At 41.2% G+C, this 288,358-nt stretch overlaps 1 protein-coding gene across 2 annotated transcripts; it reads right to left on the bottom strand.

Annotated features, from left to right (window-relative positions):
* Positions 1-85,622: 85,622 nt before the first annotated feature.
* On the bottom strand, positions 85,623-269,374 carry LOC126183216 (toll-like receptor 7). 2 transcript variants are annotated; one of them, XM_049924998.1, is made up of 13 exons: positions 269,302-269,374; positions 151,743-152,001; positions 144,267-144,436; positions 137,392-137,747; positions 133,151-133,397; positions 132,691-132,945; positions 131,831-132,445; positions 125,880-126,063; positions 112,070-112,170; positions 111,380-111,575; positions 111,032-111,295; positions 96,169-96,400; positions 85,623-89,257 (listed from the first exon to the last, which is right to left on the bottom strand). In XM_049924998.1, the coding sequence occupies exons 2-13, from the start codon at positions 151,990-151,992 to the stop codon at positions 88,876-88,878; spliced, it is 3,252 nt and encodes a 1,083-aa protein (XP_049780955.1). In that variant the 5' UTR covers positions 151,993-152,001; positions 269,302-269,374; the 3' UTR covers positions 85,623-88,875. The 2 variants fall into 2 exon arrangements, with proteins under 2 accessions (XP_049780955.1, XP_049780954.1); XM_049924997.1 differs by lacking the exon at positions 269,302-269,374 and adding an exon at positions 182,959-182,983.
* Positions 269,375-288,358: the final 18,984 nt, after the last annotated feature.

Genomic DNA, 288,358 nt, shown 5'->3' with positions numbered 1-288,358 from the left:
ATCACAGCACAAAAAATTTCGAATATGTTCCTATTTATTTAAAAGACTCTGACTGAAAAGTGAGGTACCTGCTCCCTCGTTCTACCTTCCTCAGCCCCTTTAATTTTCCAAAACTTTTGGCATGCGAATATATTCATGCTTTTTTATGCTGAAAGAGACGGAGTAGTAACTAATACTGGCAGGTTGTAGACAGTGGTTGTGTTATAGAAAGACCGAAGGAGACAGTGGCAGTGTGAAAGAAAGGGAGGGTCATAGTGGAAGTGGAACAATGTTGACAGTGACAAAACAGTGCCAGGAAAAGAGTGAAGAACAGAGTACCGGGTGGCGGGGAAGGGGGGGGGCAGAATAAAGAGAAAGGAAGTGGAAGGGGTGAGATATAGTCATAATGAGACACAGAGTATATGACAATGACAACGAGGAAGAGAGAGAGGGTGACAAAGAGAGGGCAAGAGGGGGGGCAGTGACAGTGAGATTATACTGTAGTAATAGGACAGAACGAAGGGGATAGCGGTTGTGACACAGGAGTTGGTGACAGAGTGACACAGAGAAATAATGACAATGAAATGGGTTGAATTAGTGAATGAGAAAGGCAACTGGAAGTGGACGGGTATGAGCGACTTACAGCGACGGACGAGTGAGTGTGAGTGAATTACAGTCATGGGAGCTAGTGGGAGTTTGAGATGAGTTGCATGATTAAAAAAGCGTGAATATGTTCGCATGCCAAATTTTTGGAAAAATTACTGAGTGGGCTGAGGAGGGTAGAATGAGACAGCTAGTACCACTTTTTCATCAGTCTTTTACATAAACAGGAACATATTCGCATATTTTGTGCTTCGATAGGAGCAGTTTTCTTCTGGTTAAAAATATACGAAAGACGTCATCATTCTTGTAGGTTACATTCATGTTATCTGTAATTACATGGCTGATGTACCACTGTTATGTTAGAGATTTCTGATGATCAGTTTAAATGGTTTACCTGGGATCACTCTGTCTGCGCCGTTACAAACTACACAGTTCGGCAACAAGTGTGCAACGTGTTCCTCCCTCTCTCTCCACAGAAATTGGCGGCCAGAACCACTTGCCACCGTGAAGACGGGTTCGTCGAAGAACATCACTCTGAACCACTGTTTCTGACCCCAACCAACATGCTCCCTCTACTTACGAACTCTTTCTCTTGAAGTAGGATGCACTTACCAGGCTTCCGAAAATACACACCAACCTAATTTAATTGCCGCGAAATAGTTCTGGCTAAAACACGTATACCGATAGCGATTGAAAGTTCAGCAGCGATCTCTCTAGGAGTGAGATGTCTGTTACCTTTCATCACTAGGGCTACGTATGGATCCTCTTGCTGTGTCGTGGTCCATCTACGACCACCAGCATTCTTTCACATTCAGACCTTTTTTAATCACGAGATAAAACTTTTGGACACATCCGTTACTGTGGCCACAGGAGTGACACCTTGACCGGCTTCGAACCGTCCAACTGCTCGTTCACGATCGTAAGCATTCAAATGATGTCTAGCAGACATGTTGCCGTACCACACGGAATGTTGCACTAATCGGTTCACCCGCGTCCGGCCATCCTGATTTAGTTTTTCGGTGATTTCCGTAATCGCTGCACGCAGATGCCGGGATGGTTCCTTTGAAACGGGCACGGACGACTTCGTTCCATAATCCGATGAGACCGATGACCTCGTTGTTTGGTCCTCTCCCACCAACCAACCAACTGATCGTTTCCACAACAACTTTCCTCAAACACCATACTGCATGAACTGTCAAAGGCATACAGAACATTTCTGCACAGGCTTCGCTGCTGCTACCGCGTCCAGCCCTCTACATTGCCTTTTGCTATCATTGGCCGGGCGTTCCGGAGCAACTGTCAGTTGTTCCGTAGGAATTGTCAGTTGTTCCTTAGAATTTTCAGTTGTTCCCTAGCAGCTGTCAAGCAGTGCATGTAACAGCCTTATCAAGTAACCTATGTCATAGGTCTTACATAAATTATAACATATTTCATTAATCACATTTTTGCCGGCTGGAGTGGCCGAGCGGTTCTAGGCGCTACAGTCTAGAACCGCGCGACCGCTACCGTCGTAGGTTCGAATCTTGCCTCGGGCATGGATGTGTGTGATGTCCTTAGGTTAGTTAGGTTTAAGTAGTTCTAAGTTCTAGGGGACTGATGACCTCAGATGTTAAGTCCCATAGTGCTCAGAGCCATTTAATCACATTTTATTAATATTCCTTCCTTATACGTACTTCAATAAAACTCTTGACGTGCTTCTCACATATCGTTCCAAAGATCAGAAACTATCTAATATAAAGTAGTTATTGAAATGCGGTATAATCACCAACTTAACTTATCCGGTTGCTGATAACCAGAGCGTAAATGTTCAAGTTATGTTGGTCCTCGGTAATTAAAGTTCCGATTTTAAATTTCCTCCTCATTTGAAATGAGAAGAAAGCGAAAAGGTTCAACTAACATATGTGCAAAATTTTGGACTAATTCTAAGAAAATCTGCAGCTGAAATTCATTGTTAAGGCATTACCTCCACGCATTTCACGTTAACGTACAAAGTGAGACATCTATATTCTTGCTTTACCAAGCTAAGTTATCGTTTCTATGCTCCATAGCGACTATAATGAGTTGTACGAAGGATAAGTTAATCAACTTTACCGTGTCGACATTAGCGCCAGAAAACAATACACAGCCTATGCTTTGATGTTCGTTCCCTCGCGTTCTCTTTTTGTTTACTCTAGTGCAAATGCTTATCCGCAAGTGTAAGTCATTAATGAGACGCACTAGCGAATCCCCTGCGTATTGTTAGCGAATGAGCATTCTCTTGTTTTCGCTTTGGTGTGAAGGGGGCTTTATGCACACGTCTGCGGTCCAGAGATGGACCAATAGTCGCAGAGGGCACTGAACTCGGCAGAGGACGTTGACGCAGATGTAACCTAAGCGCATGCGCCTCCGTGCCATTTTTGGTATAAGCTTAGCGACATGCACCAGAAATCTCCATTGTAAAAACTGTCCTGATGATGGATAAATAGTTGTCAGCAAAAATACCGTGGAAAAATATCAGCGGCATCCGCCTGAGGTCCCTAAATATCATGGACTGTCTTTTACACTTATTTCGGAAATTATTAAAGCTTTCTTTACATGAAGGGAAACTGACTTTATTCACTTAACTAAATAAATTACTTTGTTTCTATTAGGTCTACAACTTTGTTTCAGCCGTTTTGAGATAACGGCAAGTGATGGTGCAGGTGGTAGGTCATAAGTGTCTTACAATAAGTTAAGGCGTTTATAAATTAGGCATTTGTAAACACAACGCCATCAAATTATTAGTCGTTTTGTGACTGCATCATTAATTTATTCTCCATTGAATATGTCAACTTACGAGCTCAATTTTCGTTATTTGAGGGAAGTTCTAATATTCTGCTTTGACATGAAGAAATCTGCGGCTGAGGCTCATAAAATGTTGGATAAGACTTACGGTGTAGCACCTATTAGTGAAAGAACATGCAGATGATGCTTTTAACTCTTCAAGAACGGTGATTTTTTACGTCAACGAGCTGCATGGCTGTGGAAGACAGAAGGTCACCGAAGATAATGAAACTGAAGGAAACAAGCACAGGAGATCGTTTATCGAACTCAATCGATACGGTTGAGACGGGCACTGAAAGACAAGTGACCAGAAGACAGCGATAGAGATAAAAGGGTGATTTTGCAGCATGACAGTGCTCGACCCCATGTCACAAAGCTCGTAAAGCATACTTGGAAACGTTGAAATCAGAAGTGCTACACCACCCGACGTATACTCCAGACATTGCTCCAGCTGACTGCCACCTTTTTCGATAAATGGCACACAACCCAGCTGACCAGCACATCCGGTCATATGAACAAGTGCAAAATTGGATCGATTGATGAGTCTCCACAAGAGACGCAGAGTTCTTCCGCCGCGGGATTAGTATTCTGCTCGAAAGATGGGAGAAAGTAGTGGCCAGCCATGGTCAGTAATTTGAATAGTAAATTTTTTGCAAATTTTTCACAATAATCACTCGAACTTCGAGAAAAAAAGGCGGAATCAATGTTGTAGACCTAATAGCAGCAGTAATTTTACTGAAGAGAAAATAATAATTTATTTGGTTAGGGGAATATCGAAAATGTACATGTGGCATAACGTTGAGTTCAGCTTTGACCTATCTTATCAATTCTTGCTTTTTTGTACCCTTACATATCACTTCTCATGGTTTAACGTCTGAGTAACACAGACGTGAAAGATAAATGCCACCTAACAGATGTTCATATGGTTAAGGTACAGAATCGTGGTACTCCGTCATCAACCGTCCCAGAACTCGATTGTAGTGACCTAAATTTATCTGGGAAACCAAAGTTACAGATTACTGGAACAAGATTTGAACAATGTTTCTTCAGGAAACTATTGTAGCTTAGTATGGCTGCGCTTTACTCCTTATTAACGTTAAATGTTGTCACTCATCTGGCTACTGGCACTTACGTATTTTTCAAGTGATGAGTGAAAATTGAGACAACACACATTAAAAACTGTTGACTATGTAGTACAAGGATGACTCTCCTATGCTGTATCTCATCTGAACAGATCTAGGATTTTTACGCCACACTAGCTAGGAAAATTTAGGTTTTTATCTCCAGAACAGGACACTGAAAACATTTTGCAAGTCAAGTTATTGATTTTAAAAAAGAAGAAAGGAAACTGTGAGACTCGCTTACTTTTCTTGGCTTACTAAAATGGAGAAGAGACACCTTAAAGCAGCACTGTGGTGTTAAGAATCCACATATGTAAAGAGTACTGGGGCTGTAGACCCTGTGTAAATAGCACCTGTATCGAAATAATAGCGCTGAGCAGACTCCAGCATATTCATCACGTAATATTCTCTATTTGATGACCGGTGAACTACAAACTTAACTGGTTGCTGTTGTTGTTGTTGTTGTTGTTGTTGTCAGTCCGAAGACTACGTGGAAGTACACTCCACGCTTATGCAAGTCTTTTCATACGCTTCCTAGTCTGGCGCTCAGTCCGGAACCGCGCGACTGCTACGGTCGCAGGTTCGAATCCTGCCTCGGGCATGGATGTGTGTGACGTCCTTAGGTTAAATTAGTTCTAAGTTCTAGGGGACTGATGACCTTAGAAGTTAAGTCACATAGTGCTCAGAGCCAGAGCTTCCTAATCACATTAACATGAACAACTGTAGAAAGCCTGGGTTTAAATACGTGGAGTTTGGTGGCCAGGGGAGTACGGTAAACTCATCCAGGTGCTCTTCGAACTACGCACGTAGACTACGAGCTGCGTGACACGTTGCACTGTGGTGCTATTAGATGTCATCGTGCCGAGGAAAAACAAACGGCATGTTTGCGTGGAGATAATCCCCATGGATAGATGCATACTTGTGTTGATCCATTGCGCCGACCAGAATGTCGAGATCATCCGGGGAACGTTATGAAAACATTCCCCAGACCATAAGGCGCCCTCCTCCGGCCTGGACCCTTCCGACGATTGTTACAAGGTGTTTGCTTTCAGACGTTTACGCCGAACACGAAGCCAGCCAGCCGTCCGACGGAGCACAAAACGTGATTCACCTGAAAAGGCCACCTGTCGCCACTCAGTGGACGTCCAGTTACGGTGCTGGCGCGCAAATTTCAGCCCTCATCGCCGATTAACTGCAGCCAGCATGGGTGCATGAAACGGCTGCCTGCTGCAGATGGCCATACGAAGTAACGTCCGCTGAACGGTCGTTGAGTAGATGCTGTTGGTAGCCACTTGGTTCATCTGGGAGGTCGGCTGTTCAACAGTTACACATCTATCCGTCCGAACACATCTACGCATCCTTCATTCACCCCCGTCATTTACGGCCCACGGTGCATCACAGTTGCCTAGGTGCAGGTTTTGGATAGCGCCATTTTGCCATGCACGTTATACTTTAACCAAAGCCGTACGACTAAGTTTACAAACTTAGCCATTTCGGAAATGCTTCCACCTTTGGCCCGAAAGCCAATGATCATGTCCCTTTTGACGTCAGATAAATTGCACCGTTTCCACATACGATAAAGACTGCACTGTTGTCCGCATCGCCACGACACGCTTTATATACCATCCACTGTTAGTGCTGCCACCTGCGTCTGCGAGTAGTTATTCGACGTTGACGTGGAACGTAGGCGGTGGTCACACCAATGTGACTGGACTGTGTATGTGCATAACTACAGCAAACTACATCCATTCGTGTCTGCTTACTCAATTCAAGCCTTGGTATGTAAACTTTGGAAACTGTTCGCGTGCCGCCATGGTTTACCTCCTACACTTCCCGCCATAACCAAATCGAATATTTCTTGATGCCTCTGGATTAGACCTATCATCCTATTTTTTCTTGCAATAAATCTGTGCCATAAATCTTTTTTTTTCGACAAATCGATTCAGTACGCCTTCGTTAATTACTCGATCTAACGATTTAACCTACTGTGCTCTCTTTTGCAAAACATTTTAAAGGCTTCTGTTCTCTCCTCGTCTGTGCTGTTTATCACCAAATTTTCGTCTTCGTATAGGCTATATTTCAAGTGAATACCTCCACAAAATACAGGGAGATCAAAAAGTCAGTATAAATTTGAAAACTGAATAAATCACGGAATAATATAGATAGAGAGGTACAAATTGACACACATGCTTGGAATGACATGGGGTTTTATTAGAACCAAAAAAATACAGAAGTTCAAAAAAGTCCGACAGATGGCGCTTCATCTGATCAGAATAGCAATAATTAGCAAAACAAAGTAAGACAAAGCAAAGATGATGTTCTTTACAGGAAATGCTCAATATGTCCACAATCATTCCTCAACAATAGCTTTAGTGGAGGAATAATGTTGTGAATAGCACTGTAAAGCATGTCCGGAGTTATGGTGAGGCATTGGCGTCGGATGATGTCTTTCAGCATCCCTAGAGATGTCGGCCGATCACGATACACTTGCGACTTCAGGTAACCCCAAAACCAATAATCGCACGAACTGAGGTCTGGGGACCTGGGAGGCCAAGCATAACGAAAGTGGCGGCTGAGCACACGATCGTCACCAAACGACGCGCGCAAGAGATCTTTCACGAGTCTAGCAATATGGGGTGGAGCGCCATCCTGCATAAACATCATACGTTCCAACAGGTGTTTATCAGCCAGGCTGGGGTGATGCGATTCTGTGGATGGTTTTTAAGGCGGTTTTGCATCTATCACGGCGAATGCGGGCTAGTTCCCCATATTCCGCCTCAGTTACACCGTGTCGGTGATTGCTGCGCAACCACCGTTTCCACATAAGCGTACACCATAATTATTCCATCACGCAAACATTTGGGGTTATACTTGTCTGATATGAGACGTTTCCGAAGAGGTCGATTGGGGACCGAACGGCACAGTAACCCTGGGTTCGGTATGGGGCGGCGGTGGGGTGGGTGGACTGCTGTGGCCTGTTGTGGGGTTGTGAACTACTGAGGGCTACGGCGGGACGAAGCCTCTCCGTCGTTTCTAGGTCCCCGGTTTAATACATACATGTATTGAATGAATATATGTACCCCAGTCACTCTTTCGTCAAAGCTTTTCTTGCTGTTGTCACACTGTATTTTCTACCTTCTTTACTTTTACCGTCCTTAATGAAATTGCTGCACAAATAACAAAATTGTCTACTTCTTTCATTGTCTCATTTACTAATCTTATTCCATCAGCGTCACCTGGTCCTGGTTTTGCTTTTATTTTCGTTCCTCTGTTATTAAATTGATCTTTCAAGTCGTTTGCCGTCTCTGGTGGAGTTACGCGGACGTCCTGAAAAGTAACGCCTCCGAATTTTTTATATGAAAACTCTTAAATCTTTTTAAATAAAATAAACTTTATTAACATTCTCCATCTCTATTCTTCATGTCTACTTATTTATTCCTCAACACAGTAACCCTGGCGACGAACTCGTTTCTCCAAACGAGCGACCAGTTTGTTGAAACCATCACAGTAGAACGTTTGACCTCGTTGACGGAGTCACAACTTCACCTCTGCTTGTACCACTTCATCACTATCAAAGTCAAGTCCTCGGAGGTGTTACTTAAGTTTTGGAAACAGATAAAAATCAGACGAGGACAAGTCGGGACTTTATGGAGGATGATTGACGACAATGAACCCAAGGCGTCGGATTATTGCAGTTATCGTAGCGCTTGTGTATGGTCTGGCATTGTCACGCTGATGGAAGGGGTGCTCCGTGTGCGGACGGGCTCTTCAAACCCGAAACTCGATAACAGCATACTTTTTCTCACGTACCTACATAGTTACGTTACGCACCGTCATCTTACATGCTACAATTCGGAGCCCTATAGCGGCAGAGCGCTGCAGATATGTAGACATGAAGGATACAGATGTACAATGTTAATAACATTAGTTTTATTTAAAAATCTTGAAGAGTTTTGATATTAAGAATTCGTAGGCATAACTTTTCAGCATGCCCTCGTACAATGTCATCGGAAAATCTCAAACTTTTTATTTTTTTCTCTCTGAACTTAAACTACATTTGCAATTTCTCCTTAGTTTCCTTTAAAGTTTCTTATCTTTGTCCAGAATTGTCATCGACTGTCATTCGTTCGAGAATTTATGAAACAGCTGTTTTAGAATGTCATAAGGCTCCCAGCCTTGACTGTGTGTGTTTGCAGAATCTGACTCTTTTCACAGGCTTCAGTGTGCGTCTCTGTTGAAAAATACAGGGTGTCTTTCTGACGATGACACAAATTTTCTGAGACAATGGAGAAGCCAAATGTGTTAATTTGAGGTAAGGAATCCTTCTCCCATACAACTGAGTCTAGAAATGTGATGATAATTCTACTGATAGAATACGAGTACCTACGAATTGGCTTTTGTTTGACGCAATAAACTGACTTATAATGTAAGTGGTTCCTAATATTGTAAGATTGATCATCTTGACCAACATCTAATCGTATATCATGCGTGCGGTTCGGTGGGGGAGGGGGGGGGGGGAGGAGGAGGAGGAGGACGATAGTAAACTCCATTATTGTGCTGCTGAAGATGAGATGTTTACAATGAAAAATCAGGCCTCCTGATGTAAATATCTGTGAGACAGCACTCGGTTACTTGTTCGTGAAGTGAGTGTTACGTCCAGTCCCGTATGGGAAGTAATACGGGAACACCAGCCACACCCCTACAATTCACAGAAAGTACAAACTTTAACTCCTGCTGACTCCAGCTGTCGTGTAGTGTGAGCCAGCGCGGTATAATCGATCCTAGCTTTCTTGCATACGTACTTTAAATAAGTCTTACCCAAGCCGAGATGTTCAGTAGTCAGAACAGTCAACAGAACAGTCGTTGAAAATCCCATGTTGCTATTGTGAAGATCCATTACCATATACACAATGTTCAAAATAATTATTCCATATTTTAGGAGATGGTGGTATGGATAACAAGAATAAAAAAATGTCTGGTAAACATGGGCACTAAAATGATTACCTTAAGAACTATTAACACTTGTTCACCTTTTACTGCTGTGAAACACATGTCTTATACTGCAAGCTGTTTGCTATTACGAACGATCTACAGAATGCAGCAAGCAAATAAGTAAAGAAACAAGAACACATCATTCTGCTCCTGTGAAACAGCAGAGCTTCTAGCGTAACTGCTTGCTGTTACTTACGATCTGCATTTGTGAGCCATCGCCAAAGGAGGTACTGCTACGGTGTCCATTCATAGTGAGTCATCCTCCATTATGCTCGTAAGTGCAAAAACAAAACTACGATATAAAGGCACCTCACAAACATATCAAAACAAACTGGTTCCATTTGAACTAATGTATGCGTTGCACTTAACCAGAGCTGTGATTGCGGTTTAAGTACCTACACTAAGAGATGTTTACTGCATGCTGCATCCATGGGCAATAACAGAGGAATATGCTTACTTTTCATACAGCAGTCTGTAGGTCCTTCGTAACAGCACGGCCCTTGAAGAAAAAGATATGAGCCGCACACTAGCGAGGACGAACAAGTGCTCATATTTCTTAAGGGATGCATTTTATCCTTACAGCATTGGTTTACACTACACGATAACTAAAGTCAGCATGAGTTAAGGCTTGTACTTTCTGTGAATCGTAGAGGTGCGGCTGCTATTCCCGTATTACTTCCCATACGGGACTGCACGTGACACTTATTTCACGTACAAGTAACCGAGTGCTGTATCACAGATATTTACGTTTACTGGACATTTGTGGCCGGCCACTGTGGCCGAGCGGTACGCCGGCACGGTGGCTCAGCGTATTCGGTCAGAGAGTTAGCAGCCCTCTGTAATAAAAAAAAACTGAGTTAACCGATCAACAACGAACTTAAACGGATGTCTTACGACGTCCGCCCTGAGCAGATGAAACGAATGAAAGCGAACAAAATGACATCAAAAAAGAAAAAAAGCGGTTCTAGGCGCTTCAGTCCGGAACCGCGCTGCTGCTACGGTCGCAGGTTCAAATCCTGCCTCGGGCATGGATGTGTGTGATGTCCTTAGGTCAGTCAGGTTTACGTAGTTCTAAGTCTAGGGGACTGATGACCTCAGATGTTAAGCCCCTTAGTGCTCAGAGCCATTTGAACCATTTGGACATTTTTGTCTTGTTTTTGTCCGTATACCACCTCTCAAAATAGGACTATTTTTCTTAAAACCTTGCGTATTTTCTCCTCGCTTAACTGCACCAGAGTACACTATGTTTCTGAGGTATAAGAGGAGGTCAAATGAAAACAAGACAGATGAAAATAAGTAAGTAATTTCATTATTTCAAAAGTAATCGCCATAACTGTTAACACATTTATGACACTTTGAGACAACACGGTCAATGCCTTTGTGGAAAAATGTGTGCGGTTGCTTACGGAAGCATAATTGCACCCAGGCGTACACTTCTTCGTCCGAAGCAAATCGACGGTTATGAATGTCTTTCTTCAGGACTCCAAAAATATTGAAACTGCATGGGGAGAGATTGGGACTGTATGGAGGATGTATAAGGGTTTCCCAACGACATTTATGCATCGTAGTCCAAACACCCAAGAATGCTGACGGACGGCATCGTTTTGTCACAGGACAATACCCACCCACATATAGTCATTTTCACCTGTCCCCTGCCCGCATCTCGTGGTCGTGCGGTAGCGTTCTCGCTTCCCACGTCCGGGTTCCCGGGTTCGATTCCCGGCGGGGTCAGGGATTTTCTCTGCCTCGTGATGGCTGGGTGTTGTGTGCTGTCCTTAGGTTAGTTAGGTTTAAGTAGTTCTAAGTTCTAGGGGACTGATGACCATAGCTGTTAAGTCCCATAGTGCTCAGAGCCATTTGAACCATCACCTGTCCCCGTTGATATATATATCAACGCCCGTTAGCAGCTGAAGATATATTATAATTCTAATTTAGTTCTAGACGGCTGCAGGTTATCAATGGTGTCTGTTCTTTCGTACATGTCCGAAAGAACAGGCACCATATCCATATAAGTATATAGTTCTGGCAACACCGGCCACCACCTTCTTCTTCTGTGCGGATGCACACATATTCCCCGAACTCTTACGGGACTTGGTAAGAATGTCTTCCACGAGTAATGAGAGTGTTGGTGTGGGACACTACGAATGTAGTGTGTGGACATACAAGGTGAGAATGTGGGTCTCGCGGGAGGCGTGCGCGAGATAGTCCCTGCAGTCGCGCTATCCTCTGTGCCCTCGGTGGCTCAGATGGATAGAGCGTCTGCCATGTAAGCAGGAGACCCCGGGTTCGAGTCCTGGTCGGGCCACACATTCTCAACTGTCCCTGTTGATATATATCAACGCCCATTAACAGCTAAAGGTATTAATATAATTTTAATTTCGTGATAGAATTCAGTCGTTCACGTTGTGAGTTCAGACAAATGTTCAGTGCTTCTATCATATGGTTTCTTGGTTTTGTGGTAAATGATGACGATCACTATTTGTCATTTTTCCGTCCTCCTTCCACTAAATTCCACTGAAAAAAAAACAAGAACACAAAACATCAATAAGCACTCATATCACTGCAAGTGATCTAGAATAATGTATTTTGGAGTACCAAACTAAAATGTAACAATACTTTCGCGAGGGGGAAACGGCTATGTACTGTTGTACAAGCCGTGACTGCTCTTGCCTTCAAGGTGCTTACACGTGATGAAAGTTCGAAAGTTCGTAGCAATAAATCGTTCTGCAATCGGTCACAGATGTAGATTCTCCAGACTTTCTCAACAACGTTTCACGAAAAGAGTGTCTGCGCACCTCTGAATTGCTTCGATGTCTTTAACTGAGCGAAGGAGGTTTTACGACTTACTGGGCTGAGGTACTGTTTACCGCTGCTGCACTTACGACCTTAGTCGGCAGAGTGCGTGCCAGCATTACACAGTACCTCGTTTTCTGAGATGATGCTTCAGCCGTTAGCTGACTCGTGGCGCAGCTGGTTACAGCGTTCAGCTACTCATCCAACAAGAGGCGCGTGGGGTCCTGCACCTAGCTCCGTGGAAATTTTTCATGTTGAAATAATGCACACAAGAAGGCTGCCAATCACTACTCCCGTAACACGTCGTTCTTTTCGTCGCCTGTCCGCCCCCGGTAGCTGTGTGGTCAGCGTGACAGACTGTCAGTCCTAAGGGCCCGGGTTCGATTCCCGGCTGGGTCGGAGATTTTCCTCCGCTCAGGGAGTGGGTGTTGTGTTGTCCTAATCATCATGATTTCATCCCCATCGACGCGCAGGTCGCCGAAGTGGCGTCAAATCGAAAGACCTGCACCAGGCGAACGGTCTACCCGACGGGAGGCCCTAGCCACACGACATTTTCATCACCTGTGTTAGCATTGCTTTTGTCCGCAGCTCGTGGTCATGCGGTAGCGTTCTCGCTTCCGACGCCCGGGTTCCCGGGTTCGATTCCCGGCGGGCTCAGGGATGTTCTCTGCCTCGTGATGACTGGGTGTTGTGTGATGTCCTTAGGTTAGTTAGGTTTAAGTAGTTCTAAGTTCCAGGGGACTGATGACCATAGATGTTAAGTCACATAGTGCTCAGAGCCATTTGAACCATTTTTTTGCATTGCTTTTGGTTGTCAAAAGTCGTCTGGGTACTTCCTATAAACGTCTTTCACTCTCATATGTATAGGGTACATGCCTGATGCAGTTAGGTTTGGTGTGTGGTTAGTGTTCCCCCTCCCTCTCCCGTGCTCCCCTTCAGTGTCCCTGCACTCCCTCCTGCCTTGTCTTCCCTCTTCAACTCCCGCGCCACCTGTCTCCTGTCTCTTGGTGCACCCCCTAAACCCCCTATTCCTTTCATCCCGCCCCCTCCCCCACTGCACCTTGCTCTCCCCTCTTTTTCCATCCTCCCAGGCCTCACCCTCGGCATGTCCCTCCTGGCAGTTTGTATTCTTTGTCATATGTGCTTCATCTCTTACAGTGGTTTTAAGGTGTCTTTGTTCTGGAGTGTTTCAACACTGTAGCCAACGTTTAACCTGTGCATGTGACTTCCGTGACTTTTTTGTGCTGTACGAATCTCCAACTGCGTTTTTTAACTTTATGTAGACTTTTTTAATTGTACCCCCATGAACGTCTGAGAGTCAGTGTATATTTTCCCTCCATCGCCTCCCCTTACTCTGTTATTATGTCCCCCTTTTTATCGCCTGTATATGTATAATTTTCTTCTTTTATTAGCTGTCATGTCACTCGGCTGAAGAGCGGCGGATTGTGCCGCTACCAGCCCTCCCCTGCCCATATGGGGCAAGGGAATGAAATCACAATAAAGGGAAAAAAATTGTTAGTGTTTCTGGGATCGCTGTTCTCCAAAAACGTTATCAAAAATTTTGAACTGAAATAACGTTATGCTGCAGAGTGTATAAGTGGGCCATCGTACAACTGACGTCATTTTAAACTTTAGACAATGGAACTTGGGGAAGTCTGCTTGGGTTTTTGAATTTCCCGCTATTTCAAACAGTACAAGTGGGCTCTTGGGTTCTAAACTTGGGGCTTGGCACCTGTAGTCCGCAGGAGTGTTGCAGGCAGTGTAGGGCACCCCCACAATTTTTAACTTACAACATGTGGGCTCCTCTAGATTTTAAACTTGGGACTCAATGTCTATGGCTACACAGGAGTGCCTAGGGCATCTATGATGGTACATGGGCGGCAGAGGTGGCGCGATGTCTCCCCTCCTCCCCCCTCTCGAAGTATGTTCCATATTTGTTTAATTAAAGGTACAATTCTTCCTACTCTACTACACACACCGCAAATGTTTAACAGGACACCATTTTAAACTTAGGGCAACTGGCCTCTTGTCATTAATATATGAGTTGGGTGGCTGGGGAGGGGGGAGGGAAGAGGGATTGTTTACATGTGGAAGCTGTGCCAGTGAACTGTTCCATCAGGGGCCGGGGAAAATTGTTTAGATGTCATTTTAATCTTAGGACATTTTTTCCATTTTACAGTTAGGGTAACTGGGATTTTTTTTAAATTTTCTACCATTTTACACTTAGCACAATTTGGCTTGGGGCATTTCCCATCAGTTTTTTAATTTCGCATCATTTTATAAGTGGGACAATTCACCAATGTCCACTATGCGACAGATTTGCAGAGGTGGGGAGAGGCTGAAATATAGAAACAGTGCATTGTGATGTCATTGATAATATCATCAGAAAGTTGGCAACAGTGTAATAACGGAGAGTGGATCCGAACTGGTACAGTCCCCCCCTCCCCCCCCCCTACTACTTATACTTGCTATTGGGGAAGGTGAAATGGAGATCAGTAACATGCAAAGCTCTGAGTTCTCGCGAACATTTCGATTATCCAAGAGTAGGAACTATTAAAAGAAGTGATGGGAGTGATTGTAGAGTGAGTGTCGAAGTTTACACTTCTAATCCACGAAATAAAAAGTAAGTATCACCCTAAGGCAAGATTAGAGCACTATTTGAAAGTGGAACGAACTTCAAGTAGTTCGATAAACATAGTAAAATGACACCGGTGTCTGCCTTGTTAAAACTTTATGAAGAAATCTATGTTTATCAAACCATCGAGAAATCTTGCTCCGCAAGTTTTTTCAGTGGTGTGTGAAACATAGACTTCTTCACAAAGTTTTGACAAGGCAGACACTGGTGTGCTTTCAGCCTCAGAGGCAGGGCGAATTTTACGTCTTCTCTTACCAACCCAGGACCAAGAAAAGTGCCAGATCCTAGATCGTGGCACATAATCATGAAGAGCTAGGAAAACTGACTGGGTCAAACTCACCATCTTCCGTTGGATTTCGTGCACAACCTACCATGAGTGGAGTAACCTAATAACTACAGATGTCATCCATTTCCTCTTTGCTTGCACCTGTTAACCAATCAGTAAGAAGAGTTAATTACGTAAGTAATAATGGAAATTTTTTGTGTCCAGAAGCACTCTGTTAGGGATTAGGAGCAGTTGCCATTTATAAAATAATGCGGGGGGTCTTTCATGTTGTCGCTGGTAAAACGGGTCTCAAAGTCTCATATGCAAAGATTGAATATATGGATTACAGACACCTAGTCTGGAGATAAAATATTGAAGATTAAAACGATAGATAAATACAAATACTTACGAGAGAGGATACAATTCAGTGGACTGGATAAATTGGTCGTCAAAGGAACAGCTAGAATGGACGAAAATTGACAGAGCAAACAGAACTTCAGTTACATCATATCACTAAAGCCCACCTCTAAAAGAGCAAAAGAGATCAACAGAGATGCACTAGAAACTACTATTACGTTAGAGATGATCCAAAACAGAGAAAAATTCAGAAACGAAGTCAACAGCATGAGATCATTCGAAAAGAAACCACTGAAAAGGAGATCTGTACAATGAAGAGGTTCTGAGAAAAAACGAAAGGAAAGGCGGAGAAGCGTTAAGTTCTATGTGGTCCATAGTTAGACAAATACAGAAGGTAAAAGAACGGTTATTTATACATACAGTACATGTTCGTAAGTGCATTAAAATACATAACAAACAATATAAAAACAATACATCAGATTTTAAAATACTAGTTGACTATAATTAAACCGGCAGTGTTCCAAGTGCTGCAGTGCGGGCTGTACATATCGCGGGACGTTGAAACGTCGTAGGTACGGTCATTGATCGGTGCGCTCGCGGAGTGTGCTGAAAAAAATAATAGTTCCACTTTATGCCACAAGGTGAAAATATGGCGCTGTAAGCAGCCAGAATGTGGTGTGCATGCAGGAAAAGGAGGGGGGGGGGGAAGGGGAACGATCAGATACGTGATAACGGTGTTTCTAACAGGTTTATTAGGATATGGTCACAAGTTACATGTGTTCAGTATTGTCTCCCGATTCAGCAATATGCTGCATCCGTATCACGGCGTGGTCGACAGGTGCTCGCAACCTACCCAGTGTAATCAGAGCGATGTATCGTCTAATGCTATCCTTCAGATCAGGGAGAGTCCTGGTACATCCCTGATAGACACGGTCTTGCAGATATCCCTACAACCAGAAGTCACATGGGTCTCGGTCGGAAGATCTAGGAGGCCACAAATCTTCAAATTGCCTAGAGATGATGTGGTTATTACCTAAGGTTTCTGGAAGCAAATCTTTCAACTGGCAAGCGACATGTGGTGTCGCCCCATCTTGAGTAAAAATAGTGGTGTGGAAGCAGTTGCGTTCTTGCAAAGCTGAAATCACGTGTTGCACAAGGAGATTCTTATAACGTGCGAAGAAAAACGAACCGAGAATGAAGGAGCTTGTGAAACCACACCCCACAGTCACATAAGCTGATTGTAATGGATGTTCCTGCATCACTCGTCTTGGATTAGGACCACATATGCGACAGTTATGTTTATTCACGGCATAGTGCAGAGTGAAATGTGCCTCGTCCATCCAAAGAATACTGCCCCGCCACACGTCATCCGTTTCCATGCGTGCCAAAAACGAAGAGCAAAGTCACTGCGTTGTAGCACATCTTGGGGCTTCATTTGGTGCACATTCTAAATCTTGTAAGGATACCAGTCTAAAATGCGCCACAAAATCTTTTGAAATGTTGAGCGGGGGGGAGACAATTCCCGTGACACAGCTCGAGCACTGTCTGTAGACATCGAGGCATGGGCTGCACGGTCGGCTATTGCTGCCCTCTCCCTGCTGCACCACCTAATTCACCTGTTTCTTCTACTTCCTTGGTCATATTCTTCAGCCCATTTGTTGACATAGGGCCTCTTCGCAGGTATTTCTGTCGGCGATATTCCCACAATGCAGGGCTGCTATTGGTGCCGTTCTAATAAAACAAGCTTTACCAGCACTGCGCGGTCCTCTTTACTAACAGCCATTACGTTTCGTATGGAAAACAACCTTCTTAACTGTTTATCCCAAAAGTCGCTTCACAGAAGAAATCAACACCTGTCGCCCAGCGACAAACAGCATACTGACGTCAAAACAGGAAACAATTCACATCCCGACTACTTACAGTGCCACATTTTCAGATGGTGGCAGGGAGTGGAAATATTATTTTTTTCAGCATACTCCGCGAACGCACCGATCAATGAATATACCTACGATGTTTCAGCGTACGGCGATGTAAACCTATACAGCCCACACTGCAGCACTCGGAACACCGTCAGTTTAATTATAGACACTCTGTATGATATGTAATCTATAATGATTCCCTCATTACCGTAAATTTGAATTTAAATGCTCATAATAATTACATGACCCAATAAATACGATAATTAATTTTGTTCCTACACTCTAAGAGATATTTAAGGGCTACTAGAGATTCAGTGTCAGGTGACACTTGTATTTTAGGCAAAAGTAAACCAATAATACAATTGCAATAACTTAAAATATTACCCAAGAAATTTCTATAACTAAGTAAATATATGTTGACTGTGAGTTTCTATAGTTTATTTTAAAATTTGATCGAGTAATTACTGATTTGTGTAGTGCAATGACTTCAGGTATTGATTTAATGCGCACAATGAAAATGGTCGTAATGTCAGTGGACTGAATATCAATAAAGAAGAGAATAAATAAAAAAAAATCGACACCTTTCAGAGAAGAGTGACCCAATGCATGAGCAAACATATACAAAAGAGAGGATAACTGTGAAGTATAATGCATAAATACCAGTTCAGAAATACTTTGAGATGAAAATGGACCCAGTGGGCTGTTTACCTGAGACAGAAGTTAAAACAAAAACTATGTGCAGAACTATGATTCTATGAAGGCCAAACATGGAAAACACGTCCACGGGGCATCAAAGATTCTGCTGTAGAATGCCCTGGAAAAACATTTGAACTAACTGAAGGCTTACACGGACTGGATGAGAGAACTTAGTAATCGTCAAAATGACTAACTGAACTAAATACTGAGGGTGTCCTGAAATCTTGTTCCTATGAAACATGCGGAAGCGTAGACATGGAACGCATTTGCTTTGTTCACTCTGATGCCGATGCATTTTTATTATCTACAAAGCGCTTTCAACGTCTTTCGAGGTATCGTATTATTAACATAACTTTGGTGTCTATATTTAGTACTTAATGAAGAGCATCAGTTAAGTGAAATGTATGTTGAGACTTGTCCGAATTCCCTGTTTCTGCTGACTTCGAATTACGATGAGCGAGTCGGAGGAGAAAGAAGGGAACGTCTCCAACGATGTCGCGAAGGCAGGTCCCCGTTTTTCCGAGACGGAATTACCCCTAAATGCGCTGTGGGAGAGGAGCTAACGGGTTTATCAAGTTTCATCAAGCAGGGAACGGGTAATTTGAGGCAAGCTGACTCCCACCAAGTTCTGAAACACAGAGTGTCTCATTTCGCACATTCTGCGATGCCACTGAGCTTGCTACCGCTGTCAACGGACGTGAATAACTACTCATAGTCCACTGCGCCTATCACAGTTCTGGAATGTCATACCTTCTGCTCATTAATCACTGTCATAAAAAATTTATTACTCTATTTTAACAACCGTCCTGCGGACTGACGACCAGACTAACTGCAACCTACAAACGAATATACTGGCTGTCAAACATGTATCCAGTGTTTTGAGAGGTATTAGTAGTCACCAAGACAAAAAAAATCAAGTAATCATGGGTCTGGATGCATACTTTCTGAGAAGTAAACACTTGTTCATAGGATTCCTTCAAAGACTTTTGGTTACGGGTATGAGCACAGTCGTTGCATTGGCGCTCACCGAACGGGGTGGCGCAGTGGTTAGACACTGGACTCGCATTCGGGAGGACGACGGTTCAATCCCGCGTCCAGCCATCCTGATTTAGGTTTTCCGTGATTTCCCTAAATCACTCCAGGAAAATGCCGGGATGGTTCCTCTGAAAGGGCACGGCCGACTTCCTTCCCAATCCTTCCCTAATCTGATGAGACCGATGACCACGCTGTCTGGTCTCGTTCCCCAAACCAACCAACCAACCATTGGCGCTCGGTGAACAGTGTCTGCAGAGTGTTTTGATGTTTTTCTGTATAGCAGCACTCTACATCCACATTAGTCTGGGCGTTAGTAGTCTGCAGTCAGTTGTGTAGTTCACGTTTATTCCTCTGTAGTTTCTCGACAACTAAATGTAGCATACCCTCTTCCATCTACGACGTACAGACAAATCAGTTATTAATCGAAAAAAATTGAGCGGAAATTATAGAAACCCACAATCTTCACATTCTTCATACATTTAAATAGTTTACTTATTAGGGTTCAAAAGAACCTGGATCCACAAGACAACGGGAAAATCGACCGAACAGCCATGAGCCCGCGACTATGTTCGAAACAGACAAGTTCTGTGCACTGCAGTACGTCTGGTAAACGAGATTCGCGCTGCAAATGGCATCGTAAATTGTGTTGTCAGTTCAGAGAAAGTAACTGGAATCTCGAAACGAGACCAGCTCTCTACAATAGAAAATTAAATGCAACAGTGGTCGAAACGTCAGTACGATACCATGGGAAGAAGTGTGTTGCAGCGTTTGGACTAGAAAATGAAAAGAACAGTGCGTCATAGTCCCCTATTATCATGCATTCATTGACTCAGCCTTCGTATTTTCAAACCGTATTTCTAATTTTGTCATATTATCAAGATACTGACTATTTTGTGGTCACGAAGTATTTTACGAAACAGTGTCTTACATGAGTACCACTCATTGCACCCTTTATTATTGTAGAACAGTTATGGAGAATGCATTCGTACACGGTCGTTTTGTCTTACGAAACTACACAAAATAAAACAAGATTTTATTATTATATCTAAAACTCTAGTACCTTCGTCTATAGCCCGATGAAAAAATTTTCATTTGTTAAACTATATATAAAAGTGCGTTCCAACCACCAACAAGAACGGCACACATTATTATAAACACATTGTTACATTATTAAGTTCCAGACTTTTTGCGCAATACAGGACCCCAAATGTCCGTCATTGAGACGCAGTTACATTCACTGACAACAACAATTCTTGTCGGGTTTTAGACCGATTTCTATTGACAAGGCGTGACACTCTTCTCCGGCGCTAGTCGGCTAAAAGTTTTCTTACGACCGACCCTTTATATACCATTTTGTGCCAAGTCACATGCTTGCGAGTGGTACACCGTTAATTGTAGATACATTGGACAGTCCATTTTGATGCACCAACAAATTGACCAATTTCATTCACCGCGTGGTCTTGGGAACCTTTCCGCCATGCTGTAACCTCCGCATGTCGACAGGTCATCCTGCGCTGTTGCCAAACAATTGACTGCTGCGCACACTCCACTTCAGTGGCGTGACTAAAATCAGCTAGAGGGTCAGACGATAGTCTGGTAAACTATGTACAGTGCACGAAAGAGCCCCGTTTGCTCTTTTAGCAGGGTGAATAATATTTTATCCAGTGAGCTCGGCTGCTATGGTGTGGTGGGCAAAGTAAGTGATATAACAAAATCATTTATGGAAAACCAAGAGCGTTCACAGGGTAGTACTAATATAACTACATGCACTTATCTTAGGTGATAGATGGAAGAAAGCAAACCAAGCTTTATTATATTTGTGGTGTTCAGAAAGCTTCTGACAATGTTGATTGGAATACGGCAACAGAAATTCTGTAGGTAGTAGGGATAAAATACGGAGGAGAAAAGGTTGTCTACAACTTGTAAAGAAATCGGATGTAATTATGAGTCGAACAACATGTAAAGGAAGCACTATTTGACAATGGGATGAAACAAGGATGTAGCCTATTCCCAATGTTATTCAGTCTGTACACTGAGCAAGCAGTAAAGGAGACCACGGAGAAATTTGCAAAAGGAAGTAAAGTCCAGGGAGAAGGTATAACTTAAAGGTCTGCCGATGACACTGTAATTTTGTCAGAGACAGCAAAGGACTTGGAGCATTAGTTAAATTAAATGGATAATGTCTTGAAAAGAGATTGTAAGATGAATAGCAACAAAAGCATAAAACAAAGATAATGGAATGGAATTGAATTACTCGAGCGAGGGAAATAGATTAGTAAATGAGACACTAAAAGTAGATGAGTTTTGCTATTTGGGCAACAAAATAAGTGAGAATAGCTGAAGTACAGAGGACATAAAAAACAGACTGGAAATAGCAATAAAAGCGTGTCAGAAAAGTTAAATTTGTTGAGATCGAATATAAATTTAAGGGTTACGAAGTGTCTTCTGTAGGTATTTGTCTGGACTTTGGCTTTGTATGGAAGAGAAACTTGGACGATAAACAGTCCTTACAAGAAGAGAATTGAAGCTTTTGGAGTGTGGCGTTACAAAAGAATGTTGACGATTAGATGGGTAGGAAAAATGTGTGTGAAATCTTATGGGATTTAACTGCTAAGGTCATCAGTCCCTAATCTTACACACTACTTAACCTAAATTATCCTAGGGACAAGCACACACCCATTCCACTCGAACCTCCGCCGGGACCAGCTGCACAGTCCATGACTGCAGCGCCCAAGACCGCTCGGCTACTCCCGCGCGGCGGATGGGTATATCTAATAATCAATGAAGAGGTACTAAATCTAATTTTAAGATGAAAAGAAATTTGTGACGTATCTTGACTAAAAGAAGAGAATATCTGGTGGAAGACATCCTGAGGCATCAAGGAATTGTAAATTTGGTACTGCAGGAATGTATGGGCGGTGAAAATTGTACAGGGAGACCAAGGCTTGACTATGCTGAGCGTATTCAAACAGATTTAGGTTGCAGTAGGTACGCAGAGATGAAGAATTTTGCACAGAATGGACTAGTGTGGAGAGGTGCATCAAACCAGTCTTTGGCCTGTGATCACAACAACAGCAACAACAACAAGGTTGGTCTCTTTCACGTATCTGTGTTAGGTCTAGTTTTGTTCCATTCCATATGTGCAACACGTACCTTCAGAATTAGGTGACAACACCATTGTGTTTTCAGAAGTCACTTGACTCAAAGCAAGTACAAACTCGACAGAAGATCTGAAAACCAGAATATTCCTAAATTTGAAAAGGCTAATTGATATATCAGTAAAACTAATTTATTTGTAAATGAAAACAAGAATACAGTCATGCTGATACATGAAGACAGAATAGTACATCCAAGCGATAACTGTCTTAAAGCTGGAGACCCAGTTGTAAAAAACTGAGATCATTATATTCCTGAATGTTCCAGTAATAGGTCTACAACATGGAAGAATGAGATCAACAAACTTTGATAAAAATAACAACCTGTATATTACTAACGATGAAAATGTTTGGGTTAGTAAATGGGCCCTCGAGGTATACCGCTAACACTGCAAATGACGTGATCTCGCACACATATCATTCAGAATTATAATATGAAGAAATTGGGAAATTAGGTTCGTGAGTGCACGTATAGCTTAGTACAGCTACTGAAGCAGGCTATTATCACCAACACACCTTAAGACATACAAATGTAGAGAATTTGACATACTGAATGATCATTAACTACATACAGTGGGATTTAGAAAATTAAGTTACACATTATTATGAAAGGCCAAGTAAATATTATTGAATGCTGTACCACACAGCAGGGTGACGCAGCTACATCATACAAATTATCTGCATATTCACCAACTTTCTGTAAACGTCAGTGAGAAAGCTCTACCAATCGTTAAATGCCTCGACGATACAAATCTGCTCCTTGGTCATGCAGCCGTTCGAGAACTGATGTGTGAACTTCCTCACAGTCGAAAATTTTGCAATAGCAGCGGATTAGTTCATCGATTGTCTGGACATAATTATCTGTGGTCGATGTTGATCGTCTTCCTTCCCAGTAAGCTTCACCCGCATCTGTGCAGCCTTGGTAAAACTGTTGGCACCGCTTCATTATGGCTGGAGGCAAAATTGCAGTTCGTTGATGCAGCGCCAGAATTTCATGGTGGATTAGTGTGCAGTTGAGACGTTTTGCCCATAATAATAATAGCTGTGCAGGAAGAGAACGACATGAACTTGACCTTGACCTTGAGAGATAAAATGAGGGAAGTAAGAGAGTCTCTACACATCGCTAAATGTAAAAACAATAATAGCCGCCGCCCTACACGGAACCGTACACGCGTGACCTGCTTTCGGAGATGGCTGGAGAGATAATGCCACACTGAAGCTGTCCGTGGGCTACCACCCGACTGCGAGACTCTTCGGTCGCTGGCAGCGTCCAGAACACAGAGCGTCCTCTGCGCGATCATTGAAACAGTACAATAATAGGGGAATATCATCAACTCACCCGCACCGCCGACCTCCGGGATCGCTGGAAGTAGAGGATTGATAAGGTGGGCAGTACGCCGCCAGTCAGAGCGCTGTAGCAGATTATAATACAAGCTGTATTAAATGCCCTCTGATACTCTTTATAACATATCTCTCTAATTCTCGGAGAGCCGTGCAAATGCTATTGTTCAGGAGGCTGGAAAGGCTTATTTCATCAGTGATTATTTCGTTAACACTCGTTCATAACAATAACGTCTCTGATTTTACGTTACTTTGCGGTTTCTAAGGTTGTTCGCTTCCGTCTGTAACCTGCACTTTGGAATCTACCTGGTACCTGTAAATCTTTTGATGCTTGTGGAAATGTGAAAAAGCTGCAACACACTCATTTGACATTGATGACAAATTATGTAGAATGCTTTCTCGAAATCATTCAGGTGATGCTAAGAAGGGAATGGTCCAATCTAACACGTCGAAACCTAACCTGAAATTTTTCACTATGGAAGAATACACCGAAGGAAAGGCACTGCCAAATTTTTACCTACTGAGGGCCATTGCAAGTATTTTTTAAGAAAATGAAACATCAACGAAACATCTCCTTGTTTATTCTCTGCATTCATTCCAGAAATGCGAAGTGTCTGTTGAATGACGAAAACAAAGATTTTCCTTACTCCGGGCACTCCTGGTAAAAAAAAAATAATGTATTCGAGCACTTCACAGTAATTACTAGTTTTATTGAGACAGAAGAAATGGTCGTAGCCGTCGCTCAGCATGTTGTGCTGCGTGCCAGGCGTGATCAAATTCGTAAAGCGTGGCGATGAAAGCTGACGATGCACACATGTCTGAAGCTTAACAGTACTGTCCTGCTGATAAACAAAGAGCTATCGGAAATTACGTCGCCTGACAATTTTCTTAAAATTGCTTTACACTGTCGAAAAATTTCTTTATTAGGAGGCACAATCACACTGTTAATTCCGGGTGGAATCCGAATTATGTTAACAGTCAGTTCGTCGTCCTTCTAAAGACAAAGGTGTTGTTATGCCCAGGCCAAGAGTCAAACAAAACCAATGACTTATTTTGTGCGATTAGTAAGAAGACGTTTCAGATGTAATATTAAAACTTATTCTCTTGCATTTTTCCAGAGTTTGCTACGTCGATTATAAGATTTTTGCAACTTAGCAGTCGTTTTAAAATTTTTTTTGCCCTAATTTGCTTTGAGATTCCTGAAGAAGGATATAAAGCTACGGAAACAGTAATCTACTGATACTTATCACTGGCTTTGTTGTACACGAATGTGTCATAGCATTCACTGACGGCACAAGCGACTTTGTCTGTTTTCTTTCAAAATGATGAAGTTCAGTTTGTACGCCGTTACTTCACGAAACCTGCCTGAGTTTTGTTCTGGGCTTTAATAAGCATAACGATCATCTTTCGAACCACAATTCGCGGAATCGTCAGAGTTATTTCCTGTATCTTCTAATATTTCCTCAATTTCTAACGAAATGTCAATGTCATTTGAATCAATGACCAAGAAATAAACTACGAAATAACACATACGTAGGTGTTTGAGAGAAGTAGGTGATTTCGATTTACACCACTTTCTTCATACACTCCTGGAAATTGAAATAAGAACACCGTGAATTCATTGTCCCAGGAAGGGGAAACTTTATTGACACATTCCTGGGGTCAGATACATCACATGATCACACTGACAGAACCACAGGCACATAGACGCAGGGAACAGAGCATGCACAATGTCGGCACTAGTACAGTGTATATCCACCTTTCGCAGCAATGCAGGCTGCTATTCTCCCATGGAGACGATCGTAGAGATGCTGGATGTAGTCCTGTGGAACGGCTTGCCATGCCATTTCCACCTGGCGCCTCAGTTGGACCAACGTTCGTGCTGGACGTGCAGACCGCGTGAGACGACGCTTCATCCAGTCCCAAACATGCTCAATGGGGGACAGATCCAGAGATCTTGCTGGCCAGGGTAGTTGACTTACACCTTCTAGAGCACGTTGGGTGGCACGGGATACATGCGGACGTGCATTGTCCTGTTGGAACAGCAAGTTCCCTTGCTGGTCTAGGAATGGTAGAACGATGGGTTCGATGACGGTTTGGATGTACCGTGCACTATTCAGTGTCCCCTCGACGATCACCAGTGGTGTACGGCCAGTGTAGGAGATCGCTCCCCACACCATGATGCCGGGTGTTGACCCTGTGTGCCTCGGTCGTATGCAGTCCTGATTGTGGCGCTCACCTGCACGGCGCCAAACACGCATACGACCATCATTGGCACCAAGGCAGAAGCGACTCTCATCGCTGAAGACGACACGTCTCCATTCGTCCCTCCATTCACGCCTGTCGCGACACCACTGGAGGCGGGCTGCACGCTGTTGGGGCGTGAGCGGAAGACGGCCTAACGGTGTGCGGGACCGTAGCCCAGCTTCATGGAGACGATTGCGAATGGTCCTCGCCGATACCCCGGGAGCAACAGTGTCCCTAATTTGCTGGGAAGTGGCGGTGCGGTCCCCTACGGCACTGCGTAGGATCCTACGGTCTTGGCGTGCATCCGTGCGTCGCTGCGGTCCGGTCCCAGGTCGACGGGCACGTGCACCTTCCGCCGACCACTGGCGACAACATCGATGTACTGTGGAGACCTCACGCCCCACGTGTTGAGCAATTCGGCGGTACGTCCACCCGGCCTCCCGCATGCCCACTATACGCCCTCGCTCAAAGTCCGTCAACTGCACATACGGTTCACGTCCACGCTGTCGCGGCATGCTACCAGTGTTAAAGACTGCGATGGAGCTCCGTATGCCACGGCAAACTGGCTGACACTGACGGCGGCGGTACACAAATGCTGCGCAGCTAGCGCCATTCGACGGCCAACACCGCGGTTCCTGGTGTGTCCGCTGTGCCGTGCGTGTGATCATTGCTTGTACAGCCCTCTCGCAGTGTCCGGAGCAAGTATGGTGGGTCTGACACACCGGGGTCAATGTGTTCTTTTTTCCATTTCCAGGAGTGTATTTCTTCTTTACAAGGTTGAAACATTAACTGGATTTCCACATCAATGTGAACCTCTTGAACCTGGATAAAGACAGGTGCTATTAGCAGTTGCCTTCGCAGTATCGCAAACAGAGATAAAACTGAATTAATTCCGTTTGCGATACTGCGAAGGCAATTGCTAATTGTTATAGATATTAAATGAGTTGCAGATTCGACCGAATAGTACCCATGAACAATAGTGTGAGACAAATGTCAACGGAAATTGAAATACCCTTTGCAAGTTACGATCGCGTTTTGCCGTGCTATCCGTTTACTGATGAGCTCAACCAAAGCTATGCACCTGTCGGGTTGCGCGTGCGCTGTCTACTACGGTTACGGTAGGGACGTACTCGTACACTTCTCCACCCGCCTGGTGATCTACAAATTTGGAATTTTTCACCATTTTTGTAAAATACTTGCAGTGTTTCATAAGAAATAAAGTTTGGCATAGTGTTTCTTAAATTGCATTCTTCTTGTATAAAAAAATTCAGTGGGGGTTTCGACATTTCGAATTGTACTACTCTCTTATAGTCAGATAGATTTGTTACCAGTAGGTTAGAGCTACACGAGAGTATTATAGAGACACTTCTGGGATTCGAATGGGAATCCATATAGAGGAGAAGACATTTTTTGTGCGAAAACACTGTCGAAAAAATTTAGAGAGCTGACTACAGGGGCTGTATTACAAACTTACATTTCGCATAAGGACCACGAAGATGAGTGAAATTAGGGTTCATGCTAAGAGACACTAGTTTTTTCGCCCTCACTCTGTTTGTGTGTGGCACAACGTACCATCTACTATGCACCAAACAATGTCTTGCAAAGTATGTACACTCTGGGACCGAAGGTATCCGGACACCCCAAAAAACATACGTTTTTCATATTAGTTGCATCGTGCTGCCACCTACTGCTAGGTACTCCATACCAGCGACCTCAGTTGTCATTAGACATCGTGAGACAGCAGAATGGGGCGCTCCACGGAACTCACGGACTTCGAACGTGGTCAGGTGATTGGGTGTCACTCGTGTCATACGTCTGTACGCGAGATTTCCACACTCCTAAACATCCCTAGGTCCACTGTTTCCGATGTTATAGTGAAGTGGAAATGTGAGGACACGTTCAGCACAAAAGCGTACAGGCCGACCTCGTTTGTTGACTGACAGAGACCGCCGACAACTGAAGAGGGTTGTAATGTATAATAGGCAGACAACTATCCAGACCATCACACGGGAATTACAAATTGCATCAGGATCCACTGCAAGTGCTATGACAGTTAGGCGAGAGGTGGGGAAACTAGGATTTTATGGCCGGCCGGGGTAGCCGAGCGGTTCTAGGCGCTACAGTCTGGAACCGCGCGAGCGCTGCGGTCGCAGGTTCGAATCCTGCCTCGGGCGTGGATGTTTGTGATGTCCTTAGGGTAGTTAGGTTTAAGTATTTCTAAGTTCTAGGGGATTGATGACCTTAGAAGTTAAGTCCCATAGTGCTCAGAGCCATTTGAACCATTTTTTTTTTTTTTAGGATTTTATGGTCGAGCGGCTGCTGGTGAGCCACACATCACGACGGTAAATGCCAAACGACGCCTCGCTTGATGTAAGGAGCGTAAACATTGGACAATTGAACAGTGGGAAAACATTGTGTGGACTGACGAATGGCCGGCCGTAGTGGCCGAGCGGTTAAAGGCGCTACAGTCTGGAACTGCACGACCGCTACGGTCACAGGATCGAATCCTGCCTCGGGCATGGATGTGTGTGATGTCCTTAGGTTAGTTAGGTTTAGGTAGTTCTAAGTTCTAGGGGACTTATGACCACAGCAGTTGAGTCCCATATTGCTCAGAGCCATCTGAACCATCATCTGACTGACGAATGACGGTACACAATGTGGCTATCTGATGGCAGGGTGTGGGTATGCCGAATGCCCGGTGAACCTCATCTGCCAGCGTGTGTAGTGCCAACAGTAAAACTCGAAGGCGGTGGTGTTATAGTGTGGTCGTGTTTCTCATGGAAGGGGGCTTGCACCCCTTGTTGTTTTGCGTGGCACTGTCACAGCACAGGCCTACATTGATGTTTCAAGCGCCTTCGTGCTTCCCACTGTGGAAGATCAATTCGGGGATGACGACTGCATCTTTCAACACGATCGAACACTTGTTCATAATGCACGGCCTGTGGCAGAGTGGTTACATGACAGTACCATCTCTGTAATGGACTGGCCTGCACAGACCCCTGACCTGAATCCTTTAGAACACCTTTGGGATGTTTTGGAACGCCGACTTCGAGCCAGGCCTCACCGACCGACGTCGATACTTCTCCTCAGTGCAGCACTCCGTGAAGAATGGGCTGCCATTCCCCAAGAAAGCTCCCAGCACGTGATTGAACGTATGCCTGCGAGAGTGGAAGCTGTCATCAAGGCTAAGGATAAACAAACACCATATTGAGTTCAAGCATTACCGATGGAGGGCGCCACGAACTTGTAAGTCATTTTCAGCCAGGTGTCCAGATACTTTTGATCACATAGTGTATGTAGAAGTAGGTACGTTTTAAACGATTTGGGAATCATAACCAGAAGAGGCAATATGATCATGTGACCAATGCATTAACATAAATGATCTAGAGTTCAGACCAGCATTACATATATTAACAGAGGCCTTTAAAAAACTCGAAGAATCTGTGACAAGTGTGCAGGACTAGCGAGCACCTGTCTCTTCCATGACCCAGTCCGATAGCTGTTCGGACATTTACATACGCAAAACTTAGCCGGTGTTTCTCATTCCACAGTAAACTAGGCTTATATGGAAGAGCAACAACACAGTTCTTGTGAAAGTCATGCGGTAACTTTCCAGGGAACATCCGTGCGAGGTAGGTTGCGTGATAATTATGCCCCACATCTATTAGTTCAACCTGGTAGGGGTCTCACACTGTACTTTTTTATATAACACACCATAAAAACGCTAGTGGAAATATGAGTCATTTCCCGAACATGTTCCGCAAGTGATAAATAAATGTATATTAGTTCGAATATGATGGGTATTCGGGGCGTATCACGACTGCATATTGACACTAGCGTAGTGTGTTATAACTATAACACATTTCCACATACAACATCATCTGTTGTAGAATCTGCACAGTAGGCTAGCAGCACCTAACACAAACTAAAAACATCATGAACCAACCAGTCATATTACGTGATTTCTATTGTAGTGATATTATGTATTCTAATTTTAGAACTTATAACTGAAAGTGACGTCATGATCAAGTGACCAACTTATAAACTAATATTACTTTCCAGTAGACAAATTGCAGAACTACCTATCTATGATTTAATAGGTAAATGGCTTAAGTCTTCTCAACAGACTAGTTCCAAAAGGTATCAGGCAGGCGAAACTTGTTCTATATTTTTGTCAGCAACTCTCCATTGTTAGTAGAGATGTAATGCTGTTTTTTGTCTTCTCAGATTTACTGCAATGAGATAATGACTCTCACTGTATTTTTCCATATTCAGAACACTAGTCAAAACATTAGGGAAGGTGGAGAGTGCACAACTGTAAATAATAAACATGTTTCCCAGTGTCATCATCTTATTCAACCTTGGTTCAATAGCAACACTTGGCCGACGAATCAATTTGTACGTAGACGAATAGCCAGTAATCCACACCCATTAACAAATGTACAGTTGATACTACATTCGTGTAATGTATTTTTACCGATACTGATTTTTAAATGCAGTTTGCTTAAGACGAATAGACATTCATCCAGATGAGCAACGTAGAATTCTACCAAGACATAACCTACAATACAACTGTCAGTACCGCTGTTGGTAGTTTGCATAATCGATTTTCCTTGTTAACTAATTAAAATTATAGATATACAGAGCAGAGATTTATGACCCAATATACGTCTTGACTGCCTCGAATGCGTGTACTTCTACACAAGTCAACCTTCAACCTCAATATATTTGCTTTAGTCCTCCAGATGGTGCTGGATTAGATCCCTCATCACTCTGTCTTAGTTTCTGTTACGAGGTTAATCCCAAAAGTAAGGTCTCCCACTTTTTTGTAAGTACATAGACCTGTTTATTCCTACAATGGCTTGCATCACTTTACAGCTTGAACGTTTAGCTGTTTTTCGACGTAATCACAATTTCTGTCGATGCGTTTGTGTAGAAGCTGTGACAGTTTTTGTATGCCCATGTCATACGAGCTCGCCGCCATGCTGTTCAGAAAGTTATGAACCTCTTCTTTCACCTCGTCGTCGGAGCTGAATCGCTAGCCAGCCAAATGTTTTTTTAACATAGGGAACAGATGATAGTCACTGGGCGCCAAGTCAGGACTATAGGGTGGGTGGGTGATTATGTTCCACTGAAACTGTTGCAGGAGAGCAACGGTACGCCGAGCAATGTGTGGGCGAACGTTGTCGTGGAGAATGTGTACGCCCTTGCTCAACATTCCTCTTCTCCGGTTCTGAATTGCCCGTTTGAGTTTTTTCAGAGTCTCACAGTACCTGTCAGCGTTAATTGTGGTCCCAGTGGGCATAAAGTCGACCAAAAATACCCCTTTCCGATCCCAAAAAAACGGTTGTCATGACTTTACCGCAGACTCTGTTTGTTTGAATTTCCGCGGCTTTAGCGAAGAAGGATGCCGCCACTTGCGTGATTGTTGCTTGGTCTCAGGTGTAAAGTGGTATGTCCAGGTTTCGTCACCCGTGACAATTGAGTCCAGAAAGTTGTCCTGTTCCGCTGCAAGGCGGTGAAGAAATGCGCGGGAAGCATGAACTCATTGCCGCGTGTGGTCCTCAGTCAGCATGCGTGGCACCCATCTTGCACACACTTTGCGGTAGTTCAATGTTTCCGTTAAAATTCTGTGAGCGGTGCTTCGGGAAACCTCAGGAACCTACGTGCAGAGATCATCCAGGGTGATCTGCCGATCTTCACGAAATATAATATGTGTAGGCCAAACACTGGAACGCATTTTAACATAGCAATATGATCAAAATGTCAACTATCAGGAAATGCTTTTTGTTGACGACGATTATTCAAACAAGTAGCAAAAACATTTTGGTAAAGGCCAAGATGGCTATGCTTCCAGTCAGGCGATCTTCTGTTCATACCTTCTAAATTTGGTTGTACTTGCAGTCCTCGCTAATCCTGCAGACATGTCACAGATTCTTGATGTTTTTTAATGTCTCTGTTCATATGTATGAACTCTGAATCATTTTATGCTCATAAGTTGGTTATATGATGATGATGTCTCCTCTGGTTATGACTACTAGATTTTTAGAACACATCTACGTCTATATCCATACTCCGCAAGTCATTGTATGGTGCATAGTGAATGGTACCTTGTGCCACTCACAGAGCAAGGAGAAAAAATCTAGACCAACAGTCTATATGCCACCTGTACGAGCCCAAATATCACTTATCTTTGTAGTACTGACGCGAAATGTATGTTAGTAGTAGAGTCGTTTCATAGTCAGCTAAAAATGTCGGTCTAAATTTTCTCGATAGTATTTTCGTGTAAGGAACGTCTTCTTCTCTACAGGAATTCCCATTTGAATTCACGAAGCAACTCCGTATACTCGTGTGTTGATCGCATCGCAACTACAGGTAACAAATCTATCTGTTATAGCATTATATGAATTATTTAGCGAAAGTCTTTTACAAAGTTAGTCATCTGTGCCTCAGGATTGTCTTACAACAGCTCCACATTTCCACAAGCAACAAAAGAGTCAGAGCTACCAAATAGTTTCCAAAGTGCAGATTACAGACAGACGCATGCAGTCTTACAAAACGAAAAGTAACAAAAAGTTTAAATCATTGATGTTATTATTACCAGCGAATGCAGACAAAATAGACATTGAGGAAATAAGCGTTTCCAGCCTCCTAGTTCATAAGAATAGCATGGTTCTCCGAGAATTAGACAGTTATGTCATAAAGATTATTAAAGTGGGGGGGAGGGGGGGAGCCCTAATGTGGAGTGCGATAGGTGGGGAATTGTAGTTGGTAGGACGGATAAATTTCGGGGTGAATTTCATTGTCTGGGAGAGGAAGTCCATTGAAGTTGCATTGGGGTAGGATATGGAGTGTGGGTTGATGTAGGGACGTTGAAATGTATCAGCAAAGGCGCAGCAGCATATAAGGATTTGTGATAAGAGAGGAACAATGCGGTTATTGGAATTTAGTTTGTGGACAGTGCAAGATATACAGAGGAGTTTGATGTGGGTAAGGAGGGGTGGGAATTTGATGAGATGTTAATGGACCCATGTGGGAGAATACAAACAGATGAGAGAACCAAGGCAGAATGGGTGACATTCAAGGATTTAGATAGGATGATATAACTTAGGAGAAGCAGCTATCTATGCAACGTTTCCATAGGAGAGGATGGTTCAGATAAAGGATTCATAGGTGTGGAGGACAGTGAAGGGGTTCAAACCGTAAATTCAGCCACTTAGTATTTTTAGCAGTGAGCTTTCTGTTGAATGGAAATTTGCTTGGGTGTCTATGTTAGTTGGAGATCAAGTGTTAGTCTCAGATATTTTAGTGTGTTAGTTAATTGTATAGGACGGTTGAAAATGGTGATGTAGAAGTCATGGAGGTGGAAGCAGTGTGTGTTTTGTCCCATAATTATTGCTTAGGTTTTGGAAGGGTTGATCTTGAGGAGCTGTTTGTTGCACAAGAAAGTAAACTGAATGGGGTGGATTTTGACGGACCGCTGGGATTTAAGGAGTGTAGTGTAGAGCGTGAGAAAAGTGGTGTCATCAGCATAATCAACGAGAGGACTGGCGGTGGTGGTTTGGGTAGATCAGCAGGGTAGAGGAGACAAGGAAGAGGAGATAGGTTAGAGCTTTAGGGCAAATAGGTAGTGGAATGAAGGGTATGGGAGTTGGTATTGTTAATAGTGACCAAGGACAGGCAATTAGACAGTAAGGACGCAGTAAGGCAGATATAGTTAATTGGAAGTGTGTCAGTGTGGAGTTCGAAAATGGGACCAGAATGCCATACACAGTCGTATGCTTTATCGATGTCGAGAGAGACAAAAAAATAGTGGCTTAACAGTCGGTGATCTGGTGGGCACAGGAGTTGGTCATAAGAGGAGAATTTGGGATGGAAGCTACAATGGTTCATGGGAAGGAGGTTGTGTTGGTTCAGTTGTTGATGGGTGTGTCAGGAGTGAATGGATTTCAAGATTTTGCTGAACACTGAGGTGACGCTGTTTGGGGGTAAGAGGAAGTATCAAGTACCATACACCACTGACGCCAAATACAATTCATACTCGCGCGCCTCACCCAGCAAAACACGCTACGAAACAAATGAACACCACACAGCCACAACAACACGTAATGGCAGCGAAAACTCCGTCCATGTTTTGAGTAATCGAAAAAAGTGAAGTGCCAAGCGACCATAGGTTAAGAAGTAAGCCTATTTACTTCGCCAACAACACAGGATAACGCACCACAACTTCAAAACTGTAAGTTACACACAAAAAATACGTGATGCAGACTCTTATCTGTTCGAAAATGCATAACAAACAGTAAATAAATTACGTTTTGCTGTTTGCAGATGACAAGTTGTATATTGTGTAGCAGAATAGCTACCAAAATAAATGGACACTAACATCATGTAAGATATGTTAACTAATGCTTACATCCACTTTTCGCCAATTAAGTGGAACTTTTACATAATGTTGTAAACAACACAAATGTTAATATGTAACAACGATTTTACAGTTAAAAATAAAAATTGAACCCACTGACGATAGCACAAAAGTGCTGAAACATGTTTTGGTGAAACAAAACAAAAACAGGTGTCTTGCAAAAGGCAGAACTTCTCACCCCAATTTTCACACTGTTTTTCCCTGCAGCAGTAATATTGATAATGTGTCTGAATAATGACTCACATTACCGTCTAGTAAGTTTCCCTAGCGCCATATGGGGAGCCTGCCTAAGTTTCTGTCGCCGTTTTCAATAAATAAAATGGAAGGCCCTTCGTTGGTAGTTGCATATAAGTTAGCTGTGTAACCTACGTGTTGGTGGGTGATGGTTCCTTCTTGGGTGGCGTCGAGAGGTGACACACTCTCATTTTGTCTCTCTTTGCGATCCCATTGACGTTTCTGCGAGGGCTCCAGGTCTCTAATTGTAGGTACATCGACAGGTGGGACATGTTGATGCGTGTCTGCATTGTGGGACACGATTACTGCATCGCTAATCACTTCACTGATGGGTGTATGAAATACATCAGTCTCCATTGTGGCACTGTGTGGCTGGTTTTGCGAACTTTGTGCAGCAGGATGGGCTGTAATTGCCACCGTCCATGGTGGTGATCACAGCGTGGCAAAAGTTTAACGATCTGGCAGAGCCTGTGGAGGCACAGGGTGATTATAATTGAAGTTAAACTTTCAAAACGCTGTAGAAATAACATCACTGGTCAGAATGACGTCAAAATATATGTGAATTCCTAAGGAACCAAACTGCTGAGGTCATCGGTCTCTAGACTTACACACTAATTAAGCTAACTCAAACTAATTTACGCTAAGAACAACACACACACCAATGCCCGAGGGAGGACTCGAACCTCCGGCGGGAGGGGCCCAGAATGACGTCAAATTTCAACGGAATATTATCGGAGAAGGGGGAAAACGTATGGCAGAAGAAAAAATAGTGTGAAAATTGATCAATAGATGGCCCTGTGTGTGTCAGAAAACGTAAATGAAAACACCTCTCTTGCGCACGACCCCCTGAAGTTGGTATAAACACGCCGGGTACACGGATTTTCCTCCTTTCGCGTCTGCGACGTTCGCCATGACTCAATGCAGGATCGCGCTCTGCTTGTAAAGCTACATTACAAGAATGATGACTGTGCACACATCGCTCTGCAGAAGTTCCGGACACTGAAGAGTTTGAAAAAAGGAGTTGGACCGACGACTGCCGTGTGTCTGGTGAAAATGATTCGGAAATTCGAAAAGACAGGTTCTTTAGGTGTGCAACCTGGTAGAGGGAGGAAACGAATTGATTCGACGTCAGTGGAGGCAGTGGCCACAGCAGTGCTGGAGGGGACGAGTGGTGGTGAACAAACGTGTAGTGCACGGAGAATATCCCGACATTGGACATACCCGTGAGCACGATGCTTAAAATCCTATGAAACATCCCACTTCGCTATCCATTCAAAATTACCCATGTGCGCGAATTGCTTCCTATTGACCTGCCAGCAAGAGATATTTTTGCTATAGAATTTCTTGCTCACATGTAAGTGGACAACGATTGGCCGTGGAAGATTTGTGGACAGACGAAGCCCACTTCCATCTGACAGGGCCGCGCAGTTAGATGCGGCATGTCACGGACTGCGCGGCCCCTGCGGCCGGAGGTTCGAGTCCTCCCTCGGACGCGGGTGTGAGTGTTGTTCTTAGCATAAATTAGTTTAAGTTACTTTAAGTGGTGTGTAAGTCTAGGGACCGATGACCTCAGCATTTTGGTCCCTTAGGAATTCGCACACATTTGAGTATTTGAACATCTTATTGGATACGTCAATACACGGAATTGTCGAATATGGGCAACGGAAAATCCACACGCAAATCAGCCAGTACCACTTCGTCCTGAAAAGGTCACTGTGTGGTGTGGGTTTACGGCATCATTTATCATAGGGCAATATTTTACCGAAGAGACAGGTGCTTCCGGTCCTGCTACCTGTACCCTCACTGGTAAGCGCTAAGCGTGTCTTTTGCGCAACCACTTCATTCCAGCTCTCCAACAGCGTGAATGTGTGGATGGAATCATTTTTATGCAAAATGGCGCACCTCGCATATTGTAAATCCAGTTAAGCAGCTGCTGAAGCGCCATTTCGGAAATGCTGAAATTATCAGTCGCCATTTTCCTACAGCCTGGCCATCCCGATCATCTGATCTTAATCCGTGTGGCTTCTGGCTGTGGAGCTATCTGAAAGGTATTGTGTTTAGTGTTCCAATTGCAAACTTAGATGCACTTAAGGCACGCATTGCGCAATACATTCTGAACCTGACCCCGGAAACACATCGACCAGTTGTGGAACATGCTGTTTTTCGGTTTCAACTTGTTGCAGAAAACTGTGGACAGCATATTAAACATGTTTTGCGCCAGTCACACGGTAATTAATAATGCAGTTTGATTTTGATTGATACTTTTTATGCGGTTTTTGGCCTCAGGACAATTAAAAACCGATTTTGCTCATCCGATGTGATATAGCCTTGCCGTGGTGGTGGGCTTACGTAACTAACAGTATCACACTGAGTAGTATAGTTTGCTTAACGTCAGACTTACACCTTAAGCATTGTTGTATGATTCATTTGTCATTTGTAGTCGACCACTATTAAATGATGATGCTTACAGCACCATACCTTGCTACATTTTGTAACTATTTATTTTTCTTCTGTCATACGTTTTCCCCCTTCTTCGATAATATGCCCTTGCAATTTGACGTCATTCTGACAAGTGGTGTTATTTCTACAGCAGTTTGAAAGTTTAACTTTAATTATAATCACCCTGTACATCAGATACCGATACGAACTATTACTGTTTACACTGTGTGAACACTAGCCGACTAGGAAGTGCTTACATCGTCGTAGTGAGATCTCTCTTCCACGTGTAGGAGAGATCTGGGGATTAACGTGGTACTGTTCTACGCTGCTAAATGTTGATTCTACCAGCCCACTCGCTTGTGTTTTTGGGCGGTTACTCACATTCGTCTAATCATATATTATTCCTGGTCTATACAGTACCTAACCAAGACAAAAAATGTAGCTTTCAAAACACATTTTGTTAAAGTTTGGTTATCCCAGTCAACACTAAAAAAATATAAGTCATAAGAATATAACGCAATAAATCCATTAACATGAAAAAATAAGAAACGTTAAAAGCAAGCCAAGTATTATAGATAGCATCAAAGTTGAATAGGCTTTTTTCAAAGTTTATTCCTTGTTTCTACACTTCGAAAGGCATTAACATGGCAGTTTTGTTGGTATCCAGCAGGACTTTCTAGTCATTTTGATATTTTTCCTATTTCAGATTTTTAAAGTTCAGTTTCAACGTAAAGATTATGAATAAATTATTTTTACAAATATTTACTAGCTTTATTTCATAACTCATTTGAGACCCTGGATTTAATCGTAGGAGTATGTAACTTCAGATCGTTGAATAAAAAAGGTGGCATCCATATTCATACTACCGAACTTAAAAAGATATACTTTGGATTACAGCTGAAATATACTTACCATATTGTACCAATGTAATTTACTTTTAAAATACCAAGTAGATAATTCTCAGTATTTTGAGATACAGATATTTTGTGTACTTACTGTCAAATTTAGCTCTTGAAACACGACACATTTTCAGACTCATAAAATCAATTATTAAAGGGACTGGCAAGTTTTGAATCTTGGTCCCTCTTGGAAAAATTTCTGCGGGCACCTATGTACACTTGACAGCAAAAAAAGTGGGTCACTGCCGAATGCAACCAACATAACGTAGCTGTGTTGCAGGTCCTCTAAACACAAAAACCCCGTGGGGTACAGCTGTTTGACTACACACAATGGGTACCGCAAGAAACTACTAAGAGACCAAAGGTCTTTATGGCAGTCAGTCTAAGCGTCAACTAATATCGTCACACAAAATATATTAGAAAACACATTCTTAGCGATGAGACACCCCATAACACTCATAAACTAACCTTAATTTCAACAAGTGACATTCCTAAACCCGGCTTCCCGGGTTCGATTCCCGGTGGGGTCAGGGATTTTCTCTGCCTCATGATGACTGGGTGTTGTGTGCTGTCCTTAGGTTAGTTAGGTTTAAGTAGTTCTAAGTTATAGGGGACTGATGACCATAGATGTTAAGTCCTATAGTGCTCAGAGCCATTTGAACCATTTCACATTCCTAAAGTTCTGAGAAAACGGATTATTTTACATATATCATACAGTAATCCTTAGTCAAAATTAAATACTTGAGACAATATATGGAGTTACAAAGCTGTACGGCAATTGGAAAAAAGTTTTTCGCTCTCTAAAAGGTTTTGCATCCACGTGCTGAAGGTCACTCAACGGCGAGTGGCTCTGGAAATTGGATATTGGACGAACCAGTAGAAAAACGCGACTAACGGCAACAAGCACTCTAAGGAAATCTCAACATTAACAGCGAATCACCAGTAATATCATTGTTCTCGTAACACATCAACAGCTACATGTACACAAATTTGAACTTTAAATGACATGACCAACGTCGTCGTTCTGGACCTGGATTCAAACCCAGCACTTAGCCATTGCTAACTAAGCTAAGCTTTGTTTGTGCCTTATTGAGACCGGATCACTAGGCATAAAGAGACGTGAAGTATAGACGTTTGCACCAGTATCAGTTATCAATTCAGATCCTGAGAATAAATGACGAAAATGTTTGTACTGAACTGGGAATCCTGTCAAAACAGTTACCGTCCTGGGAACTACCCCCAACGACGTTTAATATGGCGTCATTCACAAGGAACAAGGTATGCTCATGTTTAAAATTGAAATACCATCATATAAAGCTTGTGACAGGGATGCGAACCCAGCACCTAATCAGATTGTTAACGAAGTACAGTCATGCTCAAAAGGCATAAAGAGAGTGATATACCTCGATTTTATACAGTATCAGTTAACAAATATCAACTTTAAATTACATAACGTAAGCATTTTTATCGGTCGCGAATTTCTACCCAGCATCTATTGTCCCTGTTAACGAACTACGAGAGTTGTTAAATACTGCTCCTTCACAAGTAACTTACTTGAAATGCAGTGAGGTAAAGCTTTGCGTTGGACAGGGATCCGAACCCAGAACCCAATCGGATTGTTATCGAAGCACAATCAACTTTGACATATCGGATTTTCTCGGCAGTAGCTAGATGTATTAAATGAAATGAGAGAGGCGAAACAAAAAGTTTTTCCTTCCCAGCACTCCAACCCAGCACGTATCGCTGTTATATTCTAGAGAAAAGGAACGTTAAGTAGGGGTTTGTTTCACCAGCAGCGACATGTGAGCATGTTTGAACGAGAAATAATATGGCGAAGTGTTCATATTGAACCCCAAACATATCGTTGTTGACTACACACAAAGAGACGACACTTACCGAATTTTTCTCCACCAGCAGCTCGGAATAACATCCTTGAACTTACAGTGATCTCGCAAATAGTTCTGTGTCTCACTGGGAGTCAAAAACGTCAGATATCGTTAGTGTTGACAACGAATGAAAATGCATTAAAAATAAAAATTATTATCCACCAGCAGATAGGTGTTCTCATGCTAGAGCTTGATAATACATAGTGAAAAGTTTAGTGCTGGGCCAGGATTCCAACCCATTCATGCACAACATGTGGAGATGTTGAGGAATCTGCAGTTTTGAACAAACAACAAGTTGTAGTCGTGCTGTATTGTCACGAAGGGATCAAATTCCGCGTTAAGGGCGGTCTAAGCTGCATTCCCAGTTCAGAACCAATTTCATCGACATACAGAAGCTCAAATAAAAGATGGAATAAGTGTCCTGTGACCATACACAGGGTTTGTTTCGTCACTAGAAATAAATAACTAGTATAAGAAAGGTTACTAGTGATAGAGTTTCAACATGTCGCCACTCCTTACTTTATTGTGGTTCCACCTAACGTCTACTTGGTAGAGAAGGAATATCATGTTTAATGTGATTTTCAGACCACAATGCCATTATACGTTCTTCACTTGGCGTAGCCAGAAGAAAATAGAATCTGCCTCTCCCTATCAAGAAATATCGGCAGAAGTTGGAATCGAAACGAGACCAACATCATATGAAACTATCATCAGTCCAACAGACCACCAAACCCTCTTCTCTACGACTCATTTCTCTATCATAAAACCGTTGCGGCACACAAGATGAGAATTCTGACACACAGGCTCCCGGTAGTGGTTTGCAGGATGTTCAGTACATTCATTTACTTTGTTGACCGAATCGCCACGAACTAGCTGCCTTGGCTACCCAGTGCATACATTCGACTCTATTTTGTAATCACCGAAATAAAATAACGTAACTGCCACCTACACAGAACTGCCAACAGTGTAGGATGCAGAAATTTAAATAGGAAGTGTTCCTTTCCATTTTAGCTACTCTATTGCGCCATCTGTTTGTTGAAATCATCGTGCAGTGCAAAATAAATGCTGTAACTGTCTGTCTCTCAGAGGTCTATATCCGGCCATATGCATTATCTCACAGCACTGTGGAATGCCGAAGTTCTGGAGGCACTGTTGTTCACTTCCAGAGGTGCTGTAGCTACGTCACAGCTAGTAGCGTAACGGTAAGCGTCGCGCACTGTTGATAACACGTCTCGTGTTCTATTACATTCGCTATTACATTTTTTTTAAAACGCAATTCTGCTGTCTGCTGAAGTTAACAATTTAATGGAACTTTGAACATAATTCTCTTCACTTCTCAACCCAAAATAGTCGCATGTGGAAAAAAGGCTAACTTCTGCGTCATTTTGTTCTTTTCAGGTTTAATAGACGGCCAGGCAGCAGATGCGCTCGAAGCTTTCGTATTATGTATGGGGAGAGCACATCGTGCCAAAATAATCAGAAAAGTATTTTCTACATTAGCTGTCGTCTGGTAGTGGCATTTTATTCTTTTTCAAACCTTGTTTGACAGCTTTAACTCAGAACAAGTTTTCTACATGCATGTAATCAATAAACTGCATGTTCATTGTCAGACTGTTATAGATAACATTAGAGAATTCGCATATATCGTTGATGATTAATTTCTCTCTCATGTTTAGTATTGTTTTAACAACACTAAAAGAAACCTTAGGAAAACTGTGCACTGTATTCTAAGAAATGAAATAAAACTACCCACGATAACCTTACAACGAAAGTAAGTCTGTTTCAACAAAACTGAGTATCTGTACACAAGCGTGCCTCTATCTGCACGAATTAGTAAAACACTGTTCACTTAGATTTCGATTGGGTCTGTGTTTGAATGGTATGCTGTGTGATACTCAACAGGTATGCAAACGTAGCATTTCATAAATAAAGTTACGTATTCCTAGAAACCCAAAATTTGCTTGTCAGCAGCGGAAAGAGGCGTTACCTGTTGTGCAGCATTGTAAGTTTTTCACCATTGCACTATGAGCTGAAAGTATTTTCTTACGATTTGCTTATTGATGTTTGATCTGACTGCTTGCAGCTCTTACACAGAAGGGATTAAAACGTTACATTCAATGAGGCTGGAACCGCTAACATAAAAGTCGCATTTCTACAGGTCAGCACGTCGACACAGAGCTAGCGGATAGATATGGTTCGCGCCTTCCTCTTACGAGGCCAAATGTGGCTAGATCTCGTAAACCGCTATTTACAGGACGAGATTAGTTACGATTGCCACGTTCAATGACTTTGCTGGGCTGAAAACCGTAAATTTACAATCTTCTGTTACAACTCAAGCGATAACAAATCAGGTTATTCAATGGAAATGACACGAAAAAATCAAGTGAACTTTGAGGCATAATTCCGCGCACATCAGGAAGTAACTCGTCGATCACAGAGTTGCCAAATATACCTTGCGTTGCTGCCAAATTTCAGTTACATTACCAGCAGGAAGAAGAGGAACCGATGTTATCCTACAGCGGGCTGGGAAGTGATCTTAGCTGGCGCCTCAAAGACGCGGCTGATATAGCCTGGAATACGTAATGCGTCTGATTCGCATTTCGGTAACTAGGTTTAGGGACTGGAGCTTAGTTGCTAACAATACTCTAACTGACTGCTACTAAGCATCATACAAGATGCATTCAAGTTATAAGGTCTCCGATTTTATTTCTCCGGACTATAAAGAGATAGAAACATGCACATTGTTTTAAAATGAGGCCGTGTTCATTGTCAATATGTCCCAGAAATGGCAGCACCGTACGGCAGATGGATTTTTACCGCCAGCGGCGAGAATGAGAACTGTTTTAAATACTTAAAATGGCGACGTTTTCCTTACTTGAACAGCGTGCAATCATCCATTTTCTGAATTTGCGTGGTGTGAAACCAATTGAAATTCATCGATAGTTGAAGAAGACATGTGGTGATGGAGTTATGGATGTGTCGAAAGTGCATTCGTGTGTGTGACAGTTAAATGAAGGCAGAACATCGTGTGACAACAATCCGAAACAACCTCGGGCTCGCACAAGCCGGTCTGACGACATGATCGAGAAAGTGGAGAGAATTGTTTTGGGGGATTGCCGAATGACTGTTGAACAGATCGCCTCCAGAGTTGGCATTTCTGTGGGTTCTGTACACACAATCCTGCATGACGACCTGAAAATGCAAAAAGTGTCGTCCAGGTGGGTGCCACGAATGCTGACGGACGACCACATGGCTGCCTGTGTGGCATGTTGCCAAGCAATGTTGATGCGCAACGACAGCATGAATGGGACTTTCTTTTCGTCGGTTGTGACAATGGATGAGACGGATGACGGATGAGAAATTTTTCAATCCAGAAACAAAGCGCCAGTCAGCTCAATGGAAGCACACAGATTCACCGCCACCAAAAAAATTTTGGGTAACCGCCAGTGTTGAAAAAATGATGGTGTCCATGTTCTGGGACAGCGAGAGCGTAATCCTTACCCATTGCGTTCCAAATGGCACTACGGTAACGGGTGCATCCTACTAAAATGTTTTGAAGAACAAATTCCTTCCTGCACTGCAACAAAAACGTCCGTGAAGGGCTGCGCATGTGCTGTTTCACCAAGACAAAGCACCCGCACATCGAGCTAACGTTACGCAACAGTTTCTTGGTGATAACAACTTTGAAGTGATTCCTCATGCTCCCTACTCACCTGACCTGACTCTTAGTGACTTTTGGCTTTTTCCAACAATGAAAGACACTCTCCGTGGCCGCACATTCACCAGCCGTGCTGCTATTGCCTCAGCGATTTTCCAGTGGTCAAAACAGACTCCTAAAGAAGCCTTCGCCGCTGCCATGGAATGATGGCGTCAGCGTTGTGAAAAATGTGTACGTCTGCAGGGCGATTACGTCGAGAAGTAAAGCCAGTTTCAGCGATTTCGGGTGAGTAGTTAATTAGAAAAAAAATCGGAGGCCTTAGAACTTGAATGCCCCTCGTAAATCAGTAATTCTCATAGTTGTTTTTACATTTCTTTTGTAGCTGTACTCAAAACTAAGAAACTCATTCACGGACGTTTTCGTGCCTCGCCGATAGTCGAGCACAACAAACAAATAAAAATAAAAAGAGAATGTGTGTGTGTGTGTGTGTGTGTGTGTGTGAGAGAGAGAGAGAGAGAGAGAGAGAGAGAGAGAGAGAGAGAGAGGGGGGGGGGGGGGGTAAAAATTGTTGTAAAGAAATTGAATACTGGTATGTAAAGAAATTTTTCATTAAAATTACTCGTTCCACATCATTACGAAATGTAGTATTCATGATCTATGGAACATTAATCTAATCTAATCTAATCATATCACATTGCTGACTATCCATGAAGAGTTATGAAGTACCAAAATTTTCGCCTATATCAGTAACCAAATCTAAACTTGAAAATAAAAGACGACAGTATTTGTAATAAACCGGGACCCCTATCAAGACCCTTTCATCCCTGTTAACTAACCATGAAAGATGTCTGATATACCTCAATTCAGAAGTAACGAAGTGTGTATGAATTTAAAGATGAAGCGCATGATGTGAAGTTCTGCGACGGAGATACGAACCCAAGACGTAATCGGATTGTTAACTAAGTAAAAGCAAATGTTACGTATCGGTTTTTCTTGCCAGCTGCTAGGTGTTTAATCTAAAATAAGGACACAAATTTTTGTGCCTGAGCGACAATCGAACCGCACTCCTATCGTTCTTCTTTATTGTCCACGAATATTGCTTAAGTATCAGTTGCTTACTCACCAACAGTAAGATGTGTGCGTGTTTGTCCAGAAATTGTTGACAACATGAACAGACATTAAAAATGCACGTTAATTTTCACTAGCAGGCCGATGTGCACGTGATAGGGCTTGAAATGAAATTATGAATATTTTTGTACTGGATCAGGATTCGGACCCACATATTTACCTTTGGAGGAGACCTAGATAAGACTGCAGTCTTGGGAAAAGGAATGAAATGATTGAACTATACTGTTCCGAGAGATTCAGATCCTCGAAACAGGAGATACGAATTCGAATCACAGTCCAGCACCAAATTTTTCAACGTCTCTAATACAATCAAGTACAAGTAAAATAAGAGCCCTGTTCCTTTAGACGGCTAGCAGTTCATCAAATAAAATAAAATTTTCTAATGTAAGTAAGTTTACTGGTGACAGTATTTCTGTCTACCTTGACCTCCACCTATGTCATTTTCCAACGTAAACCGGCTCTGCCCAGTTTGGAATGAAGGAAAGTGATGTTTAATGCGGATTCTGGATTATGACAGCTTTCTCTTGAGGTTACCACAGGTAAAGTAAATCTGTTTGTGCCTCTTAAAAGTAAATGCCTGAACCCACGCATTGCACTTGTGATAGTTCGTTCCACCAGACCATTGTGGCTACATTTCCCAGCCCCAGGAGTGTGCTGTAATGGATGAAGTGCTTAGCTTACTAAACTAGTCACGGTGGAAAAAAACGCGAGTCTATTAAATGGTTAAGTAGAAGCAAGCTTCTGACGTGGAGATTATGTTATTCTCATGTCAGCAGGATGTAAAGTCTCTTCTAGGCGTCATAGCCTCGATTTGAAGCCATTTTGAAATTTTCACTAATTCAGGAAATTTCTTAGTTCGAGAAAATCCACTGTGAAGTGTGAAGTTACCGGATAATTCGATTATCACCGTCATTATTACTATCATTTAATTCATACCGCTGCTGGAACACATGTGCTTGAAGATGATTTAAGTCATTATAGAAGAAGTTGCCCAAGAACAAGTTCTTTCCCTGTCTACGGAATCCTTTTCATGTTAATACCAAACATCAGCAATTATTCGTAGATCACATTAAAACTAAAGTAATTGATGAAGACGTTACTTGATAACGAAAACGCGCTGCCTTTCTTCATTTAATTGCGCCTAGAAATGGCTGTCGAATACTGCCAAACCAAAAGTCAAGGAATCTTACTGCGTTCCAATATACGTCGCTGTCGGTTCTTCCATATGATTTGGTCGACGTGACCTGTTTCAAGTTGTGTATGACACAGAATGTTTTAGAAAATCAATTGTTTTCCTTTGCAAAAAACAGAAAGATTTTCGTTCTAAGCTATCCAAGTCCAAAATTTTCGCAATATTAGTTCAAATTTAATATTCGCTTCCATAATGTAAGGAAAGTATTTCACAGTTGCAAAACCCGCATCCGACTCACTGTCCTTACATTTAGTCGCTGGCCATAAATTCTAGCTCAAAGTGAGCCAGTTTAAGTAACCTAATGTAGCGAAGACTGTTTGCCAGTGCTCTTTCTCACCGGAAAATATGCAATTCACTCATTGGGCTCCATAAGTACACTGTAACAGTAATTTCTGTTTGTATGGAATGCATACGGATTGTAGAATTTAGTGGTGCTCTCTCTTCCACTTCTGTGTACAATATGCCTGACCTAAACGGACCCTTTATCATTACAGGCCCTGGGCGGTGCAACATCATATTGACAACAGTAATGTGCTTATACTGACAACTTCATTGTTCGTTTTACCCGATTTTGTAATCATTTAAGTAAAACAACATGACCTTCGAGTGGGAGACATTTCGTCCCCCTTTTTCTTCTGTGGAATTTGTCAGTAAGCTTTTTGCCTTCGAACCAGCGAAATGCGGCAGAGTACGGCTGGTAAACGATTTACAAACCACGATTTAGTACCGTTAACACGATTTCTTTAAACATTGGCGTAGCTGAAGGAATTTAGTTTCTTCTTAAATCGACTTATGCAGCAACGTTCACAGATATCTCAAATAGGAAAAGCTCTTTATCCAGGTACGAAGGTTGTAAAACAAACTTCCCACAGTTTGTGTCAGGTTGATCTTTTCGTCTGATAGCACTGCGTAAGTATTTTGTGTAAGAGGTATTAAAGTAGTGTTCCTGTAGCTGTGGGAATCATTGGTAGAAAACGAGTTTCACACCAATGGGTACAGTACTGATAAATATTCAAAATGATTATCAACTTAAGTCTGCGTTCATCCACAAACAGAGGCGTATTTGTAATATTGAAGCTAGACTAGGTATCCTTGTCTTCCTTGAGTGGGCATTGGAAGTCGTTTACACACACGTATACGAGGGTAATCCCAAAGGTAAGGTCTCCGAAGGGACACGCAAGTGCCAACGCAGGCATAAACGAGAGATCCTTAATTTTAATGGCAAGCAGAAACCACAGTGTTGGCTGCATGGTGGCAAGGTGATAAAGAGCAAGACTATGGATACGAAGGTCTCAGGTTCGATCCCTCACCAGTCCCACGATTTTTATCCGCCGTTTTACACATATTTCCCCTGGGGCAGTGTTTGTTGATGTGAAAAATGCCGAGTTGCGCTGTGGTCCGAAAGCCACGTAAAACTGTAGGTTCCCCTATTAACTGGCTAGTGTTTGTTGATGTGAAAAATGCCGAGTTGCGCTGTGGTCCGAAAGCCACGTAAAACTGTAGGTTCCCCTATTAACTGGCTAGGTAAGTCAACTCAAAGGTCGGATGAAAGCAACAGCATACCACCTCCAACAAGTCCGTACCTTTTAAAGCACTGTGGTGTTCAAACAACTCTTGCGACTGATAACTGCTTTACTTTCTATGGGTTCCAAAACTAATGATCTTCGGGTTATTAACATTTTTGTGTTTTCATGCTGTAGCTTTGATACCAGTAAACGTAAGTAACCAGCCGAGCACTGTCACCATTCGAGTTGTCAAGGTGGTAGACGACGCTGCTGTCGACCCCAGTTACAATTTTGGTCATGGCTATGTTTCAGTCGAATACCTCTATGGGCCTTTCTGCGTATTTCAAGATATACTTTTATACACTTGGTACGCTTCCAAATTGATATCTGATAGAGCTGTATTTAGAAACATAAATCAGGTAAGTTTTCCGTGCAATATACCGGACAACACGTCAATGCAGCGAGATTTCGTTTATGTGCTGCGCATGGTGCAAGAAATATTTGTGTTTTGCTTGCTTCTGTGATAGGTTTCAACCCACTGAATGCGAGCAAGCTCACGAATACACCGTCAATAATTGGAATTACGCAATAACACACTTAAAAGTTGTATTTTTGCATTATGTATCCCGATGAAAATAACTAAACAGGTTATATGCCTACTTGCTTATTATCGCGCTTCTCGATGATTTCCTCAAAAAATTAAAATAAAAATAAAATAGAGAGAGAGAGACAGAGAGAGAAAACAGAAATGTATTTGAAATACCAGCTCAGTGACGCCATGTTCGTCTCGTGATGTAAAGCAAGGATAGTTGATAGGTAATATCTCGTTGTACTAGCGATGTGTATGGCTACAGGGTTCTTTGTTTTCTCTCTGCAAACAACTAGAACAGAATTCAGTAACAAAGTGGTAAGAACACCTACTCAGTGCGCCAATTAAACACTCAGCCATTCTTGGTTATTTTGTTAATCGTCTGTAATGCAGTAAACATCCTTGATTATTGATTTGTAATTACTACCATTGTTATTGTTGTTCGTCACCCCACAACAGCTTTCCTATCACTCATTGCCGCCGATGCACGTAACGAATGGATCAGGATGAATGGAATGTGGGATGTTTCGTCTCGGAGAATATACACATTTATCTCGGCGTCTTGTGTCAGGGTAATATGAAAGTCTCAATAAGAAAAGACGACAATAACACCCAACTATTTCTGTCCACTTAACACCATGACGACAGACAAATTGGCGTCTCACTGTATTTTGATCATAATTCGTTAGCCTTTTTGCGACCTCATTTTAATACCTCGTGGGAGCAGGCATAATACACTCCTGGAAATGGAAAAAAGAACATATTGACACCGGTGTGTCAGACCCACCATACTTGCTCCGGACACTGCGAGAGGGCTGTACAAGCAATGATCACACGCACGGCACAGCGGACACACCAGGAACCGCGGTGTTGGCCGTCGAATGGCGCTAGCTGCGCAACATTTGTGCACCGCCGCCGTCAGTGTCAGCCAGTTTGCCGTGGCATACGGAGCTCCATCGCAGTCTTTAACACTGGTAGCATGCCGCGACAGCGTGGACGTGAACCGTATGTGCAGTTGACGGACTTTGAGCGAGGGTGTATAGTGGGCATGCGGGAGGCCGGGTGGACGTACCGCCGAATTGCTCAACACGTGGGGCGTGAGGTCTCCACAGTACATCGATGTTGTCGCCAGTGGTCGGCGGAAGGTGCACGTGCCCGTCGACCTGGGACCGGACCGCAGCGACGCACGGATGCACGCCAAGACCGTAGGATCCTACGCAGTGCCGTAGGGGACCGCACCGCCACTTCCCAGCAAATTAGGGACACTGTTGCTCCTGGGGTATCGGCGAGGACCATTCGCAACCGTCTCCATGAAGCTGGGCTACGGTCCCGCACACCGTTAGGCCGTCTTCCGCTCACGCCCCAACATCGTGCAGCCCGCCTCCAGTGGTGTCGCGACAGGCGTGAATGGAGGGACGAATGGAGACGTGTCGTCTTCAGCGATGAGAGTCGCTTCTGCCTTGGTGCTAATGATGGTCGTATGCGTGTTTGGCGCCGTGCAGGTGAGCGCCACAATCAGGACTGCATACGACCGAGGCACACAGGGCCAACACCCGGCATCATGGTGTGGGGAGCGATCTCCTACACTGGCCGTACACCACTGGTGATCGTCGAGGGGACACTGAATAGTGCACGGTACATCCAAACCGTCATCGAACCCATCGTTCTACCATTCCTAGACCGGCAAGGGAACTTGCTGTTCCAACAGGACAATGCACGTCCGCATGTATCCCGTGCCACCCAACGTGCTCTAGAAGGTGTAAGACAACTACCCTGGCCAGCAAGATCTCCGGATCTGTCCCCCATTGAGCATGTTTGGGACTGGATGAAGCGTCGTCTCACGCGGTCTGCACGTCCAGCACGAACGCTGGTCCAACTGAGGCGCCAGGTGGAAATGGCATGGCAAGCCGTTCCACAGGACTACATCCAGCATCTCTACGATCGTCTCCATGGGAGAATAGCAGCCTGCATTGCTGCGAAAGGTGGATATACACTGTACTAGTGCCGACATTGTGCATGCTCTGTTGCCTGTGTCTATGTGCCTGTGGTTCTGTCAGTGTGATCATGTGATGTATCTGACCCCAGGAATGTGTCAATAATGTTTCCCCTTCCTGGGACAATGAATTCACGGTGTTCTTATTTCAATTTCCAGGAGTGTATTTTGCTTTTTGAACACCGAACAATAACACACGAAGATAGTAGATGGAAGGATAGAAAGAAAAGATCAGACTCGTGGGTGTGATCCAGTTCATCATAAGAAGACTAAACAAGAGGGAAACATTACGAAAGTAATGAATACGCTGGTTAGTATACATTATTTGTATAGATATGAAGATGAAAAGGCGCAGATCTGCACAGTGCCCGCATCTGCACTTTAGTTTCTGTCTTAATGGGTATAATTTTTAGTTTCTTCTCTTCTGAATTATCAAATGAATTGATTATTACATGGTAAACAATAATTAGGTAACTGTGTTTCTTACAGCTTCCATTCGCACCAACATTTTTCTTCATTCTCGTGCAATTCATGAAATTCTACTTGTATGATCACAAGACTGCACATAGATGCAATTGATTTCGAGGTGCAAGGTGTTTGTTATCTTACTTTTCGTGACAGGTTGGCAAAGTTGATTTCCAAAGACTTTTTATTGTACTGAAATAATCTTTTGTAACAAAGTAACAAGGTAAGTGTTTTATTCGTATATACTTTGTGGGAAACTGTAATCGTGATGGAAGATTACACACCTGAATATTTGGCACAGCGGGCAGGAGAAAACGCTGCATATTAACCAAACCCCGCGCCTCCTCACCGAATCCTCCTATGACACGAGCACGGGATTCTCCTCCTATAACGCTACAGAGCTGTTCCTAGCACAGATGAGAATTGGCAACATCGTCACAAACATTTGGCAACACTGTGACAGTGCAATCACTTCGGCGTATGCTACTGAACTGACTCGCGAAACTCACTTGATATTGCCTTTCCATTTGAATGACCCGAGGTATATAATCCTTACGTAAACTAAGACACTGAGACAGAAATTTAAATTTCTTGGCTAAAGAAATGCTATTCTTCACATAAGTGACAACTTTTAATATATTTCACGATACTTTATGAGGCTGAGCGACCAATACCATGACGAGAGTGGCGTACAGGCAGCAGTGTGTCCGTAGCCCGTGGTACCGCCCGAGTCTCGTGTTCCAACGGTTAAGAAAATCGTCAGTTCTAACTGTGGTAGGGGCAGTGCATGCAAGCTTTTTTTTGTGTATTATTTCATGGAGCTGCGAATTCCCAGAAAAAATTCTGTAACAAAATCAGAAGAAAACCTTTACACATCAAATCCTCTTGGCACCTCGACTCAGTGAGTTGTGTTAATGGTCGTAGATCTCGGCTTTCTGACTGCCAAGCTGCTATACAATACAAGCGTCTCTGAAGAAATTCGAATCGACCGTCAACGATACGAAATTCAATAACGTTTTTCACTTAAGACTCCCATGCCAGCGTGATAAGTATGAAGGAAATAAATTGATTAGCAAATCGCAAGAAAATACTATCAGCTCGTAGTGCAATGGTGAAAAACTTACAATGCTGCACAACACGTAACGCCTCTTTCCGCTGCTGACAAGCAAATTTTGGGTTTCTAGGAATACGTAACTTTATTTATGAAATGTCACATTTGCATACCTGTTGAGTATGACACAGCATACCATTTAAACACAGACCCAATCGAAATCTAAGTGAGTAGTATTTTACTAATTCGTGCAGATAGAGGCACGCTTGTGTACAGATACTCAGTTTTGTTAAAACAGACTTACTTTCGTTGTAAGGTTATCGTGGGTAGTTTTATTTCATTTCTTAGAATACAGTGCACAGTTTTCGTAAGGTTTCTTTTAGTGTTGTTAAAACAATACTAAACATGAGAGAGAAATTAATCATCAACGATATATGCGAATTCTCTAATGTTATCTATAACAGTCTGACAATAAACATGCAGTTTATTGATTACATACGCCACAGTTGCAAAATACTAACACGAATTCTTTACAGACGAATGGAAAAACTAGTAGAAGTCGACCTCGGGGAAGATCAGTTTGGATTCCGTAGAAATACTGGAACACGTGAGGCAATACTGACCTTACGACTTATCTTAGAAGAAAGATTAAGGAAAGACAAACCTACATTTCTAGCATTCGTAGACTTAGAGAAAGCTTTTGACAATGTTGACTGGAATACTCTCTTTCAAATTCTAAAGGTGGCAGGGGTAAAATACAGGGAGCGAAAGGTTATTTACAATTTGTACAGAAACCAGATGGCAGTTATAAGAGTCGAGGGACATGAAAGGGAAGCAGTGGTTGGGAAGGGAGTAAGACAGGGTTGTAGCCTCTCGCAGATGTTATTCAATCTGTATATTGAGCAAGCAGTAAAGGAAACAAAAGAAAAATTCGGAGTAGGTATTAAAATCCATAGAGAAGAAATAAAAACTTTGAGGTTCGCCGATGACATTGTAATTCTGTCAGAGACAGCAAAGGACTTGGAAGAGCAGTTGAACGGAATGGATGGTGTCTTGAAGGGAGGATATAAGATGAACATCAACAAAAGCAAAACAAGGATAATGGAATGTAGTCGAATTAAGTCGGGTGATGCTGAGGGAATTAGATTAGGAAATGAGACACTTAAAGTAGTAAAGGAGTTTTGCTATTTGGGGAGCAAAATAACTGATGATGGTCGAAGTAGAGAGGATATAAAATGTAGACTGGCAATGGCAAGGAAAGCGTTTCTGAAGAAGAGAAATTTGTTAACATCGAGTATAGATTTAAGTGTCAGGAAGTCATTTCTGAAAGTATTTGTATGGAGTGTAGCCATGTATGGAAGTGAAACATGGACGGTAAATAGTTTGGACAAGAAGAGAATAGAAGCTTTCGAAATGTGGTGCTACAGAAGAATGCTGAAGATTAGATGGGTAGATCACATAACTAATGAGGAAGTATTGAATAGGATTGGGGAGAAGAGAAGTTTGTGGCACAACTTGACCAGAAGAAGGGATCGGTTGGTAGGACATGTTCTGAGGCATCAAGGGATCACCAATTTAGTATTGGAGGGCAGCGTGGAGGGTAAAAATCGTAGGGGGAGACCAAGAGATGAATACACTAAGCAGATTCGGAAGGATGTAGGTTGCAGTAGGTACTGGGAGATGAAGAAGCTTGCACAGGATAGAGTAGCATGGAGAGCTGCATCAAACCAGTCTCAGGACTGAAGACCACAACAACAACAATGCATGTAGAAAACTTGTTCTAAGTTAAAGCTGTCAAACAAGGTTTGAAGAAGAATAAAATGCCACTACCAGACGACAGCTAATGTAGAAAATACTTTTCTGACTATTTTGGCACGATGCGCTCTCCCCATATATAATACAAAAGCCTCGAGACACATCTGTTGCCTGGCGGTCTATTAAACCTGAAAAGAACAAAATAACGCAGAAGTTAGCCTTTTTTCAACATGCGACTATTTTGGGTTGGGAAGTGAAGAGAATTATGTTCGAAGTTCCATTAAATTGTTAACTTCAGCAGACAGCAAAATTGCGTTTTAAAAAAATGTAGTAGCGAATGTAATAGAACACGCGACGTCTTATCAACAGTGCGCGACGCTTACCGTTACGCTACTAGCTGTGACGTAGCTACAGCACCTCTGGAAGTGAACAACAGTGCCTCCAGAACTTCGGCATTCCACAGTGCTGTGAGATAATGCATATGGCCGGATATAGACCTCTAAGAGACAGACAGTTACAGCATTTCTTTTGCACCTCACGATGGTTTCAACAAACAGATAGCGCAATAGAGTAGCTAAAATGGAAAGGAACACTTCCTATTTAAATTTCTGCATCCTACACTGTTGGCAGTTCTGTGTAGGTGGCAGTTACGTTATTTTATTTCGGTGATTACAAAATAGAGTCGAATATATGCACTGGGTAGCAAAGGCAGCTAGTTCATGGCGATTCAGTCAACAAAGTAAATGAATGTACTGAACATCCTGCAAACCACTACAGGGAGCCTGTGTGTCAGAATTCTCATCTTGTGTGCCGCAACGGTTTTATGATAGAGAAATGAGTCGTAGAGAAGAGGGTTTGGTGGTCTGTTGGACTGATGATAGTTTCATATGATGATGGTCTCGTTTCGATTCCAACTTCTGCCGATGTTTCTTTATAGGGAGAGGCAGATTCTATTCTCTTCTGGCTACGCCAAGTGAAGAACGTATAATGGCATTGTGGTCTGAAAATCACATTAAACAGGATATTCCTTCTCTACCAAGTAGACGTTTGGTGGAACCACAATAAAATAAGGAGTGGCGACATGTTGAAACTCTGTCAATAGTAACCTTTCTTATACTAGTTATTTATTTCTAGTGACGAAACAAACCCTGTGTGTGGTCACAGGACACTTATTCCATCTTTTATTTGAGCTTCTGTACGTCCATAAAATTGGTTCTGAACTGGGAATGCAACTCAGACCGCCCTTAACGCGGAATTTGATCCCTTCGTGACAATACAGCTCGACTACAACTTGTTGTTTGTTCAAAACTGCAGATTCCTCAACATCTCCACATGTTGTGCATGAATGGGTTGGAATCCTGGCCCAGCACTAAACTTTTCACTATGTATTATCAAGCTCTAGCATGAGAACACCTATCTGCTGGTGGATAATAATTTTTATTTTTAATGCATTTTCATTCGTTGTCAACATTAACAATATCTGACGTTTTTGACTCCCAGTGAGACACAGAACTATTCGCGAGATCACTGTAAGTTCAAGGATGTTATTCCGAGCTGCTGGTGGAGAAAAATTCGGTAAGTGTCGTCTCTTTGTGTGTAGTCAACAACGATATGTTTGGGGTTCAATTCTCAGTCAGCACTGAACACTTCATCATATTATTTCTCGTTCAAACATGCTCACATGGCGCTGCTGGTGTAACAAACCCATACTTAACGTTCCTTTTCTCTAGAATATAACAGCGATACGTGCTGGGTTGGAGTCTTGGGTAGGAAAAAATTAATGTTTCATCCCGTCATTTCATTTAATACATCTGGCTACTGCCGAGAAAATCCGATATGTCAAAGCTGATTATGCTTCGATAACAATCCGATTTGGTTCTGTGTTCGAATCCCTGTCCAACACAAAGCTTTACTTCACTGCATTTCAAGTAAGTTACTTGTGAAGTAGCAATATTTAATATCTCTCGTAGCTCTTTAACAGGAACAATAGATGCTGGGTAGGAATTCGCGTCCGTTAAAAATGTTACGTGATGTAATTTAAAGTTGATGTTTGCTAACTGATACTGTCCAAAAATGAGGTGTATCACTTTCTTTATGCCTAGTCAGGGATGACTGTTAATTTCCGTCAGCCACGAAATCTTAGCCTGCACGGTTGGTTCAAATGGCTCTGAGCACTATGGGACTCAACGTCTGAGGTCATCAGTCCCCTAGAGCCTAGAACTACTAGCACCGCACGGCCACCACGGCCTAGCCTGCGTGACCTGAATCCATATGCAGAACGAGGCAATTCGTCCTGTCATTTGAAGTTCATACATATTCTCAACTAGCTGCTCGTGAGTAACGTAATTTTTTAATGACATTTTGTGTTAAATAACAAGTATGGTATGTTACTTTGAAGAGGAAATCATGAATACGACGAACTTACTACGTGCATTACCTATCTGACGTAATAATGAGAGTGCTAACATTTCAGGTATGTCATTTATTGCAATAAATGTGAGCTTACAAGCCTTAAGGACAGTATTATCTGTGATGAGGTGTTCCCTGATATTTCTAGTATCGTGGTATTACTTTACATCTTGAGTTATTGCGATACACAGCAGTGTTTTCTAGAGGTGATTTGTTGGAACCATTTTCAGTAGTCAAACTACTGTACCAAGGAGCGATTAGTGGACCTGCTAGACAGCTGCGTTATGTAGGTCGCATGGGAATCAGGTGAAATTCAATGCAGATCGTTCGGATACTTTTGAGCACGACTGTACATAAAATCAGAAGTTAAATATCAAATGTTTTCACCAATAGCGAAATGCTGGAACCTTAATTGACGATAGAATTGTTTTTGCCTGACTGGGATTGGAACCCAGCATCTACCACCGTCGTTTTCTAGTCAGGAACAGACGAGAAATAGCTATTGTTGCTTCACCAGTAGCGAGATGGGCGCATGTTTAGCTAGACATCAGGCGACGAAAAGTTCTGTGGTGAATGGAATTCAAACCCCGCACACGTGGTCATGAAGAAACTTTAACTATCAAATTCTTTTCCAATAATAGCTAGGAGTGGCATGTTTGTACTTTCAATGATGTGATGGAAAATACTCTGCTGGCTAGAAGTTGAATCCACAACATGTCGTCGTTGGTGATCACAACGTACACAACGTCAAACCCAAATCCGTTTTCACCAGTAGGATGGAGAGGAATGTTTGAACTTGAAAAGATGTAAGGAAACGTTTGATCTTGTAATGTTGTGATAAAAAGCTCATCATGTGGCTGTGAGTTGAAACGAACACGTTACAGCTGACAACGCACGAAGAGACGTTGAAAATGCAACTATTTTTCACCAGTAGTTCGCAGTGCACATGCTAGGGCTTGAAATAAAATAATGAATATTTTGTGCTGATCAGGATTTGAAACCAGATAGGTGCCTTTCGAGGACGCCTAGAAGAGTTTGCAGTCTTCGGGAACACCGTGAAATCGGATTCTAATCCTAGTCCAGCACCACAGTTTTCAACGTCTCAGTTTCAAATAAAGTAAGAGCCTTGTGAACTTACATGACCATTGGTTCATTAAATGAAATACGTTTTCTAGTTTACGACGGCTTGCTGGTGACAGAGTCCGTGCCTTACGGGGTTTCTCCATCTGTCACAGCTCAAACGAAAGCCCAGTCGGCAGCGAAGGGATGTTATCTTTACTGCGGATATTGAATTACGGACCTTACTGGCGTTCTGCACTTGGCGTTACTAGGGGTGAAGGAGAGCTACTTGTGTGTGTTAAAAATCTACGCCTGACGTGAGATGTGAACCTACACGTTTTACACATCAATACAAGATTAATCCACCAGACCACAGAATCCCCTGCCAAGCACATAATTATGAATTGCAGAGTATTCGTTTAGATGTAGATGCAGATGTCAAGGGACGCGTAACAGGAAGGAGGGCGGGATCTGGGAATGGTTAGAAGTGCGTAAGTGCAAAATATAAGCGTGAAATGCTTGCAAAGTATTGCTTACTTAGATGTGTGCGACAGTTCGTTTTATCTTAGGACCGAGAGATAAGGAAGGACTGTTCTCAGAACGAAGAATGGGTTATAGGGAAGGGGAGATCAAAGAATACGGTTTCATACGTGGTGAGAGGAATGATAGAGAGGAAAGACAGCAGCAATTAAAAGAGAAAATGTAGCGTCATTGGAAACCGCTAGATTTGTTTACAAAGTTTTGGGGGAGTGTAATAGAAGGGCACTTGCGGCGATAGTGTCAGAGAGAGAGCGAGTGTGAGAGAGAGAATAGAAGAGATATTAACAACGAGTAAACATAAATGTTCAAATGTGTGTGACATCTTATGGGACTTAACTGCTAAGATCATCAGTCCCTAATCTTACACACTACTTAACCTAAATTATCCTAAGGACAAACATACACACCCATGCCCGAGGAAGGTCTCGAACCTGCGCCGGGACCAGCCTCACAGTCCATGACTGCAGCGCCTCAGACCGCTCGGCTAATCCCGTGCGTCGAGTAAACACAATATGAAATCGTTGGCGTATTGTGTGGAGGACGGGGGATGTATTCGTGGATGGAGGGGAAGAGAGAGACGTATTTGAAATAACAAAAACTGCTGTGACAGAGTCCATCTACGCTGATTAGTTTGTAAGTATGTAGACAGGGTATAAATGAAATTCTAAATAGAATACTTAACAAACTGTACATTCAAAAGAAACCCACTTGAATTAAAAGGGCAAGTCCAAGGAAAGCTAACCCATATTGTATCTTTTCTGTTGCCACGCGATCTTCCACTAGCTCCCAATGAGGAAAAATGACGAAAAAGAAGACATAACAAAACACTTTAAGAACTCTAATATTTTATCCAGAATCCTTCATTATTTTGTACTTCTATCACGCGTCTTGGCGTAGAATGTATAAGCCGTCGGACGTAACAGTCTGAAGAAGCAACTTCCTCCCAGGCTTCCAGGACGCAGTCCCAAAGAGCGTCTGCAGTAGTTGGTTGGTTTCGTGGCCAGTTCTCTGTTAATGTTTTGGCGACCTCAGCCCACATGTTTTCCATGGAGTTCATATCAGCCGCCCGTGGCGGCCAGTCCATGACGTTGACGCCAATCGTGGAGAGCCACTGCTGAACAAATGCAGACTTGTGAATGGGAGAATGGTCCTCTTGCAATGTGACGTCCCCTTCTGCGCACGACATTCGCACTGACGGAAGCATCACATTTTTCAATATGTGGGCATACTGCGCGCTGTCCAGAGTTCCTTCTATCCTGTGAAGAATTCCCGCCCCTCTCGCAGAATTCCAACCCCAGCAGGTAACATATAGCCGGCCACTTCTTCTCGTCGTGGTTACGTATTCGCGTCGATGGCGAGTCCCTTGAGGCCTGTAAACGATTCGTGGACCGTCGTTATTGGCGGAAAACACCTTCTCATCAGTGAAAATGACGTTGTCCCACGACGCCCTCAGATGGAGCTCCGCAAATGCTAGCCGGTATAAAACGTTGTCTTCGCTGAGCTCTTGTTTCACGGCTGATCGTCGTGCACGCAGTCCAGCGTCCCTCAGCCTTCGGCGAATCGTGTCACTGGAGCCGGGGAAGTTGGTCTCCCGCCGCAACTGCTTCGCGTTCAGAAAGGGATTTTCTCTGCTCCTAGACACTAGGCCCCTGTCTTCCTGCTGTGAGATCACTCTCTTCCTGCCTGAGCCAGGAGCCCGGTTGGTGGTGCCTCTTTCAAGGCAGATCCTCCACCATCTCGTTGCAGTGGTATGTGGTACGCCATACGGTCTGCCAGCTTCTCTGGTGGAATATCCTCCTTCCTCAATGAGAGCGACGACTCTACCTCGGCCGGCCGAAGTGGACGAGCGATTCTAGGCGCTTCAGTCTGGAACCGCGCGACCGCTACGGTCGCAGGTTCGAATCCTGCCTCGGGCATGGATGTGTGTGATGTCCTTAGGTTAGTTAGGTTTAAGTAGTTCTAAGTTCAAGGGGACTGATGACCTCAGATGTTAAGTCCCATAGTGCTCAGAGCCATTTGAACCATTTTTTGACTCTACCTCGAATAGACCTCTCCCAGTGAGCCATTACGGCAGACAGCCTGACGTGTATTTCTGCTTGCCGCTCTTATACTGATTCCAGAATATTTACGTCAAACGGAGCGAGAGAGGCAGAAGTATGCGGCGCAGCCGTGCTGGCTCGTCCCGGGCTGTTGGCCCACCAACGCCACCGCCAGCTCGCTCACTTGCGTCTCGCCTCGGCCAGCCTGGCTGGCCCCTAGCTCGCGAGCCGCGCCTAGTACAGACCCGGGCCGCATGGCCACGATCACACCTTGAAGGATCAAAAGTTACATCTAACCTAACCAAGTCTGTAGTACAAACTAACGCAGCTACAGCTATTATCCTATAACATGTGCAGGCACACCTACAGTTGACGATTAGTTCAAATATTTGACGAACATACTTTAAAAAATACATTCATTTTAAACATAGCTACCACAAGATATTTCACCTAGCTAGCAATAGCATGACGTAGGAAACTATACTTTCTTGTAAGCGCTGTGCATTAGATGTAGCCTTAAGTAAACCTGTATTCAACCACGACAACTAAGCGGAATGTAAAAGTAAACAGGATTGGCGGCAGCTTCTCCAAATAATAAAAATGGTTCAAATGGCTCTGAGCACTATGGGACTCAACTTCTGAGGTCATTAGTCCCCTAGAACTTAGAACTAGTTAAACCTAACTAACCTAAGGACATCACACACATCCATGCCCGAGGCAGGATTCGAACCTGCGACCGTAGCGGTCTCGCGGTTCCAGACTGCAGCGCCTAGAACCGCACGACCACTTCGGCCGGCTCCAAATAATAGTATATACATAGTATATAATACACGTTTTGTGCAGTTACAACATGTACTCAGTGTCTCTGAAACAATACGTGCTGCACGACGGAAATTACTTTCTGCTGAGGCACTTCATTTACACCTCAATGATACACGACTACTAGAGAACATTGCTCTTTACGGCAGTCAATCCACTTGTAAATTAACATCATGATATCGCAGATATTAGGCAACACGTGACTAGGGATGAGTAAGGCCTTAAGGTTTGCCACTAAACGTGCTACTCCTAGCTACTACTGAATATGAAGTTGATTACTAACGTGTCTTCATAACCATGTGTGCGGCGTTCGACTCTCAGTCAGCATAGACGTTTTCGTCACCTTATTTCTAGTTAAACGTGTGCACATCTCATTGATGGTGGACCAACATTGGACATTTCTCGTCTGTTCCTGGTTAGACAACGATGGCAGTAGGCGCCGGGTTCGAATCCCAGTCAGGCAATACAACTTCAGTCGTCATTTAAGGTTCCAGCCCCACTACTGGTGACAAACTGTGATATCTACATTCTGATTTTACGTACTTATTCAACAATTCTATTAGTTGCTGGGTTCGCATCCTTGTCCCCAGCATTACATGATGGCATTTCAATTTTAAACATGTGCATCCTTTATTCCTTGACAATGCAACACTATACAACGTCTTTCGAGGTTAATTACCAAGAAGGTAATTGTCTTGTTAGGGTTCCTGCTTTCGTACAAACATTATCGTCATTTACGTTCAAGTTGAGAATTGATAACTGATACTGGTGCAAACGTCAATATTTGACGTCTCTTTCTGCCTAGTGATCGAGTCTCGGTAAGGAACAAAGCTTTGCTTGGTTAACAATGGCTTTACGTTCTGGGTTTGCATCCGGATCCAGAACGAAGACGTTGGTCATGTCATTTAAAGTTCAAATTTGTGTGCACGTAGCTGTTGATGTGTTACGAGAACAATGATATTACTGGTGATTCGCTGTTAATGTTGAGATTCCCGTAGAGTGGTTGCCGCCGTTAATCACGTTTTCTTTTAACTGCTTAGTATTACATAAATTCGATGCGAAACCACTCCACGTTGAACGTTGAACGACGTTCAGCATGTGTTGGGTAAACCTTTTAGACAGCAAAGAACTTGTTTCCAATTGCCAAACTTTATAAATCCATATACTGTCTCAAATATTTAATTCTGCCTAAGGATTACTGAACGATTTATGTAACAAAACTAGTTGTCACATAACATTTGAAATGTCACTTATTGTAATTAAGTTTGGTTTACAAACGTTAAGGACTGTCTGATCTCTTCTGTACTATCGTGGTGTTACTTTGCATCTGGGCAGACTGTCATAAAGACCGGTGTTCTCTAGTAGTCTCTAGCGGTACCCATTGTGTATCTTACAACGACTATACTGTGGAGGGTTGCGACTATGTGCAATACAGATATGTTATGTTGGTTGCATACATTCAGGTGCAGCGTACACGTTTTGCTGTCGAGTGTACAATAGCATAACGAAGTAGCGGCAAGAGCTCAACTTTTGAGCACAGGCGAGCTCTGTAGGCGTCAGCTGTGTGAGCCAAGTGCACTGCTAACACATAACCGTTCAGCGAGAGACGGCTATTGAGCAGTAGTCGTTTCTTTAAGATGCTATTAGGACGAAAAGACACTGACAACAGCGTGCGTTTGCAGTCGTGCAGCGAGGAAAAAGGCTTCTTCTCGTAGACAGAAGACAGGAAACTGATGGGTAGGAGAACTCACGTACCTCTCTGTTTCATTCATACACCGTTTCATACATTCTTGTTTTTTTTCCTGTCAGTTTTAACGTCTTCACTGTATCTGTGTCCTTGGCGGGAGTCTATCTCACCATGTGCTCGGTATGACACCTATTAACTCTTCATACACTGCCAGAAGAAAAATCACAACACCAAGAAGGAATTATTCCACCTAGACGAAAATTGCATGGCGTGTTTCTTCACCTGAAAGATGTCTATTCAAATTTCGCAACTGTCCCATACGAGTGGCATCACTATGAGTGTGCAAATCGGGTTTGCTTTAAATTTACGATGCAACAGTCGTGACCATTTGTTACCTTTGAGAGTGGACGTGGTCAGCTGATGTCAGTCAAGAATGACTTTAAGGTGACTAAGACACCATTACCAACACCTCACTGAGTTTGAAAGAGGTCGTGTAATAGGGCTACGAGAAGCTGGATGTTCCTTCTCCGATACTACAGAAAGGCTTGACAGGAATGTAACGACTATAAATAATTGCTGGCAACGGTAGTCAAGAGAATGTACGGTCGCAATATGACTGGGCTGCGGAGGCCACGGGGCATTTCCAAGTGGGAAGACCATCGTGTTCGGCGCAAGATGAGCATCATACTGCATCTGCAACAGCAATTTCAGCAGCGGATAGCACCACAATGTCGCAACGAACTGTTACAAATCGGTTACTAGAAGGACAGCTACGAGCCAGACGCCCTGTAGTGTGCATTCCACTGACTCCAAACCACCGCCATTTGCGACTTCAGTGGTGTCAAGCGAGAGCTCTGCCTCGGTGCCAGTGATGGCCGTTTGTTGGTCAGGAGGAGACCAGTTGAGGGCCTGCAACCATCCTGTCTTTGTGATAGACACACTGGACCTACACCTGGAGTTATCGTCTGGGGTGCGATTTCGTATGACAGCAGGAGCACTCTCGTGGTTATCCTACACACCCTGACTGCAAAACTGTACGTCTGTGTGGTGACTCGATGTGTTGTGCTGCCATTCATGAACAACATTCCAGAGGGATGTGTTCCAACAGGATAGCGCTTGCCCACATACCGCTGTTGTAACCCAACATGCTCTACAGTGTGTCGACATGTTGCCTTGGCCTGCTCGATCACCATATCTGCCTCTAATCGAGCACATATGGGACGTCTTCGGACAACTCCAGCGTCATCCGCAAAAAGCATTAATCGTCCCTGTATTGAACCACCAAGTGCAACAGGCATGGAACTCCATCCCACAAACCGACATCCGGCACCTGTACAGTACAATGCATGCACGTTAGCATGTTTACACTCAACATTCGGGCGGTTACACCGGTTATTAATGAACCAGAATTTCACATTTGCAATTACTTATCTTGCGCTTACATTAACCGGTGATCTCGCAACGTTTATCACTTAAATATGTTACCTAGACAAATGTATTCCCCATCGCACATTACTCTGCATCAATTAGTTTTTGGTGTTGCAATTTATTCCCTTTAATTTAATTAAAAATTCACTCGCTGATCCGTGTGGTTTTCTAATGCGTTCCTCATTAGTGACTCCGACACATGGAGAGCAGTTGGCCTTAATCTCATACTTCTGACTGATTTCCATCCAGTCTTCAGTTGTCGGCTCTCTCATGAAGTCTTTTCTGAGCGTCTCCCATATAGTCACATTGGTATCACAAAAAATGTTCAAATGTGTGTGAAATCTTATGGGACTTAACTGCTAAGGTCATCAGTCCCTAAGCGTACACACTACTTAACCTAAATTATCCTAAGGACAAACACACACACCCATGCCCGAGGGAGGACTCGAACCTCCGCCGGCACCAGCCGCACAGTCCATGACTGCAGCGCCCAAGACCGCTCGGCTAATCCCGCGCGGCTTGGTATCACAAATACAATGATTTTAATGGGAGAACCACCAAGTAGAAACTCGAAATGAAACGAAAGGAATGAGTTTCCTAACCCTAGATACCTGAAAAATACGGTATTTCAACCTTATAATTACTGTATTATAATTTATATAGATTTTCTTATAGGTAAGAACATTCATAAAACTTGGGAGAGTATAAAAGAAAGCTATCTGTAAAACGTAAAATTACAGGAAGGCAGAAGTGGAGTTGCTGCAGAAATTAAAAAGCCGTATGTATATCACAAGTAAGTGTTCTTTGTCCTGGCATGTTTTCAATTAAGAAAGTAAGTAACTCAGACTCATTAAAAATTTATATTGAATGTTACATTAATTTTAATCATTGAAACATAGAAAAAAAATTGTTTGCAGGACATCAGGAAGCAGTGGGGAGCCAGTTCAAATGTGGACGAAAATGCGCCGCCGCCAAATGCTACAACTGAACCTGTGGCTGCGCCTGTTTAAGGGACTCCGAGGCAGAAAAGAAAGATAAATTTACTCCAGACCTGTAACATTTATGCCAATTAGTGCCAGATTTACTTTATGTAACTGTGTATCTGTAATTATTGAGTGTGTGTTCTTTATTGATTAAGGTGATTGTTTTGTGACAGGAAATTAGAGTTTTGTAATATATATATATGGACAAAGAAAAACAGTTTGTTAAATTAATGCCGGCCGGAGTGGCCGAGCGGTTCTGGGCGCTACAGTCTGGAACCGCGCAACCACTACGATCGCAAGTTCGAATCCTGCCTCGGGCATGGATGTGTGTGATGTCCTTAGGTTAGTTAGGTTTAAGTAGTTCTAAGTTCTAGGGGACTGATGACCTCAGAAGTTAAGTCCCATAGTGCTCAGGGCCATTTGAATCATTTTTTTTGTTAAAATAATGACATTTTGTAATACATATATGTTTATAAAGAAAAACATTGTATATTGGGAACTGGTTCATGCTTAGCGCACTTGTATTGTAAAATGTAAAAGATGTAGGGAAGTCCCTCCGCAACGGAAGTGGCTTGGCGCGATGCAAAAGGTGGTTTTGGCGGTCGAACTGGGCGGCTCCTTGGTGTGAACGGTACGCAGTCAGTGGCTAGCTGTTGCACGGTACACATCGACGGTGCCAAGGGAGGCAATTGGAAGCCGCTTTGCAAGGAATTTTGCCTCGGATGTCGATTCGGCTGTTGCATGGTACTCTCGGCAATAAGGAATGGCTCTAACATATTAAAAATCCGTCGGCAAGAAGAAATTGTATAGAGCATTCAAACATCCAGAGACGTGAGTACAGTTAGCAGCCCCGTCGCTTGCCCCCACTACTTGCCCCCACTACTTCGCCCCACCAACTTCATGCATACAGATACGTATCAGAGCATGGACCTGTTAATTTGTGTGAGTGATTTAATAATTATCCAAGTGCTATAAACCTGTGTTTAAAACCATATCTTTTATCCTAATCATGAACCTATGCAGGATCCCCTCCTAAGTGTTCAGAAAACAGAGTATCCTTTTTCAAATGAACTAGTGATTTATTTATGTTTGTCAAATGTGCAAGGGTTAGCAAGAGTTGAAGTTAGTTAGAATGTTGCTAAAGTGATCGCAGTTTATTGCAAAGTATCGTTTTGCAAAAATTCAGTGCAAGACTGTGTAAATGTTACTGTCTAAAATACCTGCTTCACAGGTGATGAAAAAGGCACATAAGTTAAACTTATTTGAAACATAATTTAGCCTTGATTACTATCATTAACGATTTTTTGAAGTTAATTAAGCTTAGTGTTGAATAATTTGCCTTGAAAAGTAAAAACATAAATTATTCCAAGTGGAGCTAAGGATTAAATTTAGTTGAATTGAGTTTAGCTACTGAAATAATCATAGTGTGTGACTAGTGATACAATATCAGTTTATGGGTCCTCACCATATTCTTCTCATATTAGAAAGGTAATTGGAATATTATTGCTCCTAAGGAAATCTGATACATTTCTATAAATGGTAGCATAAACAGTGTAATTGTGGTATTATTTAATTTTATTTGTGGTTGTTACATGTCAGTTAAGTTAGAAGCCCCTCCTGGTTCCTGTACTAGACTACCAGTTATTAGTATGGCGCTTTGGTCAGTATAGTGTGGGTCTTAAGACATTTTCACCATCATATGAAACAAATTATGCATTAAAAATGTAAATGCCTTATTGTATTGTTAGCTGAGACATCCTACGGGGCGAGTTCAGCCATTTATCGGAAAGGTTATTCTCCCCCCCGCGCCATAGCGCACATTGATCCCTGTCCGTGCAGATATATGAGAAGTGTGTCTCACGTCTATTTGCAGTGTGTTGATGCCCCATTTACGCCTGGTATGTTCTTTTACAGGCAGTTAAATGTACGAACAAACGTGCAAAAATAGCCTACATGGATCACAGAAAGATAACGTGTTCACCTTATTACGCAGGATAAGCCGCCCGGAGTGGCTGTGCGGTTCTAGGCGCTACTGACTGGAACCGAGCGACCGCTACGGTCGCAGGTTCGAATCCTGCCTCGGGCATGGATGTGTGTGATGTCCTTAGGTTAGTTAGGTTTAATTAGTTCTAAGTTCTAGGCGACTGATGACCTCACAAGTTAAGTCGCGTAGTGCTCAGAGCCATTTGAACCATTTTTGAACGCAGGATAAGCTATATGGAACAGAACATTCAATTTGTGCCAATGTGACTAGCTACCCTGTAATCTATGGTACATCATTTACATTACATTCAACATCCTTCACAACAAGATTACTTGTTAGCAGATAGTCTCACCAAGCAAAGACATTAAGGTGTTGCTGTGGAAATTTGTGTTAGTAAACGTATAGCACTTGACCAGAATACTACAGAAGAACATGTTCAAATGACAGGTGTTGAGCTCCACAGTAATGATCTTCAGTTATCTAAGCATGAAGTGGTTGGGATATATCATCTATAAAATGCGAATGTAATGTTTGGTGCACTTAACATAGACGCAAATTCAAACAGTACAGCAAATTTGAAGCTCTCTGATCTACTAAGCTCACATAATCTTGTAAATATAGTAAATACAGACACTTAGAGCCGGCCGCGGTGGCCGAGCTGTTCTAGGCGCTTCAGTCCGGAAACGCGCGACTGCTACGGTCGCAGGTTCGAATCCTGCCTCGGGCCTGGATGTGTCTCATGTCCTTAGGTTAGTTAGCTTTAAGTAGTTCTAAGTTCTAGGGGACTGATGACCTCAGATGTTAAGTCCGATAGTGCTCAGAGCAATTTGAACCAAACTCAGACACTAGAGTAATGCACACGTGCTCCATTAGAATTGATTATGCTACAGTCAGCAGAAATATCACAGATAAGGAAAATTACAGTATCCTAGATTTTCGTTGTTCTGGTCACTTTTGTCGGGTGACTGAGTACATAAATTCAGCTGTCCCAAAAATAGCAAAGGTTATTTTGCAGAAACGAACTCTGAATAGATCAAATATAAATGCAAAGGAGAAATGGGATTTTATGTACCTGGTGAGAGGATCTGATGACAAATGGCATGTGTCCTATTCAATGTTTAGCCATTATGGATATTGCCGCCCTGTCATAGCAAACCAGAAGGTAGTTAAACACTGGCAAAATTGAAGTAATGCTAGACTGAAACTCGCACCTAGTCTGATTGTGCTCTGGCAGAGTACACATGATCTAAACGTGTTTTATAAGGCTACTACTCTACAGAAATCGAAGGATATACAATGAGGCAAAGGTAATTTGTAAAACAGAAGTTTCTAACCTTAGGAAGTGAATTAACAGCAAAGCAACAGAGCTCTCTGTCAATATAAGTCTTGGGCAAATACTATAAAGGTCCCGTGATGAACATGGAACTATTCAGCATAAGGCATTATGGTAACATTGTAAAAACCAAAGTACTGTATGTAATATATTTAATGACTGTTTCACTACTCTCACCGACCAACCAACCCATGTTGTAGATGAACAGGTAGAGTCCACACACAACCTCACTCAGTGCACTGAGTTTGAGTGTATGGAGGTGAATGAACAGGTTGTATGTAAGGTATCAGCCGTGCTAAAGGAAAAAAAATCATCTGTGTTACTGTCCAATGCAATTACTAAGATCCATTTACCTACATGTTTAATTGGAGTATTAAAGAAAACATGTATCCAGCGGCTCTAAAAATGAATGCCGCGAAACCATTGTGTAAAAAGGGAAGTAAGGAAGATATCTGTAAGGCTCGATGCACACGAGCGATTTATCACCGTGAGCTCGCAGCGTCATTTTGTCTCGCGTATCAGCAGTCAGTGGCGGACCCAAGGGCGGATGGAGGGTCTCTTGTCCTGCCTCTTGCCGCCCTGGGTCTCTTGTCCTGCCTCTACATCTGGAGGCCACCCAAGACCAGACCATTTTTGATCAGATACCAAGCAAGGTCAAAACACGTTCAGTACATAAGATGCAATTTGGAGCTCTAGACCTTAGAATGTGCATCACATAAACATACACTATGTGATCACACGCATCCGGACACCCCAAAAACATACGTTTTTAATTTTAGGTGCATTGTGCTGCCGCCTACTGCCAGCTATTCCATATCAGCAACCTCAGTAGTCATCAGACATCGTGAAAGAGCAGAATGGGGCGCTCTGCGGAACTCACGGACTTCTAACGTGTTCAGGTGATTGGGGTCGCTTGTGTCATACGTCTGTATGCAAGATTTCCACGCTCCTAAACATCTCTAGGTCCACTGTTTCCGGTGTAGTGAAGTGGAAATGTGAAGGGACACGTACAGCACAAAAGCGTACAGGTCGACCTCGTCTGTTGACTGCCAGAGACCGCGGACAGTTGAAGAGGGTCGTAATGTTTAATAGGCAGACATCTATCCAGACCATCACACAGGAATTCCAAACTGCATCAGGATCCACTGCAAGTACTATCACAGTTAGACGGGAGGTGAGAAAACTTGGATTTCATGGTCGAACGGCTGCTCATAAGCCACACATTACGCCGGTAAATGCCAAGCGATGCCCCGCTTGGTGTAAGGAGCGCAAACATTGGACGACTGAACAGTGGAATAACGTTGTGTGGAGTGACGAACCACGGTACACTATGTGGCGATCCGATGGCAGGGTGTGGGTATGGTGAATGCCCGGTGAACGTCATCTGCAATGGAGCGTAGTGCCAACAGTAAAATTCGGAGGCGGTGGCGTTATGGTGTGGTCGTGTTTTTCATGGGGGGGCTTGCACCCCTTGTTGTTTTTAGCGTGGCACTATCGCAGCACAGGCCTACATTGATGTTTTATACACCTTCTTGCTTCCCACTGTTGAAGGGCAATTCAGGGATGGGGATTGCCTCTTTCAACACGATCGAGCACCTGTTCCTAATACACGGCCTGTGGCGGAATGGTTACACGACAATAACATCCCTGTAATGGATCGGCCTGCACAGAGTACTGACCTGAATCCTATAGAACACCTTCGGGATGTTTTGGAACGCCGAATTCGTGCCAGGCCTCACCGACCGACATCGATACATCTCCTCAGTGGAGCACTCCGTGAAGAATGGGCTGCCATTTCCCAAGAAACCTTCCAGCACCTGATGAAACGTATGCGTGATGCGTGCATGAGTGGAAGCTGTCATCAAGGCTAAGGGTGGACCGACACCATACTGAATTCCAGCATTACCGATGGAAGGCTCCACGAACTTTTCTGCCAGGTGTCCGGATACGTTTGATCACAGATCATGTCATTTATCTGTAGCTGGTTTCAGAATTTTTGTAACACGTTGCATAAAACTTAAAAACTGTGGAATATAACCAGTTGTCACTAGACGCAATTACTCTACGTGAAATGTTTTATTGATACCTAAGCCATCTACACGGGTGTAGTATAAGCACGGTTTAAAAATATATGCGTAAGTGCAGTGAAGTGCTTGCCGGTGATTTATTTATTTATTTATTTATTTATTACTTTTTTTAGCAGTCTCCTGACTGGTTTGATGCGGCCTGCCGCGAATTCATGTCCTGTGTAACTTTTCATCTCACAGTAGCACTTGCAACCTACGTCCTCAATTATTTGCTGGATGTATCTCAATCTCTATCTTCCTCTGCAGATTTTACCCTATAAAGTATTACACTTCAAAATTGTTTTTCCAAGTTTATACATAATTACACTACTGGCCATTAAATTTGCTACACCAAGAAGAAATGCAGACGATAAACGGGTATTAATTGGACAAACATATTATACGAGAAATGACATGTGATTACATTTTCACGGGGTGCATAGATCCTGAGTGCATCCTGAGTGCATAGATCCTGAGAAAAAGTACCCAAAACAACCACATCTGGCCGTAATGACGGCCTTGACACGCCTGGGCATTCAGTCAAACAGAGCTTGGATGCCGTGTACAGGTACAGTTGCCCATGCAGCTTCAACACGATACTACAATTCATCAAGAGTAGTGACTGGCGTATTGTGACGAGCCAGTTGCTCGGCCACCATTGAGCAGACGTTTTCAGTTGGTGAGAGATCTGGAGAATGTGCTGGCCAGAGCAGCAGTCGAACATTTTCTGTATCCAGAAAGGCCCGTACAGGACCTGCAACATGCGGTCGAGCATTATCCTGCTGAACTGTAGGGTTTCGCAGGGACCGAATAAAGGGTAGAGCCACGGGTCGTAACACTTCTGAAATGTAACGTGCACTGTTCAAAGTGCCGTCAATGCGAACAAGAGGTGACCGAGACGTGTAACCAATGGCACCTCATACCATAACGCCGGGTGATATGCCAGTATGGCTATGAAGAATACACGCTACCAATGTACGTTCACCACGATGTCACCAAACACGGATGCGACCATCATGATGCTGTAAACACAACCTGGATTCATCCGAAAAAATGTCGTTTTGCCATTCGTGCACCCAGGTTCGTCGTTGAGTACACCATCGCAGGCGCTCCTGTCTGTGATGCAGCGTCAAGGGTAACCGCAGCCATGGTCTGCGAGCTGATAGTCCATGCTGCTGCACACGTCGTCGAACTGTTCGTGCAGATGGTTGTTGTCTTGCAAACGTCCCCATCTGTTGACTCAGGGATCGAGACGTGCCTGCACGATCCGTTACAGCCATGCGGATAAGATGCCTGTCATCTCGATTGCTAGTGATACGAGGCCGTTGGGATCCAGCACGGCGTTCCGTATTACCCTCCTGAACCAACCGATTCCATATTCTGCTAACAGTCATTGGATCCCGACCAACGCGAGCAGCAATGTCACGATACGAAAAACCGCAATCGTGATAGACTACAATCCGACCTTTATCAAAGTCGGAAACGTGATGGTACGCTTTTCTCCTCCTTATACGAGGCATCAAAACAACGATTCACCAGGCAACGCCGGTCAACTGCTGTTTGTGTATGAGAAATCGGTTGGAAACTTCCCTCATGTCAGCACGTTGTAGGTGTCGCCACCGGCGCCAACATTGTGCGAATGCTCTGAAAAGCCAATCATTGCATATCACAGCATCTTCTTCCTGTCGGTTAAATTTCGCGTCTGTAGCACGTCATCTTCGTGGTGTTGCACTTTTAATGGCCAGTAGTGTATTATATAGTTTATTTCATGAATATCAAATTCCTGCTAAATGAACTAGAGTAGAGTCACCTAGATTTAAGCAACGGTTTTTATTAGCTGCAAACATCAAGATCAACACTAGAGTCATCTTAACTTTATAGACACCGGAACTAAATGTGGAAAAGCGTTTTGTGAAGTTTTTCCTGCTGAGCACACCCAATGTTACATAAGTCTTTATGCAGTTATAGTTGGTGCCTTACGGTGTGCACCCCGCTTGCTCTATGGCGGCTTCGGCGCGAAGCATAAATAATAGTTTTGAACAACAGAGAAATTCTTTTGTTTTTGTTTTGACCTGGTGAGTGAATTTAAACAGTGAGCGTATTGTCGTGTAACTAAGAAGAGCCCAAAAACTGAGTACCTACATCTCCAATTAGGTTATTATTATCTCGAAATTTTATAGTGCATACTCGCAAGATCAGAAATGCATAGAGGCTATAATTCATTGCGAATATTAGATTCTTTCTTTACGCTGTTTCGCAGCAAATAAGTGTTTGTTGTAATATCAAAATGTGCTACAAATTGAAGAATCATTATATTTACCAAATACTGATTTGTGAGTTAGTAAAATAAAAGTAATCTTTTTATCCACTGAATCAATTGGCTTTATTGTCGTCCACAACATAAACGCTATACAAAACATTCATCTGAAAATGACCAATTATTCATGATCATGACGGTATGAACCTACAGGATAAACGCTGAGAAAAAATTACTTTTAATGGGCTTGTAGGTCATGATCTGTCACCGGAACAATATTGCAGTTTTTTTTTTTTTTAGTGAAAAGAATTCAAACAAAGCTATGAAAAGCAAAGATTGAAGAGGCTAAATCATTCGGTGGATCTTTATTCAAATACCTTTCTGCTCGTGGAGAAAATAAAGATGGCCACGAAACAGTTGTCAATCTGGCTCCGTCGTGCAGATAATTATTGATGCTGAGACTAACTCCGACCGTAATGGGGATGAATGATGATGATGAAGACGACACATCAACACCCAGTCATCTCGAGACAGGTGAAAATCTCTGACCCTGCTGGGAATCGACCCCAGGACCCCGTGCTCGACAAGCGAGGACGCTACCGGGAGACCACGAACTGCAGACTCCTATTCTTAAACGGAAAAAAATGATTTTTTGGGTGAAAAAGTTAAGAAAAAATTATTACAGATACAAAAAAGGCTAAATATTACGAAAGAATTTTCGGCAGCACTCTAGACGAAACCTGAGCTGACCAAATAAATCAAATAATTAGATATGTCCATGTAGAAGACAACATTGTGGAAGTCCGAGAATCCTTCTTAGTTTTATTTATGCCGCGGCAGACTGTAGAGGATATGTCAGAAGATATTCAACAGCAGCTGGAGAAACATGTTGTGGAGGGCTCGAGATTATCATAATACCGCGTTAATGCCAAATGTACATGGAGGAGTTCAACGAAAAATTTGAGAAATCAATCCAAAATTCTTTTCAGTCCCTATGCTAATCATTCCTTAAATCTTTGTGGAATCCATGCATTCTGTAGCGTCACCCATTTTGGAACTGTAGAGAAATTATATTCTTTCTTCTCGTCTGCTACATACGGTTTGGAATTACTTGTAGAAAAAAAAGGAGAAAGTCTGAAATGATTGTCTGATTCTCGCTGGAGTGCTCATTACAATTCAGCTGAAGTCATAAAACAAAATGTGGAAAAAAATTGTGAGCACGTTTGCAAAATATCTATTCAAAACAAACCGTGCTACTAGATCTGTAGCAAGTTTGCTCCTTCCAACTATATGTGATTTTACCATTTTGACCTACATCAACTCTTGGCACACGATACAGCTGGAAGTAAATTTAGTTCATCGGTATCTGACTTTGGATAAAGGAATCGTCGAATTAAAAACTCTGAATGAGTGTTTAGTGAGGAAAAGAACTACAGTTATAGACACGATGTTGTTTTTGTCACTAAAAATGCGATGATGTGGACATACCAGTGACCGCCCATGCACGGCTATGAAGGAAAACACCAAAATTTTTCAAATCGTTGAAACAAAATTTATGCTTGAAGCTTTCGATGGCGCTCTGGCTGTAGCACTGCTGAATCTGGTAAAACTTTACGATGAGCTTGATAAGGAGAAGGTGCTGCAAGAAATAAAAAGTTATCGTAGACATCTAAGCGCAACCGATACGAATGTGAACGTTGCTGCTAGATGGACAGCGCAATAAATCTTTCAGTTTATTATTAAATGGTACTTCAGTGGTTCATTACGCTCCACATCACTTTTAATCCAATACATCTTGACCATTTGTGTCTCAGTAGCGCCAGGCGAGTGAAGTTTTTCCAAACTGAAACTATTAAATTATCTTCTTTCCAAGAACGACTAGCCAGTCTGTCCATTTTATCAACTGAAAGAAAAGTTTCAGACGAAATAGGTTTCAATGTTATTCAGAATTACAGTAAATGAGGGGCACAAAAACATGCAGTATAATAACATTAGTAATAACGACTATCTCGTAATAAGTTTACAAAATTAACTGGTATAATTGTACAAGCTTTGTTTCTAGACTTATAAAATAAAAGGTAATTTTCTTATTCTATTCTTTACTATTTTTTGCAGCCTACCTGTCGGTAGATGTACTAAATGCTCATTCGCATCGTAAATTTCTAACTTAAATCTGTAGGTTGTACCGTATATTATAGTTACTAGAGCGCAGAGTACACACATAAAAAATACTTAATTTTTTTGTCAGTCATTACAATTATATTATTAATTTTTTACAAAATGTACATTATAAGTATATCAATTTCTAAGCAGGCTGGGGGCCTCATTTAGTTTCGCCACCCCGAGCCTCCGACGGGTTCAGCCCGCCACTGTAAGCAATGCATATGAAACAATGTAGCGGCATACGGTATGGCACCGATGCTGCGATCTGACCGCGAGAATGCGGAGAGAGAATGAAACTAGCCACTGCTGCACCACAGCGGTATCGCCGGTTGCCGCGAAGCAGCAGTCGTAGGTGAATGGGGCAGTGCGTAAGGTTCGCAACCACAGAAGCAGCTGCCATTGGCCTGCCACAGATGCTGTTGGTCTGGGCGTCGAATTATTTATTGAAGGGGTGAAAAAATGCCCTGAAATACAGGAAACATCTCGCAAGGAGTATCGTGATAGGTTTGAGAAGAGAGCCGCATGGTTTCAAGTGTGTTTAAAGTTTTGAGAGGATTGTGCTGCGAAACTGAATAAGGAGAGAAGTGATACAGGTAAACATCAGTGTATAACTATTTTCGGGTTGTGTTGTATAGGTGGCGTTTTTGTTCGAATGTGGCCATTTAAAATTTGCAGTAGTGCTAACAAGGGAAACTCCCCATCACAACCCCCTCAGATTTAGTGGTAAGATAGTTCATTGGATAGCCCAGCAGAAACGGAACCCAGATGAAGCATGAAAACAGGAAGGGGGTGTACTGTGCAAACAAGAAGCAGTGAACAGTCGAAGATCAATATGTACAACATCGAGCAGATTACGTTGAATGTGGCGTAGTGGTCCTGTGGCCACTGTGTTGGTTTGCGAAGGAGGAGATCCGGCTTAAAATCTCCCTCGTGCCCCATTTTCTTTCTCAAAATTATCTACTGCCCTTCGCTCATTGACGTGTCCGTTCACGGTATTCAAATTTGTATTTGTGTCATGGTGTTACGTCCGTTTGCAACGGTGACGTGTAATGTAGGGACCATCAGACGAAAATACCTCCTATTTGTTATACACAAGTACCACATGTTATGTCTATTGTGTTCCGTTATGAAAGTCTTGACTCTGGAATGCCTTCGTTGTAACATAGTTCACACCCATTTATTTGTTGTTTTGATTGTTGTATGTGTCTTAGTAGATATCTCCAAATTTCAGAAAAGAGCTATACGAATCATAACACATAATTCTCCAAGAAATCATTGTAGGCCCCTTTTCAAACAACTACAAATACTCACAGTACCATCACTGTATATGTTTAAAAGCATTCTGTGTACAAGAGCACATATGAAAAATCTACATACCAATGAGGACTGTCACAAGTATCATACAAGAATTCATAAGAATTTGTATGTAGAAAGGGTAAGGACAACACAAACCCAAAAGCATGTAAGTTATTTTGGAATAAAACTTTACAATCCTCTGACAGTGTACATGAAGGAAATAATAGGTGAAGTAAAATTTAAGACTGAACTTAAAAAGTACCTTTTAAACAAAACTTTCTGTGACATAGATGAGTACTTCGATTGTGTGTAAATTTATTTCCAAAGATTTTAATTTATATGTCTAAATTTGTAATTTTAAAAATGCCTTGAAAGTGATATTCCATTATTATTTTTGTAGTACTTGTATGATAACTTTGTTGTGACAATTCCTACATCATGTATATGATTTACAGAAAGATAATAAAATGAAATGAAAAGTCTATGTGCCATCTCGCCTGCTCGCAATATTCATCAATTTTACTTGTGATGGTGTTATATTCTTACAACATGACTCATATTCTATAACCAGTGTATAATATCACAGTTGCAAAGACTATAGAAGAATAGATATGCAAATGACCAGACACGCAGTTTACAAATTTGTGTATATATATATATATATATATATATATATATATATATATATATATATATATATATATGGCATACGATGGATATTTGAACGTGAATCTACCACTTTGCAGTCAAATATTGTGACCATACAACCTCGACGCCGCGCTTCTTGCAAGCCATTTGATATTTCACATCTTCAGCTTGGGCCATTCAATGTTTCTATTTTGCTTCATTTTTCACAGTTCAGCACAGCTTCTGCTTGTTTTCATGCTTGATCTCTGTTCAGTTTTAGACGTACTATCCACTGGGCCATTTTACCACTAAATCTGGGGGGGGGGGGGCTGCGATGGGGAGTTGAGGTTCCCTTATAAGCAGCAAACTTCTTGCTCCCTGGAAGGATCCTCTTAGTTTGGATGAACAAATCTTCAACTAAGAAAAACAGTTTAAATTAAATTTTGTTATGTCATCTGGTTCAGTATAATCAATGCTTTATTGTATTGCAGCCACAAAATACATAATTTCACACATTTTAATTGCGATATAAATTGAATAGTTTTTCACTTTTGGGAACAAATTGTGTTCACTAAGATTTTTACTGACCTAATTTAGATACATTTTCCTTGAAATGGTGTTTTTCCAGCATAGTGGTCATGAAAACATTTCTTCTACCGTAAAGTGATCTTTGGGTTGATAGGATTCCATTATCCAGATCACCTAGCATGCTTTTCAAATCCCCTGGCATCTCTCAGCCGCCATCCTTCTGTGAATTACACTATGGACTCTTGTGCAAGACTTCCCTCTCAGTTTTATAAAGTTTCCTTTCTAATTTACACAGTGTTGTGTGGCCATTTCTGTACTGATAATGCAGATCAATTAAGAATGCTGCCGTCACCCAGATACCTGGGAAAGATTAACAGTTGACTTTACAGCTGCTACTTTATTTTTCATTCATCAAATGACTGTACATTCATCTGAAAAGTAATAATTTTCTTTCATCTTCACTTAAATGAATAGTGTCACGAATGCCCCTTTCAGCAGCTGTGAACTAACCATTGGGTGAGTCCAAAACTTTCTGTTGCATTTCTTAATATATGCTTAAACGAAGTAGATAAACATTGCCTGCTTTCTTCTACCTACATCCATAAGGTTTGACTTTCAATCTAGTACTGCTGTGCGATTATTGCTCTGATGCTGCTGTGGCTGTATTGAAGATTCTCAGCATAGAGAAAAGTGGTAAGCATGACCACAGCAGTTACACAGTTCTTCCATGAAGTGCTCTGTTGATACCAGATCATGCAAACACCAGGTACGGTATATGTCTAGATCTGACAAAAGTGTTCGACAAAGTAAACTATAGGTTATAATGGGTAATCAAATGGAAACCGAACACCCGCCACAAGTATACCACGGAATGGTTCCATTCAAAAGTAATCGCCACATGTGTTAAGACATTTATGCCACTGGGAGATGAGAGGTAAGTTCCTGTTTTGTAGAACGTGGTCGGCCGCTGACGGATACATAACTGCAACCCCTCTTGCACTTCCTCGTTCAAGTGAAACCGACGTCCACAATGTCTGGTCGCCAAAGGTGTGTAAACCACATGGTGAAAAATCCAGCGTGAACCTAGGATGTTGCAGTGTTTCCCAACCATATCGCTGAGGCATAGCCTTCATCTGACTGGCAGTGTGGGTGAGGCATTACCGCGTGAGAGGGTGATTCCCTCTAACACCATACCTGGGCGTTTTGACTTTATGACTTGTGACAGTTTCTGCAAAGTGTCTTTGTAGTACTGTACATCTGTGCACTGATTGTGGATCCACACTTGAGGAACTCGATGAGGAGAAGTCCCCTTCAGTTGAAGAAGGAGGTCGTCATGACCTTGCCAGAGCTTGTGTGAACAGCTATGTGTCTCTGGCGGAGGAGATGTGTGGTGTTCCCACTGTTGGCTTTGTTGTTTGCCCTCATACTGTCAGATTTCTGTCAGACAGAATCATCCTGTTGCATCATAATGCCCATCCTCACGCTGCCAATTGAACGAAGGCTATGCTTAAGCAGTTTTGTTGGGAGACACTGCAGCATCCGCCGTAGAGCCAAGATCTTTCACCATGTGATTTTCACATCTTTAGTGACCTGAAGAAAGACATACATGGACATCAGTTTCAGCTTGACAAGAAAGTGCAAGAGAGGGTGTAATTGTGGGTTCATCAGTGGCCGACCACATTCTTTGAAACAGGAATTCATCATCTTGTCTCCCAGTGAGTCAAATGTCTTAAGTGTTTGGTGATTAATTTGAATGGCACCATTCTATGGTCCCATTGTGACCAGTCTTCAGTTTTCATTTGACTGCCCCTCTTACTTCTAGGGGGAAAAAAAAGAAGAGTCATCCACCTTACAGCAACTTGAGTGTTGGATCATAAGCAATGCACTAAACTGACATGCAAAAAAGATGAAAAAATTATAAGCCTTCAATCTGTCAGTGAAACTGCAGTGTAAACTGTGTGTTAGGGCTCAATCCTTTATCCATTCCTCTTCTTTATTGGCACTGCACAATCCATTAACCCCCATATTATAAGGTATGCAGGTGACATCTCAATATTATTCCATGGTAAAGAATATAAGGTGCTTGAACCTTTTGCTACTAGTGTGGTAACATAATTAACAATGTACTTCAGCAATCAGGGACTCAACATGAATGCCACAGTCACAGGCATTTAAAACAGGCAGTATTCACTACATCATAGTAAGTAATGTATACAATATCTTAGCAGCAGAAACTGACAGCTGCAAATGTCTAGGTGTGTACGTTGATGACAATCTGCTCTGGACAAACCACATTAACTTTGCACATGGAAAACTCAGTAGTGGCTTATATCTCAAACATCTTGCAAAGATAGCTCCTTGTGAAACACTAAAAACAGTTCACTATGGAACAATTTACCCATTTATTAACTATGGGATTAAATTATGGGGCTCTGAAGCTGATCTCCACTTAAAGAGAAAATTGCCATTATAGAAATGAGTTATAAGAATTATACATGGGATAGGTCATAAAGAATCCTGGTGTGAAGTTTTTGTACAGCACAAATATTTAACAATATATTCTTTGTATATATTTAAATTACTTACATTTTCTATGAGTTAATCAAGTGAAGTTTTCAAACATAGATATGTATATAAGCACAACACCAGAACAGATTATAAGTACAGGGTGATGCAAAAGTCCATTAACATTTGGAATTTAAGTACTTCAAGAAATAATGTAGGTAGAGAGGTAAAAATTGACAAATGTGCTTGAAATGAAATGCTTTTATTGAAACCAAAAGAAGTGCACAAAATGACGAATAGATGGTGCTTTATATGATACAAAAGCAATAATTAGTATAATGACTGATTTTTAACAAATATGATTTTATTTATAACAAATGCTCAACATGTTGGCCATCATTCACCAAGAATACTTATAGCCGAGGGACAATGTTGTGAACAGCACTGTATAGCATAACAGTAGGTAGGCTATATTGAGAAATTACTATAGGATTTTGTCTTTCATCATGCCTAATGAGGTAGGACAATCTCAATGGACTTGAAACTTCAGATCACAATAAAATCAATAATCACTCAGATTGAAGTCTAGGGACCCAGGAGACCAAGCATCACAGAAGTGGCCACTTGTAGCAATGTGGATGAGTGTCATCCTGCGTAAAAGTCGTACCTTCCAACAGGTGTGTATCAGCCAGTCTAGGGATGAAGCAATTCTGTAACATATTGGTGAACCTTGTACCAATCACACTGACAGTATGAAAAGCAGCACCCCACATTTCCTTGAGGGAAAAGGGTCCAATCATAATTGATGTGGTAAATGTACATCACACCATGACTTTATTGTCATTTAATGGAGTTTCTGCAACAGTTCTAGGATTTGGTAATCCAAATTCTGCAGTTGTGGGTGTTGAGAGACCATTGGAGTGTGAAATGGTCTTCATTGGTCCACAACACATTAGACAATCAATCATAATCTTGACCCATTTTTTGAAGTGCACACACTGCACATGCTCTCCATATCACAAAATCAGTGGCCAACAGTTCATGATTATGTTGAATTTTGTATGGGTAGCAATGGAGCTTACAACTTAGTGCTCTCCAAACAGTAGTGCATGAAATGCAGGTGTGACATGTGTGTCTCCTAGCGCTGACTTCATCATGTGGAGATAAATCCGTTAAACTCTCTCTTTCTTCCTCACTTGTCTGAGTAGCAGTAGCACTTGCATCTGGTCATCCACTATGAGGCCAGTTGTCTAGACGACCCATGGTTTTTAACTTGGTGATCATTTTCTTCACACTGACACTTGCCACAGGACCTATACCCTCTTGAATACCATTGTTATGCCGATAAGATTGTAAAGCAGCAGTAGTGAATTCTTCATTGTGATAATAAAGCTTCACTGACAGTGCAGTTTCTGGTAAAGTTAACATGCTGTGATTGCTGGTGCATCTCTTTCACTACAGCTCACTTTATACACGATTCTTATGCAATGACACTGACATGTTGCTATCCAGTTCACATGTTTGCTATCTCTTGACCAGTTTTTGCACTTGTTACTGGTTTCAATAAAACCCCATGTCTTTTCAAGCATGTTTATCATTTTTTTTTTACCTCTGTACTTTCATAATTCTGTATATTAGTGCATTTTTGAATGTTAATGGACTTTTTTTGGGTAACCCTCTACTTTATGAAAAGAACAAAATTAAAAATAATTAATGGAAGCCCATACATCCATGATTTGATTTGGTTGAAGAAACCATCAAACTATTTAAGAACATGAAACTGGATTGATTTTAACCCAAAATTAATATCTCTTCTTATAATAAATGTTGACCATCGTTCAATGAGTTCTAAGACACTACTTATGACATGAACCCATAGCATATCAACCATTAAGTAATAAATGTATAAAACAGATATAAGACACGACAAGTGTAGTGTGCAAGATATTTTATAAATATAATTATTGTCATATTCAACCAATGGAAAATCCAGGATGGAATAATGACAATATTATGAAAAGGACAGTTGCTTCCTGCCATGTAGCAGAGATGCCAAGTCACAGATAGGCACAAAAGAAAGACTATCAAACAAGTAAGCTTTTGAAACTTCCTGGCAGATTAAAACTGTGTGCCTGACTGAGACTCGAACTCGAGACCTTTGCCTTTCGCGGGCAAGTGCTCTACCATCTGAGCTACCGAAGCACGAATCACACCCGGTACTCACAGCTTTACTTCTGCCAGTATCTCGTCTCCTACTTTCCAAACTTTACAGAAGCTCTCCTGCGAAACTTGCAGAACTAGCACTCCTGAAAGAAAGGATATTGTGGAGACATGGCTCCCCCAGGCTGTGGCTAAGCCATGTCTCCGCAATATCCTTTCTTTCAGGAGTGCTAGTTCTGCAAGTTTCGCAGGAGAGCTTCTGTAAAGTTTGGAAAGTAGGAGACGAGATACTGGCAGAAGTAAAGCTGTGAGCACCGGGTATGAGTCGTGCTTCGGTAGCTCAGATGGTAGAGCACTTGCCCACGAAAGGCAAAGGTCCCGAGTTCGAGTCTCGGTCGGACACACAGTTTTAATCTGCCAGGAAGTTTCATATCAGCGCACACTCCGCTGCAGAGTGAAAATCTCATTCAGGAAGTAAGATTTTGATCAAAAAGGCCTTCATGAGAATTAGAAAACACACACACACACACACACACGTGCAAACGCAACTCACACACACTTGACCACAGACCTGACCTTGGCACCTAGACACTCTCTCTCTCTCTCTCTCTCTCTCTCTGTGTGTGTGTGTGTGTGTGTGTGTGTGTGTGTGTGTGTGTGTGTTTGTCTAATTCTACTGAAGGCCTTTTTGGCCAAAAACTTACTTGTTTGACAGTCTTTTTGTTGTGTCTATCTGCGACTCAGTGTCTTTGCTATATAGTGAGTAGCAACTGGCCTTTTGATAATATTTTTATTGTCATATTGTTATTTCTGACATTTACAAAAGCCATCATTGTGATGGCTCCAGGCAAATAAAATATAAATAAGTAACAAAATAAGTATAAATAGATAAAACACTTGAGTAATCTACAAAGAGAAAAGCTTTTGATTCATGTGCCATGTTTTGTGGTAGAGCATTGTAGCAAAGAGCCCAGAGCAGAATCCTGTGGCATTCTTCACTTAACATGACCTCAGTCACATTCAAACCTTCTTCCTGTTTGTTGACACTGGAAAACAACCTTCTACTTTCTGCTTTCCAGATATGAAATATGTCACTGAAGGGTTTTTTCCCTAATCGAGCAGTGTTTCAACTTTTTTAACTGTATTATATGGTATGCACAGTCAAATATTTTTCTTCAATCACAAACAAATATTTAGTATCCTTAAACTATTGTTTAGCCCTGTTACTGCATCACACACAAAATAATAAATTATATTTTCTATGGGTAACACTTTACAGAAGCTGAACTTAGAGTCTGGAAGCAAATTATGACTAGCAAAATGTGGCACTAGTCTTACACATTGTTTTCTCAAAAACTTTTGAACTCAAGCATCAAAGAAATTGGCCAATAATTGACAGCATCTACTTTCCCATTTTTAGGGTTCTTTACCTCAATCGGTAAAGACAGAACCCCTATAGTATCCGTTTTTTGTCTGCCTGTGTGTCTGATCATTAAGAACCCTTTTTCTTAGGGATGGGTAAAGGTATCAAGTTGAAATTTTTGTCTCAGGTTAAGGTCTATGATTCTCTTTGATCTCGTAAATGGTTTAAGCTTCTGAGTCAATGTAGCCAAAAGACATGGCCATTTTGCCACATATTCTGACACTCACAAACTAAACCATTAAAACCTATAGAAGAACACTATATATCCGTGTGAGAAGAACACTATATATCCGTGTGTGTGTGTGTGTGTGTGTGTGTGTGTGTGTGTTGTGCCTGGTGTTTTATTAACAGTGCATGTGCCTGGGGGTAGGCTAGAACATGCAAGCTGCCAAAGTGGTGTGCAATAGAAAGACTTGCACCAGGCCATTGAGCCACATGAAATTATTATTATTATTATTATTATTTTTACTATTGATTAACCTTATGTTAAACTGACACATTCAACATCATTACCAAATGTTGTATTCATGGTCTATGGAACAATTATTAATGTAATGTACTGTAATTATCTATGCACATAACTAGCAAACCCAGCAATGTTTTGCAATTTCTGAATATGTATGGGAATTGGATATACATTTTAAACCTGTGTCCCCCTCTCTGGCAATAATTTCCTCCCCCAGTCTCATTGCCTTTCTCTTCCTCCTCCTTCCCTCCCTCTCTGTGTGTATCACCTCTGACTCCTCATCCCTCTCTCTGTCCATTTTATCCTTCCCTCTGTATATGTCCATTTCCTCAACCCCTCCCCCCTCTTCCCTTGTCCCCTTACCACGCTCTCAGACCTTGAGCCTTGTTTATTGTTACTGCAAACAAAACCTGCATTGTGAATTGAAATAGCCTCAGATGAATGGATAAATCAGTTGGTATCATTGGTATATGGAGCATGAGAAAGAGCTCTCCAGCTGCTGAATCTGAAAGGATAGTAGCTTCAATTATAGTATTCCACATAGTTTTAATCTGTGAATCAGTAGGATTTCAAAGTATTGGACAATTCAGATTCCGTGGTAGCATTCTGATCATAAGCAGATAAACCATAAGTACAACTCCCCTGTTTTCTGTAAAACTGATCGCAAGGAAGAAAATAAAACAGCACATTGCTCTGTATACAATTTTTGTTTGAAATCATATGTAAGGAGAAATAATATATATGTGAGAAAAAATTTGTGCAATGGTTTACAAGCCTTGCTATCGTAATTGCAACTGCAAGAAAGAAAACGAAAACACAGTTTCGCAGCATAACATAGCATTTTCTTTCTCACAGTCTGTACATTGCCTTTCCAAAAAAAATATGGTCTATGTCTGTCTGAATGTTCATTAGAGTATTGTGTAAAAATTTCAAGTAAATCAGTCCTGTACTTTTTGTGATTTTTGGTAGCAACATTAAGTAACAGCTTATCTTTATATAGAAGCATAGACTAAATTTACATGGACCTCTCAGAATGTAAGCCCTACTCACATTTGCCCAGTTTTTATAAAGTTGTTTCACTAATGAGTATTTCAGTCTCTCAGGAAATTGACCACACCTGGAAGACATATTGCACAGGTGACTGAGTACAGAACTGATCTATGGTGTACTGATCTTCATAATCCTACTTGATACCTCATGAAACTCACAGAAATTTTTATTCTTTAATGATTTAATAATTAATTTATTTTCATCTTTCCTTGTTCCCTGCAGCTACATATGAGAAAGTTTTCTTGGAATACAAGCTTTTATGAGTTTTGTGTTTTTACCTGTACTTATAAAATGTTGATTTAACTTGCCAGCTGTTGACTGATTGATTGATTGAACAGTTAGTGATTGTTAAATATTTTTGTATGGATCTTGTAGAGTACTTACAGTCTCATTCTGACACAAGAGAGGTGTAATATTTTGAACACTCACCTTCTCATGTGATACTTCTTTCACTATTGACCATATAGTTTTAATTTTATTCTGAGAGCTTACTATTCTCTTGATGTAATGGTTTGTTTTGGCCTGTCTGCTGACATTCTTCAGCATTTTGAACTACTGTCTGGGCTCTTATTGTCCTTCATATTCTGATACGCATCCTGTTTTTTCCTACATGATATCCTAATGCTGTTAGTTACTCAAAATGTCTGCTTATTTGTACTGCATATCAGTCTGCAAATCTTAATGGGAAAGCACTGTTTGAGCAAGTGATAAAGGTTTGGAGAAATTTATTACATTGGTCATTAAAGTTGTTCTGTAAATTTCTTGCCAAATTTGCTCTTTAATATTGGCTGTAAGTGTGTGCATTATAAGTGTCCTGATATCTATAAATCTTTTGTTTACTACTTTGGGATATGTCCCTGCCTTAATTCCTTTCAGTATTGCCTCACTGACTTTTGTGAAATCTTAATCTCAGTGAAATTTGACCGTGAATCTTTTCTTGTTCAACACTGTGTGTGTGTGTGTGTGTGTGTGTGTGTGTGTGTCTTCAGACTTGAAACTTGAAGTTTTCAGAGACACACCCATGCATGTGCTATATGTACAGCATTTCCATGACACTCTAATTTTCTCCTTTGCCTCCAAAGAATGAAATCTCTCTCACTAATAAACAAGCATTTATATCATGATGATCAAAATTCTTCTGAGTGTTGTACAATGTCATTGTATAATATCCTTTAATTATAAACTTAAAACCAATGTTTTGACCATATTACAATAACCTTCCTCAGGACAAGACTGGTTGACCAGTTTATAATTAAAGTATTTTATATAGTAATGTGTTACAACATCCAGAAGATTTCTAATCATCATGACACCCGATGTGGAAGCCTCTGAAGTTATGTCAAGTATTTATATCATTAATTGTTGTTATAAGTGTTGTGTCCTCTGTAGTTCTATATGCCACAATGAAATTTTTTACCTACATAAACATATTCATGTCTTCAGTTTCTCAACTATAGAATTATATGTGACAGTAACACTATTAGTAATAACAATAATCAAATATAAAAATAAATACTACATATTTACTTCAGTGTTATTAGTTGATGAGGAGAAACAAATGAATACAGACAGTCATTACAGGCTCAGTTAACAACAGCATTTTGAGAATTTCCTTAAAAAAATGCTTTAAGTACTGAAGACAAGTTCCAGGAAACAAACTTCTTTATTCACTTATTTTCCATTCACAGTTTAAATACTTGTTATGTACACAGTAACAGATATATGTACAAATTAACAATAAATTATTGATACAGTCATGTACATATTCGAATATTCTACATTCTGTAAAACTTTATAAATACAGCATACACTTTTATCAGTCAATTACAATTTCTTTACAAACTATATGCATTATATACAAACAGTAAAGTACTCTCTCTAAACAAACTGTGACCTTTCCGAAGACTAGTATGAGTTAAATGATAGGTAATAATAGCTTCACTTAAAATAGTAAGAATATGATCAGATCCTTAAGTATTTTTATAACAGCTTGAGCTTTGCCTTTGAGTATATTGCAAATGACAACCATACATTTTTTTTTATTTACTGAGACAGTCCTCCTATAAAACGTTCACTGGCATTTCAAAATATTTGTTGTAAATCATTTTAATTTTCCCCACAAATTGGTACTGAATAATACTTCCTTGTTCTTATATTGAGATTAACACATATTAACAACATTTCTGGCACTGAATTAGGTGCACTAGTAGGCCTATACATTTCTTCCAGCATGTAGAAAGTATTAGGAGGTTTGAATTAAAGTGTAGCTACTCACAGAAGTCCAATGTGGGCTGTAATTATCAGATGGCAGTGAAACTTAGTGCATATTCTAATGCATTAATGCAGAGCTGATTTATGCTGGAAGAAATTAGTTCCAGGTTTGGCCACCAGTTGCAAATCTGGTACTATGAATGTGAGAGTGACGTATAGAAATTTTTCCACATGTAATGGATTAGAAATGGGTCTAGGTCTGGAAAGGTCAAACAAGTGAGAAAAGCATAATGTCAATTTTACTATTAAGGGCCTGTAAACAATTTGTTCAGCAGTATGAGCACCGATGGCATTGACGAGATGCTGTACAGGGTCAGATTTGCACCTGGTGGCCAAAATTGGAACTTTTTTTCCAGTGTAAATTGGTTCTGCAATAATGCATTAGCATATCTACTGAGTTTCACTGCCTGCCATACAACTGCAGTGTGAACTCAACCTCTGTGAGTAGCTGCACTTTCATTATAACCAACTAGTATCTTACAACCTGCTTATAGCACATCTAAAGACTTTATTATATCAATTACCCTCTAAATCAGAATGAAACTGCATGGTACATGTCACACTCAGCAGTTTCAATTACACATGTATAATTATGTGAAGCAAATAAAATCTCCTGCAAAAGATGGGCAGTGGTTACAACAAATAAACCAGAGTTGTTCATTGTTGTACAATTTATGACCTTTGCATGTGACAGTAACAGATGTTTTTTCATATTACATCTATGATAGACAGTGTTTCACAAAAATATGTTTATTCTCTCTTCTACATCCCCAAATAGTTTATGATCCATCACATAATGAAATGACTTGCAAAAGACCATGTGACAATATTGTTTTAATGTTATCTTATGAGAAGGGAAATGTAATTATATTAATGTGCAAGACAACAAGATGACTTATTAAATATGTAATATCCATTGCTATTTTCAATATTTAGAACTTGCTACAACTGAACAAACAGCAGGGGGGGGGGGGGGGGTACCTTGAATGTGAAAAAGCGCTATCATCTCTGAGCTCTAGATGATGTGTCTACTCCACTTTTATATCATCTAATTTCTTTGTAACTTCCATTGGTAATTATCTGCTCTACTTTGATACAGTAACAGAAAAAAACCAGCTCCAACTTCAGCTCCTTGTTATGCTTATCATTACAGGTGTTTTTAGTTGTAACAAAGGCTGTCATGTATAATTTGAGGAGTTTCAGTTAAGGAAAAACAAATACATACTGGTATAGTAAGATGGGTTGGTTAGTACTGACTGTCATGAAATGCCAGTTCAAATACAAATAATAGAAATACCCATATATATATTTTCTCTACCTCTCTCTAGTAACAAAGTGCTAGTTCCTTTTTAATGTAGCTTACTTCTTCTATCTGAAAAATAATGTGATAGATATAGAAAATTTGAGGTATTTCATTCAGAGCCTGGATTGAGAAGGACTTTTGAGGTGTGTGGAGTATGTAGGAGAAAATGAGCACTCCATCAAACTAGGTTCTAAGTAACCTGGCTGTCCTTTACTACTTCTCACATCTTCCTCTATTTTCACTATGAAGAAGAAAATAACAATTATAAATGCAAGGATATCTTTTTATGCATTTATTTTATTTCTGTATTTGCTGTAATAAGTGATCTAACTCTTGGATGGGTGTACGGGCCTGATAACTCTAGATTTTACTGTGTACATGTGAAGGATTTGAAAAATAGGAAAGCATACAGCTGACAGGCTATGGAGCACTTAAGTTTATATGTCTCCTTTTTGTACCAATCTACATAAAAGATATGTTACAAATTCATCAAATCCATATGTGATTTTAGTTTCTAAAATAACAGTTGTCATTGATCAACAGCAACAATAAACGACTGAACTATCATATTCATTCCTCTTTAAAATATTCTTATGAAAGTCTTCTCTACTTACCAACACTGGCAGTTTAAATATTTTCATGTATGGCATAATATTATGTTCTGTAACTGATAAGTCAATCAACAGAGAATTTTGCTGCTACCGAGTTTATTACAAAAATGAAGTTCATTAACTGATAAATATTTTCACCTGGTGATTTACTTTTGCTTGCACCAGGTAGATTAGAGAAATAATAAGTATTTCATCACTTTTACCTACCAGCTAGTCACAATAACAGATGCACATATTAGTGTGTAATACTTTTAAGAACTTCCTTCTGTTTATAACATATTCAGATTAAAAACTTTCAGTAATTCTTTCTTTGGAGATTAGTTGAGGCATTTCATCAGAAGAGATAGCCTACTTTCATCTTTAGTCTCAGATTAAGAACAGTAGCTTCATTTATTTCTATTATCAGCTATCAGCCATAGCTTCATTTATTTCTGTCATCAGCTAACAGCCAATGCAAACATTTTGACACAGCGGCATGTTTTGTTATGCTTCTAATTATCTGTTAAGTAAATAAGGTCAATTTAATTTAAAGCTAAGAATTAACTTGTATCTTAAGCTGATGCTAGAAAGCCTTTTAAAGTTCATAAAATCAATGGGATAGTACTGAAGGCAAAGATTTAAATGAATTTTATTAATCAAGAGTATGACCAAACGTTGCCAGAAAAAAATGTCTTTGTATAATATGACTATGTGAAAGATAACTAAGATATTATCAGAACCTGAATATGGCATATACTGCAAAAAATAATAATGTCATAGTACTTGGTAATGGAAGTGCTGCTGATAAGGCACTAATAGAACCGTCCATAGGAACACGCTCACACTGACTCATCCTCCATTTACGAATGTTCCCTTCACTGTCTCTTGCTAACAAGCACATTTGTAGGTCACCATGTCGTTTGGGTAAATCTTTCACAACATAGCTACGTGTTATGTAGGATAAGTCTTTCTCAAACAAATTCTGTACAAGTAGGTGTTGATTAGTGCTTTCATTTGATTGCATATTAGGCAGATCTCTCATTAGCAAGTGAAAGTCACCAATGTCTTCAGTACTTGACACATACCATGCCAGGCTAAGGTCACCCTTTTCATTCCTAGAATATAAAACAGAATTTTGTAATTTGATAACAAGAATTTGTGTAGAGCCTGAAAGACATACAGAATTTAGTTTATATTTTAAGACAGCAACATGTGAAACATGGTATTTTACTATAATTATGACTGGAGTTGGGAAATATTTTTGTTTAAAAATGTAATTAAATATTAGGTTACATTCAAGTTCATTACAGTTCACCAGTGTTTCCAGCCACTTCAGAAGATAATATTGTGAACAGTATCATTCTCTCTCTCTTTCTCCCTGTCTCTTCTCCCTGTCCTCTTTTTTTGCTTTTCCTTTTGAAAAAAAGGAATACACTGCTATTTTACAGTATATTACTGTATTTTTTCTGTAAAAAATCTATATTTTGTCTTTTGTGCCAATATCAAATACTATGATAAAAGTTCTTAGACCATTATCGAGTACAATGATAAAAGTTCTTAGACCATTAACACATCATACCTGCTAAAGTGAGCTCAAAGCTGTCCTTACCAGATATGTAGTATTAATGGTCTAAGAACTTTTAGCATTATAATTGATAATGGCATTAAAGCTGAAACCTAGATTGTACAGAAGAAAAATACAGTAATATACAATCAGATGGTGATCTATTCTTTTGGAAAATATTGTATGACTCTGGCTCAGCACCATCAAGTACCATTCTGTCAGTGTTTGTTAATTGTGTAATTGTTATAGTTTCAGTCAAAGATACAACATTGTTATAGAAAGTAAATGAGGACTATTTTATTTTAACTGTGAATAATACAATTTTAAACATTGAAGATATGTCTTTTATGTGCCACATTTTCACAAAATGAATTCTGTATGAATGGAGAAAAAGGTTGTATACAATAAATAATGTAACTTGTAATTTGAAATCTCTCACACATTAATCATTCACATTTGTCAAGAAGCCTGCCTCCTGAATTTTTTCACTCACAGAAGAATGTTATAAACAGAACTGTTACACATAAGTGCTACACTAACAGAGTGAGGATTTCAGAAATAGTGTTGGATATTGCAAGCTTCTTGTTCATAATGTATGTCATATAACAAACTAACTTTCATTCATTTGATGACTTAAGACTGTCTTTTCATTTTCTCTTTACTAGATCACACAAATTGGTTTCCAGCTACTCTGATAAAATCTACCAAATTGACATGAAAAACAGCACATTCAAGTTTCATGTAAGACACCAAACATAAACATAAACATATACTAACCCCTTCAAAAACTGGCAACACTCAGAAGAATGGCCTTAGTAATCCACTGTCAAATGATGATTGGAATTGTGTTTCAGGAATAATTGCATCAGATTGCAGAGAGGTGTCTTTTTGGCTCAAACAGGGAATGTTGTTATCACAGTTGTGCATGTGTGGAAACAGTAGACAGAAGAAGACTGTAGACAGCAACATGTGGATATTGGCCCACACAATGTGACCAATGCAGATGATGAATGCAATCTTGTCTACATGACCATAACTGATAGTGTGGAGCACCACTGGATGAAACATGTGATCTTGAGTTTCATGTAAATAGAGCAAACTAAAAAACAACTGCAAAATCAGGAAGGTTGTAGAGCCTGAGGTACTGACTCTTCTTCAGGCTATTAACATATAACATTTTAGCAGTAAAAGGTCCAACCACATGTCAAGCAATAGTCAGAGAAGTACAGATAATGCCTTCTCAAATGAAACTGGAGAAAATTCCACTCCACAGATTCCACTACTACCACATTAAAACTGTGTGGTGGACTGGGACTGAAATCTGGAACCTTTTCCTTTTGTAGGCAAATGCTCTACTGACAGAGCTACCCAAGCACAACTCACAACTGACCCTCACAGCTTTACTTCCACCAGTACCTCATCTCCTACCTTCCAAACTTCACAGACGTTCTCCAGCAAAACTTGCAGGACTAGCACTCCTGGAAGAAATGATATTGCAGAGGCATGGCTTAGCCACAGCCTTGGGGATCGTCTCCACAATGAAATTTTCACTCTGCAACAGAGTGTATCCTATATGAAACTTTCCGGCAGATTAAAATGGTGTGCTGTATGAGGACTCCAACCCAGGATCTTTTGTGCTCTACTGACTGAGCTACCTACCCAAGCACGACCTGCTTTCACAGCTTTATTTCCACCAGTAATACTTCTTCTACCTTCCAGAGTGAAAATTTCATTCTGGAAAGATTCCCTCAGGCTGTGGCTAAGCCGTGTCTCCCCAGAAACCTTTTTTCGAGAAGTGTTGCTCCTGCAATTTTTGTGGGAGAACTTTTGCGAAATATGAAAGGTAGGAGATGAAGCCATGGCAGAAGCTGTGTGGGTGAGTTGTGACTTGTGCTTGGATAGCTTAGTCAGTAGAGCACATGTCCAAAAAAAGGCAAAGGTCCTGGTTTTGAGTCCTACTTCAGCATACAGTGCACACTCTACAATCCCTCAGAACATATCCAGAGCCTCTTTAATTCTATACCACAACACATAAGATGTGCTCTTTATAGTATCTGCATCAGTCAACTTTTGTCATGTGGAGCCAGTTACATCATTCTGAGTATTTAAACACAGATATCATGTACAGCTCTGTAATCCCATTTATTATGGTATAGTCATTTGCCTAATCTGTGGACTAAAGTCAATTTCCCTCATATGTATCCTTCTTCGTGGAGCAACTTTCACAAAATTTAGTGCATTTTTCTAGTTTGAGCCCATGTATCAAAGTAATATTGATAAAGCATTGGCAAAAAATGATACTGGCAGTGTACATTCAAGAGTTGGAAAATATACAGCTAAAATATTGAAATATAATCCTATTTTACTAATTAAGTCATAAACAGTTAGCAGAAATACCTATAAATATATATAATTATGTAATTTTGTGATTTATTAATGCATCTGCAATCATAAGTTGTTCTATGAGAGACCTAACTACCTGTTTTTGCATTACTATACAAAGTTAGATGAATTGGCACTGCAGGGCGACAGTGACAGAAGTTAACATTGTGGTGATTATACTAAGATATCAGAAAGGGTCACAATTTGAAAACGTTAAAGGAGGAGGTCAACTCAAGAAACAAGCAGACAGAATGTAAATATGATGTAGGGAACAGTCATAGCAATAATCAAGTGAAGACATGAATGACAATTTCCATAAAGGGGTGTAACCAATAAACAATAAGAAGAAAAGAAGACATAAAAGAAAACAAATCAAGGAGGTTAAAGTATCTGTTCTACCCTCAAGTAAAATCTGCCTTCTATTACCAACCCTGTCTTCTCCAACAAATTGTTCAAATTTTTATCAGTAAAATGGGTTCCGTACAGGAAGTATGCTGGCTTCCCTATTATATGGCATCAGCTGAACTCATCAGGCAGTTATTGTTAAAACTAGAGTGTTCATTCAAGCAGATAATACTAGCATTCTGATGGTGGAAATTATTTTGAAGAGGGTGAAAATAAACTCACCAGTACCCTTGAAGGACTATTAAAAAACCACCATTTGAACCCATATCCAGGAATGATGTAGATCTGTATATTACATCGAGGAACTAAGAGGCAAGAAGACAACAATATATAATGGGCTGTGAAATGGCAATGAGATAGATGGAAAAAATTAAGTAAACTGCTCATTATTTCAAAAGTAATCACCATAATTGCCAAGCCAAGACAGTCAACACCTTCATGGAAAAAGGTTTGCAGTTACTACAGAACCATGATTGTAACCAGGCATGCACCTATTCACCTGAAGCAAATAGATTGCCACAAGCACCTTTCTTCAGGCCTTCGTAAATATGGAAATTGCATGGGGAGAGGTCAGGATTGTATGGAGTATGTGTAAGGGCTTCTGAGCGGAACTTCAGCAGTGATTCATAACTGCCGGCCGCGGTGGTCTAGCGGTTCTGGCGCTGCAGTCCGGAACCGCGGGTCTGCTACAGTCGCAGGTTCGAATCCTGCCTCGGAAATGGGTGTGTGTGATGTCCTTAGGTTAGTTAGGTTTAAGTAGTTCTAAGTTCTAGGGGGCTTATGACCTAAGATGTTGAGTCCCATAGTGCTCAGAGCCATTTGAACCATTTGATTCATAACAACCTTGGCAGCCTGTGAGCCCTTACACATCCTCCATACATTCACAATCTATCCCCATGCACTTTCCATATTTTTTGAGCACTGAAGAAAGACATTCGTAGCCATCAGTTTTCTTTGGATGAAGAGATGCATGCCTGGGTACAATCATGGTTCTGTAGGGAACCGGAAACATTTTTCCATGAAGGCATTGACTGTCTTGTCGTACAGTGGGATAAATGTTTTAATGGTTATGGTGATTACTCTTGAAATAATGAACAGTTTACTGACTTTTCTCCATCTGTCTCATTTTCATTTGATTGTCCCTTATATAGCCTGGAATAATCTGTTGTCAGAATACCAAACACCTTGGTCGCAAAATCAAGCAAACTCTCATATTCAGATACCACTGCCAAGAATCAAGCAGAAGATTTGTACAACCAAAAAGAGGAAGACGTTAAGCTAAGTTGTTCCTGGCTTCCAACAACTTACAATGGCCAACTACACACACATTTCAGAAACATGTGATGTCATATAGTGACGTGTGTTTACCTTGCTATGATATTTCAGTAAGTCAATGTGTGCAGTGAATCAAAGCCATGACCCAACCAAAGGTGTCTTATCCAGACAGAGGTCATATGTTTGGTTTCTTGAGAATTTATTCAACCATGGAATTTAAGTCTCAGAAGTTCTAATAAGTATACATTTCACATAAACTTTTAACAAGAAACAATACATTTAAAAAATAACCACTTGTTAACACTAGAAATTTTTGGAGACTGCAATCAAGAATTTCAGTCACTTATGAACCTGTTCATATCTCTCATAAATACTTTTTGATATAGTAACCTAGAGTTCCACTACTACTGCCATTATTTCCAGCAAACTGATAGTTTACCTGTGGATCCTACAGAAATGATAAAAATAATTCAACAGATGTGTAGCCTAACTACTGTGAACATAATCACACTCAAACATAGAGTAGATGAGAAAATTGAGACAGTGTCTTTCAAAAACTATATGGGATGAATTTAATCCAATCCTGCTCGGGCATTTTGATTGTTGTTGTCCAGTTAAAACAGTAACAATATCATTGACTCCCAATCAATGGGAAAAAAGAGCTTGAAATTAGCAGCTAGATTAGTCAAACTAAGACAGAATATCCATGACCTCTGTGTTGCACAAGTCATCTGCACTGTATATTTTTAAAGAAAGATATACCTAAATCTTAAGAAAAAAGTCCACACTGAATTAATGACACAGTTAACAAATGTATGCCATGCCTCATAGAACATCACTAACAAATACTGTAGAACATATACAAACACAAAAGTGGAAGCAACAAATATCTGACATGGAGGTCAACAAGTCCATAAAACTGTCTAATCTTCATAATGAACATTGTGTTTTACCAACTGGTGCTATAATTCCAGGCTCAGAACCACTTATCTACTCAACACATTGCTACACAATTTACAAGATCGTTGAATTCAGGGGAGTAAAAGAACAAGACATAAAAAATAATTCTATCGCTAAAATATGGTAACACAAATGATTTGGGTGGTCTTTTCAGCACAGTAATTAAAATTTTGCAGATAATCAAGATAATTCTGTAGCTAAAGATGGTCACTCAAGTGGTTTGGATGATCTTTCCACCACAGTAATTAAAATTGCAAAATCTTCTGATTAAACCAGTTACATATCTCATCAGCTGTAGCATCAAAGAAAATATGTTTCCCAGTGCACTGAAAATAAATGTAGTCAGACAATTGCATAAAAAAGGATCAAAGGTGAAAGCATCCTACAGCCAAAATGAGATAATTTTTGAGTTAGTGTTGTCTCCTTGCTGAAACCAAATCAGTATTTTGAAAGGATTGCAATATCACAACAGCTGTCACAGAATTTTTGTATAAAGTCTATAGCTGTCTTGATGAAATGAAGAACATTGTGGGCATGTTTTTAGATCTCACAAGGGCATTTGATCCAATCAGCCACACACTGTTCTCACAGAAACTGAGCAATTGCAGCATCAGACACATGTCTCTTAGACTCCTGTCTACATACCTGAAAAATCATAAACAATGCACAAATATAAATTATCATGGGGTGAGAAAAAACAACATTCAGTCCATGAGTGAAACAGAAATGGAAGGTGTGCTGTAGGGATCAATATGGGGCCCATTTTTGTTTCTCGTGTATTTAGATGATATTGTAAAAATTTCTAATTACTTATGCTGATGCCACCTCTGTGCTATTTTGTGGTGAAAATGGAGAGGAGATAACTCATTTTTCAACACATGGGACATTAGAAGTGATTAAATATTTTTGTAACATGGGCCCTAAAGTTCATACCAGGAAATTAGAATTACTGGAGTTCAAAGCAGGGCACTCATTCCACAGATGAATAGGAAGTACTTGTGGAATTTTATATATAGGTAGTGAGGAGTGTAAATTCTTTGGTCTGCACTTGGATGGCATTCTTCGATGAGAAGTTCATATTAACTTCTACACAGTGAATATGTAGCGCATTGTACTAGCTTAGCTGTCTGTTCAAAACAGTATATGATTGACTGCTGAGGAAATTCTAAGCTATACATGTCATGTATTGACCTTTGTAGATAAATATGATATTTATTAAAGTTTTGTACCCAAGTATCGTATGTATTTAAACTTTGTACACAAATATGATATGTATTGACCTTGTGCATAATATGATATTTGTCAAAGTGATTACTTAATGACTGCATGCAAAAAGGAATGTAAATAAATAAAAAAATCAAGGGATTAGCTAACAATTACAAAGTTTGACCCTCAAATCTGAAAAGAAAATTTTTTAAATAATATTTACATGTAACTTACTTTTTAACATTTCTGAATTTTATATCAGGATTGACATCAAAGGCAGGATCATTTTTATATTCTCGCTCAGAGTCACAGGTCATCTTGTCCTCACTGACACTACTAAGAGATTGGTTGAACAGATATTCTGGTTGAGCACAGCGAATATCTTCCCAGTGCTGTTTGACATTAAGCTGTGATGACATCCAGTGCTTCAATGGACGCACATGGCAGTTACATGATAAAGGATTTCCTGCAATGAATTATCATTATTGCTATTGTTGTTTGTATTGTTGTTATTACTACTAATATTCTTAATATTACAAAGCACTGATATACATAACAATATATATCTTTATGATCTAATTGTTTTGAAACTCATTTTTGTCTTTGTACTTACATTTAAGCTGCAAAGTATCATTAACATTATCAGTTATAAAGTTTGTTTTCTTTGCTGACAAAACAAAGATTGTGTTAAATTGTAAATCAAGTGGAGTTACTTAAATTTCAAATGGGTTCTAGCCAATTCATTGTCATCGTATCATGTTAAATAAATAAAATAATTAAAATTTAACTTTGAAAAAATCTGCAAGAGACTTACATCCATCATGTGAATAAAATATGGAGACATGCAGTTGAAAAAGGTGTCGAGTGTTAAATTCTTACAATAGGACCTTTATAATAAATTCAGTTAGGTAGAACGTTTGTAGAAATGCTGAAACAACTTGACAAATCTTTATTTATAATGGATATGCTGTCTGGAGCAGCCTAAGAGTACCAAAGCAAGCTTACGTACTATACTTTCCTTCATCCCATACTATCATACACTTTAATATTCTCTAGTAAAAGTTAACATTTTCTGAGCCCAGAAATGTACAATATGAGTAATTTGTGGTGTAAATTTAGGAACATTCTGCAGGAGCCAGTTGAAAAAATTATTCTCAGTATATTTATTCTTAATGAAATTTGTCATAAATAATGTACCTCTTTTTGGTTTTTGACAGCTCAGTTCATGGAATCATTGCTGGGAATAATCTACATAAAGACTTACTGTCACTGACTTTGGTGCGGTAATGTTTTATTATGAATGAGATTTTCACTCTGCACCGAGCGAGGTGGCGCAGTGGTTAGCACACTGGACTCACATTCGGGAGGACGACGGTTCAATCCCGTCTCCGGCCATCCTGATTTAGGTTTTTCGTGATATCCCTAAATTGTTTCAGGCAAATGCTGAGATGGTTCCTTTGAAAGGGCACGGCCGATATCCTTCCACATCCTTCCGTAACCCGAGCTTGCGCTCCGTCTCTAATGACCTCGTTGTCGACGGGACGTTAAACACTAATCATCACCACCTCCACCACTCTGCAGCGGAGTGTGCGCTGATATGAAACTTCCTGGCAGATTAAATCTGTGTGTCCGACCGAGACTCGAACTCGGGACCTTTGCCTTTCGCGGGCAAGTGCTCTACCAATTGAGCTACTGAAGCACGACTCACGCCCGGTACTCACAGCTTTACTTCTGCCAGTATCTCGTCTCCTACCTTCCAAACTTTACAGAAGCTCTCCTGCGAACCTTGCAGAACTAGCACTCCTGAAAGAAAGGATACTCTGGAGACATGGCTTAGCCACAGCCTGGGGGAGGTTTCCAGAATGAGATTTTCACTCTGCAGCGGAGTGTGCGCTGATATGAAACTTCCTGGCAGATTAAAACTGTGTGCCTGACTGAGACTCGAACTCGGGACCTTTGCCTTTCGCGGGCAAGTGCTCTACCGAAGCACGACTCACGCCCGGTACTCACAGCTTTACTTCTGCCAGTATCTCGTCTCCTACCTTCTGCCAGTATCTCGTCTCCTACCTTCCAAACTTTACAGAAGCTCTCCTGTGAACCTTCGCAGTTCTTCGTGTAGAGAATGTAAAAAGCGTGTGATGAAGAGTATTCTGTGTATGAAATGCAACTTCTGGTTACACGAAAAGTGTGCGAAAGTAAATCTAAAGTTCATCAGCGATGATTTTCCGTGGACATGTCACAGTTGTTTACGTGACGAAACGACCGATCTTGTAAGTGCAGTTGATACAAAAAACAAAATTATAAAGTTACTACGAAGTGACATTGAGGCATTAAAAACCAAACTTTCAACCATCAAGAAAGAAAACGATACATTAATACAAGAAAAGAAGTCCTGTGTGTGTAAAAGCCATCAAACGGAAAAGCAAGAAGATCGCTAAAATACGAATGGCCGATTGTACTTTAAAAACAACATTTCAAGTGTTCCCGTTGATGTCTCGGTAAACTCAGTAAGCCAAAAACCTGAAGATAAATATAAATGGAAGGTGGTGACATACAGCAAAAGGAAAACCAAGGCGACAGGTACGCAACAAAAGGAAAATGACTTTTTAATAATTGGCAATTCGCTGCTGAAGAATATCGCTGTCCCCAATTGCAAGATCGACGTACGACCTGGTATTAGAACGCATCAACTCAGTAAACATTTTAAAAATATGGTAAATGCAAGACAAGATACTACAGAACCAGATTCTGAAACCAGACATAACTATAATGGCCTGTTTATCCATGTTGGAACGAATTCATTAAGGAGCAGCAGTGAGGAAGAAATGGCAAGCGAAACAAGAAACATGATTTGTTCTGCAAGAAATATGTATGCAGGATCTCGTCTGATACTTAGCGGAATCATAAACAGAAGGTCAGTGAGTGACAAATATATCGCCAAAATAAACTGTGCTCTTAAAGAATAATGTGATCGTCTTGGGGAAATTTTTATAGACCCAAACAAATTCCTATGTGAAAACTCACTAGCAAAGGATGGCTTACATTTAAACATTCAGCAGAATGTTTACAGATGTCTGCAAAATCATTAGATGCAAGGGAAACTAATATGGTCTGAAGAGGGTGAAAAATCATACACTCCAGCTGGAAAAGAAAAATATAAGCACCATACAAAAAAAGACGATACTAAAGAATTTGCCCCAGAATACAGCTCACAACATGTAAACCAACAAAAGAAAAATTACATAAAAGTACTCCATCAAAATATTCAGTACTTTGGTAACAAAAACTTAGAAGCAGAAGTACTCCTGAGTGAAGTAAGACCAGACATATTATGCATAAGTGAACATGGACTAACTGAAAGTAAAATACATAATATGGCAATAAAGGACTACAAACTAACTAGTTACTTCTGCAGATCTAAATATAAGGGTGGTGGCGATTGTATATATATTAAAACAGGTAATCTATCAAAGAATGTAAACAGTGAAGCTAGTACATTTCCCATAGCTAGAGAAAAAGACTTTGAAGTTACTGGTATAGTGGCAGAGGATTTTAGAGTGTTTTGTGTGTACAGGTCACCATGTGGCAATATTAGCATCTTTCTAAAAAAAGTTGCTAGCTTATTGAGAATGAATATGAAGAGAAATCTTATTGTATGTGGAGACTTCAACATTGACATGGGAAAAGACACAAAAATAAGACAGGATTTTGAAGAATTGTTAATACAGCATAACATGAAAGTGACAATAACTGCACCAACAAGAGTGACTTCACAAAGTAAGACAATTATTGACAACATAATTACTAATATGTGTAACTATGAGTCACATGTAGTTCAGACAGAAATATATGATCATCATGGACAACTAATCAGCTTTTGCAGAAGCAATGACACAGTATCAGAACCAAAACAAACAACCCAAGAAATTAGGATCATCAGTGAACAAAATATCAACATCTTTAGAACAATGTTAAGTAAGGAAACCTGGAATGAAACCCTACAGGCCCAGAGTGTAAATGAAAAATACGATGCATTTATTTCAACAATTAAGTACCATTTTTATGTAGCATTTCCCAAAGTAAAGAGACAAGAAAGGCTGCAAGATCAAACACAGTGGATTACCAGTGAAATACTAGAACAGCGAAGGAAGCTTCAGGATGTGAGACAGATGGGCGAAGCTGAAAACTATAAAATATTAAAAAAGAAGTATAGAAAAACAATAAGAGAAGCGAAAGCAAGAGCAATTGACACCACTATAGCGAACTCAAGAAACAAGGCAAAGGCAGCTGGGAATGCAACCAATGCTGAAAGAAAGGAAAAAGATGGGTCAAACAAAGAAGAAGGTATTAGGTCAATTAAAATAGACAACACAGTGGTCACAGATGGTATGGAAATAGCAAACATACTGAATAACAACTATATCAGTGTAGTAGAAAACCTAAAATTGGAAAGAAATAGTCAAAAATAGAAGGGTATTAAGGTACCCAAAAGATCGTGCAGTACTATGTTCTTAAGACCAGTCACGGAAGATGAATTGCGGAAAACTATACAGAAACTGAAGTCCAAGAAATCAGCTGGTGATGATGAAATATCAAATCATGTAATAAAGCTGGTATGTGAGGAGATAATAACACCACTGCTGAACATAGCAAACTGTTCTTTCAGAGATGCAATTTTTCCAGAAAAACTGAAGATAACGAAGGTAGTGCCAGTGTACAAGAAAGGGTGTAAGAATGATCCCAACAACTACAGAGCAGTTTCACTGATATCAGGTTTCTCAAAAATCCTAGAAATGCTTATGTATACCAGATTAGTTAACTATTTGGACAAACATAACATTCTCATGCCTTCACAACATGGTTTCAGAAAGGGTAAATCTACAGAATCAGCAATTGTCAGTCTAACAGAATACATTTTACAGTCCTTAGATGAGAAAAAGGTTGTCTCTGCAATGTTTCTGGATCTTTCAAAGGCATTTGACACCATTGGCCATGAAATGCTGATACAAAAACTAAGCAACTATGGCATTCGGGGGCAACCAGGTGAATGGATAGAATCATACTTGTGCAACTGCAAGCAGTATGTACCATTAGGAAACTCGTACCAATCAGAAACCAAATCCATCAAATATGGAGTGCCGCAGGGTTCGGTAATGGGCCATTGTTATTTAATGTATTTGTTAATGATATAGGTGTTGAAGAGGAATAAAAGAAAATATTGTATGCTGATGACATGACAATACTAAATAGTGACCAAAGCATGGAACAGCTTGAGAGAAGAGCATACATATCTGCAAATGTCACAGCTCAATGGCTGTTGGAAAATGAACTGGTTATAAATCTAAAAAAGACTATGTATGCAGTGTTTAAAAACAAGGAAAAGGCTGTGGACATGGATTTAGAGGTTGATGGAACAAGGCTGGAAGAAGTAGAATCTGCTAGATTCTTAGGTATTCTTGTGGATAATGAACTGAAATGGAAAAAAAACATATTAATAATGTCTGTAAGAAACTGAGCTCTGTCATATTCTTAATGATGCATCTATCACAGTATTCAGACAAGAACCTTCTGTGTACAGTGTATCATGGACTTTTCGAACCATACTTACAGTATGGAGTGACTGTGTGGGGAAACTCAAACAAACAAGAGACAAAACGAGTGTTCACATTACAAAAAAAGCAATTAGGACCATTTTAAGAAGAAAGACCTCAGAAACATGCAGAAACTGTTTCAAGAATTTAGGTATCTTAACTTTTTCATCACTGTATATATACAAAACAATAATGTACATCACAAAAGGTAGTGAGGACTGGATTACAAATGCTAGTGTACACACCCACAATACAAGAAAGAAGAATGAAGTACGGAGCATACCCCACTGACTGGCAATGCTAGAAAAAGGACCCCAGTACTCTGGTATCAGACTACTAAGAAGTCTGCCCAAAACCCTGCAGGATAGTGTACTTCACAATGACTTTCCAAAGAAACTTAAAGACTATCTCATTGAAAAAGAGTTTTACAGTGTTGCAGAATACTTATGCATTAAATTTGTATATATTGTTACTCATTATCAGTGATGTAAAAATGTAAGCTAAAGGTGTAGAAAAATAAGTGATAAAGAATGTTAATACTTTGACATGTCCTATATTACACGTACATTTACTGTACACAATGTAATCTTACAGGATCCAATAAAATTCAGTTCATTCAATTCAATTCAATGTGTATCATCAGAGCAGAGATGAATGGGGAATCATTCTAACAACAACACAGATTACAAATGGGGAAATCCACTGACATAAGTGACTTTGACAAAGGGCACATTGTTATAGCTTGGAGCCTGGGAATAAGGATCACAGAGAAGATGAAGTTGGTTGGCTGTTCACATGCCATTGTTGTGAGCATCTATGGAAAGTGGTTGAAGAACAGAAAAACTATGAGTAGGCAACAAGATGCTGGATGTCCACACCTCATCTCGAGATGTAAAGTTCAGAGGTTTGCCCACACTGTAAAGCAGGATAGGTAACAATCCCTATCATGTCTGACAACAGTGCACAATGCTGGTGCAGGTTCAACTGTTTCAGAACACACTGTTCAGTGTGGATTGTTGAACATGAGGCTCCACAGTAGATGATGCCTACCTGTTCCCATGTTGACTCTGTGTCATCATACGTTACAGTAAGCACAGAGTCATTGAGATTGGACCATGAATCAATGGAAACATGTTGCCTGGTCAAATAAATCATGTTTCTTGTTGATCATCATCTCTACACAAACTATGGACTGACATGCATCCCATCATGGTAGATGCCTTTTCCAACAGACTAATGCAGTGGTGATTTAGGGAGCATGATAGTGAACTAACGTTGATGTCTTGGCCACCTAATTCATCTGATCTGAACCCAGTGGAACACATCTGGGACACTTATCTGGTACCTGCCTACACTCACAAACCAGAGGCCTATAATGTATGGGGATTGCTTTGACTTGTGCGTAGACAACTTGCGCCACGTGTTCCTGGAAGTGTATTAAGGACTTGTTGAATCCATGCCATGCAGAATTCCTGCTGTATTGCATCCCAAAGGTGGTGGATCAATGAGCTATTAAACAGATATTCACATTGTTTTTTATCTCTGTCTCTCTCTCTCTCTCTCTCTCTCTCTCTGTGTGTGTGTGTGTGTGTGTGTGTGTGTGTCTGAGTTGAGCCACTGAAGACTAGAAAAAATTTTCCCAAACCATAATTTATTAGCACATTTTGCTAACACACTAATAAATTGTGAGATGGGCAAGTTTTTTCAGTCTTTGATGGTTCACCTGAGGATGATTGTCAGGTGCTCAGTTGAAATGTCATGCAGGGAAGTGAGTACGACCAGCTGCCAGCTCAAAACTTTTATGAATGCTCTGTTTGAAGAGCAAATTTTAAAATTAACATGTATTATGCATTTTTTCTTAAATCTTCCACAACTTTGAGAATCTCTACACTATGAGTTTATGTTCTGACCAGAGTATCTAATATCGTCAAATCTGCCACAACCTTTTGCTTTTCAATTTTGTATAGTGCATTATACAGATGGATAACTATGCAGAGTTTGTACACATTTTTCTTTCATTCTGCAGCAGCTTTTAGTCAAAATTTTATTCATTTCACCTTCACTTTTAGAAACATATTTTTAATCCCTGGAGGCTAGACATCATGACAGATCAAGTCAAGGTTTGGAACATGGATGACCTATATTATTCATGATATATTCAGTATTTGTAACATTAGTGATTCAGAAAACTGCAGTAAGTGAATACAGTTCTTATAACTCATAATGTTCCCCTCTGTCATTGACTGAATCTTATTCTGTTTATTGAACAGACTCCTCACCACCACAGTCGTAGATCATTGTCTTTATCTGAGTCTTTCTTATTTTATTCCCTGTGTCCTTGTGCAAGATATATTATGTAGACAGTACAGCTGTCCAACCCAGATACCTGTTCTCTAAACATGATAAAAGATGAGTCAGCGTTATCTGACAGTTTCTGAATTTATGAATGATTTATTATGTAGCGATAAAGTTGTGGGCACAAAGGAACACAATAATACTGATTAAAGGCTGTAACACATATCACAGCATCATAATCAGAAGTTCATTACATACCTAAGCACTAGAAACCATAATTACCTGTCACAGCGTTTTTCCCTACATATTTTTATATGTCCACTATTGTACTGCCTTTCATTGAAAAAATATTAATATGCCATGTCAGTATCTTGATGTCTATATTTGTTGTACAAGTAAACTACATACTTTGTAAAACTGTGATTCATTGTTAGAAAGAAGTAAGCCAGAGGTTTGCTATTTTATTTTCTCTAATATTGAAAGGATAAGTTCAATCAAACACATCTCTCTAGAATGGTATTATCATAGCCAATGATGCTTACATATGTCAGCAACTCATTTGTGAGAAAAACAGTTTTTGTCGATTTTCTCAATTCCAGAAAAAATGACTTGTTTCGTTTTATGGAGTGACTGATTCAATGAAAGAAGAGTTTTATGCCTTCTGGGTATTGACTTTCCCTCCAGTTATCATCACTAGCTACAGAAACATCATCCATCATTATTGGTGCTGTGATAATGATCTGAATGTTCTAGCTGTGACTCAAACAATGACAAGATCAAGGTACAAACAAATTCTGCCCATCATTCATTTATTAGTATGTCTCCCATTAACGCAGATAAACCAATACATTTAAGTGAAACTGGAACCCAAAATAATCGAGCTCATTTCCCACATTTTGTTGCTATAGCCTATGTGGGAGATGTGAAAACAATGCTCTTAATAATGTTGAATCATGACTTCATTCAAGGCATATCCCATGTCAATGTGAGGAAAAAATATTTTAATCAGTATAATTTTTCAAGAATCAATGTATGTTGATGATGATGCCACTGTGACTGGACACAACTGTCAAATACCTTTTGAAAAAAAAACAATTAAATGCCAAAAAATCACAGTTGACTTCATTTTCTTTATACTAATACTTCTTTGCGACCTACTCTAATTATGTAACAATTACTTTAAGAATAGTTGATGTCAAAAAAGAAAAATTAGGACAGTAAAGGTTTAGTAGGATCCCTATGTATTGAATTTGACAACCAGGAAGTTGACTCAGACAACTAGAAGCTAGTAATAATTCTGACCTCCGGAATTGAAAACCACTGTTTTCTAGAATCCTTCTGTGACAAAAAAGTGTCCCATGAGTTTCATGCAAATATTGTCCATAGCAGACAGAACCATTCAGATATGTATATATTCCTGGGATGGTTCTCCAAAGCCACTAAAATTTTATCCCTTTGATACTGTTCTAATTACGATATTGCAATTTCAGTGTTATTCTGATGATGATGCACTGTGATGACCACAGCCACTATTAAACACATCAGATGAATTCCCAGTTGTGAATAATGACTACCATCAGCTGTAGAATGGAATGACAACAATGAAAATTTGTGCCAGACTGGGAATAGAATCCGGATTTGCTGCTTATCGCGAGCGGTTGCCTTACTATTTGCCTATCCATGCACGACTCACTGACCCAAACTTCCATTTGTTGTCACCCATACATCTATGATCTGTACTTGCACATCCATTATGTGTATTCCCGTACAGATCATAAGTTGTGCTTGAAAGTTGCATGCCCGGTACCGGCAGATAAATACAATATTGCAGTGCCAGTGCTATTCTGATTGCTAACAACTACCACTCAGTCTCACTACTGACAGCTCTGTCCTAAATTCTTGAAAAAGTAATGCATTCAAGAGTAGCTTCACATATTTCTAAAAATGAAGTACTAACAAAAAGTCAATTTGGTTTTCAGAAGGGCTTTTTAACAGAAAATGCTATATACAGGGTTATTACAAATGATTGAAGCGATTTCACAGCTCTACAATAACTTTATTATTTGAGATATTTTCACAATGCTTTGCACACACATACAAAAACTCAAAAAGTTTTTTTAGGCATTCACAAATGTTCGATATGTGCCCCTTTAGTGATTCGGCAGACATCAAGCCGATAATCAAGTTCCTCCCACACTCAGCGCAGCATGTCACCATCAATGAGTTTGAAAGCATCGTTGATGCGAGCTCGCAGTTCTGGCACGTTTCTTGGTAGAGGAGGTTTAAACACTGAATCTTTCACATAACCCCACAGAAAGAAATCGCATGGGGTTAAGTCGGGAGAGCGTGGAGGCCATGACATGAATTACTGATCATGATCTCCACCACGACCGATCCATCGGTTTTCCAATCTCCAGTTTAAGAAATGCCGAACATCATGATGGAAGTGCGGTGGAGCACCATCCTGTTGAAAGATGAAGTCGGCGCTGTCGGTCTCCAGTTGTGGCATGAGCCAATTTTCCTGCATGTCCAGATACACGTGTCATGTAACGTTTTTTTCGCAGAAGAAAAAGGGGCCATAAACTTTAAACCGTGAGATTGCACAAAACACGTTAACTTTTGGTGAATTGTGAATTTGCTGCACGAATGCGTGAGGATTCTCTACTGCCCAGATTCACACATTGTGTCTGTTCACTTCACCATTAAGAAAAAATGTTGCTTCATCACTGAAAACAAGTTTTGCACTGAACGCATCCTCTTCCATGAGCTGTTGCAACCGCGCCGAAAATCAAAGCGTTTGACTTTGTCATCGGGTGTCAGGGCTTGTAGTAATTGTAAACAGTAGGGCTTCTGCTTTAGCCTTTTCCATAAGATTTTCCAAGCTGTCAGCTGTGGTACGTTTAGCTCCCTGCTTGCTTTATTCGTCGACTTCCGCAGGCTATGCGTGAAACTTGCCCGCACGCGTTCAACTGTTTCTTCGCTCACTGCAGGCCGACCCGTTGATTTCCCCTTACAGAGGCATCCAGAAGCTTTAAACTGTGCATACCATCGCCGAATGGAGTTAGCAGTTGGTGGATCTTTGTTGAACTTTGTCCTGAAGTGTCGTTGCACTGTTATGACTGACTGATGTGAGTGCATTTCAAGCACGACATACGCTTTCTCGCCATTTTGTCTCACTGCGCTCTCGAGCGCTCTGGCGGCAGAAACCTGAAGTGCAGCTTCAGCCGAACAAAACTGTATGGGTTTTTCTACGTATCTGTGGTGTGTCGTGACCATATGTCAATGAATGGAGCTACACTGAATTTATGAAATTGCTTCAATCATTTGTAATAGCCCTGTTTACTTTCACTGATCAAATATTAAATGCTCTGAATAACTGAACATCAGCCATTGGGATATTCTGTGATCTCTCAAAGGCGTCTGACTGTGTGAATCATGAAATTTTTCTAGATAAGCTTAAGTATTGTGGTATGAGTGGGACTGTATGCAAATTGTTTAATTCATATTTAACTCGAAGAATACAGAGGGTTGAAATTAACAGTACAGATAATTTGCATAAATCACCAGAGTCCTTTAACTGGGGAGGCATCAAGAATGGTATCCCACAGGATTCTGTCTTGGGTCCCTTATTGTTCTTAATATATATTAATGACTTGCCACTCTATATTTATAAAAATCAAAGCTAGCTCTTTTTGCTGATGATGCAAGTAATCACCCCCCCCCCCCTCGCCCCCCCCCCCCCCAAAAAAAAGAGAGAATTAGCTAAGGAAATTGTAAATACTGTCTTCCAGAAAACTGTTGAGTACTTCTCTGCAAATTCTGAGAAAACACAGTATATACAATCTTGTACAGAAAATGGCACAACACCATTGATAAATATAGACTTTGAACAGGAGTCTGTGGCTAAGGCAGAATATTCAAAATTTCAGGTTGAACTGGATGAAACACATTGATGACCTTCTGAATGATTATGTTCAGCTCCTTATGCTATGAGGGTTATTGCAAATTTTGGCGATAAACAGATCAGTAGGTACCCTACTATGCCCATTTTCATTCACTGCTTTCATATGGCATCATATTTTGGAGTAAATCATCACTAAGAGAAAAAGTATTCATTGCCCAAAAGCATGTAATCAGAATAATAGCTGGAGCCCACACAAGGTCACCTTGAAGACATTTGTTCAAGGAGCTCAGGATATTTACAGTATCTTCGTAATACATATATTCACTTACAATCTTTTTTATTAATATTCCATCCCTGTTCAAAAATGTCAGCAAAGTACATAGCAGCAACACTAGAAGAAAGGGTGATCTTCACTATTCTGCATTAAATCTGACTTTGGTACAGAAAGGGGTGAATTATGCTGCCACAAAAATCTTTAGTGATTAGCCAAATAGCATTAAAAGTCTGACAAACAGCCAACTAGCATTTAAGAACAAATTAAAAGAATTTTTGAATGATAACTCCTAATCAATAGATGAATTTTTAGATATGAAGTAGTAACCATATACACTCCTGGAAATGGAAAAAAGAACACATTGACACCAGTGTGTCAGACCCACCATACTTGCTCTGGACACTGCGAGAGGGCTGTACAAGCAATGATCACACGCACAGCACAGCGGACACACCAGGAACCGCGGTGTTGGCCGTCGAATGGCGCTAGCTGCGCAGCATTTGTGCACCGCCGCCGTCAGTGTCAGCCAGTTTGCCGTGGCATACAGAGCTCCATCGCAGTCTTTAACTCTGGTAGCATGCCGCGACAACGTGGACGTGAACCGTATGTGCAGTTGACGGACTTTGAGCGAGGGCGTATAGTGGGCATGCGGGAGGCCGGGTGGACGTACCGCCGAATTGCTCAACACGTGGGGCGTGAGGTCTCCACAGTACATCGATGTTGTCGCCAGTGGTCGGCGGAAGGTGCACGTGCCCGTCGACCTGGGACCGGACCGCAGCGACGCACGGATGCACGCCAAGACCGTAGGATCCTACGCAGTGCCGTAGGGGACCGCACCGCCACTTCCCAGCAAATTAGGGACACTGTTGCTCCTGGGGTATCGGCGAGGACCATTCGCAACCATCTCCATGAAGCTGGGCTACGGTCCCGCACACCGTTAGGCCGTCTTCCGCTCACGCCCCAACATCGTGCAGCCCGCCTCCAGTGGTGTCGCGACAGGCGTGAATGGAGGGACGAATGGAGACGTGTCGTCTTCAGCGATGAGAGTCGCTTCTGCCTTGGTGCCAATGATGATCGTATGCGTGTTTGGCGCCGTGCAGGTGAGCGCTACAATCAGGACTGCATACGATCGAGGCACACAGGGCCAACACCCGGCATCATGGTGTGGGGAGCGATCTCCTACACTGGCCGTACACCACTGGTGATCGTCGAGGGGACACTGAATAGTGCACGGTACATCTAAACCGTCATCGAACCCATCGTTCTACCATTCCTAGACCGGCAAGGGAACTTGCTGTTCCAACAGGACAATGCACGTCCGCATGTATCCCGTGCCACCCAACGTGCTCTAGAAGGTGTAAGTCAACTACCCTGGCCAGCAAGATCTCCGGATCTGTCCCCCGATTGAGCATGTTTGGGACTGGATGAAGCGTCGTCTCACGCAGTCTGCACGTCCAGCATGAACGCTGGTCCAACTGAGGCGCCAGGTGGAAATGGCATGGCAAGCCGTTCCACAGGACTACATCCAGCATCTCTACGATCGTCTCCATGGGAGAATAGCAGCCTGCATTGCTGCGAAAGGTGGATATACACTGTACTAGTGCCGACATTGTGCATGCTCTGTTGCCTGTGTCTATGTGCCTGTGGTTCTGTCAGTGTGATCATGTGATGTATCTGACCCCAGGAATGTGTCAATAAAGTTTCCCCTTCCTGGGACAATGAATTCACGGTGTTCTTATTTCAATTTCCAGGAGTGTATATATAAAATATCATGTAAAGAAAACTTATGTGAAACTGACACATTCCACATCATTACGAAACGTTGTATTCATTATGTATGGAACAAGGAAATGTGTGTTTGGAGTATACAAAAAAGAATTGTTTCATTGCACCATTATGCAATTTTAAAAAAATGTGAAATTCTGATATTTTAAAACAGAAATATGCAAGTCACTATAGAAAAAAGTTGATTGACCAAACAATGATGTTAGTAATAGAATACTTAAAATATTTTTACTGTTGGTAGCAAACCTGGTAGTTATTTGGTTTGCTGGTTAGTGCTCCTAACAACAATATTATTAAAATCTGTTAACTATATTGGATTGGAGGCCCTAAAAGGCATAAAAGATTAGTTTAAAATAATTACAGTTATTTGTAATTTGTTGTAATTAATAGATATATTAATATACAGAAAGAAATATTTATGACTGTCTTAGTGTCACCAGACATACTCGTGGACATGTCCTCTTAGTAAAGTAAAATCATTGTAGTCTTAACAAAGGCAATAGTAAGTAAATGCTGATGCATAACAACTAATAATTTTATGAGACAAGTCATTAGTCAATAGACTGATTTCCTTTATAAAGTAGTGAGAATTAATATTTGGTTCCACTTACAATCCCCAAAATGTCTAAAGATGATTTTTCCATGCCTTCAGTACACTATCATAACTTGTGTGATCATATCACCTAGGAATATAGGATGAGGAAGTTAATCTTGTTCTGAAAATGGTATATCCACCCTAAAGTTTGTAATGTGATAGGCCTATATCATGTTATAAGTAGGTGGTAACCTAAGCATCAGATTTGTTCACTGGTTTCTCAGCTGGTCTCAAGATGGGCAGGAAATGGTGTGTGCCTGCAGTGTCTCCTCCCTTAATGATATTGCCAATTTTATGTCATCAATGGGCAGCATACTTATGGTTTAGAAATAAAGTTATTACATGAGCTATACTAATAAAACCAAATGCCAACACTGAGTCAGTCTTTCTCTCTGTAACTTACCACACACTTAATAATGGCCAGGAATAGCATGTAGGCACCTATAATATCCCATTACTAAGTGCACAACAGAATATTTGTTCGAGTTGTCCTTAAATTATGTGCTGTAATACGCATAAAATAAATCTTACATTTTGTTTCCGAGATACATTTAGGCAGTAGGGAAAAAGAGTGAAAGGAAAAAGATAAGCTTAATTAAACTTATTGCAACCTTCTGTTGCAATGAATAATGTATATAGTAAATTACAATTACCTGAAAATAGCAAATCAGTTCCATTCTTAATTAATGGCATGATCTCATATGGAAATTCTCTTATTTCATTATTCCTTGCATCTATATGTAATAACTGTGATTTTAAAGAAGATATTTGCTTTAGAGGCAAGTTCTTTAATTTGTTGTATGACAGATACAATGTAGTCAGATTTGGTGGTGGCCCAAACACATTTCCTGGCAAATCTGTTAGTTCATTATGTGACAAATCAAGCACTTTAAGTGCTGTCAAGTTTCCAAGTGCATCTGGAAAGTATTTTAACAATTATTATTATTATATCACTTTCAAATGAGATTACCAAATATACTGCAAACTTTGCTTTTACTCACTTGTCCTTATCTCATTTATAAGATTGTGGCTCACATTAAGCAACTGTAGCTTCTTAGTCCCAAATGTTATATCATATGACAGTACTGGCATTGTGTTATAGCTAAGGTCAATTTCTTGCAAACGATAAGGTATCCATGGATTGCTAGGAAATGTTTTTCTTGTTATGGAGGATATCTTGTTGTTACTCAAATTCACCTAAGGACATAGAATGCACTATAATTAATATTTCAAGAGACTTTTTCGTTGATATATATTTGTTTTATATATAACTCAGGAACACACTGAGCTCTTCATCTGTGGAATCACAAGAGACTTCTCCATTCTTAAGCCAAATGGTCCAGCCCAAGTTGACCCGTATTGACATGTTGGAGATAAGAATGTTAGTTAGGGTTTATGAAATAACTATTTGAGCTGTTAGCTTAGAAAGCAGAGTGCATAGTTTTATTCACAGACATATGGGAAAAGGCATTTGAAAAGATCAATATAGCAAGAGTTTTTAATGGAATTAAATTAAAGAGAGAATAAAGAATTAATTATGTTAACTACAATACTCCTACAATTATTTCTCTATTTTGTACAAGGATAAAGCTACTTACTATTGTATCAGTGGATGCACTTTATTATGAAGCTGAACTAGTTTACACAGATTCATGGTACTGCAACTAATTTTCTATTCCACAGGTACTTACTCTTTCTAGTGAGAGGCAGTCATCCAATAAACCATGTGTCTTGTTATCTAACTTCTCCAGGTAGTTGTGTGAAAGGTCTAATGTGCGTAATGAAACCAGACCTACAAAATTTTTATATGAAAATAGTAACTCCAGTCACAAAATAATGTTATGAAATGAACCAAGGTCCAGTATAATGAAATATTTTGAAAGTATTTACAAAGATAATCATGCTTTCAACATTTAATTTCATTTTTTCTTGAAGCTATTCTGATTTCCATGTTGCTGAAGGCTCAATACGCTTATGTGTAAAACTGAAGGAGGAAAATAACTTTCACATGATGTGTCACTGCCAATTAACATAGCTTAATGAAACTTGAACACTACATAGAAAGAATTGCTACAGTGTAGTCTTGAAGGTAATTGACAGAAATATGGAATGTGACAAACAGGAATGACACTTTTGTTGAAAAACAATAATTACACTGAAGTCACCATGATTCATTATGGTCACCTGGACGTTAAACATGGTGGCACATGGCTCTTAACAGGGTATTTGATAAGCATGGATGGCAATGAATTCTCTGAAAGATGCTCCCATGTTGGTCACAAGGTTGGTAAGAAGTTATTGCGATAAGGTGTTCCATTCCTACGTGAGTGTGACTACCAACTACTGGATGATCATTGTTGCATGTGGACATGCTGCAGTATGTTTCCCCAATGCATCCCACATGTGCTCAACGAAATTTAAGTCAGGGAAATTGGCAGGCCAGTCTATTCACCAAGTATCATCTCGTTCTTGTGGTAGGGCATTCCATTCCTAAACCAGCACAGTTGACAACTGCTGGATGGTAGTTGATGCATACAGAAATTTGCAGTACATCTCCTCGAGGCATCCCACATGTGCTTGATGGGATTTGAGTCTCAGAAAAAGGCAGGCTAGTACATTTGTCAAATATTCTCTCATTCCTAGAGCTCCTCTACTTGCATTATTCCTTGTGGTCATGCATTACCATCCATAAAAATGAAATCAGTGCCAAATGTACCTCTGAAAAGATACACATGTGGAAGTGGTACAGTGTTAAAATAATGTTGACCAGTGAGTGTACCACATTCAAAGATTTGGAGGTCAGTATCCCCAGGCAACATTATGTCTCCTCACACCATAACTCTTGGATCACCAAAATGATCATATTTGACAATGTTCCTGAGTGCATCACGTGCTCTGACTTCTTGCCATGTGAGGGTATGTAAAGCATTGTTGAGCATGATAATTTTGATGGTCCAGATGTTATGACGTGGGGAGGGGTGTTCTGAAAAACTGTGGACATAGTTCACTCACTGGTCATCATTATTGTAACACTGTACTCCTTGTCCAAGTGCGTCTTATCAGGGGTGCATTCATCTGTGACTTCATTTTTAAGGATGATGATGTGTGACTGCATCAAACAGTGCAGGTGGAGAGGTTGTTGGAATGAGAGGATATTTGGCAAATTGACTGGCCTGTCTATTTCCCTGACTTAAATCCCACCAATCATATGTGGAATGCCTTGGGAAGATGTACTGCACATTTCCATATGCACCAACTGCATCCAGCAGTTGTCAACTGTGGTGGTGTAAGAATGGAACTCCCTCCCACAAAAGCTCTTTACCAACCTTGTGGCCAACATGGGAACACATTGCAGGGTATGAATTACCATTGTGATGATCACACAACATCATTAAAAAACCATGTAATGTCCAGGGGACCATCATGAATGACGGTAAGTGTATTGTTCTATACTATACTATACTATACCAGTTAATTCAATGTATTGTCCAAGTTTCTTTGAGCTATGTTACTGGGCATTGACTCATAATGTGAAAGTTACTTTCCTCCATAAATTTTGCACACCAGTTTACATTCCATGTATGAAGTTTCATGAATGTTAGTAATTTCAAAAGCAGTTACACAAGCTTTTCTCTATACACATATTTATTTGGAATTATGGCATAATATCATTCCTATTGACACAAAAATATACAATGAACAGTTCAGAGGATGTTCTAACCAACAAAATTGAAGTTAGTTTCATCATGAGCTAACATCTAAGCTTCTACATTATAATAGTACAGTATTCTTAGGTATTAATGTTACAAATTAGCATCATGAGTATGACACTAGTCTTGTGAAAGACTTGTAGGACATTCTGTGATTTTAAAAGGCGAAAAATTACAAGTACAAGGTATATATGAAAACAACCAACAAACTTTCAGTTGCTGTTTAGGTATTGTTTGATGAATGTTGAGTGCAAGGAAGCTATGGTCTCCAGAGGATCACTACTGAACAATTAAACTGTATCCTGGTTTTGTCCTAATTAACTTTTTCTGTGATTACATGATAAGTGTGACAAGAATGCAAACAAAATATTTACATTAAATCATGGTATATGCAGTTGACAATAAAGTCACTTCTCCTTTGTATAGCTCACATCTGAAAGTCTCACTCTCAGGGACATTTATACATGCAGACATCAAGTGGACCTACTTTATGAAACTTCAGTGAAAATTTTCATTGATGTATGTGCTAGGACTTTTACAGCTGCTATTGTGTTTCAGTCCCCTAAGATGTCCAATGAACAGTCATTAGTGATCACAGCAGACAAAATCTGGACAGCTAGTTTAATAAACGTTATCTGTTATAATGTAGTAGGTGCTGAACAGTATCCCAATGAAGGTGTACAAGTTTTGCAAAGAGTTATTGCATAATTCATGTAATTTTGTTCATAACTTTTGGTTATCCATTATGTTTACATGGTAGTACAGATACTAATTAAGTGCTTATTGAATTAGTTTATTTCCATAGATATCAAGAATCTAAGTAAGCTATTGGAGAATACAGGTTTCTTGTCTCAATCAATTCAGTAGACATAACTAAAAAACATCTGAAAGTTTGTCAGTAGGCCTCTTAAATCAATCATGTAAACAGACTATTAAACTATAGATTTTTTCATTATTTACAAGGTATACACAAGAAAATATTGTAGCGTAAATGTGGAGGATCATTTCAACATTGAAGTACTTTACAGTTATTGTTCTACTTGAAGTGAGAAACCCTTGCCTATGTCTAACCCAAAACCTGACTCATCCATGCAGAAAACCTTTAGAGAATCACAGTTGTTTATGAAAAAGGAAAATGGAGAGAAAATAATTACCTAAATCTATGTTTGTGAATGTTAGACTGAGTTACACAGCAACTGAATGAGATACAGCCATTAAATTCATTCCTGACTGACAAAATTCATTCACAATACGTTTATTGTACAATATGCATATTTGTTTGCATGGCTGCTGCATGGTATCTTCTAGGAGCCCAGAAGGTTGTACAAAACTGTATTGATATTTGGAAGTATGCAGTACAAGTAGTCAATAATTTGTTTATATATTCCTTGAAACTAGTAGAAAATGCATGCAGCTTTCTGTCTAAACTTTGTATGTCACTAAAATTACATATAACTATTTCAAAATGAAATAAGGATTTATGTTTTTGTTCTTGAATAAATGAAAGACAAAGCATTTCCATTGCAGTACACATACTTACATAACACTTTTTCTGGTTTTGTTATTACAAAAAACACAACCAGTGCTTCAATTGTATTTTAGTTACAAACTATGTGCTTATTCACATGGAATGAAATTGATTTACTGTATATACAAGAATTGTTATTGATTCCAAAATTACTGAAACGTGTACACTGTAAAAATATCTCATTTTTTGAATTTTCTGAACAATTGTCATTTTATAAATGTTGATTCTCCTGAGGAATGCCATGAATAGTCTTGAATAACACATGCAACATGCAAGATACCATTTAAACTCAGTGGAAACCACATGAGCATTTAAATGCATTATGGTAGTTTTTCATTTAGTGTCACTTATACATTGAAAGATTTACTCATTTAATTTTATACAAAAATGGCGCTATCAGTATCCTATATTTCACCCAAGACAACACAAGAAAATCACAGGATTTATTTAGAGATATGCTGCATTTTGACTGAATAGGGGAAGGAGGTAGGTTCAGACATTGTTTGGTGATTTTAATAATCGTATATAAAACATACAGAGTTTTCATGTGATGTTTCACAATTCTTCGATATTCATGTTTTGTTTCAACATGTTGGTGTCTATGATACCCTTATTAATATTTTCACCATACATCATAATTACATCTGTGACTTAGCACAATATTCCATTAATTTCCAGAGTAGATGCTACAATGTTTTGGACTGAAATATAATTGGTTTATTTCTGATAACATGTATGTATTTAGAAGCTCAGTAGCAGCAACTTCTGCTGTTAGTCTACCTTTGTGGGATAGCTTAGATGAAGAGCCCCTGACTTCTGTAATACATGCAAGGAATATTGATGGTGTGTTAACTTTTCAGTATAGTTCTTATATCACTATATAATATTAATAATGCATTTAGGGTGGAATATTACAGGAAAGTGTTACAGTTGCAATGAAAGTAGTTGCATGATACAAACATATTTTCATCCCTTAGTCACAAGTTAGGAAAAGATACTTTTATAATTCAGTGTAAATCATAAGATTACAAGAAAGTGTTATAGAGGACTTAAACCACAGAGACTGCTGCTGCCAATAACACCATCTGCTATCTTTCATGCTGTGACACAGCTACTGTACAGCAGTGTGGTGCATGGCATGAGATGCTAAGTATGTCAGCATATTAATTTGAGAATTCTATTAATGCAGACTAGTTCTTTATCAATAAAAGAAGAAGAACAAAAGTGCTTAACTTTGTGACAAGATAAACTTACAGAAAATGGAACATCATCTTGGACGGGTTCTCTTGCAAAAGGGTCTCTGGTGTATGAGGGCTTTCCCAGCCGAAGACCATTTCAATAATCTTCTTTTGGTGTCATGATATGATAAAATGAGCAATATTTTGCCTACTATTGCAGGCAACCTTCATCAGAATGATTGTCACCCTAACGAAGACTGCCAGCAATATTAACATAAATGACAATAGTTTTATCACTTCACACACCCAGAAAAAACCTACTGAAAAACTTCTGAAGCATTAATTACTGAAGTGGTGACCCCCATAACTTCTATACTCTGCAAACTATATAATGGTGCATAGAAGGAATGACCCATATGAGCCCAGATATCTCTGAATTTGTTGTCATAGTCATTTTGTGAGATCCCTGTAAGAGAAAGTAATAAATTACCTGACTCTTCTTGAATATATGATCTTGGAATTTTCATCATGTGCCAACCCTCTGCAGGTTTTCCTGCAATTTGCAACAGTTTTTCACCATTGTAACTTCTTCAAAGACATGTGCAAATGACCTAAGAGAACTTCTGACATTATCCATCAGATTATTTGTATAGACAATTGATATTAATCACCCTATTACAATTCTCTGGGTTTGTCTCAAAATTACTTTTACATCTGATGATTTTGCCTCATAAAAACAAGAAGTTAAGTTCTTTATGTCAGAAAGTCTTGAATCCAGACAAAATGTTGGTCTAATATTCTGCAAGCTTGTAGTTCAACAGAACTGTAATGAATATCCTCCAGATGTAGTCCACATATCTCTTCGTAAGTTCAGTAGTAACTACTGTTTTTGGAATGTAAATGGCACCTCTTTGAGTACAGGCACTTTTTCCTATAAATTCATTATTGTGCCCCTGCAGGATCTAAACCTGTATCGTACAATGAAAACATCTTTGCTTAACCAACATGAAAAGTTGGAAACCATCGTTATGCTGAAAGAAGCAATGGTTGATAAAAGAAAGAATTTTTTCTTCAGTGCATAATGGTTAATACTCTGAGAAAATCAGTCACTGAAATTACATAGGCAGCTTCAGGATATGATGACAACAGTGTGTATGATCAAATTTATTGTTGACTCATTACTGCCCAAAACAAATGAATGACACCTTTAACTACTCTCCGAACCCAAGTGCCTACTCAACATCATAGAAATAGGGATTGTATAAGACTATCATTCAAGAAGTAATCTGGAAAATAACCCTCTGACTACCAGCCAACTTGTATTCTATAATAATTGTCCAAGATTAACAAGGCTAAATTTATCTTCAAGTGCCGTACAGTGGTTCACTTTGCACCTCACAATCCACCAACTTATGTGTCATTTATTTATTTTATTTATTCATTTATCCAGGGATAATCATACAAAGATATGGGATTTTTCAATTTAATGCAATGAAAATAAGTAGTTCAAAAACAGAGAGAACATGTGGGCAACTGTGCCCTCGATGGAGGAACCATCGCCGGCCGCGGTGGTCTAGCGGTTCTAGGCGCGCAGTCCGGAACCGCGCGACTGCTACGGTCGCAGGTTCGAATCCTGCCTCGGGCATGGATGTGTGTGATGTCCTTAGGTTAGTTAGGTTTAAGTATTTCTAAGTTCTAGGGGACTGATGACCACAGATGTTAAGTCCCATATTGCTCAGAGCCATTTGAACCATTTTTGAGGAACCATCCTGCCATATGCCATAAATGATTTTTTTTTTTTTTTTTAAACCTTGGAAAATCTAAATCAGGATGGCTGGTCAGAGCAAACTCCATCCTCCTGAATATGCGGTCAATTTCTTAACAACAGCACAGCCTCTTTTTAGTGGTCCCTTTTGTACAATTTTCTTTTATCTACACACAGTTAAGACACGTATAACATAGTTTTCATCTTCATCGCTATACACACTAAGGACACATGTTGGTGATATCTGAACCATGAACATGCTGTTATGTCCATCGTATTAACCACAGTTGTTCAGAAAAATGATTCTGAGTCTGTAAAACTTCATCCATTTTCCATGCATGTTTTCGTGTCCTCCCCTCTATACACCTGAAAAACTGAGTTAGCATTTCCTCATTGGGGAGTGGTATGTTGAACTCAGGAGAATGACAAGACATGACATGTTCAGAGCAATAAAGACACAAAGGTGGCATTTAGTATCAAGGGTATGACAACAATCAGTTGTTTTTATTGTTGTTGGCATGGTCTTCTGTCTGAAGACTGGTTTGATGCAGCTCTCCCTGTTAATCTGTCCTGTACAAGGCGCCTGACAGCTGCCTTAACTATACTCTCTCTTAAAGCTACCCATTCATTCTCTGTTATGTTCTTTCCCCTGTTGCAATCAATAGTTGCCTAATGCTCCCTTTATAATACTACAACCTGTATCTATTTAAAATACCTTACAACATTCAAGCCTTGTCTTCTACAATTTTAAACACTCACACTTTCTTCCACTACCAAACAGACCATACTTTGATGCTTTAAGACGTATCCTGTCAACCAATTTGTTCTTTCACTCAAGTTGTGTCACACAGTTCTTTTGTCCCCAGATTGATTCAGTACCTCTTCATTAGCTACGCAATCTATCCCTCTGATCTTTGCATTCCTCTGTTGCTCCACTTTTCACCAACTTATATTCTCTTCTTGTTCAAACTGTTAACTGTCCATGTTTGAATTCCGTACAAGGTTAACTCTAGACAAATACCTTCAGAAAATGATTTATAACATACAAATTGATATTCATTGTTAACCAGTTTCTCTTTGTGAGAAATAGTTTTCTCGCTATTGCCAGTCTTTGTTTTATTTATTCTCTAATTCAGCCATAATCAGTTATTTTTATGCTGAAATAGTGAAATTCATGTACTAATTTTAGTTTCTCATTTCCTAATCTAATTCTCTCAGCATTACCTGACATAATTTGCCTTCATTCCATTACCCTTCTTTTACTTTTGCTGTTGTTCATTATATAATCTCTTTTAAAGACAATGTCCATTACATTCAACTGCTCTTCCAACACCTTTGTCACCAATAACAGAAACCTCAAAGTTGTTAATTTCTTCTTCTTGAACCTTCATTCCCATTTCAAATTTCTCTGTGGTTTTCTTCGTAACTTGCTCAGTCTATGAACTGAATAAATGGGGATTGGCTACAAACCTGCCTCACTTTCTTCTTAACTAATGCTACCTTCTCATGTGCTTTGACTCTAATAACTGCAGTCCATTCCTGTATGAGTTTTAGGTTAGTATTCTACACTCTATAAAGGAATATTCACAGAGATCAACTGCGTCCATTATGGATAAAGTTCACTTGTAGACAATATTTTGTCCATTGTATTTTATCTATTCCAACTCCAGAATTATGAAGAGTGTATTCTATACAACAGTGCAAAAGCTTTCTCTAAATATATGAAATGCTTTAAATGTAGGTTTTTAATATAAATCATGGTGTCAGTATTGCCTCATGTGTTCCTAGACTTCTCCAGAACCAAAACTGATAATCACAGAGGTCAGCTTCTACCAGTCTTTCAATTTTTCTGTAAATAATTCATACCCCTAATTTGCAACAATGAATTATTAATCTAATTGTTCTGTAATATTCATTCCTGCAAACACATGCTTTCTTTGAAACTGGAGTTATTACATTCTTCTTGAAGTACGAGTGTCTTCATTCTTCTTCTTCTTCTCATGGCATTACAACCCTGCATGGATCTTATCCTCTTCAACAAGTTTCTTCCATTCTGCCCTCTCCAGTGCAGTTCTCCACCATCCTCTAACTCAAGGGATTTTATATCCTCTTCTACATCATCTGTTCACCACTTTCATGGTCTCTGTCTCTGTCTACTTCCAGTTGTCCTCCAGTCAAAAACCTTTGTAGTTGTTCATCCAGTATCCATCCTAAGGACATGTCCAAGGCAGGCTATGCTCCTACTTTGTATTGTTCTTACAATGTCAGCTCCCTGTATGAGGCGATCCAGCTCAGTGTTCATTCTAGATCTCTAGAAACCGTTGTTATCCTGAATTGCCATGTAGATCCTGCACAGAACCCTGCATTCAAATATCCTGAGCTGCTGCTCATAAGCACTCATTAGTGTCCATGTTATACATCTATAGGTTACAACTGGCCTGATCATGACCTCGAAGTTTCAGTTGTCTATTTAATAACGTAGAGGCCAACAATTTCCTAAATATGTGGAAGCATGTGCTACCACTTAGGATGCACTGTTTTATTTCAGTTGACATGGAATTTGTCATATCAATATTAGATCCCAGATAATCAAAGTTCTCCACTTGTTCAAAATTGAAACCAGCTGCTGATAGTTTATCCAAGATATTATTTCCCTTCCTGGTGAAATTCATGTATTTAGTCTTCTTTCCATTAATGACTAGGACTCTTAAGTACTGTTGCTTCTTTCAGCTCACCTATTGTTCTCTCTAGTGAAACTCTTCTTTTAGTAATAATTGCTACATTATCAGCATATGCACATATGAGGACTGTCCAAACAATTGTGGAACTTTCCTAATGTCATGCCGATGGTGTGTAGGAGTGAAATTCATTTGGCATCCCTGAACATTCCTGTGTTTAATGTGTAACTAATGCAAGTTTCATTGTTGTATATCTGGTAGCTATTGCTCTGTGCTGTATTGAGTAGAACATTGTGTCACACGGTTTGCAAATTTTGAAATGGCAAAGTTAGAGGAGCAATGCATCTGCATTAAATTTTACATGAGACTTGAGAAAACATTTACAGAGACACACAAAATGATGCAGGAAGCCTATGGTGTTGAGTGCTTAAACCATAATTAGTGTTACAAATTGTTCACATAGTTTGAAAATGGCCAGACAGAAATTACAAATGACCCTCATTCAGGATGCCCTTTGATGTCTACCAACAATGCCCATGTCAGGAACATCAACAAAATTGTGTGTGCCAATCAAAGACTAACTGTCCAAAAGGTTGCAGAAGAATGTAACATTTCAGTTGCCTCTTGTCATGAAATTCTGACACATCATCTTGGAATCCATCGTGTTGCCAAAATTGATTGCTTTCAGAATAAAATGAAATATCTTAAAGTACATGGTTGTTGGTGAAGTTTATTGGCATGAAAAGAAAACTGTTTATCAGTGGTGCTATTGGGACATCTTGCGACGCCTGTGAGAAAATGTGAGAGTGGTCTGAAATGTGATGAGGCAATTCATGGCTCTTACATCATGATAATGCACCCGCACATTCATCCCTGTTGGTGCATGACTAATGCACAAAAAATTAAATCACTGTGCTGCCTCATGCTCCATACTCTCCAGACCTGGCCCCTCCAGACTTTTTTAATTTGCAAAGTTGAAAACCCCATTGAAAGGATGAAGATTTGCAAGGACAGATGAGATAAAAGGAAATTCGCAGATGGCACTACATGATCCAGCAAGAGGCATACCAAGACTGCTTCTGGAAGTAGAAACAGTGTTGGGAGCAGTGTATCCATTATGGAGGAGAGTATTTTGAAGCAGACAGTGCACAATAAGTAGAATGTAACCATAGAACAATTCTGTAGACAAAACTTTGGAATTTTTTGAACAGACCTTGTATCTGGGCTGACTTTGTACACTATGTGATCAACAGTATCCAGACATCTGGCTGAAAATGACTTACAAGTTCGTGGTGACCTCCTTTGATAATGCTGGGATTCAGTATGGTGTTGGCCCACCCTTAGCCTTGATCACAGCTTCCTCTCTCGCAGGCATGTGTTCAGTCAGGTGCTGGAAGGTTTCCTGGGGAATGGCAGCCTATTCTTCATGGAGCACTGCACTGAAGAGAGGTATTGATGTCGGTCGGTCGGTGAGGCTTGGCACAAAGTCGATGTTCCAAAACATCCCAAAGGTGTTCTGTAAGGATCTGGTCAGGACTCGGTGCAGACCAGTCAATTACAGGGATGTTATTGTCATGTAACCACTCCACCACAGGCTGTGCATTAGGAACAGGTGCTTGATTGTGTTGAAAGATGCAATCACGATCCCTGAATTGCTCTTCAACTGTGGGAAGCAAGAAGGTGCTTAAAACATCACTGTAGGCCTGTGCTGTGATAGTGCCAGGCAAAACAACAAGGGATGCCTGCCTCCTCCATGAAAAACATGACCACACCATAACACCACCGCCTCCGAAGTTTACTGTTGGCACTACATACACTGGCAAATGACGTTCACCGGGCATTCACCATACCCACACCCTGCCATCGGATCACCACATTGTGTACCATCATTCGTCAGTTGACAAAACGTTTTTCCACTGTTGAACTGTCCAATGTTTACACTCCTTATACCAAGCAAGGCACCGTTTGGCATTTACTGGTGTGATGTGTGGCTTATGGGCAGCCACCCGACCATGAAATCCAAGTTTTCTCACATCCCACCTAACTTTCGTAGTACTTGCAGTGGATCCTTATGCAGTTTGGAATTCCTGTGTGATGGTCTGGATAGATGTCTGCCTATTACACATTATGACCCTCTTCAACTGTCGGCAGTCTCTGTCAGTCAACAGCTGAGGTTGGCTTTTTACGTGTCCCTTCACATTTACACTTCACTATCACATTGGAAACAGTGGACCTACAGATGTTAGGAGTGTGGAAATCTCATGTACAGACATGACACCCAATCACCTGACCACGTTCGAAGTCTGTGAGTTCCGCAGAGCATCCCATTCTGCTCTCGCCTGGTGTCTAATGACTACTGAGGTTGCTGATATGGATTACCCAGCAGTAGGTGGCAGCACAATGTACATAATCAGAAAAATATATGTTTTGGGGGGTGTCTGGATACTTTTGATCACATAGTGTATCTATGTAACAAGATATTTGAAGCTTTAGAATGGTTGCTTCAAGAGTCAGTTTAAAAGGTAACTTAGAAAGGCATCCCCTTGTATTACTCCTTTACTGATGCTAAACTATTTACTGAGTTCTCCATTCACTCACAATACAGCCTTGGATACAGCCAACGATGCTTGGATAAGTGAAATGTACGTAGCTGGTATACCAAGCAGTTGCAAATCATTTAGCACTTCTGCATTATCAAGACTATCGAAGAGATGCTTGACGTCTACATAGAGGTTATGAAGTTCAGTGTTATACTCATATGCCTTTTCATGTATTTGTCTCGGCACAAATGTCTGATCTGTTGCTGACCTATTAGACCAGAGTCCACGTTTATATTCTCCCAAAATCTGTTCTGCATATGGAACTAGCCTGTCGTAAATAATACTAGAGAGAATCTTATAGGTTTCTCGGAGTGGTTTTACCACCATTGTGGTTATTTTCTTTGGATTGCTTCATGCAAATAACTTCTAGATAGCATTCCTTATTGACTGTATGGACATAAGACAGGAATTCATGATGCACTATCCCATAGTAATCAAGGAAAAGAGTGTGAAGAACCTTGAAATGTGATGGAATTGGCCAAAATTTTTTCGGTCTTGGTTCTTCATGCAGTTTCTATTGGGATGACTGAGCGTTGGTTTTGACATCATCTATCCATATACCCAAGTTTTGTCACCTATTATAACCATCTTTAGAAGTTTTGAGTCACTGTCAGCTTCATTCAGCAATTTCTGAGTGACATCTACATGATGTTTTTGATCAAAATTCAAAAATTTTGGAACAAACTTTGCTGCTACACATTTCATGCCTACAACTTAAAAAAAAAAAAGAATATGCTGGCATCATCAACAACATCTCTGATGGTGATTCAGTGATCTTCCAGAACCATTTTCTGTACTTCTTACACACTGTTATCAGTGACTGATGTGCTAGGGCATCCAGAGCAGTCGTTATCTTCAACATCCTCTTGACCCCCTTTGGAACATTTATACCACTTGTAAATTCATGTGTTACTCATAGCAGATTTGCCAAAATCCATAGTTAACATTTCAAATGTGGTGCTGAACTTTATTCCAGTTTTAAAGAAAAATTTTATGCAGATTTTTTTATCCATCTTTTTTGAAAGCACAAATTCACCAAAGGCTCAAAAACAAAATCTTTTGACTATCACAAATAAACTAAATATTCCAAACAGCTGAAAATGCAGACATACATCAGGAACATGTATACCAAAATGTATGAGTTGGCCAATTCCACTAGTCAACATGAACAGCAGGGGTCAGATGTAGAAGTAACTTCAGGTGTGCCTCAGGAAAGTGAGCAGTATTATATTGTCTGCAAGGTCATTAACTTACAACATGAACAGCAAAGGTCCCAACACACTACAAGCCCTCAAGATGTCTAATGGGGATTTAGAAACATCAACTATAAACAGATGCACATTCTTCCTACAAATGACCAGCAACTAGCTATACTAACTTTCATCACTTGTAAGTGTGTAATATACTTGCATATTTCCTTATTAGATGCACATCAAAGTTAAATGGTACATACTTACACATATAATGCATGAAAAGTACAATTAAGAAGTTCTAATGGAACCAATCTAATAAGTAATTCAATCAAAATTAGATTGCTCTGAATAGAATATATACAGGTTTATCAGTCTGCAAGTTCTCTAACATACGGCACAAAAAAAAGTATGCTTCTATGGCCAGAAGCATTTATCTCACTGTACTTTACTTCCTGTTTCTGGAAGAGCAGTTTGTCCAGTAGTACAATTTCCATTTCAATACAGTGTAAATCTCACACAATAGGACAACAAGACATTCATGAAGTGATCAGCTGAATAAATACATATTCACAGACTGTTGTTTCAGTTGTGATGCTTCTGCATATTTCCACAGTTGTTCAGCATCTTATACAGCATGCCTCTCAGTTTTACTGGCTATGTAAAACTCATGTTTTGTAAGAAGTAGAAACTGAAGATGATAAAATATAGTATAATTCATACTTTGTAGATGTGTACTTTGATAAGAAAACTATACATAATACACTTCTTAACATTATCTATAAGCAAACATACTCAGAAATGAACCAACACAAATTACAGAATGAACGATACTTTGAAATGTATGCTTACCTAAGAAAGCTCCATTTGGAATGTGAGTTAAATTGTTTGCAGTTAAATTTAGAGTCAGCAATTGAAGAAGCCCCTCAAATGCATTTTTAGAAATGTTATTTAATTTATTGTGGGCCAAATTCAAATCAAACACTACTGGTAGCCTTCCAAATGCACCTCTGCCAAGGGACTTTATTTCATTGTTCTACATGAGAAAAATATCACTTTAGAATTTTTAACTTTGTCTACAATTTACATTTCTATGTATGCTATAATTTATAGCCATTAAAACATATTGGAAGAATTTCAATAATCACACAGCTTTTTAAAGATACAGGAACTGTAACTAGGTATAGAAATAGCCTAAAGTATAGTGAGATAAAATAAAATAGAACATAATATAACAGAAACAAACAGTCCTTCAATGAAGTCATAAATTACTTTTTGCAGTAATAAAAAAAAATCATCTCAATCCACAAATCCATGAAAAAGATTCAGAAATAAGTATAAAGAAACATTTATGCTAAGAGATAATTAAATAACATAGTACAAGGAAGATCCTTATGACAGGGAAAAGGAAGACTCAAAGTTAACTGTTTATGAAGAAGATCATGAAAATAACTCTATGTACAATGTAAGAGACCAACTAAAAACCTGTGCTTTATAAAGGATTTCAGAGAAGTACCTGTACATACCATTGCTTTAGTGACAGTTTTTGTGCCTCTTCATCTTTAGCTATAGCCTGATGCCGTTAAACAAGTGTGGTAGGATTAATTTTCCACAATATCTTCATAAGAATTAGCTACTGGAGTTATGTTAGCCATTGTATCATGAACAGACAGCAAGAAAAGGAAATTGCTTAATGTTTTATATATGAAGTGCAAGACTAAAAATCAGAGACTTATCTTTGCTACTAGTGTCTACACAGTACTCATGTATTTCTTTTAGGTCAGTTGTGATGAGAGCAGAGAGGAATGACTGTAGTGACAAAGAAAAGACAGTGAGAAAATTGTAAGCAGTTAGTAAATTTAATGTGATGAATGATATAGTTATGTTAGATTTAGTTAGATAAATCATGTTAGATCACATGTGTGTTTAATGACAGTGGCAGGTAAATAGTAAGTACCAATAGTGCATATCACTGCATATGTTAGGCTATTCATAGTAGTGATTCATAAGCAACGTGTCTACTATTTTGGAGAGTGGCACAAAAAACAATGACAAAGCATTGTTAATTTACTTGTGAACATGCCATATAAAAACTGACAATGGAAGAAATAGTCCTGCCTCAAGTCATTGCCTTTGAAATCTTGGTGTTTGTTCCTGCAATTTACTTATTGCCATTCACTGTGTTGTGATGTTAAGCTTGTAATATTATGAGAAACTGGCCCATGGTGTGAGCTAGTGGCAGCCAGCCAATCAAGCAAGGTATGCAGCTAAGCTGATGGCTGAGTGGTAGATGTTGGCCTTTTCCTGAAGCCAGAGTATGCAAATCACACAAACTTGATACAGAAAAGTCAAATACACCAGAATATTACAAAGATGAGATGAGGTAGCTGCAACTTCAAGCATAATTCTAGGATACATATTGAGAAAATTTATTAAATTAAGATACATTGTAAAATTAATAACAACTGAACCATTGCAATAATCTGATCATATGAAAAGTAAAATAAGAGCTGACAAGATCAGTAAACATCACAAGCTAATTCAGAAACCATGCTTATATGTAAAGAAATACATAAGAGTTTATTAATATTGCTATGCAGGTGTGCCAATATTGTAAAGATTTGTTCAAAACACTGGGGATTTTAACTGCTCCATGTGAATACATTTACCAGTCAGTTATACACATCAAAAATAACATTGTTAATTACCGCACAAACAGTTCTGTCCATGACCATGCAACAAGAGATAGACTCAACTTACATTTACCAAGAAAAAATAAACATAAAACTCAAAACAGCGTTTTCTATCAAAAGAGATTAAAGAAATTGCTAAAATACACTTATTTGAAAAGGCAGCTGAAAATACCTGTTATGCAATACATTTTATACATCGAAGGATTACTTAGATAAAACAGAGTAGGGGTTTGATAAAAAAATGTTGTACAAATAAATAATAATAATAGTAATAATAATGATTATAAAACATCCAACATTCCACATAACACCTTCACTTTATGTTTTTTCCCTTCTTTTTTCCTTTCTAGAAATACTTACCCCCAAGCTATGCCTAACACAATACTAACATCTCTTCGTCTTTCTGAGCTCAACATCTCACTCATTATGGAGGGACGCCAACTCAGTTTTTCAGGACAGCAAATGGGAAGTTGAGATACAGAAAATAGCCGAGAGATCAGCAATGTGTGTGTGTGTGTGTGTGTGTGTGTGTGTGTGTGTGTGTGTTTAATAAGCTATTTGTAAAAAAGGTATTGTATACCAGGGGTAAATCTAATGATTATGTCTAACTAGAAGTCTGTAAATATATGTGTATACGAATTAGCTTATTTTAAATTGGTCTAAACATGTAAATACTTTGACATGTCCTATATCCTTGTGAAAAGAGATCTACGTATGAATAAAGCTACTACTACTACATAAATCCTCTGCAGTTACTTCAATATGAAGGCACTTTGGTTTTCCCAGATGTGTATCAAATCTCCCTAGTGAATGAGTACATACAATTTACTATTTCAGAAGTATTTATAATTTTACATAAACTTTCTCACATTGTAGAAATAGATATAGGCAGGCATCATGAACTTTTTTAATAACATGTTTAATGCTGTGTTGTTATTTTAATAAGATGACACAAAATGACCACAAAAAATTTCTCTGTTTTCTAATATCTTATATGTATTTGTAATTAGCTTTAGATGTGAACAGTGGTCATTATTTATGTGTATAACTTGGATTCAGCAGTGCAAGACACCACAGAAAAATATTTAAGGATGAGCAGCAGGGGGCACTTTGTCTTTGTGTGTTGGTCAGTTGTTGTTGGTGAGTTTGTCATGTGGCTGTGTGAACAAGCATCCATGTGAATTAGTTATGTTAACTTCCTGTTGGAATAATTTTGTGAGCACAAGTTACAGACTTTAACAGACATGTCCTAAAGACATTGTGATTACCATACACAAGCCACACTATAAGATGTATAGTACATCCATCATGCAGAAACTTCAGTCAGACAGATCATTTTTTGAACCAGTGGTGTAAACAAAGTATGAATCTCAATTTCACTACCTTATGAATTCTACATTATATACAGAATCTTGCTTTCAAATTTCATGTTTCATTAGTTTGGTCTGTATGTTGACATGTTAGTCAAATTGTTCTGTACATATAGTTTCTTATAGGTACCTAATAAGTGTTTGTGGGATGGAACTCCTAATTGACTCGTGCAGTAAATAATGAGGGCATCACTCTGAGTTAATGTTCATGATGAGATACAGTTTCCTCACTCAGTGCTTTTGTGCATTGCTCCCTTGAATGTCTGTAGTGTCTTCTGGATCACCACCTATCGTTCTCATTATCATCCCTTGATCTCTTTCTGTCACAATCTGTCATCACTTTTCATCATTTGCAGTACCTAGGATTTATTATTGTTTTGCCATTATTCAACCACACTTTCATGTCATTTCTGTCACCCTGGGCACTTTCCCTGTCATTGTTTCTCATCTGCATCACCTGATTAATTTTTGTGGGATCCCCTGTGACTGCTGTCATCTTCTCACCAGTGGTCAATGAAAAAATTAACCATGGACTTTTCTACTACTATAATATCCCACCGCTGTTCTACTCTTACCTTCACCCTCTATACCCTCTTCACCTTATACCCTTCCTTTTTACCATACTTCTCTCTTACTCCATCACTAGAGTGGCCATTACTGCCAAAGCCAGTTTTACATCACCATGCAACAACAGCACGTTTTATTATTGCCATTCATGATCATATCAGTGCATCTGCAACTGCAGTAGCCATACAACTTCCTCTATGCTTGCAATGTCATTAACCAGGCCACACTCCAGGTAAGACATCATCCTTTAACAAATCTAATTGAGCCCACCAAATCAATTGCTCAAAAATTTTTAGATATGAAGTAATAACTGTAAAAATGTGTGAAGAAAACTTATGTTACACTGACACATTCAACATCATTATGAAATGTCATATTCATGATCTATGGAATGAGTATTAATGTAATGTAATGTACCAGTTCAGATTTGGGAGCAGATGAATTAGCCTGCTGATTAATATATTTTTTTCTTTCACAATCTTTCCTTCTCTCCCAGATTGTCCAGAAGAATTCTGTAATATTCATCAGTTAGTGTTTAATCTTCACAACATGATCAATCAGAAGAATCCCTTTTCAATCCCAGTATACAGTTACCTTAAATTTCCGGTATATGGAACTAATTTTATTGTTTCTGGCGCAGGGAAATTGACATCCAGCCACTGGTTTTGATGTTTTATTCTGAAATCAGGTGTTGCACCCATCTCTCACTCACATTAATAAATTCGTACATGCAATTACATTGAATCTTTTTAAAGTAACTGAAACTTTCTGAGGCATTTGTTTTTGCCTTTTATTTTGGTCATCTTTCAAAACTGCAGTATCCTTCTTGTATAAAGCTTTCAAATACTTAAATCAGCATGTAAAACATATTGTATTCCATCTCCTCATGTGCCTATGATGCAACCAATGTCCTACACCTTTGATTACTGTTTGTCCAAAATACTGTGCACAATCATCTGTGGTTGCAGGTTTGAAACATTATTGACATAAATTCAGGACCCATTTACTTAACTATTGAAAATGAAGGAGCAGACTCCTCAGAAACTCTTACCAACTTTCAGTGACTTTCTGGTAGCACTGAACCATAGAAAACAAATAATTTTATGATTTCATGGTGTTTTTAGTCTATCACACACAACTGATTTAAAATCCATAAAAAAACTATTTTCTTAGATGAATTTAACATTCAACTATGTTTTTATGTAATGTCTGCCAATGTATCTTAAACACAATTTTATTGAGGTCAATACTGTATCTATTTCAGCCAAAAATATTTCCACAATTCTATATGCATAACATATAGGAAAATTTTGTAGAAACTAGCTTCAGTCAGGTAATAAAACATTCACTTTGCTGCCATTCAGAAAATATAGGCACCACAAATACTAGGCCTGAATGTCTAAAATGTATAAAACTTTCAAATGAAACAAAATTGTGAGGCTCAGAGAAGACACTATTGTATGTATAATGTGAAGGAAGAACTGTGGAGACTTATTAATGACTGTTGAAACTACATGACAGATGAAAACTGTGTGCCAGATTGAGACTCTAACCTGGGTCCTTCACCTTTTGTGGGCAAGTAATCTACTATTGAACCATCCAAGCATGACTCACGACCTGCTCTCACAGCTTTACTTCCACCAGTATCTCATCTCCTACCTTTAAAACTTCACAGAAGTTTTCCTGCACACCTTGTAGGACTATCTCTCTTAGAAGAAAGGATACTGCAGACGAATGGCCTAGCCACAGCCTGGGGCATCATTTCCAGAATCAATTTTCACTCTACAGTGAAGAGGGTGCTAACATGAAACTTCCTGGCAGATTAAAACTGTGTGCCAGACAGGGACCTGAACCTGTGACCTTTGGCTTTTGTAAGCAAGAACTCTACCAAAACAGCACACACTCCACTGCAAAGTGAAAATTCATTCTGGATGAACTGTTGACACTGCATTAAAAACTTATTCATACCCTAGACTCCTTACTCTCCAGACATTGCTATCAATGATAAATTATTATTTGTAGAAGTGAAAATTTTCTTCAAATAATCACATTTAACTGTGGAGAGAACATTCTGTGTATTGCAGTAGCTGGACTGAAATCTGTGCTGTAGGCTATTGATGAAATAGCTGCAAATAATTGTTAGCTGTGAAGGTATTTCTCTTTTTTCTCTTACCTTCAGATTCAGATACTGAAGAGTTGTCAGACCAGACAGAGCTTCAAATGGAGGTTTTGATACATTATTGAAGCTCAAATCAAGTTTCTGCAATGTCAGTAGGTTGGTGAATGCTCCTGTTTCGAGAGAATCTCCAATTTTATTATGACTGAGGTCAAGAGACAGTAAGGAATTCATTGTTGGCCATGTTGTAAGGGGTGTAATTGATTCAATCGAATTGTTGCTAAGGTCAAGATGAGCTAGTGAGATGGGCAACTGAAATATTTTTTGGATTTTATTGTTGTTGAGCCTGAGAGTTCTTGTTGATGCTAGTCTTGCCAGGGAAGCACGATTAACATCAGATATGTTATTATTGCTAACATCAAGTTCAAGTAGTGTGTGTAAAGCACCAAATGTGGAACCTTTAATGACCTCTAAAGAGTTGTGACTGAGATTCAAGTATCTGAGACTGAATAGTGTTTGAAAAACCGAGTTCCAGATTTCTGTGATTTGATTGTGGCTTAAATCAACAGTGTGAAGCTCATAGAGTTTAGGAAATGAGTTTCTTGGTATACTTTCCAACATATTATAAGAAACATTTAGTATCTTCAACCCAGTCATATTTTGAAGAGGGACCTGAAATAAAAAGATATATATATGTAAGTAACATTTCAAGCCACTATATCATGTGTGAAATTTTAGCCAACTATGTAAGAAAGAATAGTACACTTTCATGTCTAACAATTTGAAGATTCCTTGCATTGCACTGCCACCCAAAAATATCTACAATAAATAATTTTTTTTACTTAAGTCATAAGTGATTAACATTTCATTTCTACAAAGATTCTTAGAAATTTAAATTATATTTCCCAAATACGTACCTGAGAAAGATTTGTGAGTTGGTTGTAAGCAAGATTAAAGTCAATAGCATATGAAGCACTATCAAAAGCTTTTGAGGGGATGTACTGTATCTTATTGTGTGATAAGTCAAGGAGGCTTATGTTTGAACATTGCTCAAATGCTCCACCCTCAATTTTTTCAATTTCATTGTGCGAAATATTAATCTTCACTAGATAAAGATCTTTGAATGCAAGTTTCTCGATTACTTTTACTTTATTTTCTGAAACATCTATGACCTAAAAACAATGAAGACAAAATAAATATTTAATATTATAAAGTGTGCCAATACAAAAGTAAATAAATAAATGAAAAGTTAAGAATGAAAAATAAAAGAAGATTTAAATTTTGTTTGATTGAAATATTATATTCAAAAGTGAATTACACACACACACGCACAAACACACACATCATAGAGGTGGCCATATTTAAAAACTGAATTACCTCAACGTACTGAAGCTGTTGAAACATCTGGTAATCAATCTTTTTAATATAATTTCTTGCAAGATTAATGATGCCTATTTTTGGTACAGAACCAAATGTCCCTCTTCCAACATCTGTGATGTTGTTATCACTCATGAAAAGATGACGTATAAACCTCATGCCACGGAAGGTATTTGCATCAAGTTTCTTTATCTTATTGTGATTCAGGTTTAGAACCTTGAGGACAGCATTACGAGCAAATGCTCCCCTGAAATGCAGAAATATATTGAAAGCAGAAAAAGCTTTGTTTCTGCACAAATGTAACAGTAAAATTATTGTGTCATCTAAAAGACCAGGGCAAAGTTTTTTGTCCATACTTTTTGTGATTGCCTAGGTGCTCTTTATGAGGTCATGCACAAAATATAGTAGTTTCTCAGGTATATGTAATGTGTTTTGTAACCTCATGGTGAAACATTCATGCTTAAATTCCCAATGATATTAAATAATAAATACCACAATTTAGTCAAAGCACTTTGAATGACATTAGACTAGAAAACACTTTCACAAATAAAAATTCTGTTATCATACAGATTAATGGTTTATGGGATTGGTGACTTGGAGACCTCAGGCAACTGTAATATGTATAAAATTTGACAAAGCTAGAGGAATATACAGTAAGTATTGTAGACAAAATCTTCATACCTAAGAGACTTATGCTCGAAAGCTTTTCAAAGGCAAGAAAAATGAGTCACAAACATGTTTAAATTTAATATACACTACTGGCCATTAAAATTGTTACACCAAAAAGAAATGTAGATGATAAATGGGTATTCATTGGACAAATATATTATACTAGAAACTGGCATGTGATTACATTTTCACGCAGTTTTGGTGCATAGATCCTGAGAAATCAGTATCCAGAACAACCACCTCTGGCCGTAATAACGGCCTTGATCCCGCCTGGGCATTGAGGCAAACAGAACTTCGATGGCATGGACAGGTACAGCTGCCCATGCAGCTTCAACACGACACCACAGTTCATCAAGAGTAGTGACTGGCGTATTGTGACAAGCCAGTTGCTCCACCACCACTGACCAGACATTTTCAATTGGTGAGAGATCTGGAGAATGTGCTGGCCAGGGCAGCAGTCGAACATTTTCTGTATCCAGAAAGGCCCGTACAGGACCTGCAACATGCGGTCGTGCATTATCCTGCTGAAATGTAGGGTTTTGCAGGGATCGAATGAAGGGTAGAGCCACGGGTCGTAACACATCTGAAATGTAACACCAACCGTTCAAAGTGCCCTCAATGCGAACAAGAGGTGACCGAGACGTGTAACCAATGGCACCCCATGCCGCCACGCCGGGTGATACGCCAGTATGCCGATGACGAATATACGCTTCCAGTGTGCATTCACTGCAATGTCACCAAACACAGATGCGATCATCATGATGCTGTAAACAGAACCTGGATTCACCCGAAAAAATGACGTTTTGCCATTCGTGCACCCAGGTTCGTTGTTGAGTACACCATCGCAGGTGCTCCTGTCTGCGATGCTGCATTAAGGGTAAACGCAGCCATGGTCTCAGAGCTGATAATCCATGCTGCTGCAGAAAGTTGTCGAACTGTTCGTGCAGATGGTTTTTGTCTTGCAAACGTCCCAATCGGTTGACTCAGGGATAGAGACGTGACTGCACGATCTGTTACAGCCACGCGGATAAGATGCCTGTCATCTCGACTGCTGGTGATACGATGCCCTTGGGATCCAGAACAGCATTCCACATTACCCTCCTAAGCCCACCGATTCCATATTCTGCTAAAAGCTCTCGACCAATGTGAGCAGCAATGCCGCAATACGATAAACCGCAATTGCGATAGGCTACAATCCGACCTTTATCAAAGTCGGAAATGTGATGGTACACATTTCTCCTCCTTACACAAAGCATCACAACAATGTTTCACCAGGCAACGCCAGTCAACTGCTGTTTGTGTATGAGAAATCGGTTGGAAACTTTCCTCATGTCAGCATGTTGTAGGTGTCGCCACAGGTGCCAACTTTGTGTGAATGCTCTGAAAAGCTAATCATTTGTATATCACAGCATCTTCTTCCTCTTTGTTAAATGTCACATCTGTAGCATGTCATCTTCTTGGTGTAGCAATTTTAATGGCCAGTAGTGTAGATAGACAATGTCATATACACATATCTGAGTCTTATTCTAGAACACAAATGTTAAGTTTGAGCAATTGTAGCACTGTTAAAGCAGATTCAGAACAAGTAAGGAATATTCACAATATGACTTTTACTGTAACCATCAACAATTCTCATTGTGTGTGGTCTGATAATGGTATAACTACATTACATTATATTAATGATAGGTGACCACAGAATTAAGAGAGCCTACACATAACTGAGTGACTGAGAAAGGTGATTTCCTCCTAGAAGACTGTCCTTGTATTTATTAGTATGTTAAAGCATACAAAGAAATTTAAGGGGAAATAGTTTTAATGAAAAATTTAGCTTTTTAGATTTCTGAAAGCACTTACTGTTGGTGGATCGACATCACATAGCAAAATCTAGACAATGCTCACCTATATACAGCATGTAAGTCTGTAGATTGTGAATGTACTTCTGCAGCCTACGATACCAGCATTGTGGTTCCCTTAATTTGATTCCTCAGCCATGAGTACTTCACTTTTACTTTTGGAGCATGAGTGTTTATAAGAAATCCACTCAATATTTTGTTTTATTTGTTTGTTTATTACCTATATGTCTATGCTACCCACATCTACTTGATCATAAAATGAATCAGTACATAAGCTACAGAATATGATAAGAAAATTTGTAAATAAAAGAATTAATACATAATGAAAAAATAATTGATTTGAATTCATGGGGTGTATCTCTAGTGTTCCCCCCCCCCCCCCCCCCTCGCAGTTCTGATGGTAGCCAACTGAAAATGAAATCTTCTGAACTGCTTGTAAGGAAGTGATATCCAAATGCCTAACATTTCTCTGTCTCCTTTGGCTGCTACATCTCTCTTCAGCACCTGCCATCAAAATTATTCTGACTCAGATCTTACTTATTGTTACTTTTATTAATAGCACACATAAAATATGTTGTATCAAAGTCAAAAAACATGAAAAGTCACAGGTTGCAGGTTCAGTTTCTGAACATAAAAAGATTGGTTGTCAGTTCTTCACACCATTACATGTGAATAAGGGAGAGTCTGTAATGTTTGAGAAGAAGTGACTTATCATTGTATGCAGTGTAGTAATATTGGTTGTTATAAATTCAACTAAAAGAAATAGTAAAATATGATCTCTCCATTTTCTTAGATTTCTGTGACTGGCAATGGTATACCTTGCTATAATCTGAAGATAGCAATTATTCACAGTTTTTGGATTAAATAACACCTCTCATTAAATTTAAAGAAACTGAATCATTATATGAAACTCATTTACAGCAGCAATTTTTGTTTTTTTCATTATCATAATCTGTCACTTCTTCAATATAACTCAGAAGTAAATGAATATGGAATTTATTTATACAAAAACATCAGGTGCTTTTTCTTGACACATCCACAAAATAAGCTGCAGTGCAGAGTTGGCCAGTATTTATCGAAAATCTTTACTACTAGATGGTCTATAATTTTAATGGCAATAATTCAATTTTGAACCATCACAGGGTCTAGAATGTGGTCTTCAGATGCTGCACTTGGAATGTATAAGTTGCATGCAAACTTTTCCTTCCACAGTTTTATAGATGTGTATAAGAAACAGACAGATCAAGCTTTGTATCTCACATAAACTAATTCTGTGAGAGACAAAGCACCCACAAAAAATTTGCTTTTGTCTTCACACCAATCACATACAAAGACTAAAGTAGTACAAAGAGGCAGTGCCTATGATGGATGAGGAAATCAGCTCTCCATCACTCATTTTAGGACAGTTAGTCTTAACACAGCCCAGTGAAGTGGCACAACCACTCGTCATTACCACAGTGCTACTGCATTATAGTATTGTTTGATCACTACATTGTGGTGACTAGAGAAGAAATGTTAGTGGTCTCAAATCTTCTGGCTTCTACTGATCTATAACTAGGACACTAAGTATCAAGGCTGTATGTTATTAATGTGGTTCAATTACACATCACACACACACACACACACACACAAAATAGACAGATAACTAGAGAGAGAGAGAGAGAGAGAGAGAGAGAGAGAGAGAGAAACACATTTTAAAATATTATTCTGATTCTTTACCTTGTCAACTCAGTAAGTGCATTATGAGACAGGTTGCACCAGCCCATCTTTGGAAGATCAGCAATTTGTGATGCATCTATCTTTGTTATGTTATTGTGTGACAAATCAAGCACTTCTGTGTCTCTAAGTCCTTTAAACTGATTTTTGCGCAGCTGTGTTATTCTGTTACCATGCAAATCAAGTTTCTTAAGTTTCCTCAGTGCTACAAAAACATCTGCAGGAATATCAGTGATAAGTCCATTTGTAATATGCAGTTTTTCCAAATGATTTGGAAGCAAGCCTGCAGAAAATGCATTCTGTGGTAACTTTTTCATATTGTGGTTATCAATTTCTAGTACGGAAATGTTACCAAGAATCTGAAACAATGAGTTTGTTATTAGTAAACTTTTCAAGTATTAGGATATTAACCATAATTTAATTTTATGAAACTACAACTTTAGAAACAGTGCCACCAGTCAAACATGAATTAGCCTACTTTCATATAAAATCCATGGGCAATGTATGCTACGTACTGGTAAATGAAAGTCTCCACAAATAATAATTTGCTTCCCCCTGTTTGACAGATAGCACAACAAGGAGTCCAAATTTTTCAGAAATAGATGAAAATTTCCTGATGGGGACCTATATACAGTTACAAATTAAATAAAGGCACATTTATAATTGTAACTGTATATAGGTCCCCATCGGGAAATTTTCATCTATTTCTGAAAAATTTGGACTCCTTGTTGTGCTATCTGTCAGACAGGGGGAAGCAAATTATTATTTGTGGGGACTTCAATGTAGATTCCCTGAAAGAGGGTAATAGGAAAAATGACCTTGAAGTATTACTCGGTTCTTTCAATTTGACACCCGTTATTGATTTTCCTACTCGGGTGTTAAAGGATAGCAGCTCACTGATAGATAACTTCTTTATAGACCAAGATAAGTTTAACCAGATAAATGCTCAGCCTGTTGAGAATGGTCTTTCTGATCATGGTGCACAGCTAGTTACAATATATGACATAGCTCCATTCAGCAGTACTAAACAGTCCTCCGAAGTAGTAGTTCAGTCAATGATTTAACAATTGCAAATTTCAGGGAAAGCCTACAGCAGTTAGACTGGGATGAGGTGTACTGTGAACCTGATGCCAATTTAAAATATAATTTATTTCATCACACTTTTGTAAATGCATTTGAAAACTGCTTCCCCAAGAAAATAGTTAAATATACTCGTAAGAAACCATGTAACAAACCATGGCTTACTAACGGTATAAAAATATCTTGTAACCAGAAAAGGGAAATGTATCTGACAGCAAGAAAGAGTAGTGACCCAGAAACTATCAAACATTATAAAAACTACTGTGCTATATTAAGAAAAGTTATTAAAAAATCCAGAAGTACGTGTATCATGTCTGAAATCAGCAACTCTGATAATAAAATTAAAACAATTTGGAATATTATTAAAAGAGAAACAGGTCAACCAAGAGTGCAGGAAGACGGTATTACCATCAAATTGAATGAAAACTTTATGAAAAAAAAGTCAGAACTTGAAAATATTTTTAATAATCATTTTCTACATGTTGTGGATATAGTAGGATCCAGGTGTTCATTAGAAGATGCTAGGCAGTTAATGGAAGAGGCCATACCTATGCAATTTGATACAATTGAAATCTCACCCACTTCTCCCTCTGAAATTAGGAAAATAATAAACTTGCTTAAAAGCAAAAACTCACATGGAATTGATGGCATTTCCAGCAAAATACTAAAAGCTGGTTCTCAACAGATAAGTAAGATTCTCAGCCACCTGTATAATAGCTCTCTGGAACAGGGCATTTTCCCTGATAGATAGAAATATGCTATTTTTATACCTTTGCATAAAAAAGGGGATATATCTGATGTCAAAATTACTGTCCAATCTCCCTTCTAACAGCTTTATCCAAAATTTTTGAGAAAGTAATGTATTCAAGAGTAGCTTCACATATCTGTAAACATGAAGTACTAACAAAATGTCAGTTTGGTTTCCAGAAAGGTTTTTCAACAGAAAATGCCATATATGCTTTCACCAATCAAATTTGGAATGATCTGAATAACCGAACACCACCCATTGGGATTTTTGTGATCTCTCAAAGGCTTTTGATTGTGTAAATCATGAAATTCTGCTAGACAAGCTCAAGTGTTGTGGCATGAGTGGGACAGTGCACAAATGGTTTAATTCATACCTAACTGGAAGAGTGCAGAAAGTTGAAATAAGCAGTTCTCATAATATGCAAAGATCAGCACATTCCTCAAACTGGGGAACTATCAAGAATGGGGTTCCACAAGGGTTGGTCTTGGGTCCTTTGTTGTTCTTAATATATATTAATGACTTGCCATTCTATATTCATGAAGAGGCAAAGTTAGTTCTCTTTGTTGATGATACAAGTATAGTAATCACACCTGACAAACAAGAATTAACTGATGAAATTGTCAATAATGTCTTTCAGAAAATTACTAAGTGGTTCCTTGTGAATGGACTCTCACTGAATTTTGATAAGACACAGTACATACAGTTCCGTACAGAAAATGGTATGATGCCATTAATAAATATAGACCTTAATCAGAAGCATATAGCTAAGGTAGAATATTCAAAAGTTTTAGGTGCGTGCATTGATAAGCGATTAAATTGGGAGAAACACATTGATGATCTGCTGAAACGTTTGAGTTCAGCTACTTATGCAATAAGGGTCATTGCAAATTATGGTAATAAACATCGTAGTAAATTAGCTTACTACGCCTATTTTCACTCATTGCTTGCATATGGCATCATATTTTGGGGTAATTCATCACTGAGGAATAAAGTATTTATTGCACAAAAGCGTGTACTCAGAATAATAGCTGGAGTTCGCCGAAGATCATCCTGCAGACATTTATTTAAGGATCTAGGGAAATTCACAGTAGCTTCTCAGTATATATACTCTCTTATGAAATTTGTTATTAACAACCAAACTCAGTTGAAAAGTAATAGCAGTGTGCATAACTACAATACTAGGAGAAAGGATGATCTTCACTATTCAAGATTAAATCTAACTTTGGCACAGAAAGGGGTGAATTATACTGCCACTAAAGTCTTTGGTCACTTATCAAATAGTATCAAAAGTCTGACAGATAACCAACAAGTATTTAAGAAGAAATTAAAGAATTTGTGAATGACAACTCCTTCTACTCCATAGAGGAATTTTTAGATATAAATTAAGATAAGAAGAAGAAAAAAAAACAAAAAAATTATAAAAAAATAAAATAAAAAAGCTGTTATATTAACTTAATTATGTTGTTAAATTAAATTAATTATGTCATGTATTGGAAAATTTGACTCATTCCACATCATTACAAAATATCGTATTCATGATCCATGGAACTAGTATTAATCTAATCTAATCTAATCTACACATTTAGGAATAGTTTTTCATACAGAAATTTTAAAAGGTTGGCAGGTAACAGCCACCATTCACTTTTCCTTGTTATGAAGAGTTTTATTTTTAGAAGAAATTTGACTGAACTGACAAGGTCTATTTAAAATCATAGAGTCATAAGACAAACTATGTAGCCCTAATCTTTCTGTAAATAGCAGCAATATTTTTAGTGCCCAAGTACACAGGCATATATTAAGATATTTAACAGTGCAACAGTGTAGCAGCAAACCACTAAAGAACTGCCTGATGAATACTTCAGAGGCAAATGCCATCTTGTGTCCAATACACCATTAAGTAATATGTAGAAAAACAAAGGAAACATAATGTAGGTGTCTTGTGAACTATTATGACAAAGTTTTAAATTATATGCACAGTATTACTGGTAGAAGGAGAAGAAATCCCTCTCAGTTTTAGGGAAGCTACTGTAATTAAATCAAAAAAGGTAAAATTGTTGTATTATTTGCTACATAAATCTCAAAATAATGACTTATCATGCTCTATACATCTACTAAATTCTTATTCAACAATCAGTATTAGAAAATGGAGGAAATCAGAAGTTACCATTATCAGACATAAAAACAATGAAGTCCAACTTTATAAATCACTTGTTTTGTATCTTAATTGTTTTTATACATTGCTTTCATTATTGCCAACCTATTTTTGATTATTGAGGATTCATCTTCAATACTACAGAGGCTGTAATTAAGAATGTGACCATTTTCTGAGTCTAGTTTTAAATTGCTTGCAGTTTCCTGGCAGCCCATGTTCCACATACATGTTAATTTTCCTTTTAATAGGTTAGGTTTTGGCAGTATAAGTTGGGATAAAATTTAAATGGCTAAAAAACTGGTTAACTGACTCCAGATATATTTTATAATGAGAGATGCTAGTGTACATGTATCTACTTGAAAAGAGGCTGTTTCCTTCAGAATCTGCAAACCAGTCAGTAATTCCTGTGGTTTACCTCCAGTGCCAGATTCGTATGCATGTTAAAACACTCAGTGCTGATTTGATGCTACTTTCACAAGCATCCACATACCACGTGCAAATAGTCACAGATTTTGGAATGCATTCAGCAAAAAGTTATTATGTATTTGATTTGATGATATATTATGTATTTGTATTGTATATTGTATGTATGTATGAATGTATGTATGTATGTATGTATGTATTTATTGTATATTATGTATTTGATACTTTCCACAGAATCTTTACAAAAAATTGGTTATGATGACAATGAATGAAAAGTGCGCAGAGGCCTCCAAAGATTTGAATCGTATAGTTGCAGCACCACCCCTTGGTGCAGACCCATGCAAGGCAGGCAAGCTAGGTACCTCTGAATATTACTAAATATATTACTAATATTACTAAAGCAGTATGGTGCAACACCCCCATCTGCCACAGTGGTGAGCTAAATTATCTCATGCCAAGCCCTGACGCTGCACTGCAGTGCCTCTCCAGGACTCGTGACCATATCAGTTGTACCCTAGATGACTGGAAAACTGTGGCCTGGTCAACTGAGTCACAATTTCAGTTGGTAAGAGCTGATGATAGTGTTTGAGTGTGGTGCAGAGCCAATGAAGCCATGGACCTAGGTTGGTAACAAGGCACTGTGCAAACTGGTGGTGGGTCCATAATGGTGTAGGTCGTGTTTACATGGAATTGACTGATTCATTGACTGTAAATTGCAATATTCAGCTACATGGAGACCATTTGCAGCCATTCATGGACTTCATCTTCCCAAACAATGATGCAATTTTTAAGGATGACAATGTGCCATGTCACTGGGGCACAGTTGTTTGTGATTGAGTTCAAAGAACATTCTGGACAATTTGAGCAAATAATTTGGCAACCCAGATGACATGGGTCATAATTGAGAGGTCAGTTCATGTACAAAATCCTGTACCAACACCACTTTTGCAATATTATGGACAGCTATAGAGGCAGTATGGCCCAGTATTTGTGAACGGGCCTTCATCGACTTGTGACATCCACGCCACATCAAGTTGCTGCACGACACTGGGCAAAAGGAGATCCGACATGATATTAGAAGGTATCCCATGACTTTTTTCACCTCAGTGTGTATACTTATTTTCACTGTCTATGACCTCCTCAATATGATCACTAAAGAAAAATGTGACAAATTCCTACAATCACATAGCACAATATCCATGCCGACTGTTGCTTTGAACACTGTAAGTTACAGCTACAATGCACTACATTCATAGGAGTATCTCAGTGTCTCTGTCTTGCAATGACATCAGTGGGTTCATGGGAAAGACACAGGTACTTCCAAAAAAGAAAATAAAACGATGAAACTGCAGTTTGAGGCAGAAACCACTGGTACGCAGAAGCTTAATCAAGGAGTAAATGGAGCAGAGCACTTAATAGCCAATGCCTCATGTCAGCTGAATATAGCAGAAAGGAATTAATGTGCTATGGAGAAGGAATTTATAAGCCTCAAACATGGGATAACATACTTCTGGTGTTATCTATATGGTAGAAAACTGAAGGTAATAACGAGTCACACAGCATTTAAGTGGCTACTAGTGTTCAAAGATCCATGAAGTAGATTAATGCTTTGTGCACTGAAACTTAGTGAAATTGATTTTGATGTAATTTATCAACATGACGAGAATCGTGACCTCAGTAGGAAGGTGTGCAATGCATGACGAAGTTTTGAGACAGGCACATGATCATGTGTTATCAGGGCACAAGGGTCGAAGAACCACAGAACAGTGTGTGGTTGAACAGTACTGGTGCTGTAAATGTAAACAGGTTGTGGAGCAATATGTAAAGAACTGTTTACCTTGCGCACAGTGGTCTTAATTGATCCATCAGTGTATTCCACTGCAAAGAATATCAGCAATTAATAAGCCATCTGAAATGATTGGTGTGGTCATTCTAGCAAGAAAACACTATGTGCTGCAATAATGGATTTTTTTGTATTACCTACGTGGGAATGGTAACTATACAAAAGCAGCAAGCTGATGCAGTGCCTATGGCCATAGTAATTAATTGGTTGCTGAAGTTCAGTGTTCCAGAGATGTTAATTATGGATCAGGACCCTAATTTATGTCAGAACTGATGAAACAGTTTTGTCATTTATTGTGTATTTGTAAGTTACGAATGAGTGCATTGCATCCACAGGTGAATGGGAAAATGGGGTGAGTTCACCAAACAACAGGGAAGATGTTAAGTATATGTCTCATTTATCAAGATGGTAACATTCTGTAAATACTCATATTGAGCATGGAGTACCATGATGCATGGCACCTGTGAACAAACACAAAGTTACTGAATTGAATTTGTGTATTGTTGTGTATCAGGAAAGTGTTTCTTGTGTTTTCATAGAAGATATTTAAAAGTATGACAAATTATCTCAAAAGATCGCAATAATACTTTGTACATCCTAAAACTACCCACAATAACTAACAACTGACTTACCTGAAACGCTTCAACTGGAAAATGCTCCAGCTGGGAATTGATTAAATGAAGCTGTTGCATTGTTCTGTTTATTCCGAGAAATGCATATTGGTCAATGGTTTTTAATGGTGTATCAATGATTTTCAAAATACGGACACGAAGAGGATACAGCATTGGTCCATAAAGCCGACCTAGAAAGGAGAATATCCAGTACAATTCATTAGGTACATAACAAAGATACAACATAGTGAGAACAACAAAAATAAACTACCTCTCTGCTTCATGAAGCCTACCAGTACTTAAAACACTGACGATAGCGAACATACATGTTTCGCTATAGTGTAGATGTAATAAACAGAGCTCCGGTGTCGTGATTTGGTGCATATTCATAACAAATTCAGATGTGTAAAATGTTCTGTGAGCACAACACTTAATAAAATAACACTCAGGAAACTGAAAGCCACTAGGTTAAACGGATCGGTGTGGAGATGGCAGATATAGAAGAAAGCCGTGAGTTACACTAACTGAAAAATGACAGAACATGTTTCATGCTCTTCTGTTATGGAGCATTGTAGCCAGAAACTTTGCGAAATGATAAAATCTATTAATTTCTTTTTTAATTATCTGTAAGAGGAGATACAAGTATAACAAAGCTCTCTATGATACACACATGACAGTTAAAGACCGTTGGTTTTCAGTGTTCCAGAGACATTGTTGCCATAACAACTGTAACACGAGTGAATACCTTCCCGTAAGGGCAGAATATGGTAAACAGTAACATTTGGTAAAGAGACTCTTACTGCTCACGTGTGCCGTTAGGGGTCGACAACGCTGAACGAGCATGATACAGTCACTCATGGGTAGAGTGACTTATAGATTGTAATTGTTCTAGAGGAAATTTCACGATGTCGACCAGTGACAGGTGCGAGACTTGATTCATAAGCGACAGACTAGCCTAGGAAACACACAAAACGTAAGGGTCGATCAAAAAGTTTCCGTTCGAAGGCCATTCAGTGCAGAATCGATATGCCAATCAGACAAAATCGCCGTGAGCATTTAGACAATCACCAGAAGCACCAGGTTGAAGGTGCCCGTTTGGTAAAACACCGTACAAATCCTCCTCCGAGAGTAATCGTCGTTCCTTAAAGCACTTTTTTTAAGGGACGGAAGGTGTGATATTCGCATGGGGAGAGATGTCGACTATAGGGCGAGCGCTCGAGTGTCCCCCAGTTCAAGTCTCCCAGTTGAGGCTAGCCCCCCAGATCGACCGGAGCCTTGTGTGGAAATGCGACCAGCATGGAACTTGGCATATCATTTCACAACGGTGGTTTTCGACACACATGCTACCCCATACACATTCCTCATTCTTTGATAGCTGTCTACTGGTGTTAGTCCTTCGGCAGTCAAGAAAAGAGGAACAGCACATTGGTCGTGTTTGGACGCATTTGGTAATAACGTCTCCATGATTCACGCTTCCGCATTTACCACACGCACGTCGGAAAGACACGAATGCCGCACTTATCCCTTGCCTACATGTCGGTGCTTATTCTCCCGCATCGGAGTCGCACTACGTTGCATATACGATTTAGCAACGCTCTCAAATGGAAACTTTGTGATCGCCCCTTATAATTCATATGAACAAGATTCAGAGACGTCACTCGATTAGCCCATTGCAGAAAATGTATCTTGCTAACATGAACGATTTGTAACTACATCCTGCTGAAAGTGATGGACATCTTAAGCTATCCATTCCTGAACGATCCACAAAGACGTGAGAGATCGATTGTTAGACCCACATGAAGAGCGTCAACATATTCCTAAGGTCCAAAGTTACAGTTACATGCGTTTAGCACAAGCAACTGTGTGACTCGCGAACTGTCATATAACCTTAACCCCGCTGCCATCATCTTGGAGGTGACAGGAGAGAATGTTGTTAAACTGTGCAGACTGGTGCTGTGTTACGGACAGAAAGGAAATTATGCCTTACCGAAAAAGATGGCAGACGACTACAATTAAACACTGCAGGCACGAATCAGCTTAATCGTGGTGAAATGTCTGACATCCAGTGTGAGGTTTGAAAAAGTATATATTGTTCTGACGTTCGAAGTGAGTCGAAGTTGGTAGACTCCTTAACGAAGCACACAGCGCAGGCCAGTTCTGTTTGCTAAATGGGTAAAAAAGCGGATACACAGAATAACAGACCAGTAACGCTGACATCCGTCTGTTGCAGGATCCTAGAGAAATTTCTAAGTTCAACAACAAGCTAGTGTAACAGAATAAACACAGCTTCAGAGAAAAACGCTCTTGTGAACCACAGCTTGCTTTATTCATACATACCTTTTAAACAATAGGAGCAGTTAAACACTTAGATTCTCTCATCTTCGACTTCCGAAAGGCAGTCGACACAGAACCACTCTGTACCACACTGTCGACTACTATCCAAGATATGACCATAAGGTTTTACCAAATATGACAAAATCTCGAGGCATATTTAACTCACAGAACCTAGTGCGTTACGTTGGACAGTGACTATTTCACAGAAACAAAAGTAACATAAGAAAGCATAGTAGGGTCTCTAAACGATGCATCAGACTAGGTCAGCAGCACTATCAGATTGTTCGCTGACGATGCTGTTGTGCACATGAAAGCCTCGGCATTGGATTTAGTATCCCTGCTAACGGCAGATATCGATTGCAGCTCAGAAGTGCTGCAGCTCGCGATCGACGGACGCCGGCAAAAGCATACGCAGCACGTCACATGTGCCCACCCACTCTCGTCTGTATGAAGCCACTCTGGCAGCCGCTAGTTTAGTATTGCATAGTATGTTACATGTGTTACTACCAGTCACGTTTTCCGCTATTCGGATAACAACCCTACTTTAAACATCGATTTACTTGTTCCCACTACAGGTTTCCATCAGTGCTCAGCTCAGATGATTTCGACTTCGTTAATGGATTTTGCATTCATATTGGGAGCAGGGAGGAAATTGGATGATTTTAATGAACTGTTGACAGAACTGGCCAAACTTTCACTTGGTGTAATGAATTTCTGCTCTTTTTATAAGTAGATAAATGTAATGCAGTGCCTATATGCTGAGAAAGAAACTGATAGTGCCTAATTACGGGATTGGTGGTAAACATCGTAAGATCGTCACATTGTATAAATATTTAGAAGTAATACTAAGGAGCGATATGAAATGGGGCGATCGTGTGAAATTACACTCCTGGAAATTGAAATAAGAACACCGTGAATTCATTATCCCAGGAAGGGGAAACTTTATTGACACATTCCTGGGGTCAGATACATCACATGATCACACTGACAGAACCACAGGCACATAGACACAGGCAACAGAGCATGCACAATGCCGGCACTAGTACAGTGTATATCCACCTTTCGCAGCAATGCAGGCTGCTATTCTCCCATGGAGACGATCGTAGAGATGCTGGATGTAGTCCTGTGGAACGGCTTGCCATGCCATTTCCACCTGGCGCCTCAGTTGGACCAGCGTTCGTGCTGGACGTGCAGACCGCGTGAGACGACGCTTCATCCAGTCCCAAACATGCTCAATGGGGGACAGATCCGGAGATCTTGCTGGCCAGGGTAGTTGACTTACACCTTCTAGAGCACGTTGGGTGGCACGGGATACATGCGGACGTGCATTGTCCTGTTGGAACAGCAAGTTCCCTTGCCGGTCTAGGAATGGTAGAACGATGGGTTCGATGACGGTTTGGATGTACCGTGCACTATTCAGTGTCCCCTCGACGATCACCAGTGGTGTACGGCCAGTGTAGGAGATCGCTCCCCACACCATGATGCCGGGTGTTGGCCCTGTGTGCCTCGGTCGTATGCAGTCCTGATTGTGGCGCTCACCTGCACGGCGCCAAACACGCATACGACCATCACTGGCACCAAGGCAGAAGCGACTCTCATCGCTGAAGACGACACGTCTCCATTCGTCCCTCCATTCACGCCTGTCGCGACACCACTGGAGGCGGGCTGCACGATGTTGGGGCGTGAGCGGAAGACGGCCTAACGGTGTGCGGGACCGTAGCCCAGCTTCATGGAGACGGTTGCGAATGGTCCTCGCCGATACCCCAGGAGCAACAGTGTCCCTAATTTGCTGGGAAGTGGCGGTGCGGTCCCCTACGGCACTGCGTAGGATCCTACGGTCTTGGCGTGCATCCGTGCGTCGCTGCGGTCCGGTCCCAGGTCGACGGGCACGTGCACCTTCCGCCGACCACTGGCGACAACATCGATGTACTGTGGAGACCTCACGCCCCACGTGTTGAGCAATTCGGCGGTACGTCCACCCGGCCTCCCGCATGCCCACTATACGCCCTCGCTCAAAGTCCGTCAACTGCACATACGGTTCACGTCCACGCTGTCGCGGCATGCTACCAGTGTTAAAGACTGCGATGGAGCTCCGTATGCCACGGCAAGCTGGCTGACACTGACGGCGGCGGTGCACAAATGCTGCGCAGCTAGCGCCATTCGACGGCCAACACCGCGGTTCCTGGTGTGTCCGCTGTGCCGTGCGTGTGATCATTGCTTGTACAGCCCTCTCGCAGTGTCCAGAGCAAGTATGGTGGGTCTGACACACCGGTGTCAATGTGTTCTTTTTTCCATTTCCAGGAGTGTAGTATTCGGGAAGGTCAATGGAAAAATTATATTTGTTGAGAGAAAGTATCTATAAAGGATATCGCATGCAAGGGGCTATTGCGATTCTTTCTAGAGTACAGTTCAGTGTTTGGAGCATTTATCAAGTAGATACGACAACATAGTTACATTTTTTAAACAATGAAATGTAAACCATTTGCAGACAGTTGGTTAGAAGATTTGCTTTTTAAACCTGGTGATATTCTTGTGATAGAGTAAACATCGTTGTCAAAACAGTAGACAAATCAATGCAGATGTGATACTTAACATTTGGAAACAGATACAAGCTCATAAGTAATCGATTTAATTGCACTACTCTATGTGGTCATTAAAAAGAAATAAGTGCAAATGTTAGGTGCTATCGAAACTATTAGATGTATTAAAATTATTTAAAATATTTTATTGTTTAGGCTTAAAAAGTGTAACCACAGACAGTTGTAGATTTAATTATTCAGTAAACCGAAACGCATATAGCTACCTTATCCAACAAGACAGGTGTTCCAGTTCGAACTGCTAATACTGAATAAAATGATTTTAAAACATGCAAACGTGTCTGTTCTACCCTGTATCTGTGGCAATCAATGTCTGAAGGTTAATGAATCTGTAGACCAATAAGAAACGATACTCTGTGCAACAGACAATTATGTGGAGCAGATTCACAAGAGCCATAAATGAGGCATTATTTGGCAAAAGGATAAATATTTGATTGGAACAATATATGGTAACACATGCAGTACTTCCCAGAATAGAAGTTGCTGTTTTATACGCTCTTTCCCTTTCCCTCATAGAACTGCAAATGCAGAGTTTCAACGAAATGATCAGAACACTGCAGAATGGAACAATTCGTGGCAGAGATCTGGACCGTGTGATCACTGTGGCATTTGACACGGGACAGCTGCAGTGCATGTACACCGAAAATGACGTAGCAAGTCCACGTGTTTCCTAGTCGTTTTAGTCACTAAACTGAAACCCCAGATTTTAACTTCGCTGACGAATGAGGGAAGAAAGTACAACACAGCAACTTTTATTTTGGGAAGTGTTATTCTCTAAGTACTGAATTTGTTAACACATACAGGGTAGTCGAAACAGTCTGAAAAGCTTGTAAGGGTGTTGCAGGGTATTTTGCGCTGAGAAATAAGTGTTTAAAAAATTCGGTACGTTGCGCCGTTCCCGAGTTAATTAGAACTGATGTTAGCCGACCAGGCTGTTGAGCGCGGAAATTAAAGCGACCCGCCAGAGACAGTGTCAGCAAACGTGTCCTTCGTTTGGTTTCCTAAAACCGAACAAGAGAGCAATACAAAAACTGAACGTGGGACGGCAGTGAGGATAGAACCCAAGCCAAAGGCTGAGTAGTCTTGTGCGCTACCATTTGCACTATGAAAACAGCTATTTCTCAGCATAATCTATTCTGCAACACCGTCACAAGCCTTTCAGACTATTTCTGACCACCCTGCATTTTTTTAGAACAAATGTTTATCTTTTTGCCATATAATACCTAATTTATTACTTGTGAATCTGCTGGCCGTTGTTGTCTGTTACACGGCATTGTTTCTTCAGTTAACTGTACTTCTGTAGGTTTTATATTCGTCAGACTTCAGGCATTGACTGCACAGTACAAAAAATGTAGAGTGTTAGAAGTAAAAGACCTTGATGGGTGGTAAAGCAGACACATATTCACATTTTAAAATAATTTTTATTCTATTTGTACGTTAGAGTTGTGACGTTTCCGTTGTAAGATCTTGCCAGGATTAATACCCACAGCTCCATTTATCCTGCAGTTGATAACTTCCGCAAAAATCATTGAATAACCAATGGGATTGTCGGATAAAACAATTCCAGCGTAGCTGGCTACCTAGTGAAGGGTGCGTAGGGAGCGCCGTTACATTTCACTGGAAACTTGCACTATAGAAACCTGCTTCACGGACAGGTACTGTTAATGTGACCTCGTTCCTAGCTCCAAAACCCTTAATTTACTATCGCCGCGCGGTCTCAGGCGCCTTGTCACAGTTCGCGCGGCTCCCCCCGTCGGAGGTTCGAATCCTCCCTGGGGCATAGGTGTGTGTGTTGTCCTTAGCGTAGGTTAGTTTAAGTTAGATTAAGTAGTGTGTAAGCGTAGGGACCGATGACCTCAGCAGCTTGGCACCATAGTCCTTACCACAAATTTCCAAATTAGTTTATTGTCGTATTATTGAAGTAACCGCGATCACATAATGTGGCTTTGTTGTATTATTGTGAATAGTGGCAGAGGACGATAACGAAAGACGGTTTTTAAATTTATTGGGGCGTTTAAGATCATCTAAAAGCACATAAGAACATCCTCCGATCAAATTTAGAAGCATTAAGGATACTAACCGAGCGGGGTGGCGCAGTGGTTAGACACTGGACTCGCATTCGGGAGGACGACGGTTCAATCCCGCGTCCGGCCATCCTGATTTAGGTTTTCCGTGATTTCCATAAATCGTTTCAGGCAAATGCCGGGATGGTTCTTCTGAAAGGGCACGGCCGACTTCCTCGCCCATTCTTCCCTAATCTGATGAGACCGATGACCACGCTGTCTGGTCTCCTTCCCCAAACCAACCAACCAACCATTAAGGATACTGCGTTGACACTATTAGAAATTATCGTCAGAGTGGTAGATAGTCTATTATGTTTACATGTTTTACTCCTAGTAAATGCGTAGCAAAGTATATTTTTTATACAGCACCTTTTTCTTCTGAGAAGTAGCGGAAATATGGAATGGGAATGTAAACTCTTATTAAAGCAAATAATGTTTAGTAATAACAGAGTCCTATGATAACGAACGAGGCAGTTTAAATTATTAAAATGGCTGCTACTTACCAATATTACACTCGTACAACACCAGTTCCTCAATAGGAGATCGGAGGGCAGCGACGTTGGCCAAACCTACAGCCATTGCTGCTAAATTTGTGTTCTCACAATGTATACTCAGGCCTTGATCACTTTCCTTAGAGCATTTGCAAGGATACAGCATTACACCATTTTCAGGACACCTGTAACGAGGTCCAGGAGGGATGTATTCTGCTGTCACCATCACAGCGAACAGCAGAACTGCGCTGTGTGGTATCATTCTCGAACTCTGAAATAGAAATGAGAAGAAAAACTGATTACTTAAAGTAAGCTCACAGTTTACTTTAAATACAAGAACAGTCTCTGATGAGACAGGCACAGCCATTTTATTGGTTAGGATTTGGCTTTGCATCGACGTCAAAATCACCATAGATTGAACACTATCTCAGTTATGTAAAGAAGGAGGATACGTCAGCTGTCACCCTTTTCAAGTAAACATTTCCTATATTCTTAAGGTGTAATGATACGGAAATGTATCTTAACATATCCGTGCGGGCTACGAACTTCGTTGGTGCTGGATGACGATCTGTCGTCTGAACCATTGCATCATTCACCCAGTCCCGTTGCACACAACTTTATGAGCTCTAGTGTAAGATTTACTGATTACGTAATTTCTCCAGCGTAGCTACAGTTCTCTAAGCGGTACAAATACATCGTGTGTAACATATCTGATCATGGAAAAAAGTCAGCATTTTAGCTCACTTAATTTTTTAAGTGGGTGTTGTATATTTAGGAAAAGAGTGAATATACACTACTGGCCATTAAAATTGCTACACCAAGAAGAAATGCAGATGATAAACAGGTATTCATTGGACAAATATATTATACTAGAAACTGGCATGTGATTACATTTTCACGCAATCTGGGTTCATAGATCCTGAGAAATCAGTACCCAGAACAACCACCTCTGGCCGTAATAACGGCCTTGATACGCCCGGGCATTGAGTCAAACGGAGCTTGGATGGCATGTACAGGTACAGCTGCCCATGCAGCTTTAACACGATACCACAGTTCAGCAAGAGTATTGACTGACGTATTGTGACGAGCCAGTTGCTCGGCCACCATTGACCAGACTTTTCAATTGGTGAGAGATCTGGAGAATGTGCTGGCCAGGGCAGCAGTCGAACATTTTCTGTATCCAGAAAGGCCCGTACAGTGTCTGCAACATGCGGTCGTGCAAAATCCTGCTGAAATGTAGGGTTTCGCAGGGATCGAATGAATGGTAGAGCCACGGGTCGTAACGCATATGAAATGTAAAGTCCACTGTTCAAAGTGCCGTCAATGCTATCAAGAGGTGACCGAGAAGTGTAACCAATGGCATCTCATACCATCAAGCCGGGTGATACGCCAGTATGGCGATGACGAATACACGCTTCCAATGTGCGTTCACCGCGATGTCGCCAAACACGGATTCGACCATCATGATGCTGTAAACAGAACCTGGATCATCCCAAAAAATGACGTTTTTCCATTCGTGCACTCAAGTTCGTCGTTGAGTACATCATCGCAGGCGCTCCTGTCTGTGATGCAGCGTCAAGAGTAACCGCAGCCATGCTCCCCAAGCTGATAGTCCATGCTGTTGCAAACGTCGTCGAACTGTTCGTGCAGATGGTTGTTGTCTTGCAAACGTCCCCATCTGATGACTCAGGGATCGAGAAGTGGTTGCACGATCCGTTACAGTCATGCGGATAAGATGCCTGTCATCTCGACTGCTAGTGATACGAGGCCATTGGGATCCAGCACGGCGTTCCGTATTACCCTCCTGAACCCACCGATTCCATATTCTGCTACAGTCATTGGATCTCGACCAACGCGAGCAGCAATGTCGCGATACAATAAACCGCAATCGCGATAGGCTACAATCCGACCTCTGTCAAAGTCGGAAACGTGATGGTACGCATTTCTCCTCCTTACACGAGGCATCACAACAACGTTTCACCAGGCAACGCCGGTCAATTGCTGTTTGTGTATGAGAAATCGGTTGGAAACTTTCCTCATGTCAGCACGTTGTAGGTGTCGCCACTGGCGCCAGCCTTGTGTGAATGCTCTGCAAAGCTAATCATTTGCATATCACAGCATGTTCTTCCTGTCGGTCTGTAGCACATCATCTTCGTGGTGTAGCAATTTTAATGGCCAGTAGTGTAGGACATGTTGGTAGATGAAAACACAAGTGTACATCCTTCCCCCACGGAAAACTTAGCACCTACCCAAACTTTATCTCAATTACACCTGAAAAGACGGTAGCGCCATGAGTTAATGATGTATAATATAAAAAATCGTGTAATTTCTGTTAGGTTGTAACTGGAGTTCCACATCAATTCTGGCGTCCAGAAAGAGAACTTAAGTCGTTGACGAAGGATGGCGCTTCCAGCTTAACTTTAGTGCCTACACCAGATGAACACAGTAAAGAGTGTACAACAGAGATTGGCCTGGTCTGCAGGCCACACCCACGTTACCGTTTCACCTGCGGAGTGTTGCCCGCCTCAGGAAAGCAATAAGCAAGGTCGAAAGCAGCTCTGGGCACTTCGTGTGCGATTCTATCCGTGCTTTATCTACTCTGAGTATCGTAACTGACATCGTGGTGGCCTGGACTTCACCTCTGGATTTGTATTTCGGACGCTGATGGTGATTGTGCATGGATGGTCTGTACTGTGTTAAATTACCAACGGCAGCGACTGTTCTTGTTTTTATGGTCTTCGGCAATGTGCATCGTCGATTCGATTGTTGTCCAACAAGTAACTTCTGCTAACAATTGCAGATGTCTGGGCGTAACTACTTTTTGTACTGACTACAGAAGAGAATGAGGTTGTCCAAAGCCGCAGGTCTACATTTACAATTAATATTGCTGGGTCTACTACCTTTCATAAGGTGCAGATTACAGGACTATAGGCAACATACAAGGAATACCCACCCTGCAGAGGGGTTGGAACATTTGCACGGAGTGAGATTTGCACGGACTGACACTTACATGGAGCCTGGGGCTCTTCCCGAACTGGCTTTTCACAAGTACAGGCACACTTATGTCTCGCAGTTCAGTACAGCCGATCGTGCGAGCTAGCTCGCGCTCACACCACAGCACTGAACAACAACGTATCGCTTCAGGGTGGCTCATTAACGCGTTTCGTGGCAAATTTATTTTTAAGATTGTTGTATTAATGATAACTGACAATAAAATTCAAATGGTTCAAATGGCTCTGAGCACTATGGGACTCAACATCTTAGGTCGTAAGTCCCCTAGAACTTAGAACTACTTAAACCTAACTAACCTAAGGACATCACACACACCCATGCCCGAGGCAGGATTCGAACCTGCGACCGTAGCAGTTCCGCGGTTCCGGACTGCAGCGCCAGAACCGCTAGACCACCGCGGCCGGCCAATGAAATTCAACATAATGAGAACTGACGATGAAATTCAATATCTCCTTTAATATTTTGATGTTGCTATGTAAGAAACACGGTTTTTTTGTTACTGTTGCAGCCCTCTGACGACTGCTGTATTAGGACGAAATTTAAATTGACAAATTTATATTTCGTTAGCATTTTATTTAAACGTTAAACACAAAAACACAGAATGTCAATGAATATTACTTATGCTTTTGATTAAGAGATCAGTGTCTGTTACCAATTTTCGATTAATGCTAATTCGAAGACAAGCTCTTAAGTTGAAGTCTACCAGTGAGCTTTTGTGGGTGGATTTGGTTCCCTTCACCGTGAAAAAAAGCAGTATGTACATGTAAGCCCAAACATCGGCATAATTATAGCTGCAGTCTTGTAAAGACGTGAAAATTTACATTGAGGAAACAGAAGTCTACGAGACTAATTTTGCTATGAAACTAATCACTTAAACCTTACACAGTAGGTGTATAAGTTCTAACTGTAGCCAAGTTTCCACACTGCCAACACAACCTGGAAATCAATGAAATTGCGCAACCGTTTGCAAGCTGAAAAGCAGTATGGTAAATTCAGCTAACTGCAGATTCATTCGTTGAGTGTTCCTCAGGAAAACAAAAATGTATTTTCATTGTGAAAATATTGGGAAAATTATTGAGACTGTTATTTCTCTGCTCCCTTCTGGTGAATACTTTATTCAATCGTATCGATTAAAAGCGGTTTTTAGTCCGCAGCTCGTGGTCGTGCGGTAGCGTTCTCGCTTCCCGCGCCCGGGTTCCCGGGTTCGATTCCCGGCGGGGTCAGGGATTTTCTCTGCCTCGTGATGACTGGGTGTTGTGTGATGTCCCTAGGTTAGTTAGATTTAAGTAGTTCTAAGTTCTAGGGGACTGATGACCATAGATGTTAAGTCCCATAGTGCTCAGAGCCATTTAAAAGCGGTTTTCTTTTTCTGTATATCGACTTCTCGCTGTTCATCTCCCATATGACCATAATCTTTTGCATGGAATCTATTGCAATGTTGTCGTAAACTGATTTTTGCGTTGTGTTCAAAGTTTTGAAGCCCATTAATAGAACACTAAGCGTATCACATACAATAAAAGGAAAGACTAGGTATCATGCACTGATACGTTGACGTTGATGTGTCTGAATGAAGTTTCTAACACGACCATCATGCTACTTTTCATCCCTTTCAAAATAGCTACTTCCCATTTTAAGGGGACACTCCACTCAAAAACGAACAAAAAAGAAAAACAAAAAATTGCATAAGGGCCCGTGGCACACCGAAAGATAACGAAGATAATTTTTCATTTCTATCACCATAAAAGAAAAACCAACTTTACTCAGAACTTGGCGTTAACTCATACTGGAAAACTGAAGCGAAACAATTGGCACCCAGAAGTTGGAAATCAATTACTTTGGCTGTTGACTGCGTAAATATAATTTGAGGGAACACACTGAAGTCTTGTTCATTACAGTCAACAAGCTCCAAGAAAATAGACACTGGCTTACAATCAGTTATCCCTACCATTGCACCACCTCAAGAAGACAGTAGATTTTTACTCAGAATATTCAAGGAAAAGGCTAACCTGAGCTTGAAATTACAAGAATTAGCATCATATAAGCAGAATGGGAAAACGTTATGGTGCCCGTGAATTGTAATGGGTATGTGTCTTGTACTAACATTAATTTTAAGATAAAATACTAAAATCCATTTTATCATAACTTTGTTCTTCTAACCTCAGTGCCAACTTCTTTACCAGAAATATTAAGCACTCTGAATGAAATTTTTGCAGGAAGTAGTCTCGATGCGTTTGCATACTTCTGTGCATTAATATTATCGAAAATTTAATTTCTTTACTTTATCATTACATTTATGTACTGATAATTAAAGAAAATTTAAGGCGGAAATTTTAAATAAACACTGAAAACAAATTATTAACATTTCTCATAAAACGAATGCACACAACCGTTGAACTATGTCTTATGAATGTAACTACAATATCTGGCTTGTGAAAATTGTGGTGTAAGTACAAAAAATTGGTTTTCAAGAATACCATTAAAATTATATTAAAAATTCAAAACTCGAAAACCAATGAAGTTATGGCCTTCAAAACTTGGGTATTGCTGCATCTTTACATAACAGACACGATTTTAAAATTAGGTTGCTACCAGCAAAGAAGAAGAAGAAAAGTTAAACTTTTGGGTGGAATCTCCCCTTAAGCACTGTGCCCTATATACTGTATGTTCGTATCAATGGCTACGCCGAACCTACACTATGTGATTAAAAGTATCCGGACACCTGGCTGAAAATGACTTACAAGTTCGTGGCACTCTCCATCGGTAATGCTGGAGTTCAATATGGTGTTGGCCCACCTTTAACCTTGATGACAGCTTCTATTCTCTCGGGCATACGTTCAATCAGGTGCTGGAAGGTTTCTTGGGGAATGGCAGCCCATTCTTCACAGAGTGCTGCACTGAGGAGAAGTATCGACGTCGGTCGGTGAGGCCTGGCTCCAAGTCGACGTTCCAAAACATCCCAAAGGTGTTTTAAAGGATTCAGGTCAGGGATCTGTGCAGGCCAGTCCATTACAGGGATGTTATTGTCGTGTAACCACCCCGCCACAAGCCATGCATTATGAACAGGTGGTCGATCGTGTTGAAAGTTACAATGGCCTTCCCCGAATTGCTCTTTAACAGTGGCAACAAGAAAGAGCTTAAAACAACAATGTAGGCCTGTGCTCTGATAGTGCCAGGCAAAACAACAAGGGATGCAAGCCCCCTCCATGAAAAAAACGACCACACCATAACACCATCGCCTCCGAATTTTACTGTTGGCACGACACACGCTGGCAAATGACATTCACCAGCCATTCGCCATACCCACACCCTGCCATCGGATCGCCACATTGTGTACCGTGGTTCGTCACTCCACACAACGTTTTCCACTGTTCAATCGTCCAATGTTTACGCTCCTTACACCAAGCGAGACGTCGTTTGGCATTTACCACCGTGATGTGTGGCTTATCAGCAGCCGCTCGACCATGAAATCCAAGTTTTCTCACCTCCCGTCTAACTGTCATTAGGTTTAAGTAGTTCTAAAGTTCTAGGGGACTGATGACTTCAGATGTTAAGTCCCATAGTGCTCAGAGCCATTTGAACCATTTTGAACTACAGAGGTCACTGGTATGGAGTACCTGGCAGTAGGTGGCAGCACAATGCACTTACTACGAAAAACGTATGTTTTTGGGGGTGTCCGGATACTTTTGATCACATAGTGTATTTATGTTAATCCCCCTGAAGGTAGCACATTGTTTGCACTTCTCCTGCGCTACTAATCGGCCGTGCTGCGTGCTACGCAACATTGGCTGACCGTCCCGTTTTTCCGTGGGCGCTCTTGCTCGCCCAGCCACATCCTCAACTGGTTCAAAATGGCTCTGAGCACTATGCGACTTAACTTCTGAGGTCATCAGTCGCCTAGAACTTAGAACTAATTAAACCTAACTAACCTAAGGACATCACACAGATCCATGCCCGAGGCAGGATTCGAACCTGCGACCGTAGTGGTCACGCGGTTCCAGACTGAAGCTCCTTTAACCGCACGGGCACACCGGCCGGCCATCCTCAACTGGTCTGCTGCAGTGTATGATATGTGTTACTAGGAACTAGTTTTAACATATGCCGAAAGGTTGCAAAACTGCGACCAGTCAATTTTTTTTATGATAATTTAATTCGTCTTTAGCAGTTTCATCCTGGTTTGCTCACTTTCTAACCGAGAGAGAAAGTATAGATTTAATTGGCTGGCTCTGAGTACTATGGGACTTAACATCTATGGTCATCAGTCCCCTAGAACTTAGAACTACTTAAACCTAACTAACCTAAGGACATCATACACAGCCAAGCCCGAGGCAGGATCTGAACCTGCGACCGTAGCGGTCGCGCGGTTCCAGACTGTAGCGCCTAGAACCGCTCGGCCACCCCAGGCGGCCCAGCGCCATTAAGTCACTTCTTGTTTGTATAGTCCACTGTATACTGATGCCCGTTGTAAATCAGTAAAGGCTTCTGTATGGTGGTCTCGGTGAACTCAGTTATCTAAGCACTAAAACATGAAACTCTACTACACTACTCGCCAGTCAAAGGTGAACCGCAATGCTGGGAGAAAGTCACGCACGCTGCGAAGTGGTGCGGGAATATGGAACTTTGTGCAGGAAATAGGCTTTTTCGTTCTCCACATTACGTCGCAGGTAACAGCGGACAGGCCAGTATATCCTACTTCTGGAACACCCTGTCCCTACCTACAGTGTCCTGGGCTCCGTGCAAATGTCAACACATTCCCTTCTCGTACAAGTGTCACTCCGTGCAAGTGTCTGCATGCTGCAGAATGCCTGCACCGTGCCGCCTCTCAGGGGCATAACAAATACAAGAGGATGCCTAATGCAGCCAGGAAGCATCAGCAACCATTTTGCATATAACAAAAGGTATTTCCCATGAAGTGATCTACCACACCTAGAAGACTGATACAAAGATTTTGAAATACACACTCTTCAGCCAACTGCGCATAGCTGACCGTACTTTGTACTGTGATATATCTGAGTGGAAGGAGGCTCTAAAGGCATGCATACCGCGACACAACTGACACCTCTACTATGCTCAAGAGCTCCAGAATACGGTGAAAAGATTAGATACATATATTAGGCAGTGCGTGACAGAGAGTACATAGCTGATGGACCATAGTTCCATCTAGCGTTTATAAATGCCCCGGTCCGAAAATTATTCCACTAGAAATTCCTCAAGACTTTGGTTTTATGCATAATGTAAAGGTTGTCTAGGTCACAGATACCACACACAAAACAGCCACTGTAGGTGCTACTTTGCTCCCATCCAATATGGAACCCGTATGTCGCTCTATGCGGAGGTAATAATGTACTCCTGCAAAATTTCACCCGCCAATATTCCGTTCATCTCAAAGTTATAGGCAAATAACACCCAGAAACTGACCCTGAGATGATTAATACCAGCATAGGCCAATGATTATTTTTAAATAGTGGTTTGTAACTGTAATATGTGTGTTCTTTTGTTTTAACAGCCCTTAACAGATATCTCTGCTTCAAATAAAAGCAATTACAATTTACCTTCATTACATTCTTACAACTCCCACACGACATCCTTTTATTATTGTTGATTGCAAGTTCTGCATTAAAGTGCCCTGCTTGAGTTAGTATATACCGCGCGAGCGCACGCGCGAAATGTGAAACGCCAGCGAAAAGTACATTACAGTACCAAAATTAACTCAGTCCTCAGAGCCATTTGAACCAATATTAACTACACCATTTGAATTTTCCTGATGGATAAAATATTCGGGTGCCTTTTATAAAAGCTGATGATCCTGAGCAGAAGAAATGTTCATGCACTACGCATGGCGCTGCAGACGATGGAGAATGTTAGGAGCAATATAGTCCTAATTGCAGGGCACAACTTTTATGCTCAATGTGGTCAATGCGACACGCTCATGTGGTAGGGGTTATCCTGTGACGACGATGCAAGCATTTAGTGGTCCAGTTTGGGTGCCAACTTGTCCAATTGCCTTAGAACCACTTCTTTCACACGTACGTAACTGTAGTACTATTATTTCCTAATCAGATGAGAATCTGATTTAACGAAGAATGCATTCATGAAGACCGAACACTCGCTCAAGTTTGTACTCAGTAACTTGGTTATTTGGCATCATTTTGCGCTTACGAGACATACTGGCGGTTCTTCTACAGGTATAAAACAACATCCAACGTTCTATGCTGCTCTAAGGCAGTTTATGTACCGGTATATAATGTATACGCTTAACAAGATATTTTAGGAGATGCTATTTAGCCCACAAGCATTCTGTCATTCTAAGCATTTGCAAGCGATAACTTACTTTGAATGTGTTGTAAGCACAATTCATTTACATGCAACTTTCCTGCCATTGAAATTTTCTCAGAAAGTACCGTATTGAACACTGTAGGCACAGGACTCTGATACATGCAGTGCCCGAAGAGAAAGTAAACTACAGCTAACTACCAAGCGCACATATCGTTCGAATCGCAAGACACGCCTAGCTTTGAATGTCGCAATTGCCTTGAGCCTTTCTGGTAACCATGCAACAAGTCCTTGGTGGATTTTGCAAGCTTGTTGCCGTAAAAGTTAGTAAAGAAGAAATATCGGAAACAGGCATTGCACTTGATATCAGTTGCACTGAATCACCTGCAGGATGTTGTTAATAATAATTAAATGGCATTAAGATGACACATATTTAGAGCTGTGCTGATTATTCCCAAGAAAATAACCGTTGCTCTCAAGACATTTCATTCCGTGAATCGATGCTCTTTATTAACAAGAATAAGAACAGTAACCAGCCATTTTCAGTACCGTTTATTATCGCTATTGCAGGTTTTGCGAATCAAAGCCCATCTTAAGATTTAGTACATTCTTCGATACGACACTAAATTTGTTTATTAAGAATGGAAATAGATACCCAAGACCGTTCACGTCATATGTAAAAACCCAGTGAGTCATCCATCTTTTGACATGTTTTCCTACGTTCAACGATCCCGTAACGTATTATATATTTCCTATACAGTAAAGTTTGTGAAAGTGGCTTAAAATCCTTTGTTGTGATCTCAGATTCAATGTTGACGTCTTCCAATACATAACATGAAAATACATCACCTCCGAAGGTGAGCCTCGCTTTACGCAACTGGTAATAGCGTGAATAAAATTTATCGAAAGTGACTTGTCGCTGTTGTTACGCGTCAGGCATGTTATTTCTTAGAGCAATGATGATATTTCCGGAACTGTGCTATAGTTTTGACATGCGCTGTGGTTGACACAGACACACACATGCTTTATTTGTTTTTTACGGCATTCGCTTCTACTAGTGGCCGCTGCTAATCTACTGAGCAAGGTGGCACTGCAATTAAACAACAGAGATTCGAATTCAGAAGGACACCAACTCACAACCCCGACAGCCTATCAAATTTTAAATTTTTGGCGATTTCAAAGAATAATCTTAAGCGCGTAGTTCCTTTGCATAGATCACACTGGCACCTGTCGTTAGCAGTTGAATCACTGAAGACCAAAATTGGTTCAATAGGTGAAAAATTCGTATAGTCGCAAATTTTTGTACACTGGTAGGAGGAACTACCATGAACAATGTACTGAAAATCCTGACCGGTGGGGTGTAAGCTTGGAGGTGGTGGGAGGGGTGAGGGTATTTAAATGTTGTTTTTCTTTTTGTTTTTCTTGAATAACTCGAAATCTGCTACTTCTAGCGAAATTATTTCCCAGCACAAAATTTAACTACATTATATTTCCTACAAAAAGAGTCTTTATTGTTTTCTCTATGGCTAATAATTTCCACGGTACAGGGGATGGAAAAATCGAAAGGTATTAAAATAGTGTTTTAATGGTATGTTCGTTGTTAAATGAAGTACGGTAGAAAAACGTAGCTATAGATTATTAGTAATACTAACGCAACATATGCACATAGACAGAAACTATGTAAGCCTATGTACACTCTGGAAACTGGTGCTTACTCATGCTCTACGGCAGCTTCAGTGGTCCTCCGGCAAAAGGCAACTTCCTCCACCACGAGCGCTGCTCGTTTTTCAGTTTACAAACAAACTATACCCCGGAACATTTCCTGTACATTGCATCAACCCGGTTCCCAGAACTGCTGAAGACAGACGTTGACTGTGGATATTATATCACAGACACAGTCCCTTTGACTCTTCAGAGATGTCACTAAACCCGTCCAAAGATGTAAACAATAATGCATGAGCAACGCCTATTAGACGGAGGGGTGCCTGCAGCCGATCAGTTCTAGCCATTCCACTAGGAAGGAGGTACACGGCTCGTGTTGTCTGTAGTTCAACCATGCCTAGACGGTCAATACCACGTTTCGATCGCGTCCGCATTGTTACTTTGTCCCAGGAAGGGCTCTCAAGAAGGGACGTGTCCAGGCGTCTCGGAGTGAACTAAAGTGATGTTCGGACATGGAGGAGATACAGAGAGACAGGAACTGTCGATGACATGCCTCGCTCAGGACGCCCAAGGGCTCTACTGCAGTGGATGACCGCTACCTACGGATTATGGCTAGGAGGAACCCTGACAGCAACTCCACCATGTTGAATAATGCTTTTCTTGCAGCTACAAGAGTTTGTGTTACGACTCCAACTGTGCGCAATAGGCTGCTTGATGCGCAACTTCACTCCCGACGCCCATGGCGAGGTACATCTTTGCAACCACGACATAATGCAGTGCGGTACACATGGGCCCAACAACGTGCCAAATGGACCGCTCGGGATTGGAAACAGTTCTCTTCACGCCTTCAACCAGACAATCGTCGGAGACGTGTTTGGAGTCGAGCTGGTCAGGCTGAACGCCTTAGACACACTGTCCAGCAAGTGTAGCAAGATGACGGTTTGGGCCCGCATCTCGTGGTCGTGCGGTAGCGTTCTCGCTTCCTACGCCCGGGTTCCCGGGTTCGATTCCCGGCGGGGTCAGGGATTTTCTCTGCCTCGTGATGGCTGGGTGTTGTGTGCTGTCCTTAGGTTAGTTAGGTTTAAGTAGTTCTAAGTTCTAGGGGACTTATGACCACAGCAGTTCAGTCCCATAGTGCTCAGAGCCATTTGAACCATGACGGTTTCCTGCTGTTTTGGGGTGGTATTATGTGGGGCCGACGTACGCCGCTGGTGGTCATGGAAGGCACCGTAACGGCTATAGGATATGTGAATGCCATGCTTCGACCGATGGTGCAACCATATCGGCAGCATATTGGCGAGGCATTCGTCTTCATGGACGACAGTTCGCGCCCCCATCGTGCACAACTTGTGAATGACTTCCTTCAGGATAACGACATCGCCCGACTAGAGTGGCCAGCATGTTCTCCAGATATGAACCCTATCGAACATGCCTGGGACAGATTGAAAAGTACTGTTTATGGGGGACGTGACCCACCAAACCTCTGAGGGATCTACGCCGAATCGCCGTTGACGAGTGGAACAATCTGGATAAACAGTGCCTTGATGAATTTGTGGATAGTATGCCACGACGAATACAGGCATGCAGCGATGCAAGAAGACGTGCTACTGGATATTAGAGTTACCAGTGCGTACAGCAATCTGGATCACCATCTCCGAAGGTCTCGCTGTATGGTGGTACAACATGCAATGTGTGGTTTTCACGTGCAGTAAAAAGGGCGGAAATGATGTTTATGTTGATATCTATTCCAATTTTCTGTTCAGGTTCCAGAACTCTCGGAACCCAGATGATGCAAAACCTTTATTGATGTGTGTACATTCGATAGTGTCAATATTATTGTCTCGACTGTCAATGTCTGGAATTCCTTTACACAGCATGAGAGGTATCAAACGTATCACCCCAAGCTCAGCTTTCTCAAAATCTGAACAGCCCCGGAGGTTTAAATTGTCTCTCTCTGTGTGTCACCTATGTGTTATAAAAATTCACACATTTCAGCATAAGTCAAACAATCCATTAAAGTAGTTTACTGTTCCAGAATTTAATATGATCAGCCCCATTCCATCAACTGTATCTCATGTCTGCACACACGTCTCTCCCTTCCACCCCCCCCCCCCCACCACCCCTCCAGCCTGTTTAACCCCCAGAGTACAACGTATCCCCTAATACGGCTCTACTGCATTTGGAGGTGGTACACACATTTAATATATTTTCTTATCTCACTTCATTTAACAATAAACATTAATTTTATACCAACAGAGCAAAAATGAGTAAAATCTTCTTTGTGGGAAATTTAATGTTGTTTAATTTTCTGCTGGGAAACATTTTCGCTGGAAGCCGCGGTTTTCGAGTTGTTCAAGAAAATAAAAAAAAAATACCTTTAAATGCCCCGCGCCCGGCCACCCTCGCTCAAACCCCACAGGTCAGGATATTTAGTGTATTGTTCACGGCGCTTTCTTCTACCACTGTACAAAAATTAGATACTACGCGTATTTTTTCCCATAATTTCCGCGGTTATCGGAATTATAATGCCGTCATTGTCGAAGGATCGTTAAGACCAAAATCATTCTTTTCTCATTATTGCCTATCCGAGTTTACGTTTCTTCTCTAACAACACTGTCATCGATGGGATGTTGTTAAACCTTAATGTACCTCCCATCTCCCTTTAACAGTAACCTATGTCACTTGACACTGACCAGAGTTCCTTAACACACAAATTTCCTGATCGAGGCATTGACAGAAACAGTACATGCTTCCAGCGTGTTCTTGGTCTTCTGATACGACGCCATTCCATTGTCTTCAAATGGCTCTGAGCACTATGGGACTTAACATCTATGGTCATCAGTCCCCTAGAACTTAGAACTACTTAAACCTAACTAACCTAAGGACAGCACACAACACCCAGCCATCACGAGGCAGAGAAAATCCCTGACCCCGCCGGGAATCGAACCCGGGAACCCGGGCGTGGGAAGCGAGAACGCTACCGCACGACCACGAGATGCGGGCATTTCCATTGTCTTGCAGGAGCTGGTGGACAGTTAAGGGAACGTGACGTATAGGCTGGTATGAGTGTAATCTCTTGTCATTCAAAACATAGACAAATCCCCATTCACAATCTGTTGTAGAAATCTTCAGTCCTCTCTCTGCATGTGAGTCTAGATCTTACAAATCCTTCCCGTCGGTAACTCTTGCCTTCTCTCAGCCGTTGCATTCGTCACATCTTATCAACCAATGTTTTGCGCTATGTGTCGAAAGGACCAGCCATCATCATATAGGCCTCTCTCGGACACAGCTACGCGTACGTAACTTTCATCGAGGAAAATTGGGACTCCAGAACCGCTGCCACCCATCTCCTGTCGTCGTCGAAACAGACCTCTAGAAATTCTAAGCCCAGAATTTTGTGTAGATTCAAGCTATCCAGGCCTTTCCTCGAGTAGTGGTATATTTCTCTTTCACGTTTGCCTCTAAATTTGATTTCCACAGTAGCCGCTGATTTTGTCTTCTGCAGCTGCCAGTAGTTCAAGTGACACATCCACAAGAACAGATCAGACGCAGGCCAAACAAAAATGAAGTAAAGTTACTTTTCGGTTGCTGACGGTGCTGTCATTTCCTCTACTGTCTGCATGACGTTCTACAGTTCATCATACAGCAATGACGACACTATGCGGATTGTAGGGTTCGTTCAAAACGGTCGTGTCGGTCCCACGTCGTACCAGCTGCGAATCTGGTGCAGTGACGTGAAGAAATATGATTATTTAATGCCCTAAATTGTGGTGGATGATGAAACTTGAGACGTGTATCATGTACCTTTGAATAAGTGAATTTTACCCCCCCCCCACACACACACACCCCACTCCCGCCCACACACACATACGCTTGCACCACCAAAGAAATCATTCATCTACAGCTACATGATTACCCTCCAATTCACATTTAAGTGCTTGGCAGAGGGTTCATCGAACCACAATCATACTACCTCTCTACCATTCCACTCCCGAACAGCGCGCGGGAAAAACGAACACCTAAACCTTTCTGTTCGAGCTCTGATTTGTCTTATTTTATTTTGATGATCATTCCTACCTACATCTACATCTACAATTATACTCCGCAAGCCACCCAACGGTGTGTGGTGGAGGGCACTTTACGTGCCACTGTCATTACCTCCCTTTTCTGTTCCAGTCGCGTATGGTTCGCGGGAAGAACGACTGTCTGAAATCCTCCGTGCGCGCTCGAATCTCTCTAATTTTACATTCGTGATCTCCTCGGGAGGTATAAGTAGGGGGAAGCAATATATTCGATACCTCATCCAGAAACGCACCCTCTCGAAAACTGGCGAGCAAGCTACACCGCGATGCAGAGCGCCTCTCTTGCTGAGTCTGCCACTTGAGTTTGCTAAACATCTCCGTAAAGCTATCACGGTTACCAAATAACCCTGTGACGAAACGCGCCGCTCTTCTTTGGATCTTCTCTATCTCCTCCGTCAACCCGATCTGGTACGGATCCCACACTGATGAGCAATACTCAAGTATAGGTCAAACGAGTGTTTTGTAAGCCACCTCCTTTGTTGATGGACTACATTTTCTAAGGACTCTCCCAATGAATCTCAACCTGGTACCCGCCTTACCAACAATTAATTTTATATGATAATTCCACTTCAAATCGTTCCGCACGCATACTACCAGATATTTTACAGAAGTAAGTGCTACCAGTGTTTGTTTCGCTATCATATAATCATACAATAAAGGATCCTTCTTTCTATGTATTCGCAATACATTACATTTGTCTATGTTAAGGGTCAGTTGCCTCTCCCTGCACCAAGTGCCTATCCGCTGCAGATCTTCCTGCATTTCACTACAATTTTCTAATGCTGCATCTTCTCTGTATACTACAGCATCATCCGCGAAAAGCCGCATGGAACTTCCGACACTATCTACTAGGTCATTTATATATATTGTGAAAAGCAATGGTCCCATAACACTCTCCTGTGGCACGCCAGAGGTTACTTTAACGTCTGTAGACGTCTCTCCATTGACAACAACATACTGTGTTCTGTTTGCTAAAAACTCTTCAATCCAGCCACACACCTGGTCTGATATTCCGTAGGCTCTTACTTTGTTTATCAGGCGACAGTGCGGAACTGTATCGAACGCCTTCCGGAAGTCAAGGAAAATAGCATCTACCTGGGAGCCTATATCTAATATTTTCTGGGTCTCATGAACAATTAAAGCGAGTTGCGTCTCACACGATCGCTGTTTCCGGAATCCATGTTGATTCCTACAGAGTAGATTCTGGGTTTCCAAAAACGACATGATACCCGAGCAAAAAACATGTTCTAAAATTCTACAACAGATCGACGTCAGAGATATAGGTCTATAGTTTTGCGTATCTGCTCGACGACCCTTCTTGATGACTGGGACTACCTGTGCTCTTTTCCAATCATTTGGAATCTTCCGTTCCTCTAGAGACTTGCGGTACACAGCTGTTAGAAGGGGGGCAAGTTCTTTCGCGTACTCTGTGTAGAATCGAATTGGTATCCCGTCAGGTCCAGTGGACTTTCCTCTGTTGAGTGATTGCAGTTACTTTTCTATTCCTTGGACACTTATTTCGATGTCAGCCATTTTTTCGTTTGTGCGAGGATGTAGAGGAGGAACTGCAGTGCTGTCTTCCTCTGTGAAACAGCTTTGGAAAAAGGTGTTTAGTATTTCAGCTTTACGCGTGTCATCCTCTGTTTCAATGCCATCATCATCCCGGAGTGTCTGGATATGCTGTTTCGAGCCACTTACTGATTCAACGTAAGACCAGAACTTCCTAGGATTTTCTGTCAAGTCGGTACATAGAATTTTACTTTCGAATTCACTGAACGCTTCACGCATAGCCCTCCTTACGCTAACATTGACATCGTTTAGCTTCTGTTTGTCTGAGAGGTTTTGGCTGCGTTTACACTTGGAGTGAAGCTCTCTTTGCTTTCGCAGTAGTTTCCTAACTTTGTTGTTGAACCACGGTGGGTTTTTCCCGTCCCTCACAGTTTTACTCGGCACGTACCTGTCTAAAACGCATTTTACGATTGCCTTGAACTTTTTCCATAAACACTCAACATTGTCAGTGTCGGAACAGAAATTGTCGTTTTGATCTGTTAGGTAGTCTGAAATCTGCCTTCTATTACTCTTGCTAAACAGATAAACCTTCCTCCCTTTTTTTATATTCCTATTAACTTCCATATTCAAGGATGCTGCAACGGCCTTATGATCACTGATTCCATGTTCTGCACATATAGAGTCGAAAAGTTCGGGTCTGTTTGTTATCAGTAGGTCCAAGATGTTATCTCCACGAGTCGGTTCTCTGTTTAATTGCTCGAGGTAATTTTCGGATAGTGCACTCAGTATAATGTCATTCGATGCTCTGTCGCTACCACCCGTCCTAAACATCTGAGTGCCCCAGTCTATATCTGGTAAATTGAAATCCCCACCTAAGACTATACCATGCTGAGAAAATTTATGTGAAATGTATTCCAAATTTTCTATCAGTTGTTCTGCCACTAATGCTGCTGAGTCGGGAGGTCGGTAAAAGGAGCCAACTATTAACGTAGCTCGGTTGTTGAGTGTGACCTCCACCCATAATAATTCACAGGAACTATCCACTTCTACTTCACTACAGGATAAACTACTACTAACAGCGACAAACACGCCACCACCGGTTGCATGCAATCTATCCTTTCTGAACACCGTCTCTGCCTTTGTAAAAATTTCGGCAGAATTTATCTCTGGCTTCAGTCAGCTTTCTGTACCTATAACGATTTCAGCTTCGGTGCGTTCTATCAGCGCTTGAAGTTCCGGTACTTTACCAATGCAGCTTCGACAGTTTACAATTACAATACCGATTGCTGCTTGGCCCCCGCATGTCCTGACTTTGCCCCGCCCCCTTTGAGGCTGCTGCCCTTTCTGTACTTGCCCGAGGCCATCTAACCTAAAAAACCGCCCAGTCCACGCCACACAACCCCTGCTACCCGTGTAGCCGCTTGCTGCGTGTAGTGGACTCCTGACCTATCCAGCGGAACCCGAAACCCCACCACCCTATGGCGCAAGACGAGGAATCTGCAGCCCACACGGTCGCAGAACCGTCTCAGCCTCTGATTCAGACCCTCCACTCGGCTCTGTACCAAAGGTCCGCAGTCAGTCCTGTCGACGATGCTGCAGATGGTGAGCTCTGCTTTCATCCCGCTAGCGAGACTGGCAGTCTTCACCAAATCACATAGCCGCCGGAAGCCAGAGAGGATTTCCTCCGATCCATAGCGACACACATCATTGGTGCCGAGATGAGCGACCACCTGCCTATGGGTGCACCCTGTACCCTTCATGGCATCCGGAAGGACCCTTTCCACATCTGGAATGACTCCCCCCGGTATGCACACGGAGTGCACATTGGTTTTCTTCCCCTCTCTTGCTGCCATATCCCTAAGGGGACCCATTGAGCGCCTGACGTCGGAGCTCCCAACTACCAGTAAGCCCACCCTCTGCGACCGCCCGGATCTTGTAGACTGAGGGGCAACCTCTGGAACAGGACAAGCAGCCATGTCTGGCCGAAGATCAGTATCAGCCTGAGACAGAAGTTCTTCGTAATTTTAACACCCAGGTACTTAGTTGAATTGACAGCCTTGAGAACTGTACTATTTATCGAGTAATCGAATTCCAACGGATTTCTTTTGGAACTCATGTGGATCACCTCACACTTTTCCTTATATAGCTTCAACTGCCACCTGCCACACCATACAGCAATATTTTCTGAATCGTTTTGCAACTGATACTGGTATTCGGATGACCTTAGTAGACGGTAAATTACAGCATCATCTGCGAACAACCTAAGAGAACTGCTCAGATTGTCACCCAGGTCATTTATATAGATAAGGAACAGCAGAGGTCCCAGGACGCTTCCCTGGGGAACACTTGATATCACTTCAGTTTTACTCGACGATTTGCCGTCTATTACTACGAACTGCGACCTTCCTGACAGGAAATCACGAATCCAGTCGCACAACTGAGACGATACCCTATAGGCCCGCAGCTTGATTAGAAGTCGCTTGTGAGGAACGGTGTCAAAAGCTTTCCGGAAACCTAGAAATACGGAATCAACTTGAGATCCCCTGTCGATAGCGGCCATTACTTCGTGCGAATAAAGAGCTACCCGCGTTGCACAAGAACGATGTTTTCTGAAACCATTCTGATTACGTATCAATAGATCGTTCCCTTCGAGGTGATTTATAATGTTTGAATACAGTATATGCTCCAAAACCCTACTGCAAACCGACGTCAATGATATAGGTCTGTAGCTCGATGGATTACTCCTACTACCCTTCTTAAACACTGGTGCGACCTGCGCAATTTTCCAATCTGTAGGTACAGATCTATCGGTGAGCGAGCGGTTATATATGATTGCTAAGTAGGGAGCTATTGTATCAGCGTAATCTGAAAGGAACCTAATCGGTATACAGAACATCAGGTTATGGTAGCCATTCTTTGGAGTATATGAAGGCCATACGTCCACCTATTTTGTCCCAAGGTACTGTATCAGCGCTAATTTCCATTGTGAGATTTTGTCCCGACGTACTATATCAGCGCTAATTTCCACTGTGAGACATTATAAAAATTACGTCGACATGGTGAAAACAAAAAACGAGGAAAGCTGTGAAGTTTAATTTACTGGATGCCAACGCCCGTCTGATTGCTGCGCATGGTACTGAGGAACAACAGGAGTCCACTGAGGTTGCAGGAGATGGCGTATGAGCGCATCTATCGAACGGCACAGCGCTCTAACCAAGTTTCTTTCATTTATTTCCACAGCTGAAACATTACCTGAGTGGTAACAGGATTGCAAAAAAAAGTGTGATTCAAGAAATGTTGGTAAATAGATTGAGAGGACAGGAGTGTTAAAGTCCTACGATGGTATTAAAACAATGGATATAGTTAGTGATTATGTGGAAAAACAACTGTAGATGTATTCTAGAATGAAATAAAGTTAACGAAACTAAATGGCAAATCTATAAATATATTCTGTGGTCAGTACCTTTACTTTCGGGCACTCTGAAGAAATGTTTGCATACTCTCGACTCTGGAACATTGGATCATATTCGCCTAGACCAAGGAAATTTGATATTCTCGCTCGTGCTGAGCGAGGGAGCCGGCCGTAGTGGCCGAGCGGTTTTAGGCGCTACAGTAAACCGCGTGACTGCTACGGTCACAGGTTCGAATCCTGCCTCGGGCATGGATGTGTGTGATGTCCTTAGGTTAGTTGGGTTTAAATAGTTATAAGTCCTAGGGGACTGATGACCTCAGAAGTTAAGTGCCATTGTGCTCAGAGCCATTTGAACCATTTTTTTGAGCGAGGGAAGTGACGCGGAAGTTAACGCACTGGACTCGTATTTCGGAGGACGAAGATTCAAATTCGCTTTCGACCATCTAGATTTAGATTTTTCGTGATTTCCAATAATAGGTCCAGGCAAATACCGGTATGGTTTCTTTGAAAGGGCACGACAGATTTCCTTCCCCATAACTGAAACAGTCCCAGTATGTGTTCTGTCTCGAACGACCTCGTTGTCGACGGGACGTTAAAACCAAATCTTCCTTTTTTCGCTCGTCATGAAATTGTTTTTTTTAGTAAGAATGCATATCATTCGTTATTATAGTCGGGATAGATGAGCCTTGTTTGCTGCTGTTTCTTCCACAGGGAAGAAGTAATTCTTGAGAGGTTTGGCTCGTTTCTTTGTCACGCACTAAATGTAATAAAACCCGGTGGCTCGCAGTAGCGGAACGGCAAATACAGCGTCCGTTACGACTTACAAAATGCTCGACGCGGCACTGGAGTATTTGACCAGTGCGTTGCTAAAGAACGGATATTCCTTCGCCGAGATAAAATGAGCGTTAAGACAGCTGGTAAAATGTCATAGCGATGTACAGGCGTCTCCGAAATCCAAGGCTTTCCTGCCGCCGATACAACACGTTATTGACCGCATAGAAAAGATCTTGTAGAAACGGAGTATTGCTTTAGTCTACAGATCCACCCGGAAGGTACAGGAACATTTAAAGTCGTCCAAGGTTGCTCGAAAACCTCTGCAAAATCAGGAATTTACAGGGTATAATGTAGTTGTAGAGGCATAAACGTGGGTACTACTTAAAGAATGTTCGAAAAACGATTAAATGAACGCAAGGAAAACTGTAGAAGCGGAGAAACTGACAGATCAACCACAAGCGTATGCTGTGAACGACTATACAGAGACTATTTTGCATGTTTTAAGATGTGCCATGCAATGTCCTTTATACATGTGTTCATGTCTGAAGGGACAGACACTGCTGCGATCTACAGCTATATAATAACACAAGAAATGTAACTGCCGTGGATCGTAGCAGTGTCTGTTCCAACAGAAATGCATGCAGATTTGAAGGACATTTCATAGCATATGGTTAAACACAGACACTGCAAAACAGTATTACAAGCCTAGAGAGGCCGCGATAATTCCCTGTACGGGAATTAACAGCAGCTGTGCGACTGTAGGACGTGGATATACGATGACAAATGGGGGTTTCAGTCGGTCCGGGAGCCGTAATCGGGTAATCGAAGTGCTTAAGGCAACGGCTCGCGTAAAGCGGCAAATTCGGGTTCGAGTCCCGATCCGGTGCAAATTTTAACATGTCACCCATAAGCTGTGCAGATGAAGTCTAATCGTATTCGAAATTGCGAATACATTTCTACTATACAGGGAGTCTACAGAGATAACTAATCACCAAAGTAATTTAATCGGAAGGAGGAAGGTAGGAATTTCGGTGCTGAGAAAGTGTGTATCGATCTTCCACCATGTCTTGCCAGGAATAGCGGACGGCAGCAAAAGACAACGGCCAATTGCACTCGAATATTCAAAACACGTGAAGTCGCGCCTCTGCGTGAGAGCACGCGCAGCCAGGGTGTGCATCAGACCTTCGAAAAATCTACAACCCCCCTTGAAGATTTCCTCAGCAGAAGGGGACTAAACGTGCTTCAACAAAAAATTCATACCATCACGACATAATAGCCCTGAATGCATCAATAAGTGTAACTTTTTCGGCCTAATCTTAAACCTTCTAAAGCCCGAGTGTGGTTTCACACACAACTAGGAATACCAGATAACTACATCAGGGCGTACTGAGATCGCGCCGTGCGAAGAATACTTCGCTGCGCGGGATTAGCCGAGCGGTCTGGGTGCTGCAGTCATGGACTGTGCGGCTGGTCCCGGCGGAGGTTCGAGTCCTCCCTCGGCATGGGTATGTGTGTTTGTCCTTACGGTAATTTAGGTTAAGTATTGTGTAAGCTTAGGGACTGATGACCTTAGCAGTTAAGTACCATAAGATTTCACATACATTTGAACATTTTTGAAGAATACTTCACTAGAGGACTTGAGGGTCACTGTAAAATTTGAGAGTTCGTGTATATGCACCAGTGAACAGCGTGGGAAAGCAGACATTGATACAATGATGAGCCAAAACTTACGACCATCTGCCTAACTGCGTGTTGGTCCCATTTTGGAACGCAATACAGCAGGGGTCTTGTGTTGATACGTTGTTGGTAGGTTTTCGGAGGTATGTGGCATCAAACTTCGACGAACAGGCCACACAATTCCCATAAAATTACGGGCCGGCGAATTGCGGTCTTGGAGCTGGCGCCCAGTGGCATCCCAGTTATGTTCCATCGTGTTCAAATAAGACGAATCTGGTGGCCAAGACAGCAACAAGAGTTCACTGTTATCCTGCTTAAACGACTGTAGTACGACGCTGGCCTTGTGGTATGGACAGTTATCCTGCTGAAAGTTGGCATCGCCGCCAGGGAAAACCGGAAGCACAGTTACCAGAACACGCGGTAGTTATCACCAGATGTGTGCACAGTAGCAAGTTGCGACGCTGACGTCACAGCCGACCCAGCCACACCTCAGTATCTACATCTACATCTACATGACTACTCTGCAATTCACAATTAAGTGCGTGACAGAGGGTTCTCTACCGTTCTACTCTCGATCAACGCTCGGGAAGAACGAACACTTAAATATTTCCATGCTAACTCTGATTTCTCTTATTTTATTACAATGGTCATTTCTCCCTCTGTAGTTGGGCGCCAAGAAAACATTGTCGCATTAGGAAGAGGAAGATGGTGATTGAAATTTCACGTGAAGATTCTGCCGCAGCGAAAAACCCCTTTGTTTTAATGATTGCCAGCCCATTTCCGGCCACTGCCATATAACATTGAGATGTCATTGCGGTTTTGAGTGAATACAAGATTGTTGACGGGAGTATGAGCTCTTATTGGTGATCGACGATTCATGCAGAGTTATGCTATAGTTATCATTGTACTGAGAAATTCTAGGAGCATGTTTTGAATTGTTTTTCATTAAAAATAATGGTTTGCTGTGCGATCGCTTGTTGTACTAACCACTGCAGACAACGAAAAAAGTTGAAGACGAAAGGGTCAGTGATAACATCGCCGATCACAGCACATCTACACGTGATACCTATTGTTTATTCCAGTAACCGTGACACCAACCATGACATGAGTCAGATGATCCACAATAATGTTCATGAAGTCCACAACTTCGATTACTACCGTCGGTCCTATGAAAACCCAGATGAATGTAACATATAACATAATATTGCTCTCTTGGGCTGCGTCCGTGGCGTGGTACATGTTTCTAGCAGTCGTTCGGCTGGATGGGGCGTGTTCCGACACGACCATCGATCTGATGTAAAAAAAAAAAAAAAAACCCTTGATTCATCCGACCATGGAATACGTCTTCAGTGATCCACGATCTAATGTGCATGATCCCGTGCCTACTGTAACCGTAAATACCGATGTCATTCGCTGAACGTGGGGACAATGGTCGTCCGCTGTGGGACCCCACGTTCAATAATGTGCGCTGAGCGGTGTGCTCCGAAACACTTTTGCCTGCACCAGTACTGTATTCTGTCGTTTGATCTGTCACAGATCGCCGCCTATCCTGTTTTATAGACCGGGCAAGTCTCCGAGACGTGCATGTCCAACACCTTGTCGCCTACCATTCTGCAACCAGTTACCACAGATGCTCACGGCGGTGCTACGCGAACAGCCGATCAGCTTCACAGGTGCTTGTTCTCTGGCATCGTGCCATAACAATCTGCCCTTTGTCGAAATCGCTTATGTCAGTGGAATTCCGCATTGCGGTTCGTGTCGGCTAGTGATTCACCGCCTATCTCTCCCGCTTATATTCTTTCCTTACCGCGTCATGTGCCCATAACTCCATCGGGCAGCATGAAGTCTAGCGATGGACCGTGATTTTAATGGTTTGACCCACCAGCGTAAGACAGAATGTAAGTGAAACTGTCAGACAAAAACATAAATAGACTGTACTTATTAGTCTTGCAGTACCAGTATCCAAGAAAGTCCAGGGTGACTTCACGAGACAAGGAAATTAAATAAATAAACGAATGTCATCCGCTGACATGTTGTCAGTAAAGAAATACGCCTGGCAACCTAGAGCTGGAGGAAATGGATTAGATCCGCACATTGATTTGTTTCGAAAGCAAATGTATCATTTTCTGCTGATTATGTTGTAGTTAGTAGAGTATACTGTGATATAACTTGGTTGTGAAGGTTTGTTTTGTAATGAAGGTTTTTTGTGATAGAATTTTGTGGTAGATAATGTAGTAATAATATAAGAACTCGGAGTCTTGTGTCCGTAATATTCAATAAAACATCTTCAGGTTTTCAGACGTGTCACGTAGTTATAGCGCGATGAGCTTTGGGTCACTTGTCAATGGCCAAGAAGTACTTGGTCGAAATCTCGTGGAATTTTAACCACTTAACACGGCTGGAGGCCCAAGAACATTTTATTTGCTAATGATAGTAGTTTATAGTAGAGACTAATCTGTCTACTGCAGACAGATTAGCCGTGGATGTGGAGAAACATATAAAGAACGAAATATTACTTTGTGTCGAGGCCCCCTTAAGCATAGCTGGAAATCCGTCTGCTGAGGGAATTGTGGCCAAATTTATAGATAAACATCTATAGGATACAAGTAACTACAGTAACACAAGAAATATCACACTGTGTTAAACGCCGCCTTGTAAAATTGTATGAATATCAAAGCTAGTTAAGTATGTAAAGTGACGGCATTACATGTAAAATCGACAATAAATAAAATATTATATAATTTTTTTGATTATCGAGTAGTACGCAAATGTCCTGCATTAACCATCCCACATTGGAGCAAAGTAACGACGAACCTCTTCCGCCACTAACACCTGTCAGACGTCAACAGTGCGACCTTCTTTGTTTCTCACATGTTTAATGTGTATTCGATTTATGGCTGATTCTGTTACGTAATATTAGCTGATCTTAATAACGCCATGATACACGACAAAGTTTACGAACTAAATCCCGACAGAATGGTTTTTAAATGAAGGATAAAATTATAGGCCTATCATTATGAGTTATTCTTTTGATTCCATCTAGTAATGTACTTGTACGAATACACATGCGACGAGCGACTGTTGACTCATTTTTCCCAAAAGTCGGTTGAATGTATTTATTCAGATTTTTCAATGATTGCCCAAGGAAGCGAATAAACGGAAAAGAAAATATTTTATAAAAATAAGCACAAAACTGCGTACAGTAACTTGTGTGAGAAGTGTTGGCTGTATTTTTGTGCAGTTGTCAGCAATTGCTTACGATGTAACGCCTGTATACAGTTACATCATTACATTGGGTTTATCAGCGCTGTAGACAGCATTTATTCATTTGTTTTCCATTTATGAGACGTTCTTTTGGTGGAAACCCGTGACAAACCCAGAAGGTGGAGCAAAACGGATATTAAGCTCATAACAGAAGTGCAAGTAGTGGACTATATGTCAGAAACCTGTCCATGTGGACTTGAAACAGTCTGGAGTCACTTAACCACTTTCACTTGTACTTCATGGCCGAATAATTGCACTATCACGGGGTGCCAACGTTGGAAAATCATATGTACTGTTACTGGAGCGGTTGATCGATATAACGTTAAAGAAAAGTAGCTGTCATTTCTCTTTCTGCACTTTAATTTACTAAGTCTCATTTAGGTTTTTCACTTATTCTCAAATGCACCTCTAATTTAACTGAAAATGATTCCACGTCCGGAACGTGACTTCACAAAATACACTCCTGGAAATGGAAAAAAGAACACATTGACACCGGTGTGTCAGACCCACCATACTTGCTCCGGACACTGCGAGAGGGCTGTACAAGCAATGATCACACGCACGGCACAGCGGACACACCAGGAACCGCGGTGTTGGCCGTCGAATGGCGCTAGCTGCGCAGCATTTGTGCACCGCCGCCGTCAGTGTCAGCCAGTTTGCCGTGGCATACGGAGCTCCATCGCAGTCTTTAACACTGGTAGCATGCCGCGACAGCGTGGACGTGAACCGTATGTGCAGTTGACGGACTTTGAGCGAGGACGTATAGTGGGCATGCGGGAGGCCGGGTGGACGTACCGCCGAATTGCTCAACACGTGGGGCGTGAGGTCTCCACAGTACATCGATGTTGTCGCCAGTGGTCGGCGGAAGGTGCACGTGCCCGTCGACCTGGGACCGGACCGCAGCGACGCACGGATGCACGCCAAGACCGTAGGATCCTACGCAGTGCCGTAGGGGACCGCACCGCCACTTCCCAGCAAATTAGGGACACTGTTGCTCCTGGGGTATCGGCGAGGACCATTCGCAACCGTCTCCATGAAGCTGGGCTACGGTCCCGCACACCGTTAGGCCGTCTTCCGCTCACGCCCCAACATCGTGCAGCCCGCCTCCAGTGGTGTCGCGACAGGCGTGAATGGAGGGACGAATGGAGACGTGTCGTCTTCAGCGATGAGAGTCGCTTCTGCCTCGGTGCCAATGATGGTCGTATGCGTGTTTGGCGCCGTGCAGGTGAGCGCCACAATCAGGACTGCATACGACCGAGGCACACAGGGCCAACACCCGGCATCATGGTGTGGGGAGCGATCTCCTACACTGGCCGTACACCACTGGTGATCGTCGAGGGGACACTGAATAGTGCACGGTACATCCAAACAGTCATCGAACCCATCGTTCTACCATTCCTAGACCGGCAAGGGAACTTGCTGTTCCAACAGGACAATGCACGTCCGCATGTATCCCGTGCCACCCAACGTGCTCTAGAAGGTGTAAGTCAACTACCCTGGCCAGCAAGATCTCCGGATCTGTCCCCCATTGAGCATGTTTGGGACTGGATGAAGCGTCGTCTCACGCGGTCTGCACGTCCAGCACGAACGCTGGTCCAACTGAGCCGACAGGTGGAAATGGCATGGCAAGCCATTCCACAGGACTACATCCAGCATCTCTACAATCGTCTCCATGGGAGAACAGCAGCCTGCATTGCTGCGAAAGGTGGATATACACTGTACTAGTGCCGACATTGTGCATGCTCTGTTGCCTGTGTCTATGTGCCTGTCGTTCTGTCAGTGTGATCATGTGATGTATCTGACCCCAGGAATGTGTCAATAAAGTTTCCCCTTCCTGGGACAATGAATTCACGGTGTTCTTATTTCAATTTCCAGGAGTGTAAATTAAGGAAAATGGCTGTTTTATGTATTTTCTCGGATGCTATGCCCAACATCTGCGGTGCAAAATCATAAGTATCGTGGATAAAATAATGTAGTAATCAACTTTTATTTTGTTTTTCTTTTAGTGTGAAGTGATGGTGAGATAATTAACGCTTCTCCGTTCCTCAAAAAAATCTATATGTGTAATATCCTTCAGATAATACTGTCTGATTTGTATTTAAGAGCATAATATCCACAAATTATTAAAATGCATTATAATTTTAAATTTCTATTGTTACATTTGTGCGAGGATTATGTAATTCCGAAAGTATTTGCAGCTACTTTTCCCACTGAAGTCATACAGCCACTAACGTGTCATTTGCTCATCGGATGCCTCGATCAGACTTGAAATTGAAGTGTTACACACGTGAGTTGCAACAGAATAATTTCTGTGCCTTACGGTAGAAAAAAAATGGCTCTAGGTGTTTCTGGAACACATAGACTTTTTGTTGAGTCGCCATACGATTTATATACACCAGCCAGTAATAACAAACCAGTAAAGCTGTCAAGTGTAATTTAATCAAATTCTTCCCAGTTGTTATCACTAACTCTTTTATCCTCAGTATTAGTCATTTCCACCAGCAAAGGCTTCAAGTTTAGCTTGATCTAATTCTTCCCAGTTTTACCAAAAACTCTTTGAATCTCAGTATTAGTCATTTCCACCATAATGCTCTGAATATTATCGATCATAAGAGTTTGGAAATATGATCATTTTATCGCTTACTCTGGATATAGCATATCTTGTTGGACCAAGACTCAGCGTAATAATGTTTACACTGGATGACCTTCTAGTTTGTGAAAAAGGATCTAAGTTTCACTCGACAGTTTTGTCTTTTGATGGAACCACTTGTCTCGCTAGGACGCTGCCATGTGAGGTGTTAATGTCTGAAGTGTCTCTCAATTCAGATGTAGGATGAATGCTGCCGTAACTTCTTCTTCATTAATATTCTCCTCACTTCAAACCGCTTGTCAGAAGGAACTTGCTTCTTCATGATAGCTACACAGATATTACTACTATAGGCACATGAACCTAGTCAGCACCGAACAGTTGATAAAACATTACTGGTAGCTGTATTGATTTGAGCTATACTGATTTGAGTAGCTTAATACATGTAAACAATAAGCAGGTAAAGGCCTCTTTTGTTATAAAAAAAAATTATACGTGTATCTCAGACATGTGGAAATAAAATTTTACTACCGATATTTGCACGTGTTCTGAATTTTTCAACAACCAGGTCGTAAATACCTAAGGAACACCGGTATAATAAATTTAGCTATAACTAGGGGGAGAAAATCTTGTTTCTTTCATTTGAGTCTTCAGCTATGCAGAATGTATAGACAAAAGAATTCATTAAGCTTTAACGGTAGCGTTTAGATATTAAAACGTTATGGAAGAACGAACTCCTTTCCGTGTCATACTGACCCCAAGATAACAACATGTTTAAGAATAGAGCTGCCGAGGTTTCTAACACATGCTGGTTCGAGTCTTTTTGGCGAAAGAAGCTTTTATAAACTGAATTTGGCCGTCAAAGGGAGAGCGGGCAATTCAGAACGGTTCATGATCGTCAGACTGTGTCCCTATGTTCTGGATTACATTCCAAATCTCTCCAAAGTGTCTCGGGAGAATGAGGCAAGCCAAACTGTTAATGGTATCTGGCCGTCAAGCGGGAAAGTTCAGCTTTGCTACTCAAGGTTAGCAAGCTGTGTCAGCACTTTGTTCGTCATCAACAACACAAAGATGCTGTACACGTTCGCATCACAGTTTATGCACAGATAAACGTAAGGTATAGCCCACGCACAACGAAGGAAAAGCGGTAAAACTCATAAAGGAAGTAATCCTTTCCGGCTAGGAGCATAAAAAACTACTCGCAGCCAGAAACAGCGAACTATCATTTTTCAAAGCACTAGATCATACTTCTGACCATGACGTGGGCCGGGATTGGAAACAGCCTCCTAGAAAAAGAAACAAAATTCTGAAATTCATCTAGGTAACTCAGGGGGAACACAAGCAACGTTAATGAATATTGCTGAACGTTTCTTGGAAGTTGTTCCCTCTTTTATCTTTGGGACAGATCACTTGGCACGTACATAGTCGATTTTGACATGAGTTTGATGTACCAAAGCTATGAGTGGGCTTTATCCAGTTTTCAAAAAAAGCGTGAAGTTACATTCAGTGTCTTTTTTTTAGAAGGGATCGACAGAAAAGTTATTGCGATAACAGGGTGTGTCTGAGTAAAAATTTTCTGTGTGTAAGAGCAATAAGACGTTAGGATGCAACTGTAGGTGGGAATAAATATGAAAGGTGATGATAACAATAATTATGTTGAGGAAGTGACGAAATTTCTTACTTTGTATTTACATCGACGCAAATGTAAAGTTCTGCTGTAGTGATTACGGAGTAAGAAACCAGCGAACGACCGTCACTTCGCCTTGAAAAACAGGCAGTTCTTGGCTTGTTACACAGCGAAGCGTGGCGCTGTTTTGTTCCTTTACGGAGACCGCCGGGTCTCCTTGAAGTGCGGGCGGAGTAATCCGAGGACTGTCGTTTCCCGCTAGTGGCCGGCTCTGCAGACCGTTATGTGGTGCACGGAGGCCTTGACATACACGACAGAGTCGATAGCCGGCCGAACTAGTTTTTTAATGGATGCTGCGGCCAGCAGGGGAGACAGGCGTGTCCGACAACAGGAGAGGTTTTCAATCTCACAGAGATTCAGAAGTGTTAACTCTTTTCGAGAAAACAAATGAACTGATATAAATTATGATCAGAAGGAACATTTCTAGCTAGTATCTACTACCACGGTTTGTTCCGCATATTCACTGATGTTCCAAATTCAAAGCTGTACTCTGGCATTGTGAATATTAAAAGACCGGACCATTTGAAGCAAGCTCGAGCCCTGAAGTTTCTGTAGAAACTTAATTATGTATATAGACATCTACAGTATCTGATGAGTGAGTTTGCGAGTATCAAAATACGTGACACAAATGGCCGTATCTTTTGATTCCATTAACTTAGAAGCATACGTTTTTTACTCCGCCAATGGACCGTACAGCTTAATACTTTCATAAATTTCAGCTTGATAGCTCTACCCGTTCCTGAGTAAAAAGAGCCTTAACAGACGGACATGCAGATGGGCACTAAAGTGATACTACAAGGGTTCCTTTTTTACCGACTGAGGTGTGGAACCCACAAAAAATGTAAAACAACGAACGACTAACTTATTTCTGGACGACGCTAGAAGGAACTTCGCATAGTCAAAACGTTGTGCTAGTTTTCAGAATACTCCGGCAATTTCCACTCTGAAATCAGAATTTCAACATTTTTCTCCTGGCTGCCTTACGAACCCCTTCTTTTCAGGCATCATTAATGGAATTTTCGAAACAAGTTATTAACCTTCCGTACTATATGAAAAATATTTAGCACTTTGATTGATTCAGATGTAAATAAGTAGGTTTCCGCGGCCGTTGTACCTTTCAATAAAATCGTTGTTGGTGTACTGCGACGCCACCACGTAAAATGCTAAAATACTAAAACAGCCGATGCTTCGGCTGTGTTGCAGCGGCTATCCTGAGGGCGTTGTCAGTTACTGCTTGGGGAGGGAGAGGGGAGAAGGGAGTAATTCAGTATGCAGTGTGGGACAAAACATACCATCAGGCTTTTCAGGACGTAGTCCTCTCACGTAGAAGAAGAAAATAGTAATTAATTAGTGAATCTGAGTATTGTGCTTTGGTGAATCAGTGTTCCTTCGCCACAGCAAAACTTTCATATTCTACTAGAAAAACTGGCTTCAATATAAATCCGAAACCAGTCGAGGAGTAAAATAAAGAGCTTTTTAGCAACTGGAGCGATACTCATTAATTCAGTACAAAGTGTGAAGTAGCAGCGCACTCCAAATACGAATAAAATAAAAATAAGGAAATGTATTACACGATTATGGGACTTACTTAGGCGTTATATTTCATTTTTACCGACTCTTTAAACTACATTAATCTTGGGAAACACAGAAACGTAATGTACTAGCATACCACATGAGCCTTGTTATATAGAATGTTCAACATACCCTCCGTTAGAATTGACACATTCGATAACTTACTGTCGAATTGATTGTGGATTAGCTGTTGTTCACTTATCGCGTATGGTTTCGTAGCTTTACAACTCAACATTTTGAACTTTTAATATAAGGAAGAGCTTTATGTGGTTTCCTGTTAATTTCTGTTTCTATGTACGAGATGTGTTCAAAAAGCAACGGGAACATTCGAAGATTGCCACGAAGACGCTGAGGACGACAAGCGCCGTTGACTTCTCAGCACATCATCAACGGAAGAAATCGTGGAAAAGATGAAAGAAATGAAGTCAAAAACATATCATAATAGGCGAGGAAGCATCGGTTACCCGATATGGCTCAAACGTCGCTGTGGGAGTATTTTGGATCACCAAGACCGAAAAAAAGCCCCTCAACAAGTGTGGTCAAATATGAAAGTTATGTACAACGGATCCTTCGATTTTAACGGGAATGTGCATGATGAGTTTCCACCACAAGGTCGAATGATCGGCAAAGACTACTACTTATACGTTCAAAGCCGTTTTCGTGAAGCAATCCAGAAAAAAGACCTGGATTTGTGGCCAATAAATTCATAGATTTTGCAGAGCGATAACGTACCCCCTCCCCTCCCAACCCCCCCCCCCCCACACACACACATCGTTCCTTGTTCGTGAATTTTTTGGCCTAAGACGATACTTAATGGTGTCCTAGGCTCAATATTCGCCAGACATACCCCTTGTGACTTTTTTTGTTCCCAAAAGTAAAGTAAATCTTAAAGGGTCGTCGTTTTATAAGCAGGGTTGAGATTAAGAACGCATACCTGTAATTGCCGAAAGCTCTCCCAAAAATCGAGTTCCAGGAGAATACGGGAATTGAAAATATCGTTGCCTTAAGTGTGTAACACGAATTGGAGGCTATTTTGAAGGGGAAACGTCGATGTAGATGAATAAATAAAATTCTTTAAAAAAATACCGTTATCTTTTTAACACATCTCGTATATTCCATGAGTAATGTAGGGAAGACAGTTGTACCTGGAGAACAGTTTACCTGTACTCGATGCTTCCTAGCCAGTGTTTCAATCTAGTAGCTTATTTTAGATTCACATGAAGGAATGAGAACTAGAAATCGCCATAAGCAGTTTCTGGCATTTTTCACCGATTTGATTGTTTTGAGACATGAGGTTGTGTCATGTGTGGCATTTATAAAAATCACGAGTTGTACATATTCAAATGCTGTATAAGATATTAAAGCTGTTTGGCAGACATTGTTAATTCTTCAGTTGCACAATTTTATAGTGAGTGAAATTCTGTATTTTTAAAACTAGTTACATTACGTGTGGATGGTGAAGCCATATTTTGTCGGTCGTGCATCATCTTGTACCTTGAAAAGAAAGAAGGTTTTCTACATGGAACACGTGATATTTGAAAATGGACTGGATTTCTTTAATGTCTTAACGATTTTCCTTCTCTTGAAAATGAAAATTTGTATTAGTAACCAATAGCTTATATCTGACATTGTTCTTAACCTGAAACGGGTTTTTAATAATACTTACTCTTAATTTTCACGGTAAATGATAACAGCCAAACAGTTGCAGGGCAAAGATTTATTGAACTCCTTGACCACGGCTTCGGTGTATCTAAATATGCCTTTGTCAGAAGCAAAAGCACAATAAAATCACATCCTGCAGTGGAGATGCATAGAACAATCGTGCCAAAGGCGTCACCAGCAGTTAAAATTAAAATATCACCTCCATTCGCAGAGCACAACTATGAAGAGATGGTCGATGCGAACACGGCATATTATCAGTACTTAGCCTGTGAACTAGCGTGAAAAGAAAGAAGCACTAGGACAGACAGCGCTTCCACACTCTCTTCACGCTAGTGCTCTGCAGTTTTCCAATTGTTACTTTGTGATTATTGTGCATTGTGATTGGTTTGCTGATGATGAACTATAAGGGGTGATTAGAAAGGTTCCGTTTGTGGGCGTCGCAGCAGCTTATAAGCAACCCAGAGCGACTCCGATACCAATGTATAAGCACCGACATGTAAGCAAGGAATTAGTGTGGCCTTCGAGCGGTAACTTTTTCATCATCTCTTATATCGTGCTCAAAAATATCCGAACGACCTGAATTGCGTCCAATCAGATTTGTATGCAACCCACACAACGAATCTGTCTTCCAGCTCCTCTACTCTCCTTACGGTACAGTAGTTTGAATATACAAAGTGTTCGTTACAAGAGACAACTACAGAACTTTGTCCTGTATGGTAGTCAGTCGAGATGCAAATTAATACCACGACAATGAAAATATCAGGAACCACATTATTAGAGTTGACACATCATTGAACGTAAATAAATCGAAATTTATTACAATAAATAACATTTCGAAAATCAAGTTTCAACTTGAAATTACATGACGAACATTTTGTACTCGACCAGGACCAGGGACTACTATCCAACAACTATTCTTCCTGATAACTAACCACATGAGATCTTAAACATGGTTTCAGTCACAAACTTGAAATAATGTGGCGTAAAGTTTTGTGTCTGACGAGAATTCGAACACAGCACCTGATCGGTTGTTCACTAAGCACAATTAGATGTTAGATTTCGAAAGTTTTCACCAGTAACGAGATGATACTAAAAGTACGAGACGAAAATGTTTTACCTTGCCGGACTTCGAAACCGGCGTATATCGCCGTGGTTTTCTAGCCACAGACAAATGTTAAATATCAGTTGGTTCCACCAACAGCAAGATGTGTGTTTTAACTAGAAATAACGTGAAGATTTGGAGTCAAACACTCACATACGATCGCTAATGACTACAGCCGACGCGACATTAAATACCGAATTCTTTTTCACCAGTAGCAAGGAGTGGCGTGTTTGAACCTCAAATGGTATGATGAAAACTTGTGTATCTGACTGACAGTCGAAACCGGCAGCAATCGTTATTGTTGACAACGCACATTTACGGTGGTATTCATATGCTACAGCTTTAAATAATATGATGAAAATTTTGTGTCGGACTAGGACTCAAAACCAGACAACTGGCTTTCGTGGAGAGTTTCAGTAGTTTTGAGTCTTGGGGAAACAGTTAAATGATGGAACTGTATTGTCCCAAAGGCATCAAATCCCGCAAAAGCGGAGATCTGAGTCGGAATCCCAGTCCAACAACAATATTTTCAAAATCTCCAGTTAAAATACGGTAAGAAATAAGTGTCCTGTGACTTCACATGATAATTGGTGTATTAAAAAATAGAATTTCTGGTATAAAGAAGCTTACTGATGACAGAGATTCTACTTGCCGCCATCTCTGTCTCTGTTATGCCTAAATGGCTCTGAGCACTATAGGACTTAACTTCTGAGGTCATCAGTCCCCTAGACTTACAACTACTTAAACGTAACTAACCTAAGGACATCACACACATTCATGCCCGCGGCAGGATTCGAACGTGGGACCGTAGCAGCAGCGCGGTTCCGGACTGGAGAGCCTAGAACCGCTCGCCCACAACGGCCGGCACAGCGCGTACTTTCGACTTGATTTTGTAATCACTGAAATAAACTCACATAATGGCCATCTGCACGAACGGTAGGATGCGGAAATTTCTATATGAAGAATTCATTTCCAGTTTCCTTTTCCTTTTTCCATTCGCTTACTATATCTCGCCTTCTCGGTCTGGCTTTGTTGCCATTATCTTTGCGTATTGTATTTCTGGTTCCAAACTAAAGACAATATCCTCTTATAAAAATAAAATAATGATATACTTCTTGCACTAAAATGAAATTATTTACTGAGTCCGACTGAAATTCCCTTTTTTGTCAGCAATAACGAGACGTTCTTTAAGCATATTTTCTTTGTGTGCTAGTGAATGTAGTCTTCTTCCTCGGTGCATGCGACATATAAGTAGGGATCAACAGAAATTTTCTTCTGTGATGTTGCTCAGAAAGATCATATAAATAAAAGACGACTACTTGACTGGCAAAGTAACATTTGTGTTCTTATTTGAATCTTATCGATCCATTATTTTGGAGTTATTTGTCTTCTGTAAGTGTACTTGGGGGACGAAATGCTTAACATCGTTCATGGGGTTTCGAGGTGAGACGGAATGATTGTTAGGAAAGTTCGAGACCATTTTTTGTACATTTTTCCTGAAATAAGTCTTTGGTGTTGTTCTCTGATACATAATTTGTATTCTTAGAAATATGTACATTATTTATCAAGCAGTTAACGCCGTGCCCCAACATCCAGGTTAGCTGTTGTTATTGGATTTGGGAAACCGTTTCCAGTTCGGTCGCAGTATGGGATTTATAGTAATCGTATCTTCTGCTGTTCTCTTTATTACTGCCGGACTTTTCGGGTCCATTTCCATGTGTCTGTTTGATCCCTGCATGAGAGTAAATGCTCTAAACTGTCCATCATTTGGTTGATTGTATAATTCAGCGTGGTTCTTAGTTTTATTTTGTGTAGTTTTATTGCCATTGGTGTGACGTCGATTTTTGTATCGTACCAGATTGAGCAAATCTTTGTTGAAATTATCGAGTTACTGATGTTTTGCCAGATATTAGTCCAATTATTTGTGCGATGCCTGTTGATAATGGGATTCCGAGAATCACCCTGTGTGAATGCGACATATAGAGTGTATCAAAAGGGACTTTATAACTTTGAAAATTCGTACAAAATTGTTCATACGACTTACAGGTTTAGTTTTGGTGTCGTCTTGAACGAATATATATCCGGTTTTGACTGTCTGGTAAGACATCTGGGATTTTCAAAATGTGTGCTTTCCATGAAAGTAAATTGGTCGAAGTGCGCCATTTGTATACCCCCCAGGTTCACTGGGCCTGACACCTATTGACTTTTTCTTTTGGGGAATCATCAAGGGTACCTTGTTTGTTTCACCTTTGAAAGACTCTCCATAAGAGGTAGAATCCACATCGCAATTGACATTCTGCAGAGAGTTTGGCAAGAAATAGACTTCAGATGGGATGCGTGCCACGTAACCAATTTGTGTAGGTATATGGCAATAAACATGATGTATTTTGCTTTAGAGTGACACCAAAACCATGTCTGTACATTAAATGAATAAATCAATATGAGTTTAAAAGTTGTAAACTGTATATCTCTGTAGTGTTGATATTACACACACTCGTTAGCATAGCTACAGTATAACTGAGTTGAGGTAATATCTCCTCACGTAAGCCATAATTGTTTTTATACGGCTCACATTTTACTGGGATTTGTTTATCTTCTGGTTCGAGGCAAGTATATAATTTGCTCATTGGGAGACAATGTTCAATTATGTTTAACGTCCTGTTAATGAATAATACAGTGCTTGTATATTCCATAGTCCAAGTGTTCTTTCTTGACGGTGTACAAGTGCCGTGTGGCATGGGGCTTTAAACAGATTGCCTCTCCATATGTACCATCCGGCGCTTACTAGACTGTACGCTCATCCATTGGAGCTGCTGTGGTTCTGTATGCATTGGTGGTCCAGGGACAAACGTGACACAAATCCGAAATAATCTTTACTTCGAAAGCTGCGTTTCAGCTGATATAACTGCGTAGGCAACAGTGTCGTGATCAGTGTTCATGCAGCACGTGACATGAAGAATATTCAAGAATGTAATCCACCACGCAAACAAAATTTTACTGAAAATTGTAGACTGGTGCATAAGTTCATGGAGATTTTTTTTCGTGTGTTGTAAGTATACTTATAACTCGTCATTTTCTATTTGTGAGTCTAGAACTGCTCTTGCGGAGACTTAATGAATGAGGCATAGTTATGCGAAACGTCTTTTGAGCGTTGTAATGAGTGCGAGACGAAAAATGTTGGCACCTGTTGCCAATAACTAAGAGGTCTTGTGTTCGCCATATAATGAAATCGATTAAGGAAACTGTATCAAGTTTTGCTGCTGGACGAGAACGACTGTCTGCACTCTACTGATTTGAATGAAGAACCTATTCAGGAACTTGGCTGGAAAGCAATCCCTACCACACTTATTCTTGTGCCGTCAAACGTTTACCTATCTCGCTCCATATCGAACAGCCATCAAGAAAATTCCTTGTGGACAAATACGGACTTTAAACTTGGATTGAGAACACTTTATCTGTGAAACAGTAGCTTTCTACAGACGTGAAAACTAATAACTGCCTTAGCATTATCTGATTGTTTTATTTACTGTGAGAAAATATGTAGTTAATGATGAGTTTCTCTCATACGTTTTTCTGTTATACAAAAGAAATCAACGAGAAGCGCTGTAAAAATATACACTTTTCTTGTACAAGTGTATTAAAACTTACCGTGATAACCGTACTACTAAAGTATAATTTAATGAAACATTTTGTGTCTATAATACGAGCCTACCCAAAACTGCAACCACTTGTAAGATATTACGCACATTTGACCTCGATATGGCGTTTGTCTACATGACGTCCTGTGTCTTACACAATAAGCATTTCATAAGAACGACGAAAATATGTAAATCTATCATGGAGACCAAACCGAAATTCAGTGCACAAATTATATTATGCCGTCCGTATATCAATAAAATTGAATATTCACAAAATAATAAAAATTATGTCGGTATAAGCAGAAAATTATATGTTTTAACAAGGGTGCAGTGTAGAAATTTCTTAAATTTTTCAGCATTCGCATCAGAGGGGTAGAACTAAATGTGGAATACAAGAAATTTAAGGTGGAGAAATTAAGATTTCCCTACTGACTTTCGAACTGGAAACTTGTAGCTTAGTAAGGAAAGAGGAAAACAGCTCACAAATTATGTAGGTCACCACTGAGGTTAGAACTAACATTTGAGCTGTTACTGCTATGGTGTTTCATGATACAGGTATTTATCACGTATAATTTGAGATTAGCTGTAGATAATGCATAGAACGACCTTCCTTCAGTCAAATCTTAAATTTGAAAACCCATTATTGCACCTGAAGTGAGAACGATTCAGATTATTTATTCCAAATGACGAGAAACTATCGAGTGAATTTAGTAGCATAATTCTGAGCCACAGCGTGAAGTAAATCAATGACCACATAGTTACCGAACGTAATCTACAATGTTGACAATTCTCCATTAGATTAACGACAGGAAGAATACGTTTACTCACCCATTGTGCATCCTGAGCTGCCTAGCACTTGGGAACCTAGCAGTTTTTAAGACGCCGAAGCACCGCCTGCCACAACGTTGACAGGGAGCCGAAAGACCTAAAGTACAGCACCATTAGTTTCATTCACATTTATGTAACAATGATTCAGATGTAGAGCAAATTATATCCAGATGCGCCAACTACAACTCGAACATCATGGGTAGAGAGAAAGGGGAATTATGTGGGCGGTCCTCCTCTTCAGTAGCTGTCTTAGCTATTTTTGTCTTTCAGCGTTAAGTGTGCTGCAGGCTAAGAAGCTCATTCACCGGACGCTAGTAACATTATGAGTAACATCCATTTTAATATTATACAGTTAAAAATAATTTTCCTTAACAGTGCTTTCATTGGCACCACCTCTAATACGAAATAACACATATGAAAATAATAGTACTGATTAGAAAATGCGAATATCAAGAAAGGAATTTCGTAAACTGCGAATAACAGTCTCAAATTAGAACAGCCAACTCTGCGAAAAAATCTTGCACTATGACCGAAAAATAGGACCCAAGAAGCGGAGAAAGAAAAGGAAATTAATGAATAAGTGCTCTGGAAATTCGATTCCAGCTATTGACAACATGAAAGGAGAAGGAGTTGTGATGAGAATGTGGAACAAGGAACATAAGACGCTGATCTTAATGTCTCGGATATGTCATCGTCAAACAAAACTGTCACTCAGTATACAAGAAACAAAGGAACGTGTCATCTACACGTAACGATTACAATACAACTCAATGTAATTGCTGGTGATGCTTTATCGAGAAATTATCGAATGTAATTCGATACATTAAATACCACGATACTTATGGTCGAATCTTCCTCAGTGGAGAACAGTAACTGTAGTTCTGTTTCATCTTGCAGACTATTGAAAAGGCTACGTATCGCTTTGAAGAGAGCCCCTGCAAACATCTACTTGTGTCCTGGCACTATTTCTCATTGGATCTTACTTAACTAAAAAAACTGGGGTACATAAATGGGACCAAACCCATAGACAAATAGATGTGGAGAATAGAGATCTCACTCTTGACATCACCGTGTAGTGGCTTGAAAAAGTAAAAAATTAGTAAAGCAACTGTTTCAGATGATATGACGTTTATAAAATCAATTCAAAGTTTCAGGGTCAAACCTAATTCATTGCTTGCTTAAGAATTCTTGTGTTTAAATAGCCTAAACATAGCGAACAAACGTCAAATCAGTGTCATTGAAGATGCCTTCACGTGGTCTTAGAAACTTACTTTCGTAACTCAAGAGTAGTGTGGACAATGTCTACAGTAGTCATAGCAGTCCCCATGCTGTACAGCATGCGATCTCACTACTCGGTACAATTATGTCGTTATAGGTAAAATTTATTAGGAGATCTGGTTTGGTCTCATTTACGTGGCCCGAAAATTTTTTTTATTTAGTTAAGCAAGAACCAATGAGAAGTAGTACCAGGACACAAGTAGATGTCTGCAGGGGCTCTCTTCAAAGCGATATGTAGCCTTTTCAACAGTCTACAAGATGAAATGAAACCGCAGTTAGTGTTCCACACTGAGGAAGATTCTACCACAAATATCGTGATATTTAACGTAGCATTCTGTTCTAAGAATTACATTCGATAATTCACATATGAGTGTTCTGATAGCCTAGAGGCTTAGTTAGTGTGAAATAACCAAGGAATAAACTCTGAGTTACATCGTAATCGTTACGTGTAGATGACACGTTCCTTTGTTTCTTGTATACTGAGTGACAGTTTTGTTTGACAATGACATATCCGAGACATTAAGGTCAGCGTCTTATGTTCCTTGTTCCACGTTATCATCACAACTCCTTCTCCTTTCATGTTATCAATAGCTGGAATCTAATTTCCAGAGCACTTATTCATTAATTTACTTTCTTCTTTCACGGCTTCTTGAGTACTATTTTTCGGTCTTTGCGCAAGATTTTGTCGCACAGTTGGCTGTTCTAATTTGAGACTGTTATTCGCAGTTTATGAAATTCCTTTCTTGATATTCGCATTTTCTAATCAGTACTATTATTTTCATATGTGTTATTATGTATTAGAGGTGGTGCCAAATGAAAGCACTGTTAAGGAAAATTATTTTTAACTGTATAATATTAAAATGGATGTTACTTGCTCATAATTTTACCAGCGTCTGATGATGCTAAAAAGGTGATTCGCTTCCGGTGAATGAGCTTCTTAGTTTGCAGCACACTTAATGCTGAAAGACAAAAATAGCCAAGACAGCTATTTAAGAGGAGGACCGCCCACATTATTCCCCTTTCTCTCTACCCTTGATGTTCGAGTTGTCGTCGGAGTATCTGAATATTATTCGCTTTAGATCCGAATCATAGTTTCATAAATGTGAATGAAACCCACGGTGCTGTACGTTACGTATTTCGGCTACCTGTCAGCGTGGTGGCAGGCGGCGCTTCGGCGTCTTCAGAACTGCTAGGTTCCCAAGTGCTAGGCAGCTCAAGGTGCACAGTGGGTGAGCAAACGTACTCTTCCTATCGATAGTCTAATAGAGAATTGTCACCATTGTAGAATACATTCGGTAACTATGTGGTCATTGATTTACTTCCTACTGTGGCTCAGAATTATCCTACTAAATTCACTCGATAGTTTCTCGTCATTTCGAATAAATAATCTGAGTGATTCTCACTTTAGGTGCAATATTGGGTTTTCAGATTTATGGTTGGACTGCAGGAAGGTCGTTCTATGCATAATCTAGAGGTAATATCATATTTTCCGTTGCGAGTTACCAATTTTATTAATCATTATGGCAATAAGACCTTGCTTCCAGATGTACTAGCTCGTTAGGTAAGTGATAATGAGGCTGGGTTGTGAAAGAAAAAATTCCTTAACCCTTAGCTCTAACCTACCTATAGATATAGATAATGTGTAAGGTTTCTGCCTCATCTCTTGCCGAGCTACAAGATTACAGTTCGAAAATGTGTAAGGGAAACTTAATTTCTCCACTTTATGTCTCTTCACTACCCAGATTTAACACCCTCAATACCTAAGGGTGAAAAATTAATGAAATTTCAACCTTGCATCCTTGTTGAAATTTATGATTTCGGCTAATACTGACACAATTCTTAGATTCTGTGAATACGCCGTTTGTCTGCTTTATGTGTGGTATTACGTAATTTGTAAACTGGAATGCAGTTCGTAATACCTTCTTTGGGCCCCCAGATGCTTTATTTTTCATTGTGTGAACTCACCCTGGCCTTTGCTTCAGATATTTTTTATTAGGATCAACCATTATTTTCTTTTTATTATTGCATGCCGGTTCAAACGCTGGTCTGGCTATCCCGATTTTTATTTTCCGTTATTTCCCGAAATCGATTAATGCAAATACTGGATGTTTTCTTTGAAAGTACACGGTCGATTTTGTTCCCCATCCTTCGCAATCTTACTTTCTGCTTCGTCTCTAATGACGTCGGCGTCGGTGGAATATTAATCCCTAATCAACGTTCCTTTCTTTCTGCCCGCCGTTGGCCTCTAAATGCAAGCGCCTCACGAAGATTAAATGGTCGCAGTTCATCACATTTGCCAATAACTGAGTGAACCATAGTGGTAAACCGTAAAAACGTCGTTCATCAAAGCTGTTTGGTCTTCTTGAGTCTGGAAAAATGTTTCACGTTGAAATGATCCAACTTGCAATGAGAAAACGATTTACACATGCATACGTTTTTCATTAGACAACTAATACATACAGTACAACAGCAGCTCAAATCAAAAGCAATATTTCATGTAGCAATTTCTACTTCCTACCGATTTTCCAGTTCGTGCAGTTGGCCGTCTTGTGATTTTATTTCAGTGACTACAAAATGACGTTGAAAGTACACATTGGGTAGCCTAAGCAACGGGTGGATGTCGATGCAGACGAATAAAGAAATGAATGTTTTGAACAGAGTGTAATCCACCTGCTGGAGGCCAGAATTATCGTCAAGCGTGGAGCGCTTTCCAATACGACAAAATCATGCTCCCAGTTTATCTGTGGTTCGGTCGTCTGTTGTAATATTTCAGGCTTCTTATTCTCAAGGTCTGAGTTCGATTCACACTTTGGACAACCGTATTTAACAAGCATGAACAGACCTTCTGTACCTCTTGCTAACGCCAACTGTATAACGTAGGTTTGCATCGTGATTCCAAACCCACCTTAAACATGATGTCCTTTCGCTACCGACAGGAGGAGTGTCGGTGTAGGATGGGTCATAACAGAGACGGAGATGGCAGCTAGTAGAATCTATGGCACCAGTAAGTTTCTTTACACCAGAAATTTTATTTCATAATGAACCAGTTGTTATGTAAAGTCACAGGACCCTTATTTCTTACAGTATTTTAAATTCAGATGCTGGAAATATTGGTTCTGTACTGGGATTAGAACTCAGATCTACCCTATGGTTCGATTTGATGCCTTCGAGATGACACTGTTTCATAATTTAGTTGTTTCATCAAGATTCAAAACTTCTCAATGTCTCCACAAAAAGCGCCTATCTCGGTTCGAATCTAGGTCCAACACAAAAATTCTCATCATCTCACTTCAAAAAGTAGCCTGTGCTCACCAAAGTACAAGTTGGAAGATGATTATGAATTGTTTCGTTTCTCCGTGCGTTGCCAACAATACCATTGGTGCTGATTTCCACTCTCAGTCAGACAGAACTTTTCATCATATTATATCAGGTTCAAACATGCTACCCCCGGTTCTAGGCTCTACAGTCTGGAACCGCGCGACCGCTACGGTCGTAGGTTCGAATCCTGCCTCTGGCATGGATGTATACGATGTCCTTAGATTAGTTAGGTTTAAGTAATTCTAAGTTCTAGGGGACTGATGACCTCAGCAGTTAAGTCCCATAGTGCTCAGAGCCATCTGAACCATGCTACCCCTCCCTTCTAGTGAAAATAATCGGATATTTAAGATTTATTCGTGTGTATTCATCATCGATCATTGTGCAGTTTCGCAGCCATCACAGAATTTTGTATCGCCTAATTTCCTGTTAAAACACAGAAAAATCTTGCTACTGGTGAAACACTCCGATATTTAATATTTGTTCGTAGCTAGAAAACAATGGCGATAAGATTCGAAACCGAGTACTGTAAAACATTTTCATCTCGTAATTTCAGTTTCATCTCGTTCCTAGTGAAAACTTTCGAAATGTAACATCTGATTGTGCTTAGTGAACTATCGATTAGGTAATGAGTTCAACTCCCCGTCAAACACAAAACTTTACGCACCATCATTTCAAGTTTAATCTTGTGCACACGTTTTTGTTTATGACTGAAACCATATTTAAGATTTTATGTGGTTAGTTAAGAGGGAAAACAATTGTTGGATAGGAGTCCCCGACTGTAGTCCAGTACAAATTGTTCGTCGTATAATTTGAAGTTGAAACTCGTTTCTTGGAAACAAATTGGAGTTTTCTAGGGTGAAAGACTGTCATTTCTAATAATGTGGTTCTTGATAATTTCATCGTCGTGGTACTAATTTCCATCTGGTCTGGTTGTCATACAGAACAATGATCTCTAGAAGTCTTTTGTAATAATCATTTTATATAGTCAAAGGGCTTTACCGAAAAGAGAACAGAGGTCCCGCAAAACAGTTTCGTTATGTGGGTTGCATAGGAATCAGGCGGAGAGCAATTCTGGTCGTCCGGATACCAATGAAGATGATAGATGATCAGTACAAAGACGCAATAAGGACCGCAGAGGAAGTGACCACTATTTCATATTCTCCATATATCCAGGAAGCTTTCAAGATAGTCATTAAAGAGGAAGATATCTAACATCTGAAAACATATGATTTGTCAAGTTAACCAACTTACACAGTGCATTTATTTTGAAGCGATAACTGTGGGCCGGCCGCTTCAGTCCGGAACCGCGCTGCTGCTACGGTCGCAGATTCGAATCCTGCCTCGGGCATGGATGTGTGTGATGTTCTTAGGTTACTTAGGTTTAAGTAGTTCTAAGTCTAGGGGACTGATGACCTCCGATGTTAAGTCCCATAGTTCTTAGAACCATTTGAACCATTTGGTAATTGTGGTTAACGTAATGGATTATAAAGACATTTCAGTATATTTTTTACGCATTTTAAATGCAGCCTCATCAGACTGTTTGACACACATGCCCATAGTTATTGACCTTATGGTAGAGCTTCCGACACTGAACGGTAGAACTCTATAGCCACCAGACTCCAAAGACAACTTCACACCACTCCACAAGTGCCGCCTCGCTACACCACAACTGTTCTCACCATGGACGTCTCAAAACCATGGGCGTAAAACATCTGGGCAGTGATAGCTCTGCTACACAAGGTACTTCAGTGACCGTTTTCCTAATTTACAGTCATTTTTGTGGAACATTTACATTTACGATGGCTATTCGGAAAGTAAGAAACGATAGGTCGCGAAATGGAAACCACAGTGAGAATCAAAACTGTTTTATTTGCAACAGTTAGCTACAACTTCCAGCTATTTATCTCCATAGTCGCCGATCCGACTTAGACGTTTCTCGTAGCGTTGTACTAACTTTCCAATACCCTCGTTATAGAAGGCAGCCGCCAGTGCTTTACGCCAATTCTCTACGCTGGCCTACAGCTCGTTGTCTGTGCCAAAATGTTGTCTTCATAGCCATTGGTTCATGTGAGCAGAGATGAAACTCAGAGGGAGACAATTACGGGCTGTATAGTGGGTAATCAAACATTTCAAATTGAAAACGGTGCAGGAGCATCTTCATTTCCCCTGCAGAATGCGGCTGAGAATTGTCTTGAAGCCGGCCGCGGTGGCCGTGCGGTTCTGGCGCTGCAGTCCGGAACCGCGGGACTGCTACGGTCGCAGGTTCGAATCCTGCCTTGGGCATGGGTGTGTGTGATGTCCTTCGGTTAGTTAGGTTTAAGTAGTTCTAAGTTCTAGGGGACTTATGACCTAAGATGTTGAGTCCCATAGTGCTCAGAGCCATTTGAACCACTTTTTTCTTTTTTTTTTTTTTTGATTGTCTTGAAGAAGAAACTGCATGACAGTTATGTAAGGATGGTTGCATAGCTTCAGACAAATTTTCTCACCAAGCCCTTGTACTTGGTGGGAGACACTATTGTTCTAGGTATCTTTGTGTGCTCCCTGTGTGCTCAGAACTAAGAAGAACGACGTAACGCGATCGACGGGCATACTAGAGACCCTGCCCAACACACCTGTGCAAAACTTCATCGGATTTTCACTGTGGTTTCCATTTCGCGACCGATCGTTCCTTACTTTCCGTATAACCCTCGTAAATTAGGAATCCGTTGTCTTGAAGTGGAGAAGTGAAGGTAGAGTTTCAGTTTCGCACTGCGCTCGACCGACCTCTGATTGACGTAGATAATTATCCCATACGTGGCTAAGAGGAGATCTGGAGACCAAAACAGTTCGAAAACCATCAATAAGGAATTTTTACGCAGAACATCTGCGAATCACTATGTAAAGTTGAGTACTGGACCCTTCAGGGCTATTATTCTGTATACTACTGTAGCATTATGCTCACATGTAGCAATCTGTACTACCATTTAGTTTCAAGAGCATTCCTTTAGAAGCTGTTATTACGTCTATCGTATTGCTGAGGAATAGTTATTACTTGACGCAACTGGAGAAACTCTTCTGATTATCTGCCGTTAGCTTTGTAGTTAGAATGAGGTTGTGTCATGTAACCAGTTATGTTCAGAGTGGATGAGACTAGTTTTCAATAAGTAACGAAGGAAGATTAATTCCTAATATGCTTGAGTGCCTCGTTATCTTGAGCTCTTGGTGGATGACTTACAGAACCTTAATGCTCTTGGCCGCTCATACGGTTTCAGGGTCGAAACAGGATAGAAAAGAATGATAGACCAACATCTGAACGGTGCAGTATCACTAGCGTACAATAATATCGAGAAGGTTTTAGATATGTTTGAAATGAAATTTTTTGAGATGTGTACTGATGTATTTTAGAAGTGTCAACATGCTGTATCTTTGTCAAAGTCAAAACAGTTGTTTACTATTTGCAATTACGAGAGATAACTTACGCTTGAATGCTCACAGAGTTAGTTTCATCTATTTTCTATACAATTATGGTGGAGGGTCTGTAATTGAAATTTGCTACTTTTGCAGGCGATTCTGCTTCCACTATATTTACTAGTATCTGTATGAAGTGAAAAATACGTTTGAAAGTTTGCAAAGTCTCTTACTTGTGATATGCTCTTGACAATCCCATCCAATAACATGCACGATTCTTGGAAAGTCAAAAATTGCAAGATACAATTCTGACTTCATTTTGATTTAGATTCGGTATATTTTGAGCATAACAAGGGCATGAACAACCTCTTATAACGTAATTTTCACACTAACCTACGTTTTTGCCTCAGGTGCAGGGTGAACCAGAACTCCACCGACAAACTTCCAGAGGTTGCTCAGGGATACCTTCTGCCGCCGCAGACTATGGGTCCCTTATACCAGAATACTCAGAAGATGTCTCTGAACAACCACCGCAAGTTGGTCGATGGATTTGTGGTTCAAGATGCATATTTGAATAATCGAAGTAGTATATAGTGTTTAACGTATTGTATCTAATGTAAAAAATATAATTTTCTATAGAACACACCCAGTCAAATATTTTAGAAGTATTCTGAAGAGATCTAACACCATGAGTTTCTTAAAACAGAAAAATATTGAAAAATAAATACCAAAGCAGTTTTCTAGCAAAAGTTTTCCTAAACATAGTTCTGGTGTTATTGAGAATAGTTATCAAGGCACACTTTTCATACTGGTGCACTGTTTTCGATCGACGGTATTTCCAGAAGGAATAGAAGCACACGTCGACTCACTCATAGTACAATTTTCTTTTCACAGTTTCTGTATTTAATATTATGGTGAAATCAATTTCATTGGTAAATGGGCTTAACACAGAGGCAAACTCTCAACTTAGTAATTTCAATATAGACCAACTACATAGACAAGTCAGAACGTGGATGTGCGTTCTGTGTCAAGAGAAACAGAAATATTTGCATTCTGGAGAGCGCATTGATCAACGGAAAGATGTCAGAAAGTCTTCGGCATGACAAACAACGTGATGCATTTCATATTCCTGATAAAACATGATTATTCTGTTCGATAAATTCCTACACATACTTTCGTGAACAAGTGAGATAGTGACATGTCCCTACCAGTATACAGCATAACATTTTGCTATGATGACGGGAACGATGAGTAGTGAAATGTATTGCACCAGATACGAAAATCGTTTTGAAATGATGGTTATCAATGATTCCTCAACCAGCCCCACACTTCTCGCCGACTGATCGGATGTGGAGCCAAGGCGATATAGTTTCGTTCGATGACTCCATAGATGAGCTCAGCATTATGCCCGTAGAGTTCAAATGGTTCAAATGGCTCTAAGCATTATGGGACTTAACATCTGAGGTCTTCAGTCCCCTAGACTTAAAAATGGTTCAAATGGCTCTGAGCACTATGGGACTTAACATCTGTGGTCATCAGTCCCCTAGAACTTAGAACTACTTAAACCTAACTAACCTAAAGACATTCACACACATCCATGCTCAAGGCAGGATTCGAACCTGCGACCATAGCGGTCCCGCGGCTCCAGACTGAAGCGCCTAGAACCGCACGGCCACATCGGCCGGCCCCTAGACTTAGAACTACTTAAATCTAACTATCCTAAGGACATCACACACATCCATGCCCGAGGTATAATTCGAACCTGCGACCGTAGCAGCAGCACAGTTCCGGACTGAAGCGCCTAGAACCGCTCGGCCACAGCGGCCGGCTGCCCGTAGAATGTTGCTGAAACCATTTCGATACAGTTGTAGAGGGATGGGATTGCCCTGCTTGAGGATTCATCTCGTTCTATTTCATCCCGTACCAACATTTATCATTGAAGAATAGTTTCGCCACCTCCCGACATTGCGCGCTCTTGGCACCGGGAATGCTTTTCCTCATATAGATTTCGATGTACTCGCACTGTACCACCGGTGTGGATCACAATGTAGCACGGAACAGCTGTAGACATGACATTTTTCCATGTCCTGAGCATTCAGTGGCGGAGCTCCTACAGCCAAGCCGATCTCTGTGCCCAGTGGCGCGTAACGAGCAAAGATACACGTTTAGGGCAGTGGATTCGAGGAGGTGGTTCTCCATGTATTGGTTGCCTCTACCGTTTGTTGTTGTCCAGTGCAAAATTATGGACTGATTTGCAGTATTGTGGACAGGCTATCGCTATTAAAAGTCACTATCGTCATCAACAAATTCTTGCCCACGGCGGTTCACTCTGACAGCTACGGTTTTTCCGAATCGAACTGCTCATGGTACGCCCTTGATGTGGTGAAGAGTGTGTCAGCCGGCCGGTGTGGCCGAGCGGTTCTAGGTGCTTCAGTCCGGAACCGCGCTGCTGCTACGGTCGCAGGTTCGAATCCTGCCTCGGGCATGAATGTGTGTGATGTCCTTAGGTTAGTTAGGTTGAAGTAGTTCTAAGACTGATGACCTCAGATGTTAAGTCCCATAATGCTTAGAGCCATTTGAAGAGTGTGTCGACGACCTCAGAGATACAGTGACCACGGAATGTACAAGGTTCGTCGGCATACCATGGCGGCAGGATCGATCTTTTCAGTCAGTAGTTATCTTAAATTTCATTGCTCGTGGCAGAGTATTAGTTGTGCATGAACTTACTTAAAACTCATAAAAAATGTTACCAGGTTTATATTCATTCGTGTGTTGAAGCAGGAAATATAATTTTGTCCAAGAGAAATTTCAGTTTCTCTTTTGTCGGATAACGCATGAAAATTATGTAAAAGTATTTAACTTCTTGCAAGTTATCGATCTTGTATTAGGTGTCAACGCTCCAAAGACGATCATCTGAAGTTATGTCATTGTGTCACAGGACGCAAAGAGCCAAGAAGGTAGGGGTAAATCTGTCGTCAATTGACGGTTGGTTTCAACGCTACAGTGCTTTACTTGGCGAGGTTGTATTGGAATTGGTACGCTCTTTCCTTCATCTGACCTATGAACTGACTTTCCCAGCTAACTACAGGAGGATCTACAATTTGACATAGATTCGGAGCAACAGTGCATCTCGGTATTTTGCTCATTAAAAAATATTGCAAGAGGGGAAAGATGGAAAAAATGAGAGACATAAATTCTAGGACTAAGCAGGCATCGAACTCTATACTTTTCAGTCTTCAGTCTAGCACTTAACCACTGATCAACCGGAACAGCTTTTTAAAGCATCACATATCATTTATAATGAGAAACATCATGATATTTATGAGTCGGAATAATGAGCTGTTACCAGCATATCTTTCGTGCAAACAATGTAATGATGACTCCGACGGTACATTTAATCTGACAGCAGTTTACTGTAGTATAGATAACGTCTTAGAAACTCAGATTCCATTTTACTTGCATAAAAATGTTATATAACAATTTGTATTAGCACTTGTTATTCGAAAGAGTCCATTGCAGCCTTACGCACATAATGGCGGCCACCCCGTGCTACAGTCGCAGTGTGTGGAGCACTGCCGCCGCCGATGCATACAATCCTCTTTGACCCAGTGCTATAACAGCATATCCTGTAAAAGCCGAAATTTCTCGGTGTGAAAAACCAGATTTCTTGTAGACTTACCTTTCCGCCCAGTTTTAAATTACTCAAAGGATACTATTCTTCCCTTTGACGTCAACTAGGCGGCATTGTCACCAGACACTGCTGCTGGTCGTCCCGGTACACCATCTCTCTGTGAACTTAACAGCTTGTTGCTAGTACGTTGTTCTCGATGTCTTCAGAGTTAGGTTAATTTGGGAATTTTTTGCCTTTTGCAATTTTCAAAAATATTAACGTCTTATAATTGCCGTTTGCAGCGTTCACAAATCTCAAATGCGTTCAGAAAACTTAAGAGCAGTTGATAGCTCAACTTCAATTGTTTTTATCTTACTGAAACGTTGAAATAGCATTTACAAGCCGTATGATCACTTGCCATCGCAGCGGACAAGTGACGGAGGAACAAAAAACACCCATCTACCTGTAACTGGTCTTGTGGTTGAAACTCTACTCGATTACGACATCTGAGAAGAAGAGCTGGTCCCACCACAAAGGTGCGTCTGAGTTTTCAACAAGAAAGCGAGAGAAAGGAAAAACATGATTATAGTTGTTACCACACTGAGTCCTTCTACCAATGTCAGGAAGCTATTGTAATTCGAACACCAAATCCCTTCAGATATATTCAGTAGAATATATTTGACAAAATGCTACAGCGTTAAACACAAGGTCAGAATATTTGTATAAATTATTCAACTATATTTTCTCGAGGAGTTTCACAAATCATGTACTCACTCCATCTGCCCTTATAGACTCGCAGCTTTGTTCGTACAATACGTTTTTTACCTTGAAAGTTTGCTTTCAGTACAAGAATTCACGCAACCAGACTTTCAAACGGAATGGTCTTTGTCCTTCGGGAATTCTATTCAAGCGCTTTACCGCAGCATCAGATCTCTGGTTACCTTATTTTCTGCCGGGTAGGAAGAGAAAGTTGTGCTGAACCAAAACGTTGCATAAGAGCGCAGTCACAGATTTATTGTCGGCACTGTAATGAAATGATGGAAAGTCAAACAGTGAATGTTAAAACCTTTACGCTGTCTGTGCTACTCCACCTGATACTGGCATTGCAAATTTACGATTCGAGGAATGTGAATAGCATAAATAGGTAGTGTACACAAAACCCCATCTCTGAGCTGGAAAAACGCCGAGTAATATTAAGGCATAGTCTCAACTGTGATGATTCTTGTTTTAATAGAGATCCGGAAATAGAATGGCAAGAGCGATGAGAGATTCAGAAAAACCACTGTGCTGGGAATGTCATAATAACAGTCCTAGGACTGAAACACAGATGAGAGGGGAAAACGACAGAAGAACTCAACGAAGAGGCGGTAAGGAGATTTCTCGCTGGGTTTGTCATGAGAAACCAACTGTTTCACATCAGTATGACTTTCTGTAAACTTGATAAAACTATTATTCACACTACTAAAGTCTGTGCAACTTTACCACTTACCAAGTATTATAAGAATAGCAGCTGCGTCGTATAACGGATAAGTTTCATGAGTAGTATTATTCCTAACTGTTCAACTGCAACTATTTCCTCAGAACTTAGTTTCCATGCTAGGAAACAAAGCTACCTGACATTGAAAATATGTTTTTCAGGCTTGAGATTCACTTCACAGCTTTTCTACTACGGTTCCGAAGTTTATATTTAAGTCTATGTTTTACTTTATACCGTCTCTCATTCACAGATATTTCAATGAACAACGAAACTCATCACAGGCATAATTGAAGCAAAATGTTCGATGAGAGATATAAATTATAATGGTACACTTATCACATGTAAAATAAATACTTTAGTGAATTTTAGTGTGAAATGCAGGGTATATCAATAAACTTATTGTTTATTTGCAACATAGTTTTACAGAATTTTTTAACCATATGATTCCGGACTGAATGTAGGTGATCCGTTTCGGTTTGCAAGACGGTAGTTCTGAATGTTCCACTCCTTAAAACGTCTCATAAATATATTCCATGAACTAAGCAAGACATTAATTGCATATCATTCAAACAAAGACGTAGGAAGGGAAGTCACGGACGCTGTACGGATCTACTGCGACAACTCCTAATGTATTTCCGGGGCAATTGCCAAGAAGTTTGAGCTGTTCACTTTCCAGTGTTTCGTGCTGGTAATTACATGTAACCTACTACGTCAAGTGCCAAGAGCATTAAGGTTCTGTAAGTCAAAGTGAAAGGCGACCCAGAATAGAATTTAAGCTGCCTGTTCGAAAGTCTGAGTTTTTTACACCTGAACTCAACTATAATGTCAAATTCAGGTTAGATTAAGTGGTAATTCAGCATAAAATGTATTATCTCGTCGACTAAACGTCATTACACACTTTAAAAACAACAAAGGTGAATTATCCTACTTGATTCGTGCGACTCACCAACGAAGTTATGCTGACATTAGGAGTGATATAACATTGGCTTACGTTACTGCTTCCTTTCCATGAACCATGGACCTTGCCCCTTGTAGGGAGGCTTGAGTGCCCCAGCGATACAAATAGCCGTACCGTACGTGCAACCACAGCGGAGGGATATTTGTTAAGAGGTCAGACGAACATATGGTTCCTGAAGCTGGGTAGCAGCCTTTTCATTAGGTGCAGGAGCAACAGTCTGGATGATTGAATGATCTGGCCTTGTAACATCAACCAAAACGGCCTTGCTTTGCCGGTACTGCGAACGGCTGAAAGCAAGGGGAAACTACAGCTGTACCTTTTCCCGAGGGTATGCAGCTCTACTGTGTGGTTAACTGATGATGGCATCCTCTTGGGTAAAATATTCCGGAGGTAAAATCGTTCCCCATTCGGATCTCCTGGCAGGGACTACTCAGGAGGACGCCGTTATCAGGGGAAACAAAACTGGCGCTCTGCGGATTGGAGCGTGGAATGACAGATCCCTTAACCGGGCAGGTAGGTTAAAAAATTTAAAAAGGGAAATAGATAGGTTAAAGTTTGATATAGGGGGAATTAGTTCAGTTCTGTGGCAGGAGGAACAGGACATCTGGTCAGGTGAATACAGGATTATAAATACAAAATCAAATAGGGATAATGCAGGAGAAGGTTTAATAATGAATAAAAAATAGGAACGTGGAGAAGCTACTATGAGCATTGCAGTGAACACATTATTGTAGCCAAGATAGACACGAAGCCCACACCCACCACAGTAGTACAACTTTATATGACAACTGGCTCCGCAGATGAGGAAGAGATTGACGAAACGTATGCTGAGATAAAGAAAATTATTCACATAGTTAAGGGAGAGAAGAATTTAATAGTCATGGAGGACTGGAAGTGGATAGTAGGCAAAGGAAGGGAAGGAAAAGTAGTATGTGAATACGGGCTAGGGAAGAGGAATGAAAGAGGAAGCCGCCTGGTAGAATTTTGCACAGAGCATAACTTTTAATCACAGCTAACACTTGGTTTAAGAATCATTAAATACGGTTGTATACATAGAAGAGACCTGGACACACTGGAAGGTTTCAGATTGATTATATAATGGTAATACAGAGATTTCCAGGGGCAGATGTGAACACTGACCACAATTTATTGGTAATGAACTTCAAATTAAAACTGAAAAAACTGCAGAAAGATAGGAATTCAAGGTGATGTGACCTGGATAAACTGAAAGAATTAGAGGTTGTAGAGAGTTTCAGAGGGAGCATTGCGGAACTTTTGATAAGAACAGGGAAAGGAATACAGTAGAAGACGAATGGGTAACTTTGAGAGATGAAATAGTGAAGGCCGCAGAAAATCAAGTAGGTAAAATGACGAGGGCTAGTAGAAATCCTTGGGTAACACAAGAGGTACTGAATTTAACTGACGAAAGGAGGAAATATAAAAAGGCAGTAAATGAAGCAGGCGAAAGGGAATACAAACGTCTAAAAGATAAGATCGACAGGAAGTACAAAATGACTAAGCGGGAATGATTAGAGGCTAAATGTAAGGATGCAGAAGCATATATCACTAGGGGTAAGACAGATTCCGCGTACAGGAAAATTAAAGGGACCCTTGGAAAAAAGAGAACCACGTGCATGAATACCAAGAGCTCAGATGGAAAAACAGTCATAAGCAAAGAAAAGAACGCAGAAAAGTGGAAGGAGTATATAGAGAGTCTATACAACGAAAATGTCCTTAAGGGCAATATTATGGAAGTGGAAGAGGATGTAGATGAAGATGAGATGGGAAACATGACACTGCGTGAAGAATTTGACAGAGCACGTAAGTCGAAACAAGGCCCCGGGCCCGTGATAGACAGCATTCCGTTACAACTACTGACAGCTTTGGGAGAGCCATCCCTGACAAAACTCTTCCATCTGGTGAATAAGATGTATGAGATAGGCGAAATACCCTCAGACTTCAGGAAAAATATAATAACTCCAATTCCAAAGAAAGCATGTGCTGCCACGTGTGAAAATTACCAGACTATCAGTTTAATAAGTCACGGTTGCTAAATATTAACACCAATTTTTTACAGAAGAATGGAAAAACTAGTATAAGGCGACCGCAGGGAAGATGAGTTTGGACTCCGGAGAAATGTAGGAACTCTACGACTTCTCATAGAAGATAGGTCGAGGAAAGGCAGACCTACGTTTATAGAATTTGTAGATTTAGAGAAAGCTTTTCACAATGTTGACTGGAATACTCTCTTTCGAGTTCTAAAGACGGCAGGGTTAAAATACAGGGAGCGGAAGGCTATTTACAATTTGTACAGAAACCAGATGGCAGTTACAAGAGTCGAGGGGCACGAAAGGGGGTCAGTGGTTGAGAAGGGAGTGAGACAGAGTTGTAGTCTATCCCCGATGTTATTCAATCTGTATATTTAGGAAGCTGCAAAGGAAACAAAAGAAAAATTTGGAGTGGGGATTATAGTTCAGGGAGAAGAAATAAAATCTTTGAGGTTTGCCGATGACATTGTAATTCTGTCAGTTATAGCAAAGGACTTGGAAGAGCAATTGAACGTAATGGACAGTGTCTTGAAAGGAGGGTATAAGACGAACATTAACAAAAGTAAAACGAGGGTAATGGAATGTAGTCGAACTAAATGAGGTGATGCTGAGAGAATTAGATTAGAAAATGTGGCACGTAAAGTAGTTAGTGAGTTTTGCTATTTGCGCACCAAAATAACTGATGATGGTCGAAGTAGAGAGGATATAAAATGTAAACTGGCAATGGCAAGGAAAGCGTTTCTGAAGAAGAGAAATTTATTAACATCGAGTATAGTTTTAAGCGACAGGCAGTCTTTTCTGGAAGTATTTGTGTGGTGTGGCCATGTCCGGCAGTGAAACGTGGGCGGTTAACAGTTTTGACAAGAAGAGACTAGAAGCTTTTGAAATTATGTGTTTCAGAAGAATGTTGAAGATTAGACGGGTAGACCATGTAACTAATGAGGAGGTACTAAATAGAACTGGGGATAAGATACATTTTTGTCGGTTGTCAGGACGCATTCTGAGGCATCAATGGATCACCAGTTTAGTACGGGAGGGAAGCGTGGGGGTGTAAAAATCGGAGAGGGAGACAAGAGATGAATACAGCAAGCAGATTCAGAAGAATGTCGGTTGTAGAAGTTACTCGGAGATGAAGAGACTTGCACAGGATACAGTAGCATGGAAAGCTGCATCAGATCTGTCCTTTGACCACAACAAAATTACTGTTATGTGCAAGGAGCAGCTGGTGAGTATAGGAGCAGAAAAACGGATCACAGGTCAGAAAATACAAATGTATGATTTTGAATGAGTCAGATGCTTTAGATGCAATCTATGTTAAGATAGAAGCAATTTTTGTACCTCTGACACAGAAGAAATAATACCTTTCTTAATACAACAGCCCGGGATGAAGTAGAGTTTTGTTCAAATAATTTTCCCGCTATAAATTAAAGAAAAAAATGGCTTACGAAAAACTGAAGAAAAACAATAACATATACGTAATGAACTGATAAAAAATTCGCATAACTGAATTTCTTGCTTTAAAATTCCTATTCACGCGAATGTGCAATGTGCTGCATACAGTTAAAATTGCTGTGAACCAGTTCGATTGGCGTTCCCTCTCGTTGTAACGGGAGCTGAATGTGAACCCTAACGTGAGTAGGTTAGTCAGGATCCGGAAACATATTACTCTGACCAATCCGTTCTTTGAATACTGTATTATTTCGAGTGTTTGTTGCCAGACGTGCTCTGTGCGGAAGGATATTATCAACCTGGAGAATGAGCTTGTTCTATTAGTACTGCGCTACATACGCATCTTGCCATTCGAAGAACCCGTACCTCCAAATTTGGTTTTCATAGTCCCGTGATCTCGAAAGGCTCTTCGCCAACAGAAATACTGCTAACCAGTCACTATATTCCTTTTTTCAAAGATATGGTATTAATAGTAACATATCTTCATCTTCTTCAATACAGCAAGCGTCGCCAATAACTGCCAAAAGTTATCTGTGAGGAGGACTAACTGTCAGTAATCGTGGGTTCCTCACAAGGGTTAGCACAGTCTAAGAGCTTTATTTTTGATTATTGTTATCCTCAGTTACAGTTACAACAAATGACTATGAGGCGATACCATCCTTTTCTCAGAAATATGCCACCTTCCTCCAAAAAGTTCTAGAAAGCTCAATAACATATTCTGTAACTGCGAATGTGATTGATCATGTGGTGATGCTAAAGTTATCCATCATTCAGCTATGGTTTAGGAACTATGTAATATAGACATTGCCGTACGTTGTTCACAAAATTGGTCACATAAAATAAAAATTTATATTATATTAATGTGAATAGAATCCATATGATAATGGAGATACAACAGTTCCAAACGCATGTTTGATGCTCCTACAGAATTACTGATAACAAATATTTGTCGCTTTCATTCGAAATTCATAAAAGCATAACTTAAGCATTACCTAACATATTCGCTTTAATCTTGAACTACACTGCTGTCCAAAATTAAAGCAACAATCGGATATTTTGCAAAGTCGTGTTTATTTTGCCACAAAACAGCGTAAACAGGTGATAGTGAAGTAGAACCAATTTAAAGAATAGAAAACGTAAATAACTGCAATACCCATAACGGTAGACAAAAATGTTCTTCGTTTTCTCCAACTTAACGGATTTGCACATGCATTCCGACGACTGGTTAATGTGCTCAGTATGGGGTGTAACCACCTCTGGCAGCAATACAGACCTGACAACTACGGCGCATGCTGTGAATGATATCATGAATCTCATATTGAGGCAATAATTCCCATTCTTACTCGAGAGCTGCTCGCAAGTCTTGGAGAATGCTTGATGGATGCTGAAATGATTCAAGCCGTCTTCCTAATGCACCCCAGACATTCTCTATGGGATTTAAATCGTGAGAGCGAGCAAGGCACGCCATGCGTGCAATATCTCCCGTCTCCAAAGAAACATCAACCGCTCTTGCTCTATGAGGTCAATCATTATCGTCCATCAATACAAAGTCTGGGCCCGCATCACTTCGCAACAACCGCACATGAGGTCCCAAGATCTCGTCGCGATATCTGACAGCAGATAAACATTGCTTATTCATCCATACAATTTCATGAATACGTATTCATGTGGTCAATATAATTCCTGCCCAAAACACTAGGGATCTTCCTCGATATCGGTCTTTTTCCATAATGTTTGGGTCCCGAAATCGTGTTCGACGTACCCTCCAGATGCGAATGCGTCGAGAATCACTCTCCAGTAAAACTGGACTCATCTGTGAAAAGAACATTGCCCCCCTCCTCGACTCCCCAGGTGCCATTTTGACGACTCCAATCTAGATGTTCCATTCTGTGAAGACACATCAGAGGTTCACATACAGCAGGTCTCCAACAATAAAGGCCACTCTGCTGAAGCGTTCTGGACAACGATTGTCTCGAGACAACACGTCTAGTGGATGCTGCGAGGTCAGATGCCAGTTACCGTGCAGTGCCAAGGCGGTAGCGTCGAGTCCTTACTTACAAATAACGCTCCTCTCTTTCTGGTATCACACGTGGTCGGCGCTGCCCTGAACTTCCGGGTACTGTTCCGGTCTTTATAATTGCTGCCACATCCGAGAAGCAACAGAACGATTCACATTAAGCCATCGGAACTCATCAGTTTGCGGCTGCCCAGCTTCCATTCTTCTTATAGCCCTCCACCGCAGAGAGTCTGGGAGGCCTCTTCTTTATGGCATACTGCACCAGTAGTGACTGTATATACACCGATTGTGGCTGTGGGACCACCCGGCGAACACTACCCCGTTTGACAGGTGCCCTGACGTCATCGTTAGCGTGTTTGCCCGTTGACCACAATGCCATTTTCCGTGCAGAAGACAAATCGTACGGATATCTGTTGACAGTTTGTATGATTATACAGTGAATTAGACACAAGACGGGGAAAGAGCGGTTCGCTGCTTTAATTTTGGACGCGAGTGTAGGTTAGGGTCTAGGTGAGTATAAAACAAAGGATATAATGCAAGGCGTTAATGAGGTTGCAGAAAAGGGAAATGAGAATGAGTCGCCAGTTTATCACATATTTATTCATCCGATGGAAGGTTTTAACTCTGGACAAAATCTGTACACACAGCATTTGATATATGTGGAATGGAATCGATAAGTACAAAGGAAGGAAAGAAGGAAGGAAGATTAGGATTAGGCGTCCCGCCGACATCGTCGTCATTAGAGACGGAGCACAAGCTCGGAATGTTTCAAGGACGGGGAAGCAAATCGGCTGTGCGCTTTCAAAGGAACGATCCCGGCATTTGCGTGGAGCGATTTAGTGAAATCAATGAAGACCTAAATATGGATGGCTGGTCACGGATTTGAACCTTCGTCCTCCGGAATGGAAGTCTAGTGTGTTAATCACTGTGCCATCTCACCCAATCGTTAATAAGTACTAATATATCTGCCGTAACGCTACAGTTTTATTTATATTTCGGTGAGAGGATGGGAAATTCATAGCTTAAAAAGGTGGCTCTTTTTTGTTTTTAGTTCACTGAACTAAGGTGGAGAAAGATTCTTTTCTAATGGAGGTTATCAATGAACATCAATTATCGAATGCGACTGTTTCGTTTCACTCGACTTCAGAAGAAGTGCGAGAAAGAATGGAATGTATTTGAATAAGTAAGGCTATTATTTATAGGAAGAAAGAATACGTATGCTATTAAAAGACGAGACCATTAAATTGATTAAATCCTCGGATTATATGAAGACTTGAATTTGTCCCTGTCAAAAGAACCATTCGGAATTCTTGCATTCGTCTTAACGATTTAGGACAAGCACCTGAATCATGATCGGTCAGAAAAGTTATTTTACTTCCGTTGCTCATAGGTGTGAGGCCAGTGGCTTAAGCATTGTGCCATTTAACTCGGTAACAGACAAACTGATGAATGAGTGGCTAATAAAAGGAATGGAAAGACAGATAAGAGGTTAACAAAACCGACGAGATGAGAATGACATGTTGTCAGCTCTGAAAATGAAATGGAGATGAGTAGGGAAATAAGACCGAAATACTGACAGAGTAACAAGAGCTTCTGCTGGAATTTTCACGATAAATTAACTGCACAACGATCTGCTGAAAGATGTGCCTTCTAGCCTGTAGAAACTGTACCCGATCATTATCCCGCAGTAAAAATTTGTAATTTCGTGTGCAGAACAGTAAAGAATGTGCCCAAGACATCCGATTGATTACGCGCATGCAGTCTAACTGGTTGCACAAACTTTAAAGAAGTAAGCACATGGTCGAAAAACTGAAATCGTTCATTTATTGTTCCTTGTTTGTTAATAAGGACTGAACAGACGTATTAAGCGCCATATTTTTCTAGTAACTGGAAGTAACTTTTATGTTCTATTATGCATCTGTGTACCCGAACATAACCAGGAGGCACATACATTGATGAGCCACAAAATTATGACCAACTGCTTAATAGGTTGTTTGTCCGTCTTTGGAACGAAATACATCACTGATTCTGCGTGTCAGGGATCCGAATGTTTGTTGGTGGGTTCGTGGAGGTATGGGGCATTAGATGTCTACGCATCGGTTGTGTAATTCGCGTAAGTAACTGGCACACAACGATGGCGGCCAACAGCGACCCAGATGGGAGATGGTTCAAAATGGCTCTGAGCACTATGGGACTTAACATCTGTGGTCATCAGCCCCCTAGAACTTAGAACTACTTAAACCTAACTAACCTAAGGACATCACACACATCCATGCCCGAGGCAGGATTCGAACCTGCGACCGTAGCAGTCCCGCGGTTCCGAACTGAGCGCCTAGAACCGCTAGACCACCGCGGCCGGCAGATGGGAGATGGGTTCCATAGGATTTACATCAGGCGAATTTGGTCTCCGAGACATCAGCGTGACTTCACTATAATGCTCCTCAAACCACTGTAGCACGGTTCTGGCTCCGAGACACGAAAAATTGTACAGCTGAAAGATACATCGCCGTCGGGGAAGACATCAAGCATGAAGGGATGCAGATGGCTTGCAGCTGTCAGTGTGTCTTCGATTACTACATTTATACTCCGCAAGCCACCCAACGGTGTGTGGCGGAGGGCACTTTGCGTGCCACTGTCATTACCTCCCTTTCCTGTTCCAGTCGCGTATGGTTCGCGGGAAGAACGACTGCCGGAAAACCTCCGTGCGCGCTCGAATCTCTTTAGTTTTACATTCGTGATCTCCTCTGGAGGTATAAATAGGAGGAAGCAATATATTCGATACCTCATCCAGAAACGCACCCTTTCGAAACCTGGACAGCAAGCTAGATCTCGATACAGAGCGCCTCTCTTGCAGAGTCTGCCACTTGAGTTTGCTAAACATCTCCGTAACACTATCACGCTTACCAAATAACCCTATGACGAAACGCGCCGCTCTTCTTTGGATCTTCTCTACCTCCTCTGTCAACCCGACCTGGTACAGATCCCACACTGATGAGCAATACTCAAGTATAGGTTGAACGAGTGTTTTGTAAGCCACCTCCTTTGTTGATGGACTACATTTTCTAAGGACTCTCCCAATGAATCTCAACCTGGCACCCGCCTTACCAACAATTAATTTTATATGATCATTCCACTTCAAATTGTTCCGTACGCATACTCCCAGATATTTTACAGAAGTAACTGCTAACAGTGTTTGTTCCGCTATCATATAATCATACAATAAAGGATCCTTCTTTCTATGCATTCGCAATACATTACATTTGTCTATGTTAAGGGTCAGTTGCCACTCCCTGCACCAAGTGCCTATCCGCTGCAGATCTTCCTGCATTTCGCTACAATTTTCTAATGCTGCAACTTCTCTGTATACTACAGCATCATCCGCGAAAAGCCGCATGGAACTTCCGACACTATCTACTAGGTCATTTATATATATTGTGAAAAGCAATGGTCCCGTAACACTCCCCTGTGGCACGCCAGAGGTTACTTTAACGTCTGTAGACGTCTCTCCATTGAGAACAACATGCTGTTTTCTGTTTGCTAAAAACTCTTCAATCCAGCCACACAGCTGGTCTGATATTCCGTAGGCTCTTTGTTTATCAGGCGACAGTGCGGAACTATATCGAATGCCTTCCGGAAGCCAAGGAAAATGGCATCTACCAGGGAGCCTGTATCAAATATTTTCTGCGTCTCATGAACAAATAAAGCGAGTTGAGTCTCACACGATCGCTGTTTCCGGAATCCATGTTGATTCCTACAGAGTAGATTCTGGGTTTCCAGAAATGACATGATACGCGAGCAAAAAACATGTTCTAAAATTCTACAACAGATCGACGTCAGAGATATAGGTCTATAGTTTTGCGTATCTGCTCGACGACCCTTCTTGATGACTGGGACTACCTGTGCTCTTTTCCAATCATTTGGAACCTTCCGTTCCTCTAGAGACTGGCGGTACACGGCTGTTAGAAGGGGGGCAAGTTCTTTCGCGTACTCTGTGTATAATCGTATTGGTATCCCGTCAGGTCCAGTGGACTTTCCTCTGTTGAGTGATTTCAGTTGCTTTTCTATTCCTTGGACACTTATTTCGATGTCAGCCATTTTTTCGTTTCGTGCGGAAGGAACTGCGATGCGGTCTTCCTCTGTGAAACAGCTTTGGAAAAATGTGTTTAGTATTTCAGCTTTACGCGTGTCATCCTCTGTTTCAATGCCATCATCATCCCGGAGTGTCTGGATATGCTGTTTCGATCCGCTTACTGATTTAACGTAAGACCAGAACTTCCTAGGATTTTCTGTCAAGTCGGTACATAGAATTTTACTTTCTAAGTCACTGAACGCTTCACGCATAGCCCTCCTTACGCTAACTTTGACATCTGCTCCCACCAGCCTGCGTCCGTGGTGTGCTGCATGTTTCGAGCCGCCGTTCTCCTCGATGACTGCGTTTGTGGAGAAGACCATCGACCTAGTGTAGCAAAAATCTGATTCACCTGAAGATCAGACATGTTTCCACCGATGGTTGGTAGAATCCCGATGGTCCCATGCCCACTGCAATCGTAACTGACGATGTTTTGGGTCAACATATGAACCCGTAGGGGTGATCTGCTGTGGAGCTCCGTGTTCAACAATGTACGGTGAAAGGGGCGGGGGGGGGGGGGGGTTCCGAAACACTTATGCTTGCACCAGCATTGTGCAGTTTCGGCAGAGATGCCACAGAACACCATCAATACTACTTTACAGAGCAGACAAGCCTCAGAATCCCACGTTCTGTGAAGAGTCGTGGACGTCCAACCATTCAGCGCCTAGTGGTAGTTTCACTGTCCTTCAACCTCTCTCCGTAGATGCTCACGACAGTAGCACGTGAACATTCGACCCGCTTCGCCGTTTTCGAGATACTTATTCACAGGCTCTGCGTAATAATAATCTGTCCTTTGACGGCCATATTTTGCTGGGGTGAGCCCCCGTTCGTGACTGCTGTGCTTACATATTTTGTTACCGTATCACGCCCCCGCAACGCCACCAGGCGGCATCCGGCATCCAACGTCGCGGTGAGCAGTGGTCATAATGTTTTGGCTTATCGGTGTATACTGCTAGCGATTGACCATTTCACTGCTGAGTGCGCCATAACAGAGAGCACATTCATTTTCTGTCGGGACATTCCACTGGCAGTGCCCGCTATGCTGAGCACGATATGGGGCTTAGCACTGCAGTGCCTGCTGTACTGTCGTTATCTTCTGTAATTATTTTCACTAATGAGTTCTTAAAATAAGCTGTACTTAGAATATTATTTATTGCTGAAGTTTCTAAAACCAGATAAAATTACAAAGAAGCGCATTTTTAGAAAGTTCTTTTATGTGATGTATTTCGAAACAAGGAACAACACAGTCTCACATCACACTGCTTACGCCAGGAAGGCGATGCCTTTCGTTTTTTGTTCTTGCTGCATGTTCGTGTTGTTTTACTAACGATTCAACGGTCGGTGCCTTTCTCGAAGGTGCAATACTTTTTCTCGTTTGGTCGACGACCTCCTAATGCTTTCATTTCTCTGTATGTCACGAATGAGGTTGAGCTGAACCTCGGTGACTGGAGTATTTTTGCCAGTGTGAACCTTCCAAATAACGTTGGAATTCAACGTCTAAGGACGGAAAAAAAGAGTTCTTTGTACCATTTCATTGTTTTACGAACACATTCCTTTGAGCTAAGTAGCGTACCGTATTTATACAGTGCACCCATAGACTCGTTATAATCCAACACACATTTTGGTTTAAATTTTTCAATATTAGTTGGGCAGTTCATTTTCAGAGTTGATTTCAAGCCATTTCAAAGCCATCAGAGTGTCTGTTGACTTAAATTCCATCGCAACTTTTTGTGGTTTGGCTTGAAGTTTCGGCGCACCTTCTCTGTTTGTACGAACTGTACCTTCTATATTTGTCCTTCTTTTCGTGCAAACAGTGGAGGAGAGATCGAGTTGTATACCAGTTGCCCAAATACTGCATGTGTTTTATAGCGTGAATTTACTAAGAAAACCTCGAAACGTATACAGTGTCCTAGGACGAATGGTTAATATTCAGGGATACGACAGGGTAGATCATTTGAAACAAAAAACTTCGTATGGACATATGCCGTACTCCGAAAGGTTTCCGAGATAGAACACATTTAATGTGCACTATTATTTATTTTCATTACTATTCAGTGCATTGTCAGGTTTACTCATGTACAGTTAGTAAACTCTAAAACATGCGTTTTTCAAAGTATCAGTTGGAAAGTACTGCTTCTGAAAACAGCAGAAAGGTTTTTTTTACTATATTTTCGCCGTCACCAGCGGACCAAAACCCAGCCGAGGATTGCAAGACGGCTGTGCGCAGCAAATGGCTGAAATTTTTACAATGTGTTCCTAAGATCCCGATCTCGAACAAACTTGAAAATTTTCTTGAGATCTTTATCCGTATCTGAGATACTAAAACTCACAGTAATCCTACTTGTACATCTAAAAAAATGCACTTGAAATCTGGTGTGAAGCGAAAACGTAGTTTATAAAGTGACTAGCATGGAGGAACGTGTTATAGTGTCTCCTTTATCATCTGGGAAACTCATGTTGTAGCACCGAGTGCGCCCTAAAACACTAATCATCATTGTAGCACCGAAGAACAGGCAAAATTTTTTTGCGCGTAAAACCCGGTCTGAAGTGTGAAATTAGTTTTACGTTATTTCAGTTTCACGTAAGTAAATTATCAAAATTTTACTGACCAGTACATTTCTTTTCATATGAGTTACATGTCCTACTGCAGCAGGGAAAAGGAGAGAACCAGCTAAAAAATGCCCCAATCGGACCTGTTTATTTAAAAGACTCTGACTGAAAATTGGGGTACCAGCTGCCTAATTCTACCTTCCTCAACAGCTTTAAAAGTTTTCCCAAAAATTTTTTCATGCGAACATATTCGCAGTTTTTTGTGCTGAGAGAGAAGAAGGCAGTGGCAGTGGCAAAGAGACTGAAAAGTAATAAATGCTGGAAGATAAAAAAAACACTCCGTCTTCAGGCCACGAGTGGCCTACGGGGACCATCCGACCACCGTGTCATCCTCAGAGGAGGATGCGGATAGGAGGGGCGTGGTGTCAGCACACCGCTCTCCCGGTCGTTATGATGGTATTCTTGACCGAAGCCGCTACTATTCGGTCGAGTAGCTCCTCAATTGGCATCACGAGGCTGAGTGCACCCCGAAAAATGGCAACAGCGCATGGCGGCTGGATGGTCACCCATCCAAGTGCCGGCCATGCCCAACAGCACTTGACTTCGGTGATCTCACGGGAACCGGTGTATCCACTGCGGCAAGACTGTTGAAATACTGGAAGATAATAGTTGTATTATAGAAGGAAAGAAGAAGAAGACGATAACGGTGTGATGGAAAGAGAGGGACACAATGGCAGTAGAACGTAGTTGACAGAGTCGGAAGTATGCTAGGAAAAAGTGAAGGAGACAGTGCCAGGGAGGAGCGGGGAGGCAAAGGGAAAGAGAAGGGGAAGCGGATGACATACAGAGTATATGACAATGACAACGAGCAAGAGAAAGACAGCGACGGTGAGACAAGACAGCAGTAGTAGGAAGTAAAGAATAAAATATAAGAAGTAAGAGAGAGCAAGAGGGAGACGGTGACAGTGAGAGAAGACTGTAGTATTAGGACAGTACGAAGGGGACTGTGGCTGTGACAAAGGAGACAATGGCAGAGAGACCCAAAGATAGAATGACAATGGGTTGGGTTGAATGAGCGGGTGAGAAAGGGCAACTGGGAGTGTATAGGTATAATCGACTTACAGTAATCGGCTAGTGGGTGCGAGTTATAGACAGCGGAGCTTCTGGGAACTTGAGGTCAACTGCATGTCTAAAAAAAGAGCGAATATACGTATTCACATGCTAAAAATTTGGGGATCTTTTTTAAAGGTGCTGACGAAGGTAGAACGAGGCAGCCGGTACTCCACTGTTCCGACAGAGACTTTTAAAATAAACAGGAACGTATTCGCATTTTTTGTGATCCGATTGGAGCATTTTCCCTCTGCTCATCGTACAATCCACGTTACAGCTGTTGTACAGTTCACAGTAAATGCAATTTTGTACTCCTGGTAGGACACACGTTACTTGTCTGAGTGCCTCTGCACGTTCCCTAACGAGGGCAGCGTCCATGATGCGAGCAAGCAGTGCATCTCGCGCGTTACAATTTAGTTTGCGCATCTCAGACTTTATCCTGTCCTGTAAACAAATACCTAATTGAATAAAGTCTGGCGTTCTTGGTGGCCAATCAGTTGTACTACCACGATCAATCTAGCGATTAGGGTAAGTGCAGTTTAAATGTTCCCTCACATGTCTGGTAAAATGTGAACGGGCTCCGCCATGCTGCAAGCACATTGCAGTCCGCGTGGCCGAAGGAACTTGCTCAAGATGTTCAACAAAACATGCAAGTAATATGTCCTGTTATTCTCTTTTCTAAAATGAATAGACCTATCAACATTATATATATCGTACCGAATCAGATAATGATAAAAAACTAATTTGTAAATTAGTTTTCACTCTAGCGTGTGTATTTTTCTGCGACCGTCGATGATTATTACTGGTGTTGTTGATTCCATTCCGTGTAAACATTGCTTCATCAGTGAATAGTATTAATGGAAGCGAATGACGATTGTCACTTAACCGGTGACAGAATTCAAGTCGTTTTGCATTTTCGCCAATTGTGGACACGTTGTATGTGTGAAGGGTAGAATTTTTCCGCATGTCATGTTCGCCATACACGTGCCCATGGGCCATTGATACGTGCAGAAAGTTGCCATGTGCTGGTAGTAGGACTACGCTACTCCAGTGTCTTACTGTTCTTGCACAGGTTGTTGAACTATACGCTCAGAAGAAAAATGGGAGCTTGTAAGAGTACTTGTTTGACGCAGTGTGCTGAAAAATCTAGTAAACACTCAGCGATCAGGAATTCGACGTGACGGAAATCGCCGACGGTATTCTTCGACAGCAGCAGGCACACTACCATCGTAGAGGCAGTAAACATTCTTCGTTAGTACAGATGTGTGGCAATTTAGCCAGAGCGTGTACAAACACAGTTAGCCGATGCTTCTCTCTGATACATTGTCAATCCCTCGCACTAGGCGTCATGTTACTGACTGCGCGGCCCCTCCCGCCGGAGGTTCGAGGCCTCCCTCGGGCATAGGTGTGTGTGTTGTTCTTAGCATAGGTTAGTTTAAGTTAGTTTAAGTAGTGTGTAATTCTAGAGACCGATGACCTCTGCAGTTTGGTCCCTTAAGAACTCACACACACACACTGCACTCACAACACAGCACGGACAACTGCGCGTTCTGCAGCCTTGTTTAGCGGCAGAAAGACATCTAGAGCAAAGAGGTTCAAAGTAACGAGGTAGATTGGGACAGAACAAAACGTCAAATGGTTAGGATGGGCGACACGTATACGTGCATCCACTGCCTCCCCCCCCCCCCAAAAAAAAACACTAAATGTGTTCTATCTCGTAAACCATGTGCATATGAAGTTTTTTCTTCAAATGAACAAACCAGTCGCATCCCTGAATACTGAAGATTCCTCCGGGGACACCCTGTATATCCGACGTTAGCTTTCCTGGCACCCTCAGCTCCAGTCGCATATATACGTCATTGGAAATGAAAGCACTACGACTGCGCACGTATATAAACGTCGCTAGTAGGTAAAGGGTTAAAACTGAAACTTCATGATGCTATAAACGCGGATGATTCGTACTTGTGTATGAAAAGGGTAAGTGTGTCAGCGAAACCGCACGAAAGAAGTATGTGTAACGCCATCTACGCTCTATACAGGATGGTAAGAAACAGTCTGAAAAGCTTGTAAGAGTGTTGCAGGGTAGGTTGTGCTGAGAAATATTTGTTAGAATGTAATCGATACGTTGCGCCTTTTCCGAATTAATTAGCACTGAAGTTAGCCAATGAGGGTGTTGCGCGCTCGAACTCAAGCGGCCTGCCAAAGACAGTATCGCAAAACATCTTCTTCGTTTAGTTTCCTGAAAACCAACACGAAAACGATACAAAAATTGGACATTGGGCGGTACTAAGGATCGAGCCCGAGCAAAAGGGTGAGCAGTCTCGTGCGCTATCTTCTACGCTATGGGAACAACTGACACTAATTGTATGTGGCGGGCCGCTTGAATTTCCGCGCGCAACGGAATGATTGGTTGTGGTTCAAATGGCTCTGAGCACTATGGGACTTAACATCTGAGGTCATCAGTCCCCTAGAACTTAGAACTACTTAAACCTAACTAACTTAAGGACATCACACACATCCATGCCCGAGGCAGGATTCGAACCTGCGACCGAAGCGCCTAGAACCCCTCGGCCACTGCGGCCGGCGAATGATTGGTTATCTTCAGTGCTAATTAACTTGGAAACGGCGCAACGCATCAAATTTTTCTTGACTATTATTTCTCAGCACAACCTACACTATAACATCCTTACAGGCTCTTCATTGTTTCTGATCACATTGTATTTAAGGATTTCTCTTTCATAAATCGCATTTAATTGTTGACTGATTGTGGGAAGATGGTATTATGTCTCACGTAAGAAACAAAAACTTCTGACGTGTCGAAATTCGATAGCGACAGGATCGTGGGCTACCGAGACTGTGGTTTATAGTTCCGCGATATTGCCAGTCGCGTTGCTCAAGGCTCCACGACTTTCTCACGAATGTGGAATCGACGGATTCAGCAGCGTCATGCTCAACGCCATGCAGTATCTCAACGTTCCAAGGCGACTAGGGCCTGTGATATTGTTGGATTGGCCGTGCAGGATCGGACAACCCCAAAAGTACCTCCAGTCAGCAAATAGGCTTATTTGAAGCAAGTCAAGAATCCAGACGGACAGTGTGGCGAAGTCTGGAGCACTACTGGCTGTCAGCATGGTGACCATTGTTGTGGCCTCCCTCAATGGGGCAGCAGAGAGAGGTGTGCCGACGAAAGTGAGGCCAATGCCATCACTAGATATAGGAGTGGCACCACATCGCCTTTTCGTACGAATCCTGGTTCTGCATACAACATGACGATAGAAATATCGATTTGTGGAGGCTCCGAGGAGAACGGACGTAGTCATTGCTTTAGTCATCGTCACATGAGCCCAGCTTTTGGTATAATTTTTGTACCCCGCCTAGGAGGCGGCGCGTGGGTATGAACGGGAAAAGGTAAGACAAGTCGGTACTGCAAGAAAATGGTTTAATGGTGCAAAAACAAGGTGATAAACGATTACATAACTTTGTACGTAGGTGCGATGCTGAAGCGAAGTGTCCTGGCTGATGAAATGGGCTGAATCTGTCGCGGAGCTCGTAGAGCTCGACAGCACCGGCTAGAGGGCGCTCTCGTCGGTGTCTCGTAGTAGTGCCAACCTAGCAGAGCGCACCTACGTTGTGGCATCGTAGATATCGATACCACAATAATGGTATGAGGTGCCACTGTATACACAATATAATCACCTCTGGTTTGCAATGCTGGTAATCTGATCAGCAGGTGTTACATTTCTGAGGTATTAAGGCCAACAACTTCGAGGTCTACATGACGTTATGCTTCAACAAAATAACGTAAGACCGCACGTTACCTTTGCTGTACCGAGCTATTTCGTTAAAAAGGGTACTCGACGAGCACCACACCTGATGAACTCTGGTATAGCGTTGAAGCAGCATGGAAAGACGTACTAAATTTGGTACTTTATATGCCTTCAATCACCTACAAATTTAATCAGATGTTCTTCCTACTATGCTGTCTTCGTCAAATAAGTTAAATTTTGCATTTTGTTGTTCTTCTTAATTTTGTAATTTTAATGGTCCGAAGAGTGTAATTACTTGAAACTGAGGCCTAATGGCCAGAACAATTTGATTTATCCTCTGAGGTTCTTTTATGGGTTTCATTCCGTTTTGCTGGCATCCGACTGGGTGTCAACATAGCTGACAGCTAATAGATTTTGTGATTTCGAAATAATTTCAGCGGTAATTAAGGGCCTGACGCCGCGAATGGACCTGCGACACCTCTTGCCTGAAGCAAGAAAGAAGCCTGGAGTCTGCAGGTAGCGTTAACTTGCAGACGGCGAACGCGGTGGGCGGCGCCGCCCCGATCGTCGACCGGCGGTGCGGGAAATTGGCAAGACGCGCCAAATAGCGGCGGCGGCAGCAGCAGCGGTATCCGCCCACTGACGAGCCTAACGGGGAGCGACCCGACTTCCTTGTTACTCACTGCTCGGGGAAAGCCTGTACACACCACCAGCCTTACGAAACACGATTCTTACACACCGCCTTAAGAAGATCAGTCCGTCACAGTCGTAAATTACACCTCTGCGTGACTGAGGTTTTTCATTTGAAAGCGTTCACTGTTATTGCAGGCGAGCTCATCATCACTACCTACGCGTTCTGCTCGTACCGCAGTTTTTACTCGGTACGTTAACCTTCGAGTCTTCCTGCTGCCAAGGAGACGCGACCTGACTCGGAGCTGCCTTTCAAGCATAGAGCGCACTGGCGTTGCTGATCGAGCTACATGTTGTCTTTAGAAAGATTTCACCTACATGTCTAGGAAAATGTCGGCAATCCCTTGAATTTGGACTCAACTACAAATAGACGGCAACATACAAGATAAATCCCCTCTCTCTCACCCCATCCAAAAACAGTTCTATGTCTGAAGGAGTGAAAATTGAACTGAAACTTCAATGTATTCTCAAGAACACTTGGATATACTCCCCTAGTTTAACCGAGGTGAGAAGCAAGATATTAAATTTTATGCTCAGTAAAGATGGAAAAGTATATGATACAATGTTTTGTAATCGCCATTTCTGTAACTTGAACATGCGACAGGGAGAAATGTACAAGTTTTGGATCAGACTCTTCTGTAGTTGCCTCCCATTTGGTACCTTTTAAACTACAGAAATTCGGGAATTTAGGAAAAAACTAGTGAAGTTATCGGGATATGAGGGAAATGTAGGATATTAGAACAGAGCAAGTTCATCTGATTACAATAAGGACGGTTCAGATCCTCGTTCGAGCATCGAGGTGTTGGTTACATGCAATCATGTGGCGAGAAAGCATCCATATAGTGACACAGGGAAATACTGGCATCAGAGCGTATGGAACCCACGTTTACTAGGTTCAAAATGTGGGGACTGTTTGCTAGGATGAGTTGGCTTGACAAGAATGACCGAAGTGGAGGATTTAATGGGTTCCCATCTAGCTTCGCAAGCAATCGCAGATAAGCTGCAATTGAGAGCTCACTTGTGGACAACGCCAGGTCGTTACTGCTGCCGTTCCGCCGATAGTGCAAGATTACTTTTGCCCAAGCCCAGGCAATGGGTACTATAGCCGTGCAGTTCCCATAATTCCGGTTGTTGTTATCATCACCAACCCTAAGGATGGCGAGATGCAGTTCTGCACTCCTGTCATTTGCTAGCTATTCTCTTCATTTCACAAGTGTTGCATCCAACGGTATTGACTTATATCTAAGCCTGTGCTTGCGATTATCTCACTCCACCATCTCTTTAACTACAATTTTAGGAACAGATCGGTCGTAATCTCCGCCTCCGTAGCTCAGTGGTCGCATAAAGTTGTATTCTGTCCATCTTGTGGATTCACCAAACTGTGATTAGTGTAATGAAAAGAATACACTTATATACCGGTTCACATATCATCATGCACGTGGAATTTCGGAATGGACTCAACATAAACTTGTAGCATTACTGCAGACGACACCGCAATACGTCAAGAGCCGGCCGGTGTGGCCGGGCGGTTCTAGGCGCCTCAATCTGGAACCGCGCAACCGCTACGGTCGCAGGTTCGAATCCTGCCTCGGGCATGAATGTGTGTGATGTTCTTAGGTTAGTTAGGTTTAAGTAGTTCTAAGTTCTAGGGGACTGATGACCTCAGATGTTAAGTCCCATAGTGCTCAGAACCATTTAATACGTCAAGATATAAGAAGTTGTGACACCAGAATAAAAGCGACATGCAGGCCAGAAAAACATTGTGGTAATCTGACTAGGGGGTCAATTCGTGAACTAGACGATAACATTAGAAATTCCAAGTTTAACGGTATTGAACTTTAAACTGATAACATTACACCATGTATTGCAGAACAAACGAAATAATCAGAACAGTTTTGCAAACTACGGAAGAGTATGGTATCCCCACGTATGAGATACTAGCTAGGGTACTCGGATTCACTCAGGGAATTGATATGAGATTGCATGGTAGATGGAATAAAAGGATAAACTTTAAAGTATAAGAGGTAAATTTTTTATTGAAAACATATTCTAACTATTTACAATGCTTGTTTATAAACAACATTTTTCACATTGTTATCCGGGGTATATATGTACAAATTTTCGAATTTCCTGCATATAGTTGACCGTGAGAGAAGCAGGAGTCTGGGGTTGATTCCACGATATTTTAAAGTTTGTTCATGCGCTTTGTTAATTTTAAAACTGTGATTGGAAATAGCAGTCTTTTAAATTGGAATGGCAGTTCAGTAGCGATCAGTGGTATTCTGGGGATGAATAGTGCGTATTTTTTGTAATTCCTAGTCATAAATTCGTTTCAAAATGGTTCAAATGGCTCTCAGCACTATGGGACTTAACATCTGAGATCATCAGTCCCCTAGACTTAGAGCTACTTAAACCTAACTAACCTAAGGGCATCACACACATCCATGCCCGAGGCAGGATTCGAACCTGCGACCGTAGCAGCAGCGTGGTTCCCGACTGAAGCGCCCTTAAGTTCGGCTTCGATGATATTATTGGACAGCTGTTTGACGATCATCCTTGTTCCATTACACAGTTTTGATGAGTTCAGGTTTCTGACTAGTATGATCGGAGATTCAGTTTTAAGTCAAAGGCAGTGTAATGGCATTCCTGGTACTTGCAAAGAGTTCAGAAATTCTGCAGGGAAGTTCACATTTTCTTCAACGTTTACCATCGTGTCTCTCGATCTGTGTGTTTTCTCTCCACCGGGAATTTTCTTTTGAATATTAAAGTTGATATCGTCGATGATATTATTTTTAGTTTCGAAAATAGCCCTTTCAATTAGCCTGTCCAGATTGGTATAGTTGTGAACAATGTTTGTATAAATTTCGTTGATGAGTTCGTGTTCAGCAGAGGCAATGTTGTAGAAATCACTGTTGGGTTTAATGATGGCGGTCGTCTGGTCAGTAGGATATGTGCCTTCGCCTATTTGTAAAAGATGTCGAGGAAAATGTGCTGTTGTTTCGTCTTTCGATACTTCAACTCTCATATTTTTGGTTAGTCGCAGTACTTGTATGTGTGGCTAGAGATGTGATTTTTTAAAGTATACATTGACATCGTCTGCTGGTGTTGACTTGGGGATAACTAGAAGTGTTTGTCGAAAATCTCCTGAGAGTATGAATAGATCTCCTCCCATCACTTCAGAGTTTCCTCGCAAATCTTGTTATGTTCTATCCATGGCTTCGAGTGATTTTTTATGTGCCATTATCCATTCGTCCCAGAAGTTAATTTTAGCTTGCGTTAGGAATTCATCCCATCCAGATGCTCTTGAGATTTTACATACCGGGAATTGATCTTCGGCTATGTTCAGTGGTAGTTATAGGGTGGGATGGGCAGTTCGTCCTCATTCCATAAGCGTGGCTGCGATGCCGGATGATGCCAGTGCAAGTGCGATGCGTCGTTTAGCACGCGTTTCCGCCAGCAATATATTTATTACAACCTTTCTCCTCGTGCTGCCTGCTGCGTCCGAATAAACAATTCCTCCAGTGCTGTTGTAAATCCGTTCCGTGATAATGTTGTTAATTTCCTCTTGACTGTCCTTGAGGAGTGGTTTGTGGTGAGTAATGTATCGAAGAAGATTTTTTTCCTTTGTAATTTCGAAGTTTAGCACACTGACGGCATCACCAGTTACACGGATGTCTAGTTGTTTACTGCTAAACATTTATCTTCTAGGCAAATGAGTGTTTCATTGAAGATATTGTCGTTGAATGCAATGGTCGGTTCATGCTAAGCTTATCGGATTTCGTACAGTATGTCAACATTTATATTGTCTTTGAAGGAGTCTCATAGCTGTTTTGCATTCGATGGGTTCCATGTTGTTAGAATTATGGCGAATAAGTCTCTCATTTGTTCAGCTGATGCTGTGAGTGAGGCTTCTGGTAGTGTTCATTCCCAGTGGTTACCGTTTTCCAGTAGTTCTAAGTATGGCATGCTTCTCTGTACGTCTGGCGTACGTAACCGCCAACAGTCTTGAGATTTGTGAAACTTGTTGGTCCCCGTATTTCGTGTATCAACACCAGGAGATAAAAACATTCGGTGTTGTTCGGATGTACGGTGTATACTCGGCCTATAGCGCCAGTTTTCATTATTTCTGGATGATCTTCTACTGGAATTCCTTGTTTTCGTCGTTGAAAGATTTTTCTTGTTGTGTTCCACGCATAATAGGTAGGGACGTCGACATATAGTAATGTTTTCGCGAATGGATCCGTTTGGCACAGTTGGTGGAAAGCTGTTAACGTTGTGTTCTGAAGTGATTCGCTTGCAATTTTTCTGGCGGTGTCCGTTCTCCAAATGCACTGCTATATGTTGCACAGTTGGTTCGCGTTTGTGTGTCTGTTTCGTTACTGTTGCTGTACCTTCCCATTTGGTACACGATGATCTCACAGTTCCTGTTTTGTTGTTCGCTGCCTTTGGCTATTTAAAATACAGACATATTGATGGATTTCGCTGAATTGCAGTATTATAAGTTTACGTGTGCTTGGAACATTTTGGTGTGTTACATGCTACGACACCTGATTATCTATTTCCAGTTCGTTCCTGCTTCGTATTCTTATTTTTGCTGTGAAACCACCGTTTTGGGGCTTCTGTATTTAAGATAGCCGTCAACTTCAGTTAGTGTGTCGTCCAAGTATGGTTTTGGGTATATTTTTGTACTTTTTCCATCACTCATACATGGCAAATTGGGGTTTAACGGTCCACATGGTCCACAAATCATGTGTTACACTACTATGTGGTTCAGTTCCGGATCTTCTTGTGGATTGGGAAATTCAGATTGGATGATTTTGTCGATATCCATCGGGTAGTTATATGAGCTTGTGTGAGTAAGGCAGTTCTCGTTTTTGCCATTCGACTGCGTAGATCCAGCGTCTAACGGTGTCAAAGATATGGTATTTTGTGGGAACTTCAATAAGTCTCATTTATTTTTGTTGGAAAAGTCGGGCTATTATGTCGTGTCGGTGCACAGTGTCTTGTCCGTATCTTATTAGGTTGTATTGTTTACTTGTCCTCGTCTGCGCTTCTCATAGGGCGATATTTTCATGGCTGGCCAGAGTTCAAAGTCTTTTATTATAAGAGTGTGTCGCAATACTTGTTTCCTCAATCCGTTCATTTTGTTGTTCTTCTGTTTCTCTGCTTCTCACGGTGCTCATTGTCGTTGACTGGGAACTAAAACGGGCTTCGCACTCTTCGTCTGATTCGGTTTTTCGCTGTTTTTTTTTTTTTGCCGTTTTGCTTCAGAATTGGCCGGGTTGACTGAGCGGCTCTAGGCACTACAGTCTTGAGCGGCGCGACCACTACGGTCGCAGGTTCGAATCCTGCCTCGGGCATGGATGTGTGTGATGTCCTTAGGTTAGTTAGGTTTAAGTAGTTCTAAGTTCTAGGGGACTGATGACCTCAGAAGTTAAGTCTCATAGTGCTCAGAGCCATTTGAACCATTTTTGAGAATGATATGGCGACCGGCTGTTGCCGATTGGCCCATCAGTATCTGAACGCGGAGCTCTACTTTTTTGCATGTCGTAATATGTGTCAAATCATTCTCTCCCTCAGTTCATTATGTCCTTAAAAAGCATTTTTTTTCTCACCGACCGTTGGAAGACCTCTTCAGTACTTATTCAATCAATCTGTGTGACCATCAACAGCATGCAGTTACACAATATTTCGAAGACTTCTAACCGACTTATTTCTGTCCTCCTCACTGTCCAAGTTCGAAACGAGCTTTTTATAAATCTTTTTTTGGTATCGAGATTAATATTTCTGCACAATAACAACTGTTTCTTTTTGTATAAATCTTTTCTGCCTTACGCAACCCTTGGTAGAATGTCTTTCTTGCATTTTCCATCATTTATCTCAATTCTGTGTTCCAGTCGCAGAAACGTATGCATGTGGTCGTAGACATAGGAGTGAACCTTTAAAATGTGCACGATTCTGTTTGCTTGTGTTATGGCTCCAAATAAGGCGTTTGGAATATTCCCTCAGATTATGCGGATCCTTGGGCAAGAAGAATGTAATAATTGCGATTTTAAGAAGGCAGCTGTTGACAAGCATGAATGTTACCGAACTATCAATTCAAAAAGCCATGGTTGCAAAATATTGACATGAATTATTTATAGAAGAATGGAAAAACTTGTAGAAGGAAGGAAGGGAAGACGAGGGTTTAAAGTCCCGTCTACAACGAGATCATTAGAGACGGAGCGCAAGCTCGAATTGTTTCAAGAGTGGGAAATGAAATTGGCCAACCCCACATTTTCTTGGAGCGTTTGAGGAAAATCACGGAAAACCTTAGTGACGATGGTCGAACACGGGTTTGATCTATCGTCCTCCCGAGTGGGAGTCCATTGTATTCACCATTGTGCCACCTCGTTCGGTGAAACTCTTAGAGGCCGTCGTGGGCGAATTTAGTTTCGGCGACGAGGAATGTATGAACACGTGAGGCAATACGATCTTAGAAGACTGGTTAAAGAAAGGAAAACCTAAATTTATAGCATTTGTAGATTTAGAGAAAGCTCTTGACAGCGGTGACTGGAAAACACTCTTTGAAATTCTGAAGGTTTCCCGAATAAAATACAGGCATCGGAATGTTATTTACAAATTGCACAGAAAATAGATGGTAATTATAAGAGTCAACGGATACGACAGGAAAGCAATGGTTGAGAAAAGAGTGAGACAGGATTGTAGCTTACCACCGATGTTATCTAATCTGTACACTGAGCAAGCAGTGAAGGAAACCGAGGGAAAATTTGCAAATTATGTTAAAGGTCACGGGGAGAAAATGAAAACTTTAATATTTCCGACGATATTGTAATTCTGTCAGAGACAGCAAATGGCTTGGAAGAGCCGCTGGATATAATGGATAATCGCCTGAAAAGAGGTTATAAGATGAACATCAACAAATAGAAACAAGAATAATGGATTTGGATTTAATCAGGCGATTATGAGGGTATTAGATTAGGAAATTAGATGTTAAAAGCCGTAGATCAGTTTTTGTATTTGAGCAGTGAAATAGCTGTTAATGTCAGAAGTAGAGAGAATATAAAATGTAAAATGGAGATGGCAAGAAAAGCGTTTCCGAAGAAAAGGAATTTGTTAACATTGAATATAGATTTACGTGTTAGGAAGTCTTCTCTGAAGGTATTAATGTGGAGTGTAGTCTTGTACGGAAGCGAAACGTGGATAATTAGCAGTTAAAACAAGAAGAAAATAAAAGCTTTTGAGATACAGTGCTATAGATGAAAGCTAAAGATTAGATGGTATTTCGAGTTACTAGGGAAGAGGTACAGAATCGAGCTGGAGGAAAAAGAGATTTATGGCAAAAAATGGGAAAAGAAGGGAATGGTTGACAGGACGCATCCTGAGTCGTAATGGAGGAAAGTGTGTGTGTGTGTGTGCGCGCGCGCGTGTGTATGTGTGTGTGTGTGTGTATGTTTGCGTGGGGAGGGGGAGAGCAGTAAAGTTGCAGAAAGAGATATTTCAAGTTATGAGAAAGGGGGGTGTATCACTACGACACTTAGAGTTCTCCATGGCGCTGGAAAAGTAGAAGCGCAAAGGGAACCTGTCCATTTAGAAGGTTCTTTGCTTTCTTTGGCACGACCAGAAAAGCATGGCAGTCTAACTTGGAAATTCGCAAACGGATCGAGTGACACGAAGACGATCTAGTGTAATCCACGAGTTTTTAACTTTACATCCCGTTGCCTGCAGGCCGTAGAGTGGACGAACCAGTCAGCGTAAATGAAGAGTAACGGCCAGAAACACTTCGTAAGGTGGTTCTGTTCAGTCGGAGACTTGGAGGGCGACACTCGAACACAGAGCTCTGTTGTGTTGCAGTCTGAGTGGAGTCAAGACGTCTCAGTAGCCACTGATGCTTCGAGTTATTACCTTCGCCAATGTCTGCTCCTGACGTCATCATGGATCTTCCTATTGTAACGGCCCGAGATCTACGTCTGAACGGCGCACCGTAATCCGATCCCGGAAGGAGGTAATTCTCTGCCGTTAACAAGCCTCGTCCCGCTGTAGGCTAGAGCTCTTAGTCCACTACATCATATGCCTGTAGTGTTGCGCAAGGAAAGCACTCAGCGAGAATGTTGCCCAGTCATCAGCTGGTCAATATTTTTTATTTCTAAGCCAGTCATTCATTGTCAAGATTGTCACGTTACTTACGCTCATTTCAAGTGGTGGAATACATGTACTTGTAACGGTAATGATTTATTGTCGGATACCTTATATTTCTGTGTCATTCCATTTTATTCTCCTGAAAATTTCTCTTTCAGGTTAGAATGCACTGTGGCATGTTCTAAATGGCTGGGAGTAACCAGCCTTACGCCCGTCAATAAATTTATCACTTTAGCCAGTACCTACTCTATATAAGCTAATTATAAAAACATAGTATTTACACTAACGAGCCAAAACATTATAACCACCTGCTTAACACCGTGCTGGCACTCAGCTGAACAGCAATACAGCGGGTATTCTGGGTGAAAAGGATTCGATAACTTCTTGGTAGGTTTCCGGAGGTATGTGACAACAGATGTCTACGTTCAGCTCGCGCAATTCCCGTAAATTTCGGACCAGTGGTTTGTGTGCCCAGAGCTAACGCCCAACAGCGTCACAGATGCGTTCCATTGGATTTAGATCAAGTGAAAATCTACATGAATTCACTATCACTCTCCTCAAATAACTGTAGCACCATTCTGGACTTGTAACACGAGCAGTTATCGTACTGGAAGATGCTATCCTGGTCGGAGAAGACATCAAGCGTGACGAGATGCATGTGGCAAGCAATAATGTTCATGTAGTCCACAACTGTCATGGTAACCTCGGTTACTACCACAGCTCTCATGGAACCCCAGGTAAACGTCCCTAATAGCATAATACTGGCCCTAACGGCATTGTTCGTGGCGCAGTGCATGTTTCGAGGACCCTGAATGACGGTATACCCGGAGACGATCATCGACATGACACAACAAGAAACGTGAATCATCCAATTAGGCGAGACTTTTCCACTGGTCTACGGTGCAACCTTGATGATCCTGTGTCCACTGAAATCGTAGTATGCGATGTCGTTGGGCCAACGTGGAAGCACGTAGAAGTCGTCTGATGCAGAGCCCCATGTTCAACATCGTGCGCTGAACAGTGTTCTCCGAAACACTTGTACCTGCTCCATCATCGTACTATATCGTCAGACCTGTCATAAATAGTCGGCTATCCTTATTATACAGCAGGAAAGCCTCCGACCTCCACGTTGTGTAATGAGGCGTGGACGTCCAGCACCTTGTTGCCGACTGGTGAATTCAAAGTCCTTCAACTACTTTCCAAAGATGGTCAGAGGAGCAGCATGCCAACAGTTGACCAGGTGCAAGCTGCACTTGCTAGATGCTCGTTCTCAGATGCTGGGGTATAACAATCCACCAATTGACAAAGTCGCTTATGTCTGGGGATTTCCCTGGTTGCGGCCCATATCGTCGCTAGAATGATACCCAATAGTCTTTTCTAAGGTTAAATACTCTCCTCGTTACGTCACGTTCCCGCAACGCTACGAGGCTGCATTCTGTCTTGAGATGGGCAGTGCTCATAATGTTTCGGCTCATCATTGGAAGACGTCGCAACAGACGCGTAATCCTTGGAATAAACAATGAAGACGTAACAATTTCAACATGAGTCTCTTGTCCAAATTAAAAATTTACCCATCTAGTACGTCCACCGTTTATACACACCTGTATCTTAGTTTTAGTTTTGCTGAAGTGGATACCATAGCAAGTGTAGACTTAAAACTCGTGCCAGTAGCAGAATTCGGAATGCGTATACAAACAGTCCCACACCAAGTATGAAATGTGCCACACACACACACACACACACACACACACACACACACATACACACAATATACGCATTTCACTCTTGTCATTTTTTCATTAAATCATCAATTAGTATTTGGGTGCAAAATCGCTATCTCCTGGGTAGTGGGCGCCCGAAAGCGTACGGAGGCACATTAAGTTCCATCAGGCGAATCTGAGAATAAGACATCAACTTGAGTTCACGATCATGCTCCTAAAACAAATGTAACACGATTCTGGCCTTGTGACACGGGCGGATATCCTGTTGGACGCTACCACTGACGTGTAGGGAAGGGTTGCAGGTGGTAAGCATTTGTGCTCACTTAGTGCACAGCTGTCATGGTGCCTTCGATGAGTATCATGGGTGCGATGAAAGCCCTGGTGAATGTCCCGCAAGAGTATAATACTCCAATCACAGACCTACACCAGGGGCGTGGTGCATGTTTCGAGCAGCCGTTCCCTTGGATGTCGGCGTATCCGGACCCGACTATCGACCTGGTGTACCAAGAAATGTGATTCCTGCGACAGAGTGATACATCTACATTGAACCACCGTCCAATCTTAAATATTTTCCACATTTCGCGGCCCTGTCAGCAACTGTATAAATACTAATTTTAATTTTGAAAACTAACAGCCTCAATTGCAAAGTTTACCTAGCTCTACCTAAGTTTCAGTTGGGATAACCCAACCTTCTTCAGAATAAAAGTAACTACCGTTTGTCCATAATTTTAGGTTGACGATGTCCCCTATGGACAAGCGGTAGTTACTTTTATTCTGAAGAAGGTTGTTTTATCCCGACTGAAACTTAGGTAGAGCTAGGTAAACTTTGCAGCTGAGGCTGTTGGTTTTTAAAATTAAAATTAATACCGTCCAATCACGTTTATCGCGTGGAAAATGTAATCGAAATATACGACGTCGTTGCGTCAACATCGGAGAACGTAGGGATCGTCTGCCAAGGAGCTCCATGTACCGCAATATACACTGAACGATGTGTTCTGAAACACTTGTGCCTGCACTCTGTCGTGAGATCTGCTACAGGTCGCTACCTCTACTGCTTCACTGAACGGTTAAGCCACCAACCTCCACGTTCTGTGATGGGGCGTGAACTTCCAACACCTTGCACCTACTCGTGCTTTCACCATTCTTCAACCACGTACCGTGGATGCTCACGACAGTAGCAATCTAACAGCCAACCAGCTCCGCCGTTTCCCAGATGCACGTTTGCACGCATCGGGCCATAACAATCTCGCCTTTGTCGAAGTTGTTAATGTCAGTGCATTTCACATTTTTGCCCTGTAAGTGGCTAGAATGATTGTACATACGTCAGTGATCCTCTTATATACACTGCGGTTACGGCATCGATGATTTCAGCCGTAAATAGGAATATTAAAAAGGGTAGGAAGATTTTTCTGTTTAGAAAAAGTGACAGAAAGCAGATTTCAGAGTACCTGTTGGCTCAACACAAAAGTTTTGTCTCAAGTACAGATAGTGTTGAGGATCAGTGGACAAAGTTCAAAACCGTCGTACATTATGCGTTAGATGAGTATGTGCCAAGCAAGATCGTAAGAGATGGAAAAGAGCCACCGTGGTACAACAGCCGAGTTAGAAAGCTGCTGCGGAAGCAAAGGGAACTTCACAGCAAACATAAACATAGCCAAAGCCTTGCAGACAAACAAAAATTACGCGAAGCGAAATGTAGTGTGAGGAGGGCTATGCGAGAGGCGTTCAATGAATTCGAAAGTAAAGTTCTATGTACTGACTTGGCAGAAAATCCTAAGAAATTTTGGTCTTATGTCAAAGCGGTAGGTGGATCAAAACAAAATGTCCAGACACTCTGTGACCAAAATGGTACTGAAACAGAGGATGACAGACTAAAGGCCGAAATACTAAATGTCTTTTTCCAAAGTTGTTTCACAGAGGAAGATTGCACTGTAGTTCCTTCTCTAGATTGTCGCACAGATGACAAAATGGTAGATATTGAAATAGACGACAGAGGGATAGAGAAACAATTAAAATCGCTCAAAAGAGGAAAGGCCTCTGGACCTGATGGGATACCAGTTCAATTTTACACAGAGTACGCGAAGGAACTTGCCCCCCTTCTTGCAGCGGTGTACCGTAGGTCTCTAGAAGAGCGTAGCGTTCCAAAGGATTGGAAAAGGGCACAGGTCATCCCCGTTTTCAAGAAGGGACGTCGAACAGATGTGCAGAACTATAGACCTATATCTCTAACGTCGATCAGTTGCAGAATTTTGGAACACGTATTGTGTTCGAGTATGATGACTTTTCTGGAGACTAGAAATCTACTCTGTAGGAATCAGCATGGGTTTCGAAAAAGACGGTCATGTGAAACCCAGCTCGAGCTATTCGTCCACGAGACTCAGAGGGCCATAGACACGGGTTCACAGGTAGATGCCGTGTTTCTTGACTTCCGCAAGGCGTTCGATACAGTTCCCCACAGTCGTTTAATGAACAAAGTAAGAGCATATGGACTATCAGACCAATTGTGTGATTGGATTGAGGAGTTCCTAGATAACAGGACGCAGCATGTTATTCTCAATGGAGAGAAGTCTTCCGAAGTAAGAGTGATTTCAGGTGTGCCGCAGGGGAGTGTCATAGGACCGTTGCTATTCACAATATACATAAATGACCTGGTGGATGACATCGGAAGTTCACTGAGGCTTTTTGCAGATGATGCTGTGGTGTACCGAGAGGTTGTAACAATGGAAAATTGTATTGAAATGCAGGAGGATCTGCAGCGAATTGACGCATGGTGCAGGGAATGGCAATTGAATCTCAATGTAGACAAGTGTAATGTGCTGCGAATATACAGAAAGATAGATCCTTTATCATTTAGCTACAAAATAGCAGGTCAGCAACTGGAAGCAGTTAATACCATAAATTATCTGGGAGTACGCATTAGGAGTGATTTAAAATGGAATGATCATATAATGTTGATCGTCGGTAAAGCAGATGCCAGACCGAGATTCATTGGAAGAATCCTAAGGAAATGCAATCCGAAAACAAAGGAAGTAGGTTACAGTACGCTTGTTCGCCCACTGCTTGAATACTGCTCAGCAGTGTGGGATCCGTACCAGATAGGGTTGATAGAAGAGATAGAGAAGATCCAACGGAGAGCAGCGCGCTTCGTTACAGGATCATTTAGTAATCGCGAAAGCGTTACGGAGATGATAGATAAACTCCAGTGGAAGACTCTGCAGGAGAGACGCTCAGTAGCTCGGTACGGGCTTTTATTGAAGTTTCGAGAACATACCTTCACCGAAGAGTCAAGCAGTATATTGCTCCCTCCTACGTATATCTCGCGAAGAGACCATGAGGATAAAATCAGAGAGATTAGAGCCCACACAGAGGCATACCGACAATCCTTCTTTCCACGAACAATACGAGACTGGAATAGAAGGGAGAACCGATAGAGGTACTGAAGGTACCCTCCGCCACACACCGTCAGGTGGCTTGCGGAGTATGGACGTAGATGTAGATGTAGACATCTACATGTGGACATAAATGTGGGCTGTGTCCATTCTTTACTACTATGACGGCTTGAACACCGCTGGGCACACTTTCAGTGAGGTTGGGTTGGGTTGGGTTGCTTGGGGAAGGAGACCAGACAGCGAGGTCATCGGTTTCATCGGGTTAGGGAAGGACAGGGAAGGAAGTCGGCAGTGCCCTTTCAAAGCAACCATCCCGGCATTTGCCTGGAGTGATTTAGGGAAATCACGGAAAACCTAAATCAGGATGGCCGGACGCAGTCAGTGAGTTGTCTGAATGTCTGTAGAGGAATGAAAACCCATTTTTTTCTCAAAGGCCGGAAGCGGAAAAAGTAGTGATGTTGGACACTGGGTCTGGTGTGAAGCAGTCGTCCAAACTCTTACCAGAAGTTTTCCACTCGGTTCAGGTCGTGACTCTGGTAGGTCAGCCCATTTCAGTTGTGTTATTGTCTAGAAACCATTGCCTCACAGACGCTGCTCCGTGACTGGGTGCACTGACATGCTGGTACAAACAATCGACGTCAGCAAACCGTTCCTCTATTGTACTCAGTAGATAAAGTATATCCTTTAGCACTTAGCGTTTTCTCACATGCGGTATGGGGACCATACCCCAATCACGAGAAATACCGGCATTCCGTAACATCACCTCCTCCGAACTTCACTGTTTGAAGTACACACGACGGCAGGTAATGTTCTCCGGGCAATCACCCATCCAAACACTTTCATCGTATTGCCACAGCGTGATTAATCACTCCAAATCACTTATTTGGAGTCAACCACTGTCCAGTGGCCTCGCACTTTACAGCACCTCAAGCGGCGCTTAGCGATAACTACAGAAATATGTGACTTATAAAGAGCTTCTCGACCATTGTATCAAATTACTTTTAACTCTCTACGCACATTAATTGAGCTAGCTGGACTGTTGTCAGCTCTTTGGAACTCACGAGTGATTTCTTCCGCTGATTTCATGCGATTTTTTACAATCACTCTCTCCAATGACCGACGATCCCTGTCCATCAGTATAACAGGTCTATCTGGACCTAGTTTAGCTGTGGTTCTTCCTTCGCTTCTTCACTTCACAGTCACATTACTAACAGTCAACATTGGCAACAATGCATGTGTTGAAATGTCCCTGATGGATTTGTCAGAGACAGCAAAGGACTTGGAAGAGCAGTTGAACGGAATGGACAGTGTCTTGAAAGGACGGTATAAGATGAACATCAACAAAAGCAAAACGAGGATAATGGAATGTAGTCGAATTAAGTCGGGTGATACTGAGGGAATTAGATTAGGAAATGAGACACTTAAAGTAGTAAAGGAGTTTTGCTATTTGGGGAGCAAAATAACTGATGATGGTCGAAGTAGAGAGGATATAAAATGTAGACTGGCAATGGCAAGGAAAGCGTTTCTGAAGAAGAGAAATTTGTTAACATCGAGTATTGATTTAAGTTTCAGGAAGTCGTTTCTGAAAGTATTTGTATGGAGTGTAGCCATGTATGGAAGTGAAACATGGTCGATAAATAGTTTAGACAAGAAGAAAATAGAAGCTTTCGAAATGTGGTGCCATAGAAGAATGCTGAAGATTAGATAGGTATATCACATAACTAATGAGGAGGTATTGAATAGAATTAGGGAGAAAAGGAGTTTGTGGCGCAACTTGACTAGAAGAAGGGATCGGTTGGTAGGACATGTTCTGAGGCATCAAGGGATCACCAGTTTAGTTCTGGAGCGCAGCATGGTGGGTAAAAATCGTAGAAGGAGACCAAGAGATCAACACACTAAGCAGATTCAGAAAGATGTAGGCTGCAGTAGGTACTGGGAGATGAAGAAGCTTGCACAGGATAGAATAGCATGGAGAGCTGCATCAAACCAATCTCAGGACTGAAGACCACAACAACAACAACAACATCCACTGACTAGTCCATGTTCAATGTCTCTGAGGTCTCCTTACGGACCCATTTTGCTTCTGTACCGACAACACAATCCTCCCCGCCTCATTTTATACTGGCAGGTCCGTCTCTCGTGAGGTCTAGTGGTCGAAATCGCATTATGCAGGTGTGTCTGGTACTTTGATCAGATAATGTACTTTTATTACCGCGTCACGTATCCTCAGCAAGTAACTGTGGGCTGTGGTCATAATGTTTTGGCTCCTCAACGTATGTTTTCCATGATTTCCCTAATACATTTAATCCAAACGCCGGGATGGTTACTTTGAAATGAACACTGCTGATTTGTTTCCCCAGGGCCAAGCGGTTAAAGGCGCTACAGTCTGGAACCGCGCGGCCGCTACGGTCGCAGGTTCGAATCCTGCCTCGGGCATGGACGTATGTGATGTCCTTAGGTTAGTTAGGTTTAAGTAGTTCTAAGTTCTAGGGGACTGATGACCTTAGAAGTTAAGTCCCATAGTGCTCAGAGCCATTTGAACCATTTGTTTCCCCAGTCCAAATTTCTGCTATGGTTATAATGACCTCTCGATGGGACAATAAAAACCAATCTTCCTTCCTTTTCTTCCGTTTCAATAATCAGGAACCGCGTGCGCTTAGAGTGATCCTTAGATGAAATGAACAACCAGTGAGGAAGGAAGCATGGTAAGGTTAAACGTTTCATCGACATCGAGATTGTTACAGAGTGAGCGGAAGCTTAGTTATATAAGGACGCTGAGGGAATCGCTCGTGTCCATGCTCCAGAAATTACCCCATCATCCGGCTTAAATGATTGAATAAAAACGAAAATCTTTAGTAAAAATTGGTAGGCGAGGTCTTAATTCTCGCTCCTGTCGAATGAGCGTTAGTGTTTTAATCACTGAACCATATAATTGCGTTTCATGGAGCAGTTTGGGGGACGTAACGGGTTGCTGAGCAGTTCATTTTTATCGTGTATTGCAGTCTCACTGCAGAAAGGCAGCCTCCATTTACGTAACGTTTCTGGTTTGTGAAAGTCTTAGTGCTTGGTCTTTGCCACAAGAAAGAGTGTTGCAAGGTGAAGCAGTCGGATCTGAGGTGAGAATCAATATTTGGGAGAACTACTTTCTGTCTGTAGATTCGGGGACAACTACTTCATACACTAGCGTTTAATTCAGAAGTTATGGAAAAAACTTCCTTTCTCTTGGTTTTATTGGTCAACGACAGGCGAGAACTACTTAAAATCAAAACTCATATTTCGTGCTATTCTTATGCATTTCATACTGTCACTACACTAGTTTGGGAAACGGCGGCTTTGGGTCGCATGAGATAGTTTCGACCTATATTTAAATTTTTTTAAACAAAACAGTCTACATCACGATTAATTTTTATAGCTGGGTTCACGCTCATCTAAAACTTTTTGAAAGAGACAGTTGAAGCCTTTGTCTTTTTAAACTTTTTTTAATGGATATATGACTTTCCGCTGTTTCGCTCTGTGATCCATTTGAAAATAGTTAAACGCGCGAAACTGCAGAAGGAGAATTTATAAATAAGTAGTCTTAACGGTCAAAGGCGACTATTACGCTCTTCAAATTTCTAAACTAACTCTTATTCATAAAATTCTAGTCCAGCTTTCTGTTTCATATTCTTCTTGGTTGGTTGCTGTAAACTTGTTATTACAGTGCATATGTCTATCATTTTGCTTAAAAAATGAAATCCAAATTTCTGCAGGTATTGATTTCATTATCTGAAACACAACAAAAGTTTGTCAGTTACCCCGTTGACTTGTAACCAACCGGAACTTATTTTCTCTGTAAGGCCAGATGCTCAGGAATAGCATCATAGAAGCAAAAATATCTGTTGAACATAACTTAACTTTCCTCTGCCGTCGCCAAACACACACATTATCATAACTAATAGCAAAAAAACACCAACACAAGGAAGACAAAATGAAAAGACAGAGGAAAAACTGAAACTTTGCCTTAGAGACGAAGGTGTGTGAGGAAGCTAGAAACGCACATATTAAAATATCACTATGAGAAAGGGAGCGTAGTGGTCAAAATTTGGACTAGAGTTTGGGGAGAGCCTGCTTCTATCTGCACTCCGACCATCCTGATATAGGTCTATAGATAGCTGTACCCGAAATTTGGAATGATTGCTTCAGAAAGGTCACCAGTGGTTCCATCCCTTATAAGTATCCACTGTGTGTAAATGTTTCTTTTTTAGGGGTCTTGCAGCAGTGTTGAGTATATATGACGATTTTCAGAAACAAAAATCACGTGTCTGACATCGCAAGTGTGATCGTTAAAAATCTGGATGGGCGGGACTGTGCAGCATGGGCGGAGATAGAGGGGGGGGGGGGGTTGACTGGAAGGGAGAGAAAAACTATAATTAGGAAGCAAAAATATGGTAGAGGATAGTCCACGTTAGATCTTTGGGTTGAGTGTCACTTGGCAGAAATAGAGGGTAATACTGAGTTACTCTAAGTTAACGAGTAGCAAAAGCAAGTGATCGAATGTGGTCCAAAAGGTATATTCGAGTATAAAATGAACGCCAAATGAGTAGCCATTATATACGGTGGAAAAAATGCTTTATACAGCTCTACAGTTGAAAGATACTGTTGGAGGGGCGAAAAGGCTCACTATTTTATTCTCCTGCTCAATCCTGTTTATATTCAGCTAGGCCGTTCACATTTCGACGGTCACAATATTTTGCTGGTACGAATAAATTAATATGTGAATATAGTCCCCTGAAATGGTTAAACGGGCTTCCACTTACCTTTCTCTCCAGTGGCTGTATGATCTGCTGAAAACCAAAACATGACCCCTAAAATAAGAACAAAACTTCTTTTTGCGCCACTGCCAAGTCCTGTTTCCTCAATTTGTAAAGACCTAGGTTAGCTAGAAATAACGTACAACGAAACTCACTAGACCATATTACCTGTTTCTATTGACAGTTCAGGTTTTGCAATTCTTGTCGCTGGTGCTTCTTTTCTGTATTCACAAGGTATATGAGACGTTCGGCGACAGCAACTCTACCATGAATATTTTTCTGCAGTTCCCATGGAACATTTTTCGCTGTCACTGGGTTGCCTACAAGATTACTAGGTCTAATATTAAATTTTGTGACAGTATAGTTCTTATTAGAGCCTAGAAGACCACCTACGCCTTTCATTAGCTGTTGTTTCTCATCCTGTACTGTGTTTAGAAGGCAAATAGGGCTCTTTCGCAGTGGAGTCCTTGTATAAAATGTTCTAGGTAAACTTGTCGCGTCAAATTCGGATAAAATCCCAAGCTTTCGATGATTGCCTCCACCATTATGGTCAGGAGCTATGTATGACTGTCGTGAAATTAGCGAGGCTTCCACTTTTATGGCCAAAAGGTCTGCATATTATTGCCTGGATTACGTCATGATGACATCACAGAAACAGCGCGTACTGAGTTAGTGCCTTCTATGTCCATACATTATGCTTGCGTACTTTATCGAGCCAATCAGATGTAGTCCTTTGGGCATAAAAGTGGACGCCTCGCCAGTTTCACTACAGTCAGATATTGCGCCTGTCGGCTGCAGCGCCATCACTTGCATCAGGCGGTAAACTAAGAAACCTTTTAGGAGGCGAAGCTGTTCATTTTATTATTTTCCACTTTTGTACATTACGTGAACGGCTTAACCTAGGAGCAAGAGCGAATGAAACACATCTTTCTACATTCCCCCTCTTTCCTCCCCTCCCCCCCCCCCTCCATCAACCTTCAGTCCCAAACGCAATACTCACTGCACACGCAGGTACACATTCGCACATGTTGGCGTACAAAGCGCATACTATTGTGTAGCGCACGAAAGAAAAGGGTAGAACAAAAAACCATGGTTCTGGGGAAAGAGAACGAATACAGAAAGTTTGAGACTAAAGATACACCTTCAGATATCCTTAATCTACAGTCTTATAGCGGATGCGAAAGAACTTCTACCTCCACTTCCCGCTATTCGTCTTCACGAATGATCACTATTTGAGAACTCGAGCCTTCATTTCTCGCTCTCTTTGTAGTAGCTGTTGTATGCTTGCAAGCAGCATTTGAAAGAGAGCTAGTTGTAGGCGGTGCCTATGTTAGGCGCACGATTGTGTCTGTTAGGGTAATAACATCACAGGATTAAAAAAAAAAAAAATCTGTGCGCACTCGTTGTGTGTTGCAGGTAGCATAGGTGGAAGAGGTTATTCCGTGGGAAATCGGGATTACAGGTTGCACTCAACTGCGGATCATCGCTACATCGACACGAATGGTATGTGCCATCTGAAACCTGGAAGCAGTCTAGTTTCTCAACAGAAATATGTACATAACGAATCAAACTTTTTTTCAAAGTTTAGACGAAACTCTGTGATCCCCAGGCGTAAACCAGTTACCAAAACCGATCTGTATCAGATACGTTTTATATTGATATAAAAACTGATGAGCGCAAAAGATTGTGCTCAAAGCTAAAACCCATGATAAATCGTCTTCTAGAGACCTAATTTAGTTTTTAGCGAAAAAAAGGGATAGAAGATAATGGTATAACGCCCCGCTGACAACGAGGTCACTAGAGAAGGAGCACAAGCTCAAATTAGGGAAAGACGAGGAAGGAATTTGGCCGTGCCGTTTCAAAGTAATCATCCCATCATTTACCTTTACTGATTTAAGGAAATGACGGGAAATCTTCATATGGATGGCTGGACGTGGATCTGAATCGTCATCCTCCCAAATGCTAACCACTGCACTACCTCGCTTGTTGTGTTTGTAGCGGAACTAACAAATAAAATTACTTTCGTTCGGGCAGGTACTATAGGTGTTCCAAATGCGAGGGATTATTCTCCGTGTCAACACAAAGACTGTGTCATAATTTTCATGTTAGCCCGCCATATGCTCGTAATTGGAGAGCTTGGTGGCCTGTTTTAAGCACGACAAGTCCCGCTTGACAGTGGTATCATGGCGGAAGTTGGCGAACAGTGGAAACTAAACAATTATTACAGTTGACACGGATGTTGTCATGTCAGTAATAGAGACAAATTAACAGCAATTAGTGCATCCGTGAGAAGGGCTATGAATAAAGCTGATAAAAAAAACCGCAGTCATACGTACCTTGGAGTAGTACCTTTTAGAATGTCGTAGGAACTGCTGGCACTATGTAAAATCAATTAATGGATCGAAACATTATATTTAAAAATGATTTCAAGTATTACGAACCTTCTACCGTAGCATCACTTGACTGACAGATAAAATCTCATAAATGGTTTCGGAGTTAGAAAACAAAAACTACAATGCGAACAAGGTAAAAAGCCCTGACGGAACATAGGAACTTTTATTTTGAGAAATATAACTAGCTAGGTAGTGCATGTTTAACACGTATTGTTTCAAGAAAATGTTTATCTTTTTGTCCAATAATACCTCATTTGTGACTCTTGTGTATTTGTTGGTCATAACTATGTTTAGAGCTTTTAGATGCAAATTTCAGATGCAAAAGGGAAAGCAGAAGGTGGTAAAATAAAGAAGAAAAGACAAGAAGATGTAGATTTACTCAACTACTTCAGAAAATTCTCTTTCTACTATTCTAGTCTACTGAGTTACGAACCTGTGCGGCTGGTCCCTGCGGACATGGGTGTGTCTGTTTGTCCTTAGGATAATTTAGGTTAAGTAGTGTGTAAGCTTAGGGACTGATGACCTTAGCAGTTAAGTCCCATAAGATTTCACACACATTTGAACATTTTTGAGTTACAAACAAGTACATCAAATCATCACACAACAGAAAAAGGAAAAAAAATCATGAAGACACTGTACTTCAAGACACTAAGTATCTCAAGATTTTTAAAAACAAGTTTGTTTTTATTAGGAGATAAAACGTCTTTGTAGATGATAAAGTTTCTTTTGACGTCCACAGAATCCAGTGAGGTAAACTTTGTATTCGTTCGATATGGAAACTCTGGAGATGTGGCAGATTCCTCAATATCCGGATTCTTCTGAATATTAGAGATACGTTTTAGCTTTGGTAAAGCCATCTAACTGCTCCCTCACGGAAGTAAAAGTACCGCTTCTGTTTCTTTTTTTTCCCAAGCTCTTGTTCTTCTAACAGTTTAATAGCTGCAGTCAGATAAATGTAACTATGAATACAAAGTAATTCTGTCTGCAAATTGTGTACTTCCGCCGTAGCAGGGATCTTCGTGCGCAAGAAATTGCATCTGCGTCGGCTACATCCGAAGAGAGCACAAACTCTTTAATTTCCTCAAAATTCTGATACAAAATAGCAGCACACTCAATCCAAGATCTCGTACCAGCGCAAGGCTGACGAAGATTATGCTGAAAAATAGGATTTTGTGGCCAAAAGAGTCTAGAATAATATGGTGTATTTGAATCTTGACTAAAACAAACATGCTTTCAGAAAAAAATGTGTTGCATTACTTATTGAACTCCCCTAATAAAAATCCTAACCCTGGTCGTAACTGTCTGGTGCCCGATATTGCTTTTTCAGCTTCCTGTGCTACCGTATTCTTGAGAAAAGTCAACGTGCAAATATCTATTGTACGCAGACGTACAGCTTCATATTTTAATGACCTTAATGGGTGGTAGAACGGACACATTTCCTTCTTTAAAATCATTTCTATTCAGCGTATCTATTAGAGCAGAAGTGTTTCCCTTGTACCAACGCTGGCTCAGAGTCTTAAGTATATTATGTCCACATATTTACTTCCGTATGTTACTCTCTATGAGTATTTTCACTAGTTCTGGACAGTATTCACACCAAGTCTCCAAAAACAATGTGTGTGGCGTCTACCACTGAACTTTCTGTTCGAAAAACGCCCACGTTTATGTGCACTTTGGGACGTCACTACGACGCCGTGGCTGCTTCTGATACTAAACCAAGAGTCTCTCTTGCAAGTTTTAATATTTCCAAAACTTGCCTTTTCAACCGTGTGTACAACAGATTGTCTAACAAATCTGTTTCTTCCGTTGTATATCTTGCTTAGCGAGTAGAAGAAATTGCAAGACAAATTATAGTGTCTGCGGAGTCATACAGAACATCATACCACCCTCTCTGTCTATGCGAGTGGAACAAGATAGGATAAATGGTCCAAATGGCTCTGAGCACTATGGGACTTAACATCTGAGATCATCAGTCCCCTAGAACTTAGAACTACTTAAACCTAACTAACCAAAGGACATCACACACATCCATACCCGAGGCAGGATTCGAACCTGCTACCGTAGCAGTCGTGAGGTTCCAGACTGAAGCGCCTAGAACCGCTCGGCCACAACGGCCGAAAGATAGGATACGGATAATTTTAGTTACCAAGTACCCTGCCGTACACTATACAGTACCTTGCGGAGTTTGAATGTACAAGCAGAAGGAAGGGAGGTTAATGTCCTGGTAACATCAAGGCAGGCAGTAGCTCAACTGCACAAAGATGAAGTAGAAAAACTGTAGAGTCACTGTCTGGTAGTTACCTAAAGTTATTTAGAGAAACTACCGAAAGATTGTAACAGGGTGTTCTGACGGTTACTTGATAAACATTCTTACCGAATAGTTATTGCCTTCACCACAGTAGGATATCGTTCGGAAACGTTCGGGAAACTGAGCTGCGGCGGAACTGGTTTACATTTCAATTTAGTTGTGACATCGTAAATCCTTGGCCTGTTTTGACATTATCTACTTTCCGCCGAAGCAGTTGCGACATCTCATTTTTCCTCATTCGTGGTGGTGAGTTTACTACGTCTGTGACGCATTTCGCCAAACAATATTAATCATTACTATTTTCCTGTTCTGTGTTCAAGATCACTATATTACCTAGTCTCAACGTCGATACTTAACGTTGTACAAGATCTCTCCAAGAAAATGCCTTCGCTTATACGAAACAGTGAGTGGTTGATTTTACTGTATAAGAAATACACGTTTTTCCTCGAAATATAAATTACAGCCTTATTCAAAATTTTTAGTATGTGAACTTCAACGTATAGCGTCACTTGCTATATATCTGTCAATTTACTTCTTTGCCTAAATATGGCTGCACTAGCCGCATAAGGAAAGGAAGAGTGTGACACTGTTGGCAGTGAGACTCCGAGGGATAGATTGAGCCACCTAATTGGAAACGGCTTTCTTCCTCCGCGCACAATGGCCGCTTACATCGAAATGTGTCAGAGTGTAAGTGACATATGGATGAATGTGTAGTGTGGTGGCATGTTTGTATTGTATGATGATGAGAGAAGAGAGCACATACCCTGCTGCTCACGAATAGCACCAACGGGGCCGTCGGAAAGAACGTTCCCATCCGACGCACGGGTCACCACCACCACTGTGAGATGTCCTCACTTCCTGAGACACAGAGAATTTACTCCAGGGCATCACTACAAAGCCTGGTGATCAGGAACTGTACATCACCACCTCTCCTCCGGTTGTTAGTCAAGTACTAACTGTGAAAATTTCTCCACCACCAGGACCCGAACCGACTACCTCTCAGGCATGTGCTATCGTACAGTTCGGTACCAGCTAGTACCAGCGATATCGGCAATGGTAGTAACTTACCGGATAAAGAAGTTTGATGACTGCAGTTGCGAAGGCTGTAATACTTTTATTTCAAATCTTGAAAAGTAGGGTATCATCCTGTTATGCATGTTACACAAATACGAGCATTTATTCTGTAAGATCCCTATAATGCTTCCAGAGATGTCAGAATATCTGTAGACATTCTTTAACGTGTATAGTTTTCGGTACCATAGAAGAAATACGTCTCAGTTATTAGCGGTAGTTGACAGTTATTGACACAAAGCTTGCTGTCTGAGGACATAGTAACGGATGTCGAGTCACCACACTAACCTTCGATAAAAACAGCAAGAAGGTGGAGTTACACGTCTCATCAGCCTCGAAGTCATTACAGACTGCCCGCATCTCGTGGCCGTGCGGTAGCGTTCTCGCTTCCCACGCCCGGGTTCCCGGGTTCGATTCCCGGCGGGGTCAGGGATTTTCTCTGCCTCGTGATGGCTGGGTGTTGTGTGATGTCCTTAGGTTAGTTAGGTTTAAGTAGTTCTAAGTTCTAGGGGACATATGACCACAGCAGTTGAGTCCCATAGTGCTCAGAGCCATTTGAACCATTTTTTTCATTATAGACTGCCTGCTACATTAGTTAAACAACGGTATGGTTTTAGAGGCGCTGATCTGCTGAGCATTATTCTGAAGTATAAGGGGCGATCAAAAAGTTTCCCCCTGAGTCCCTTGCTGCGGCATATATGCAACGTAGCGTGACTCTAATGGGTGTATACCCCTAAGCACCGCCATGCAGCCAAGGGATTAGTGTGCCATTCGTGTCTTTCCGACGTGCGTGTAGTAAATGCGGAAAGGTGAAATATGGCGATGTTATTGCCGAATGCGTCCAAACAAGACCAACTTGCCGTTTCTTGGCTTCCTAAGGGCAAACACCGGTAGACATCCATCACATAATGAAGTATATCCATGGGGCAGTATAGCTGTCGGAAACCTTGTGGAATGGTGCGGTAAGGGATGCAGCTGCTTCGTGTAACGCACAGCCCCATATCACAAATGTCGTAACGCAGAAGTTATGCCAACTCAAGTAGGAGACCTCGAGCGTCCGCCCTATAGTTCTGATCTTCTCCTTATGCGATTATCACGCCTTCGGTCCCTTAGAAAGGTTTTGAAGGGTGACGATCTCTGTCAGACGAAGATGTGCAGCAGGCAGTTACAGACTTCTTCAAGCAGCAGGACACGGTGTTCACCAAACGAGTATCTTCAACCTGGTGCATCGGTAGGTTGATTACCTAAATGCTCACGGCGATTTTGCCTGATTGGGATACCGATTCTGGGCTGTACGGCCTTGTGCATCTACATCTACATCTACATCTACATCTACATCTACATCAACATACATATTCCGTAAGTCACCGCACTGGACGCGGTGGAGGGTACACTGCACCATTGGTAGTCATTTCCTTTCCCGTTCCACTCGCAAACAGAGTAGGGATAAACGGCTCTCTATATCGCTTCGTATGAGACTAAATTTTTCTTATGTTATCTTCGTGGTCTTTAAACGAAATGTATCTTGGTAGCAGTATAATCGTTCTACAGTCAACTTCAAATGCCAGTTCTCTCTATGTTCTCAATAGTGTTCCTCGGAAAATACGTCGCCTTCCCTCTAGTGATTCCCATTTGAATTCCCGAAGCATCTCCGTAATACCTGCGTGTTGTTCGAACCTAACGCTGACAAATCTAGCAACCCACCTGTGAATGGCTTCGATGTCTTCAGACCTGGTGCGGATCCCAAACACTTGAGCAGTACTCAAGAACGGGTCGTACCGTTCCATTTCACATCGTCTTTCAACGTTACACCCTGTTACTTAAACGACGTGAGTGCGTTAAGCGCCGGCCGGTGTGGCCGTGCGGTTAAAGGCGCTTCAGTCTGGAACCGCGTGACTGCTACGGTCGCAGGTTAGAATCCTGCCTGAGGCATGGATGTGTGTGATGTCCTTAGGTTAGTTAGGTTTAATTAGTTCTAAGTTCTAGGCGACTGATGACCTCAGAAGTTAAGTCGCATAGTGCTCAGAGCCATTTGAACCATTTTAGTGCGTCAAGCAGGACATTGCTAATGCTGTATTCGAACATTATAAGTTCGTTCTTCCTACTCGTAGGCATTAACTTAATTTTTTCTGCATTTAGTGCTAGCTGCCATTCATCACACCAACTAGAGATATTGGCTAACTCATCTCGTACCCTGCTACAGTCACTCAACTTCGACACCTTCCCGTACACCACAAAATCATCAACAAACAACCTCACACTGCTACCCACCCTGTCCGCCAGAACATTTATGTATGTAGGAAATAATAGCAGTCCTATCACACTTCCCTGGAGCACTCCTATGATACTATTGTCCGTGATGAATATTGGCCGTCGACAACGTGCTGGGTTCTATTACTTAAGAAGTCTTCGAGCCACTCACATATCTAGTTACCTATTGCATATGCTCGTACCTTGGTGAACAGTCTGCAGAGGGGCACCGAGTTAAATGCTTTTCGGAAATCTAGAAATATGGAGTCAACCTGTTGCCCCTCATCTATAGTTCGCAATGCGCTATATCTTGTGAGAAAAGAGCTAACTGAGTTTTGCACGAGCGATGCTTTCTAAAAACGTGCTGATTCGTGGACATAAGATTTTCGACCTTAACGCAGAATATGTTCAAGAATTCTGCAGCAGACCGAAGTTAAGAATATTAGTCTGTAACTTTACGAGTCTGGTTTTTTTTTCTTTAATACACAGGAGTCACCTGCGTTTTCTTCCAATCGCTTAGGACTTTGCGCTGGGCGAGAGATTTGCGATAAAATCAAGCTAAGTAAGGGGCCAATACCATTGAGTACTCTTCGTAAAACCGAATTGAGACTACAACCTGACCTGACAATTTACTTGTTTTCAAATTGTTCTGTTGTTTCTCTACGTCAGCGGAGCTTGTTACTATGATGTCCGTACGGGACTCTGTGCGATGATCAAACGACGGCATGTTTGTACGGTTGTCCTGTGTGAATGATTTCTTAAAGGCGGAATTTAAAACTTCGGCTTTCGTTTTGCTATCTTCTGCTGCCCCACGAAACTGATAAATGAGTGAGTGAATGAAAGCCTTAATCACCTTGTCGATTTTACATACAACCAGAATTTTCTTGGGTTCCCGGCCATATATTTTTCTTAGGTTTGACGGTGGTAATCGTTGGACGCTTCACGCATGTATCTTTTCACAGACCCACGAATTTCTATTAACCTTTGCCTACCTTCATTTGCGCATTCTCTTTTGAATCGAGAATGAGACAGCCTCTTGTTTCCTCACTGTTTTCTGAATTTCGTCGTGAAACTTTTTGTTCGCCACTTACATGTAAAGGAAAGCACAGAAAGCCTAAATCGGCCGGACGGGGGCTTCATTCTCGTACCTACTGAATTTGAAATCATTTTCTTAACCATTTTCCATATCTCTCATTGTTATAGACGAATGCGTAACGTTTCCAATATGTAAAATATACATAAATATCGTGTTCCATAGGAACTTGTTCACTCCCTAGAGCCAAAATACAGTAACTTCTGAACCGCCAAAATCTTGTTAATGGTACAGTCAGTGCAAGGTGTGGAATCAATTAATATAACTTTTAATTTTTTTTATACCTCACTTACCAACAGGGTTACACAATCTCAAGAGAATTTAATATGACAACAGCATGCAATATAATTACCACTCGTAATTAAATGCATGTCTGTTAGCCACATACACATCAGTACAAACAAATGGCAGACTCTGACAGAGGTCATGCTGGTGAGGCCGAAGTCATGTCTTGAGTTACCCGTCGGTGGAGCTTTACTATTTTTTTTTTAATCGTATTGGGGGAGATAGACGTTTGTAGGCCAAATATATTGCCTACTATGTCTCGACAAACCAAATAGAAGGCAAGACTGTTTCATCTTTAGAGACTTAGAAATTTTATTGGCGAACTCCTCTTTCAACACACACTTTCATGTGATAGCTTCAATAAAGTTCTTCACAGTACAAGAAGTCTTTAAAGACGGGCAGCGTTGGCATTTAGTGAACGACTTTGGTGTTTCCCTGGATTTAATAATGACTGATGCGCTGGCTCAGCTGTTCATTATTGGAGTTAGGTGTTGTTGAAGGAATCATCCCAGCGTTCCGCTGTAGTAGGGTAAAGAAATCACAGTGTCTTACATCGGTATGATTGGACCGAAATTTGAACCTAACTCTCCAAGAAATGAGACCTGCGTCTTGACCATTGCGCACATCATGGAAATGAGGAACAGGAACTACACACTTCGTACACAGCAATCTTCTTAGTTCTGCAGGAAATTTTAAACGAAGTATGAAGTAAGTTTTAAAGTCGGAAGAAGCGCAATTTTCCTGATAATATATAAATGATCTAGGCATCGACAAACGGATAGTAAAACCGTTGTTCCCTTGTTGGTGCCAAGGAGCAGCAGTCAGAGTAATGAGTGCCTGCAGCAGGAAGAAAGGTCAGTGCTCTTAGGGCTGAGTGTTTGCCTGCTAAGAGGCGAGCCCACCCACACCCACACCCCCACCCGCGCCAAAGCTGCGGCCTCCCCCCCCCCCCCCCTCCTGTAAGGGAGGAGCGTCTCCCACCTCTGCAGCCTCCTCCAAGGACATCGCGTGACCTACACAAACCTGTCCCCCGCGTTTAAATACTGTTCGAATTATTCAGTCGACTGACCGAACAAAACTCCCACGAACTATTAATTTTGCTACACAGATAGAGAAATCCGCCCATGTCTGAATATCTCTGCCTATACAGCGTTCTCCAAGTGGGTGCAATGAAATGAATCCTGGAGGTAGTGGGGTTGGAGAACAATTTCATTGGGCTCACGTCATCCCTGAACCAGACTGCTACAATTTGGAAAACACTGAAGCGAATGGAAACTGTTAAACATTAGCTTGGTTTGCAATTTAAACTTTTAACCGAAAACTGATATTGTATACAACATCTTCAACCAGACTGATGCATTAACCACAATGGTCGCATGAATAAGATACAGAACCACCTGTGTAAAGACTGACATCGAGAGCTTCAGAAACTTACAATATTTCTTAAGAAATGTAATAGATCTGACAGCATGACAGTATTGGAAAGATTGTAGGGAAACAAATTGTAATTTGCCAGGACAGAATCAGAACAAATTGGCTCTATTAACCTAAAAATCATGTTGTCCCCACCTCTCGTGTCAGTAAGAGAGATGTGATTTCCTCAAATACGATTGCAGTGTCTCAGCAACAGCGCCATCTCACCTGGTAATGATTTAAGGAAACAAGTGAAATTTTATTCGTCATACCCATGGGACATACATCGATGACAAATGGCAATAATTTTAAGTGCTAGATAAGTATGCATTTTATTTACTGTAATTTCAGCTTACTGTAGGTTTCTTTTCTTTCTTATTTAAATTCCGGCTACAGTTTAAATACTTTTCTGTCAGTTGCATATAGTGACTTAAAGAACTCGTGAAATAAGGAAATACGGACTATCACACTGAGGTTCGCACCCGAATAAGACTGACTGTGGTGTTGTATCTGCCACTGCTGATTTCTGAGCACGAATCCCCGTAAGCAACTATTGATTTCCGTCGTGATTCTAAAGCGATCAACTTCCGTCCCATGCTTCGTTTGTCCGGAAATCACAAAGAAAATAAATCAAGTTTCCTAGAGCTTCTCAAAAATGGCTCAAATTTTTCGACACTGAACATTAACTGACTGAAAACGTCACTCTAGCATTCATACATAGTACTGTTCAAGACACTTTAGCGTTTTTGAAGAAAAACTAATTCCAGCATAACAACGTTGGAAGGTGTTTATGAGTAGCAAATTTTTGTAGATTTCAAAACGTGTTCTCATAAGCTGTCATCTCTAATAGCATTCTAAAATCATTTTTTGTAACTGTAGATGCAGATAAAATTTTTTGGAAGAGTGCAGAACAAAGTAACTAAACGTTTATAAGGCAGATAACATTATTAAAAAAAAAAAACACTTCTCTTGGAGTATGACCTTCTAATGCAAGGAATACAATGGTTAAGTTCCTATCTTGTATTCACCTCATAATACAGAAATTTATCATGAGATAAATTAACAAATACTATACTGACAATTTCACATCTTAAGTAACTCATCCCTTAACGGAGAACAACAACTTCCAAACATAGTTGACAGCAAAAACGAAGGCTCTAGGAGAGCAGTCAATAAATAAACCTAAAACTTTCTTTTCAGCTTCGCGACGGAAGATAAGTGCTGGCTGCCGTCTCCACACAGTCCATATGCTGTATGGCGCTCGTGATCCACCTAAGCGACGTAATTATCCCACGTTCGACAAAGAAAATATTTTATCGGAGGATCCCGATCTACCTGCTCCACTTCAGTGTTCAATAAATAGTTTCAACAAGGGACTTAGCCTTGCTCTGACACGGGAAAGTCTCTGCCAGTACGCCTATAATTCCCCCAGAAAACTCGTGATTCGAATATTCGAGTGGAAAAATGATTCATTTGAATATATCCACGTAATATTCACGTAATCTTTTACTAGTATCCTTCATTCTCTGGGTAGCAGTTAAAAATTGGAGTCCACTGTCGCAAAAATCCAAGTATTAGAGATTGCATTGAATAATCACAGCTTATTGTCACTTTATTGGAATTTTGCGAAGTCCATTCTTTCCAGCAAAACCTTTTCCGACTGTATATTATCTTTACAGACTAACAAGGATTTCCTCTAAAAGACCTGCACGCTTGGTCAAAAATATAGAGCAGCTTCTTCAAAGCCCATTCCAGTAGCCGCCAGTGATACGAATTGTAACTCTGGTTTCACACTATGTCTATATACTTCAAACGCCACTCTGCCAATCCCCTATGGCCAACAACTTTCGTCTTAAGAAAGCAAATAAATAAATAAATATCTTGTGTCTCTGAGCCTAATACTAGTCATTCTATTTGACTCCACTTGAGTGGTTTGTGAGTAAAATTCTCGTGTTATTCATTCAATGAATGTCTCGTTTAACCTCATCAGGTTGAGAGGACCTATTCTAATAAACCTTCCATCCCAGAAAAGTAGTAAGTAGTCACCGCGAATCCAATCCGGGACTTCCAGTCACTATTCACTGCCGGCCGGAGCGGCCGTGCGGTCCTAGGCGCTACATTCTGGAGCCGAGCGACCGCTACGGTCACAGGTTCGAATCCTGCCTCGGGCATGGATGTGTGTGATGTCCTTAGGTTAGTTAGGTTTAATTAGTTCTAAGTTCTAGGCGACTGATGACCTCAGAAGTTAAGTCGCATAGTGCTCAGAGCCATTTGAACCACTATTCACCAACACTAACAACTAGACCACAACGGCAGTCCTTAAAAAAATGACAAGTAATTCAAACCCTGCAGTGCCAAACCTGCACACCCTCACTTTACAGAATTCTTGCACCGCACTCTCAGACCTAAAAAGTCTAGAGCAACTCCCGAAAAACTTTCGCCATTTAGCATTTCAGTCTATGAGCAGTACTTTTAGAATGACTGATTTGGCTTAGTACGAAACATTAATATTGGCGATTCCTCCCTTTTCACGAATTGCCCTTTCTTAGCTGCTGTTGCTAATATTTACATTATAATGAGCAGAAACGTTTCACTGACTTCATGGAGGACACTCTTTTTAGCCCAGAAACTTGTAAGAAAGTATTCTGCAAGTGCAGGAATCCTTCTGGAGATCCAATCAGTGCTCTGCTTATGGAAAGTCAGTAACAGCTAACGGTTGCCGACAAATGTGTGCGTCCATAGCTGTGAGCAGACCTGATGCATCTCGCACTGGTGGGCTACCGAACACCTGACGCTGTTTCAGTGAAATGAAATTAAATCTGTGCTGCGGTAGACTTAAGTGTGTACACAAAATAAATTCCAGATATAAAATCCAGACTGAATTATTCATTACAGTGAAAACGGATACCTGCAAAGCTTGAAAATGGTGGTTTACAATCAGTCTTGGAGAGCCTGCAGTCGACGTTGGTTAGCTTTCTCCGAGAGAATCATGGAATAGACCTAACAACAGCTTTCTACAACTATCCTCCATACTTAACTCTCTGTGAGCTACGTTTCCCTACTTGACATCTACCCTGTTGTTTTCGTTCCTCCCTCCACTCACAGACACCTAGGCTCACGTATAATATCCAGAGTCTGTGGAGCATAAATTAAATTGTATTGAAACTATCAACCTGCATTTACTGCTTGCTACTTTCAGAAATAAATGGGGAATTCTGAAGCTCTGAATTTCTGAATGAGGTAAAGAATTACTCAAATCACGAACTGCATTCTAAGAACAGAAATAAGAAAAGTACTGTTCGCAACAAGAACCGGCCCTCAGTAGTCGATCGGTTCCTCCATGCAAAGCCTTACGTATTGTTCTGAGTTTATCAAGTACGCGGTAATGTCAAATATCTCCGCGGACACGCGAAGAAAAAACAGTATTGCTGGAATCGAACCAAGATGCTCTTAAATGAGAGCAGTTAATGGTAATTTACGGGCAGTGTATTTGTTTTTAACATTTCTTGCAATTTTCTCGTACGGAACAGGTCTATATTATAGCTACAGAATGAATATGAAAGGGACTCGTTGATAAATTTGATACACTCGAAAGGTGACCAATAAAACATATTTAATGACAGCTAAAATAACATAATAAGAGTTCATCCAATTAAAACTACAATATAATATGCATAACAATGGCAATAACTCTGCAGGGGTCAGAACGTCGCACCGTCTCTGCAAGACGAGCGTGATATACCAATAACATGCGAGTCCTCTTTGTTTAACCGGTCTTTTCTTTGTCGTGTTAGAGATTTAGCTGTACAGTGGAATTACTGTATGACGCAATATCGGATGTGGACGGTTGCAGGGTATGTGCTGTGCGCTACCTTTCTCGTAGTCGAAGAGAGTAACACAAGATCTACACTGCTTGTGATTCCAGAGTCTTCTGCATTCGACATGTTTGTTGGATCTATCGCCAATCGGTTAATAATTTTTAGAAATTTGCGTAATTTCTTTTAGGAGCGTAAATTTCAGCACTGAAGCAGGTATCAAAAATACATTTGAGATGCTTTCTCAGTTAAAATGTCGAATTTCTAAGCAAATGGAAATACTGATTATTACTCCACTACGAGAACGATACGGTAACGAACTAGTGGTTTTCATTTAAAACAACCATTCTTTCCACCGAGTAATTACTCGCTGAGATTCCGCTGTATTTAACATAACATTCGGATTGCCCAGATATAAACACTATGACGAACATGCTTATCCGAATTCTTACTTTCCTGAAATTAGCAGTCAAAGGATTTGCGAAGGCTGATTTGACACACTTTTTACGCAGTAATATTTTCATTAGCATATGAGCTCCTAGTTTCGTAAATTAGTTGATACCTAGGCAAGCATGACGGAGAAATACAGTTCCGTCAGCTTTTGGTGCAATCAGTGACTAACGTAAATGCGCTATAGTATTAGTAAACCGGAATATGAGGTGGTACGTGGAAGCAAGTCCTTGTAATGTGGAGAATATTCTGAATGCAGTCTCTGCGCTGATCCTCATGTTGGGGCGCTTACTGACCTTTTTCGATCCGAACCACACTGTTGATCTACATCTACATCTACATCCATACTCCGCAAGCCACCTGACGGTGTGTGGCGGATCTAACACCGATGCGGCTAATAATTTCCTTTCCACAGCTTTCCAATCTCAGTCCATAGCTGTTGCCTTGTAAGAGAAACTTTGCTGCTGTCTGGATGTACTTTGGAAGGTGACGGAACTAACGTGGTAAGTTGCGAAACTCTTTAGTAAAATATCGAAGTCTTGTGGAAAAAGTAACCTGTCGAAAAAAAGATAGCTTTTGTTTTCGGTGTATAGAAAAATTAAGTTCTTTGTGTTTTACCATTCGTCAGCCTCTCGAACAAGCAGATGTGACTTCAGCAACAGGTCATTTTACATTTTACGTCGGCTTAGCACAACGGTAAATAATGGGTACAATAGTATCTTATAATACCACCTGTAGCTGTTTGTTGAATAGTTCTGAGCATAAAGCGGCGATGAAAGTAGATATCATGTAATATTAAAGAGTTGCACAGAGTTCCATAGTCAATAATTTCAAGAAATTACTTGTGAAGTCAGAGTTTGAAAATAAAATACGGACAGTGGGTTGTAGCTGAAGACAATTCATTGCAACGAAAATTTCCAGAAAGGCACAAACGTGAAAATAAATAACCATGATTGCTTTATTGTTTCTATGTATACCTTTGTGACTGCAGAGGTGATTTGTTGTGGATAAGTACAAGCATGTGTACTTTTTATAGCAGCGTGGCAAAAAAGGAGTGGAGAACATACGACGCTCGACTGCTGCACTTTCGCAAAGCAGTCACTGTACTTCTAGACACTAACCCTAAATAACATCGCTTACAGTCCGATCGTTTATGAAGGTACGTCACAAAATAACAATCTTTTTCTTTCATTTGTATCAGTATACATGGTACTTTGAGAGGTGGTGTTATAGACCAAAAATGTTCTGCAAACATGCGGTCCTAATGCATCCCTTAAGAGCTATGAGCAGTTGTTTATTTTCGCTACTGTGAAACATATCTCTTCTACTGCCAACCCATTACTTTCTATATTTTTAGAGGTGTAAGTACGGACGAAAACAAGAAAAAATGGCCAGTAAAACATGGTCTCTAAAGTACATACCTTAAGAGCTCTGAGCACTAGTTCAGTAAAAGACATGTGTTTTAAAGAAGCGAAAACGAAGAAGTGCTCATAGTTCTTAAGGAATGTATTTTAGAGCCCATGTTTACCGGACATTTTTGCCTTTCTTTGGTCCTTAACAACACCACTCAAAATATGGAATATTTCTTTTAGCAGCCTGTATATTTAGTTTTAGATAGATAATTCGCCTTCAGAAAGAAATTAAGGGTAATGAACAAAATACACTGTGTGATCAAAAGTATCCGAACACCTGACTGAAAATGACTTCCAAGTTCGTAATGCTGGAATTCACTATGTTGTTGGCCCACCCTTAGCCTTGATGACAGCTTCCACTCTCGCAGGCATACGTTCAAACAGGTGCTGGAAGGTTCCTTGGGGAATGGCAGCCCATTCTTCACGGAGTGCTGCATTGAGGAGCGGTATCGATGTCGGTCGGTAAGGCCTGGCACGAAATCGGCGTTTCAAAACTTCCCGAAGGTGTTCTATAGGATTCAAGTCAGGACTGTGCAGATCAGTCCATTACAGGGATATTATTGTCGTGTAACCACTCCGCCACAGGCTGTGTATTATGAACAGGTGCTCGATCGTGTTGAAAGATGTAATCGCCATCCCCGAACTGCTCCTCAACAATGGGAAGCAAGAAGGTGCTTAAAACATCAGTGTAGATCTGTGCTGTGATAGTGCCACGCAAAACAACAAGGGGTGCAAGCCGTGATTCGTCGCTTCACACAACGTTTTCCCACTGTTCAATCGTCCAATGTTTACGCTCCTTACGCCAAGAGTGGCGTCGTTTCGCATTTATGATGTGTGGCTTATGAGCAGCCGCTCGACCATGAAATCCGTTTTCTCACCTCCCGCGTAACTGTCAGAGTACTTGCAGTGGATCCTGATGAAGTTTGGAATTCATGAGCCGGCAGCTGTGGCCGAGCGGTTCTAGGCGCTTCAGTCTGGAACCGCGCTGCTACTACGGTCGCAGGTTCGAATCCTGCCTCGGGCATGGATGTGTGTGATGTCCTTAGGTTAGTTAGGTTTAAGTAGTTGTAAGTCTAGGGGACTGATGACCTCAGATGTTAAGTCCCACAGTGCTTAGAGCCATTTTGGGATTCCTGTGTGATAGTCTGGATAGATGTCTGCCTATTACACATTACAACCCTCTTCAAATGTTGGCGGTCTTTATCAGTCAACAGCCGAGGTCAGCCTGTACGCTTTTGTGGTGTACGTGTCCCTTCACGTTTCCAATTCACTATCACATCGGAAATAGGAGTGCGGAAATCTCGCGTACAGACGTATGACACAAGTGACACCCAATCACCTGACCACCTTCGAAGTCCGTGTCTTCCGCGGAGTGCGTCATTCTGCTCTCTCACGATGTTAATAACTTCTGAGGTCACTGATATGTAGCTCTTGGCAGTATGTGACAGCACAATGCACCTAATATGAAAAACGTATGTTTTTTAGGGTGTCCAGATACTTTTGATCACATAGTGTACGTCTATACAAATCCTAGCTGTTTCACAGGGAGAGAAAGCATGGAGTTGGACAGATAATGAAATTCGCTTAATTTCTTAAAATACGATACGGAGGAAGCGAAGAAGCCTTGTCCACCCAGTCGTAATGATAACGAAAATGTAAATACATAATTAAGCTACGAAGCCTGAAACGCTTTCCTTCAACATCTATATCTACACAGATACTCTGCAAGCCACCGTACGATACGTGGCGAAGTATACCCTGTACCACTACTAGTCATTTTGTTTCCTGTTCCACTCGCAAGTAGAGCGAGGGAAAACGACTGTATATAGGACTCCGTATGACCCATAATTCCTCGAAACTTATCTTCGTGGTACTTATGCTAAATGTATGTTGACGACAGTGGAATCATTCTGCAATCAGCTTCAAATGCCGGTTCTCTAAATTTTCTCAATAATGTTTCTCGAAAAGAACGTCGCCCTCCCTCCAAGGATTCCCATTTGAGTTCCCGAAGCATCTCCGTAGCACTTTTGTGTTGTTCGAACCTACTGGTAACAAATCTAGCAGCCCGCCTCCGGATTGCTTCGATGTTCTCGTGCAATCCGACCTGGTACGCAACCCAAACACTTAGGCAGTACTCAAAAACAGGTCGTACCAGCGTCCTGTATAGGTCTCCTTTACAGGTCAACCACTCTTTCCTAAAATTCTCCCAATAAACCGAAGTCGACCATTCACCTTTCCCCCTACAGCTCTCACATGCTCGTTTCACCTCATATCACTTTACAACGTTACGCCCAGATATTTAAACGACGTGACCGCTCAAGCACGGCACTAGTAATACTGTATCCGAACATTTCAGGTGTCCTAATCTTCCGCATTAACTTATACGAGGGCTATCCACAAAGTACATTACGTTTTGGAATTAAAAAAAAAATAAAGCATTGGAATTTTTTCTTATTATATACAGATGAAAGCCACACTTAAATACTACTTTTCTACATAGTTGCCATTTAAATTAAGGCACTTATCGTAGCGATGGACTAGCTTGGAAATTCCTTCGTCGTAAAATTCGGCCGCCTGCGCCTTCAACCGCGTAATGACTGTCTTTTGGGACAGAAAAGCTGTGATTTTTGTGGATTTCTGTGATTTTTGTGGATTTCCTGGAAAGAGGCAATACAATAAACTCTCTAAGGTATTGCCAAACTCTGTACAACCTCAGAAGAGCAATACAAAACAAGCGCAGAGGAAAGTTGGGCTCAAAGATCTTGCTGATTCACGACAACGCCCGGGCCCACACGGCTAATGCCACTCGTGAAGTTCTCGAATCTTTTAAGTGGGAGTTGTTTCCTCATCCGCCGTACAGTCCCGACCTGGCACCGAGCGACTTCCACTTATTCCCAGCAATGAAGAAGTGGTTGGCTATGCAGCGTTTTGATGACGACGCACAGCTTCAAGAAGAGGTAACCACGTGGTTGAAGGCGCAGGCGGCCGAATTTTACGACGAAGGAATTTCCAAGCTCGTCCATCGCTACGATAAGTGCCTTAATTTAAATGGCAACTATGTAGAAAAGTAGTATTTAAGTGTGGCTTTCATCTGTATATAATAAAAAAATTCCAATACTTTATTTATTTTTAATTCCAAAATGTAATGTACTTTGTGGATAGCCCTCGTATTTTTCCACATTTAGGGCTAACTCCCATTCATCGCACCAACTGGAAATTTTGTTTAAGTCGTCTTGCATCTTCTTAAGTCACTCAACTTCGACACCTTACCGTACACCACGACATCATCAGCAAACAACCGCAGATTGCTGTCCACCCTGTCCGCCAAATCATTTATTTATACAGAGCATGACAGCATTCCTGTCACACTTGCCTGGGGCACTCCTGACGATACCCTTGTCTCTGATGAACACTCGCCGTCGAGGACAACATACTGCGTTCTGTCATTTAAGAAGTCTTCGAGCCACTCACATATCTGTAAACTTATTCAGTCTGCTCGTACCTTCGTTATCAGCCTGGTCCGTGTCAAATGCTTTCCGGAAATCTAGAAGTATGTAATCTGTCCGTTGTTCTTCATCCATTGTTCGCTGTACATCCTTCAGGAGGGCACACGAAATGTAGTAATTAAAACATCATCAAATGGAAGATCACATTCTCACCATTGTTTTGTTGTTTTTGTGTTGTTTTGTAATTACCGTAAAATCTTCGTTCTCATACTATTTCTGACCTGCCGGTGAGTTTGAAGTTGATTTTCTTGTATGCTAACACTATATTCGATTACTTCAACTTACTTCATGTTCTTCATTTACAGCTCACATCGACTTTCGTACAGTAACATTTGTTTTATCTCCTTCATCAATAGTGTCACTCGTGCTTCACTTACACAACTTGTGCGCAAACTACCTCGTTTCGGTAGCCTTCTTTTAAATCGAAGATGAGCTGTGCGGAAGTTGTTTTTAAGTAGGCATATTGCCAGTTGCAGTGTAACACTCTGAGACCCAGGCTATACTTATCTGTAGACACAGTACAGAGAGAACAAGAAACGTGTACCCACACTCAAAATATACAGCAAAATGACAGTTACAGCATACTCAGTTCACGGTCTGTGTTCTTAATAATAACACACCGTTGCGTAGCTCCGCATCCGGGTCAGTTACAGAGGATTCATATTTCACCGAGACAATGGAAGGACGTGTTTGACATTTCCATAATGCAGTATCCACTGGCTTCGGTATCGTAGATGACTTGTCCCACTGAATTCAAATCGTGTGCAGGAAACGAAAGAACATTCCGTCGCCAACTTCCTTATATGAGTGCGCAGTGTTATTGACGCTGTCTTTGACTTTGCTCGTAAGTTACGTTGAGATCGGTGGAAACTATTGACACTGAGAGGACAAATAACACCAATTTTTGGATTTTGTTACCTACACTTGGAGTCGCACGACCTTTTCGTGTTAACTGCAGCATGAAAGGCGGCTACGACTTGACCCAGTTTCGTCGACTTCCGCCAGGTCCAACGAAAGTGAGCGGAAGGCTGGCGGCGCACCGGCTCGAAGGCTCTCGGCTGGTCAGCCCGCCGCACGGACGCGCCTTCCCAGAACCACTGAGCTCACAGTTAGTGGGAGGCCGTAGGAGCAGGATCTGACAGCTAAACCAACACTATAGAGTGCTCACACTGACTCGGTACAGTCTCTCGAAAAAAAAAGTTTCACTGTAATAGCTGCTCTCATGATTTCTTGAAGCAATACAATACTCGACTCTGCAGTGAGTTACAAATTGTTTCAAACGCTCCAGAATCATCTCGTAAATCTTAACAAGACTGTACAATCACTGTTCCAGTTACTCGGCTGTATCAGGTGGAGTGCTGGACACTTCACTTCTGAGATGACTACAAGCAGAAAAATTAAGAGCGTTGAGGTCAGGTATAGAGTAAACGGAACTTTATCAGACGGTGATAGCAATTATATTTTACAAAAAGCAGAAAATAATGCTTCCTTTCGCTGTGTGATTAGAACTGTGGCGTTGTAAGAGTTGGGCTTGATTGCTGGACATGCTGACATACAAATACGATATATCGATTGTGTCATATTTAATACCGAAAACGGACACGGGTGACAGTATACGGTAAAGTTTACAGTAAACATTGTTCCGCAAAGGCATCGTTTGTGTTGTAGTTGCGGATGTGTGGTTTTGAGCCGCCATTCAGCAGGCGGGAGCAAACAGACACAGTAATGTATGTGAGGGATCTCAGAACCCCGCTTTGCTGTACCCCAGGCGACATTCAGCCGCGCCTATAAGTTATAGTCTCTGTCAATAAATATTATTGACGTTGTCTTTCAGAATATGCAACAAAACAACGCTATGAGCTATACTGATACCCGGCACCTCGGAACAGGCATATTTCATTCTCTTCCTGGCTAAATTAGGAAGGCTATAAAAGTACTGCTGTAGTACGATAGGCCAGCTATCTCCTACACACGAAGACTGAAACGAGAATTATTCATTAGTTAGCCTGATACAGTCCTGTTAAGCGAAACATGATTCAGGTCTGAGCAAACTGTTTGTTTTAAAAGTTATTTCATGATAAGGGAGGACCGTCACCATGGGAAGGTTGCGTTGCTATATTGGTAAAACATTTGCTGCCGTATCAAACATATCCGCTCAATATAAGAAAATGGTTCAAATGGTTCTGAGCACTATGGGACTTAACTTCTGAGGCCATCAGTACCCTACAACTTAGAACTACTTAAACCTAACTAACCTAAGGACATCACACACAGCCATGCCTGAGGCAGGATTCGAATCTGCGACCGTAGCTGTAGCGCGGTTCCAGACTGTAGCGCCTAGAACCGCTCGGTCACTCCGGCCGGCTCAATGTAAGAAGCAATGACGTCAAACTGGTTTCTGTGCGGATACAGTCTGTTCACAAAACCCTTCCATTTGTCTCTGCGTATAAAGCTCCCCACTATAGTATCCTGGAAGACGACTGGGGACACTTAATAACCCTGCTTCGGCCTCCCTTTGTAATAGACGGAGACTTGAATTCCCATCATGTAGGGGGCTTTGATGAATGTTATCGAAGCTGATAACCTAATGATTGTCAACAATGGAGTTGCTACCATGGTATATTCTCCCTTCAGGAGACGTTCAGGAGTAAATGAAACGCTTTGTAACCATCTGTTTACTGAACTTTCAAACTGGCACATTAAAACAGATCCCATGGGATCCGATCATCTCCCAGTAGAGTTTCACGTTGATACCAAACAAGTATGTTACGCTAAAAGTAATTGGAAAATTACGGAATCCAAATGAGACAGATATACGGGTATAATTAGACAGGCACTCGAAAACATACGACGTGACTTTTTGGTAGAAGACGCGTACCGGTACCAATCTTTAACCAGCACTATGGAATTGGCAGCGGACGTCAGTTTTCCTAAGAAGAAAAGAGTTCACTGTTACAAAGCAATGTTCCCCTTCTTGGTGGAATCCCGAATGCTTTCAAGAAGTTAAAAAACACAGACTTGCTTAGAAAAAACACGGACTTGCTTAGAAAACCTATCGCCAGAATCCTACTTTTGACAATGTCCTGGAAGTGCGAAAAGTAAAAGCGCATCGTGTTTACAAATTCTTGAAAAAAGCTAAACAGGATAACTTGATTAAATTTTGCTCTTCACTCAGTAGAGCAACCAATATGATCAGCATTTGGTGTTAAAAAAGACTTTTAGAAACAGCCGACGGCCTTCTCCTATTGCTACGTCCACTACTTTGTTAAAGGTATTTATCGATACACTCGATCCTCCCATGGTGCCTCTCCTAAATCGTCCGTCTCCAGTTGACGATGACCCATATCATAACCCACTTCATCCTTTCTCTCAAAAATAACTCAATCACTCTTTAAAATTATCGAGTGACAGATGTCCTGGTATCGATTTTATTCACTACTTTATGCTTGCGAATTTGCCAGAGCCAATGGTAAAACGGATACTTTAACCATGGCTTTAAAATCGTAATTTGATACCTCGGAGTTAATAAAGATTCAAGAAAGGCAAAGGGACTATGGACAATCTATATTCGCTCGTTAAGGATATCAAGTCAGCCTTTCAAACGAGACAAACAGACGTCACCGCTTCTCTGGACATTAATGGAGTTTATGGAAACGTACACCGATTCTCTTGTACAAGCTGAAGGAATTAGGAAATCCTACAAGGATGGTTAATGGTATCTGTAACCTTGTCGCTCAAAGATCAGTCTACGTCAGATCTCCCAGAGCTTGCACAGAATATAATTTTAACCCCCCTCTTGTACACTCTGTATACTCATGATTTAGAACGAACGATTACTTCCTCCACTAAAATATTGCAACATGATATTGACGTATGTGTTTATTCCAATTCCGAATCGTGTCTTCATGCCAAAACGGCGTTACTCACTGCCATAACGCGCATCGATGACTGGCTGTCTACTAACGGGCTGGAGGTTTCGGCTGAGAAATTGTTGATTATCCCTTTTTACAAATCCAAGGCTGTTCACATTAATGATCATGCCTGGTGTGGAATGTTCACTTTTCACATAAAATTTCATGTTCGATTCCTAGGAATGGTATTTGACTCTCGGTTAAGCTGGGCGCCTCACATTCGATCTAATGTTACTAAGTGCGAAGAAGGTTTTAACGTAATTCGCTCACTCACTCGTGTGAAGTGTGGAGCGCATCAGAGTACGCTACTCATCATGTTCCGATTGATAATTCGATCTCTACTAGATTATTGCTGTCTACTGTATCACAGTACACCAAATTAGATACCCGTCGATACAGAGCCATTCGTACCTGTCTTGGAGCCTTGCACTCGACGTCCATTAATGCCCTTTTGGTGGAGCCAGGGGAAATGTGTTGACTTTAACTGCAGCTCAATGGCCTGAGTATCTATGTATATAAACCGATAGATCCAAAATTTCACTTGATGAGCTTTTATATGCCCTCAGCTTCAAGTCTGGAAAGACTTCAAACTGCCTAAAAGCGCTTCTATTTTTGCGGCGGAGACAGTGGCACTTTTGGAAGCTCTCAGGTTTGTATCTTCAGCTCTCTTCCGAAAGTTATTAATCATGTCTGACTCCGAGAGCGTCCTTAAAAATATTCAAATACCAGAGATGGAATAAAACAACCAACCGTTATATACTGGATGTTGTTTTAGAACATGTTCACATTATTCATAGAGGGCTGACCATTTGGTTTAGATGCATTGCCACGCCAGCATCCGCCATAATGAGGGAGCTGAGGTCTTAGCAAAAGAAGCCCCTCTATAGGGAATGTCATTGATTTGAAGTTGCCGTATAGACTAAATACGTGAGTTAAGAGCCACTGAAAACGTCATCTGAAAGACATGTGGAACGTGTCCCAACAAACGAAAGATGGTTATTATGCGGCCTTACAACCTCGAATTCCTGCAATGACGTGGTTTACGTGCACACATTTGGATCGATCAACAGTATCTATCCCCATTTTACTCCGCTTCAACCAAGCATATTTTTCGTTGCATTTGCATCAAATCAACATTTACGGTTCTCCTGGATGTGAATGCTATTCTGAATCGGAAGCTGATGTTAACCATATATTATTTTTGTGTCCCAAATTTGATTGTGATAGATTGGACTTTTTGAAGGCATTGTTCAGTATGGGCTACCACCCCCCTTAATCAGTTTCTTCTCTTTTGTTTAGCAAAGACATTCGACTTTAGAAAGTAATTGTTAATTTCCTTAAGAGTAGTGGGAAAATTTTTAGGTTTTAATGGTATGTGATTTTCATTTTTATGTCTTGCATGTGATGCAATCTCCGTAATGATGTGTATTGATAAGAAAAACAGTTGTCTGATTTTCTTGTAAACGTGTTTGTTATCATTTTACGGTGGACGGAATTCAGATAGCTTGAGCTCTTATTTCTGTAAATATGAATCTATTTATTCGTTTTGTACAATTCAGTGCACATTGTAACAACGTGTTTTAGACAGATTAATAGTGAGACAGTGTTGTAGCCTATTGCATTGCATTGTATTGTATTGCATGGAACTGGGGACCTAGAAACGACGGAGAGGCATCGTCCCCACAGTAGCCGTCAGTTGTTCACAACCCCACAACAGGCTACAGCAGTCTACTCACTCCACCACCGCCCCACACCAAACCCAGGGTTATTGTGTGGTTCGGCCCCCAGTGGACGATGCACCTGTGTACTGTGCTTCGGGACGATTTGTTGTCGTTGCAGGCACACCGTCCATTTCCAGACACATGTTCATAGGACCTTCTTTCCTCTATTTCTAGTCAGGAGTCCGTCCCTGCACTTTGCCGGTTTCATTTTTGTTCACCTTGTATATTGACGCCAAGAGTATTTGGTGAATACAACAGTTCGAGATGGATAGGCCAAGCAGGTCCTCTATCTTCACCTCCAACATCACCTGACGTCAATGCTTTGGATTTTTCTGTCTGGGGGTCATCTCAAAGTTGATTCATCGTGCACTCACGTTGATATAGTACAGTCTTGTCAAGATTTACGAGATTATCCGGAGGGGCGGGGAGGGGGGCGGTATGTGAAAAAGTTCGTAACTCACTGTAGAGACGAGTACAGCTTTGCATCCAAATACAAGGATGACACATTCAATATCTCCTTTAGCAGACGGTGAACAGTACATTTTAACATGCAACGTTCTGAAGTAACACTGTATTTCTTGTCAAGACAGGCCACGGATGACAATTTGAGCCCAATCAGATGGCGAATGAATCGCAAAGTTTACAGTTCAAATGTATCTACACTAACCAGGACAATATTTCGTACTGAAGTCAATGGCGGATCGGCGACACGCGTTCGCTGTTATTTCACAAAGGGCTCGTTCGCGAGCCGGTGTTTCATGGGACACATTAGCTTCTATTATCGTATAGTATGACTTGTGCCAGTTTTCTCTGTTAAACATAATACACCCTGCGTTATAGCCGATCCATGCAATGTAGCGAGCAAGCAAGAGAGACACATAAAAAGAGGAAGAGAGAACTGAACTTTTGCTGATAATAAATAATGAAAAAACCTACTAGTTCTACAGACTGCGTTAATTCAGCCGACATACTCAAGCTATTGGCATGCAGAACTACTCATTGTCATCAGGAGCAACTGACTGCCAGGATTAGTTCACTGCCCTCATATGCTAAATAAGAAAGTGCCTGGAAACCTTCAGAGATGCACCGAAAGTAGGCTGAGCCCTGAAAAGAATCGAGGCAGTCCTAGTTGGCCCTGTTGAGAAGTGACGTTAGGAGTGTGGTACTGCCCCCAGCGCTACCATTCCTGCCTGCCTGCCTTCAAACGTCAGGTGTCATTCGTTTCTTCCATTCATTGTCCAATGCGCAAAGGCAGTTCCAGCTCAGTAGGTACCTCTGAGCAATGCTAAAATTATTCCAACACAATTCACTGCCAGCATTTCTTTTAGATCATATCATGATAATATGGATTTTAGGATAACATATTAATATTATTAAACCGATACATGAGTTATTTATGTTTCCAATACAAAATACTTTCCATCAAACTAGAAAAGAGATCATTAAGACATATTTTCCTAGAACTGATTTTTGCCCCTTTTGTTGCGAGACATTAATACCCTATTGGTACCAGATGTATGGCATCAGTTTAACAGGACAGTGATGAAGCGACGAGGAAGTTATAGGCCGTGCCTTGAGGAAGCAGACATGTCGCTTTTCGTCTAAAACGAGAGAGAGAAAACAGAAAAAAACTTATTCATGGCCGATGCGTCATTTTCTAACGACGGCTTCTCCGGAATACGAGGCAATGTTTAATTACTGCACCAGCTTTGAAAGTAATCTGAGGAGATTAAAGCGGTACACTGCTGAGACCTGCTGCATCCAGTCCACTGCCTCAGTACTGAACTTGTAGGAGTAGCACAAAATGATAGGTCGTTTAACAATGATGCTTACTTGCCCCTGTTGCAGCAGAATAGTCGTGTTTCACGAACTTCCTCCTCCGAGCATTGTTAATAGCACACGTTTCTGTACTAGCTACTAATATTTGTTTTGTAAATAAAAACCGCCTTTTCTTCCTGCACTGTATTTTATTTCTCCCAGACTCGTTTCACCTTTTTCACTTTAAGGCATCATCAGTGGGATCTAGAATGACAGAAAACAGAACAGCAAGAAAAGGCGGTTTTTATTTACAAAACAAATGTTTCTGTGCTTGCTGCGGAGAATGGCCACGAAAACAAACTACTACTAATTTATATCTACAGTGCAGACGTACAGACTTAGAACTTTATGAAAATTTGTTGTGGAGGAGTAACGAAGTTTCTAATATCTGAGGTGTGACTTGCTTAAACGATATTCCTAGATTCAGTGGAAACCATATAATTCCCCTATGGAATGGTGCTATTCGTAATTATTAAGGCTAGATCTAATTTCTGCATAATCCGGTAAGTTAATCAGATAGGCATCTTTCCATTTCCGATGATTCACCCATAGTCAACACAAAAATACGTAATCTATCGTTCTTCAGACCTGCAGGAAATATGGCTTACAAGCGACGTTGATTATGAGAATAATCCGGACATTGGCCTAGAATGATTTACGACAGCCGCAAAAAAATAAAAGAAAATAGGATGGGTGGGTGGTTGGACTAATATCTGATTCCGGCTCCTCTTGAACACTTTGCCGCACGATTTCGTGGTCAAAAACTCTTCTACCAAGAATGTTTCTTAAGTACTAGCACGACAATTTCAGTAATGCCTTCACTACGTACTTTGGTAAAAAGGATGTACTGATTTGCAACTCAATGTTGTCAAATACATTCTGATATCATGTCAAATTTCCTTTGAAACTTTATAATACAGTTTGCGTAGTAAGAGTAATTACTGAAGTCATCCCGCAATGTTCTGGTTTATTCTGATGTTCGATATTCTAGAAATAGTGTGATTTATTGACACAACAGGACGTTGTCGTTCTTGTTTACTATTGGCCAAAAGGAACATCTTCAGTTGGAAAACAGAGATGAGAACTAATCTCTTCAAGCTAGATTCCTAAGATATCTGTTACTAGATTCGACTAACAGCAGCTATGCTGGTTCTTATTATTGCACACAATTAATTTTAGCACTGTACTCTTTAAGGCCGCGTTGCTTCACCTAACCAACGTTCACATAGTTAATTTTATCAACATCGATTAAGTCAACACTAGAGTTCTCAGATAATTATTTGCTGTACGAAACTCGTGGAAGCGTAGACGCATGAAACTAACGTCTTTCATCACATAGATGTAATAAACAGCAAAGAACATGAAAGTTTAAGAAACGTCAGTTTGATATCATCATTAATTACGTGAAGACACCTTTAATACGTCAAAATAAAGAAACTTTCACATAAATCTTATGCTGTCCTCTAAAAATGGCGTTCTTTAACTTTGTAAAAGTTGTAGAACACTATGTGCGCAAGATTTAGCGTAACACGCATGCGTTGTAGATCAGCTGGGACGCACCTGGGCTGAAGCGGCGGCAGCACCGGCGGCGTCAGGCACACGACTGCCGGACCGTTAGATGGCGGCAGCAGCGCAAGCCTGGAGAAAGTGCTCGCAGCCGCAAGTGGAACGTAGCCTCCAGCCGCCGACACACATGGCGCGCCCTCGCTGCTGCTCTGGACGTCTTGTGCACTGGCTCGTACGACTGTTTATTTGGCCCGGGCGCTAGGAGCAGCTCAAGAAATTAACCATTTCAAGGTATAAAGCGTAAGGACGAGAGAGGGTGGGAACGAGAGAAAATCAATAAATAATAATAATAGTAAAACACTTGTATCACATATAAAGTCATGTCAGGAATTCTATACAAGTGTCGTAAAGATCAGCTTGAACTGGAACTAGGAGAATACCAAGCAGGTTTATACCATGGAAAACTGGCCAGAACAGATGGTTACTTTGAAATTGGTAATGTATTACTACAAAAGAAGACAAAAACGAGAAGTCATAAACTTTGTAGAATTCAAAGAATCTTGTGATTCTATCCACAGATCTTGAATGATGAAGATACTAAGGAATTTCAGACTCCATCCCAAATTAATAAAAATGATAAAATTAACAAACACCAAATCTAACGTAAAGTTCAGAGGATAAATATGTGAACTATTTACAACTGAAACAGGATTAAGACAGGGAAACGGTTTATTGCCATTACTTTTCAGTAGTGCTCTGGAGTACATGGTCTCTATACAATGAAACACGTCTACCATTCAAAACTAAATTAAAACGTTATAAGACGGTGGTTCAACCACAGGCGACTTACGGAAGTGAAACTCTTTTCAAAGATATACAGGACATAAAATCCCGTCTGAGGCCTGCGATCATTTTTATGTTAATAATTGGCTACCAATGCTGTACAATCGCAATAAAGTCACGAGATGTTCAATTGACTCTTTTATTAGAACATGTTACGCGTTTCGCCATCACAAATTTCAACTCCTTCCTAACCAACCAGGCGTGTAGACTTGACAACCCAAAAAAAGTGTCCAATAACATAAGACAATAACTGCGACACAAGCAGTCTTTCTTTGAGTTGTCAAGGCTGCACACCTGGTTGGTTAGAAAGGAGTTGAAATTTGTGATGTCTGACGATGGGTGTAATCCCGAAACGCGTAACATGTTATAATAAAAGAGTCAATTGAACATCTCATTACTTTATTGCTATTGTACAGCATTGGTTGCCAATTATTAACTCTTTTCAAAGTCACTCAGAAAAGCGGAATCGACAAAATCCTAAACGTAGAGAGAAGAATAGCTAGATCATGTTTAAATAATAAATATCAGAAAGATTGACAACGGGGTATAGTGCCAAATGCATTGGTGTGCAGCGAACTAGAGCCCCTTAAGATACTATACGGAAGAAAAGGGTTGGTCACATTATCAGGACAACAGGAACCAGATTACCAAGAAAAATTATAGAGAAACCTTGGAACGTGTAACAACAGGTAGGATGGATAAAGGAAATAAGGGAAAATATGAAAGAGCTAGAATTAACCCTCGATTGACTTATTGATGAGGAACGACAACAAAAGATAAGAAGGAATGAAAAGGTACTGGGAAATGCGGAAAGAAAACTTATTTAAGATGATGACGAGAAATGATTGACTGAAGTAGTCCAATGAGGTCGTAAGTACTGAAGAAGGAGAAGAAGTAGAAGAAGAATTTAAAAAACACACACACAAGGCACTGTCGCTAGAGTGGAGGGAGGTATTGAGAGTCATGATTCCTTCGCCCCTCCCCCCCCCCCCCCCCCACCACCAAAAAAAGAAGACTTTTGGTAGAAGTGTTGATATTCTTACACATACCAGTTTCCAAATTTCGCAGTTACGGTTGGTTGGTTGATTTGGGGGGAGGGGAGAGGTCATCGGTCCCATGGGATTAGGGGACGAATTCGGCCATGCCTTTTCAAATGAAACCATCCCGGCATTTGCCTGAAGCGATTTAGGGAACTCACGGAAAACCTAAATCAGATGGCCAGACACGGGTTTAGAAGCGTCGTTCTCCCACTTGTTATCCCAGTGTGTTAACCAGTGAGCCACCTTGCTCGATATTTCGCAGCTAACTTATTACAGACTATGTTTAACAGAGAATACTCATCAGATGCTTGCACGAGGATAATTAAAAATAAAAATTAATAGTTTGGGAATCAAAAACAAAAGTTGTCTGTAAAATATTATAATTCCGTGATGTAAATTAACAAGTTTTCAGATGTTAAATACACTACTGGCCATTAAAATTGTTACACCAAGAAGAAATGCAGATGATAAACGGGTATTCATTGGACAAATATATTATACTAGAACTTACATGTGATTACATTTTCACGCAATTTGGGTGCATAGATCCTGAGAAATCAGTGCCCAGAACAACCACCTCTGGCCGTAATAACGGCCTTGATACGCCTGGGCACTGAATCAGAGCTTGGATGGCGTGTACAGGTACAGCTGCCCATGTAGCTACAACACGATACGACAGTTCATCAAGAGTAGTGGCTGGTGTATTGTAACGAGCCAGTTGGTCGGCCACCATTGCCCAGACGTTTTCAATTGGTGAGAGATCTGGAGAATGTGCTGGCCAGGGCAGCAGTCGAACATTTTCTGTATCCGGAAAGGCCCGTACAGGACCTGCAACATGCGGTCGTGCATTATCCTGCTGAAATGTAGGGTTTGTCAGGGATCGAATGAAGGGGAGAGCGACGGGTCGTATCACATCTGAAATGTAACGTCCACTTTTCAAAGTGCCGTCAATGCGAAGAAGAGGTGACCGAGACGTGTAACCAATGGCACCCCATACCATCACTCCGGGTGATACGCCAGTATGGCGATGACGAATACACGCTTCCAATGTGCGTTCACAGCGATGTCGCCAAACACGGATGCGACCATCATGATGCTGTAAACAGAACCTGGATTCATCCGCAAAAATTACGTTTTGCCATTCGTGCACCCAGGTTCGTCGTTGAGTACACCATTGCAGGCGCTCCTGCTGTGATGTAGCGTCAAGGGTAACCGCAGCCACGGTCTCCGAGCTGATAGTCCATGCTGCTGCAAACATCGTCGAACTGTTCGTGCAGATGGTTGTTGTCTTGCAAACATCCCCATCTGTTGACTCAGGGATCGAGACGTGGCTGCACGATCCTTTACAGCCTTTCGGATAAGATGCCTGTCATCTCGACTGCTAGTGATACGAGGCTGTTGGGATCTAGCATGGCGTTACGTATTACCCTCCTGAACTCCCGATTCCATATTCTGCTAACAGTCATTGGATCTCGACCAACGCGAGCAGCAATGTCGCGATACGATAAACCGCAATCGCGCTAGGCTACAATCCGACCTTTATCAAAGTCGGAAACGTGATGGTACGCATTTCTTCTCCGTACACGAGGCATTAGAAACTGAAGAAACTGCAAAAAGGTGGGAATTTGAGGAGGTGGGACCTAGATAGACTGAAAGAACCAGAGGTTCTACAGAGTTTCAAGGAGAGCATAAGGGAACAATTGACAGGAATGGGGGAAAGAAATACAGTAGAAGAAGAATGGGTAGCTTTGAGGGATGAAGTAGTGAAGGCAGCAGAGGATCAAGTAGGTAAAAAGACGAGGGCTGCTAGAAATCCTTGGGTAACAGAAGAAATATTGAATTTAATTGATGAAAGGAGACAATATAAAAATGCAGTAAATGAAGCAGACAAAAAGGAATACAAACGTCTCAAAAATGAGATTGACCGGAAGTGCAAAATGTCTAAGCAGGGATGGCTAGAGGACATATGTAAGGATGTAGAGGCTTGTCTCACCAGGGGTAAGATAGATACTGCCTACAGGAAAATTAAAGAGACCTTTGGAGAAAAGAGAGCCACTTGTATGAATATCAAGAGCTCAGATGGAAACCCAGTTCTAAGCAAAGAAGGGAAAGCAGAAAGGTGGAAGGAGTATATAGAGGGTCTATACAAGGGCGATGTAATTGAGGACAATATTATGGAAATGGAAGAAGATGTAGATGAAGATGAAATGGGAGATATGATACTGCGTGAAGAGTTTGACAGAGCACTGAAAGACCTGAGTCGAAACAAGGCCCCGGGAGTAGACAACATTCCTAATGGAATGCCTTGGAGGAGCCAGTCCTGACAAAACTCTACCATTTGGTGAGCAAGAGATATGAGACAGGCGAAATACCCTCAGACTTCAAGAAGAATATAATAATTCCAATCCCAAAGAAAGCAGGAGATGACAAATGTAAAAATTACCGAACTATCAGTTTAATAAGTCACGGCTGCAAAATACTAACGCGAATTCTTTAGAGACGAATGGCAAAACTAGTAAAAGCCGACCTCGGGGAAGATCAGTTTGGATTCCGTAGAAATATTGGAACACGTGAGGCAGTACTGACCCTACGACTTATCTTAGAAGCTAGATTAAGGGAAGACAAACCTACGTTTCTAGCATTTGTAGACTTAGAGAAAGCTTTTGACAATGTTGACTGGAATACTCTCTTTCAAACTCTGAAGGTGGCAGGGGTAAAATACAGGGAGCGAAAGGCTATTTACAATTTGTACAGAAACCAGATGGCAGTTATAAGAGTCGAGGGACACGAAAGGGAAGCAGTGGTTGGGAAGGGGGCGTGAGACAGGGTTGTAGCCTCTCCCCGATGTTGTTCAATCTGTATATTGAGCAAGCAGTGAAGGAAACAAAAGAAAAATTCGGAGTAGGTGTTAAAATCCATGGAGAAGAAATAAAAACTTTGAGGTTTGCCGATGACATTGTAATTCTGTCAGAGACAGCAAAGGACTTGGAAGAGCAGTTGAACGGAATGGATAGTGTCTTGAAAGGAGGATATAAGATGAACATCAACAAAAGCAAAACGAGGATAATGGAATGTAGTCGAATTAAGTCGGGTGATACTGAGGGAATTAGATTAGGAAATGAGACACTTAAAGTAGTAAAGGAGTTTTGCTATTTGGGGAGCAAAATAACTGATGATGGTCGAAGTAGAGAGGATATAAAATATAGACTGGCAATGGCAAGGAAAGCGTTTCTGAAGAAGAGAGACTGGTTAACATCGAGTATAGATTTAAGAGTCAGGAAGTCGTTTCTGAAAGTATTTGTATGGAGTGTAGCCATGTATGGAAGTGAAACATGGACGATAAATAGTGTGAACAAGAAGAGAATAGAAGCTTTTGAAATGTGGTGCTACAGAAGAATGCTGTAGATTAGATAGGTAGATCACATAACTAATGAGGTATTGAATAGGATTGGGGAGAAGAGGAGTTTGTGGCACAACTTGACCAGAAGAAGGGATCGGTTGGTCGGACATGTTCTGAGGCATCAAGGGATCACCAATTTAGTATTGGAGAGCATCGTGGAGGTTAAAAATCGTAGAGGGAGACCAAGAGATGAATACACTAAGCAGATTCAGAAGGATGTAGGTTGCAGTAGTTACTGGGAGATGAAGAAGCTTGCACAGGATAGAGTAGCATGGAGAGCTGCATCAAACCAGTCTCAGGACTGAAGACCACAACAACAACAACAACAACAACAACACGAGGCATCACATCAACGTTTCACCAGGCAACACCGGTCAACAGCTGCTTGTGTATGAGAAATCGGTTGGAAACTTTCCTCATGTCAGCACGTTGTAGCTTTTATACACTTGCTCTCTCTGCTTATGGCGCGTCATCTCGCGCCTCAACAGCAGCTCCTCCCATGTATCCAGTGGCTACGGCTAGTGTCGGCGTGAGTCTTCAGCAGTCCGGTTCTCCTCTCGCTTGCGCGAACAGGACTTCACGACTGGTTCTTGGCCTTGAAGCTCGCCATCTGCCTTGGTGCATATTTTCTGCTGTTCAATTTGAATCTCCATACAGAGCTTTATTTCTTGCTAGATGAGTACCCGGCGTTGACCAGGTACGTATTTATACCATTTCTATTAGTGGACATCTTTTTCCATCTCCACCGTCCTCCTCACTGACCATCCCCTTGCCCCCTCTCTCTGTCCACCTCCTCCACTCCCCACCCTCTGTCTCCTTCTATCTCTCACTCTATTCCTCTGCAGCTCTCCACTCTCTGTCCTGCTCGTGCCGCATCATGCGTGACATTTAAATTTATTGCTTCTCTGTTACTATCTCTGTTCACAAAAAAATTCGCAGACAGTACCCACATATACAGCTGAAAATACCTACAAAATTATATCACTGTATGATCTCCTCCGCCGCCACCTCTGAGTCCATCTCCTCCTGCCCTTTTGTCTCCTCCTCACTTCCTTTACTTCCTTCTCCACCCTCTCTCTGTCCATCTCCTTCTCCCTCTCTCTCTCTGTCCGTCTCCTTCTATCTCTCTCAGCTTTGCCGTAGTACGCATACGTCACATATGTTTAACACATTTAACACATATCTGTACACATACTTCAAATGTATTTGTAGCGAATTTTGTCTTATAGTTTCGATTTCACGCAGCTCAGTCTCTATGACGTCATATCTCCTGAACAACTTGTCCTAAAATGATATAATTCAGCAGGAAAATTCAGTGGTATATTTTTATAGTGTTCGCGAAATGTTTTGCAAGTAGAGTAAGTAGTAGAGACGTAATAAATTAAACCATCACGCACGATGCGACAGTTTCTCAAGCACCTCAGTGTTCATAATGTCATATTGCCTGAATTTTATGTCATACAGTGATATAATTTTGTAGGTACATTCAGCGGCATATGTGGGGATTCTATGCGAATTTTTTTGTGAACAGAGATAGTAACAGAGAAGCAATAAATTTAAATGTCATGCATGATGCGGTAGTTTTTACGCATGTCAGTGTTTATGACGTCATATCTCCTGAACTATGTGTCGTGCAATGATATAAGTTTACAAGTACGTTCAATGGTACACTTGAATACTGTCTGCAACATTGTAGTGAAAACAGTTAGTTGTAAAGAAATAATAAACTTAAAACGTCATACCTGATGCGGCAGTTTTACTGCATGAACAGCGTAGCTGTAGTAAGCGATAGATTTTTCTCCTTTCGTCATTTTGTGGGTGTTGTCAGCAAGAAAATGTTTCGTAAAGATTTTAAATTATGTCTAAAGTTTGTTGCAAGTCGTTAAGTGCTCTTATTCTCAAATACTGGATGAATAAAATCTATGAATTCACGTGTTGTGAGGTACACTATTTTTTCACCCCCACCCCGTCCCCTTTGATAGGTAAGTAGTCCTTACTCACACAACGATTCTCTTCAGACAGTAAGTGATATGTGTACCAAGTATGGTTAAAATCGGCCCCAAGGTTTAGGAGGAGATGTGGAACATGCATACATACATATATACGTAGAGCCGTTTTTATAATATGTATGGATTATATCACGTGTCGGGACTTAGTGTAAATGTACTTGCGAGGGAAGTCATAATGTTTTAGTAAACAACATTAAAAAATCAAGATGGGACAGTGAAACTTACTGATGGCATTAGTCCTTCTCTACACATTCAGCCTTAGAATTTGTCCGAACGATGGATGAATTACTGAAGGCTTTGGTTATATAAGTGTGTATTTTGGCCGTTCAGGAAACGTCCATCTCGAAATTCACCTTGTCATCATTCTGGAAATGCTTGTCACGAAGACGAAAAAGTCACTGCGTACAATTTCAGGAGAATGCGGAGGCTGAGACAAAATTTGATAGCCCAAAAAAGCATTATGTGTATCCAGCGCAGAATGATTAGGGACGTTCCTCTAGAGCAAAAACAACCCGTTGCGGACAGCTTTCCGCTACGTGTCGTCTTGACAGCCGCCCATAATATCGCCAGGAGATTCCGGTAGTCTACTACTGTAATTTTTTGCCCCGTAACGTGCATAATCTGTTACCACCACCCCACGACAATCCCAAAAAACACTCAGCTTCACCTTGCCCATTTGATTGTTGGCTCTTCGCCTTATCCGTGGTGGCGAATCCACATCTTTAGACTATTTGCTTTGACACTTTGTCTCAAAGTCGTACTGATACACCGGGCACTCGTCCATGGTGATTATCCGTCTATGGAAATCATCGAGGTTTGCCTGGCACAGCTGCAACATTCCCACATCTGCCTCGGTCCGGCGGTCTTTCTGAATGGATGCGAGCAGTCGCAGTCTTCGTAATGATCAAAATGTCGTGCAAGTTGTTGAAAACTGACCTATGACTGATTTCCATGTCTTCCGCAATCTCCACGATTGTGATACGTTGGGTTTTGAGCAACAGGGCCTTCACTTCTCTTGCAATTCACGGCCCTTCACAGACGGATGGTCCGCCACTTCTTTCTTTGTCTTTAAGACCTGTGCCAAGCAGTATTGTGATCTTGAGAAATTTGCTATTCGTATGATAGGCTTCATGAATCCCGTATCTGTATTGGGTCTAAAAACGTCGCGTGGGAAAATGACTTTTTGGGGTACTTCGAAGAGGAGCCATCCCACCAAGAGCATAGTTTGCATAATAATGTTTACAGTGCTCTGTGCTACAGCCACGATTCACGACTTTGGTGCTATTTACCGATGAATGCTTGTCCAATCGTGACGGCACTGTCATCTTGTAGAACAGTCAGATTTGGGCAGACGAAATTGTGCGTGCGCAGATAGTTAGAAGTAACCAACACAGGTTCGTTGTGAACGTATGGTTTGGAAAAATATTTTGTCGGACCATTGAACCTTATTTAATGCCAGTCAGACTAGCAGTACCGATCTACTAAATTTTGTCAGACGTGATCTTCGTACCATATTGGGTGAGGTGGCATTATTGGTTGGCCATGTAATGTGACGACGGAGCACCAACTCGTTTTGATGCAAATGTGCTGCTCCATGTTGATGTCGCATACCCAGATCGATGGACTGATAGAGGGAGACCTGTCGCCGGCCGGAGTGGCCGAGCGGTTCTTGGTGCTACAGTCTGGAACAGAGCGACCGGTACGGTCGCAGGTTCGAATCCTGCCTCGGGCATGGATGTGTGTGATGTCCTTAGGTTAGTTAGGTTTAAGTAGTTCTAAGTTCTAGGGGACTGATGACCTTAGAAGTTAAGTCCCATAGTGCCCAGAGCCATTTGAACAATTTTTTTGGAGACCTGTCCCATGCCAGTCGTCAGGCCTTACACCTCTTGGCTCTTTTCAGTGAGGCACGGTGAATACCATGGTGTATGCTGCTTATATGATGTCAGTGGTGGATCTTGTCGCATGAATAGACGCTGTGACGGAAATACATATTTCACAATGTACATCAGTCTCTACACCCCTGATGTGCAGTCTACAATCAATTTGGAGGTCAAATTTTGAAGACCTTTTGTAACGTGCTCTCATGCGCTTATTGAGCTTATGAATGAAATGAGGAATACCGACCCATTAACATATACAAACTGTTCTTTAATTCTGAAGCTTCGCAACGCACAGACCATGAATTTCCGGGTACTGCTCAACATATTAGTGGTTCCGCAAGCGCAGTCCGTACGTCCACTTTAGGCTTCGTTAACTAATTAGAATGCTGTTGGTGCTGAGTAAATGTTTAAGGAGACCAAACAACTAAGGTCATCAGCCTTCTGTTCACAGAAACAGTGTACTTAGTCTGTCTGCATATAGAGTAAATTCTGTGTGGAGATGTGAGACAGTGTTTTAAACGTTTGGGTACGTGTATCTGAGTCGTAACATGGTAACCAGCCCGGTATTCATCTAGTGTGATGTGGGAAATCGCCTGAAAACCACATGCAGGCTCGCCAGCCGACCGAGCCCTCGTCGTTAATCAACGGGCGGATTCGATCCGGGGCCGGCATACCTCTCCGTCACGGAAGCGATCAGGTTCACACGCGGGGCTAACCGGGTGGATAACTAATTAGGGTGTCAAACATAATCAAAGAGCTTTATTACAGCCTCTCTCAAACTTCAAATTAACTGTCCACCGAAATTATCCATTTCTGAACAGTAAATCTTTCTTTGTTAGCGATAGATTTCCAGTTCCGTGCAGCATACTAAGCATTCCTGTCTTTTTTTTTTTTTTATACATCCTATATAGAAATTGGGGTGAATACACCTGACATTTCGTAGCAATCAGGTTAGTGCTCAGGGAGAAACTTTCATTGCTCACTGCAGAGCAATCCCGACACCAACCGTTTTGCCTCGATGAAATACTTTTTCTGAAGTTCCTGAATCACGGAAACCGATTTTAGCGTCACTTTGACCAAACGACATTTCTTCGTGGCACTTTTAAGAGCATGTTAACAAAAAGTGTCAGAGGAAAAATCTGCATTTTGCAATGAAGTGTAGAGAGAATGTGTAGAGGAAATGTGATACTTTAAGTAGATTAGCATTACCAACAATGTAGACATCACATCATACCAAGAAACGTATTTCAGGCAACAACGCACAGCAACAAGATATAAAATTGGAGGGTACTCAGCAGTTCTAATTTACTCTGAAGACTACGGCTCTTTAACATACACACAAAAAATATAAAATACTTAAAAGTGTAAGGGCTGCAAATATGAACCACCCATGTATATACACAGAGGACTTCACGAGCCGACATAACGTCAGGGACTACAACTCAAAAGACGCTAACGGAGAAAGCCTACTTGAATGGATACACTACAAAGAGCTACATCTGAGCTACGACGTGAAGACCCTCAAAACTTTAAACTCAGAACGATGAAAAAAAAAAAGACACGGACACCAGCATATGTATCACTTCAACAGATTAGCTAAACGAATCTCTGAATCACACAAAATGCGTACTCAGCGGTTTCGCAGCCGACGTAGGCCAGTAATTGTTTCTATTGGTATCGAATTACTAATCGTAAAGTAGATAAAGAAACATCGATGGAACTTCAGTAAAGTGTGTTGGTCACAGTATGCAACAGAGACAAACAGTAACGTACGGTGCGTACCTCCTAAACTGAGAACTATTCTAGATTGGTGAGAGTACTTAGTGTGGATGGAAGAAAGAACATACCACAAGGCTTCAAGAGAGAACATGTAGCATGCTCGAACAAAGGAAGCTAACCAGTACACAGGGAATGTGAAAAAAGGCTAACTTGAAAATAATGGCTCAAATACTAAATTCCCTTGATAAACAACAGCAAAATAAACGGAAAACACTTATTCCCTCCATTAATCCCACACACATTATCAGAAAGGGCTGGGCGCTACTAAGAAAACGAAGCGCAGCAACAACAGCTGAGAAGAAACAACTAAAATTTTCATCCACTGAATAGCACAACACATTACACAACCAACAGAAAATGTGTTGCTAGATCCAGCTCGACAGGCAAACGTAAAGATAAACTGCAAAAAATTGAATAGAACATAAAAATGACCTTTCGCTCTCGATTACCTTTGGGAGAGACGAAGACAAGGTGGCTGTAAACGAATAATAAACAGGAAAGCAGCCGGTATTAACGAGATATACCCTGAATTTATAAAAGAAAACCAGGGAAGAAATCAATGAGTTGGTTAATATACTTATGCCCAGCTGTACTACATAAAGGAGATGTTCCAATTCCCTTCGAAATTTCCAACACTCTAGCTGTCTCAAAAACAAGGAAGGAGCTTCATAGCTCACCCAATCGTCGCCCAATAGCCATTAGAAGCGTATGCTACAAATTACAAGAGCACAGTTTCTCTAACAGTGTTGAAGCGGTTGTCGATACTGCTATTATACCCTTTCGGGGTGGATTCAGAAGAAACAGATGCTGCTCTGAGCACGTGATAACGTTAACATTATTAATGGAGGGAGGATTTCAAAATGCTTTTCAAACCCATGTCGAACTTGTGGAATTGACTGCAGCATATGACGCAGTTTGGCTTTCAATCTTACTGTAAATCTCAAAAACCTTATGACTAGCACACAACTTAGAGATGTGATTAAATTACGTTAGTAAATCAACCATTCATAGTCGTAGTTGGATATATCACTAGAAACACATACAAAATCAAAACTCGAGTTCCCCCAGGGTCGGTACTTGCACCATCGCTTTTCAATATCTATGTCAGCGACATGCTACTTACTATATGCCAGAAATTCAGGTACACAGACGATCTAGCCATCACAACTCAAACTAAGAAGGATAGCAAATTTTAATTAAAGACGTGGATACACTACATAATTTCTACAAAAAGTGGATATTACTCTCCAGCCCCTCCAGACCTGAGGTACGTGCATTTCACCTAAATAACCGACTATCAGCCAATCAACTAAATGTCACCTTCGGTGGGACGAGAGAAGCACTCCTTTTCCATCCTAAATACCTCGGTGTTGTTCTAGTCCGCTCATTAACACGCAAAGAATCCCTTGACTATATGAGTCAGTAATGAAAACTAGAAATAACATCGTTAAGAAATTTGCTGGGACAACATGGGTCCAAAACAAGAAGCCTTCGAACAGCAGCAGCTGATATGGTCTGTTCGACTGTTGACTATTGTGCACCCGTGCGGTTCGAAAGTGCACACGTTCAAAAATTGGACGTACAGTACATCTGGATGAAACGATAACGAGAACAATTGGTTCCTTAAAATCTGCACCTGTTTTCAGCAACACTGCACCACCTGAGCTAAGACGAGAAATGACAGCTTCACGAGAGGGGAAAATATTGCATGAAACAGAACGACTGCGAAACTTCTCCATCCATATGACCAGGGCTGGTTTAACCCATGTAGAGGCTTGGGGCTAGGAAAAATATGTGGTCCCTGTTTACTTCACGTAGGCCTAAAACACTTCTGTGAAAGTACAACAGGAATGTTAAGTGAATAATATACTTACTTCTGCGACATCAACCATGCCATGCATTTGATGATACTATACCTAATGGAACTTTCCATTTGCATAAAAAAACACACGAAGTTACCCTATTATATAAATGCAATAAATAAAAAATAGGTACTTCAAAAATTTATTTTCCTTACTTTCGTTCTAGTCAAGACAACCAGTCACCTCATGTTCGACTGTTAACAAGGCGACAGCGGAAATGCGTTCTTCCTGTATTGCAGCTTGTAATTTGTTCTTGATAACGGGTAATTTGGAGAATCCACTCTCAACTTCACAATTCGCTATTTGTATTGAGAGGAAAATTGCGTAAGCAAGCATCACATTTGGGAAAACATCACCAAGATCATTTTCAAACATTAACTCACATAATTCGACTGGTTAAATGTTTAGCAGCCTTTTCTTTGTGGACACACTTCAAAAATTCACTTCCTTCAACGAAATCACCTCGGTATTTTTCACAGAGTTTGACGTTTCTTTTAAGAGTTTTTTAGCGTCTTGCTTTACCGTATTGTATGTTAAAGGTAGGAAAAGATCGACTACTTTTTAATACTTTTTTAGTTCTGCTTGTAGTTTATCAACAACTGGAACAAATGCCACACGGTCTTTATCACGTCCAATCAATTCTTCTGATTTTTCTCCATCAGTGAGTCTTCTTGCATTGTGTTTCCTTTCGTCGCTATATTCTTTATACACATGCTCACTTAAGCTACTAGCTTGGTGTTCATATTCATCAGAATTTTTCCTAACACGGCTGAAAAACGGGAGCAATGATCGCAATTCTTGACACCCAATAATTAATTCTAGTCTAGTCTTTTGCAAATATTAGTTAGTTTTGTCCATTCGAGACAACATGTCATCCCAGAAAACAACCAATGCTGTCGTCTCCAGTTTTTTTAGTTTTTTCCGAAGTGATTTTGTCTTCTTTCTTGTCGTTGCTTTTTCTTCTTTGTTCTCGACGGTTTCTTCAAGTGACATTGCTTCCTCACGACACAACCATGTAGTATCGGGTAGTGTCTTAAGTCACCCATTATTATTCACAAGAATGTGCCAACGGTGAGTAGAAGCTACTAAAACGTCATATGGTCGTTGTAACACTTGCAAAACCCAACTGAGTCTTACGATTCCTCTCACTGTTTTGGACTATGAGGATTAACGACTGTGCAACACAGAACACATAAAAATCTAATGAATTCAATACCTCTATCTTCGCACTTAAACCTGAATATTTCCTACTCACGTTACTGGTATTGTCATATGATTGCGAACGACCGTCTTCTATCCTAATACTGTATTTTCTAAAAGATCTAAGATAAGCTTCCGAAGACTTTCTGCCGTATGACTGTGTATGGGAACAAAATACAAATATATTTCGTGGATTGTTCCCTCGAAACAATATCTTACTACAACGGATAATTGATCTTCATGTGCCGTGTGTACCGTTGAATCTATAACTAGTTCGTAGTACATTACTGTTTGAATTTCGTCAACTATTTCATTCCATACCTCGTTTCCCACTAGGACGGTGAATTCTTCACAAATAGTCTTGAACAAATATGACTGATGACCGCGACCTTAAGAGCCACGCTCTGGAATGTGATGTTTCAAAAATGGGTGAAAATGAACAATTAGTTCAAGGGAAGCTAAATACACTCCTGGAAATGGAAAAAAGAACACATTGACACCGGTGTGTCAGACCCACCATACTTGCTCCGGACACTGCGAGAGGGCTGTACAAGCAATGATCACACGCACGGCACAGCGTACACACCAGGAACCGCGGTGTTGGCCGTCGAATGGCGCTAGCTGCGCAGCATTTGTGCACCGCCGCCGTCAGTGTCAGCCAGTTTGCCGTGGCATACGGAGCTCCATCGCAGTCTTTAACACTGGTAGCATGCCGCGACAGCGTGGACGTGAACCGTATGTGCAGTTGACGGACTTTGAGCGAGGGCGTATAATGGGCATGCGGGAGGCCGGGTGGACGTACCGCCGAATTGCTCAACACGTGGGGCGTGAGGTCTCCACAGTACATCGATGTTGTCGCCAGTGGTCGGCGGAAGGTGCACGTGCCCGTCGACCTGGGACCGGACCGCAGCGACGCACGGATGCACGCCAAGACCGTAGGATCCTACGCAGTGCCGTAGGGGACCGCACCGCCACTTCCCAGCAAATTAGGGACACTGTTGCTCCTGGGGTATCGGCGAGGACCATTCGCAACCGTCTCCATGAAGTTGGGCTACGGTCCCGCACACCGTTAGGCCGTCTTCCGCTCACGCCCCAGCATCGTGCAGCCCGCCTCCAGTGGTGTCGCGACAGGCGTGAATGGAGGGACGAATGGAGACGTGTCGTCTTCAGCGATTAGAGTCGCTTCTGCCTTGGTGCCAATGATGGTCGTATGCGTGTTTGGCGCCGTGCAGGTGAGCGCCACAATCAGGACTGCATACGACTGAGGCACACAGGGCCAACACCTGGCATCATGGTGTGGGGAGCGACCTCCTATACTGGCCGTACACCACTGGTGATCGTCGAGGGGACACTGAATAGTGCACGGTACATCCAAACCGTCATCGAACCCATCGTTCTACCATTCCTAGACCGGCAAGGGAACTTGCTGTTCCAACAGGACTATGCACGTCCGCATGTATCCCGTGCCACCCAACGTGCTCTAGAAGGTGTAAGTCAACTACCCTGGCCAGCAAGATCTCCGGATCTGTCCCCCATTGAGCATGTTTGGGACTGGATGAAGCGTCGTCTCACATGGTCTGCACGTCCAGCACGAACGCTGGTCCAACTGAGGCGCCAGGTGGAAATGGCATGGCAAGCCGTTCCACAGGACTACATCCAGCATCTCTACGATCGTCTCCATGGGAGAATAGCAGCCTGCATTGCTGCGAAAGGTGGATATACACTGTACTAGTGTTGACATTGTGCATGCTCTGTTGCCTGTGTCTATGTGCCTGTGGTTCTGTCAGTGTGATCATGTGATGTATCTGACCCCAGGAATGTGTCAATAAAGTTTCCCCTTCCTGGGACAATGAATTCACGGTGTTCTTATTTCAGTTTCCAGGAGTGTAGCTACCATCATTTGAGGTTCCAAAATGTCATTATCACCACGAAAAGCCAGTCCTCGTATTGTGAAATGTTTAACAACTTCTGTCACGCGCCGAAGCACGTCTTTATAATTTTGCTGCGCTTTAATCATAATCTGCAGCTCACTGTCGATGCGTCCCTTATTCTTCGATCGCAGAAACCACGTCACTGCAACTTTGCAATGATTAACGCTGTTTTCATGAGACGTCACTTTTTCTTGTCCCTTCTTGCAGTCAGAAAATCCACAGGTTGAAAATGGAGTATACATGTTGTCTAAGCACAGAAAATACAAAATACATTTTCTGTAGATTTGAAATACAAGAGCCATTTTGTTTCGTTTTTCTCTCCATTTAGCAGTTTTCTAAAGAAAAAGTTTTTGGATGCGTACCTTTTGTGTGATTTGTAGACTTGTTCAGATTTACTTAGAGTATCTAGATTGTTCTTAAAATAGTCTATACCTTTCGCTACACCCAGTTCCAAGAATTCGTTTTTCACATTTTTTTCCATTTCGTCAGATCTCTCTACAGTGTTGAGGACTTCACTAATTCACTGTCAATACTGCCATCGGTTTGGTTTTATAATCGCCTAGCTCAACATTCATTACCGCTTCACTTACAAAATAAGACTCCATAACAATTTCAGATTCACCGGAAATTGTCAAACACTCCTTAGAAGAAGTAGGCACAGGGGCAGGAGTTTGTGGTTCAGCACAAACTTTACTAATGTTACCAGTGGAGTAACCGTTCTTAGTAAAATACGAAGTCACTTTTGGCAGTTTATTCACACATTTAGCTGCTTCTTTCTGTGCCTTTCGTTTGCTGGCACCACCGGAAAACTTTCTCCCGCAATGAGATTCCATTTGGAGTCCCGAAAACCAGAAATCAAACTCAAATATGAGCTACACACCAACTGATTAGAATAAGCGACGTCTCCTCACATACTAACAACAGAAAATCTGCAAATATTCTGTACGTTACAACTCTCTAAACAATACTGCCACAAGAGTTAACAGTTCAGCCCTACAACGACAGACAAGCGATGAAAGCAACGAACAAAAGAAGGAAGGGGCGATGGGGGAGAGTATCTCACAGCACGCAAAAGTGTCTAAAGTAGCCAACCTCTTGCTGTGGTCAAAAAATACTGCCCGACTCCACGCATACGAAGTTCAGAAGTAGACAGAACTTTTTGACGTGAAAGGATATATCCTATTGTGAAACTCCGCAGTGACTTTATTTCTCCTTGGATTGGGATTGTGTATATTAAAGCTGCATGAGACTGCAGAACACTTTTGTTCAGCGGGAAAATACGAATCTCGATTATCATGCACTATATTCGCTCTCCTTTTTAAATCTACTTTATGCTAATTTACTAAGATGGTGGATGTAACAAACGATAAAATCTGTTTCATATTTTATCCAGAGATGATGACTGTATCTCGAATGATTTTCATCAGCCGGCCAATTGAGAACTCGGTCAGAGTGGAGGAGTGGAGGCCCCCCGCCCACCTGGCAGCCCAGGTCTAGATCCCCCCTAAGCCCTCCTTCAGGCCCCCTTAATTCGGCCCTGCATATGAGCACAAGCGATCTACCACAACCTTGCTTAGAGCTCCAGAAACCAATCCGGGCAAATATCATAGAATCAAACTTTGGTATTAACGAAGAGTGGAAGAGGAGATGGGAAAGTATCAATCGCTTAGACATAGCAGATCCCACGCAAGATCATCCGGGACTGAATCTATGACCATGTGGACAAGACTGAACAGAAAAAGAACGAATAGATCATGAGAGGTGTAACTCCATGAAGTATATGAAGGGTTATAAATGACGGCGGCGTGTGACTGAGGAAATGTGGACAAACCATAGACTACTGAAGCAATCTCTTGTACCAGTACTTGATTGACAGCATTGGACTTACTAAATTATTGTTAAATTTTATAACTTCCAGGAATATATGTTTTATTATTATTAAATTTTATAACTTCCAGTAATATATGTTTTATCTTTGTGGTTTTATGTTTATTATTTTCAAACAGTATATACTGCTACTGTGTATTATAGAACAAACAGAGATTCACTTCAACTTCCTGAACCAACTGAAGGTTGCGATTCCACCTTTTCTTGTAATGTTTATTACGATTTTCGCCTGTAAATTATGAGATTCATTTTTCCTCGTATAATTACGCAATACATTGGCAATTTTAACATTTTCAAATTTGGCGATAACATAACATTTTTGAGTATTTCTGCATGAAAATATTGTGCTATGAAAATTAGTTATCCTTCAGATTTCAGTTTACAGTGACCTAGATTTAAAATAGAGTACGTACCTATGTAAACGCAATCTGATTTTTATTTTTTTTATCATTCATATCTAATGCCGCGTAGACTCGAGTATTTGCAAAATTCAGTTTACATAAACGTCAAGTAGAAGTTTATTGCTCACTGAACAAAGAATAACTTTTACGTTCCAAAATCACACTTGACTTCTTCAGAAATAAGTTGTCTTAATGTAAATGCTAAACATATACAAACGTTGTGACGTGGAATATTTTGAAATTGTTTAATGTTTTTCGTAATTGTATAAATATCCTTATATCATATATATATATATATATATATATATATATATATATATATAATTGTATAAATATCCTTATATCATATATATATATATATATATGGACATTGCCAAATTGCCAACAGACATTGCGCGTAAGGATTGCGGAGATAAGATACGAGAAATTATGGCTCATACGTAGGCACTTCTTCCCTCGCTGTATTTGCGAGTGGTACAGGGGAGGGAATGACTAATAGTGGTACCAATCCGGGCAAATGTAGATGTAGATGTGGATGTAAATCCAACTCATGGATCACACACATTGACGTATGCCTCCATTCCACATGTTCACCAGGTAAATGCTAGGATGGTGTGGTACAGCCCATAAACCTCTGTGAGATAAGAATAGATGCTGAAGCTATGAGATAGCTCGTACTTGACATGTTTTGGTGGAGAAAGGCCTCCTAATGAACATGTGAAATTTGGACTGAAAGTATTATGTTGGTGCTTGAACAGTGTCATTGCAGACTGTGTTGATGTAAACAGTGACACAATGTAGAATATAAATCTGTGAATGAACAACAGCGTGGTAGCAAGAAGAAACAGTTATGTAATCTGACAAAAATTAGTCAGTGAT

The sequence above is a fragment of the Schistocerca cancellata genome, chromosome 4, assembly GCF_023864275.1.
Source record: "Schistocerca cancellata isolate TAMUIC-IGC-003103 chromosome 4, iqSchCanc2.1, whole genome shotgun sequence".
NCBI classification, from domain to species: Eukaryota; Metazoa; Arthropoda; class Insecta; order Orthoptera; family Acrididae; genus Schistocerca; species Schistocerca cancellata.
The sequence above is the reverse complement of the archived record's forward strand: the minus strand, read 5'-3'. Positions and strand labels throughout refer to the sequence as shown.

Coding starts and splice junctions, on each gene's coding strand:
- LOC126183216 (XM_049924997.1), bottom strand. Junction 126,064..131,830: donor TTCAGTATCTGAATCTGAAG/GTAAGAGAAAAA, acceptor TTTCTCATGTAG/AACAATGAAATAAAGTCCCT. Junction 111,296..111,379: donor TATAAATGAGATAAGGACAA/GTGAGTAAAAGC, acceptor AATACTTTCCAG/ATGCACTTGGAAACTTGACA.